General features: G+C 41.5%; 6 protein-coding genes across 7 annotated transcripts; all 6 read left to right on the top strand.

Moving 5' to 3' along the window:
• The first annotated feature begins 4,206 nt into the window (after window positions 1-4,206).
• CLTRN (collectrin, amino acid transport regulator) lies at window positions 4,207-27,052 on the top strand. The gene is made up of 6 exons (XM_033051920.2): window positions 4,207-5,814; window positions 6,176-6,234; window positions 11,902-11,987; window positions 18,817-18,933; window positions 22,040-22,234; window positions 26,305-27,052. Exons 1-6 carry the CDS (start codon window positions 5,748-5,750, stop codon window positions 26,453-26,455), a joined length of 675 nt encoding a protein of 224 aa, XP_032907811.1. The 5' UTR covers window positions 4,207-5,747; the 3' UTR covers window positions 26,456-27,052.
• Window positions 27,053-32,895: 5,843 nt separating this feature from the next.
• On the top strand, window positions 32,896-61,437 carry ACE2 (angiotensin converting enzyme 2). The gene is made up of 20 exons (XM_033051740.1): window positions 32,896-33,014; window positions 35,109-35,160; window positions 36,331-36,534; window positions 39,471-39,629; window positions 41,954-42,047; window positions 42,623-42,766; window positions 44,409-44,521; window positions 45,052-45,160; window positions 45,862-45,959; window positions 47,424-47,593; window positions 48,626-48,852; window positions 49,654-49,798; window positions 51,365-51,463; window positions 52,103-52,225; window positions 52,562-52,734; window positions 53,625-53,683; window positions 58,093-58,193; window positions 59,147-59,263; window positions 60,514-60,708; window positions 61,306-61,437. The coding sequence occupies exons 1-20, from the start codon at window positions 32,896-32,898 to the stop codon at window positions 61,421-61,423; spliced, it is 2,619 nt and encodes an 872-aa protein (XP_032907631.1). The 3' UTR covers window positions 61,424-61,437.
• Window positions 61,438-92,161: 30,724 nt separating this feature from the next.
• Window positions 92,162-173,088, top strand: VEGFD (vascular endothelial growth factor D). Of its 2 annotated transcripts, none has more exons than XM_033053621.1 (7): window positions 92,162-92,233; window positions 159,645-159,855; window positions 164,180-164,370; window positions 166,762-166,910; window positions 168,169-168,266; window positions 170,698-170,893; window positions 172,422-173,081. In XM_033053621.1, exons 1-7 carry the CDS (start codon window positions 92,168-92,170, stop codon window positions 172,546-172,548), a joined length of 1,038 nt encoding a protein of 345 aa, XP_032909512.1. In that variant the 5' UTR covers window positions 92,162-92,167; the 3' UTR covers window positions 172,549-173,081. The 2 variants fall into 2 exon arrangements, with proteins under 2 accessions (XP_032909512.1, XP_032909511.1); XM_033053620.2 differs by lacking the exon at window positions 92,162-92,233 and adding an exon at window positions 141,956-142,672 and having other exon boundaries at window positions 172,422-173,088.
• A 12,493-nt stretch (window positions 173,089-185,581) lies between these two features.
• PIGA (phosphatidylinositol glycan anchor biosynthesis class A) lies at window positions 185,582-194,418 on the top strand. Its single transcript, XM_033053265.1, has 5 exons — window positions 185,582-186,353; window positions 186,904-187,036; window positions 188,101-188,233; window positions 189,439-189,645; window positions 191,232-194,418. The coding sequence occupies exons 1-5, from the start codon at window positions 185,597-185,599 to the stop codon at window positions 191,493-191,495; spliced, it is 1,494 nt and encodes a 497-aa protein (XP_032909156.1). The 5' UTR covers window positions 185,582-185,596; the 3' UTR covers window positions 191,496-194,418.
• Window positions 194,419-198,199: 3,781 nt separating this feature from the next.
• On the top strand, window positions 198,200-210,293 carry ASB11 (ankyrin repeat and SOCS box containing 11). Its single transcript, XM_033052426.1, has 8 exons — window positions 198,200-198,377; window positions 201,364-201,443; window position 204,174; window positions 204,226-204,281; window positions 205,751-205,901; window positions 206,098-206,232; window positions 207,153-207,344; window positions 210,151-210,293. The coding sequence occupies exons 1-8, from the start codon at window positions 198,200-198,202 to the stop codon at window positions 210,273-210,275; spliced, it is 918 nt and encodes a 305-aa protein (XP_032908317.1). The 3' UTR covers window positions 210,276-210,293.
• A 13,254-nt stretch (window positions 210,294-223,547) lies between these two features.
• On the top strand, window positions 223,548-239,323 carry ASB9 (ankyrin repeat and SOCS box containing 9). Its single transcript, XM_033053234.1, has 8 exons — window positions 223,548-223,989; window positions 228,672-228,751; window positions 229,887-229,994; window positions 230,905-231,055; window positions 231,627-231,761; window positions 233,090-233,281; window positions 236,410-236,576; window positions 237,749-239,323. The coding sequence occupies exons 1-7, from the start codon at window positions 223,896-223,898 to the stop codon at window positions 236,532-236,534; spliced, it is 885 nt and encodes a 294-aa protein (XP_032909125.1). The 5' UTR covers window positions 223,548-223,895; the 3' UTR covers window positions 236,535-236,576; window positions 237,749-239,323.
• The last annotated feature ends 6,271 nt before the right edge of the window (window positions 239,324-245,594 follow it).

The following is a 245,594-nucleotide window of genomic DNA, read 5'->3' as shown; positions in this document are numbered from 1 at the left end:
AAGTCACGGTTCCAGGTACAGTTCCAGGTACAGTTCCAGCAGCAGCAGCAGCAGCAGCAGCACACCAGTGTGGTACATTGATCAGTTTAGCTCACACTGCTGATGTATTCCCATCATCGTCTCTGAGGCACAGTACCTGACCCGATTATAAACGCATTTCATGGCAGGAAACTACTCCACACACACCCTCGTGGGTATGATGGGTAGAAATATGCAAGTTGCCAGTAATCAATTCCTCTGTGACAGGAGTGATAGATTGCAGCCTTCAGAGGCAGCGTGTTTGTAGCTTCCATTTGGGCATGTTTTGCATAGCTATTAATAATGTACGTTGTTGATTAAGGTCTAAATTATCCTCCTAAACCACAATGTAGGAGCTTATTTCCTGTATCCTGGAGGTAGTACACTGCAGAAACAGCCGGCGCTGCTGACAGTGAAGCACACCACAGCAGGCTCTGTCAAAATCTGACTAATTGACTGTGCTGTTCATTAGCAGCATAATGATAGCCTCTTTCTTACTCTGAAGCTCTGTGAAGTTATTCAAAGCAAGCGTGTGACTGCTATAGTCAGCAACTTCATTTGCCACTTGACCAATGAATATTCAGACCACGATCTCTCTGCTGTTACTTAACCATGTGCCAGATCCTAGACTCTCTTAAAATGAAGGAGTTGCCATCAGTAGTATTTCCACTTTTCCTTGTGCAGAACATACATGTAAAATAACACATAATTTACTGTTTCTTGTATACAGAAGATGGCAGTATTGTGCATTTAACAACTGATGAACTATTGACACCCATGAAAGTTTTTAAAAAAACAACCAAATGTGTTTCATAATCTTATTTCATTAGGAAATTATAACTGTAACTTTAATTCTCTCATCAACAGAGGAAGTGCCATAATATTAACTTTCCTTTAAACTATGAGTCTAAATTGAGAAATTCTGTGATTTGTTTCTTTGGTATCCTACATTTCATCACGGCATTTTTCCAATGTTCTTGGGGAAGGCACCATCTTATGCTTATTTATTTCAGCAATTTAAAGTAGGATCTCATTTTAAGAAAACAAAAAACAAAACAGCTATTACATAATGATTCTGGAAAAATCTGTCATTCTTTTCAAAACAAGAATACAATAGTTGAATTTTTCTCCATTTTGTTTAATTTTATTAATTTATACATATATAGCAGCTTGATCTTCAAGTCCAGGTGCAGACTTCCATACAGTTTAGTTGATATGGTGTCAGAAAGAAAAATATATGGCAATTCCAGGCAAGAGCCATTCACATATCCAAAGTAATACTGCATTCCAGTCAGGAGCTGTTATTCCTTACACTGGAATTCTAGACCACAGGCCTTCACAAGCATAGTCTATTTTTGTGGCAGCCTTCAGGTTGTGGAACTCACTCTTCCATATTTTCTAAGGAAAAATACTCCTTCATGGTTCAGTACCACGTGAACCCCATTATGAGAAGGATGCACAGATTGTACTATGCAGAATAGACCAGGACAGAGAAACTTTTATCTTATACCTTGTAGTTATGTACCATGCAGTAACTGTCGCACATCCCACGTTGCACTGTAAATCTCTGCGTGTCTTTCAAGATGTATGCACAGAACTGTGCATGCACAGTGGAGCAGCTCTGTGTTGAAGTGCAGTGATTCTGTTTGGCACACATTTGAACTTCCTTTCCCTGTGACTCTTCTGGTATCCATTTCTTGTATTTTCTGCCATTGTTGAATGACATAGGCAGATAAGAAAGGTTCGCTCTCTTTGTTGTATGCCCAGGACCTCTGTGGAAAAAAGAAGGATACATTTGATAAGCATACAGATTATGTAGAAGTTTTCCTCACCATAATATTTGCCATATGCTCCAGGAGGAGAGTGGCACCTTTCCTCATGGAATTGTACATCTCTTTTTTCTTTTTTTCCCCCTCTTGATGATGCAAATGGAAATAAGAGAACATGAGGGAAATGACAGTCAAATCACTAACTTAGATTTGTTAGACCCAGAAAATGTGTTCTAAGTAGGAGACATCCAGCAAGTGTGGGTTTGGGATGGGTCAGTTTTCATTGACACTTCTTGGCGTGTTGTTTGTATAATAAATGTGACAATGAAGTGGTGACAGCAGCACCATCCTCTCACCCCCTCCATGCTGGAAGTCTCAGCTCGCTCTCAGTGCCAGCTGCACTGTGGATTGTCCTTGGTGCTTCCACTGCAAGGTGATATAAGGGAATGCTGCTGAGTGCCTCCTTCCCCCACATGCACGACTGTCTCAAGAGCTAAATGATTTCTCACACAGTCTGCTTCTGTGAACACTGATAAAAACTTGGTGACAACCAAGTCACTTCTGCACTGTTACAGTGATGACTGTGGTGGCAGTCCTCATTCAACACCTTCTTCCCCCATGTCTTCTGGAAAAGACATGCAGTGTTTGTCATTTCCACTGCACCCAAGGGAACTCACAGCGCTGTGCACAATTGCATTTTGGGTCTGTAGTTCACCAGGTACATTTCCATGAGTGACTAATGCTGACAGTCACACATTGACTCTTTCCTCGTAAGAGCTGGACACAACTATTTGAGACTAAAGATTAACTTCCTCAGAGTTTAAAACTGTTAATTTGTCAGATTTGAAAACTGAGGTTAAGTTTAGCCATAGCTGTTAATTAACTTACACAATATCTATCAACATTTTACTTCCCTGGGATTTTCCATTTCAAAGAATTGAAAGGAGCAGAAAAAGTACATTGCCAATCACATGGAGAATATGGAGGGGGTTTGTTTGTTTGTTTTATCAAGTCATATGCTTTCCTGAAATTTCAGTCTTCTGATTTGTTTGGTAATCCAAATTTTGATGTGTTTTTTAATATGTACATACAGATTATACATTAACTTCTGTAGATCAAAAGTATTGAAAAAAATTAAAGAGATACTCTTATTTTCAACTAGGCAGACAAATTCATTTGATACAATAAGAGAAATAATGCTTTGCTGAACACTGAACTAGTGTTCAGTGATATTTCTGGAATACAGATTGTGCATGAAGTTCTTCATGGCCATGACCTTTAGCTCCACATTAGTTAAGAGAAATAATGATAGTATAAAAGAGGAACTACTTAGAAATTCTAACACCTCACAAAGTAGTCAGTTAAAAACATACCTTGTATGATTGTAATTTATTTACGAGCAAACTGATGCCTGACTGATTGATCAGTGGCAAACAAATGCAGACATGCTTAAATGGAGCTGTGTACCTGGCCAAAATGGGAGCAGAGAGGCTGGGCAGAAGGTTATCCATGCATGTAGATTTATTACAAATATACAAAGTGGCAGAATGTCTGTCTGTCTTTTTAGATTATGCAGATGTACTCCATTTGTAAACTGAAAAGTTGTAGTGCTTTTAAAGATAGCATTTAAAAACACCAATAATTTGAAACAAAGTTATCTTCCTACTAATACCTGGTATAGTCTTGCATGTCCACATGGCTGATTTTAAAAAAATGTGCTGGCTTTGGGGAAAGATTCATAGATGTGTAGCAATTGGTTGCTTATGTGCAGCACTCTGTGCATGTACAGCTGGATATGCACATGGGCCTTCAGCTGGGTGCATTTGGCACACATCCACGTTACTGTGCACGTATATAGCAACTGCACGATGCTCTCCCTGGGAGCTCTGAGCTGGGGTGCTTATCACACTGCTGCTTCTCCAGGCCTCCTCCCCTCTCTGCTGGAAAAAATCATTCGTCTTGCTTCTTGCCAGCAAGACAAATAGGGGAAAATCAGCCATCCTGGCTGGAATTCAGCAGCTCTGATCAGGGAATCCAGCCATGTCCTCTGAGTTTGCTCCTGCTGGGTGTCGTGTGCCTTCACGGTGCTTTGACACCGGCCCCGTGCAATTCTGAGAGGAAGAACTGATTTGTGGTGTTTTACAGCAGGGAGAAGTGGTTATGCTGTGTATCACACCCAGTTCCATTTGCCTTCTGGCATCAGGGAAAGAATGCTTGGCTTTTATTCTCTCTTCCCAGGTTCTTCAGCGTTTCCCACAAAGGTGCAGAAAAGTTCACGTGTTTGCTATTGAAGCAATGCACATGAATTTACCATGAAACTGACTGCATTCACATTCTTTTAAGATTTTTTTAAAGCTACAAATGCTACAGAAACCTGATAGTCCTTCATACATGTGTACATTTTTCAGTGTGCTTCTTTTGATGTGCATATGTAACGTGTTAATTTGTCATCAGAAACAAATATGTCACTTTTTTGTTTTCATAGGCATAGATTGAACATCTAAGCAGATAATGTATCCAATAGTTTTGTACTCAGACTGGGTTGCCTAGTGAGAGTAAAGAGGTGCCTGGGAATCAACTTGGTGAATGACTTTTAAAGATGGACTAACAAGTCCTTTAACAGTGGCTTCTGAAAATAGTTTAAATTACTGAAACAGTAAGTTCTGTTTCCTGAAGTCCAAGTATCGAATGCAGTAAATATTGGTTATTGTTTTTCATAAATTCAGCCCCAGAGTTAAGTCACTGTCATTTGTGTGAAGCTCTATCAGTTTGCAGTCTCAAGATACAATTCTTGGTGCTAAAGGACCAACTGAAAGTAATTCTGAAGTGATCTTCAAGGTAGGAACTAACCATTAATCAGAATGGCTACAGGGGTAGTACAGCAACAGAATGAAATAAAGAAATCCCATCTTGCTGCCTAGATTGCTGAGACTGTTCAAATACCTGCAATACATTTCAGTTTCTGAATTTTTTTTTCTCCTCATTTATTTATTTGTCTTGGTAAACATTTGAATAATAGTGCAGAGTGCATTAAAATATTTCCACACATGTTTGTACATGTATACACAGTGGGTCATGTCTACAAAAAAAGAATATGTTACTTTTCAACATTCTTCCTACTGAGTCCTTCATTCCACCTCTGCTTATCCTGGTTGCTACCGTAACAAGTAATCTCTGACAGGTAAAAATATTTCTCCCTACATATAACAGTTCTTTTCATGCAAAGCAATGCCTCAGATGTGGGATGGTTTTGTGTAGAACAAAGCATTTGCTCTGCTGGGCTTGAGCCAGGACACAGGAGTGGGGCTGGGGTGGGGGGACAGGGCACTGTGCCCATCAGCCCTTCCCAAGTGCTGGGAGTTCAAAGGCAAGTGAGGGGCAACGCCTGAGCCCTGTTTTTTGGGTCCAGGTACTCTGTATTCATCACACTTTTCTTTTGGTGGGGTGAAAAGGGTGCCCAGTCTTACTTTATCCTCAAGGACTCTCAGTGGGGCCAGACAGTTTCCCATGGAAGACAGGTGGCAGCTTCCTCTGGGATCTAGTTGGCAGCCAAGCTTCAGATTAGCCTCCTGTGTGTAACAGTTGCCAGCTGCTCTGGTGTGACATCCCACAGACACCTCGTGTGTCTGACACCTCACCTGTGAGAAAAAAAGATAGGCCTGCAACACTCTGTAAAATGTTATATTTTTCTAAAAAGGAAGAAGGAAAATTAAATGCTTCTTGCAGATTCTTTATTTATTTTATTTTTTTTGTACTACAGAGAAAGGTAGTAAATAACTAACAGAAGACAGTTGTTTCCAGTTCCTGTTTTTAGCTAAAATAACGGGGGTTAATTATTAAACCTTTTACTTGGTCGCTCACTTGTGCTCCTGATGCTTTAATCCTGGGTCACACAAAGTTTAAGAGTGCTTTACAGGGGAGACTCACTTCTTTTTGCCTCAGCCTTTCCCTGCTGACGGGATGTTACGGGCTTTGCTGCTTACACTCTCTGTAGTTGCCATTGCTCATGCTGAGCTCTGCAAGCCAGGTAAGATTTGTTGCTGATTCCCATCCTTCTTAAGGTAGAGTAGCTATTAGTTTAGACTACAAAGTTGCCAGCTTCTAAGATTTTATTTTACCTGATTGTCTTCAGTTTGAAGATTGAAATGCTGAGCATTCAGTTCTTTTATGAGTTTGCAAATGAAGTATGGAAGCTGGTCTCGCTTAAAGAGGTCATGGTAAACTTCAGTGAGACTCTGGAGGACATTTTTTCATGCAAGTAACTTCTGTTCTCCTAAGCAGGTTATTTCTTAAGACCCATTTAGAAACTGACATTTGTGAAATAAATGATTTAAAATGCTATTTTGAGTGACTATGAATATATGTTTGCTTTTTTCTCTTTGTGTCAGATGCACAGAATGCTTTCAAAGTACGGATTAGTATCAAAACAGCTTTGGGAGATAATGCAGTAAGTAAAATATTTTCACATATTCTTCCTACTTCAATATCTGCCAAAATAGAAGTAATATATACTGTAAAATTTTTGAATGCACAAGTGATTTGTCCTGCAGTGTTAATTGTAAGAGTTTGCTCAAGTTGTGATCTAGGCATCCATTTCTTGACAATTGACTAGCCCATTCCTTAAAATGGCATCCTTTCGGAGAAATATAAAGCTTGCTTGTTCATAAAGATAATTTTCTGTCAAAGATTTTTTTTTTTCCACTTGGAAAAGCAGTAGGGATGTTACATTTTATGCGTGAGAACTGCTGCATAAATGTAAGTTTGTATTTTGGGAAAAGCACTTCTGCTCAAGAGTGCTAATTGTAAAGTCAAGCATGTCTAGGAAGAGCAGCAGGAAAAGATTTCTAGGTCTTTATGAAATGGGACTTTATATTAGGCTCTCAGACAAGCATTAACTGTAGAGATCATTCAAGCATGTCTCATCAATTCCCTGCTAATGAAGGGCTTCAGATAGTGGCCATTCTTCTCTGCCTGTGATGCACAGGCTCATCTCATGAGGACTGAAAGGCTTTGACTTAATTCAGATCTTTGGGCTTAAAGTAGAAACACTGGTGTGAGCAATGAGATATACAGAAGAGATTGGGACATTCGATGACATTAGATTAGAAGTCATTTTGTATTGTTAGAAAAAAAGCAATAACTGAGGAGCCAATTTTTTTGTGTAGTTGTTTATGTCATATAACAAAGTGTGTGAAAACTCAATGAGTGGGACAATACATAAGGGATTGGGACATTAGATCAGGTTCTTCCTGATCTAAGGAACTATTTAATATGTCAGAGCCCAGTATTTTGACAGTATTCAAAAGTACTTTGTTAGTACTTTGTTAGTACTTTTGAATACTGAGAGCAAATCTGCAGCTTGTTAACAGGGCTCAGCAGATAATTGCGTATGAAACATCCTGGACGGTCATGTCCACTCTAAGTTTGGTGTCTGATTATGTTATGAGCCCTGGGAAACAAAAAGCAGCAGGTTACATGTTTTAAAAGACTGACGGTATGAGAAACTCCCTGTGACTGTAGAAGCTGTTCTAAAATTACCCTGAAAGATCAGGTAATTTAAACTAACATTATCAGGGACCTACCTTTCACTGGTATTCAAGATACCTGCTAAAGTAAATGTCTCGAAAGTCATAATGAAATCAATTCTCTTGGGTGAGAGACTTTAATTAAACAGGACTGTGAGCCTAATTTTTAAAAAATTATTATTAAAAATATAGTAATATTATGGCTGAACATATGTCAATATAATTATTAAAACACCTCTTGATGAGAACTGTTAATATTTTGATTTAATCTTGGTTCAACATAGTAGCAAAGAACAAAAATTGCATTTCCTAGTGTTTTTACTACCTTTCCTTTTCCTTTTCCAGCTGTAGTAAAATAAGGGGAGACTGTTTAATCTTTTTTCCATTTGTTTTTCATTCAAAAAAGGTATGAGACAAATCATTACCCTTGAAGGCGCTTTGTATTGCTAGAATAAAAAGCACAAACTGAGGATTCAATTGTTTTTTATAGTAGTTTATGTCATATAACAAAGTATGTGAAAGGTCAAAGAATGGGACAATCAAGAACAGTATTTTAGAACAACAGCTTGCTGAAATTGGTATGATGCCAATTTCAGAAAATCATCCACAAATGATAAACAATTTATTAAGTCCACAGCTAGCAGTTGTTCCTTTTCACAGCCATTGCCGTCTTCTCTGTGAATGACCGAAAATAAAAACTGAAACTACTATGAAACTGAAGTTCATGTCTGTTAAAGAATTTGGGGCACTTTACTTCTTTGGGTTGTTTATTTATTTTAGCAACGAAAAGTGTAATACTGTCATTGTGTCACAGTAGGAACGGTCAGCTTGGTTCATTTCCAGGTCACTTCAAGCTCCATGATAACAGAAAACCCTGATACTGTGGGAATTTTTCTCTAGGAGTGGCAGGATAACTCCAGTGTACATTCAGGGGCATAGGAAATAAGTTGGTGCAGCTTTTCACATAGTGTAGTGCATGTCATCCCCTGTGTGCGAGGCTGATGAGAACATCATTTTTTAATTGGTTTACCAGGTAAACTGTACTCTGAGGCATGGAGTTCCATTTGGTGTATTTATTTAGGTCTTATCACAATGGAGCTGGAAAGAGCAGCTCTGATGCAGTAGGTATTCAGCCATTACCATTTTATTTGGAAATAATGGATGTACTTGATAGAGATGTTTGCTAATCCATGGGAGGAAACAGTGCCTGTAGGCCTAAATGGAAGGTGATTTGTGAGTCTGTCTGAGGATGGTTTTGACTTTATAAGTGGTTTCTGGAATACCTGCTAGTCACTAGTTGCTTTCTGTACATGGGGCCAGAAGAGGGATAGAGGGTTAATTCAGAAGGGACAGAGGCACCTAGAGAATGAGAAGTGATGGGCACTGACAAGTCTGTGTAATTTGGTATCACCATTCGTTTTAACCTCAAGAGTCAAACAGTTGGCACCTCAGGGGCTGCAGCCAGCTGAAGTAGACAGTGCACTTCCCTTCTGGCTCATGTATTCAGGCTGCTTCCAGGGTAGAGGATGAAGAGGAGGAAGGCTGACATACACCTTGTGTTTTGTCAGCAGATGAGATCCAGAAGTGTGTTTTTGTGTCTGTAGCCACACTGCAGTCTGAATGGTTGTATACTTAACCACAGAACCATTCAGGAGGGAAGAGATCTTGGATGGTCCCTAGTCCTCTCCTGCTCAAAGCCAGCTCAACACTGAAATCAGGTCAGGTTGTTCAGAGCAACCTTGTGATATTATAGTCTCATATCTTAAATTTTGTCTTTTTTCACCCCATCAGCAATCTGAAGATGGTAAATTTAAGAGTTTTGATATCATCATGTAGTGTTTCATTGATAACAGTTATGTTTACAGCATGTGTTTGCAAATGATATTTAAATGTGGTTGTAAATGATATTTAATGTTTCCCCTAGTGTGCATCAATAACTGCACTGCATAGAGTCATCAGCTGCTCTCCTGCTACATTTGGAGGATAAAGATGAAGCTGATAAAGTCCCGTAATAGAATGAATCAGGTCTAGTGGAAGGTGCCCATGGCAGGGGAGTTTAAACTAGATGATCTTTAGAGTCCCTTCCAATCCAAATCATTAAAAGATTATTTTCACCTTTGATTAGAGAAAGCTGCTGATTAGAAACCATTTTCTGGAAATTCATGCCCACCTGTCCTGAGTTCATACAGTTTGTTAGCTTAAAGTTGTTCTTGCCTTGCTTTTTCTCCTCATTATGTTGCTTCCCCCTTGTGTATTGCAGTATGCAGTCATGTACAGAGGTTCTTGTTCACCTGGAGCCCACAGCCACCTCCATCACCTTTACTTCCCATTTTCTTGGGGCTTCTTGCCCTTCTGCCCAGAAGATTGTTTGCAATATCTTCTCCCGACTCAGGCAGACACCTGATTTCTGCTGAGCTTTCTCTGCCAGTCTCCTCCCCCTCTTTCTAACAGTTTTCTGTTTATTCTGTTTTTTTTCAAGTGCCTACTCTTTCAGCTGGGCCTGGAATTCCTCAGAACAAATTATCTTCCCTGATTTGAGATACCCTTTTGTTACTCTGACTTAAAGACATGCTAGGCTACTGCATTATTTATGAGAGCTGTGGCAAATCGTGCATGCATTTTGCATTGCACTAAACTTAAACATACTGATACATGTACTTGGTAGTGCTGCATTGTATTTGTGTCCATGTGGGCATGAAATGGGGTGTGCTTCACCATTATCAATTTTCAACACAACTGATTAAATTGTCTCTACAGCTGGTTTAATCCACTGGCTAACAAATTATGTTTTTTCTGTCCTTTTTTCAAAGACTGCAGATGGCATTCAGTCAATAGTGCCACACACAGAAAAAAGAGATCTTCCCTTTTAGTACTGCAAATTGTGCTTCATGGTTTAAATACAGATATCTTTTAAATGATGAAAAATAATTCTATGGCTCTGATCTATATTAATTCTTTTACTACATGATCTCTTTTTTCTTTCAGTACCAGTTGCTCTTATTACTGTCACGTTTTCATTAGTGCAGTGGGATAAAAACACAGGATTTTATAATTTTTTTCCAGAGTTTCTCTCTGTGTTTATTTTTTTTTTTCATTTTAAGTTCTCAACTTGGAAAGCATTATCATAGTATGCTCACACCCCCCTTCATTCATGAGGCAAGAGTGGTGAGTCAGAACCCAGGTTCTCAGCAGTCCAGCTGCACTTTAATGCTGCTCAAGTTGCTTGCTGCCTCAGCTTTGGTGTCCCTGTCCTACCTCATCTCAGAGAGCCCATTTCACTCAACATTCATCTCGAGATGATAAACAAGATCACTTTGTGTCCTTTAAATGACTGCATCCTTCCCTGTTCAGTTAAATTTCCCGGGATGCTAGTACAACGTGAGGGCTGCAGATACCTAAAAGATACCTAAAAGTTTGGATTCTCTCTTCTTCTTTTTTTTTTTTTTTTTTTTTTTTTGAGAGTTTGCATCTCCATGCACCCAAAATCAGAATTTAAAAACCAGAATTAATATTTGGAATTTTCAATACTATTTACTGCTTTTTGATACACATTGCTACTTCTTGAATGGACCCTGAAAAAGTAGGTCCAAGTTGACAGCTGAGTGAAGTGTCCACACCACTGGGTTTCTGATTTGGATGATTAAGCAGATTTTTTTAATGCTGAAAGTTAAAGATTAGATTTGTGTTCTGACTGACTGAAGAAAGCTGTTTCTAACCTCCCTGAATATAATTCCAAGAAACCAATAATCTTTGTAATCTGCTGAATGGGGAAGAAATTCAATCAGTATGCCTCAGTCATGACTCCTGTTATAAAAATGTAATAGATGCAGTTCTTACAGGTCATTAGAATTGCATATGTGAATGAAAGCCCAGGGGAACCCAGTGAAACTGTCTCAGAAAACTTAAATTATGAAAGCATGATTTTTCCATCAAGACAACAAAGAACAGTTTTTGGAGCCTACATTCTTCTTCCTATTGAAGTAGTAAGGATGTTATTTTCTTTCTTTTATCTCAGATGCAATATAATAATTTGTAGTATAGTTGAGAATTCTTGTAATCAGGACAGTGTGCAGCAGTAAGGCTGCAATCTCAGTTTATTTCCTATTGTCCTAATGTCCAACTCCCAGAGAACACCTTAAACATTAGGGTTTTCTTATTATTATCTTTGGCCAGAGCCAAATAGTCTTTGAGGGTGGATTTAAACCTTCTACTTTAACTGAGTTTCTCCAGCAAAAGAGGTAAGGCCATGAGTGCAGCTGTGTGAGGAGAATTCTAATAATATGCCTAGTCTTTGGTGTAATAAACTTTACATCTCCAGTTTGGTCAGCTTTTCATATTCAGTTAATTCAATTTTTGGAAACATTCTTTGCAGTTTTGTATTATTTATATTGCAGTTTATATTGCACTTTTTTTTCCATTAGACAAAGTCCTTTGTTCATACTAAATAATGGGCATTTGTTTTCTTAGCACAACCAGAGAATTTATTCATTTTCTTGATCAATACAGCATTTCAAGTTCAGCAACTCTTTTCCCTCTCTGTACTGCCAGCACTTGTGCTGAAACTAATTATTTTCCATCTTCCTTTACAGTATGTCTGGGATGCTAATGAAGAGTACCTCTTCAAAGCAATGGTGGCTTTTGCAATGAGAAGATATTCCAGCAAGAGCACAACTCAGTAAGCATCTGCTTGGATTTGCCTTATACATATTAACAATGCAGCATGTAGTGACCTGTCCTCTGCTGTACTGAGCTGTAGAAATCATTATGTAGAGATTCTAAAAGCAGGCTGTTCCAGTGTACTTCTGACACTCAGATACATATTCAACATCACACTGTCTCCATCTTAAGCAATGTTCAGTCTTTGAACCAGTATCCCTGTGGATGTGAAGTGACACAGCTGTGGATCTCAGTGGGATGGTGCCAGGTCACTTCCAGCAGAATGCGGCAGGAAGATTTGACACCTGGAGACCGTACTGGGAGAAGGTGAAGGGACACACTGGGAGGTCAGAAAAGGCAGCACAGATCTTTGAGTAAGCAGCTCTGGTGAATGCTTCCATAGAGCTCAGCTTCAGCAGTGTGCTCAGAGCCCTGGGAGGTGGGTAGCTGTGCCAGTGCTGGGCTCTGCTGGGTGTTCCTATCCCTGATATCACAGCAGTTGAGTTACCTACCATCAAGAAGTTTCAAATGTTGCAGTGCAGATAGAAATCAGCCTTTAATTGGTTTTGGGATTAAATCTGCCCTGAGGTATTGAATATTCTTTTCAGGTTGCTGATCCTTGCTACTCTATGAAATCAGATCCCAGATTAGACAGAGCACTTAGCAAGCTGTATTTTCATGATGTTCTTGTCTTTCTTGAATGAAAAACCTTGTAAGTGCATTTCCATAGGCATATTATTTTTTTCATTGTTTTTCAATCTGAAATTAAAGATTGATGGTTTTGGTAGGATAACAAGGAAAAGGTTTTCAATTTACTTAAAAATAAATTTGCTTCAGGCTGTCATTGCATCAAGTGAAGCACATTCCACATTTGAAAAGATGTTAGTTAACTTTAGTCAAATGATGATTATTGTTGCTGTACTTCTCTTAAGTAAAAGGGGATTTCCCCCTCCATGTAGCAGGAGTGTTTGATTCCTGCTGTTTAATTTTTATTCTTCAGAAGTGGTCTCCTTTGAGCAAAAGAGCTGTTACATCAAGCTTAACAAAAACAGCCAAGTGTGCTACTCAACCCAATTAAAATGGCACTTTAAAAATTGAGTTCAAGATATTAGCTAATTACAGATGATTATGTAGGATTGTTTCTCAGGTTTTCAAGATAGCAGAGTTTTCATTCAGCATCTGATCCATAAAGATTCAGGTTTGTATACTAATTTAGTCCTCGGTCCTTTTATTATTTTCTTCCTTCAAAGTCATGCTGTTTTTGCACAGCAAAAATCCTTTGTCAGAAGCAAGTAATCTTTCTCCTCTTCAAGCTCTTTGGTTTTCTGCAGATTAAAATAAGGTTGCTGCAGGAATGGGAAAAAAAGTCAAGCTAGCATGAAAGAAGTTTTAATAGCAGTTACCTGTTGCCATTCCAGGCAGTCATAGAATTTATACTCATTAATTCAGTTTCCTATCTAGAGAGTTTTCCCTATGGAGAAATAGGATAATGCTAGTGTTACTCCAGTTTGGAGGTGGTGTTGCACACATCAATAATTCCCTGCCACTAAGTTGGTCAGAAAAGTCAGTATAATATTTGGAATCAGACAGCTGTGGGCATCTTTACCTCTTTTTAAGACTTTCTCATGGAGTATAACTTGGGTACACCCCTCATGGGGTATATGTTGGAGGTATAACTGATAACTGTAGGACTTAGAGACAGCTTTGGGGTCATTATAGACAGCATGTCACCTGAAGGAGAGCTGTGCAGCTCTGAGATCTGGCACAACTTCCTAGGCAACAGGCTGAGGAGTTTGCTGTGCACAGATGTCTCTCAAATGCCAAGGAACCTCACAGTCCCTGTTTAGTGATGGAAGAGGCAGGATGAACCTCCCAATACACCTCAAATAATCTGCCTGTGAAAGCCTCCATCCTGTTAGATGTCCTGAAAATAACACATTCCTTTCCTCACCTTTGTGGCTGGCAGCTGGAAGGAAGGAGTGCAATCCTGCTCCATCCCCTCTGCAGCAGGCATGGAGGAGCCAGCATCCCAAAGGGAACAGCGGCATGCTGTACACAGAAACAGCACCCTGGCAGAGCTGGTGAAGAGACTTCACTGTGGTGAAGAGGGAGGCACAAGTAGGAGCTTGTAGCAAATAAATTGCATTGCACTGCTGGCAAATAAATTGCCTTTCACTACATGAGCTTTTGCAGGAAAATGTCAACAGGTTTTCTTCAGGAGATATGAAAGACCAATGGCCACATCTAAGAATAAACAAATTGCCTGTGACTGCATTCTGTTAGCATCTAAACTTACAGAAATTTTGCATCTGATTAATTGCAGATTTTTGCCAAAAATAAAACCTATGAAAAAAATTACTATCATTTTACATAACTAAATACTGGTTCACCAGGGTATAAATTATGCACATGGCCATAGCCAGGATGTGGCAAACCTCCCCTTTAAAATCCCATTAATTTCTAACACACTCACAGCCTTGAAGCATCTCACAGCTACAACTACCACATGAGACACAAATGCCATTAACTTCAGCAAGCTGCATCAGGCCCAAAATAATTTGTCTGGTGGATCAGGATAACCATTGTTGCAGTCTGCCCCATCATTTTTGATATTCAAAGTCACCTCTTGTTAGGTTTCTGAGGCTGGATAAAAGCCAGCCTGTGATGACAAGCATATCAATGTGCTGCTGCAAACAGCAGTTGATGCTGTTGTTGCCCTTGTGTAACCACTGAGTGACCCAACATAGAACAGGGAGGATTGCACCTTCCATCTTGAGTTCTCTAAAGTTAATTTCCAAACTGAAATTTAATAAATTGTGGAGCAGCGTTTAATGTTTGAAAGGCTTGTCAAATCTTCAAGTTTGCACAAAAGAGAAGAAAGGTACAATCAATCAAATTACTCAGTAACTATTAATATAGATACAAATAAATATTTTTTTTCAGTGGATAATTAATTCATTACTTCCTGCTTTATATATGGATTTTCAATTGACTCTCAATACATCTGGTCATGAACTATATAAGTCAACCTTTGATCTCTCAGTGTTAAAAAATTATTATTGTAGCCTCTTAGTAACCTTGGTTTCTCTAATCTGTGACTCATTTGAAATAATATGCATCTCTTTTGGGCCTGAGACTAGTTAATCTTTAGAGCAGAAAGGATGTCAACACATTTGTTTTCATTCAAATAACAGAATCTACTTTCTACATCTTCCCTCCATTTATAGATTTAAAAAAAGCTGAATTTTTCCGTACGAAGTGACCAGAAAAAATCCATTAATATTATCCATCTTCCTAGGACAGCGTATTTTTATCCTAAATATATTGTGACCATTTAGAACAACAAAATAAGAGTCTGGAGTAAAGCTGTTAAATCAAGGCGATCCTATGGCTGCTGGGAAGAAAAATAATGTTCCTTTGCAGGAGCAGCTGCAGAGCCTGGTGTTGAAAGAGGTGTGATGTTTTTGGGAGAGCTGGAAATTGGCACCTGGGAACTGGGGACTGTGGTTCTTTCCTGAGCTAACAGCCATTGTGGGCACTCAGCTCCTCTCTGACAGCTCCTTCTTACCCCTAAACAATCATTTAAATCTTCATAAGGAGCAATGATGGTGTTTCAGGCCAAGGAATTTCCAGGGTTTCCTGCACTCTACTCACCAGTATGTTAAAGGAAATGCAGTTTTGGACTTTTGCCATGGTGCCATAAGGCCGAACCAGGATCTTGTCATTTTGATGATAACAGTATCCTATAATCCCATGTCAAAAGTCTATCAACTGCTAAGGAAAGGAAAAAATGTCCACATATATATTTACACATACACTTTGTTAGTGCCTAGAGAAGCCAGGTTTCTCAGATCCATACAGTGTGACAGCAATGATTCTCCGTGTTGTGAATCAAACCTGCAAGAAAATGGCATGGGAGAAAAAAAGAGTGTACCACTGCCCAGAAATTGCCACACTGGTGCTTTTTGAACCGTTTGTTTTGGTGTTTACTCATCCCCTTTGAACTTGTCATGAGTGGGATTGTTCTCTTTGGGGCCTGGAAGGGTTTATAGCATTTTTATTCTGCTGATGAAGAAGTGGCGGTGGTGAAATCAGGGTTTGGATGCTTGTAATTGAGAAGGATTTTAGAAACAACAGGGAAAAGAAAAGAAGCCAGATTTACATATCGTAATGCAATCTTTGCTACCCCTTGTTTCAGTGCTGGTTGTTTTACAGAGAGATGCTACCCCTGTGGTGATTGACTGCCTTGTCTCATGCTAAAAACCTTGGCACTTTATGGAAGATCCTAGCTTGAAGAGTCTTTGAATGAGGGTATGAAAGTCAGGGTCTTCTGGCAGTCCTTGTCTGCCCTTATCTTTCTCTTTGGGGATCAATCTTTCTTACCCCATTTCAAGAACATCTGTAGGGCAACACCAACTCAGATTTTCCACCTGGCCTGGTTTTTGATTGAACCACTGAAACTGCAGCTTTAGGAACTTTGGTAACATGAAGTTTTGGGTCCTACTGTTACAAACAGCCAGACAGAAAACTTCCTCTGCAGTTGCAATTTAGATATTCTGTGAAGTCAGCAAGAGTTTGTCAGCCACCAGCCAAAAGTAGGCATTTTTCCCCCTCTCCTGTAAATTTTGTGCTTTCTTTTTGTTTTGCAAAGAATAAATCTGCTTTCATCTTCTAACTGTTGCCAGCAAACTGATGTGAACATCTTTTCAAATTTCAGAGGATGGCTTTCCTCTTTTATCCATAAAAATACTCTTTAAAAAGAGATTTCTCTGTAAAATTGATACTGTTCTAGAGAGGTAAAAGTGGTCATTTTGGCTATGCAAAATCATTGCTTTCCATTTTATTGCATATATCTCTGGAATGGGTGCTTGTAGCCCGAAAAGCCAGGTGTATCCTGGGCTGCATCCAAAGCAGTGTGGCCAGCAGGGCAAGACAGGGGATTCTGCCCTTCTGCTCTGCTCTGCTCTGCTCTGGTGAGACCCCACCTGCAGTGCTGCATCCAGCTCAAGGGTGCCCAGCACAGGAAGGACAGGAATCTGTTGGAGCGAGCTCCAAAGAGCCAAAATGAAATCAGGTCAGTTGTCTGAGTCTAGTGGAAGGTTCACTGCCCATGGCATGAGAGTTGGAACAAATCTCTAAGGTCCTTTTCAGCCGAAGCCATTCTGTGATTCTTGAGATAGATAAATAGATAGATAGATAGATAGATAGATAGATAGATAGATAGATAGATAGAACTTTGTAAAATTATATATTGCACTACCCAGGGCACCCAAAACATCACTCAAAAAAGTTTTTATGGGGAAATAAAGCATTTCTATAAAATGTCCATAATGGCACACTGTGGTATGCCTTACAAGCAGATCTCTGGCTGGATGGGGAATGCCCAGGCACGAGCGCTCTTGCTCCCTCCCACCCCTCTCCCCCGCAATCCCACCAGTCCCAGAAATCCCACTAAATCCCACCAGTCCCCCCAGCACCCCCAATCCCCCCAGTCCCACCAATTCCCCAAATCCCCCCATTCCCCCAGTCCCACCAGTCCACCCAATCCCCCCAGTCCCATCAGTCCCCCAATTCCCCAGTTTCCTCCAGTCACCCCATTCCCCCAGTCCCCCCAATCCCTCTAATCCCCCAGTCCCCCCAATCTCCCCATTCCCCCAATCCCCTAATCCCCCAGTCCCCCCCAGTCCCCTCAATCCCCCCAGTCCCCCATTCCCCCCCAATTCCCCCATTCCCCCAGTACCCCAAATCCTCCCATTCCCCCCAATTCCCTCCAGTCCCCTCAATCCCCCCATTCCCCGCAGTTCCCCCCATTCCCCCCATTCCCCGCAGTTCCCCCCAGTCCCCCCATTCCCCTCAATCCCCCCCAATTCCCCCAGTCCCCCCAGTCCCCCCAGTCCCCCCCAGTTCCCCAGTCCCGGTGCCGCGGGGCCGGGGCGGTGCTGCCGGCGGCCGGCAGGTGGTGCTGCCCAGCAGAGTCAGGGTCCTGGGCAGGATGGGCTTTCACTTCTTCTGTTAAATACTCGTGATTGTGTCATTCCGCAAGGGCTTTCTCATGTCCCCGCCATTTACTAATGGAAATCTGGAAAAAAAAACCCCAAAAAACAAAAAAAACCCACCCCAAGATGTTTAAAAGGCATTTTGCACACTACTTACGTACTATGCCATGAGAAGCTGCCTGCTTCTGCCCTTCCACATTTAACTTCACATAAAACTGAACAGTCTTCCTTTAAAATCCATGATATAAATATTTGACACAGCATAAGCTAAAAGGAAGAGGCCAGTGCCAGTAGAATGACTAAATTTAGCTTGTTCCCTCCACTCTGTGCCTGGCTCTGTGAACAAAGATGTCAAAAAGAATAACATCAATTCCGCTGATCTTCCCTCCAACAAAATGTATCTTGAAGAAGAACTGCTCTCACTTGACAATCACGTGGGCAATTCTCAGTGACTGGTTCCTGTGGTATTTGCTGGCAAACCAGAATTCTTAGTTCATCAATGCACTTGCTCCATTATATGACCTTTGTCAGAGCCAATGATGGTTGTTATTCAAATATATATTTTTCCATTTGATTACACTAAATGTATGTCCAATACCATGCAAGTCTATAATAGATTTAGCGATTTCTTTGAAGGCTCATTTCATCTTCATAAGCTTGATTTCTATAAAATCGTATGGGAAATGGGAAATACTGTGAGTGGAATTTCTTTCTTGAGTATTAACAGTTAACTTTTTTAAAATAATAAATTTTTCCCCCTTCATTGAGAGCAATATTTTAAGAAAATATAAAATATTTCAATAATTCCTTCCATGCTTCTTTAATGATTATTTTTGTTTTAACTGTCTGCAGAATTTCCAATGTGCTTCTCTGCAATGTGACAGACCGGGTGTCCTTTTGGTTTGTGGTCACAGATTCTTCCAAAAATGTGACAACTGTTCCTGGAAGTGAGGTAGAAGCAGCTATCAGGTACAGTCACTGCTTTTGCAGTGTTTTCTTCCTTGTTTACTGAGGTTGTTTTCTCTCTCTGGGCCTTGTATATGAATGAGCACTTTGCCTCTTTAAGGATGAACTAATCCAAGTTGGTAAAACACTGAGGGGTCAGTACTCTTTAATGAATGTGAGATTAGAGGATTTTTAACAGTCCCACAGAATGCAAAGAATGTGAGCCTTGGGATTATAACTTTGGAAAGAGTCTCTGTTGATGCTTAGAGACTCAGAAGAAATCCAGTTCCTTTCCAGAGCCCACTTGTGATGTGTTGTCCAGTGTGACAAACTGCTCTCATCCAGCTGCTTCATTTCCCAGTGAAACAGCCTTCTTCCTCAGGTGATGGAAGGGCACACTTTCTGGGTGGGACTAATGTAATTTAGCTTTCACTGCATGCTACATGCACATCTACACCTGAGCTAATGACCGTAGGCTGTCTTTCAGTGCTTCTCACTAACAGTTCATCTGACTTAATTTAGAGTCAACTTTCACAAGAGAAGAGCTCCTGTGAACACCTCAGCAGAGCTGGCTGTGTCTCAGCTTGGCTTAAGCAATTTTATGCTCACATTCTTTTCATACCAACTCCTTCTAGAATGCCAGTCAATATCACAGCTGAGCATTGCTTGTAAAGTGCACTAGAAATCATTTTGCCTTCTACTATCACATTCTGTAGCAAGTAGAAGGAAGAATGTGGAGCTGACAAGGAAAAAAGAAAAAATGTGATAATCTGACTTCAATGGTCCAAAAAAACCTGCACCAGGGGTTTATAGGGATGAGTCCCTCAAGCAGCATCAAGCATATATATTTCTCAGGCATGGAGTGGAAAATGGATCTCTTTGTTTTCAGGCATTCTGTGCTCTGTCTTGAAAATTTGTGTTATCTCTATGGAGGTATAATGCCTAATTCCTGATGAATGAGCATGCGTTCTTTTGGAAAGATTAATTTAAGCTTATGAGCAGATTAAACTATTTCCTACAGAGACACCAAACAATAGCTTCCTAGCATTAGTGGAGGAAGCAGATTATTTATTCACTGAAGCTCTCAGTAAGATTGCTGGAATGTGGGGGTTTTGCATTTCTGTTATTCTTTGATACATTCAGTAGCATAAGCTGATTTATTTAAGTCTTTAATGTGCCCTGTTTGGCACAGAAATTTGATGCTGTTATTGTTTGATTTTTAACTGTTGTCTGTCACCTGATAAAGAATATGCTATTTATGAAAAGTTTTAATTCCTACCTAATTTAAAAACAAGAAATAAAATGGTCTATAAAAATACAATGCTTTTTGTTCAATTGCTTCTGATTGCAGACTTCCATACAAAACCTTTATTATAATTCTTCATGCTAGGGTAGCACATGACACTAGTCACGGTCTAGAATTTTGTTGTATGAGATTCCTACAAAGTAAGAATAAAAAGGAAGGTAAACCATGTCAGAGCTCTGTATGATACTCAAAATTTTGCATGAATATACACAAGATATAGTTATGCATATGCAAACATGAAATGCTGCCTGCATGTGTTTCAACACATAATTCTGAAACTCAGGCCATTAGATGAGGATAAACAATGCTTATTTCAGCTGTTCACAATGATCCTTTCACATCAGTAAGGAAATCTTTTCTAAATGGCAGACAGCTTACGGAATTATGAGTCTTAAAGCATGCCATGGCTTTCAGTCCTGTCCAGGAATGCTGACTTTCCATTGAGGCTAAGAACTTCCTGTTTAAGGGACAGCCAAACATTATGATTTCCAAGAAGAGAAATTTGTTAAATCTTACCTGTATTTCCCATACATCTTTTCTTAGGAAATACTTGCTCTGTAGTAAATAAATTGAATTGTATACAAAAAAGAGCTGCATTAATTCCTACAACTGCTATAAAAAAATATCTCAAGACCAATATATGTAATCGATCTGCCTAAAAATTTTTAACATTTTGAAAAAGCTAATGAAAGATACTTCTAAAGCCTCTTAAGCCTGCTTAGATTTAGATCCAGAAATATATTACAGGCAGTGAAATGCTCACAGGCAGTGACAATGGGTAAAGATAATCACTAAAGGATAACAGTTACACTATTTTTGTGAAAAATATATTTCTTAGACTTACATTTTCGTATATGGAAATGGAAAAAATGTGGAAAGTACAAATTCTTTCAGCTGCATCCTGCAGGGAGGAAGGACATATTGGCAATAGGCATGGATTCTTCCAGACCAAATTGTATCCTGTGCCTCACAGATCTAAGAAAATTCACAGCAGCAAGGGCAGATGCACCAGCCCATAACATGCAGGATAGTTCAGTTTGAGGGACTAAGGGGCAACTGTAAGTAAATCCTGCAAACATTGAAGGGTAGATCTCCTGTGCTAATCTTGAATGCTGCATGAGCTCAGCAACAGAGCCAGCCTTACAGCTTACAACCTGCTGGGTCTTCAGGACTTGGTTCAAACCAGAAATAAATAGCAATCCTGTACTTCAGGTCTCATCTGCATTTCCCAGTTTTTCAGATAAATGCATGTGAAAGTCTGGTGTTCAAAATGCTCAAAGTGTGTGGGTGTGTATGGATTACTGAGGTCTCTGTTATAGTCAGGGTCTGTGTAATCTTGCCAACATCACAGAATCATAACATCATAGAATCACAGAATCATTTAGGTGGGATAAGACCTCCAAGATCATAAAGTTCAACCTTTGACTGAACCACTACCACTGTGTCAAGCAGACTAGGGGACTAAATGCCATGCACAGTTCTGTCTTGAGCACCTCCAGGGATGGTGACTCCACCGCTCCCTGGGCAGCCTTTTCCAATGCTTAACCACCCTTACAGTGAAGAAAAATCTTCCTGTTGTCCAACCTGTCCTCCCCTGGTGCAGTTTGAGGCTATGTCCTCTTGTCATGTTGCCTGAGAAAAGAGGCTGATCCCCACTAAAGGTGGACAACATCCTTTTCTTCATCATGCTGGATGACATTCAGCTCTAGCTTGCAGCACATTCATAAAAAATTCTTTTATTTTCTGCTATCTTTTTAACTTGTGAAATACCTTTATAAATAGTTGTGATTTTTTTTCCTGGTTTTTCTGTTTTTTTTCTTGAAGGATGAACCGGAACAGAATCAACAATGCCTTCCTACTGAGTGACAAAACACTGCAGTTCGTGAAGATAACCACCACCTTATCACCTCCTGTTGAATCCTCTACACCTGTCTGGCTTATTGTATTTGGTGTTGTTCTTTGTCTCATTGTGGCTGGGATTGTTTTCCTCATTATTTCAGGGATTCGGAAACACAAGAAGTAAGCAGCCTAGCCTTTCTTCTGTTTTAATGGAATACTGATTAGTTAGGTCAGCTGGGCTGGTTTTGTGTTTCAGAGCAGCCTTAGACAGATTAATGCTGTGCATCCTTCCCTGGCTAGGTTGAGATAACCCATCACACCTTTTCTGAGGAAAACACTTCAAATTTTTAACAGTAAAGTATAGATGCCTTAGTAATTTTGGGATGTAATGAGGACATGGAGACTGTAAGAATATGGTCCTGGAGGCCACCTAACTAGAGATGAGCTTTAAAAAGATGACTGATGTCATTCTTGTGAAGGTTTATTGTGCCACAGGTGAGTCTCCTCTCACAGACCACCTCCACAGCTACCAAGAGGGGGAAGGCTGGCAGTGACTGTGTCCCTTCCAGGGCAGTGGTGTGAAAAGCTGGTAGGGCTAAAAAAGCTGTGCTGCTGCAGCTTGAGAAGACTCAGTAGAGCACACAGTAATGATTAATGTGGGGCTAAAGAGGGCCTGCTCACTGGAACAGAGTGAACTGATGAGGCCAAAATACCCAGCCCTTCACAGGGTCATGGGCAGATCTCCCCATGAGCTTAGGAGTTTTTTCTGGTGGTAGGATAAGAGAGAGATACTCTCTTTTCGTCTCCATTTCTGCCCTGGTGGCACTGGTGAAAAAGAGAAGGGTATTCATCCTTCCCTAGTGTGAGCATGTGGGAGTAACATAGAGAGCAGGTGGAGTTTTGATTCTGCCATCTCAGCTGGCTCTGTGTTGAGCATAAGGAATAAAAATTTCTCAGCTGAGTTGAGATTCTGCCATAGAAGTTCAGTTTCTACCATACTTTTGGCTGCCACAGAGTTTAGGTTTACACAAAATTATTACCTCAGCAATAGATTCATACAGGAACAGCAGAAGAACTGAAAAAGGATAAATTCCTGCTGAGAACCAGATAATATAAAAATTATTGACTGTATAGTGGATTGTATCCCCAAATATATCAGAACAAGGAATTAATATATGAAAAGTGGTATGTTGCAGAGACTTCTCCTTTCTGCCTTTTTATTACCTTGAAGAATGTTAAAAGACCTCAGAAGAACAACAGTTGTGAAAGTTAAGTGCTTCTCACAGAGCACCTTTAATAGCGTAGTCAGAACCCCTTCAGTTATATTTTGCAATCAGGGGAGTTACATGAATTTCCAAAACTCCTTTCTGTTTTTAAAAAAAAACCCCACAAAATTCAGCAAACAGTAGATGAAAGATGCTATTGGGGAAAGAGTCTGGAAAGGTATTTGGAATCTGTGGATCGTTAAAGCCCTATCACAACCATGTAGTATGGAATTATTCTGAATTTTTTTCATGCCCTAAACATAGGCAGCCTCTTCTGTAAAACTGGATAATGTTGCTACCTAAAACCCTCTGGCATCATGGCTCTGTGTTTCTTTATGGTGCCTATCTTTAACCTAAATGATCTTTGAACATTTCACATAAGTGTAATATAAATAAACTATGGTAAATAGCTGTGATTTTTTTTTTAGCTGAAATAATCACTTGTGCTTCATATCATGCTGAAAGACAGGACTTTCCCCTGTATTCTCAAAATAACTCAGCTGAGCTTGAGCAGTTCCCCTCAATATGGTGTAAACTGCGTGCTCTTATCATCACACTGCCATTAATATGGCTTGTTGCTGCCTGCCTGTGCTCACTTGGCACCCTCTCTGTCTCATGCTCTTGTCCTTTTAGTTGCTATGCTTTTTTCACTTCTCCCTCTGTTTCCCTGCTCTACCATTACATATAACCTTTCCTCAGAGCAGTTTCATCTGTGGCTGCACTCTAACCCTCCTTTCACATCAATAACATCTGCAGGCAGGGGCGGGGAAGTAAGAGAGAGGGTAAACCAAGCATATGTTTCTTTTATCTAGTGTTGCAAGGACTGGAGAGGTAAAAGGGATGGTTTGGGTTATTTGTCTTCTTGGGGGAAAAAAAAATCCAGAAATCAGAAAAAAATATTCCAAAAGTACTGATCTCTTTGTCAGACAGTGAAGTAAGTTACCAGGAGTTTTCAAGGACTTCAACATGTCCAATAACTAATTTTCTTAGAAGTCTGTCCAGAGCATATGTAATGGGAACCCTGTTGGCTAGTAAGCTGTGTTAGAAATCTGGCCCCTAGGATGGTGTTGACTTCTCATAAATCTGACATTTTGTCTTTAAAGGCTTTTAAAATACCATTTAAATATCTCAGTTCAGATAAGACCAAAAGCACATGCTCAGGGTGTCAGGGAAAGGGAGCTGGCCTACAGAGGAGTTTCAGTATCGAGTTAGACTCATGCATCATTTATTGAACTGAGAAATTTGCTGAATTCAGTACCTACAGTGAGCTGGGTCAGACTCACTGTCTCCCAGCCTTGTGTTTGTTCTCCTATTCTTGCAGAAATAGGACACCTCCGCCTACAGCAACAGATTTGCCACATGCCCAGGGCAGGATCATCCTCTACAGTCTATCCTGAATTAGCCCAAAGTCTGCCCTTATCCCCCAAAATCCCATCTGCAGCAGGGGCCATAAACATTTGCCTTGGGAAGAGTTAAAACAGAGTAAGCACAGAGTCTTTCCCTGTGTTAGTTCTGTCAGGAATTAATTTGCAGCTGTGGGCCTTCCTGAGCTGGATTTGGCCTTCTTATATTGGGTAACTCACAATGTTTTCTATTCCCTTAACTTGTTGAGCCACCCTTTGGATTCATGGAAATTTTTAGCTTCTCTGAATTCCTTTGGTAATGAGTTTCACACATCTTCTACTCCTCTCATTTCCTTTGAACTTCCTTCTTAGTAACTTTTATGTTCTGTCCCCACAGCTTTTTATTAAAGAACACTCCTTTTTATCACTGTAAGAGCAGCCAGAGGTCAGAGGTTTCCACTACTACACCCCAGGTTTATTTTAACAATACTGTAATGTCAAGAATCTCCCAAAGGCAAATAAAATTTTATTATTGTTAATATCTCTGTCATTAGCAGTTACACTGAGTCAGGTTTTTACAGTTGTCCTGAGTCAGATTGTTACAGTGCATGTTGTGAGATAGGAAGAAGCAGTGCAGCTGACCTTTGAGTTTCTTGTCCTCTGAAACCGCTGATGCTGCAGGCCATAAAGTACAGCAGGTTTTTCAACTATGAACTAATTGTTCTCAAGGTCAGAATAAATGTGAAATTAAAGGAACATCATGACCTGTTGAGTGATATTAGTTTATTACATTGTCTCGTGATTGTATTTTAGATAATATTTTTAGGGGTTGGTTTGTTTTTTTTTTTTTTTTAAATGTAGATAATTTTATTCAACCACTATTATAATATGTTTTTGGGACAACTAGAAAAATGTAAAAAAGTGAACAACAACAAAAAGAAACCATACACTAGAAAAGTGTTCTGGAAAAGTGAAAGCCATTTAATTGTTTGATCCAGAAAACTAAAGTATAAAATACTGGGTAGGAAGCTAGCTACTAATGAAGTTTGAAGAAAAAAATGCAAATTTGCAGCACTGAGATTACCTAAGAAAGTAAACATGAATGTTCTGAAGAAGGTCATCATGGATGTGAGGGCACCCAAGTCTCCACATTTAGAGGCTATAGTTAGTCTAAGACTGACCTGTTTCTATAAAATATGTTTTATTTTGTAGAGATCACGGCGAGAGATCTGTGACATACATTGCAGGGTCAAACAACATGCTTAGTGTAGACCTTCCTGATGTAAAAAAACCCAAACAGATTTAGAGAGTTTTTCAAGTTTTGTTTTGTCCCAGCTTTTCTTTTGTACCTTCTAGTCATGTTGCAGAATAAGAAGGCGGAATAATATTTAAAACATACTTAAAACATGTCTACTTTAGCTTTTCTGGTCTCCAGTTCTGAGCTCAAACTGCTGAACCAGGGCTTTCAACCTGTGGGTCCCCCATCTATTGTATTTAGATACAAGGAAGTACACCAGATCGTGCCTTTAGAAGCATAACCTAGGACAAACTTCTAACTAAATAGGCAGTTTTCTTTCTGTGGAATCATGGTGAAGTGCTGCAGGTCAACAGAGTAAGATGATCTTTTCTTTCTTGTTTTTAGAAAGAATAAAGAGTCAACAGAGAGAGAAAATTTAGAAGAGAAAGTTGAAGTGACACTAGAAAATGGGATTCCTTGTGAAGCACTGGATATAAAAGCAGGCCACGTTAATGGAGTCTTTGCGGCAGATGATGAACGGTTCACATCCCTATGAAATGTTGCCACTGCTCTCTGGTGGTGTTCTGAAAGACTCCTGTGCCTGCCTTTTCTCGTCACTACTCCTGAATGTCAAACATGAAGACAAGAAAAATGTCCTTTCATGTAATTTCCCTTGAGAGAACCTTTTGCTGATAACACATACACTTGAACCTCCACTACAGTTCTTTTCCATGAGCAACGCAAATAAGAAGGCCTCAGATAATATCCAGAAAAGATTTCCAGAAGATGTGTGGCAGAACAGGGTTGGAACCTGCCTTGTACCAGGCATCTCATTTTTAATGATTATTTAAATACATCCATTGTTTGTTTTTCCCTGTCCTAAATATGAAACTGCATTATTCCTGAATGTCACTGGGGAGATCGTCTATAATTGTCAATTCTTGATGGGTTTTCTTTCAAGCCATGTGCAAAAGTTTTCTGTAAAATTACTTCTGTTTGCTGCTATGTAGTATACCTTTGGATGGAACAGTCATCAGTGCATAAAAGTTTTCATGTATTGAAAAACAAAAAAGCTTTCACAGCCTCTGTAAGATCAGGTCAAAATACCTGGATCATCTAAAGCTCTGGGGTCAATAAAAATCTGGTACTAGAAGCATTTTTCATTTAACTGTCAAAGTTAGAGATTTTGAGCTGATTTTGAGAAGTTGCAAAATTCTGAAATTTGTTGAAATTAAAAGTTGCAACAAAGGGCATATTTTCCACAGATTTAGTGGCCCAGTTCTCACTAAATCATAGAACCACAGGCCAGCCTGGCTTGGAAGGGGTCTTAAGATTATGTAGTTCTAAGCCCTCTGTCAATGGCAGGGACACCTTCCACCAGACCAAGTTACTCAGAGCCCCATCCAGTCTAGCCTTGAACACTTTCAGGGGGTGGGGAGTTCACAGCTTCTCTGGGCACTCTGTTCCAGTGCCTCAACAACAGCACAGTAAAGGATTTTTTCCAAATATCTAATCTAAACCTGCCCTGTTTCAATTTGAAGCCATTCCCCCTTGTCTGGTCACTACATGCCCTTGTAAATAGTCTTTCACAACTCTCTGGAAAAATCTTGCTTACAGTTTTTAATAATAAAGCTAGAGTAGATTTCCAACATAGCCATCCTGGGGGCAGAAGAACCTTCATGTTCATGTGATAGATGCATAACTTTTGAAAGGATTCAAGGTGTGAAACACCAGCTGCTGGGTTTGGTGCACCTGACCTGGATAAGTGATAAAATTCTGGCTGTCTTCAGAAGCACTGGTCCACAGAAAAGGGGAGTTCTGTTGTGGATAACTGTAAAAACAGAATAGAAATGTGATGTCACCAAGCATCTGCCCACATCACTGGAGGCAAGATTTGACCATTGTCTGTCCTGTTTCCAGTGTCATGTTTAGAAGCAATATTAGAAAACCTTTTTGCTTGTTAGGATTATTTAATCACACTGCTCACCAACAGGAACAGGCTTAAACAGAGTAAAACTGCTTGTAAAGGACCATCCAGTGTCCCAAAGGATACAAAAGATTTCCCAGGATGCAAATCCTTCAGCCTTTTGGCTGTATCGAGCACCTTTGACTTGTCTTGGTACTGGCTCTTAGGACCAGTGTCAGCAGAAAGGGAGGAATGGAAAGGAGAAGGGAAAGCAACAGGGTGAAAGGGGAAAGCTGAGCAGGGGAGGCAGGGGAGAGGAAGGCTAAATGCAAAATAAAACTCTGGAACCCACTTATCATTTGCATCATGTGGTCTCATTTGTCACAGTTGTGTTTGATGTCCTGCTGGTGGGTTCCTCTGGACAAGGACTGCATCATCTCTGCATCCCAGTGTGTGCTGCTCCATTCTGAAAATGATTAATAAAGTCACTTATCAGTGATAATTTCTCAGTGTTTCAAAATTACCATCCACAACATGTGGATGTATTTCTCACAGGAATGGCAAAGATGAAGCTTGCCAGTGTAGGAGTGGAAATATAGAGTACAATGTTATTATTACTGCCTCAGTTGTGGCTCCAAGGTCTCTCATGCAGGCAAAGTTTTATGGAAGTAATTCAGATCCCATAATTTCTAAACATTCACACTTTTCCCATTCTTTGCATGACAGATAGCTACACCTCAGTGTGACCACAATGGATTGCTGTGACTGCAGCATCTCTGCAAGAACCTGTGAAAGATTTTGGTGAGAACAGCTTAGTGGTGCTAGAGCAACCTGAAGCTACAGATTAAGAATTACTCTTATCCTGTATTGTATTCTATGATACTGAAATAAAATTCTCTTGGGATGAAAAGGGGCCAAGCTTATCTGAGCATATTTCTCTGAACTTGAGAGAAGGTTCAGTTCAGCCCATGGCACTGGCCACTAATTGGAAAAGAGATTGAAATCCTCTAAACAAGACATTATGCAATGTGGGCTGACTGTGGTGGTAAGTATTTAATCAGTGTCTTCCTTACAGCTCACCTTTTAGCTGCATAATTACTTTACAGCAGTTGGGCTTAATTTTCTACTAATGATCATATGGGAATCACCCAGAGCATACATCTAGCTTGCCTCTCTGCTGACAGAAAATGGCTTGAGAGAAGGAAATGATACATGAGCAGCCATATACCATATTTAGCAACACTTTGAAGTCAGTGTAGGTATTAGCTCTTTCACTGAAATAGATACAACAAATGAGGTTAATCAAGGTCACAGTGCTACAAAAGCAATAAATCTCTTTTCTAGTCTGTGCAGTAGGATCATATTAGAAAACAAAGAACACTTTGATTTGGTACACCCTGTCCTCCAGAGCTTGCAAATGGTACAACAATTTATATCCCTTGAGGATCTGGCCTAGATGTTTTATGTAACTTCCACTTCTCTTTTCTATAAACCACCTGCATCCAATCTGTGATAATAAAGAGGAAAGTGAGTAACAGGCCATATAGACTATATGGTGAACTGCTTCCTAAAACAATGAGTTAGTTCTGCTTTCAGTTACATTTGTACTGTGCCAATGAATTTTGTGCCCGAGACTGAACTGTTTCATTTTCAAGAGCTGCATTTGAGAAAAGAGAGGAGAAAGTAACATTCAATTAAATGAAGCAATAAACCCAGAGAAGTTCTGTTTGAAGAAAATCTGCAATGTTTATCACTAGCTCCACATCCCTGGCAAGTCGACAATTCAGAATGGACATTTACAGTTCTGTTCAGCTTACTTGAGAGAGAGCATTGATGTCTACACTAGAATGAGCACAAATCATGCATGAGTAACTTGTTTACACTGTCAGTCATTAGCTACACATTTGGAGTGCTGAAGAACACTGGTATAGAGTCTGTCTGTGGTTCTCAGCCCTAAACATCTCTGTCAGCCCACCCTGCAGGCTGGTACTGACAACTGGACCTGGTATTCACCTGGGGCTCTCCCAGTGCTGTGAAGAGGCTGCAGGGATGAGCTCATACACACTATGCTCCTGTTTGTCTGTCCAGGTGCAACATTTGCTTCTGTCATACTGATCTTCATGGAGAACTCTTTCCTGGCTGAGCCTTCATAAAGTAGTACCTTTATTCTACATTTTGAGGGAAATCAGTCCATTGCTTCTGCTGTTGTTCACAAAAGAGATGGGTGAAGTGGGATCAAGAAATCTCAGGGCAGGGTTCAAGTCCTGTTCCTTCATCACTCTAAGTATGAAACAATTCCCAAATTAATACAAATCACAGTATTAGCACATGAGCTTTTGGTTTGATAATTTCTTCAAGAACTGGGTGCCAATTTTGACCAAGCAAGGAGAGTTACACATCTTGACAGAAAGAGTTTTTCATGTGTAAACTCCCACATTTGGGAAAACAAAAGAAATTGCTTTCAAGCTCAGGGAAGAACTGCAACAAAGACATGAAACAACTCAGTGAAAAGTGGGAGTCTGTGGTTCTAGATACTCTTAAAACATGGCTCAGATGCCCTCAGAAATGTGGTCGGCTCATCAGTGCAGTAACCTGTGACTCATGAAATGAGCTGCTTTAAATATGCCAAGTTTTTATGGACAATGCATTGACCAGCTGTCCACAATCCATTAGCAATGAGAAATCTGTGCTTGGCTTTCTATGAGCAGCTCCTTTTGGCCTCTCATGGTTTTTGTTTCCTTTTAATGTGGCATGCAGGAAGGGATGTGTGCAATGGAGTGACACCACAGCTTCCTACGCAAACAGACAATTGCTAATGAAAAATTTGCACAGTTAGATATGCCTAATTTGACAGACTGAACTTGCTATTTTTCAAACCACATAAAGCTAAAGTACATCGACAGTGATGAGTGGTTCACTCTTGCCAGCACAAATGTGTCAGTATGTTCAGTTTTGTGAATACATTAAGCACTGTGGATGCATTTTGCATAAAAGTCTTGTGTTTTAACTGGCTAATTTGTGTCTGCATTGATCTTTGCATCAGTCCAGAGTAATTTTGCCCTTATAGTCCAGATCCAGCTTTGTTCTGAGTAAAGTAAGCAGGTTCAGTAGGAACTGAATTTGACCAAAGCTCAAAAAGTAAAGTTTGATTTTGTTACTCTGTCCTCTTCCTTCCTACCATGTTTCCCTTTCCCTTAGAGGGAAATTTCAAGCTGTCAAAGCATCTTGCTAGCTACAGCAATGGCTAAATGGAAAGTATTTAATTTTGGAGAAACTGTTTTCTTGCATTATTTCTCTATCACCTTTGCTTTTCTCCTATAATTTGAATTATAATTACCACAAATGACAGTGTGTAGCTTTTATCAGATGTGGACCAACCGGAATTTTAGACTTTGGACTAACATTCTTGATGACATAGTATCTGAACAACTTTGCAGGTGCGGATGTGTGAGCACGTGGTCACTGTAAAATGAAGTGGGATCACTCAGTAAAACTAAGTGAGAAATACATGTTGCCTGGATGCAAAGCCATGTTTCAGAGGATCAAAACCTTTTCCTTCATAATTGGGGCAAGGTGATTTTTTGTGAAGGGCAAGGTATAAGGGATGCAGAATATTGTGCCCGAGTGGTTGCCTCTCTGCCTTTATAGCATATGGTTTTGATTTTTACGGTAGCCTTTACTATAACACTTTATGATACCCTAATTTAACCTGCCAGTTTGCATACTCATCTTCCTAAAAATCATTCAGCTTCTACGCTTTCTCCTAAATTTTGCAAAAACATTTCAGTTTCCTGCTGCTTCGGGAAACTGACAGCCTCTTTACACAGCTCCTGATGTCCCCGGATCTGAGGCTGGCCCCTGGGCACGGGGCACTGTCCCCTTGGCAAGGCTGAGAACTTGGGAAACAGCCATCAGCCTGTGGCAACTTCAGAGTGCAATGGAGCTCTCTGGAGGTGACAGCTTTGTTTAGATCTGAAAAAGAAAAACAGGGAGCGAACCAGCCTGTCTTGGGGCAGGAGGTTATGAGAGGTAGGGATTAGCTGTCCAAGGCCTTGGTGCCAGGCTCGGAGCAGGCACAAACACTCCGTGCTCCGGAGGTCACCGGGCGGTGGCTGGGCAGTGGAACCAGCAGCAGGAGCGGATGCTGTCCTGGTAGCACCTCCCTGGGCTCTTCCCTGCACAGACAGGTCCTGAGCGGGCACAGCAGGTGGGAGTGTGTGCTCTGCACCTGCTGCCTTTAGCTCCATTCCTGCTGGGCAGCAGGGAATTCATCCGGCCAGACACTCCGCTGCCCTTTCTCCTTCCTGCAGAGGAAGAGCCCAGACTAAGCTAAGCCAGGGAGCCAGGGATCCAGGGAGCCAGGGAGCCAGGGATCCAGGCAGCCAGGGAGCCAGGGAGCCAGGGAGCCAGGGATCCAGCATCCCAGTGCCAGCCCTGGCGGGAGCACTTTCATCTGAGGAAAGGCAGATGTCACGCATGCAGAAGAGTTAGTCATGTGGGAAAAAGGCTGCTCAGGGGATTAAAAGGACTATTTGCCCAGCCCCCAGTTGGAAGCACGAGGAAGAGGAGAGGATGGGGGATTGTCCCCCAGCAATGCCCAGGGGTAGCCCAGCCCCTCTCCAGGAGCAGCAGGGAGATGAGCGGAGGGGCTGAAGCCACCCCTGGGCTGCTCACTGCCTTCACAGAGCCACTTTGCGGGAGCCCTCAAGGATTTGCCAGGTATTTAATCGAAGTGAGCTGCTCTTCGGCAAAGGGCAGAGCAGTGGCTCGGCCATGGCCGCTCCTTCTCCCTGGGGATGCTCCAGGACAGGCATCCCTGCAGCCACTGCCTTTCACAGCCCTTCTGCACAAAGTGGCCACCTTGGAACGCTTCTGTGTGTCCTTTATGCACTAGGCGGAATGACAAAGTGTAACAGAGAGCTTAAACAGTGCTCCTGTGTGGAAAAATTGTCCTGATAATGGTATTTTAAGCCATTTTAAGGGTGTGTGGTGTCCAATACATAATACAGAGGGGTTTTTATTGAGGCATGTCCTAACTGCAATTCTCTGTTATTGCAGTCCTACTTTCATAGCACAGTTCAGCCAACAACATGAGTGGTGAGGCAGAAAACCGCTCTAACAGAGCCAGAGTACAGCTGAACATCGGTGGGCAGCTCTTTCAGCAGATGTCAGACCACTCGTACCCTGGGGACAGGACTGGGACTATCAGGTAGGAGCTGGGAGCCACAGCAGCTGGGAGGGGTGGAGGGGAGACCTGGCACACGGGAGGAGAAGGAGCCTGTGTCAGCACGCCAGGTTACAGGCAGCCTTCGTGCTGTGGCAAAGTGACACAGCCCTTTGCTCCTGCCAAGCAGGCTGGCTGCCATGGCACACAACAGTGGATTTCACTGAGACACAGGTTGAACCCCAGCTGCTCTTCTAGCGCCCAAACCCATGGCTGCTGCCTTGCTGCCCTTGGAGGTCTGAATTTCCTGAAAAAGCTCCAGGTGCTTCCCTTTCTCAGCTGTTTACTATTTTCTTTTTGCTGTGGTCCCACTGTCTTCGTGGTCTCATCAGCTCTTCAGACCAGCATGAATGTCCACCACAAGAAATGCTCCTCACCCAAGCATGGATGGCCATCACCATCTCTGGCTATATAAATCACCGCCAGCTATGAGCCTGGCCAATCTGCAGAAAGTCTGCCATGCTAGTAAGGCTGACACAATCAAGTCCCTATCACCCCAGAGGGTGGCTGGGCACTGGAACAGGCTCTCCAGGGAAATGATCACAGTACCAACCTTGCCAGAGTTCAAGAAGGACTTGGATAACACTCTCAGGCACATGATGTGAGCCTTGGAGCTGTCCTGTGCAGGGCCGGGAGTTGGACTTTGATGATCCTTGTGAATCCCTTCCAACTCAGGATATTCTAGGATTCTATGATTCTACAAATCTGGTGTCTCCCATATGTCTTCTCAATGAGAGCAAATCCATCCATGAAGGTTTGATGGGCTTGAGGCTCAGTGACTCTTTGCTGTTCCAACACAGTTTTTCAAAACATAGCTTTGTGCCAATTCATCTCACAACTCATTTTTTCTCTTGTGTAAAGGCAATGGCAAGAAAGGTGGAGTGTGATTATTGTATTATTCCTCAGATATGATATCAAGGTTTGCATTAAGGTGTGTAATAGAAAAGAACTTAGAAATAGGGCTGAGAATTTGCAGCATAATTCAGCGTATCTGTACCTGCTCCATTTCCAGCTCACTGCAGTGCTTGCACACACATTAAAATGCAGGTGCAGAGGCAAGCCCTATATGAAATGTGGTGACACCCTTCCCTGCCCTATGGGTATCCCCTAGAAGTATCCTTCTCTCTGGGGGCTCCTGGGTCATGCATGTAAAGGGAGAAAAATAACATCTGCATACAAAAAAAAGGAGTTTTGAATCAGCCAGCCCTGTTTCAGTACCCTAAAAAGTACCCAATTCAGTGATGGTGCAATTAACTTGCCAGCATAGAAGAGAAAATAGGAGAGTTGAACTGAAGGGTCAACATAGTCTCAGTTCTCTACTGAAGAAGAAGTAATCAAGGTAATAATAGGCACAATTCTCTGCTCTGACAGACAACAGCTGAAACAACAGCACAAAACCTTTTCATCATTTCACCATGTGACAGTCTCACTGGCAAACTGAGAAGCGATGAGCAAGACAAGACTCACAAAAGGCACATAATTACTTAGAAAACAGGCTCTGTGGTTCTCAGTCAAGAAGAGGGGTCATTTGAATACCTCTCCTGAGCTTTACTATATCCCATATCATCTGGATGTGGGAAGAGAATATCTATCTATTAACAGGTTTTTGGGCATTGCCAAGCACTGCCAAGGGAGTCCTCCAAAGAATTACAATTCCAAATGATAATATTTTGAAAAATGGACTGAAATCAGTGCAATGTGCTTCAGTGCAGACAAATTTACAATGCAGTAATTGATGCCACCCTAGAACCAGATGTACAGAGAAAAAAAAGGGAATGGCTGAGCAAGTAGCACTACCAGAAAGATCTCAGCTGGCATAAGAGTCGATGTTGGCTGATGTTGCCAGAAAGAAAGTTTTGTATCAGCGAGGCACTGCATGTAAAATATTCCAGTAATTGGATTCCAGGTCATTGATACAGCTTCAGTTGTTTGCAGATATGGACACCGTCATTAAGGAAGCACAAAACATGGCAAATCTGGATGGCACCAAGTAGAGCGACAAGAAATTTAGGGAACATGACCTCTGGGGAAGGGTTGAGTGAATGCTGTTAACTTTCACTCAAAATAAATGTTTGTTAGAGGATTGAACATGGGTGAGAGAGATCAGTCACCCCTGGTCCACGGGACATGGGTACCACAAGATACTGAAGCCAGGTGTTTCCTCAAGGTCTCTGTTTTCTGGCTGTGCTTGCCAGATGCTTGTTGCTGGCTGTGCTGGCTGCTGTGCTGGCTTCCCAAGGGCTCCTGAGGGCTGGATCTCCTCTCCAGGGTTTGGCAATGAAGGGGCTGATTCCTGCTGCTCCCATGGGGGCAGACTCTTGGTGGTTTCAGAGAAACTCTGCTGGGAATGGGAAAGCAACCCTGTGGACGTGGCTTCAGAGTTGCATCTCAAAACAAACCCCCACAAGACACAAAACAAAACCAACCAAGTGATCCTGAGCAAAAATAAGCTAATTTAAAAAAATACTAAGGCATTGTCTGATCTATAACACTCAACCCAAGATGCATATCCAGAGCTAATTCATGCATTGATTTTCCCATTGATTTGCACTAACTGCTGGGTTCCTAGCTAGATTAGCAAAGGTATTTAAATATTAAGATGGAGTAATTTTAGTAGCTTTAGTCACCTTAGTACTTAAATGCAGTTGATTTATAGTTCAGATTAGGTCTTTACACAAGATACTGTGATCCCACAAAGTCTCTTGCTGCTTCTTGATGGCTCAGTGAACACATTTAAAATTCATGTTTTATATGCCCCGATTGCTTTGAAAATGAGGTCTGTTCCCCAAAACACCTGGGCTTTGCAAAGCCTTTAAAAACATGGCCCTAAGCACCCAACCAGGTAGCCTATCTCAGTCTAACAGGGGTTTCTTCTGGCCTGAGAGTTAAGGTTCTTGGCTTGGTGTTTCAGTGAAGTTTCTAAATATTTTTACAGCTTATCACCAACCTGTTAAAGGATTGACAGATTCTGAGCTACCAGAGACACGGGTAGGCTATAGATAAAGTGACCAGCTGTATCATTGACAGCACATTTGGGAAACATTAACCAAAAGTAAAAGCCTTTTATAAGAAGGCCATAAAATGGCAGGAGTAATTATGTTTTTCCAAAGTTAATCATTGACTTTTGTTTATTTGGCTTTTTATAAAAAAACTTTTTCCTTTCTCTCCTATAATGAATAAAGCCTATAAAAGGTCCAGCAAATTGGAATCAGCCTTTCTTCTTCACAGTGGCCATGCTTGAAGGCTGATGAGGCAGAGGCCAACAGAGAAGCTTACCTGAGGAAAGCTACTTCATTGAGAGGTTCTCATCCTGAACATGAACAAGTTGGTCCACTTCTGGCTTCTCTGCCACCTGAGCGCTGTTGTGACCCCTCAGGATGTCACACAAGAAGCCCAAAAGTTTTTAGAAGAGTTTAACAGCAGGGCAGAAAATATCAGCTATGAGAACTCTATTGCCTCATGGAACTACAACACCAACATCACTGAGGAGAATGCCAATAAAATGGTAAGTGCTCCATCCTGCTACTGTCTTAGGAATCTGGCACTTTCTGGTTTGTTTTGGTTCCACCAAGCTTGGCTGAAATCGGAGTGTTGCTTCTCTGGTAGCTGTGCTTCATTCTGGGGAGGACAGAGGAGATTGCTTTAATGTAGCAATGCTCACTGGATGTGCCTGGGCCCCTACCAGCCTCTACAGCCTTGGGTTAGTGCCTGGACTAACCTGCACAGGGGTGTCCTGAAGCTGGACTGTCCCTAGCCATCGCTTCAGGTCACTCCAGTGAGTGGAGGGAAAAGGCAAGGGAGCCCTGCATGTTCATCCTCAACATCTGCTGGGTCCAACACCACCACTGCCTCCTGGTGTAGTGCTTCTCTGTGGGGGTTTCCCTTTCCCTTTCCTCTTGGAGAGGGCATATCCTGGGGGTGAAGATCCTCTCTGAGGGCCTGGGGTAGGTGCTATCTGTGGTGCAAGGAAACAGGATTTGAATCTTGCACCTGCATGAGCTCAGGTCTCCCACTTTCCCTAAGACCAGACAACACTGGGCTTTTTATTGACACAGGCAGTTGTTTTACTTCTCAGTGAATATGCAAATATTTTCTGGATGCAGGCATTCTGTTAAATGTTTGCTGATGGATTTATGTAGTGGCCCACACCAGTTACCCAGTGGTGGACCTTTTCCCCTGCCCCCATCACTCTTCTCATTGTCAGGGCTGTTGGTAGACTGCCTGGAGGTATTAGACCAGGAAAAATGAAGTAAGATCACAGACTAGCAAATGCCAGAAGTGGAGTTTCTATTACAGTGGTCTTGTATGTTGGTTTGAAAGTCCATTTCTATCTGCAGGAAGAACCAAAGCATTTTTACTTATGCTGTCTTCCAGCACAGTTCTTGCTTCTCAACATCAGCCTCTGTCTGCCCCAGCCCCAGGGGTCTCTAGGCAAGAACTTGTCAAGAGCAAGCAGCCATGGTCTGCCTGGTTACTGATATTGCCATGCCTCAGCTCAGTATCTTGTAAGCTCAAAGCCTTTCAAAATTAACTAAACCACCTTGAATTTTGCTTTGTTTTAAAGTGGCATCCTTTTAAAAGTTAACTCTAGCCTTAGAGAAAACAATTCAGAGCATGAAAATGAAGCTGAATATCCTACATCTATTTTTGCCTAATGGCTGGTCTTTCACTTTGTGGTCATATAACTTAATTAAAACATGTTTTAATTATCATATTTCTTAATTAAAGCAAGGAGACTGGTTGCTGGAAGAAATCCTAATTGACTAATCATTGTCAATCTGGAATTTTTTCCGAGGCACCAGATACTTAAACTGTAATGTTTCCAAACACATAAAATGAAAGCCCTATATAGTATTTTCAGCATTAATGAGATGATAATAAAATACATGAGGAGATAACAGTAATAAAAAACAATTAGTCTAGTGTTCAGAGAGAACTTTTTCTCTCTCTTGATCTCTTTAGCAGTGCTGGTAGTAAACACACTGATTTCCCTCCTCCTGTTCTGCTGGACAGGAGTTAATGAATGCTGTCCCTTCTGGCTCCTTCACATTCATTTTCCTTGTAAATTGTGTCACAAACCCCACAACTATTCCTCTGACTTGCCAACCAATTCCTCTAATTGTGGAAATACCAGACAGCAAGATGCCTGCTTTCCCCTGGCTTTTGTAGCCAACGAGCCCCCTCTTCTGCCCTGCCACTCCAGAGGCACCTCTCTGTCCTGCTCTGGACAAGGAGCTCAGGAACACAGGCACAGCGATGCTCTTCCTCTGGGGGCTCATCAAGCTCTTGCCCACTGAGCTCTGCCAGCTGCTGAGGAGTGTCAGGACTGTTTGCTTCCATGAAGGCGAGAGTTTGGGAAGCCTCCAGTGATGGCTGCCCTCCTGCAGCTAGGATGGAGGAGGTGTGGGGATGGGATCACCACGGGTTCACATCTGCCACCAGCCCTCTCTGCTGGAGCCTGGAGCAGTGGGTGCTGTGCCCCTGTCACACAGGGGGCTGACCTAGGGCACAGCCCTCCAGAAAGTGCGGGTCTTTTGGGTGTGTCTGCACAGGGGTGAAGGGTGCCTGAAAGAGCTTTTCAGCTCTATGACACCTCAGCAGGGAGAGATGGGTGTTACAGGTGCCCTATGCACAAGCTGGGAATCTCTGGGATAAGCACAATTAAACTCTCCCAAGGACCCAGGTTAATTAGTACTGTTTTTATTGCCATTTGGAATTGGTGCTGATGTGTCAAAACACATTACTGTGTAAAAACACATTAGAAAAAGGTGAATAAGGCAGTCCCAACTCCAAATTGTATTCTAATGCTGCTACTTTGTGCACTGAAATTTGGGAGTTTCACATATCATGGTCTGTAATTGCAGAAGTGTTAAAAGCAGTCTCATGCAAAATGTTGAGATTTTGCACGCCCAATTTGGGCACCTGTTTAAAGCCTCCTTTGCCCAAGTATAATCTTTTATTTGCCAGCATTTCAGAAGAAAGCGATATTTGCATTTAAAACAGACTCACTATCATTATCTTGACTGATCAGTGCTCCTGCTACTGCAGCAGAAATGGGGATTGACATCTGGGTCACAGATCTCTTTGTGCCCTGACTTATTTCTTCACAGGTGGGTGAAGAAAAGCACTAAGGGAAGAAAACATGATTTAGAGTAGCAGGAGACAAAGCAAAGTCATGCTCAATCAATTATAACAAGCAAGGTGTGAATAGACAGTCATGCTTTTTGCTGTTCCCAAAGAAAGATGGATATCTGGATGTGTGAATAAAGCACAGCCAAAAAGCTCTCTAGCCATGTCACTGTGCCAATGCTCAGCCCGCAATCTGTGGGTGTTCTTCGCAAATGAAGCTCTTCCTAGAAGTGATATTTTTGTCCACTGAGTGCATCAGGCCACTCCACTCCTTTGGAGAGATTAATTCAGGGTTGTGTGAACCCCTTGCAGAACGAGGCGGGTGCCAAGTGGTCGGCGTTTTACAAGGAGGCCTCCGAGAATGCCAGCAAATTCTCAGTGGACAGCATCACGGATGACCTCACCAAGCTCCAGATCCAGACCCTCCAGGACAGAGGATCGTCTGTGCTGCCATCAGAAAAGTATAACAGAGTAAGTTGTTGAATGTAGTTCATAATTTTTGGTGGGTGAGTTCTGCTGCTTGCCACAACACCCTCAAGGCAGGGCGTGGTGCTGTCACCAGCCCTCTTGTTTTGGGATGATGCAGTGTGGGGTACAGAAGTGTACCTGTTCTAGGTGCTCACAGCAATACAGAACTGTGGGGTACAGAAATGTACCTGTTCTAGGTGCTCACAGCAATACAGAACTGTGGGGCACAGGAGTGTACCTGTTCTAGGTGCTCACAGCAATACAGAACTGTGGGGTACAGAAATGTACCTGTTCCAGGTGCTCACAGCAATGCAGAACTGTGGGGTACAGGAGTGTACCTGTTCTAGGTGCTCACAGCAATGCAGAACTGTGGGGTACAGGAGTGTACCTGTTCCAGGTGCTCACAGCAATACAGAACTGTGTGGTACAGTAGTGTACCTGTTCTAGGTGCTCACAGCAATACAGAACTGTGTGGTACAGTAGTGTACCTGTTCTAGGTGCTCACAGCAATACAGAACTGTGGGGCACAGGAGTGTACCTGTTCTAGGTGCTCACAGCAATACAGAACTGTGGGGTACAGGAGTGTACCTGTTCCAGGTGCTCACAGCAATACAGAACTGTGGGGTAGTCTGGCCTAGGAAGCTGGTTGCTATTTCTGTCAGCAGTTTTGTTATGGAATAAATTTCAAACACACCTCAGAACAGTCCTTCACTTATAGCTGGATTGGCCATAAAACCAAGAAAGGACATGTGATAAGTGCTTGGTGAAGTCCAGATGTAGGGCAATGAGCAGGAAGGGATGGGTAAAAGGCCATTCAATGAGTCAAAAAGGTGGAGATGGAGGTTTCTTCCTCTGAACATGTTACCTTATCACACTGTGAAAAAGGAGGAAGGTTTCATTGCATTGGGCACCCTGGGATGCCTGAAAATGGGGAAGGTTCCATAGAAAGCTGCTGAAGTCCAGCAAGATTTGGCAGGAATCATAATGAGATTTGACATTTGCACTGAAAAGTTCACCTAAGAGGCAGGTGTATGGATAATGACCATACCTGAAGTTGGAGTGAGTAGCTATGTAGACTCAAAAGGGATTTATAACCAAACACTTGAGAGTTAAATTACTTTCCCTTTGCTGAAGATCAAATTGAAACATAGCACTGAGTCATGGGAACCTGCAGTCCAGGATCCTACAGTCCTAATTACAGAAGAATCCTGAGATTTTTCTGCTATGGTCAGCAGTGCTAATCACCATGCAATGGAAGCAGCAGATTGACTGGATCTCTTGTCTGATCCAAATAAGATGCATTTCTGAAAAACAGGTTGTGTTGGTGGGAATGCTGGCAGTTCATACAAACATATTTATTTTGGATAACAGCAGTGCACCAATGGTAATGTTTCCCTGTTGTGGAGGTATGTTCTTCAGTACCCTCCTTGTTTAGAGCCTTAGAATTTCCTAGATAATGGCCTTTGGGGATGAAGTTGTTGATTCATATTTGAAAAGTGACTTTTTATAAAGTCTGATGAGGTTCCATAGGAATATCTAAGTATTCTTCACTGACACAAAAATTTGCCTGGGCACCAATTTAATGCTGACAGAGGTAAAGTTAGAGCTACTCACTAACTACCCCTCCCACTGACAGCTGTTCAGAGTTCTGATTTAAAGCTCTAAGTGAGAAATTGCATAGTCCTAAAGGGAAAGATAAAAGTGGTACATGTTTTCCTTGAGGCATGAAGATGTGAAAACATAAAAAATATTTAGAACAAATCTATGTAGCATAGGTTCTGAGATAGTGCTGAATGATTTCAGATGCATTTTGGCCTTCAGCTGGCCCAAGACATGAGCTTCTCTGTGATGGAGTTCAAGCAGCTCCATGCAATCAGTGTGATGTGATGTTAACACCCACAGGCTGGCAGCACCTGCCAAAGGGGCCCCTTTTGCTGCCACTCAAAAGCCGCAACCTCCCTGCAAAGTTTATGTGGGTCCATGCTTATGGAAGCACATTGATAAACTTTATTTTTTTATTGCTGCTGTGTATTGACAGCTCCCTCGTGACAGTCAGTGCTCACTGAATCCAGAGCTCTGGCTCACTGGATATTAAGAACCTGTAGTTATGTCATATATTTGGGAGATTATCTGTCTTTTCCAGCTAGGTCTAGTTCAGTAATGCATTTAGGCAAATTCTTTCATGAATCCCTCCTGAGCTCAAACATACACTTAACTATTAAGCTGGTGGGTGAAGTGTTGATTCTAGATCTTAAGGAATTAGCATAATTGGCTGTTATTTTGCACAGAGTGGGTTTCTAACAGGCTATCTTGCATCTAACTTGCAGCTGGGCACTGTGCTAAATACAATGAGTACCATCTACAGCACTGGGACCGTCTGTAAAATCAACAATCCATCTGAGTGTTTGGTGCTGGAGCCAGGTATGACACCAACCACTGCCCCTACTGTGTTCTTCACCCTGAGGGTGCAAAAAGAGAAAGCCAAAGGGTGGCTCCTGACTGCAAAAGAACAGGCTGTAATCTCAACAGATATTTCCTGCTATCTAAAGCTTAGTCATAATTTAATTGCATCTTGCAGTTCAGGGACCTTCTGCCCATGAGACATACTGTCTCCTGTTTGTAGCAAGAAAAAATTGGAGAGGGCTGCTCATGTTGTGTGCCTGTCACTTGGGATTTGCCTGTCTCACAGAAAATCTATTTTTTATTCCCTGCCATCAGTTGTGTTGAGGCCAGTCCTAAGAATTCTACCAACTTAAGGGAAGCTAATATGGAGAGAGCATTTAAGAGATTCACTATGTACTCCACGCTTCTTAAAGACAAGGGAAAAACCTTAAATTAGAAAAAGATGCAATGAAATAATGAGATATTTTTAGTATATCAAATACAAAGTGTTTTCTTCTCTGTTCATGAATTTCTTTCACTTTGGTTTGTTTGTCTGCTGTGAAAGAAAAATTCTACTTTTTCAAAGCCTAGTACCTACTTTTTTGTTCTGACAGGTCTGGATGCTATTATGGCTGACAGCACTGATTATTACGAGAGACTGTGGGCCTGGGAAGGCTGGAGAGCTGATGTTGGCAGAATGATGAGACCATTATACGAAGAATATGTTGAACTTGAAAACGAGGTTGCAAGGCTTAATGGTAAGTCACCCTTCCTTCCTTCCTTCCTTCCTTCCTTCCTTCCTTCCTTCCTTCCTTCCTTCCTTCCTTCCTTCCTTCCTTCCTTCCTTCCTTCCTTCCTTCCTTCCTTCCTTCCTTCCTTCCTTCCTTCCTTCCTTCCTTCCTTCCTTCCTTCCTTCCTTCCTTCCTTCCTTCCTTCCTTCCTTCCTTCCTTCCTTCCTTCCTTCCTTCCTTCCTTCCTTCCTTCCTTCCTTCCTTCCTTCCTTCCTTCCTTCCTTCCTTCCTTCCTTCCTTCCTTCCTTCCTTCCTTCTTTCCTTCCTTCCTTCCTTCCTTCCTTCCTTCCTTCCTTCCTTCCTTCCTTCCTTCCTTCCTTCCTTCCTTCCTGAAAGTAGTAAACATACTGCAGTCTTACACAATTTCCCCAGGAATTCAAAACACCTAATTTGCACATAATTTACTTTTGGTGTGCATGTCTCAAAGTAAGAGGCAATACAGACAAACTGCCATTGACCAGTTCAGAGGTTTCTTCCCAGCCTGGAACAAGAGGCACCTTTTTGTTGGCATTTTTCCCAAAGGCCATAATGCATCAGTGACTGTCATTACACACCACCTAGAACTGCACCATTTGTGATTTACGGCCAAGCACACTCCATTTAAACAGCTTCTGAGTGTTGCTGAGTTTTGGTGGCATCTCCTCTTTCCTATGGGCCTTGACCTTCTTGCAGCAGCCACAAGCACTGGTACACTTACAAGCATTTTTCCCTAGCTGGAATGATCAGATTTGGTAGGCCTGGGACAGCACGTGCAGTTGGGTGTTCAAAAAGGATTTTGTACTAAGGGAAGCATGCTTCCAGTCTGAGATCTCCACACAAATCATATGGAACTGTTTTTTCAAGGAACAGTAACAGCTGCTTTCTAATTTTCTTTTGGGGTCTTCTAAGATAGCTTCTGAAGCAGCTACATCATCTGTCTCTTGGCCAGACTGCAGCTGTATCACCTGCTTTCCCATCCTCCTTGTTTTGCAAAAACTGTCCAGCTGGAGCTGAGTAAGAAAATATGGCCCACATAGTAAGACAGAGAAAAAAGCCAAACATTAAGAAATGGTCATTGTGGCCTTCCTCTGTACCACTAAGGAAGAGACTTGAGCTGGGAGACATTTTTACTCCAGGCTTGATGGTGCTCAGTGGACTGGAAGACTTAGTGGAATTGGGAGCTGAATTTCACTTCTGGTGTCTGCAGGTGTCCTGGTGGTTTAGTTTCTGGAAGAGGGAGCACGTATTCAATGTCCACCAGTTTATGCCTTCTGTGAGAACCCCTCAGCATCCAGCTTGAGCAGAGACTGCTGTCCCTCATAGCTGCAGGAGCTCCAGTCAGGATTCCTGATTTCCTTTGGCCTCTATCTCTAAACAGAATGACCCTAACTAGCAGATAACCACGACATCAATTTCTGAATTTCTTGGAAATCTCCCATACCTTCATGTTCATGGGACAGGCCCTCAGGGAGGCTTTTTCCTCTCGGCTAAACCCAAACTATCTTACATTTTGCTGCTTTGCTTTGGGAGAAGGCTGCAGGTCTGCATGGGATCTGCAGGGAGCTGCACTTCTGCAGACCTAAGCAGTATCACATGTGGTGTCCTCATGGGATACATCCATGCTTTACAGGTTATTCTGACTATGGAGACTACTGGAGAGCAAATTATGAAGCACAGTCTCCAGAAAATTACAAATACAGCCGTGACCAGCTGATTGAAGATGTGGAGAAGACATTTGAACAGGTAGAGGCAGGAAAAGCTCTTACTTGGGTTGCAGAGTTATGTTTGGAAATGGTGGGATCATGTACTGATGTTATGAATGAAGATGAAACCTGCTTTAAACTGGCTGATCTCAGTCTTTATGGGTTTAACAGAAGCAGATGTGAGGAGACATACATGATATTTCTACCTCTGTAGCTGTTCAAGGACCAGCTTGGTCCCCAAAGGCTGGGAAAGAGGGAGCTGTGCAGGTCCATGTCTCTCCTTTAGGCAGGGTCCATGGGGTAGATGGCACCCTTGATACTCCAGCTCTAAGGTTAGCAGTGCTCCCTCCCTCCCTCATACCTGAGCAGGACTTCTGTGGCTGGAATCTGGACTCAGTGCCTGAGCCCTGAGGCAGGGGGCAAAGCTCAGCTGCACGTTTGGGGTGCAATTACCTACCAGGAGCTTTTTGTCAGAGAGAGCTTCAAGGCTGTCAGTTCAGCAGCAATGAGTGGAATACAGCAAAATGAAAAAAAGAAATAAATTGTTTCCTTCTCCTCCTCTGCCTCCAGATAAAACCTCTGTATGAGCAGCTGCATGCCTACGTGAGACACCAGCTGGGGAAAGTGTACGGCCCCGAGCTCATCAGCTCCACAGGAGGCCTCCCTGCTCACCTCCTGGGTACGTCAACATCCATGTCCTGCAAGCCTGACTTTACACACAGAACAGTCACCGTCAAGGCACATGGCTGGACAGTAATCTGACTGTTTAATCAGGATATTAACAAAAAGGTTACAGATAAGAGAAGGGTACAGAAGAAACGGATGAACTCCTAGCAGAGATGACATAAGTGGCAGGAAGGGAAGGCAAGTGTTCGCATCCTCACCAAACCTCACATAGCCCAAACTCTAGCACTTGTCTGGGACATTTCCCTCCCCTCTGCAGCACTTGTATTCCTTAGAAGTGAGAGTTTCAGAGAGACTTGTTTTTACTTTCAAATTTTGCTCTAAGATCCCACATTTCATGACTTGCCTTTTAAATCATGCAGCATTAAGCTGCCATAACTGTTGAGTACCTGAACATGGACAACAATCATGAGGACTAACAAAAAGGATGTTCAGTTTTCATACACTTTTTGTGACCAGTCTTGAAACTGTATTATCCAAGAATTGCTGATATTGGGTAATATAAGGATCCTTGACCTGAGTTTGACCTATGCATGACCTTCCAGAACTGTTCCCCTCCACATCTGGATCAGGCCTGATTAGATGAATAGGAATCCCTATTTTTGACACTGCTCAATTTGTAGACCTGTCTGGCACCTTTGAGCAATACAAAATAAATAATTTAAAGTATTTGTTTTTTCCTCTCTTTTTATGAAGGTGATATGTGGGGTAGATTCTGGACAAATCTGTATGCCTTGACTGTTCCCTATCCAAACAAACCAAACATTGATGTAACTTCTGCAATGGTTGAACAGGTAAGACATGCCTTTATGCAGTATGCATTATGTAACAAATCTAGAAGGTATAGAAATTATGCACCACAAATCAGCTGCTCTCTAGGAATCCATGTCTGCCCTCAGGCAGACACACTGCCAACAAAGTGTTGCTTTTTGCATCCTTTTTTTGCTTTTCACCTATAAGTGCTTATGCATTTTTCACTGTACCTATCCCCTTAGCTGTTCTCTGTTTTCCTTCACCCTCTTTGACCCCCTTAATCTTGTCTCCAAGTCTATTTTCCTCAGAGACACTTATCCATTAAGAGATATATTTTGTACTTACTAGAGTGGGCTGGTATCAAATATGACCTTTGTCAGCCATTATCATAATCAGTTTGTCTATCACAGTTTGTTTGATTTTTGCCTTGTTTATTTGTATACAGCTAGAGAAACTGCAATGCTGCCTGTTATCTTTTGATAACTGCATAGCACCCTAAGGTCTATGTTTGAGATCTGTAGAGCTAACAGCTGAGACAGCACCTTTACCAGACTAAGAGCATGGGTGAGGATAGTCTTGCCAAAGCCTTATTCCTTTTTTAAATTAAAAGGTTATAGATGGGATTTGGTTTCTGAAATGCAATTATTCACCTGAAAACTACTCTCGTCTCATAAGCAGCACTCCATGAAAATGTTATGCTGGTAAAAGAAGGAATAGTTCAATTTGATTCATTAGCAGTTTGCACAAGTCTGCATCAATCTCACCTCTGTTTTACACTTCTGATCCCCTTGTAGTCATAAATTTGTGTCCGTTGAAGTACCACTGCAAGAAGGGAAGCATTGTTTACAGAGCTTTTGAGCAATGGGTGGGCTCATCCTCGTTGGTGGGTGTGCCCCATTTGGGATTTTCACCGAAATGAGCTGTTTGCCATCCAGCTCTCTGTGAGAGCTCAGTCCAGTAAATGCAGAGCTCCTGGTGGGTAGAATAATGGAACTGCTGAATGGCAAAATTATCCTGAACATAACCATGCAGTTTTAATCTGATAAGCAACTCTCATAGATACATTTGCCAGGTTTTATGGTTATGGCTGAAATCTCTCATGCTCATCTGCTGGGAATGTAGCTCCACTTCCTCAAATGAGTTGTCCCCAAGTTGGTTGAAGTGATTGAAGGGTCGGATCACAGATCTGACATGCTGCTGTCAGGAATGCAGATCTTACCTTACCTTATCTTTTATTGAGAGCTTCTTTGGTTTGGGTCAGGTGCTATCTGCTGAACTGCTGAGCACATAAACCTATTTTATTTGCAGGAAAACACTTAATTATAGTTCCCAGAAGAATTCACAGAAGTGCCAAAGGCAGAACTACTGACTTACTCTCAACTGACCAGGTGCAGGTGTGAAGCTCCTGAGAAAGAAATACGAAGTCGTCTGCCCTGCATTAAGGAGGGCACTGGGAACAGGCTGCATGCAGAAACAGAGGTTAATGGTGGCATTATCTCTTTCAGAACTGGGATCCACTTAAAATATTCCAATCTGCTGAGGACTTCTTTGTTTCCATTGGCCTTTATCACATGACTGAGGGCTTCTGGAATAACTCTATGCTTATAGAGCCAACTGACAACAGGAAGGTTGTCTGCCATCCTACAGCATGGGACCTGGGCAACAATGATTACAGGTACTGAAATTGCCGTGATCCCTTTTTGCACAACCTCCTAGAACAATTGTATTTTCACTAAAGGTGCACCATGCTGTCTTAAGTTATAATCTCTCCTCTTTTTTTTTTTTTTATTTTCTGGCTGAAAAGAGGGGGAAGGAAGACAAGAGAACAAGGATCCTGTGGGACTATAAATCTTTCTGTATAACTTTTCCTGTGAAGATCTATTCAAATTTACTAGTAGATCTACTCAAGATCTACTGTCAAATTTTAACTGAGAGTTGTCTAATATTTTTATGAATTAGAGAAATAATGACTATGTTCTAGGGCTTAAGGAATAGACAGAAAACCAGGTGAGCTTTGTGGACAGTTGCATGTTTTGTAGCAATGGCAGTAGGTCCCTGGGTAGCAAGGGAAAATCTCCTGAGAGTCCACTGTCTATCTTTAGCAGAGTTATCCAGTTTAATGAAAATCCATCAGTCTCTTCCATATTTGGGAAAGGAGCAGGACAGCAAGTTCCCACACAATGAATACTTCTTGCAGGAATTCTGACCCCTCTTGCAGTCCCCACAATTGCCCAGGGAAAGAAGCTGGTGCACAGCAGAGCCTTGTGAAACACGTCTGTATCCTACCTCAGCAGTCAGGGGAAGGGGAAAAGAAACCTTGTTTGGGAGACATTCCTTTAGCAAATAGTACCTACATGAGGATGAAGTAGCAGGCTTCACCAACACACAGGGTTTTATACATTACAGCCTTACTAAGATTGGTGGTGGTTACTCCCTCCACACACAGTGAGTTTATTGCCAGGTTCTAGGGAGCAGCTGTTCTCACAAAACAGCAGTTTTCTCTTACTCCCTGGACTATTTCAAGGTGGCTGAAGGTGTTTTGCTGCAGCAGGAGGATCTGCACTACAGACCAGGATTAGCTGCCCTGGTTTTGCAAGGGGCATTTGCAAGCTCTGGAGGGGCTTTGCCCTCTGGCTGTGCAAACAGGGCCCAGGCAGCCTTCCTCCGGGCTACTCTCTCTCTAAGCACCCTTTGTTGTGGTGTGCAGGATCAAGATGTGCACCAAGGTGACCATGGACGACTTCCTGACGGCGCACCACGAGATGGGCCACATCGAGTACGACATGGCCTACGCGGCGCAGCCCTACCTGCTGCGCAGCGGCGCCAACGAGGGCTTCCACGAGGCCGTGGGCGAAATCATGTCCCTGTCTGCAGCCACTCCTCAGCACCTCAAGGCTCTCGGTCTCCTAGAGCCAACCTTCCAAGATGATGAAGGTAAATAAATGCATAAATGTTTTGTGTTCATTTGAAAGCACTTGCTGGCCTAATTTTGTAGCAGAAGATTGTGCTTACAAACTCAGCAATCAACTGGCAGGTTTCTGATAATCTTATTCCTCTAATTTACCAGAAATACTATGTTTTCCCCAAATCACATTGTGAAGCAAGGATCACTGCTTTACAATGCTGTTACATAACTTAAAAAGAAATAGCTAGCACTTCACTACTTTTAGTACTGAACAACTTATTCTTAAATCTTCATAGTTCATTTAGATGAGTCTGCAAAACTCTTTTGAATCTCTGTGGCATGAATCCATACATATCTCTATCAAGCTATGTATTTAGCAGTTCAAATGCAACTGAAACCTTGAGATTTACATCTCCTACTTAAGTGAATATTGAGTGACAACAAAGGTAGGCCCTCATTATAATGCAGTTCATCTGGCTCCTAAGCACTGCCTTAGATGGACAAAGATGCACATTTTTATACATTTTGAGATGGCTTCAGCTCAGAATCCTCGGAGACTGGTTCTCAGTGGTGGGTAACTAAATGTAAATTCCAAAGGACTAGGTTATTTAAGAGTTTGGGGGAAAGAGAGACAAAACTGTATCATTCCTAAATGATCTTATCTCATGTTTTTTTCAGTAGTATTCTTTCTTCCACTTTTTCTTTAGTAAAAATCTGTAATTCAAACAAGATGTAAGCATTAGCTGTAAAGGGAAGCAACTTTAGCCATTTAATCAGATACTAATTGCTACCATAACCATAACCATTACCTTAACTGCTTCTCTCTCCAGAAACTGAAATCAACTTTCTGCTCAAACAAGCACTAACAATTGTTGGAACAATGCCTTTTACTTACATGCTGGAGAAGTGGAGGTGGATGGTGTTTAAGGGTGAGATTACAAAGCAGGAATGGACCAAACGGTGGTGGGAGATGAAGTAAGTCTGAGAAACAAAGGGGATTTTTTTTCATATGAACCTGCAAGCTCAACCCTAGTTACTCAACATACTCAGGTGTCTGTGCCCCCATCAGGCAGGATCTGTGTCTCTGGGTGTTTCTGTAAATTCCAGTAGAGTGGCAGATAGAAATGCCCAACTGTGGTGCAGACAGGATCTCATAAGCCATGTGTCCCCACTAACTCTTTATACAGCCCCTAGCAGTTTACCCAGCCTCTCAAAAGACTTTTTCCCTGTTTCTAATGTCAGCTTCCTGATAGACAGCCCATGGCCTTTGCATGGCCAGTTCCTGATCAACATTGCTGTCCCCCTGATACATTCCCCAAGACATCTTCACAGCTGAAGTACAGCCCTTCTCTAAGTCTCATTTGTCATGTGCTCTGGTTTGCTCCCCTCAGCCTTAAGGACAAGTGGAAAATCAAGTTCATTGTACTTGCCAGCCAGAGAAACATGCAGATCTCAATCCACCAAGTATCTGAGCTCATTTCTCTGCTTTGTGTTTCCTCCCCACCATATAGTGATTTTGGAGGCAAATAATCTCAAAGATTTCAGACTGAATCTTTCCTTTCTTGTGCACTAAGGTATCATCTTTCTCGGTAAAGAAAATACAGTTCCCTTGGCAAGTAACAGTCAGAGGTGCCTTTTCAGATTATGCCCATCAATCAATCTATTTTCAGCACCTTGGAGCACAAGATTTAAAATAAGTATGATTCAGACTGGAGTTTGTAATTTCCCAAGTTGGTTTTAATATGAGGGCAGAAAAATGCAAAGAAACCAAACAAGCCCCACACTGAAAATGGAGCCTGAATTCTAACGTGAACATGAACAGTAAGCCTCCATCAGCAATAGAATCTATAATAAAACTTGATATATGCAAGCCTCCTGACCCACTGTAAAAATCAATCAGCTTCAATGTATTCAAAAGTAGCAGAGATGTCAGAGAAATAGAGAATGACAAATTGTTCACGGAAGCTTATCACATCTGTTTCAGTGGCACTGCATAGCTTTCTGCTTGAAATACAGGTTTATGAAAAATATTTCCATGGAAGCTTATTACCATTTTCAGAACTCAAGGCATGGGTTTGTTTCTGTAGTACTTCTCAGGAAACAGAGTCTCAGGAGAGGAAAATAAAGAGAAAGCTCATCTCCAGCCCAGTGGCACAGGAGGACATCTACCTTTTGGGTTACCCAGTCTCTGCATGCCCTTGCCTGGAACAAAATGCAGGTCTCTAAACTTGGGATGGCCCAGGGCAGGAGGTGGCTGTGGAAACTCATGTCTTCAGATTATTTCATACCACTAATTGATCCTGCACAGCCTGCTATCATACAAATCCCTTCCTTGCACTATGAGTTTCCAAACAGCTTCCTCTCTGTGGTCTCCAGCTGTGGAGCAGAACTCGCTTGGGGTTACTGGGAGCTGTATGGAATTCTTCTGTTTGCAAGTGAGAGGTGTCCATATGTATCAGACAAAACAGAAGAAAAGCTGAGTCAGATTACCTCTGCTTATTGTCTATAAACAGAAACCCTGTGTTTTTCCTTCATCTCCAGGAGAGCTATAGTTGGTGTTGTGGAACCAGTCCCTCACGATGAAACCTACTGCGACCCTGCTGCACTGTTTCATGTGGCCAATGATTACTCCTTCATAAGGTACTGTAGTGCTTAATTCATTACTTAGGTTTTGTCTACAGAACAAGCCCCAACTACCGAAAATATCTGCTGGAGCGTCTCAGGACTCAGTCTCATTTCATTTAAAGCCCAGACTGAAGGCAGCTGATTTCAATGGGAGTGTTTCTCTGCACATCAGGGGTTGTTCCATAATAATCTCTGAGCACTGAGGAGGCTGCTGACCTTCTTGCTGAACAGAAAAGTTTCATGCTGCCATCAAACCAGCAGGAGCACTTCCGTATGAGGTGTTTGCCTCCTGGGGAATCGCTGTGCCCCATGTCACTTGGGCCATGAACATGCAGCCCTGGATGTCTGCTGTGTCCCAGCCACCTCCTTTTAGAGGGCTTACAGCAGAGAACTGGACCTCAAAAACGTCACTCTCTCCTGATTTATGTGGCAACAAACAGACTTGGGGCTCTTCTAGTCCATTTGATCTTGGTATTTTGCTAAATTTGAGTTAGCTTAGCCTATAAATACCAGCTGGCCTCTCCCTGCAGTGCAGGCTCCCAAACAGGAGTGACAGCTGATGCAGCTGAGCTTTCCAAAGGCCAAAGGCTTGCAGGTTTCCTTGACAGACAACTAATAAAACCTGTGCCTCCCTTTTCCTTGCCCTTCCTTTAGGTATTACACCCGCACCATCTATCAGTTCCAGTTTCAGGAGGCACTTTGCAAGGAAGCTAACCACACTGGCCCTCTTCACAAATGTGACATTACCAACTCCACTGCAGCTGGGGAGAAACTCAGGTAACGAAGCAAATATCTCACATGAAATAAATCAGAGTATAACAAAGCTTTTGGAGTAAATGAGGTTGCATCAAGAATAAACCTAGCTTGGGAATTTACCCTATACCTGCTCAATTCATTTTGATGAGTTGACTGAATTTATGTACACTTAGGTTCTAAACATCAAAGGTTTAATTACTTGTTTGTGGGAATAAAATATTTTTTATTAATAGGAATAATGGAAGACAAGAGTGAATTCAGAAGCCAAGAAGAACACTTTTGTATCGATCACAGAGTGGTTTTTTTGTCTAGATACAACATGGCAATAACATATTACTTCTTGCTCCACATATACAGTAAATTGCTGTCATTAGGAAGATCCAAGCCCTGGACTGAAGCATTGGAAAGTGTAACAGGAGAAAAATACATGAATGCAACTCCCTTGCTCCACTACTTTGAACCTTTATATGAGTGGCTGAAGAAAAACAATTCTGGCAGATTCATTGGCTGGAAAACAGATTGGGCTCCATGTACGTATGGCTTGTGGGTGATTTAAGGACACTAGTTATTTTTCACTGCCCTTGATTAGCAAAGTCTCTCTCTCATGTAGCTGTTGGAGGCTATTTTCCCTGGAAGAGAAGGGTTATGGGAAATAAACACTGAGCTGCAAGTTTTATTCACATGAAAACAGACTGGCTTCCTCATGGCCAGAGATGGAGAAGTCAGCAGTGTGCTTATCAGAGCCCCACCCAGTTCTCAGGAAAGGAGATTTCATTTTTTTCATAATGGCAGCACTCAAGAGTGTGGGATGGCACTACAGAAGGAAGAAACATTCAAAAGCTTGGTCTTTTGTGGTGCTTCCCTGAAAGCAGTGTACTTGTATTGCAGAGCTGGGAGCCACTGGTCCTGGGAACCAGGTGTAGGGACAAACCAGTACAAAAAAATTACTGCTATGCTTTTTGCTGACGTGTTAGTCAAAGAGCTCAGGGGAAGAAAATGGAGGAGACTGTGGAAAAATGCATTTTTCAGCTTATTGTGACACTGAGTGATGAACCAGCCAGGTTTTATTTGTGTAATCATTGCCAGTACTGGAGAGCACTGTAATGCTTACAGCCCTGTACCAGTCTCTGATAGTGGGATTCACCTAACCAGGCACCAGCATCTGCATCTAAGCTGCTCATTCCCAGTGGTGGGAGAGAGGAATTTTCCTTCTACTTGCTACAAAACCAGACTTGGGAACTGACAGCTCAGATGAGTGTGTTTGCAGTAGGGGTGACTGAGAGGAAACAAATCAGCCCCACCAAGCTCTCCAAGGGGAGCAAGGGAACCTGTAAGGTAACTTTGGCCTCCTCAGAATTTCCCAGGAGCAGACTTTTTGTTGCTGCAGCTCTAACATGGTCCTTGTTTCTTTTTAAACCAGATTCTAACGATGCCATCAAAGTGCGCATCAGCCTGAAGTCAGCTCTGGGTGACAAGGCGGTGAGTGTGTTTGTCCTGGGGCACTCTTCCTTTTGCTTGGGCAACAGAGGTGTTGTGATAATGGCTCAGAAAATGAGTAAGGGTATGGCTGACCTTTGTGGCTGAAGGGTGGCATCAGCTCAGGTGAAGGATTATCACATAAAAAATCTCTTTTCTAAGTTTGTGGTCAAGGCTCCCTCTAGAATCAGGGGAGGAACTTCTCCAGGGAATGAGCCCACCCATTTTAGAAAAGGCACCTCAGCTAGATGAGTTGTTCTGTAGAGATACCAATTATGATTTTTCCCCTCCTCCAGAACAGGCCTGGAGGGCTAGCATAGAGGAACCTGTGTACTGTAAATGGCTGTATTTCCCCCGGATTTGTAGATGTGTCCACATAAAACTTCTACCTGATTTCTTCTAATTGCCATTATCATGGCTATGGTGGCTGCCTTCAGAAGTTATTAGAGCAGCTAACTTCATATTTAAAAGCAGGCTGATGGATCCCACTCTCTGTCCTTAAATGCTCTTGATTTCAATCTGAAACACATCTGTTAGCATTTCTCTGTAGATTTTTGTTTGGCTGTTTACAGTAGTATTTCCAGGCCCTGATATATTCAGCTGCCTCCCTGCCCTCCAACCCTGATGCAGAGACAGCTTTGTTATTGAGATTGCAGGGGACAGAGCAGTGCAGCTGCTTCTGTTTCAGATGAGGAGAAGGGCTTTCATTCCCAAGAGCTTGTCTGCTTTCCCCAATTATACCAGCTGGTCCAATAAAATGTATTACAGCAATGAAAAAAATCTCATCAAAGCCGAAGATGGCTTTTACGATTTTAAACAGAGCATTGGCTTAGCCCATCTGCTTAACCCAGGCTGAAAATTCACTCCTTATTCTAACTCTTCCTCTTTATGCTAATCTCATGGAGGCAGTGTAGAAGGTTTAAGTGTAGACACTTCATTTCTGTTAATAGCCATTTTCACCTTGCAGGACATTAGTAATTTTCCAAGTATGTCATTTAAACCTGCATGTTGGAGCCGATAGCACTAGCAAGGACACAAACCACAGGCTCATTTTTCATATGAATGATGCTCTTGCTTCTATCACTCACTCTCTCACACGCAAGCCCCACTGAATTTTATTGCTTCCTAGACTGCCTAGTCGAGTTAGATACAATTCAAAACTGATATCAACAGCATGAAAAGGTTCCATATTACAAGACGTTTATTAGTCATTATGGTTAATGTTTAGCTTAATATCATTTTTATGCTTGCCTTTAGCCATCATAGTCTTTTGTTGTGCAATTGAGCAGCTGTAAAACAATCTCATATGGATTACTTAATTTGAATTATTGTATGGACAGTAGGTTCCTAAGCTCTGAAGAGCAACCATACATTTTCCTCTCATAACCAGTTCACATCACCAGCTTGCAAGAAAACTTTTCTTTCTGGTTGCTTTCTGCCTCCCCACAAATTTCCCTTTTTGCTGAGCCCCCAGGGATGCGGCTGAATGCTGGTATGGCAGCAGCAGGTAATGGTACATGCATGAACTGGCATAGAGAAAAGGCAGGGGGAATCTTGGGCAGGAATCTCAGCCCAGCTACACAGAGCAATGTGTTTTAGGTGCTTTGCACGACTCAGTGCACAGAAGCTGTGGGTCCAGTGCAACTGTTTGTTTAAGGTGTATTTTAAATTGCTTTGCACTGACCAAGAGCACAAAGCACTCTGAGTATGCCAGCAAAGTTTTGCACTAGTGCTGGTTATCTCTGGAGAGAGCAGGCAGGGAAAGATTCCAGTTCTTGGGCTCAGGTACAGCTGTGCTGAGGCACAGCTGCAGCTCTCACAGGCTCCCAGCCCTGACTCAGCCCTGCCTCTTACCACAGGGACGGTTCAATAGCCCCAAGCTCTGGCAAATTAAGCATCCAGACTCTCGGATGGGCTCCACGCCAGCTGTATCAGAGCGTGCACTGCCGCAATTACCCTGCTAATTGTTTTCAGGATGATGAGATTAGAGCTGCAGCCGCAGCATCCCTGGATCACCAGTGCAGCTGATGAGGCTGAAACATCCCCAGCTCTGCTTCAGCTGGGGCTTTATTAAAAGTCCCCACACAAGGGAAGTTGTACAAGATCCCCACTGAATCCTTGGGGTTAAATAAACGGTTCCAGCCGTTTCTAGCCACTTGAAATCTGGACCTGTCTCCAAACATTAATTCAAAATTCTCCACCAGGTCAATGCCTTATGTGTGATCACATTGTAAAGGGCTGTCACACAAGACAATGTTAGGGAACCAAGAGCTGTCAGCCTGCAGGCGTTTAGATGTATTTTACAATGAAAAATCCTGTTTGAATCAGAGGCCACACTTACATTGTCTTTCAAATCACATATGGGATCTTGGAGTGAGCACGCTGTAACAGAGCAGAGATGCTTGGCAGAGTTCATGTCCCTCTGAAAGCTTCTGTAACATAGCATAAGGTGGGTGGCTGAGATGCCTGGGGAAGCCTTGTGGGCAGTCATGACTCAAACACACATCAGAAGCCAGCCAGGTACTTCCCATCCACACAGCCAGTGGATAATAAATACTATTATATTTAGAAAGGCAATTGAGAGGTACAGTGGCAATTAAAATACATTAGAATGAAAAAGAAAATATAAGCTAAAGAAATGAATAATTGATCAAAAAGTTAACATGCTAAGCACAGAAAGCATCAGTAGCGGAATCAAGCTCAATTAGATCCTGATAAAAATAATAATAATAATAATAATAAAAGCAGCACAGTAAGCCTAAAGATGTTGGGCATAAATAGAAAATTGAGAAACCCCAACAACAGCCTCTCAGCTGTGATGGTGAACAGTGCCAGCTGCCGGAGGCAGCAGCAGTAACAAGAAAAGCTGCTTCAGTGCAGGGCTGTGCAAGCAGCAGAAAGCCAGAGGCATTTTCCTTGCAAAGGGGACTCAGCCTTTCCTGCTGGGAACAGCCAGGGCTGGCACAGCCCCTGCCCTCCAAATGCCCTGGGGACTGCTCCGACTGCCATGGCTTTGGGTACCTGTTCTGAACGGATAGCAGTGGGTTCTTTCTGCCCTTTCCTCCCCTTTATTAACAGAATCAGGGCTCTTTAGGTTGTGAGGGACCTTTAAAGATCAGCTAGCCCAACCCCACTGCAATAAGCAGGGATATCTTCAGCTAGATCAAGTTGCTGTAAGACTCACCCAGCCTGGTCTGCAATGCTTCCAGAAACTCAGTATCCACCACCTCTCTGGGCAACCTGTTCCAATGCCTCACTGCCTTCAAAGCAAAGAATTTCTTCTAATCTAAATCAACTCTCTTTTAGACTAAAACTATTACTCCTTGTCCCATTGCAACAGACCCAGCTAAACAGTTTATCCCTGGCTTCCTCATAGATATTAATACATCTCTCTTATTTTACATGAGTGTCAAGAGGTATACACATTTGAAAAATGAAGCTGGGTTTTATAAAGCCTGTTAAAACAGAGCTGCCTTCCACCACACGTTCCTGAATAATACTCAAGAAAGTCAGGAGCTGACTTTCTATCACTGACAGCATTTATAGGCCTTCCTGCCCAGGTACCATAAACACAATCAAATCTATGCCTGAGGGGAATAAAAAGATATTGCCACAGAGTTCAGCTGGAGATTTTCCCTTCGTGCACACATGCTATTTCACAACAGACCAGGCTGCTTTATCACCTCCTGTGGTGTTTTTTGCCCCCTGTACAGCTCTTGGTTCTTGCCCCAGAGAAGCTGGTTTTGTCTTCCACTGTGAATAACTTTGGACTCATAAGGCAGGCCAGGAGAAGCCTGCACACAGACAATACATTTTTTTATATCATCTATCTATTCTTCAGGGGAAAAGAAACAAATATGTGCTTGCTGAAGTATTGATGCAAAGAGTTTTTTACCAAAACAGACCCCAAACAAAAATCTCAGCTCATCAAGCAAATAAATTAGCCACCTTCACACAACAACTCTACCACAAAGATTTTCCTCCCTAGTAGAACAGGTCTGCAAATAAAATTATGTGATTAAAACAAGATCTAAATAATGAAATCTGTAAACTTCCATGAGAATGCACAATATTTAGTAGGAATAGCCTTGCTGATGCCTTTTCTCCCGGTAAGGCAAGGAGGTGTGCTGGCACTGCAGCATCTTCAGCAGTCCCATATAAAGGTGCCAGAGATTGCAGAGGGACAGCATGATGTCTGGCAGCAGGGATACCTCCTTGGTTATTCTCTGGGCACAGTGCCCAGATTAACAGATTTAAAGGGTTTGGGTTGGTTTCTGATGTGCTATCATGGCACAAATAAATAATACTGAAGAGTGTGCCAAGCATTACAGTTGCTATTTCTTTTGAGAAGGATTTTTTAATGTCTCTGATTTCTTGCTGTCTGAGGAATTTCTCTTGTGCTGTTTCTGCAGTATGAATGGAATGACAACGAGCTCTTCTTGTTCAAGTCATCCATCGCCTATGCCATGAGAAGATACTTCGCAGACAAGAAGAAACAGAAAGTTGACTTCCAGTGAGTGGATTGCTTAATTGTGCCAGCTATGCCTGCATTGCTTCTGCTTGGCTAATGGCATGAATTGGTGGGATTAATTGTGCCTTCTGTCAAATGTAAGGTGACAGAAACAATGTCAAACATCAGCTGTTTGTAAAAGGCAAGATGCCAGCTTGGATGTAGGATATCTTTCCCCTCAAGAGCCTGAAGTTTAGGAATAACGTGCTAAAGTTAGGTGAGAAGCCTTTGTCTCCCACAACTTATCAGTGATGGAGATGAACCATGACAATTTGTGCCCAACACGTATATGAGAATATCAGGGAAGGTACACTGATTAGAAAGAAACATTTCTAGCAATGTACGTGTATCATACTGAATATCCAAGAGGTTTGGGGCCAAGGAAAGACAAACATTTTGACTATAAAGCATTAGAATCTGGTAGAGACTTACTAATCTTATCTAGGTTCAGTTACAAGCATACAGTCTTTCACCTGAAAGTGATTTTGGTAAGAAAAACAATCCTTTTGATTAGGTATCTTCAGTAATGTTCCGAAACTATCTGCTCAAGCTGTTAGATATTACTTTACAGAACATCAGTTATATAATATCTAGAATCTAATAAGGAAGAAAGCTTTGTTTTTTCCACTTTGTACTTCATATATCACCTCTTCATGAGACCAACCCCAAATGCTCTCTGTTCTGCAAGTGATTATGTGCTGTGGAAAATTACACCAAGACTTAGGTATGAGGAAGACTCTCTCCAGCTCCTGATAAGTTACAAATTAGCACATAGAAAAAGGAATTCTGGCAGGAAAATTGATTTAGCTTCCCAGCTGATTTCACTAGAAAGCATTCCCCCAGGGTAAACTAAATCTGTGGCAATGCCAATCAAACACAACTATTCACTTGCCCGAATTCAAAGCTAATGTCATCTCAACAATGAAAATAACTTTTTTCTTCTCTTTCTCCTTCAGAATTACAGACATTCATGTTGGGGAACAGACACAAAGGATCTCCTTCTACATCACTGTCAGCATGCCGGGTAATGTCACTGATACTGTGCCCAGATATGATGTGGAAGAGGCCATCAGGTGAGAATTTGCTCTCTGGGGGAAAAAAAAACCAAAAACAATCAACCAACTAGCCAGATGAAATGCTGGAAGGGAAAGCAGTGCTTAGGCCAGCTGAGGCAGAAGCAGTGACAAGAAAGTAAGTTCTGCAGTTAAAATGGAAATAGTGGGATGAGAGATACTAGGATGAAAACTATTATGACAGAAAGAAAACAGTCCATCTATCAGATGGTATCCTGGACAACAACCAGAGTAAAATGCTTCAGGCCACTTGTAAAATTGCCAAAGCACATCTCATTGCATCATACCTTGCCAGCAGATCTAATTGCTCAAACCTTAACAAGAATTATTTTATATCCTGAAATATGGAATACAGTAATAATGTGTGCATGCACACATGTGTTCTTCCTCTCATTTTTGAAAAGTCAGTGCAAGAATTATTGTTAACAAGGACTCCAGAATAATGGTGTACTAGAAAGACAGCCAGATGTATTTGATCATATACAAGAGGTCAGAGCAGGAGCTAGTTTCCCACTTACAGGTCAATGAACAGATCTTTTATAGCATGGTGTGACACCATTGTAAGTCATTGCTATAAAAATGATAAGTAAAACTGCAACTCTGCAGGAGATCATGGGTAATGTGCAGTGGGAAATGAAGAAGGCACAAATCTAGAAGCAGCATCAACATGAGATGAGGTTGAAGAAGCAGTGAGATAAATTGGTGATCTAAGGGAGAAGAATATGGCTGTGAGTCACTCTCAGGTTAGCACTCAATAGCAGATGTGGAAGTTTAAGGAAAAATAAGGCACAGATGATACACCAGGGAAAGGGTTTCCAGGGCAGTGAGAAACACACTAATCAAAATTGTGTAAGATTGTAGGAGGGAAACATGTAAGATGTCAAAGCTGAGGTTTTATGTGGCATAACTAAGAAACTTTTCAATAGACAAGAAATGGTAAAGAGAATGGAGGACAAAATACAAAGAGAGAAGGAGATCAGAAGGTTCCTTTAATAAATGTTAAGACTATGTTTAAGAGTCCATACAGTGTCTGAATATGTCACTTAAGCTGCAATAGGTTAAGTGTTTATGTTCCTGTGGTTGTCACTTACATGCCAGAAGGAATATGGGTTTAGCAGTACCTCCTCCACAGCCTTTTCAACTGAGCAGTTCAGGGGAAGCTTGGCATGCTGGAGATTTATATAACAGCTGAAAACTTCCTTTCCTTCCAATAAACGTGTGAAACTCTTTGAATTTGCATTTGATGGCAGGTGGTCTCGAGGACGAATCAATGAGGCTTTCAGACTGGATGATAATACCCTGGAGTTTGTGGGAATAGTTCCAACCCTGGCTCCACCTTACGAACCACCAGTAACCATCTGGTTAATTGTGTTTGGGGTGGTCATTGGTCTGGTTGTCGTTGGTGCTATTGCCTTGATCATCACTGGGCTAAGAGATCGCAAAAAGTGAGTAATATTTTTAGATATGATGATCACAACTACTGGAAGATGTCCCAAAAATCCTGATGATTTTTACAAATTAGGCTTCAGTTTACCTGAAGCAAGTAAAGGAATGAAAGCCTGCTATCCCTTTCCCATCAGTAGTGATAGCTATCTCACTGTTTCAGTACATGACAGCTTTGGCTGTCATGCAATTTCCCCATCACCACCAGTTCAATCACTGCTTTGGCCACAGGGAGCTGCAGGGTGCCACCCCTGCTGCGGGAAGAGGGATGTCCTGCTGGGAACATGGTGCCTTCTCCAGCAGCAGTTGCCCACATTCATCAGCACCTACCTGCAGTTTTCTGTGATCTTGCTGTACAGTTTTCCTTGACTATTACTGCATTAACAAGTACAGCTTGGTTGGTTTTTCTATGTCCCTCCACTAACAGGGTTTCTAAGAACATAGCAGATTTGCTACAGTACTTCTTAAACATAACTGCATTTCTTTAATATAAATATTTCCAGTTAAACACAGTATTATTTACAGTCAGGGATTCTGGGGATGCAGAAGGACATGAACAGAACAGAGACCTTCTAATATAAAATGAATTTTTGTTACAGGAGAGCAAGAGAAAGCAGAGCTGAAGCAGGATCAAATAATGAAGTGAACCCTTATGGTGAAGAGGGAAGAAGCAACCTGGGCTTTGAGCCAGGTGAAGAGACACAAACATCATTTTAAAAGGTGTGGGTATACTAAGGGCTTCTGGCTTTTTTTCATTTCACTTTTAACAACACTGCCTCACAAAGGAGAAAAACAGTATGGATGTATGGATGTTATCAAACAATGGCTTCTGGTTGACCATTAATCTACTGGTTCATGGCCAAAGCAACTAAATCTGCTGTCTGTGTGGTAACTAGAAAACATGCGTGGCTTTTGTATGAATTATGTGCATAACATTACACACCATTTGTGCTGCTTTTCATATATGTGCTGCATCCAACTTCTGTTTCCTGTGTAAAGAGGTACAAAAACCTGGAAGTGTACAGTTGTATACAGACCCCAAGACACACATAAAAATAACTGATGTACTCCTGAAGAACATCTTGATCTTTCCAGATGGAGACCTCAAAAGTGTTTCTAAAGACAGTGATGAAAAACCCTTGACTATCAGAAGAACCTTAGTGATAAAGAACTCAATTTGATATAACTGCAATTTTTGCACCTTCAATAAATCTGTATCAATGTAAAATGGATACTGGATGAAGACTAACAAGCACTGAAAGTGTATTAGAAAATTGTAAGTTATTTTTCTAACTGTTTGGTTGATAAGTATTGTAGAGATGAACCAGCCCATGCTCCCTAAAAAAAAAAATAATAAAAAAAAATATATATTTTATGTTGACATTAAAAATGGAAACTTAACTTCCTTATTACTAAATGTTTTAAGTGGTTTTGGTTATTTTTCCCCATACCTTGGCCATTGCCCCTACCATTACAAACAGTGCATTACAAATCCTGCGTACAACAAATACTATTCTGTTATTACACACAAGGGGAAGTAGATTGAGGCTTCGGAAATTCTGGTTGCACCTGAAAAACAAAATCTGTTCACATGGAGATTGATCAGCACCGGACCAGGTTGCCTGTTCTGTACTCTGGGAGAGGCTGTGGGATCTCCACCTTTAGAAGTGTTCAGCGATCAGGTAGATGAAGGTATGGATGATGGACCAGCAGTGCTAATTCCACTCTGACTGAGAAGTTTGGCTAGATGACCTCCAGAGGACCTTTCAGCCAGATTTTCTATGATTCTGAGTCCTGCAGGTTCTCCCACCATTGCTGCAACCATGCCAGTGTGGTTTTTGTCTGTACACACCCAGTCACCGAGGACCACGAGGTTTTCTGACACTCAGTCCTGGATTGTGACAAAGAGACAGCAGCAAGCAACGATCCTGCAGGAAATATGCTCAGAAAATGCATGGACTCTAGAAACCAAGGGCCTCCAAAATGGTCACATTCTGTAGAGAGCAGCCAAACTTACATCTGAAAAGTACATCTGGGCTCTACAGGTTCACAGCACTGTTATAATGCTTCATATTCATTTCCTACTTAAGTGACAAGACCCTTAAATGAAGCAGTTCAAAATGGTAAGCAGATGATACTAATTAACTGCAAACTAGAAAATAATGCAAAAGAATGAAAATGCTTTTTTAAAGTTGGTTATCTGTACCATATATTCCATTTCCATATAGGCCCCAAACGTTAGTACTTTAGGATAAATAAATCAGCTATTTTTGGTCTCCTTATTTATTGTGCAGTAACACATAAAAAGGAATGGCAATTCTGGAAACAATTAAATAAAGTAATTAGTCGTGCCAGCCATCTTCAGATCTGTTGTAAGAATAACTTTTTCATTATGACAAAGCTTTAATTTCAATACAATTAATATTAAAAGCTGTACTATGAATCAAAAAAACACCATTCAGAATTTTCAACCCATAAAGCCTAAGAATATAGCAGGGTGTTGGGAGAACATAAAAAAAAGACAATGTTTATATGAAAAAAAACACCTGCATGCATTAGGCTCATCAATAGCTCACAGCTTCTGTTGTGGGGGAGCCCTCCCTCTCCTACTTTCTCAGCATCTGCATTCCTTCCTGACCCTTTCTCTGAGTTGGCACTCCTTGGCACAGGATGGTCCCTGGGCAGCATCATACCAAGCCCTGCCCCTCTCTCCTGTGCAGCCTCCGTGGCCCCCAGGCCTGCACAGATCCCCCAGGTCATTTGCATGACCCAAGTTCAGCTTTCCCTCAAATTCTGCTTTCCCACCTGCAGCTCCCCATGCAGACAAGGATGTGCTCTCTGAGCCAGCTTCCAGTGCTGGGACCAAGCAATGCTGGCAGGCACAGCCATGGGAGCCTCTGTCTGCCCAGAGACCTTAATTTCTTTTTCCTCTCTCCCCACATGTCTGCACCCTGCATTTCTTACTCCTTAGGTTCAGGTGAGCTCAAACTAGAGCTGCAGAGAGGTCCCTGTTAGGGCTGGACCAGCTCCATCAGGGAAAAGGCAAGCAGACATCACTTGGACTCTTATGGGCATCACATGCTGAACTAGCTCAGATATGAGGAGAGAGAAAAGGATTTATTTCAGAAAGTATTTTAAAACCTCTTTATACATATTAGATCAGCATTTTACAGCTGTCAGTGTCTGGGTTTAGAGGCCTCTGTTATGTAGCTTCAGATGTATCTGTAGCAAAGATTTGCTTTAGTTAGCACTAATTTTTGTAGTGCTGTGCACATTTGAAAGTTGGGTGCTCCTATTTAGCATAGAAGATGCCAAATTGCAGTGCCTCAGTAGTAAAATATTTGGCTAAGCAATGATATTAATAGCATTTTCATTTATCTTCAAATTTTTGCTTCTCAAGTTTTATAGTGATCAGCAAATTTACCATTTACTGTTGCAATGACTATAGAATTCTGCATAAAACATTATTTTTTTTATTTCTACCTGTTATTGCAGGAAGCAATAACACTCTACTAGATGGCTCATATGTTGCTAAATTGAAAATATCCTAAATTTGCAGCTTAGAATGAATTCCAAATCAAATACACACCCTGAGGGCCAAAACTATAGTCAATAATACTGGTGAGAAAACAGATATAATATTTTACCTGTAGTAATTTCTAAGTAATTGAAAGTGAGACTATATCTATTTATATTGCTGTCACTTGCAGTAGTTTTAAACTCAACTTTAGGTGTCAGCTTCAAATGATAATGAAGAAAAAACACATTCAGATGAGTTATGATAATCAGAAAACTTACCAAGCATGTATTTCCCTGTTTACATTTCCAGTTAAGGCCAAATAATGACAGTTTGGAGGCACTGAAGGAGTGCACATAATTGGTATATATATCTCAGTGTCTGAGAAGTCTTGAGAAAATGCTAACAAAATTAATTATATTCCAAATTCTGTCACCCACAGAGTGTCAGAAATTCTTTCTCCATTTGCTTATTGGCCAACCCCCTGATTAAATGAGAAGAACACTAAAATACAGAATAATAAGGGTGGCTGATGTCAGGCAGATTTCAGGTTCAGCTCTTGTATTGCAGACAGGTGATGTGGAGCCAGTATGCACAGTCATCTGTTTCTGAACTTTATTTTGCAAGCTCTGTTGCCTCCTCTCAATGCCTCAGCAGACTGGTAACAGCTGATAAAAGGCAGGAGGCTGTTCTGGTAGCTAAATTAAACAAAGATGATAGGTATAGTTATTTAATCTTAAAATAATTCGGAAACTGTAATTTGCATTCATTTTTCTGGATTTTAGCATGCAGAAATTCATAGACGGTGATGCTGCTACAAATTTCTGCATGCTAAAATAAAGTTGCAGGAGGTAAATAAAATTTATCTTATTTTTTATATCTATCTACATTTTAATAGTTTAAGCTTCTTTCTTTGCATTAATATGTCCTCTACACTTTACTCATACTCATTTTCCTGGCAATTACAGTAATTTCACGAATACAAGCTGCACCGTTTTGACCAAAATTTTGCTCCCACACTGGAAATGCGGCTTATACTCAGGAGCAGCCAATATGTGAATAATTTTCTGGCATTTTCAACCTTGGGAGTGCAAACCGAGTCAGTGCAAACTGCAAAGTCGAGCTCCTGCCAGTAAAACCCTGCATTTACGCGGTTGTTACAAATTGGTTACTCTGTTGCACGGCGGGTGGAGCTGCTCCATGCAGGCAGCACAGGGGGTGGGGAAGGCGGGGCAGCTCTCTCCTGCAGGAGTGGGGCGGCTCCATCCCTGCCTCCCACTGCGGCCGCGGGTGCCGGCGGGCTCTGTGCCCTTCCTGCCACCGCGGGGCAGCGCCGGGCTGGGGCGAGCGAGCCCAGAGGCAGTGGTGGCTGGCCCCGAGCGGCCACGCCGAGTGGCAGCGCCGAGCTGGGCCACTCAGCCCTGTTGGCAGCCCCAAGCCCTCATGGCCCAAGCCGAGCCAGTAAACCCCGCCCTGCCGCGGTTCTGTTACTATTTGGTAACTTTGTTGCACGCGGGTCCTCGCTGTGAACGACAGAGTGGCTTATACTCAGGTGCAGCTTATTTATGGACAAAGAACGAAATGTTTGCCAACACCCAGCGATGTGGCTTATACTCAGTGCGGCTTGTATTCGTGAATTTACTGTATATTAAAAAGCCCAAGAGAATATCACAGTCATTTCAAGGTGTCATCATAAATGTGCAAAACAGTTCTTTGTTGCTGGTGAGAAACAAGTCCTGGTTTACAGACAGCTGATCAAAATTTAGGTGAAGAGGAACAATAAATCAGGATAATTTTTGGTAAATTTGATAACATTTTCTGCACAGAAGATGCAGATCTCAAAAGAAAATGAGTATGAGCAGCATTTGACTTACAAGACTCATGGATGGGGTAACATATCCTTCTGTTGTAAGGGCAGGGTTATTTCACACAGATTTAGCCATGTATAAAACTGGAGGTCTCCTCTATGCCTGCTGTTTAAAATCTCTGTACTGGAAGGCAAATACCTTTTATTCTGCGGCTGCTAAGAGAGAAAGGGCAAATGACCATGAGGAGGTACCAGTAATGGTCCTGTAGTCTTGGAAGAAATTTAGACAGTTAGTTTAGCTCAGCACAAAATTTTTAAACTGTTAAAATTAGATGAGAGGAATCTCATCCTATATTTGTTGATGTTGAAAGGTGTTATGCTTAAATATGTGCTTCTGAAAAGAAGGGAGCCAAGCTGCCTTTGTGCCTCATTTCCTTCATTAACCATGTCCTGAATTAGATAATACAGAATGTATTACTTACAAGCAATGGCTTTTATTAAAGGATATTTTCATTATGAGCATCAGTTCAGCTATCAGCAGGGTCTCCTAGTGACTCCTATTATTTTAATTTCTCCAGTTTGTATGTGCAGATGTACATACATAACTCATACCAGCTGTTATCTGGTAGGTGATGTTTGAAACCTGCTGTGGTCCGTAAAGTCTGTATCCATGAGAAACTTTCTGCGATCATCATGAAGCTCATAGGGCTGCTTTCCCAAAGTGAACACCTCCCACATTAGGACATGAAATAAAAGTCAAGAAATACAAGCTAAGTCCTTTTTCATAGAACAAGATATACTTGCAACATAAAAATGATCAGACTCTGGGAATATTGTCTGAAAAAAACAGATTGACAAGTGTGATTCTGTACCTGAATGTAAAACAACTCCTACTGCATAAGAAGATTAGTTTAGGTGATAAAGTTAGTTACAAAATATATTTAATGGGGACAATGTTGGGCTGAATTTTCTGCAGAATACATCCAAACATACTCTTAGATATGTGTGTGTACAGAGAGGGAAGGAAAAACAAAATGGCAACTGTTGAGTACCTATGTCTTTATAAAACAATAAGAAAAAAACACTGATTTTTGGTATCAGAAAGATTTCCAAATATTTTACCGTGTCAACTGTATACATACCTTTAAAAACTGGAGTACACAGAAGCAACAGAAACACTGAATAATATCATGATCACTAGTTCGTAATTCGAGCCTTGCAAGAAAAAATTTTGCTTGTAACTGAATATATGTGATAAATATGCCTGCCCCAAAGTAAAAACAAAAATAATTGGGAAATGTTTATTTCACAATTATATATAATATTGGCTGTAATTTTTAAAAGATAAATTTATGGGGTCTTTGATTTCACTCCAGCTTGAAGACTGGAGCATTGTAGTGTCACAGTGGTGCTAAAATGGCATCCAAATCCCAGATTTCCTTGATGAGAACATTAAAAAAACAAGATTCTTTGTTCTCTGATGTCTGCTTTTGGGATATGAATACATCAGTTCTGTTCTTTAGCCCTTTAAAGGCTCATTAGTTAAAAGCAATCAAACAAGAACTGACTGATCCCACTCTCCCTTTACTTCCACTGCATCAATGGATTGTGTTAAAATGAGAAAAAATATCTTCTAAGGAAAAATAAAATTTCTCATTGAAGTTAATGCCAATATTGAAGTTAATGACAGTAAAGCCTGGGGCCAGGATTTAATCAATAGGAGCAAAAAGAAAAGAATCACCACAAAATCTAACTTCTGATTTAATTGTATATATTATAAACAACTTGTAAAGGGCATGACTGAGCTGGTTTTGTGCCAGAGTGGTGAACCCTGGGAGACTAGCTGAGGTTAAAGATAAGAAGCAGCTCAACATTCAGAAGCACTTTTATCTCCTTTATTCACTGTGGTTCAATGCCAAGAACAGTGGGTTGCCAATCTTTTATCAATTTGACAGCTGCCAAAATTTTCCTGCTGGAGGAGCAGACACAGATAAGTGGAATTCAAGCCTGTTCACAAAAGGTTCCCTTTCCTTTGACACCTTTTGCAGACTTTTAGAAACATTGAACAGACTCCAGGGATTTGGAAATCACAGATTGAAACCACTGAAGCAGAAGTTCAAATGTTTGAAATTCCTGGTGGAAAGTGATCTGCAAACAAATATAGTTTTTGCTGAGATACAGAGTCCCAGCTCACAGAGACTCTTCCACAGCTGGGCAGCACTGATTTGTAGTCTAGACAGACTAAAGATTCAACTTGATCTCCACTGCCAAAGTTTACCATATTAAACACAAATGTAGCAAATGTGGAGTGGGCAGAGTTTGTTTGCCTAAAAGAAGAATCCTAAGGCTAAAAAATCCTACTATGATAGATCTCGTTTGCATAAAAATATTGAACATGAATACAAACTATAACTGATTTTATAGCTCTTCAGTGTGTTTAATGTCTAACATTTCTGCTTAATGAAGTCCAAATGTAATGGCATATATTCATACAAACTCATATGTCAAATTCCATACATATCAATGGCCCTTGCATCTGACTTGCTGCTAAATTTCATGTGATTAAAAACTCCTGGTGCTGAGCACTTCAATGGAAACTTCTTTCCTAGAGAACTTACACACAGTTTATCCAGAACACACCTAAAAAGCACAAACCAGACTTGGTTGTGACCAATTTACAGTGGAATACTATCACTGCTTCTTCCTTGAACATCATAAGGTTCCCAAAGAAAGCCTAGGCAGAATCTCAGATTTCCAAAGGACACCTGATAAAGGCATTACCTATAATCTAGAACAGATCAGTGCTATCAGTTTACTAGGGAAATAATGCAGAATCACAGAAACACCTGTTGTCAGGCCAATCTAGCCCAGCTTTCTGCTTGAGTGGGGTTATTCCCAACATCAGAGCGGTCAGCCATGGCTCTGTGTTGCCAAGTCTTAAAGGCCCCTAAAAACTGTCATCTCCCTGAACAGCATGCTTCACTGTTCCACCACCCTGCTGGAGAAACAACTTCTCTTACTAGCCAGCTTGAACTTCCCTCGTTGCAGCCTGTGGCCAATGTCTGCTGTGACATGACCTGACACAGATAAAATCTCCTTGGCCCCATTAGCTTTGTAACTGCAAGTGGCTATAGGTAGCCTTTAGATCCCCTTTTATGCCCCTCTCCTCCAAGCTAAGCAGCTCTCTCAGCCTCTTCTCAGAGCACATGCTCACCCTCTCCAACTTCTCTTCACTGAGGCCACTGATTAAGATGCCTGGTCCCCAAATCAGGTGCAAACCTTGCACTCAAAGTAAACTTTCAGATTTCTTTACATACCTGACTAGTGAAATCTCTCAGCCACGATTTGCCTTTAAGCCTTAACTTTTTGAGACAGCTGTGTGACTCTATTCTCTATTTTTTATTATTCCATAATGACTTACAGTCATTAATGGAAAGAAAACACAAAGTGCTGTATCACACCCTGTATCTTAAGTTCCCTGACAGCCAGCTGCAGCTGATCAGTGCCAGCAAACTGTATATACATCAACATGAGCTTCTAATTGTTAGGCTCCCAATTCTTTCACCTACCTTGTCATCCCAAGGTCAGATACTTTCACAGTTAAGTTTGCTGTCAATCAAACAGTTCCTAGCAGCCTTTAGCGGAGAAACGAAAATAGTTGAGTGGAAAGAACCACAAAGAAGATCAAATAACATCAGGTATTTGCTAATAATTGTCCTCTCGCATTTCAGTGAATAATGACATCTTTGATTGATGCAATTAAGTTTGAAACTGTTGCTGTCTTGTTTCACTTTTTGACTGTTGAATGAAAAACATTCTGTACCTTTTTCCCAACTTTAAAAAAATGGAAATTGGAGGATGAGAAACAGAGGTGAGAAACCCACATTCATCTAGAAAAACAGCAACAGAGCAAGAAACTAAACCTTATCTTTTAAAAGGCTTCCTATTCCAGGACCTTTTCAGTAGTCTCAGAACTTACCAAGGCATCAAAAAGTGAAAAGCATTGACCGGATTATTTGCAATACACTACAGACAGAGTAAAAAGGCAATTTAAACAGCTTGATTTATGAAAAGTTCAATAGAAGCCTGTTTCTGCACTTGAGAACATTTATCTAGGGCTGTATTCTCTGCATGCTCATTAACTTCTGTGATACTGTTTGCATCCACAGTTTTCAATCTGAAATCAAGCTCAAGTTTTGTTTCTGCTTTTGCATGGTGCATAGCCAGTTTTTAGAAAACTGACTTTATATTTACAGCTTGAGTTCTGCTACTTAAGTTGTCTGATATTCCTGACTTCTGAATCAGTTTGGGAAAACCAGTGAAGTATGGATTCAAAAACTTTGTTTACACAGCAAGACAATTCTTTGAAAGCATCAACAATATGACTAAAATACCACCTGAGAGGACTGCACTCCTATTGAAAAATGAAGCAAGTCTGGAACATAAATTGCCAAAAATCTTCTAGCACTTTTTTGTCTAAAGTTAGAAGGCAAAATATTGCTACTGATGTGTAATGCCCCAGACATTTGGTTGTGTTCACTAAGTCAATAAAATTACAGCTTATTTCCCCAGTGAAGGACAGTATTTTTTAAAACTAAGTTTTCCATAAACTTTATGTTTATGTCCTTGAAAGGACTGATTCCCTCATCAAAAGCAACTTGAAATAGTTGCTTGCTGGCAGATAAATGTGGGGGTTTCCCACCATTAAGGCCACACTTTTGTGCTGCTAAATCCTGTTTCAGTTTTTGGTTATAAGAGTGTAATTTCATCAATACTGAGTCTTCTTTTGATTGTCATCAATACCAAGTTTCAAAGTAATAAGCAGAAGGACACTGAATCCTTTTTGAAATGGAGTATTTGAAGCATGAGATGGGACTGTATCCAGTTTCAACAATTTCTTTCAGTACATTGTATTGACATTTGGAGAACAAAACTTAGAGAGATGTACAATAATTTTTATTGATTCTTTGATTATTTTTTTTTTTTTTGGGAAACAGTTATTCCAAACATTTTGTGTTGTACAGTGTATGCTCAGAATTATATTCCATCTGTTTATTGACTGAATACTTGTCCAATGGCTGTTTGGTCAGCTACCTGCGGAGTCCTGGGATGGGCCCCTTCTGCCCTTTACCTTTCTGGGAGTGTGTTGGCTGTCTGTGCTGTGAAGTGGCACATCAATTCCTGAGCCTGGAGCCCACAAAGGCAGGCAGCACAGTGTGTTGATCTGTCTGTAGCACAGTCTGTAGATCTGTCAGCTCTGCTCTGAAGCAGAGTACCTTAGAATGTTGGATACCCTGCACTGGAAGGGACCCACAGGGATGGTGGGGGCAGTGCTGGTTACATGTGCCCTTAGTGCTTCCTCCAGAGCTGCTCTGTGCTAAGCCAGCCGGGTGTGTGTGTTCAGCTCACCACAATGCTGTCTGGGGCGAGTGCCAGCCAAGGCAGTGCCCTGGTGGCTGATCCCAAGGGGTAGAACTGACCAATGTCAGGTCATGTCCCTGCCTTCTGAGCACCACTTCCCTCCCTGAACTGACAGCTCTCCAGAAATAGCACCAAAAACATCCTAATGTACTTCCAGAGTGCTAAGTTGTGATAAGGGTAGTGTGTAAGTTTGGAGATTGATTCAATGCAGTAATTTTCAGGGAAGTAGTACTTATTCTCAGGGGTTTGTACACATTTAATGCTTAACTGCTCCTTTTTTACTAATTAAAAACATCACCAAATGCAGTACGTGTCAAAACCTTGCAAAGTGCCTTCCAGCCCTTGTGTTAGTAGATTAGTTAGTTGTTGCATGAGCAGAAATGCTCCAGCTGGCCAAATAACAAAACATGTAGTAGGTGTCACCAGGAAAAGTGCCTCAGCTTGCTTTTCCCTCCTTAGCAGTACAGGCTCCCAGCCCATTGGAGGTACCTGCAACATATTCTAGTAAAATCTCGTGGCTAGTACTTGTCCCCCAACACTTACACCTGGAGCAAAAGACTTTCAGATTCTGCCCTTGCAATTGTTCTTGATCCAATTTTTAACACCCTCCCTTCCTCCTCTTCCTTTTCTCCTTCCCTTCTCCCTTCCCCTTCCTCCCATTCCCATTCTCATTCCCATTCCCTTCCTTCTCTCACTCTCAAGACTCCTCTATTCCCCTAGATGATGTGCCTGCTGCATGCCACTCTTTAGATGAGACAGTTCTGGACCCCTGTTTCCCCATTCACTGTCATATTCACATTCAAAGAATGAGGATGACCTGAATGTGCCCCAGGTTCATTTTTAACACAATGTAGGAATTTTGTTGTTGACCAGTCACACCAAGCAGCATGTCCATGGCACACTCACAGAAATGCTGCTCATTCACTGGACACTCAGCAAAGAGCCTTGTTGAATACAGACACTGGGTACATTCCTGCCTTGCTAGACTGAACCAGGAAAGTACCTTCTTTTCCCTAATAAAAAAAACCCCCACAAACATAAAACAAAAACAAAAAAAACCTAAAACCAAAACAAAACCCCAAACAAACAAACAAAAACTTAGAAAAAACAAAGAAGCAACGAGGTTGGGATTAATTTCAGTGAACTTCAGGCTTTTACAGCATTATGTTGAGAAAGAAGGAGACATAAATCATCTGAACTCCTTAAAGGACTACATTAGGACACGATGATTGATGGCTGAGAAATATTTCTTGCCACTAAAGAGAGGGTCTAGGAAAGTGGTTGTGGTATCCCACTATAAATATTTAGGATTAGATGAGTTCTACCCCAGCCTCAACATGAAGCAATTTTGTTTTGTTGCACAGATACAGATTTCTAAGTGGGGAGATGTCATGTCTCCTCCACAGGCTGCACAGTTTGTAAGAACCAAACACTGTCATATATATGAAAGCCCTATCCACCACACTTAGTTTCTTTACACTAAGAATCAGATTAATGTATTTTCTGTTGCCCAAGTATTTCTGAAATACTGAGTAAGTAAGAAGATTAGAGATTCTTGCTGTACTAGTTTTTATGTGGTACTCCAATTTTTGCTGTCCGGTTTTACTGCTGTTAATGGTTTGCCATACTGGCCTGGAAATTCTGGTTTTCAGAGTTCATTTAACAGCTACATCTCTATATTGCAGGGAGGAAAGAAGAAACCTAGAAGTTCATTGCTGTGGAGTTTGAAGGAAATTTTCTATCCCCTAAAGTTAAACAGAGCCAGTGGTATCCAGCATCTTTGGGGACTGGACACAGCTGCTTTTCCCAATCTTTTGGCCACACTTTAATTTCATTCAGAACCTCTTGTGCAGGTCTAAGGAAAAGGGCAGTGAGCCAAGGCTCCCAAAGGATTGTTTTCCATCAAAGTTCTCAGTGGCTGAGTACCATAAGACTGAGTGAGAACAAGTAGCAAGCCACAAGAGGAAAACATATATTTACACAGCATATCCAAGAGGAAAGCATGGATGAGGTTGTGTCTCTTCCAGAAAGGTTCATGGACAAGTATTTCTGCAGCCTTCTCCTTGTGCACCTGACTAGTCCTGTGGTGCTTGCCTGTCCTTGCTCCTGCTCAGCTACACCCAGTCAGCACTCAGTGAGCACAGCACTGAGTCTGCTCAGGGACCTGTTCTTGTCTGGGTGAGCTGCTTTTAATCCACATTTGTATGTTGTAGAACTGTCTCAGAGCATTCCTCTAGACTGACCTGCACAAAAAGTCACACTGGGGAGCAAACAACACAGGACTAGAGGTGAAAACAACAACAAAAAAAAACAGAGCTTGAGAGAAAATGCACTCAATGTGGCTTTGTTCCAAACCTATTTTAGAGCTGCAAAATCTGTTCATTTATGTAGAAGAGGCATTTTTTTGAAATATGACTATTAATACCAAGTCAGCACAAGAATTTCTAGCACTTTATAATACTACAGCTATTTGAAGAGCATCAGCATCCTCTAGCTACGCAGTAGAGCAAAGACGACACAAACTGTTCCATGGCTGTTCATACAGAAGCAATAAAGAAAGGATATCTAGGACTTCTGGCAGAGCAGCTGTTCAGACTGGGCATGGGAGATATTACCTACATACCAACTACAAAGAAATATTTGGCTTTTTACTCACAGGCTAGTTTCTGAATAAAGTGCAGCAGAGTCACAGAAAAAATGCCAGACATTGTAAATATTTTCAAAACTGCTTTTAAAAGTCAGAGTGTAGATCTGGGACTTGTCCTGCATATGGGATTATTTGCCATGAGATTACAGGAGAACCACTAGTTCCCATCTGCTCTCCCTCATCAGTGGCTTTCCTTGTCCTAAATATCTGGGTCCATTTTGTGACACTGACGTTTCAGGGCAACTCCTTAGAGGAGGATCCTGCTGCCCTCAAGTTCTGCCCAGAACTCTATCAGCAGCAGTTTGCTCTGTCTCCTGCAGACCATGACACAGCTGTCTGCCTTAAACCTGGGAGGTACATAGATCTCTAACCTTATTATGTAACATCTGGTTACATAATATTTAAGTAAACTAGATAAACTGGGAGTTGACAAATGGGAGAAATAATCCAAACATGCTCAGTCAGATCCATTCAGGAAGCACCAATTTTTTAATAGCAGTTCCTTTTCATGAAGCATCACTTCAGTCTACAAGACTCATTTGTCTAAATGACTTTTTCTTTCCCTCAAAACAAATACCTTCATGCCTTCAGAAATCTGTGGGCAGTGATGGTCCCAATGACAATATCTGTATTTCTGGTCATTATTACCACTGCTGTAGGCATAGCCGTCATGTAAAGTGGAAATGCAAACTCTGCCCAAAGAATCTTCTGGTTCTCATGAAGATGGGTTCTATGCATTCACTCATGCTTAGCAATGCTCTGCTCTTCAGTTCACTGACACTGGAATTCTCCCTGCAATGAGAAAAACAATAGGCTAAAATTGTGAAAAATTTGTGGCCTTTCAATACTTAAAATGGTTTATCAGAAAGTTGAAGACAGAATTTGTACTAAGGCCTGTAGTAACGAGGCAAGGAGTGATGGTTTTAAATTGAATGAGGGTAAATTCAGACTGGACATAAGGGGATATTTTTCATCAGGAGGGTGGTGAGATGCTGGAACTCTTTGCCCAGAGAAGTTGTGAATGCCCCATCCCTGGAAGTGTTTGAAATCATGTTGGATGGGGCTTTGAGCGACCTGATCAGGGCTGATCAGGGCTTTCAGCAACCTGATCTAGTGAAAAACATCCCTTTCCATGGCTGGGACTAGATAATCTTTAAAGGTCCCTTCAAACACAAACCATTATAAGATTCAATGACTCCATGAAAAATTCCTTTCTTGGGTTAAAAGTAATGCTACATATACATTGCTTGAGTAAATATACCATGGTCTAAGGTGAGTGTTTGAAAAAATTGACACTTAAACAGCCTTACTTCTCCACTGTGCAGAATGCTAGCAAGCCAGATAGTCTCAGTGCAAGCCCTAACAGGCAATGACACCACATATCCCTTGAGTGACCTTAGGAGGAGATTGAATCTACCTTTTCAAACATTACAGGGAAGCTTTCCAAAATTGCACAACCCAGACTTCCCAAACAAACATCCTTAGCATGACAGATGACAGGATTTTGTGTGACAGAGAAAGAGGCCTCTAAAACAACCTATTTTACAGAAATAATAAAGATTGTTATTTATGATTCCTTTCACAGGGTAATAGAAGAGATTTTTCAAGGAAATCTCTGAATTTTTTCCAGTATGGTTTATTCTAAGAAAACCTGTTCTGTTTCATTCAAATAGTTTGGCATACACCTAATGCTTAAAGTGTCATCTTACTAAAAAGGGAAAGATGGATCTGATCTGGACTCCCTTTATCCTGCAGTGAACTACTCACATACATACCTACAAAAAGCACAGGAGTGCTAGTAAAGAGATTTAAAGTTGAAATAAGAGTACAAAGATTGAAATCCCAGCATCATTGAAGTCAGTGATAAAACCCTACTGATTTAAATGAAACCAGGATGGTTTTTATTAATGTATGAATCAAGAAGATAAACTTGATAAATCTGATTCTAAGTATGTCAGGAAACTTTATGTGTAATACTCAGAAAGTTATTTTAAAAGAAAAAATATTCTAGAAATGTTGCCTAATCTTTACTAGACTGGTGTGGAAAACATTTAAGCAGTAGATGGCTGCATATTGATTACCCTTGGCTTATCATCATTCCAAGGCAGCTTTCTCAAGCAAGTACTTGGTACAAATCCTTCATTCCCACCAGATAAGCAGTTCCCAGTTTAGATATCATACATGACTGCATCTTAAATTGGTCACTTAAAACAGGAAAAGGGATTAACCAGAGAGCCCCTTTTTAGAACACCACTAACAGAAATGCTCATGGTTAAAACATTTCTGCTTTTACTTACCATGCATAAAAATTGCAGAAGTAATTTGTTTTAGAAAATTGCGCTTCAGTGGGTCTCTCTGAAAGCAGCCTGCGCTATTGGAGCCCAGAGCATGCCTACTTAGAACAGAAAATTGCTGAAAAAAAGGGCAAAGGACAGGTCTTTGTATGGCAATTCCAGGGAAGACTTATTAGCCCTTGAAGGGAGTCAAGGGACAAAGAGAGGATGGGGTTGAGGGCACAGGGTTAAATACAGGGATGGAGGGGTGGCGCTGAGGGTCAAGGGCCAATGGGAACAGGGGAAAGTGGTGCAGAGGAGCGGCAGCCAACGGGGTAACAGGGGTGGAGCACTACAGCAAACCAGGACCAGTAGGGATCAGGAGAGTGGAGAACATTCTAGGGTGGATACAAATAAAATAAACGAGGGTGGGGCAGAACAGACATTAACATGTGCCTGCAAAGACTCATGGGAGGGAGGTGCGGGAGAGACGCACAGACTTCTGAACACCAAATCAATATCATTGTGCAGAAGCTGATTTATTGTTTACATTTAGTCCTAGTTGTATACTCTAGAACCACTCCCCACGTGGTCACACATTAATTGATTGGAAAATCCCCTGGTCCACACGTGTTGCTCGAGGCCCCCCAGGTATGCCGATTGGTCACCATCCAGGTCTTCACTGCCCACCTTTATCTCAGGACTTCTAAACGCATCCTGTTTTTCATTCCCTTCTTTCTCATTCTAGCACAGTTTATGTTTCAGCAACCTTGAAGGGTCTCAAAACAAGTTACAGAAAAAATCCCAAAGTTGTCTCCCCTTTGCACCTGTTATAAACATGGTTCTAAACTAAGAATTATACAAAACCAGCCAAGCATGGGGAAGTACAGCAAAGTACAGAGAAAAGCATCTAAACAGCAAAATATGAACAACAATAACTAAATATAGTTTGGCTGGTGCACACAATCCAAACCATGGCCTGGACTTCTTCAGACATGTCCAAAGCCCAGACTTGTCCAATATTACTACAGGAAGGCACTTCTCACCATGACCTTAGACGGATGTTTCTTCTTGCCTCTTGAGAACAGCCTCCAGGTGTCCACAAATGAACTCTTTTTGCTAGTGATTGAAGTGGTTTTTTCCTTTGTGGTTGGTTTCATTGAGTGGGGGTTTGGAGCAGCTCTTCAAGGATGTCCTGGTGTGCCATCCCAGGTGCTGTGGTGGACACCAGTGGCTGATGGCTGCCTGCAGACTACCCGAGGCTAAACACAGAGTCAGTAGGTAGGCTCAGCTCCCTTCCCTGCACAATGCCAGATGGAATTGAGAAGCCAAGTGAATATGGACTGCTGAGGTACACTCAGACCAGCTGGCATGATGGATCTATGTTATAGGGGCTGACAGGCATCAGCAGATTTAAGATGGTAGACTGGATGATGTGCTCATCAGAAAAATAAATGGGGGAAATAAACTGTATATTTTAAAATGGATAAGCACAGATGGAAGAATTCCTTTAACACAGATCTCAGTAGCACAAGAAAACTGGTAGTTCCTAAAAAACAGGTGAAACAGGTAACTCCTGATATTTGTTTTTACTACATTCAAGAAATCGAGATCTTAATTTTTTTTTTTTCAAGCAGAATGTAAAGATTTTTTTATGGTGTATATGTGACTTTTCCTTATACAATCAAGACTGCAAAATCTCAGTTTCTTGACCCAAAGGGAAAAAAAAAACTGTTAATGTTCTGCCTTTCTCTGGATGTCTCTCTGCTCCTTCATTCTTCTTAGAGCCCTCTAATCATTCTCCACAAGCAAAGTCGCCTGTATCATATATTTTTACATAACCATAAATGAAGATGTTTATGAGCGTATCTCAGCTTGCCAATTTACCATTCTTTTTGAGTTGATGGAGTCGTGTTGCTTTCTTCATCCACAACAGTATGAAATATTGTGAGTTACCTCAAGTTAAGTGGTGTTTTTTGTTGGTTTTCTTGTAATTGTAAACCTAATCAGGGAATTATCAGATCAAGTAATTTCAGTCTGTTCCAAAGCAATTTGAGCATGCCCTAGCTGGAAAATTCTTTTCTTCCACATTTCTATCAACCATACAAAATTAAACTCATCTAGTATCCATCATGAGACACACCAGGAACCTTATCTCTTCTAGGCAACTCCTTCCTGTTTGTTGTGCTGTCTTGGTGTCCAGTGAACTCCTGAAGCTTTTTTTCATTTTATAACTTAGAAAATGTGCTTTTTCCTGCCCCTGATGGATATCAATGAAAAATATCTTATTTTAATTTGCTGAAGATACTTTCTCCATTTGTGAACCTCTAAAAGAATAATAAACTCTGTGCAGGATAGGGATGCCCTGACTTTGGGGAAAAGTATTACTAAAGATGAGTAGAAACTGAAGTGACACAGGATTCATGCCTCAGCAGTTCTCACTGGTCTCCCATACTGTCTTTGCTGCTGCAGTTGTAATGGTGCTGATCTAAAACTGGTTTTCACACACATAAGAGGAGAGATTTTATCTTTTTATTCTCATGAACTAAATAATTGGAAAAAATGTGTATGTTCTGCATAGACAAGTCCTCCTTCAGGCACATATGAAAATATAAGGCCATTGGATATCTTAGCTATTGTACTAGGCAGTGACTGCTGTAAATTTTATTCAACCTGCTAGCCAAGGATGGTAATGAAAATGGAGTCGTACAGAAGACAACGAGGCTTGTAGAGCAATGTTTAAATCTACTGAGGTAATTCTAACATAGATCCTGGAAGGTGCCAGGGCTGCCTGCAGTCTTGTCTTTGGAGATGATGTATGTGGAGGACTTTGGCCATGGAACAAAAGCATTCTGCAGGGCATACATGTCTTTCCAAATCCCTTATTTCCACCAGTCAGAATGATTTTCTTGTGATACACAGTATTTATTGCTTCTGACAAGCTGCATAGCTGAATTTCCTCTATGTTCATGGCTGCATTAAGCCACAGCCATATTCAGGGCTGACTTGTCTGGTGGCAACCCCTGGGGCAGGACAGGCTTCTGATTTTGAAGACAGAGAAAATAAATGATAAGGTGATGTATCGAAGGCATCTGAATTAATTAACATGTGACATGTACACAATCACTTATATATTCAACATATATAGTAATTAATCAAATTAATCAAAGCTCAGAAGATGGGCACAGGCATGCAGTTCTTTCCTTTACCCAGTTAGAGGGATGAGGAAAACAGCCCAGCCACTGCTGTCCACATGTGAGAGACAGACAAGGGCAGAACCAAGTTCCATGACAATGACACCAGAAGCAATTAACTCTGAGTGGAGACTGACACTGCTGTAATGGGAAGGTCTCGTTACCAGAATTACAGGATAGACCTGACCTGTGTCACAACCCTTCCACCTCTCTGAGCTGCTGCTGCTGCTCCTGCACTCTGGACACTGCTTGACCAAGTTTTGCTTACTATGACTGCGATGAGGTACTTTTGTATCAAAAGACCATCAGAGTATTTTAAAAATAACTTTGGGTTTGTTGGGCTTTTTTAATGGCTTTTGATCAATAGTGATGTTATCATCAAGCACAACAAGCATTAATCAACTGTTTATTGCTAATCACTGAAAGCAAAAAGTTATGCTAATTCTAAATAATTCCTTTTCCTTTAGATGCTTTTTTCATGTTTGCCAAGCATGTTGGATATAAGGAATGTCACTCCTTGGTGCCTAATTTTGCCTGGGCAGAGCTGAATGTAATTGGTATATGACTATGGGATTCATCTTATGAGATTTTGACCCATATCTTCTCATGAAATATGTCATCCTGCAAAAGTGTCTACCCCTCATTAGGGATTGTTGAAGATGTCTGCACAAATGACTTGGATGAGACGCCTGGCATTAAGTTAGGTGACATCGATCAAAAAATGGGCAATAGCCTATCTAAAATGAAGGCACTGAAATGCATTTAAAAATCAGGGAAATGTCAGACATCACAATTCTTTAATTAAGAGCAGAAAAAACTACACTTGAAAGACTGACAGCTAAAGATGAGAGAAAATAAGAATGACTTAGGAGAAAAGGCTGCAAATGCCAACTATTCATTTATTTATCACTAAAAACTGTAATGCATTGTCAGGAAAGAATGCCACTCTAATGCAATGTCAGGAAGTGTCCTTCAGCAGGTTGTGATTCCTTTAAATCAAGTCCAAGTGACCATGGTGTTGTATGTACACTTGTTTTCTATTTATTGACATTTCTTAATGTAAGCAAGAAGAAAACACAGAAGCAGGTTGAATCCACTGAGCCAGAAGACAGAGATAATCTCTTCTGCAAACAACAAATCTCAGCCTCATTCTTTCCAGAGGTATCACTCACAGAAGAGTCCTCTTCTCTTGACTAGAAGTAGATCTGTTACTCAGTGAGTAATGCTACTTGGTGGTTCCTATTGATCATATCTCACTTTGGTGGAAAGGACCTTATAGCTGAGGGCCTGAGTTAGAGCAGGACTCAAACCTTAGACTGCCTTGTGGTTTTGTGGAATAATGATCTAGAGTTGCTGTCAGAAAGATGGGAAAAAAAGTAGTACAGGGATTAAACTGTTGGCTCTTTAGAGCACCTAGTGACATTAGAGCAAACTGATATTCAGGAATCATATTTATGAGCTGATGTGCACCTCTGATATTAGGCCTTTGTAATTTTTGAAGAGTTTTGAAATTGCTCCTTCCATTTCCTGTGGGTTTTTTTTGGACCTCAACAGTGTCATCCTGTGATGAAACTTCCATGTTTTCGTGTGTACAGAAGAAACTAGAAAGCACTGGGAAAAGTAAAAGGTGTACAGAATTATTATAATGGAAACTAATTTTTCTTTGTCCAACCTGCCAGGGAAAAGAACTAGTCCTAGGTGAGCACATCTGTGTTTCACTGCTGGATGTATATTTGACTGTTGCAATATTCTGGGCAGACTTCATCTGTAATCTGGTAGAGATTAATGTCCTGATTTCTGTCCATATATGCAGCTTTCCATGTCCAAAACTGGCTGAAAGCCCCAGAGCATTTCCTGAGTAACTGAGTGGATCTTATTGTTTCCTTTATGCTTGCAGAGGTATTATTGTGGCTTTCATAATGACTGTGCCACTGCCATCCACAGAGAGCCACAGGTGACAGTCTGAGATTCAGCTCTGATGTGCTTATGAAGAATGATTATTATCTGCAGAACTGTGTTCCTATTATACATCTGGAAGCACGTGCTGGATCATTTCAGCTTCCATAAGGTTTGTTCAGTGCATAACAATGAGAAGAAATGTGTGTGAACTTCCCTCTGCTCTACTGCAGCACTGGTCAGACCTGCATGAACCATTGTCCATGCAAAGACAGTGGGTGCCAGGCACCTGCAGAGCTGAAAGTGTTTCTCAGGCAGGAAGCTCCTGCTTCCCGTGGTTATCAAAGCACAGAGGAGGTGCCCTCTGGCTCCATGAAGGGACCTTTTGTTCCCAACATTTGTAATGGCATCACTCTTCAGGCAGCAGCTCCTCTGTGGGAGATGAGAGGTACACTGCTGAACTGACAAAAGAAAGGAGGCATCAGAGGTGCAGGATGTGAGCATGCAAAGGTAATGAGTTGTACAAAAGTAACACCTCGGGTCACTTGGGAAGAAGGCGAGGGAGAAAGGCTTGCAGAGGCTGGAGAGCTGAGGGACATGAAGTGGGAGGTAGGCAGAAAGGCTGGGGGGTGGTGAACCTCTGATGATCAAACTCAAGAGATGAAAGGACAAAGAAAAAATGTGCTGAGAGCTTATAGAAATAGCTCTGTGTCTAAATATAGACTGTTCCTCACTATGAAAAGCCAGTATTAGCCTTCTTAACCTGATTATATAATATGGCAGTGGAAAAAGTAGTCAATTTGTTCTACCCAGATGTGGTAATTATTATAGCTTCATTTACTGAACCTGTTTTAAGAAGTACCCATCAGAAAAATGGCATATCCCTACTTTTTAAATTTTGCTTTCAAAATATCTTCTCTGAACTCAAGCAGATAGTAGAAATTAATCATAAAAACTTAGCAGAATCCAGAATGTTCAGCAACAGATTCGCATGACTGATGATCTCTCCAGATAGACAAAGCGTCTCCTGATGGAGACCAGGCATAACAGACCACAAAATTCAAAACAACTTATGCTGCTACATGTTCACAATGCTATTGCTTTCAAATCTATTAGAAAAAAAAAATTCAAAAGCTTCTTTGTTCATGGCTTCTCTCTAATGCTTTATTATTATTTCTTCTCAAAGCTCTATTTTATAGCTCTTGTGATTTTTATCTTCTCTGTCTTGACAATCTGTGTGTCTCTTAAAGCCCTGGCTTGTTCATATCAACTGCATAAATAAAAATTCCACCTCTCTTTTTTCCTTACATTACTTTTTTGATTAACAGGGAGGATGTGAGAAATAGACCCAAATCTAAATATACAAAAAAGAAGACAAATTTTTAAAAGTGCAGGAAATATAGTTCCCACAACCTGGTTAAATTTGTTGGAGGCTTTGTAACATAGTCAGACCCTCCTGTTAGTCCTTTTATTTAGAAGATAAAAACATCATAATTTAAGATACTTTGGTCTATTCTCTTTTTATTGTTACCTCATTCCCACCTACAAATGTCAACAATTAAGTTGGGCAGTAAAACTGAGATCAAAGATACCACTATTGCTGTAGCATTTGTCCAAGAGCAGGAGATGAGGAAATAAACAAAGAAGAAAATCTTCAAATTTACTTCTATTCTTAACTCTGTCAGCTCTTGACCACCTTCTTAGTGTCATTAATTTCAATTTTCACAATTGATACAGGCAGTCTCACAACCATAAATCAAGTTCCCAACTGCTCACATATACATTTTTGGATTACAGTAAATTCACGAATACAAGCCGCACTGACTATAAGCCGCATCTCTGGGTCTTGGCAAACATTTCGGTTTTTGTCCATAGATAAGCCGCACCCGAATATAAGCCGCTTTGTCGTTCGCAGCGAGGACCCGCGTGCAATTAGTAACAGAACCGCGGGAGGGCGGGGTTTACTGGCTGAGCTAAGGCTGTGCAGGCTCGGCCCGCTAGGGGCCGCTGACGGGGCCAGGTGGCCCAGCCCGGTGCTGCAGCTCGGGGCCGGCCGCCGCTGCCACTGGGCTCGGTCACCCCGGGTCGGCGCTGCCCCGCGGTGGCAGGCAGGGACGGAGCTTCCCCTGCTCCTACGGCAGCGGTGGCGGGCGGGGACGGAGCTTTCCCGCGCCCGTGGCGCCGGCGGCGGGCAGGGACGGAGTTTCCCCGCTCCTGCCGCGGCGGCGGCGGGCGGGGACAAAGCACCCCGTCGGCTCCCCGAGCCGCGGCAATGGCTGCGCGCGGCTCCCGTCGGCTCCCCGGGCCGCAGCAATGGCGGCGCGGGCTTCCCCCCCCTCCCCGGGCCGCAGCAATGGCGGCGCGGGCTTCCCCCCCCCCTCCCCGGGCCGCGGTAGGGGCGGCCCGGGTCCCCCCTCTCCTCCCCGGGCCGCGGCAATGGCGGCGCCGGGCCCCCCCCGTCTCTCCCCTGGGCTGTGGCAGAGGAGGAAAGAGAGCTCTCCCGCCTCTCTCCCCGCCCCCCGTGCTGCCTACAGGGAGCCAGGCTCCACCCGCAGTGCAACAAAGTAGCGATTTGTAACAATCGCAAAATGCCGACTTTGCAGCTGCTCGGCTCAGCACTCTGGCAGGCACTTCTGAGGTTGTATTAGCCGCTCCTGATTATTAGCCGCATTTCCGGTTTAGGAGCAAAATCTTAGTCAAATTGGTGCGGCTTGTATTCGTGAAATTACTGTAACTTGTAATTTTGCGTTCCTGCATTTTTATTTTTGACTGTAAATGCTTAAGACAAATTAATCTACCAGTGTCCTACAATTTCAAGTAATCAAACTTTATAAGGCTGAAGCCCAAATGTCCATAAACTGCTGTTTCCTCTACCAAACATGGATTTGCACTGTTAAGCACATACACAGACCTGAGAGAATTCCCTTCTGAAAATGTGGCACCTAGCGGGGTACTGTTGTACAAATGTTCCTCTCTAGGTCTATACAGATAAAAATTTAAATCCTGAAATAACTGCAACTAAATTGTACAGAAAATATGTCAGAAAAGCCTGTTAAATTATACAAATGAAATCAATTGTTTAGAAAAAAAAATATATTAACATAAGAGTTTAGCTTCTAAAACCATATTGTTTTACACTCACCCATACACTCTCTTGTGCTCAATTTCTATTGCTCTTACCTGTCCAGCTTATGGGACATCATGAATAGAAGCTTCTTACAGCCAAAGACTAGAATTTAACTAGAGATTTTAAGAATAAAGACAAAAATAACTCTATCTGATTTATTTAGTATGTAAAAATGTCATTAACTTTTGGCTCAAACAGGGCAGATATAATTTAGTGTTTTATTTCCCCTGGTTATACTAAAAGCTACATTTTTTAGCAGCTCTGATGTTAAAAAAAACTTAGCACACGCATGAAATGATATAAATTTAAATAATATAAATGTGTACTCTCTTAGCCAAAGTGCCCTTAAGAACAGTTGCAGAAAAAAAAGGATGGCATCAAATATTTCTGGATATTCCCATCATCCGTGTACAAAACACCTTACAGTCCACATGCAAACTCTTTCTTTCCACTTCACTTTTCCCACATTCATCCTCCCGCTTCTGGCTCTGGTACACTAGGCCAGATCAAACACTTCTCAAGGCCAAGAACCACTGGCAGCATCCAGTAACAAATACTGAGGAAAACACCTGCTCCAGGCAGGTACCAGAGAATCCTGATCCAAAGGTGGTGCTCTTATACCTAACAGCCCTTGAGAAGTATATTTCTACTCTGAATTCATTGTTACCCTTTAAAGCAAATAACTAGAATCTATAATATCCTTCAGTAAGTATTCCTACAGCTTAACTCTTACTAACAACATGAACAGTCAGCTTGTTTGGCCTGTTTTCAGCCTGTCTTCCTTCAATGCCTACCTGATAATTACTAACATCTGCTTTGTTTTTTAGATCATCTTTAGTACTGGGCTGTCTGTGTGTGTGTCTGGGTGAGGTCAGGGTTTCATTTCCCTTAAGTACATAGCTGTTCAGTCATCTGCACAGAATTTCAAATGCCACTTTACTGCTTTTTGTGTGTTAGCCCAAAGAGCTCTTGTTAAATGTTTGCTCCCACTGGTGAGCACACACCCATTGATCCGTGTACTTCTTTCCTCTTGGACACGTTATCCATCCAATCTATTAGTCATTGTCAAGCCTCTCCTTGGACATCTGTTCAGCTCTCAACATCTTCCTCCAATTACAGTCACCAGAGCTAGACACAATATTCTCTTGGTGATCACAGCAGTGTCAAAACACGTGGAGTGCTTTTACTCGGTATGTGCCAGCTTCCATGTCCAAGGAGGCCATCAGCTGCTTTGGCCACAGCATCACAGCAGGAATTTGTTCAGCTATCAGGATCCTGAAGTCTCTTTTAGAAGCACTGTTTCCCAGTCCCCCATGCTGAAACTATAGCATGCACTTTTCCCTGCTTTACTGAATTATGCACTCCTGACATAAATACACTAATTTAACATAAATGTGTCATTAGGTGTCACAACATTGCGGGAGGGAGAAGGAAAAAGGAAGACTGGAATGACACCTAGGATCAACCACGCAGTTAAATGTTCAGTATCTGTCATGGGCTTGCTCTTGGGCAAGGCAGTTATTGCAAGGCCATGAATTAATGCCCTGTTCAGTAACCTGTTGCTCGCTGTAGCATCCTGCTGCTTATGCTGGGCAGTCTGTCACTCCAGCAAGGAATCTGTCATCACTTCCACATCTGCTTGTCCCTCTGCCCATAGAACTCGGATTGATGGAGGCTCCAGGAGGAGTCTGAGTCAGGCATCTGAAACCTGTGAAAGGCAGCAAATTTGAAGTTACTCTTTTCTCATGACATTTAATTTTTGAACAAATATGCTTTGTGCAGCTGCATCTTCTGGTACAAGGCACAGCCTTGGATTTCCTGAATGTGGGATATATGAATGGTGATCTGGAAGTCAGGGGCCAGATCCTGCTCTTGGCATTGAGGCCAAAAAAGGAGTGGGATTAGACAGAGAGAATTTAAAAAAAGAATTTTATGTGCTCAGTTCTACTTTAAAATAAATTATAATCACACAGATACATTCCATATGAAATCAAAGCAAATATCTGATAGATTTGTGAACACAAAGAAACAAGACTCAATCTAAATTCCATAACGGTCAATTAAAATATTTCAGGAAAGTTGCAGCTTTACTAATAGGGACTGGTTCTTTCTTTGCTGTAAATATCTTAGAATCACAGAGTTGTCTAGGTTGGAAAAGAGCTTTAAAACTATTGTGTCCAACCATAAAGTATCAGTATCAGTAGCACTAAGCAGTATCAGCAATAGCAGGTCAGGACAGGGACACAAAGGGCAGCCTTGGGATAACTGGCATATTTCACAAGAAACATAAATGAAAGAAATTTCATGGCTAACCTGAAAAGAACATTGTCCTTCAGGAGGCATTATTTCCTCAGTATTCACTATCTTAACAAATTGGATTTTCTCAATCATAATTGACCCCCCTTCGCTTCCTTCTTCTCAAGGGAGACAAAACCACAGCAGATTGTGAACTAATGTTAACACAGTAAGAAGTATTACACTTGGAAGATTTTGCATAATTTTGTGCTTCAAGATGTATAAGCCATAGCTTCAGGTTTGTCAAATTTTAAGAGAAGGGTAATAAGAAATGTCCTTGATGCCCTACCTGCATCTAATATATGAATGAAATTCCTTTCTAAGTCAGTTACAAATCTCAGCCCTACACCTGAGAAAGCATCTGCTTCAGCTGCAGGAGTGCAGGGCAAAAGGGAGGAACAGGAGGGAAACGAGGAGAAATTAAGGGGAAAACACCTGAAGTGCAAGGCAGAAGCCTACCTGTGGCATTCGTAATTTTGGCAAGGTAATGGAGTTTATTCTCAATGAGCTTCCCTGAAGTTATTTAATGGGCTGTAACTCACAGCAGGAGTTCAAATGTATGAAAAGGAGCAAAAAAATTAAAATAAGTTGCCTGGAACATATATTCCCAATGAGAGATCTTTTGAGTGAAAAGCCACCCTTTTGTGATATACAGTCATTCCTTAGGAAGCAAGGATAGTTTAACCATCTGCTTTGTGCAGCTGAGGGATGAGATTCTGCACTAATTATGCCTCATACAGGTAAATTCTGAAACCAGTTATTCATATCAGCTGAGAGCAAAACTTTGACAGGAACACATCCCTATCCAAGGCAGTGTGTAAACATATGTCAATGCTAATTACTTGCTGAAGTCCTCCTTGGAAGGACACAGGCAGATGCTCAATGGTAAGCGCAACTGTAGGGGTTGTTTTGAATATAAACACTCTTAAGCCTGCCTATAAGTGTTTTCCTGAATTGAAACTAGGATTTGATACCCTATAATTCAACTCAAAACAAACTACACCTGTTGTTCTAACACATAATATCTAATCAAGTTTCAAAGAAGAAAATGAGAGTGGCACTGGAAAATCTTAAAATAGCTTATTTTAGAGGATATTTTATATGCCTTTATCATATTTATAATCAGATTGATTTTGTCAGAACAAAGAACGTTTTCTTGTAATTGATTGGTGATATTTTTCTTCTGTTGTGACTTCTCTAAAAGTTCTTCTGGAATTGTTGTCTTCTCCATTATATTTCCCTAAAATAAGATCACAATTACTTTTATTGTCATTATTAACTAACACTAGTTATTACTACTATTTTATTACCACTATTAACATGAAAACAACAACTACAGAAAGTGTGATAATGAAAAATATAATAATTTTCCTCTGTATGTTTTATATGTGGGCAAAGGAGGAATAGCCACCCCACTTCAGAAAATTTCTCAGGCATTGCAGGGCAGGTACTTGCCCTGACTGACTGCAGGAATAAATGGTATGAAGTTAGAATTTAGTTCTTCATAGCTTAGAGAAGCTGTCATTGCAATTAAAATACCAGGTTTGATAGAAAATGTAAAAAAACCTTGTCATTCCCACTGAAGTTCATGGGGCTCACATGTGCAAGAGGCCAGGAAAAAGGATGGGGAGATGGAACTTCAGCTGCTTTATTTTAAAGCACTACTTGCAGCTCTTTTTCCTGGGGTTGTCACTGCATGATCTTTACAAAATTTCTTAACTTACTGATGCTTGAATTAATCAGATCAGTTGCTTGAACTGGCTGGACTGATAGCATTGGGCATGTGAGATCAGGTGCCTAATCCACATCAGCTCTAACACTGTGACCTCTGACAGCCCAGACAGAATCAGCTGGAGCCACATGGAATGACTATAACCTGCACTTAGTGGGGCTTAGAAAATAGGCCAAGTACTTCCATTACTACTTGTAGAAACACTAGCAAAACAATCTCTGTGTTTGGCAAAGCTGTGCCAAGAAATGAGCAGAGACAAAAGGATTTATCATTATATGTAATTTCATGTAAATATTAGAACCTTATGTTCTTTAAACTGTACCTTGCAACATTTATTTGTTAATGTTGATTAAAATGCAGGGAGAGATGTTAAATGTATCAAATACAAGTTATGAAATAGTAAAATCCTACAAGATTCATGAAATATATTTACATAATAAAATTATAAGCACAGTTAAATATAATAGTTAAAATTTTGTTTTCTTGATAAAAGACACTTGCCTTTCATTCTAAGATAATTAGCTTAAAAAATATTCTGTTCTACTTAGGTACCTGGTGTCTGTGGCTATGCCCTTGCTCAGTAAATGACATACTGGACCACCCTGTGATCTAAAAGCATGCCTTCTGCCTCTTTATCTGTGCGCCTGCAGCAAGCACATGACCTAGTTCTAAGGGTGCAATAGAAGGTTAAAAGTACAGGTTAAAAGAAACACAGGGTAAAAGACTCAAAAAAACCCCATATTCCTTTGTTTCTCTGAAAGAGAATACAGAGCATTCAGCCTTTGAAGGAGCAGCTGCTTACACTGCAGCATGTATAAGCCTCTTCATTACTGCAGTGCTCTGGTTGAAGTTTAAAGAATGTTACCCAGATTTCAACTTCTCATTACAATTCAAGAAAGAAAGCAATTTCAATCCCTAAAAAAAATCTTGACAGTGAAACAAAACTATTTCCTGTCCAGATCCACTGCACAATGGTCTTCTTTTTTCACTTGTGGAAGAGAAACCACAACAGCAGAAATTATGCCAGATGAAATGTTCAACTTTTCTTTCTCTCTCTCTATTTTTTTTTTTTTTAATGAGGATACAGGTCCAGAAATAAAATATATCTGTGTTGCAGTGCCTTTCCCCTGTACAGGCTGCCCTTCCTCTGTGAACAGAGTCTCTTGTGCTGAGTCAGGTAGTGCTTGCATGGTTGTGCTGAAGGGGATGGATGATTCTTCAGGGCAGAAAGTGCAAAGAGTGGCTTGTGCTGTGTACAGATTTCTGCAATGTATGATAACCTCCCTTTTTTTCTGGATGTAGCTCAGTTCCTTCAACTGTGAAATCTAATTTCTCCCTGGAAGAAAATAAAAAGCCATGTGGAATCAGCTGTAAACGTCTGTTCTCTATGATTTGAGGAAACATGAAAGATCTAAGGATCTCTGATTATTTTTCAAAAAATTGAAATTGTACTTGTAGTGAGGAGAGTTGCATTTTCTTCGCCTTCTGTAACACAGGGACAAACATAAAAGGTTTTTTCCCCCAACAGATCTCAGAAGCTGGGCTTGGAGTCCTGTCCTTCAGAAACACAGCTGTTGTGAGCCAATTTCATGGAGCCATAGAGTCACAGAATAGCCTGAGTTGGAAGGAGCACACAGGAATCACTGAGCCAGCTCCTGGAAACTGGCAGAAGGACCCAGGACATCCTGGAGGTTAGAGGAACTTTCCTTAGCATTCTCCGGCTGCTGCTTCTGTTTCCTTCTCTGGCCCAGTGGTTTGGGTATGGTGGCCACCTACAAGCATTTTCTGTGGTTTGTGGGGACCTGACACAATAATTAATTATTTATGAAGGGGTATTAGTGGGATCTAGCCTCAAATCCCTTAAAATATGATGACCAAAGTGAATTAAACATGTAGTAAATTAAACATGAATTTAATTTACTGTGATGTAGGACTAGCCATTTGTTTGCAATGTGCCAGATGAGTTCTATGTGAAGTAGGATATTTCTCCACAGGGTGACCAACTGCAATTCTGCTTGATGTGGTCATGATTGTTCTGCCCAGAGCTGGACCTGTGCTTTGAGTAGAAGGTTGAATTCAATGGCTCCTGAAAGTCTCTTTCAAACTGGGCTGTTCTGTTGCTGCTTTTGATGGTTGCTAACATTATGGAACCAGTACATCCTGCAGGAATAGGTGAGAACCGATTTTCCTGTTTGAAGGTCTCATCAGTCCTGCTCTGATGGCACAAAGCTGCAGCTGAGGGCCAGAGTTGCCTTACAGGCATTTTGGAAGCAGGAGCAGTCTGATACTCTCCTATGAGCAATATTCTACTGTTTTTGTGAGCTGAGCTCCTTCTGAAAGCAGGCTGGACTTAACGTATCTGTTATCCTGTTACCCTGTGTTTATATCACTGAGGTTTTTTTGCAGAATTTCTTTAGCAGTTGCCTAGACAAGTAAAGCTAGCAATGTAAATGGTATATATTTGTATATATCAGGTGTGGAATAATATCTTCATATTATTGCCAAGCAATCACAGTAACAGATGTCAAATGACTGTAAGATTGAAACCAAAAATTGTTGTAAGGCTTTTTTTCAGATCACTTAAATTTTTTTACACAAACTGAAAGTTAATTTTAACGTTAATGAGAACGGATTATTTTCACATACTTGCCTCGTTTCAGTAGCAGGAGATTAAGCAAACCATGAAATGCCTTGGAGTTACTCTATCAAGTTTTTAAATAAGGTATTTCTGACAGACCTATGTATGGGTGTAGCCACCAGCATTGGCTCTGGGCTAAAGAGCAGGGCTGGAACAGCACACCACCAATAGCTGTATCAAGTTGATTATGACTGTCTGTACAAACTAGGGATTAATACAGAAGAAAAAGGTCTGTGGGCCCTGATTTGGTTTATTTCAGAGTGCTGAGGACTTGCTAATATAATTGCAAAGGTATGTTTTTATTTTTGAAAAGTCACAGAAACCAGAGGATTGTCCTTGGGAAGAGGAGAAAAGGGAAGGGAAGGGAAGGGAAGGGAAGGGAAGGGAAGGGAAGGGAAGGGAAGGGAAGGGAAGGGAAGGGAAGGGAAGGGAAGGGAAGGGAAGGGAAGGGAAGGGAAGGGAAGGGAAGGGAAGGGAAGGGAAGGGAAGGGAAGGGAAGGGAAGGGAAGGGAAGGGAAGGGAAGGGAAGAGGTTTGGAGGAAACTAGTTCCTAGTTTAAATACTAAATTAATCAAATATTAAATATCAAATATTAAGAGATATTTCTGGAGAAGTTGGAGACACTCTTCCTAAAGATGCACAAGGGCAGGGCAAGAGGCAGCAGACAAGTTGCCTCGGGAAATTCTGTCTGAATATAAGGAAAAAATTCTTCACTGTGGGAAGTTTTGACTGAAATTATCCAGAGTCGCGGTGGAAACAGTGGAGCCATAGACAGGGCCATCCTTTCCGGCAGGAATTTGGGACTCCCTTGGTGGCTCCCAGCCAGTCTGTGTTTCCCGGCAGAGCCAGAAGGTGGCACGGCTCAACAGCAGGACCAGCCTGCAGGGCTCTGAGGCTGCTTCAGGCTGGAGGAAATGCTGGAAAACCATGTTGATAAAGAGAGAAGGGGCTCACTAAGGACCAGTTCTTCTTCAGAGAGGGTAAGAAAAGTTTTGTTTTTGGACAATTTTGTATCAAAGGTGCGTTCTGTGCCTGCGTGCCCAAGCCAGGTAACACTGCTCTATTCTGGTAGCCCTTTCTGGCTTGGGTTACCCTGCAGCTTAATGGTGACCTTCCTTGGCTCTCCTTTCCTCACAGGAAGGCCATCTGACAGGTTGGGGAACACCTAAGCAGCACCTGTAGGTGCTTTACAGGCAGGCAGTTTCACATTAACACGTGTGGAATGAGTGCAAGGCAGCATCCTCCAACACAGCAGGGCACTGCAGGCTGATGCTCAGAAACGCGCATCACCAGCCAGCAGCGGGACTAGAACTTGGAGCTCCAAGGAGAGAAGGCATCTGAGACCTTGCTGCTTAGCCCATATGTCATTCCTGGTGTGTGTCTGAGGAGTCCCTGGGAAGCACAGAGGCAGGGAGCAGGCTGCACTCTCTGTAAGATTATCTTCAAGTGAACAGAAACAGTTGCTAGAGATGATTAAGCTCCACCTAATTTTGTTGTTGGGTTGTTCTGCTGTTGGTGTTATTGTGCTCTGAGAGAAGCCATGAATATATCACAACCAACCTAACAAGACTATTTCTGTTGATGCAAATGGGTTTCTGATTGAGCAATATTTGCCTGGGTAAACAGAGTTGGATGAAAAAGTGAGTGAATGATCACAATGTACCACGTTCAGGTACATCCAGCACAAGTGAATATTGGAGCTGAGAGGTTTTCCCAGGCTCTTTTCAGCTTGTATGGATACATTACCTTAATCTCAGGAGGAACCCACGGAAATGAGCAGACATGTAATGTAAACGTTTTGTATAAGCTGATGACTAGTCACACCTGAGGGCTTTGGGATTACTGTCAGTTTAAAAAAAATTTAGCTGAGTGCTTGAAGTAAAAGCTGATTTATCTTTTTAATGATGGATTTATAGTATTGAAATGTCATTTCTCCTAATTACAGGACAAAGAGGCAGGTCCAAACCAAGCAGTTTGAAGGTGCTTAATATGATGACATAGAATATATTTGTATGAATGTTTGAGGAAAACAGTGTGATCTGACAGAAGTGGTATTTGATAGATTAGTGGTGGTACTGGGATTAATTTGATGAAACTTGTTTAAAATTAATTCAGAAACAAATTTTACAGGACTTAGTGTTAGCCCTGGAAACCCATCCTTGTAACACAGTGGTCAGAGTATTTGTTTTGAGGAGTGGGATAAAAAGGAGCACCTTTCCTTAAGTTATTTCTTTGCCAGGTTTGGGAGAGAATTTGAAACGTGGTCCTGTGGAGCTTGTTTTGCTGTAGGCTGCAGGGAATTCAGGGTGGTTTCTTCTGGTCTTTGAAACTGCTTCTGTAAAATATGTGCTGGATTAAGAGATGAAACCAAAACCTCCCCAAAGAATTTATTAATCACCATCACAATGTCAGTCTCTATCTCTGTGGCCAGCAGTTGTCTGGGTGCTGGAACTAGTGGGAAAGGATAAATGCAGTGGTTCTCCTCCTTTGCTCAGAGCAGGAGACAGAGCATTAGTTCAAACTTTTACTCAGAGTGAAACAGAGAAAGAGAGTGAACTGCACTCTTCTGCAAAGCTGCCAAGACTGCTATGCAGGACATTAGAGAGATTTTGGGTTTGTTTCTGCATCCTAATGAGTTTAGCCTTGTGTATTACAGAAAGTACCTGCAATAACAAGCTTAAGAGGATCGTGTCTGGGGTATTTAATGTTGTCTTTTGTCAAAATCACTATTTAAAAAATTTTGTATTAACAGAAACTATTTTTTTATTTGATTTAGCCACAAACCCAGGCATCTTGGAAATGCCATAATATGGTGCTTCTCAGCAAGGGTAATTAGCCCACAAATAATGAGGTTCTGGTGTAGTTACACTGCTGCTGTTCTGGAGTTCATTTATTGTGTGACAGTTTGAAGACGTTTGTGCCATACTCTACTGCTCAGTGTAAGGGTGCTCTCATCATCTTAGTGTCTTCCTTATGTCCTTTTCGTGCTTTCACTCTGGAAAAAAAAAAGAATACTCTCTTTCCTCTTAATGTTTAGTGCTTACTGAGTTTAGCAGACAAGGTGGAGCTTTAAAATTCAGTCAGTTAAATGAATTGGGGGAAATCTGCAGCAGCAGAGGCTGTCTGGTGGCCAGAAATGAAGGAGAAATGGAGAAGAACAGGACATTTCATTCTGTCTTCATCAGAAGACAGCCTGTAGAGTCTGTTGGGTCACATAACTGTGTGCTGAAGTAGGGAGCTCTTTGCCCTGGGGCTTCTGGAATTTCAAAAGGTTTGTTTGTCATCAGCCTGATAATGTCAGAGCTCTGACACCAGGACCCAGCCATAGCGAAGGGTTGTGCAGAGTAGCATATGGTTATTTTCAGTCTGAATTCCCTTTGAAGTAAAATGAATGCCATCAAATAAGGCTCAGAGTGAGGACAGAAAAGGGGGAGGAAGGGAAATACGATGCATCCTCAGAGGTGATTCAGGGCACAGGAAACACACTCCTTGTGGATGCAAACACTCTTCCTGTGGTGTATGTATCCTTGTGAAGGATGGCAGTGTGTGTGCACAACAGAACCCCTTCCTAGAGGGAAAAAAAATGTGTCCTGTAACTTACCTGTGTTTCCCTCATCTTTAAACTATGTGAAATGACAAAGTATTTGATAGGGCTCAGATGTGCTCCCTGTTTCCTGAATTGAATGTGTGGATGTGAACTTAGTGCAGACAGGACACACTGATGTAACCTGTGCAAATGAGGGAATGCTGACATCTAAGTAAAAATGCTCAAAGAGCTCAGAGTTGGGCTCAGGGCTGCTCAGGGCTAAGTGAGGTATTATATAACCATAAAGTAGGCCAACAGAACTCTTATTCCTAAAACTACAGCAAGGAACTCCATTATAGCTCAGTTATTGCTCTGCAAAATGCGGTATCTACCCCTGGAGTGATACTGCTGGTTTTGCTCCATTCCTTTATGAAACACCAGCTGAAGAGGTTAAAAGCTTAGATTTCAATTTATGGTATTCATGTTTTTCCAGACTTTCTGTGCATGTTAACAATCAAATTTTATCATTCTCATTGACTCTCCCTGGACTACATCAATGTCCTTTCTCAAAAAGGCTGCCAAATATTTCAAAGAGGATTATAAATGTTTTAAAAGAACCAGATTTAATTCTCCCTTCTTGTTTATTTGTAGTCATTTGTTGGTGTTGATGGTTTCATGAGTCTTCCTCATACCCAGGCCTTCCTTGTGTATTTTGTGTAATATAAGAGGTTCAGCTTTCACAATGTGTGCAGCAAACTTAGGAAGCCATTCTGAAGTTATACTGAAATTCTAAATGAGGTTCAGCAGGTACAAACCCATATGAAGTTGAGAGAAGAAAACGTGCTGAATCTCACACAAATGAGAGCTACACAGTGAAGCACAATTGTTGTTGATGAGGTTTAAAAGAAAGTGCAACATCCCACTAGCTGGCTTATTTGAACTTGAATTGTGTTTGAGAATTGAACCTAAGTTGCATAATGGCTTTTTAAAAACAAAATGTTTGCATTTGTAAATTTGTCCTTTGGAAGAATTCCTGCTATATTCTGCATTGCACATGTTCCAACCAAAATGCTGAAATACATGGAATTAGTACTTAAAATGAACGCAACTTTTATGACCTATTCTGAGTCAAGTATGAGCCTTATGATTCAGAGCACTGAAACTGTGAAAGATATATTGAGCAAGGGGCCAGCCACTAATGTATGAGGCCATGCATTCTTTGTATCCAAGACAACCTTAGTTATTCAGATATGTCTGCTTTGTGTGAAGGGCTGCAGTAAAGTTAGATGTTAAATCTCAAGATTCAGAGATAAGAGCAAGAAAAAAGTATAGAAAGGGTTTCTTGTCTTTTTTATTAACTATAGTGGAATTGTGTGATCCCTTCTTATCATTTGAATAATTTATCAATGACTGGTCAAATTGCAGTACTCATGTAACGAAAGTACTAGCAGTCTGATATCTCTGCATCTGAGATTTACAGATTTCACTTAAAAGGAATGTTTTCACTTAGGAGATGAAAACCAGATTCTGTAGAGAGAGGAGCCTTTGCTATTGACTGATCTCAGTGCTTCCTGGTGTCCTGAAAACACACAGAGCATGAGAGCCTTGGTTGTAACTCCTAAAGACTTTGATATCTAAAAGGTTTCATATTTTTCAGGAAATGGTGGTTTCAAATGAGGAGTTTCTTAGCATATCAGGCTTCCAGTTTAAACCAGGGGACCTTGAGAAAGGTGCCAAGTGCAAGGCCAGGACCTGGATTCCCACTCTTTTCACATACCTATCCCACTTCCAAAGATCCAAATTGGTTAAAATTTATTTTTGTAGAAGTGCTGGTTCTAGAGAGTATATCTGTTTGAGACCTAAACAGCATGTAAATAAAATTTACAGTAATTTTACGACTATAAGGCGCACCCAATTATAAGACTCACTTCTGGATGCCGGCAAATTTCCGAACTTTGTCCATATATAAGGCGCACTGGACTATAAGGCGCACTTTTTTTTTGCAGCCAGGATCTGCGCGCAACAAAGTAACGACTTAGTAACGGAATCCTGCCATGGTGGGGTTTACTGGCAGGTGCTCAATTTGCAAACATTTTTCACAGATTGGCGTAGCCTTTAAACGCAGCCCCAAGTGCCCTCCCTGCGCCGCGGGCCCCGGCGCTCCTGCCCGATCCCGGTGCCGGCTGGCGCAGCTCGGCTCCTGCAGCACAGCCACAGCTCAGGGCTCTTGCGAGGCTGTTCCCCCTCGCGGCTCGGTGCTGCCGCGGGGCCGCCCCCCCTCGCAGCTCGGCTCGCACTTCTGGGTTGGCAAATTTCTGAACTTTGTCCATACATAACGTGCACCAGACTATAAGGCTCACTTCTGGGTTTTGATCAACATTTTAGTCAAAAGGGTGCACCTTATAGTGGTGAAATTACTGTACTTCTGTTCAAAATCCAGCCCAAGGCATTGAATTTCAGCTGTGTGGGAATGCTGAGCTGGTTCTCAGCTTCCCATCTGCTGAAGCAATGTGGTGCCCAAACCTTGTGCAGGTTTACAGAGCAGAGCTTTGGCCAGCTGTGCAGGGGCTGATACAGCCCAGAGCAGATGCTGAGCAATGCTGGCTGGAGCCTTGTGTGCTGGAGCAGCTCCCTGCTGGTCACACACAGTGGCCACACTGCTTATCTCTTCCTGCTTAGCCTCCAATTGACAAGTTACTGGCTTCTGGTGAACTACAGCAAACTGAAAACATGAGAAAACAAAAACAAGTCTGGCCAAAACAACCGGAGAACATTCAGAACAAAAACACCATTTCTAATAGCAGGCCTTTGTCGAAATGACTCTCATTTCTGAAAAAGGAAGCTGAGGTAAGGGACAAAATGATCCATGCAGGGTCACTCAGACTGCTTTCTGCTTGGCAGAGGCTGCTGGTTAGTGGCTCACCTTGTGCTGTAGCTGTTTTGACTCCCTGGAGCAGCAGCAGTGCCGTCATTATTGCCAGGCTGTTTGTGTGCATTGCGTAAGGTGCACTGGCTCTGAGAGCTCCGAGAGCAGCATGAAAGCTCTCACAGGACAGCAGGGAGGGTGCAGCTGGCAAGGGCAGCTCTTGGGTGGCTCACCACATGTCATGATACTGCTTCTGACATAGGGCTGGTGGCAGGGCACGGCAGAGGGGGGCAGGTGTTCTCACACTTCATTCGTCTGTTTTAGTCTCTCTGGGAGTTGATAAAGCCAATGGCCTCCCTTTTAATTCCATAATCTTTTGCTGTGTTGAGAGCACATGTGTGGATAGAGAGAAAACCACCTCTATTTTGAGTTGCTTTCACATTATATGGACCAGAGCAAGCTGATTATCTTTGGGAGAAACCATGGACAAATTGGAGGAAAGCAACCCTGTGTCCTACCTAATTTAATTCACACAGGAGTATTTTGCCAGTACAGAACTTTGTGTTATAGTGTCAGTCCATAAAGATGTGAAATCAGCCCATTAACAAATGAATGAATTCCTGCAGCATTTTTGCTTCTAGATGTGTCAAGCCATCAGGGTTCACATAATCAAACTTGTCTTTCATAGCACAATTGTTTTGTTTGTTTTTAAATGTAGGAATATTTTTTTTATACCAGAGCAGAAGGGCAATCAGAAAACAGTATTGTGAAATTCACATTACTATGGCAAATGCAGCTGATGCTGAGAGGGAGCAGATGTGCTGGGCCAAGGCCTGGGAAGTAGTTCTGGAGAGCCAGGAGCCTGGCTGAAGCCAGCTGAGCTCTCAGGAGGGTGCTCTGCAGTGTGTTTTCTTTGGAGACAAGAAGTTTTTGCCCTTTCTCATCTCCTGACTGCTCTCTCCTGTTCCTGCAACCCTCTCAGTTGTACTCACATAACTGTGGTCTTCTCCATAAGCTCATTGCTATGTGCTAAAAAGAAGGTTCATTTCCTTGATAAGGGCTGGGGATTTTGGCGTAGTGTTGGACATAAAAATTGGAAAAGGGAGGAGATGTTTCCTTCTCTCCTGCTCAAAACGCATCCTGAGGTGGCAAAGCCTTCCTGCTGCTGCCATCAGAGCAGACTCTCTAATCCTGCTGGCTCCTGCTCTGTGCCTCCAAGTCCCAGCCACGCTTTCTAAAAGCAAATACAGGCAGAGCAGTATTAGTGTGAGGCACGTTGATTGGATTCTTCTACAGGAAAATAAATCTCACAGAATTAGTCTCGCTTCATTTGTGCCCAGAGCCTTGTGTTGTTTCAGAGCAGCAGTATGTGTTTGTAGGAGCATGGTCATGGGAGCAGCGACCTTTAGTTGGAAATATTGCAGTGTGCCTTCATCCCTTGCCTCAGGACAGCAGCTTTCTTTTTTTTTTTTTTTCCCCTCCATTCCTGTGAGGAGGATCTGGTTTCAAATTATGTTAAAAGACTTAGGGTTTCTTTTTTTTTTTTCTTTGACACTGCCCCAAACAAATATTTTCCACTGGCAAAAACCCTCTTAATTTTTAGTTACTATTGAAGTGGTTTTTATTCCTCCTTCTCCACCTTTTTTAATATGGCAGAATCTCCAAGGCAGAAAATGAAGGTCTGGTTAGATCTATAAATCTTCTTGTGGGCAGAGTATTCTGAGTTGCTGGGACACTTCTCTGATGTCTGTATGAGATTTGGCTATTATGTAACAGAACTCGTGTAAAACTCGATTCAACTATTAAATGAATAGCAGCCTCCCTTTGGAGGTTAAGCTCATTCATGGTTAAAACCAAGCACTGTTTCAGGGTGAGGAACTGGCTCTTCTGATGATCTTCATATGGCACTTGCTTTAAACTTGGCAGGGGCTTCACTAACAAAAGTGGTGACTAACGCATCTGCGAGTTGTACTCGTTGTGCACAGCATTTTAAAATGCCTAAGCACAGCCAGGAGTAACTCTGCTGCAGAGCTAACACTTGTGGAGGAGCAATGGGTACTTGATGTCACCTTTATAAAGTTTTGAACGCCTCTGCAAAAGAGAGGTAAAATTTGCCTCTTACTGTAGGATCTGCTGTTTTATCTAAGCAGTATCTCATTTCAGCCAGAGGCACATCTCACCTGCTCAGAGGCGTGAGAGTTGCCTTTTTCTGGGCTTCTGTAGCATGCAGACTTGCATGGGCAGCCTCTCTGCTGGTGAAACTCTCTGAAACTAGCTTTAGTTAGCTTTAGTTACAAACCACGCTAGATCTTTTAAAGAAAAATCTGTGCAAAGGTCTTGCAATAAATTCTAAAGCAGCTTTAATTGAACCTTCTCACATAACAGATTGAAAGGGTGAAACAAAATCTGTACAGAAGTACTTGTCACAGATTGATCCATAGAACTTTTCCCTTGTGTGCATCCATTCAGTTGGCTGATACAACATCAGTTTTGTAGGGATGTAACACTGCTGACTTTTTCACCTGCAAAATTTTATGTATAAGTAAAAGAATAGCTTTAATTGTGCCTTGGGAGAAATAATAAAATGAAGGTTTTAGTGGACAACTGATGATTAAATCATTCAAACATCAAAGGAAGCACATATTAACTATGTCTCAGTAAATTTAAGGGCAAATAAATTTTTATACAAAGTGGACAAGTTACAGCATCCAAAATCCAGACGGAAAAAAGGTGAAAAATCATTGGAGATACGCTGCTTTTAGATTGCTAGTGTGGCTTTGAATAAAGATGCAATATTACAGATTACAATGCATATGAAAAGCATTGTTTTAACTGGGAGATGATAAACACAGATTTTTTGTCTTGAAACAGTGCTTTTTGGTCTTACTACACAATCCAAGTTAAAGTAGTGGTGTGTACTGAAAAAAAGAGAATTAGATGGAAATTACCAAGTTCTTTGTAAAAAAAAACATATCCTGAAAAAATCACATTTCACTTGATGAATTTTGTAGTGCAAACACCATAAACCCCAAAATTCTAACTTTAGAGAGTTAAAAATGTTAGCATCACTTCTGCAACTGAGTTATACTTTAAAGTAACTTCTTAGATATCCAAGATAGATGTTAGAAGTAATTCAAGTTGAAGCTCTTTGATAAAAAGGAAAGAGGGTTTTACTATAACCTTATACATGAATTGAATAAGAACATTAATGTATATATAATTCTGGAGATGGATTAACCGTTCTTAAAATTTGACTTTCAGCAACCTTTTTATGCAAATACTGAAATGAAGTCATAGCTGTACAAAATGCTGCTGCATTGTAGCACATAAACAAATGCATGTCTGTAAAAAGTTACAGATGTTTTTGTTGAGGTTGTGATCATTTTGCAGACATCTTGCAGAAACAGCTTTTTAATATTTTGAAAGAACTTTTCTTCATCTTCATAAATAAAAAAAAAATTCTGTACCAAATTTACTCATGCCATAAGTGAGCAGTGAGCATGTAATTATTCTTCTCTGTGACATGTATCTGAATTTGGTCCAGTGATACTGAGACTTGTCCCTAATTTGCATATAATTTCCTTATTCCTGATCTTCATCTCAGTTTTTATTTCTTCATTCAAAATAACTGCATATTTCCATCACTTTTGGTGCAGTCAGAATGGCAGGATGGCTGTCATTTATTTTACTCACTTAAAGGTACTTGCAACTTATTTTTAAAAAACTGAAACAAAACAACCCAACAAAGAAAACAAAAAAGAAAACCTCATTCTGAAGATGTGGTAAGTGGGGTGTAGTGTGAGAGGGATGGTGTCATGCAGGTGTGTGGACAGGCTGAGGAGAAGGAGGAGGGGGCATGAGAAGGTGCATGAAATAGAACAGATGAGATTAGAGCAGACAGCAGAGGTTGTCTTAAATACCCACCTGCCTGGTGTGGGGAATTGAGGTGTGATAGTTGGAGCTTTCCTCATATAGAGAGTAGGGACTGTTGTTTGCTGCTTCCCTTTTGTAGTGACTATTGAACTGTGCACTTCCAGGCTGGGAACTTCCTGGAAACATAATCAGGCACAGTATGCACTGTCAAAAATTGCACATGTATTTATTAGAGCAGGATGATTTCTGTAGGCTGAATTGTGTTTAGAAGTGTTCTGTATGGGCTGTACTGAGGTTTTCACTTAGAGTGGACAGAGACTTCCTGATAACCATTGTATCAGTTTCTGCATGGGAGATTGTGTTTGGTTAACTGGCTTTTTATTCTGGGTGCTTCTAGGTGCCCATATATACTCCTTTATATTTGACTTCTGATCCCCTCCTCTTCCATTTAATTATACTTATGGACTTTCTCAATTCTTGGCTTTATTGTCCCAGATCTGTAACTCATTTGACCTAAGTTTTGCTCAAATTACAACTTATTTTTTCTGAAGCTGAGCCAGAGAGAAGATAGCACAGCACCATTTTTTAGCGTTGGATGTTGAGGCTCATCTGAGGTGAGCAAAAGCAGGTGGAGAGATGTGTGAGCCTATGCCCAGCTGGCAGCTGAAACCAGCTGGGGCCCAGGGATGCTGGGCCAGTGGAAGGTATTCCTTGCCTCAGCAGTTGCAATCCAGCTCACCAGCGAGTTCAGCAGCTGGTTCACTCAGATTTAATTTGGAGTTCTTTGAAAACCTCAAAATGAGTTTTATGTGCTTGTAGGAACAGCCAGATCTGCACACTCCTCTGCAGATGTCTTGGCAGTGCTCTCTTCAATATGCTGCTGCAGGAAAAATTGACCATGGCTTGTGCTTCTCCTTCTGCTTTCCTCATTGAGGACAGTCTTAGGAATATGTGTGGGCTTTGCACTAACATTGTAATAAAAACTGTAAAACTGTGAGTTTTAAGGTCCCTGTAATTTCTTCTCCTCTTTCTCCTGTTCTCTAAACAAAACAAAACAGAACAGGAGGGAAAAAAGAGGAAAGTTTAAAGATGTAAGAATAAGAAAGCAGTAAAGGTGGAAAAGGCTTAATAAAAAGAAAAGAAATGAGGAAATGAGAGAAATAAAGAAAGCAAACCCCAAAAATGTAGAAAACCACACAAATTGACTTCAGCTGTTTACTGCAAAGGAATAGACTATTTATTTTATGCCTTTTCTGTTAAAATATGTATTTTTATTCTTAGTGTAAAGTATTTGAGTTTGTGACATTCTGAATGTATGTAGCACTCATTGAGTCAATCTGGATCTCTTGTTCTTCAAGGTTATTTAACTATTAGAGGTTTTATGGCTCATGAAAATTTTGGTGGACATGTAACTAAACTGAAGCTAAGCTTTTTACAGGTAAGGGAATCTTGACAGAAAGGAGCACTTGGTATTTAAGAGGCTCCACCTTCCTCCTGTGAATTGATGAAGACATTGCAGCCTAAAAATACTGCAGTCTTTGTTACCACATCTCCCTGGTGTGTTGCAACCAGCTGTTGAAGTCAGCCAAAGTATTCTGTATTATATTCTGCCCTCACAAATGTAGCATGTTTCCATTCTAGATTAAGTCTCAACATGCCTTGCTTTACTGAAAATCTTCATATTTGAGCAGCTTAAATGTCCACCAGCAGTGCACTGTCATGCTTTCTTGATCTGCTAAACCTCATTAACATTTCGCTGGTATTTTACCATGTGTTCATCCAACACAGAAAAATCAACAGATAATAGATATGAAGTGGTTGCATACCTAATTTACCTTGAAATCAGGTGGAAGTCTCACCCATATTTCTCACATCAAATGCAATGCTAGTATTTATTTTCCTCTACCTGCTTCCTTTAACGTGCTCTCTGCAGTTGAAGGAGCATGGAATGTTTATGATGCCTTTAACACTGTGACTTCTACCTGTATCACCACACCATACTTTGTCTTTCAGTATTGTGCCATGAATCTCTCTTACATTGCTAAATGTTTTATGGCATTTCTCCACCTCTGCCTTCTAAAATTCAGTGACTGACAGATGACCCCAGAGGTGGATGCAGTGCTCCAGGTGAGCTCACAAAGTGGTGTAGAGGGGGAGAATCCCCTCTCTTGACCTGCACTCTGTGCTACCTTTGCTGCAGCCCAGGATGTGTTTGGCTTTCCAGGCTGAGAACACTCATTGCTGTGTCATGCCCACATGCTTCTGCCTCAGGGTTGATCCTTTCTGGGTGCAGAATTTGAACTTTCCCTGGTTGAACTTCATGAAGTTCCTGTCAAAGCCCCTCTGGAAGGTGACACAACCACCTGGTATCAAACACTTCCTGTTTCTTTACATGTTTTTCTTTCCCTAAGAAGTAAAAAGGCTGTTTATTGTGTTAGCACCCAGATTAGAATCTTCAGTGTATATAAGATGTATACAGTAAATATATTTCAGAAGTATGAATTCCCTTACACTGAGCCTTAGGAAAAGGATTTTTTCTTAATACATACTTGTAACTCATAGTAATCAAAGTTATGGGCATCAGAAAGACAGCAACCTTATATGTTTCTTGGTAGAAGTAAAAAAAAAACAAAAAAACCCCACATTTTTTTTCCAAATGTCTGGTCAAATAGGAACTTGTCTTGGAAAAATTTCAGTGGTGTACTAGGGTAGTATGAAATGGAAAAATTTAAGTAATAACAAAGAGAAAACTTTCAAGTTCACCTGCTTATGTAATTTCCTATCCTAGCAGCTTTCTTGCAACAAAGTGTGCCTTTTGTCAAAAGAAAGGAAAGACTATAAAAAATTCTTTTTTTAATGTTTTACTTGCTGTTTCTGAGCAATTAAAACAAAGAATTCAATCTTTCCTGTCTTTTGGGTAAGAGGTTTTGAATGTGAATTAGTCAAGATGCTTATTTTCATTCAGAAATTTGGGTTAGATTGCAGTATGTTATTGGGGATTGATCTAGACAGAAAAGTCACTTTCTTTAGTCTGAGGTTTAGGTAGGAAAAAATGCCTTTGTGACCTACAGAAATGTGTCTTGCCATAGAAAAGTGAGTTTTTGTCTTTTCTGTGAACCAGAAGGATATTTTTATCAGAAAAAGTTGGAAAGGAAAAACAAATATTTCAGGACAACTTGCCAGTGCCCATGCTCCTGCTCCACCCTCCTCCTCCCATCTTCAGCCTGACCTTGGCCTCTGCATTCATCCCCTCCTTTTATCCCACAGCTCTGGAGCAGGTCAGGGGCGTGCAAGTGTCTCTGTGTGACGTACACGTCTGCAGGGTCCCAGCCAGGGTCCCAGCCCAGGTGCCCCCACTTCAGGCAGTGCCTTTAGGGGAGACAGCCTGCAGAATTAGAAAGAGGATCTGTGCAAAATAAATAACATGTGTAAGGAAATGTGCTCATCGCATTATACCTTCTCATAAATCCTTTTGCTTTCCTCCTTCCCACTGCTTGAAGATGAAGCTGTCTGTGATAACTGAGTGCCCTAAATCACTGCCTGTGTCTTACTGTTCTGCCTCCAGTTCAGTGAGGATGGCTTAGAGGTATTCTTCAGACAAATGGTACCTCCAGGCTGTAATTTTTCCCAGTCAGAAAGCTTGTTGGCTTTGTTTATTTCCTGTAAAGCTGGTAGGGTTCTACAGAAATTAGCTGAGCATCTGGAGATCACTAAGTAATTGATAAGAAAAGAAGATTCTATTTTACATGTTCTTCAAACCAGATAGACTGTCTGCCCAGGTGCTTTTCTTTCTTCACTATCCTTAGAGAAAGTAAAACCCACAGGCCTGATGTGTATTTTGGAGGCTAACATTAGGCTGGAGGTGAATAATGCAGTGTTGAAGGAAAATAAACTGTATAGGGAGAAATAAACTATCAACATGCAAGTAACAGGGCACCAAATTATCCAGCAAGTCTCGGCTCACAAAAAAAATCATATAAAGGGGCACCCAGTGTTTACATCCCACATCTACCCAGTGTTTCCAGACTGATATGGGATTCCCTATCCACAGGATGTATGAGCTGGTTCAGGTCACAGGGGAGCTGTGCTGTGCAGTTCAGTGCTGTGGTCAGGCTCAGGTATTTTTCATTGAGTATCCATGGCTTTATCCATAAGACAGCTGCTCCATAGCTGGCTTACATTTCACTTGCTTGCAGCAGGGACAGAATTCACTGATAACTGTTTGGATAAATGCACCAGGCAATCTGAGGAGCAGTACAAAGTGTACAGAGGGAACATTTCCTACCTGAGGAAGTGGGTGGTAATGGGTTCCATCTGTAATTGCAGACAGATAAATAAAGAGAAGAAAAAGCATCAGTCATTTCAGGAATGCTTAGATTTTTTGGCTTTTTAAATTTGTTTCTGGTAGGCTGATACTAGTTACTGTAGACTGTGGATCGGAAGAGATCCATTATTTTTTGCTGCACACTGCAGCTTGGACAGAATATTCCTTCCTCTTCAAGATAGATAATAAGAGGTATAAAGAGAAAAAAATCCATGAGTTTTTTCTCACTTGATATCACGAGCATTAGGGATGATGTATTAGAGTTAATGAAAGTAGACCTATCTCTGCTGCAAATCTGATGCTACAACAAATACGAATTTGCAGTAAGGTTATGCCACAAAAACAGCAAAAGACAGAACTGCTTTTAAGATATGCAATATGGGAATAGATGCTAGATTACCTCTAAGGGAAAAAGCTTGAAAGGTTCTCTGAACATGTAGTAAAATAAATGACAGGCTTTTTGTTCTGATTTTAGTTCCTTACTACCACTATTTAGCAATGTCTGTAATCATCACAGGCTTTCTCAGATAAGATAGAGGCACCTCCCAGCTCCTGTGCAGCCTTGATAACACCAAGAATACTCATTCTGTATTGTCTGGGTAGGGTGGCTGGGGTTACAAGGCTTTAAAACCTCAGCTGAGTATGTAATGAGTTTCAGGCTTGCAGATATGCAGCTCATATGAGATGCTGTGACTGAATTTCTTGCAATGCTGGTGCCTTTGGAAATAAGTGGTGCCTTTAGAAATAAGCAAACTGCTTAGGAAGTTATTTGATTTCATCTGTGTTATTGGTAGATGAATAGGGAGGATTCCTTTAACCACAGAAGACTCAACCAAGAGAGAAATGCAGAAAGGACCAGGATTTCAGGAATAGACTGAATGTCCCTCAAGAAGTACTTCCAATCCATGTCTGTACTTCTGCAAAAACAAACAATTTTTTTTTTTTAATTTCACTGGCTTCAGTCTTAAAAAACAATTTTTTTCTTGACTTCTCTCTTTTAAGGAGAAAAAACAACTAACCAGACTTAAAATTATAGACAACTGAATGTCTTCTGGTGAACATGTAGTGAGTATATAATGATCACCTCGTTGTGGGAGGAGACAAATGGCAGCTAAAACGACAAATTGCAGGATCAGGCTCCATTGCTACATCCAGAAGGCTGGACAGAGGAGTGCTTGCTTGGCAAAACCTCTTCTGAGAGAAAAGAAGAGAGATTCCAACTCCTGGTCATGTCCCTGAATGGTCTCTGTTTAGGGCAGTAGCTTGGGACATAAAACCCCATTATGTTTAAAATGGAAATTAATTGAAGATGATTTTTATCTATATTTTTATCTATATTTTTACATAAGCTTTTGTAAAGGGAATTTGCAAGTAGAATTTTTGTTTGGTTTTTAGTACCACAGGTAAGTCTCACATGTCACAGTGAATGTGTCATTCCATTTGAAGAGCAGGGAGTTAGAGAAATATGAAAAGTAATCAAGGGTGTTTTTATGTATAGAAGATTAAAAACTGATATACAGAGCTACTAGAACTGAGCAAATAATGGGAACTGATTTGTTTTTTAAATAGAGTATGGCACTTCACTAGATCCAGGAGCACTTGGTTTTCTGATGTTAAGAGACAAGAAGGGGCTATTCAGTGCAGATCTGAAGTTTGCAAATTGGAGACTGATACCAGCTAATGTGCTTTTTTTGATCAAAAATTTATCTAGGCTTTGGAACTCAGGCTGTGGGAGGTTGTTGATGTTGAGAATTTAACAAGATTCATAAACTGTTTGACAGAATTACAGGGTTAATAAACTTTCAGGATTGTGGTGATTATTTTTAAAAAATAAAATATCAGAATGCCATTAAACCACATCCTTCTGAGTTTTAGACAGTCTGATAGAAAACAGAAACAATCTGTCTGATGTGAGGTTTATTATTAAGTTTCCTCTGGAGTGCCTAATGATTGCTGCTACTTGAAAGAATGATTCTGAGCAATTGGATAGATGCTGGACTGATTGATTTAATAATTCCCTTTCCTAATGCTCTACACATACATGTATTTAAAAAGATCCCTGGAAGAGTTCAAGGCAGAAGATTTGAGTCTTTTTTTTTTTTTTTTTCTCTGAGTATGGGTATGTAATGCTCTTGTGATGTCCCTGTTAGCATCCTGTTCTTTGCCAGGCCACTGGCACAGCAAATCAAAAAGCAGAGCTCATCTTGTATGCAAAGATTAGAGCAGTGCAAAATCCAGATGTCTGTCTAAATTCTGCCCCTCATTTCTTCTGTCTCCACTTCCAACAAATTCCTGAGAAATTGCTAATTGTACACATCCAGCTATTTCATAGATCCCCAAATGCTATAAGGAGCAGTTTCTCACTAATGAAAATAGTGATGAGAACAATTTAATGGGGAATGTAAAAGGCTTTAATTATTGATTTTATCTCAAACACTGATGATTTCTAACAGAAACCTCAGGTGCAGGCTTACTCCTCAGATGGTTCTGTGCATTTTTATAGCTGAGAATCCTGTGAATTACAGTCTCAAAGTCCATGAAGCTGCTTCTGTGGACTCTCACAACCTATCTCTGCCTTTGCTTCAGCTCTGTCCATGGAGTGGGTCAGATAATTTTCCAGAGGAACCTGGAGAACCAATATCTTCTTGTCTTGCCTCCTTCTCCCAGCCCTTGGTGCCCAGCAGTGTCCCAGTGAGCACACAGGGGAGGAGAGGGTGTGTGTGGAGACCTCTCTGCACATGGAACTCCAAATTGCATCTTGTGTCATTTTGGGTATGACAGTAATAGGAAGAGCTCTCTACTTTGCTATTCTTATTACCTATTTGTGCCATTTTGCACCACTATCACTGTCTCCCTCTTCTCATTTTCAGATTCCTTCCTTTCCTCAAGATACATATTTCTCCCAGACATGGTTTCACAAAGCTCTCTCTCTCTGCTTTTGATGAAAGACTCTTTGCAGGATTTCTCCCTTCTTACTGGAGGTTGACATTCTTCCTGGTTTAATTACAATTAAAAATGGCATTTATGTGGAAAACCCTTGGGTTTCCTGATCGTAAATGCATACTTTAAGTAAAACCAGATTTACATTGATGCCTAAACCTTCCATTGGCTGTCTCCCCTGACTTAGGTACTTTGATATTCATCATTACCCTCTGCTTACATGCATGGATGTTTCCATGTGACTGTTTCATGCTAGCTGGCTCACATTAATTTTGCAAGTGAGGTTTTGTAAGGCAGATTGGTGTAATGGTGGTATTTGCTGCATTCTTTTTCTCCACTGATCTTGTATTTCTGGCTGACAGCCATCATAAAGAGACAGTAAAAGCAGTGCTGAAAGACAGAAGGTGCAACTGAGTCCAAGATGTGCAGCATCACGAATTTACAGACTAATACAGAAGAAATATTGTTTGTAGATGAGACTTCCATTTATACATGTACAGAAGTGTTTTCCTTCTGCCATTTGTCTAAATACATCCCATCTGTGTGAACTACTGCAAAAATGCCAGAATGGCCAGAAGAGTCAAGGGAGATTTATGGTTCTCCTTGCCAGATGGAGCAAGTACATGTTTACAGAAAGGGAAAGAAAAGGGTGTAACTGAAGTTTCAAAGACCACAGATGGATGTTTGAATAGGAGGACTCTGGCCTTGATGCTCTGACTTTTTTAGAAACATAGTAAATGGAATTATTTTACCTGATTTTGAAAGTCTTAGCTATCACTGTAGAAGATAAGGATTTTCTTTTAAACTTGTATTTCCATTTTAGCTCAATCTGAATCAGGCCTGTTGACCTCAGGAAGTAGTTTAGATGCAAATGTCTGCATTTTATATGACTGCTTTTGATCAAAAGAAACTGTTTCCTGATGTTACTAGAGAGGGAGAGCTGTGTTATCCTGTGCTATGCCAGAATAGAGAGGAAAGGCAGGCTCTCATTTTTATTCATACCATTCTACAGGTCACTTTCCACATTAAGAACAACTGTTGACTGTATTATAGATGTCACTTCAAAGTGCTCCCCAAATGCTTCTTCCTGTGCTAGGGAATGGTTCATGGCCTGGCTGTCACCTCCTTCTTCACATGAAGTGTGAGGTAGGGCTGGAAACCTGTTTCCCTACACTTTCACAGGTCCCAGAAACAGAACTGGAACTGCAGTTGCCACCACTACGAACACACTTTAAAACACTTCTCATGACAATGGATAAAACAAGAGGTGAAGCTCATGTTCTTCATGGATTTGTTGGACACCACTAAAAATTAGTTTAAGGAAACTCTGCCTTCTCTAGCTCCTTCCCTTCTTCAGACAGTATTGCCAGGTTGTGTAGCTTACCATGAGAGTGTAGACAGCTTGATTTTTCATTTAATGCCAAACTTCTGATCCTGTTTTGTCCATCCAAAACAAAATCTTAACTGCTTTCTGACTGTTCTGCCAATATTTTGGGGGCCACAGAGACTGAAGCTTATAAAGAATTCAGCAAATCAAGATAAGAGTCAACTATTTGTTACCAACAGAACGAAGCCAGATTTTCAGCACGAGTGCCATGGGAATTGTTCATTGCCAGAAGATAATTGTTGCTTTGACTCAAGTGCTCATGGCATTTTGCTTTTTTCGTAGTTGAAAAGGCCACTGCAATTTAGGCTGTTGTCTCAGTCAAAAGACTGAATTAATGCTTATTAGCCAACCAACCCCAGTTAATTACTCCCTAAAATTGAACATCCCATTACCTCTGACTTAAGCACATTTCAGGTACTCTTGCTGCATGATGTAAGGCAGTCTTAGGTACCTCCTCCATTATTATTTGTATTGCAGAGATATATGGCTCTGTGGTTCTACTATCTTTATTAAGATTAACGTTTATAGGGAAAGAGAAGGTGAATGCATATTGCAGTAACATTTCTATATGTACTACTAACATTGTAATCAGATGCCTTATTTTTTATTGGTTCTCTTAGGTATGATGGTTAAGCACACACTTCTTATTGTTCTGCAGCTCTGATGTTTATCCTTATCTATGGGAAAGCAACAATGGGAAGGGTTGGATGTGAAAACAGCTCAGACCTCTTGATCTTGTGATCAAGCTGGCAGCACATTTCCAGTTGACAGTGGTTGCATGATGTTGGTTTCTTTCCTACGTTTATTTACTAACCACAAAAAACCCTCAAAAAACAGAATTGTTGATAGAGTCAGTGAAAATCTAAACCCCTAAATACCAGGGAAAGCACAAGTTCTGTGATAGAGATCCTCTAGGGTAAAAGTAGTGAAGAAATACAGTGGGCAAGGCTGCAAAGACAGCATTAACTTGGCTGCATTATATTCCCCTTGTATCTTTTCTTTTATAGTCCATTTTTTTCCCCAAGGTACTGATAAAGTGCATTACACCTCAGTCTTTCATCAGGGGACAGTGTCTGTGCGCAGTTACAGTGTGTTGAACATTTAGGGGCTGTCTCCTGTACCATCTGCTGGGCAATTTGTTTTGACTTTGAGGGAAATCATTTTGGCTGCCTACCTCTTAGATGGTCATGGTCCATGCAACTTCATCTACTGCACTTTATTATAAAATAGAGAATAAGATCATGATGTTTCACCAAGCTCTGTTATGCATGATCATTCCTTGTCTTGCTCTGCAGTCCCCTGGATGCTGGTGGGTGGGGTACAGATAAGGGCAGGAGTCTGTGCAGTCAGATCTAAATTCAGCTGGTGTTAAACAAAACCTGTAGTGGTAGGCAGTTCTGGTTCCATTCATAACTTTGCTCCCAGTAAGAATTATATTATATTATATATACTGGGGCAGAGCACAGAAGAATTTGTAGATACATTTTTAAAAACCCCTCAGACTTGTGCCTGCTTATGCTGTTCAGATTTCACATCCCTGCTCCCTTTCCAAGGCCAGATGCTTGTTCTCAATGGGTGTCTTTGAACCAAAGCAAGAAAAACAGCAGCCGCCCAGGCTGCAATTAGAGCATGAGCTGTGGGATGGCCCTGACCACTCTGACAAATGGCCACTGGAGGCTGGGTGTTCATAGCCAGCCTCAGGAGCTTGTTTGTTCAGCGATCTTGCTGGTAGTATTAAGAAAGGAATAAATGAGAGCAAACAAACATTTGGGCAGGATGTGCATTTTTATGAGGTTAACTCATCCTTGGGGAAAGAAGGAAAGCTCTGATCAAAGTGCAGCCTTGTTGCAGAAATCTGACTGCAGGGGCAGTTTTGTTGGTTCAGAACTCAGTCTCTAGCAGGCAGCAGCCTTGAATGATTTAAGAGTTCTGCCCAACAGAAAGACAACGGACAGGAGGGGGTTACTGCTGCTGGGACATTTAATAGTTCTGAAGTAAACTGGTTCATTTTCAAAACAGGAAATATACTACAGTGTTGACATTTACTGCCCTCTGGCAAAAACGTAGTAAGTCCATGTGGTAGGGTTGGGATGTTTTTCCTGGGTTTTCTTCCCTCCCTAGCAAAAAAGGGAGAAACCTTCTGCTTTTTTTATTATTATTTTTTTTAACATTTGTTTGTCTTTCCCATATCTTCAGCCAGTAATGGGGGAAAAAATCACAAAAAGGGGGGTAAATGAGGGACACTACCCCAGTTATTAGGTCTATTAGTGGAAAAGGCAGTGTCTACCCAGCCAGATAATTGGCAGAAAGGCGGGATATGGAAACTGATGTCCTGATTTTCTGTCCATAGTTTTCTCTTCAGAACAACTCCCTTACTGCACTATCATTGCATCTCACTTTTGTAAAATATCCTCACCTAGGCTTTCTTAAAGGGATACTAAGTTACACAACAATCCTACACATAAATCAATATTTTACATTATTGTCAATAGCATCAATTGAGGAAGTATTGTTGTTGGGGTTTTGGTTTTTTTGGTTTTTTTGTTTTATAGTATTATGATTTCTAATGACACAAATTATCAGAAAAATTTTGGGGTGAAGTTCTAGCCCTTCTGATGTCAGCAGATATTTTGCCATCAACAGATAGAGAGAATGTTCTGTGTGCACTGCCAGACTCAGGCAGGTGACGTTCACGTACAGCATGACTGTATTGTGTCCAACTTGTTAAAACTTGGAAATTACAGTAATTTCACGATTACAAGCCACACGGACTATAAGCTACATCTCCAGGTGTGGGCAAACATTTTGTTCTTTGTCCATACACAAGCTGCACCCAATTATAAGCCACTCTGTCGTTCGCAGCGAGGACCCGCATGCAACAAAGTTGCCAAATAGTAACAGAATCGCGGGATGGCGGGGTTTCCTGGCTCGGCTTGGCCCGTGAGGGCGCGGGGCTGCCGACGGGGTCAGGTGGCCCAGCTTGCCGCTGCTGCTCAGCAGGGCCACTCAGGGCCGGCCGCCACTGCTGCTGGGCTTGCTCGCCCCGGCCCAGTGCTGCCCCGTGGTGGCAGGGGGGCACGGAGCCCGCCGGCACCCGTGGCGGCAGTGGCAGGAGGGGACGGGAGCCCCCCACCTCCCCCCAAACCGCGGGGCCAGCAGGAGGGAGCTCCCCGCCTTCCCCCCACCACCGCCGCGCTGCCGGCACGGAGCCTGGCTCCACCCACCATGCAACAGAGTAACCAATGTGTAACAATCGGGTAAAGCCGGGTTTTACAGGCAGGTGCTCGACTCGGCACCTCGGTTTGCACTTCCGGGGTTGGAAATGTCAGAAAATTATTCACATATTAGCTGCTCCTGAGTGTAAGCCGCATTTCTGGTGTGGGAGCAAAATTTTAGTCAAAACAGTGCGGCTTGTAATTATGAAATTACTGTAAGTCATGATTCCTCATTATAAAAATTAAGTTTCTGTCATTGCTACTGCCTGTGCATACAGGAGCACTTTGTAATTCTTTGCAGTGAACTCTGTAAGACATCTGTACCCTGTAACTGGCAGGCACTCTTTGCTAAAAATGGAGTGAGGTAATCAAGTAGTGGGAAAACCTTATTACTCCCCAGAACAGGCCTGGCAGGGCACAAACTGAAGAAAAGAGTAAAAATCACTAGAAAAAAGAGCTAAATGAAAGCTTGTGTTGTACATCTGGGCGCGGTAAGTCATTTTTATATAGGACATTCAGGAGCCTGTTCTGAGCTTGTTAGAAATTATTTTGATATTAGCACACCATTGCAGAGTGCCTGGAATAAAAGAAAACCTTTCCTCTCCAAATGAATTATTTTGCTCCAAGACATTATCCATGACTCTCTCATGCTGAGGGGCAGCTCCTTGTGAAAGAGGCAACCTGGATTCCACTGTTCACTGTGAACTGGTGTGTTCAGCCAAATGCTGTGTTAACACACCACTGGGCTACAAGGGTGTGCTGTGGCCACGCCGTTTATTTCAGACAGAAATTCAATTCACGTGCTAAGACTACACTTAGTGACTACCCAGCCTGCTTGCCAGCCCCAGTTTTTGTGCACACCTTCAATTCCTCATAAATTGATGGATTAGTTTAAGACCTTACCACAGTGGTATCCAGAACTATTAATTTACACATCCTTCATTAGTTTTTCATAAACAATCTGTTTTCAGGCACTTTCAGAGTGATTCCTTTTGGGGAATTTCTTTCTTGTGTTTTTCTGTGCTTCAGAAAGCACCTAAGAATCTTTGGCATTTCTGGGGATAATAATTTTTCTACCTCTAGTTTAGGTTTTTTGGTTGTGGTTTTGTTGTGTTTTATTTTGTTTTTTTTAATAATTCCATTGTTTCCCTAGGAAGACATCAGCAAACATATTACAAATAAAATCTGCCACAGTAAAATAATTCAGGAAAAAGGAAGACATTAATTAAAAAATCTTCCCTTTTCCAAAAAGACAGCTTTCACTCAGTCAAGGCCTCTCCAAACTTTTATCTTGTCTGTGCATCTGTTGGGAATGTATTTTAGCATATTCAGGATAGTAAGCGCAGGGAAAATGCAATTCATGGTGTGCAAGTAGGAAAATTTTGGTGGCAGGTCCTCTAGAGCCTAACTGAGTGTTATAACAAATTTTCTCTCTCACAGTATTATGTATCAGAATTCTCAAAATGGGTAAGCTTGGCTACAGCATCAACTTTATAAGTTGTAGGGGAAAAGCCTTGTAGCACCAAATGAGCAACCAGCAGTGTTTTATTTTGCAGAAATTCCCCTGAGTTCTTCACTGGCTTTCTCTTTCCAAGTTAAGGTTTAATATGCCCACTTTGTAAAATCTGTTGCAAAAATACCAACTAAGCTTGGCAAAGATAGGGTGAGACTGTTCCTCCTACCTTTTTCAGAAAAGAATTAAAAGGATTGGCTGATGACTAAGGAATATTTGTTGTTAAAATTGATAAAACACCTCTAGGTATGTTCACTGGGTGTTTTTGGAGACAGATAGCCTTAATCCTGCTACCCTTTAGTTATCTTGGATTAGGGACATTAGTTATTTTCCCCTAATTAATGAATAACTCCACAAATAATTCCTTCTTCAGTTCATAGATATTCATACATTTGTTCACATAGACATAATGACTCATAAAAAGTATTTTCAAAGATAGGTTAATTTAGCTTTAACTTTGGAGATTTTATCATAAATAAGGCTCTAGTTATTTATGGGTTCATCAGTTAAACTTACTACACTGCTCTGTAAATAGCCAGAGTAGTTATATGTATATATAGCACATGATTCTGTGAACTATGGTTCTGTAGGAAACTGTACATAAATCATAGGAAATTGCATATAACATAGTATATATAAACTATACTATAGTATAGTCTGTATAGTAAACTAGATATAAACTATAGCAAACTACAGTCTTTGGAGATTACTTGGAAGAAACAAATGTGTGTGCCATAAAACGGAGTGGTTGTGCTTTCTACACTTGGAATTTTTCTCTTAGTCCTCTTAATACTGGGAAAGTAACCTAATCTCAATAGTCACATACTTTTTGGACATCTTAGCAAGGAAACCATTAGTTGATTTGGCATGGAGACTGACCTTTCACCCCTTGGGGTGGTCCCTTCAGGACATAAGGGAAGGCACATAAGTGGATGAGTGTGTGGGGCTTACGCTGCTGACAGTGATTTCTGTGAGCACCCACATTCTCACAGTTCCAGCAGCAATGCAGCCCTGCTAAAGTGAAGCTATCCATCTAGTTCAGCTCTATTTTTGTTCTGTTGTCTATTAAAACTAAGGGTTTCTGCTGAATTCATATCCTTAGTGAACATCACGTGAATATAACTAATGAAGAGCAGCACCCTAATGGTGTTTTAAGCACTAATGGCCAACAAGTTGACTATTTCCTGGCACTTAATGGCCATCTGGAGGAGATCTTGATCCGGCTGGTCATTAACTGCCAGGAAATTATTGACTTGGAGGTTGCTATTACTCTTAAAAATGAAATAATTTTTTTCTTTCTCTCTCTCCCTTACCATCCTGCTTGCAGTCCATAATTACTGTCTTCAGAGGCAGTTCTTTTCTTGATTGCAGAAGCTTTTAAACTGTTTTCTATTTCTTTTTAAAGTGTTTTCTATGCTTCATAGGACCTCACAAATGTGTTCCCTGCCTGAAACTGTCTGTAATGTGGGGTGACTATTTTGCATTTTTATCTACATAGGAAGATCCTTGAACTGGTGTGAAATTCTGTTTAGCTGGAGGGAGTTGTATGTTCAAAAAGAGGTTTTGATATTTCAGATGCAACTGATATATATGTGATAGATACCAAGATAGATTTGGGCAGAAAGGATATCTGTGCAAGAGCAGAAACCAGAAACCAATAGGAGAATGATAGCAACAAAATGGTTACTAAGATCTGTCTTAAGAAAAGTAAAAATTAACATGGCTAAAACTTAAAGCTGCCTTAACCATCTTTCCCTTGACCCCACACTACTTTTTTTGATACTTACTATTTATTCAGATACAACCTGTTGTACCATTAAAAAATTTGTGCTTGTTAAGTATAGTAGTCATTTAGTGAAATCTACATTTTAAAATTTCTCCCTAAGAACTAGCTTTCCCAGGCTGTCTGTAGCAAGCTTAACTTGAGTTTGTGCTGAGCCCACTCTCTGTCATCACCAGATTTCCTTATTGGTTCTCTCTCTCTCTCCCCCATTTGTCTGTGATGATTTCTGTTGTAGAGATCATCCTGAAGTTCTCTAGGACTTGAAGTCTTTTAGTTTGTGTTTGTACAGGTCGTGGCATGTGGGCTGCCTGAGGGGCATTGATGGTAAAATACTGCAAAGCTCCTTGAGTAGAGTTGGGGCCAAGACTTAAAGGATTTAGGGACAGAGCAGAGAGGAGTTAAAAATAGAGGATGGTTGTGGAATGCCACCTCTGGGTCATGATTCAGTGATGCTGAAGGAAGAAGAGGAGAAAGGGAAAGGCTAAATGGATGAGATGTACAAGAGAAAAACAAAGGTATATGAAGCAAGGTGTTGGGTAAAAAAAAGTTAATTCTGCAATACATGAATAAAAACAAAACACAGATTGTTATCAACATATAGTTTACTAACAAACAGCAATTATTCTAGACGGTGCATTGATCTGAGTGAGTCCCACAGAACAGCTGTTCACAGAGTGAGTATGTCCAATACACAGCATTTTAAGAAACAAAAACTGGACAAAATCTTGGCTGATTCCCATGCAAAGCACAGCTTATAGTGTTCCTGGAACTATAAATAAGTGATTCTTCCACCCCAACTATAGTTGTAATACAGATTCTGTATGCAAACTATTTGGTTTCTTTGTTCTCTTAGGAAAGTATTACTAGAATGAAAGAAAAAATCCAGGGAGGAAGACTAATTCATTTTTTAGAATGTCTTAGGACATGATGTTTCATACCTCTGTTGCAAATGATACTTGGGGCAGGGAATTGAATACAATACTCTGTAGAAATTATAAAAATTGATCAAGCTTGAAGAAAATATTAAATAAAAAATACCTTTAAAACATAACTGTAAAATAGTTATGGATACATTTGAAGCCATGTGTTGAAAAATTTATGACTGCTCTGGTATGCAGACCCCACTGTGTTTCAGCCTCTCCTTGATTTAATGTTTTATTTTTTGGTTCACTTTGGCAATAAAATGGACATATTAAAAAAGGTTCATAAAGAATTTCTAATTTGCAGGAGGGGAATTTGGTGTGGACATACATACTCCTGCCTCTTGTACTTTTCTTGTACACTGGGAACTCCAGTGCCTCCCTGTTGGAGCAGCTGTGATTTCAATAGGCTGCATAGCCTATGTGTGGCAATGTTTTTTTTCCTATAATTAAGAACACATTTATAAATAAAACCCAGGAAAAGAAGGAAAGAATGTTAGGGGTGATAAAATTAAAGACTTCTGAATGGAAACTCTTTGAAGGGCGCACGATATAGGAAATTCTTCATTTCAGAAAGAGAATTTATAAATTCATTTTAGTCCTGATTTGCATGTTTTCTGCACCAAGACAGTGCATTTGGTTACAATGTGAGACTCCTTGCTAAAGGCTTCAGTCCTTTATTAGGGAATTATCCAATGGTGGTGACAGATTGTATTGGCAAAATTGCAGGAAGGAAAAAAAACCATCAAAGATCTTCAATTTTTAACATTATTTGCCACTTTATTAGCTAAGGAGGTGGGGGACTCACCATCTGCCTGGACCCAGGGTATTCTGTGGCCTCTTCTGTTCCTCAGCAGACTCTCCAGTTTTGAACCAAGGCAGACTGGGGGCCTTGTCAGCAGTGGGAAGTCCATCTATCATCCTCATCCCCCAAAATTGGTGTTCTGGGAAGTCTATGAATCACAGGAAAAGGGAACAAACCTCTGCCTGAAAGGAGATCTGTAGCGCTACAGCCTAGTTTTCTGGTGTTTTCACTGTTAAAAAATGTAAGTCTGCCTTTCGTTGGTCTGTACAAAAAATTAAGTCTTAGGTAGTGTAATAAAATGTGGGAAATGCAGGCAAGTCGAACTCGCCTTGGTGCCTGGCAGGGTCAGAAAGCAGATTCTCCTGGAAGCTATGCTAAGACACATGGGGAATGAGGTGCCTGGTGACAGCCAACACAGCTTCACTAACAGCAAATTGTGACTGACAAGTTTGGTGGCCTTCTCTGAGAAGGTGGTTGGAGGGAAACATGAATGGCATGACCTACCTGGAGTATTTGGGACTACCTCACATGATATCCTTGTCTCAAAACTGGAGACGTAGATTTGATAGGTGGAGCACTCAGCGGATAAGGAATCTGCAGGATGGTCACATCCAATGAGAGTTGTGGTCAATGTCCTGATGTCAAAGTGGAAAGCAGTGAAGATTTATGTTCCTCAGGGGTCAGTACTGGGGCCAGGACTATTCCAGATCTTTGTTGGAGACATGGACAATGGCATTGACCTCTGTATGAACTGCACAGGCTACCCAGAGCTATGCTGGAATCTGCATCCTTGGAGATACTCGAAATCTCACTGGATGTGGCTTGCTTGAGTGCTGCAGTAGCTGCCCCTGCTTGGGCAGCCTTCAAAGGTGCCTTCCAGCCTCAAAGACTCTGTGATCTATTCTGTGCTGTAAAGCAGATGTTCAATCTCATTTCTCTTCAGTTTTTTTCCTGTTTTCTTTGATGATTTCCATTGTCAAACTTCCATTTAAACACATGCAGACTATGCTCAAATGTAACATTTCCAGGAAAACTAGGATAGTATTTGTCTTCCCAAATTTTAGAAGTCCATAGTGGAGCATGTACTGCTGAGTTGGTTGCCATAGAAGCTCCCTAAAGTATGTTAGAGACTTTTTGGATTATGTTCACAGGAGTATTTTTGTTGTTTAAGAGAAGACGAATAACACCTTGAAATCTGTTTCTCTCCATCAGTCAGAAAGGCAGCCAAAGGTGACTATCTCAGACAATTCAAGCTATTGGAACATTTTGCATTGATTCTTTGAGGTTTTATTTCCCAGTGTCTTTTTACAAAGTTTAAATTATGATTTCTCCTTGCCATTAGTATCCAAACTATATGTTTGTATGAGCCAGGTGAGTGTCATATACCATTTTGTTATTTCAGTGATGTACAAGCACTCTGTTATTTGTTAGTAATAACTCATCTTCTGAGGCTTTGACACCCAGAATCTTTCTGAAATCTCTGGGTTTTGTGTGCACTATTTTTTTAATGGAAAAATTAGGCAGATATTGAGCATTTGTTTACATATTTTGAAATACAACAAACTCTACCTAAGAGAACTGGAATGCATTGCATACATTTATTATATGGTTGCAGCACTAGATTAGGTCTAAGTTTCACAGAGAATTGCTACTGTGAATTCTTAACTCAATTTACTTCATTTTTATCCAATGCATATAAATAAAGAATGCTGCAGACTAGGTCTACAAGTAATTATCTACAATAAGTATTATGTCATTTTAGTTTTGTGATTTCACTGAAATTATCAATTCAGTATTTTGATGAAATAGTTGATGAAAAGGCAATTCAAAGCTGCTGTGATATGACCAAACATATAACTTACCTCAGGAATTTGTCACTGCCTGGTTAGTGTCCAACCTGTCCTGTCCACCCGTGTTCCTGCAGAACACAGGTGCTGAAAGATGATTTCTTGCACATTTTCTGTAACTGCTGTGCAGCCTGGCACTCACACAGGTCCCGTTGGTTTGCTTGTTGGCAGCTGACTTTCCTGTCAAACAGACATGTCAGCAGCTGAAATCAGTCATCAGAGACCAGGAGAGGTCTTGTCTCTGACCATACAATACATATTATACATACGATTATAAGCCGCACCATTTTGACTAAAATATTGGTCTGAACCCAAAGTGCGGCTTATAATCAGGTGCAGCTTATATATGGACAAAGAATGAAAAGTTGCTGTTTTAGTTTGGAGGACAGGTGTCTGCTGACAAAGGCAGGAGCTTCTCTTTGAAATGGAGAATGTAAACCCCCTCCCTCCAAATTATTATAATTTTGAAATCAAGGGGCTTTCAGGCAAAGATATGGGAATTAGGAATCACAGTTCTTTTCTAGGGAAATTAAAATAGAAATACAGTACTACAAAGAAACAAACCCCAAACCCTGACAAAGTCAGAGTACAACCTGACACCCCGTCAGGCAGGGTGTTGGTAGCAGTCCCATTAAATGGTGGCTGCATCCTCCTGCAGTGACAGATGTGGCTCAGTTGGAGCAGTGCTCCTGTACAAGGTGCAGTTTCCCTCCGGAGGTCCAGTGGGGATGTGGAGAAATCTGGTTTTCCTCTGGAGTCCAGTGGAGAAAGGGGCTCCCTTAGTGTCCCAAAACCTCTGTTTTTATCTTGGTAAGAAATGTTGGGCTCTTCCCCCTGGCTGGAGCAACTTCCAATGGGATGCAGTAATTTTATCAGTCACACAGTGGGACTCAATGGCAATTAGCAGAAAATTACTCCCTGGAGGAAGGATGGGTTGTGAAAAGATAAAGAACAATGCCCCACCTGGTTTCAATGGATGGCCCATTAGCAGAATATCTGCCATGGAGATAAAGATCACTGCCCCCACCCTCAACAGATGGTGATAGAATAGACACCTTTTATCACACTCTATATTGTAATGTTCGGCTTATAATCAGGTGCGGCTTATGTATGGACAAAGAATGAAAAGTTGCTGACACCCAGAGATGCAGCTTATACTCAGTGTGGCTTATAATCGTGAAATTACTGTAATCTGTGAGCACAGAGGAAGGCTGGGCTCCTACTCTTGTTGTCCAGGCAGTTCTGGTCAGTTCAATACCTGCTTTTCATTGTGGCTGTGGATGGACACAATACTGTCTTGTGAAGCCTCCTGCAGACCGTGAGGAGTTATGAGGAAAACTTATGGAAGGAGGCCATGGGGATGAAACAATGCCTTGGGAGCTCCCTGAAAAGCTTCTTGAGCTTTGAGAAGCTTTCAGCTTCTTTCTAGAAATCTTAAGAAGAAATTTAATTCTCTATGAAGATACTTCAACTTTTTTAGGAATTTGCTCTTGGTTTTGCTTTGCATGCTAGATTTAATAGGCCTTCAGAAAAGGACATGATCTCAGCAGCATTTCCAGGAATAATCCCTAAATTGTTAACTTTGAAAGAAGAAGACTCTACAAGAATTAGGTGGCGATCAAATGCAGCAGCATTCCACTGAGGAAAAGGTGACAGAGAAATGTCTGTCAGCATTTAAACCTCTTCTGTTGACCTCCTCACCTGTTCATTACAGCTGAGTGGACTAATTCTGCCACAGTCCCTCCCAAAAACTACCTGGGCTTCTTCCATTCCACTGCAGAGGAGAAGGCAGGAGTGCCTTGGGGTGTTACACAATACTGCAGGAAGTTCCAAAGAATTCCTACTGCTTTTCTTTTGGGGAGGGCTGGTGTATGTTTTGGAAAACATCAATGTCTAACTTCAATGTGCTTACACTGTCTTTTTATTTGGCAGAGGGAGGGACATAAAAGGCTTTTTTAATGTACATCTGGATTTGCCTCTTAACTAGAAAAATTTCCAAATAATGGTAAGCCAATTAAACACGCACTGGAAAAAATATTTTACTGCATTGCTATTCCTAATGTACATTTTAATTGATGTATTTATTCAAGTTCTAGTCATATCACTTGCATGGATGAGATTTCACAATTGCTATTGATTTCTATAAATATTTTTTTGTTATAAAACTGTGTGATGTAACACTTTGAATATTTTTGCCAGTGAATATCTGTCCAAGGGTGGTGATTCCTCTGGTTTGCCAATAATCTCTAAAGGCAAGCATAGCATTTTCAGTGAAGTGTAATATTGGCTAGAATTTTAATTTTTCTAAGTTTCCCTTTATTTGCTTCACTGTCTTAATGGTGATAGCAACAAGTAATTTCTTCATACATACTATTAATTTCACTCTTGCTTCAATTTCCCTGTTTTTTTCTGAAGAGTTCATAGTTATATAAATACTTCAAGAATACAGAGAAGAATGAGGTAGTGTAGGAGCTGACAAGCAGAAAGAAGATAAAACTACTGTGTATGACCTATTCCTTCATAGTGGACATTATGATTATGTACAGTAGTTTCACGAATACAAGCCGCACGGATTATAAGCCGCACCCCCGGTGCCTCGACAATGTTGCTGTCTTTGTCAATAGATAAGCCGCACCCCGAATATTAGCCGCACTTTCGTTCGTAGCGAGAATCCATGCGCAGCTTTCACAAATTGGCCAATTAGTAACAGGATCGCGGCATAGCGGGCTTTACTGGCTCGGGGCGGGGCCAGGCAGGCTCGGCCCGCTCATGGTTGCCGACGGGGCCGGGTGGCCCAGCTCAGCGCCACGGCTCGGCGGGGCTGGCCGGGTGGTACTGCCGCCGCCGCCGGGCTCGCTGGCCCCCCTGTCCCGTCAGCACCGCCCCGCTGCCGCGTTCCCTAGCCCCGCCGGCGGGCTCGCCGGCCGCGGCGCACCGCGTTCCCTAGCCCCGCCGGCGGGCTCGCCGGCCGCGGCGCGTTCCCTAGCCCCGCCGGCGGGCTCGCCGGCCGCGGCGCGCCGCGTTCCCTAGCCCCGCACCGCCAGGCTCCCCCACGCTGCTGGCCCCGATTCTGCTGGGCTTCCCCCGCTGCCAGGCAGCCCCACCCGCCGGCCTTCCTGCTTCTGCCATGCTCCCCTGCACTGCTAGCCCCAGTTCTCCCGGGCTCCCCCGCCCTGCTGGCTCAGGCTCTGCCGCCCTCCCTGCCCCGCCCTGCTGGCTCAGGCTCAGCCGCCCGCCCCCCACACTGCTGGCCCCGCCTCTGCCAGGCTTTCCCACCTCTGCCGGGGCCGGCCGGGCTCCAGCTTGGCTTGGGGCTGCCGCGGGCTCTCACTTCCGTGTTGGCAGCTTTTAGAATTTTGTTAATGTATTAGCCGCCCCGGAATATTAGCCGCACTTCCGGGTTTCCACCAACATTTTGGTCAAATTGGTGCGGCTTGTATTCGTGAAATTACTGTACTTCTATTTAGTGTACCTGATGAAGTGTATTAACCTCAGCCAGATTTCCTTTTTTTTTTCCTCTGTTTGCTACTTTGGCTTTGCCTTTTGCAATTATTTTTTCTCTGTTTCCACATTATGTTTATACAGCTGCCATTAAGGTTTCTATTACTACAGGCATTCTGCTAAAAATGTAGAAACCTTCCTCAACTCCTATTCCATTTACCTAGGATATTACAGCTGACTTCCAAAGAAAAAAGGAAAATTATTTTGAATAGTGGCCCTAGACATCTTACTAATTTCAAACTAGCTTTTAAGTATATAAACAACATTTTCCTTTCCTGCTTGCTTTGTCCTTAGCCCCATGCAAGTACTTGGGCTTCAGGCTGGACATAGAAATCAAGGACACACCACTTTCACAGGTAAGAAGGTTATTGGTTTTGTGGGAGAAGAAGAATGTAATGAACTGGGTGGGGTTCATAATGAGATTAAATATTTCACCTTTATAGGGGGGAAAGCATGTTAGTTTTGCAGTGTTGTGCATTCTGAGTGTTTGGTAACACTACTGAAAAAGACAGATACCTGTTCCCAAATTCTGTTTTCAGGACAGAGCTGCTCCGCTGCATGGGAGTGGAATGTCTCCATTGATCTAAAACTGCACTCAAGAGCAGCTCAAATTCCACTGACAGAAAATCAACAGGAATTGAAAGATGCAATCCCTGCCTGCTAAGTGTGACTTTGAGGTGTTGGACGGGAGCACAGGAACATACTTTTTATAAACTAGAGATGGCTTGTTTGAAAAGAACTTGTTTCCTTGGAAGGGAATTATGGATTAACACCAGAGCTGATTTTTGTATCTTCACTGCTTTCTGGATAACAAAAGGTCAAAGCTCACCAGCAAGACTGATTTTTTTTTGTCTCAGCTCATGATGGACTGGATGAGGGAAGAAACTTTGTCTTCTGCATAGAAAAGCATGCACTTGATGGTTCAAAACACCCTCAAATGAGAGTATGAGCTTGTAATGCCTTTAGTGAATGAAAACTGTTTAATTCATGCTGATTAATCAGTTCAATCGTTTCACTTGGTGTGAATTAAAAAAAAAAAAAATACAAAGAAGCAAAAGTGTAGTTGTCAGCTATATAAACTTGTGAGGAGGTTTCCAAGTGCCTTCATACATACCAGCTGTATTAATGTGAGAACAGATGAAGAGTTGGGAAAAAGATTTAAACACAGACAGCTCAAACAGTAACATTTTTCATGTGGTATTTCAAGTGTGTTGTTTTATTGTTCCTTCATTTTCTGGCTTCTGTAGATTGCTTAATTGTCAGACTGAAACTGGAAGATTAACTGCAGATGCTAATGGTAATCAGATGTTTTCATGTATTAATCTACTACAGACTTTGAAAGGGAAGCAGAGTAAGATTGCAATGTCTGTTTACTTCAGTTTGGAGTACTAAGAATATATCCAAACAACATATGGAAGACAATACCTTTACATTTTTTTCAGGTAGCAAGGGAAGACCTTACTATGTGAGTGTACCTTTGGTGTCAGTCAGTTCACAAAAGGAGATTGCTCATGAATGATTATTCACTTGATAATGCAAATTTACTGCAAGGGGAAGGATGGAGGCTCTATTTAGACTCCTGTACTAGGAAGGCAGCAGTTGGACTCCACTCTTACCAACCCCATGAGATAGGGTGTTGCAGGTGCCCCAGAACCACAGGGAAAACGTCATTCATAATCTGCACTTCATCAACATCTGAGAATTCACATAGGAGTGAAAGGAAAATATAAATAAAAGTTGACACACATCCATTAGAAATGAATTTTCAGGGGAACCAGTTATTTTAATTGCCTGGATGATTCCTTTAAACCAGCTCATCTAAGAGTCAAACAGTTGGTCAGTGCTTTTGGTCTCATAGAAAACAGATGTTTCAGCAGAGCACGAGAGCAGCAGCAGGCAGGCTGGGGTTTGAAAGCAGCACATTCCGCGTGGCTTGGAGAGAGCCCAAGGCCACATCCTGCAGCCTGCACCCATCTGATAAGCCTTCCTCTTGGGAGTAGTTCCCCACGCAGCATGCACCAGTCTCAGCAGTCAGTGGTTGCCCTCAGGATCAGCAGAATCTCAGCATTGCATAATTCTTTCACATTTGTAACACATTTCTTCCTACTAGCTATATAAAAGGGAATGCCTTATTATCTACGGCAGTGGATTTGGTTTGCACCAGAAATCTATTTCATTTGCAGTACAAAATACAGTTTTTAGCTGCTTTCAAATAAAAAGGTCGGATGAAGAATAATGTTAATCATTATGAGCATGAAACATATCCAAAGAACTTATTTTGTCTTTATGGTCACAGGTTACAAATTACTTACATATTAGAAGAGCAATAAAGATGGGAAGCTGGGCATAGTGAATCACACCAAATTACACATTGAGTGCATCACACAGGTGTATGAATAGGCCTGTAGTTGAGTGGTCAGGACTGTATTCAATTGCTGTAATCAGCATGCTGGATCTTGATGCTGGATTGCTAGAAGGATGACTGGAGATGGTCATGGCAAGTAAAGTAACAGGAACCTAGTGAGCAAATATTTCACATTAGCAAAGGGTTGGGGTAACAAGGTGATCCATGAATGACCTCAAGCTGTGAATGACTTAAGAGATGGCAGCTCTTATGTGGCAGATTGCTTTAATCACAATACACTTATTTATCTCTTCTTGCATGATGACAACTCCATGCATATTTGTAAATAGAGACAGTTTCTAATCCAGTCCTCTGTGAAAGCATGAATGCAGTGAGTGGAGGTAGCTCAGTGGTATTCTGGTTTCCATAAAACAAGTCACTTTTGACCTGTTGTTTTTGAGGTAAGTTCAATATCATGGGGATTTTGAATATAATAACATGTAGATACACCTCATCTTTTTAAAAAGAGTCACCCTGTGTTTCTTCTGTCTCTGCATATACCCAAAGAGATAATTGCTTTCAAAAGGCTGAGTAAGAATTGGTGTAGTGTCTTATCTTAATGAAATCCAAAACAGGGTTAAGTTTGATTTGGTTGACAATTTCTTATGAGACTCTCTTGTATATTCTAGCTAAAACTATAGTTATTTTTGCTGAAATCTCTTAAAAAGAAGTGTCACCCCAATCTTCCTTATATTGCAGTTTCACAGCAAAGTTACTGGTTTTTGTTACCTGTGGTCTAATTTTTCAGCAGGTGTTTTACCACTACTTCTGGCAGGTTTGTTAGTTTGATGGTAGACATGATATATTGAAGGGAAGCATTTTGCATTCCATTTGTCCCAAGCACTCTTTGGTGAACACTGTAATGAAAAATTTAGTTCCAGGATTTGAGTGATTTTAAAAATAATTTCTTTAAACACTTAAAAGCCCTGAACATGATCCCATACATTTTAGAAATTATGGTAGGATGATTTTCCTACCTCTTTGCAGCCAAAATATACTAATTTGCAGTTAACTTATGATAATTCAGAATTGCAGATAAGAACACAAATAGAAGCCAAACCAGATAAGGTTGATATATTGTCATTGCTCAAGGTGACAGAAAAGCAAAATTAAGCAATACCATGCAAAACAAATAGGTGAAGTCCTTTTAGTTTTCACAATCCACAGTTCATCTGATAGAGAAGCTAGAAGAGATTTCTTTTTCCTGAACTACCTTTCTATGAATAAATCATTTGGGAGGATGCAGAACTCTGCTGTAGGGTTACATTTTCTTGGAGATCTGAGTTGCTGTACCATGCTCCAGTGACAGGGCATCAGCCAAATGTCTTGAGCCCAGTGTGCAGTTTGGCTTCAGGTTCAGATGGTGTGGCATCCAGTCAGTTTGAAAGGCAAGCATGAAAGGAGTGCATTAGACCTGGTGTCAACAGATGTTCACAAATGAGGGATTTAGAGTCTGTAGTGCTATTTAGGAATCAGGCCTTGATGTAGGAGTCAACTGCAGGTGGAGATAAATAGCTTTTAAAGGGTCAAGGAGTTTATGTATTTCTAGCCTTAAAAGTATGTGAGCTGGGGAAAAAAGAGTCCTGAGGTATACCCTTCATTTTTATTAATGATGAACTCTAATCATTAAAAAATGGATGGAATGGGGAAAAAATAGGGGTGTGAAGGGTATGAGATGACATTTTTGAGAATTTCAGTACTTTAGGACTACACCCCTCTCCCTGCTGTCAGAGGTGATCACCAAGAAAAATGATTCCTTGCACATGGCAGGTGAAGGGAATGTAGAAAGTGTGGTCAGTGTAATGTAGTGGGATTCCCATCAGCTGATTTACTGCTGATATATTCCTGATACCAAATGTATTCCAAAATGGAACTGGGTTATTTGTTGGCTTGTTAAGTAGTTAGTGAATGTGTGTGCATTATTTACATATGAGCATTTCTCACTGTGGTACTAACTGAAAATTCAAAACCATCAGAAATCCTTTCCATGCAAAGTTATAATTTGATTGCAATATTAACTCACCTGCACTGGAGAGCAAAGCATGGAAAAATGTGCAAAGACACTCAGCTTAAGAATTGGATTAATATTTGAAAAGAAGCTACTTTCAAAGTGCTCTGATACTAGAAAAAAACACTCCAGTTGTGGACTATTGGAATTCAATTGATGTAATATTTGGAATAGCATCTCCAGTAAGACTGCTCTGCATCTCAGATAGCAAAGCATATCTTCTATTGAATGTAATTTCCTACAGCAGTAGTGCAGCATTGTTCAATACAGAACAAAAGCTGTTTCCTTACTTTTAAGGTATCTCTGTTGCAACCTGCATATCTTGAAAAAAAAAAGTGGTGATAATAAAGGAGGAATGCTTTCAAAGGTGAAAACAATGTTATACCAAAACAGATTGAATAAAATAGGGAGTAAACTGATCTAAAGGGAAATCTTTTGCTAGAGATGAATGCTACAGGATAGCAGCTAAGGCATAAAAAGTTGATAGTTATTAGTCTGAAGTTATTTGAGAAATGGAAGAATGTCTGAAAACCAAGGGGGCCTGCAGAAAATTTTGGGAGACATCATTGCCCCTTGAGGAAAGAAATACACACATATTTCAATTTGTATGAAGCAATAACCCCAGATGGGATATGTTGTGAATTCTGCAAGTGGTAAGTTATTGGCTTGTGGCATAATAATTTAAAATGTTTCTAGGAAATTGACGTTTTCCAGGCAGTATATGAGAGGTAGAAGAAAAATGTATCTGGAAAACTCTGGGATTTTATTACAAGGCTGAACAACAGCTGAAGGAGTTGCTCGTCACTGTGAAGACTGAATCCACCCACACCTGAGCCAGTCACCCTGGACCCACTACAGGGTCAGTGGAGGCAAACAGGCTCACTAGAACACCATCCTCATGTCACAGCACATGCATGTACTTGGTCTGATAAACCCATACACTTGTTTGTAAAAATCCAGAGTTAGAGGAAATGAATCCAGTCACAGACACCAATAAGTCCCTTGAATAGTGAGTGATTTGGCTCAGTGCAAGCAGTTTCAGAAGCTAAGTTAGGCTTCAGCTTTTCTGTGTACAGGACTGTTAGGGGCCCCTCAGCCAAAGCTGGAAAGTCTGTGCTGATATTTACTCTGGTGCTTGTTCAGAGCACATTTGTGCAAGGTTATATATGCACAAAACTGAGAAGTATCACAGAGCTGCAGTCGTCTGGTAGGGCTGACACACATGCACAAATGTACACTTAGCCTTTGAAGGAGCTGCTAAACTTTCTTATGGAAGTCAATCATTGTCCCAAATTCCCTTGCTGACTGCAAGTGAGTTGTAAGACAACATTAAGAATATTCCCAGTCTGTTACACTGCCTTGTTTGTGTCTGTGAGGCTGGAAACAAGGAGAAAAGACTTTTCTAAATCTCTTCTTGCTGTCTGTTCCTCAGATGGCAACAGTACCTAAGGCTTGCAGACTTTAACCACAGATCCATCTGTGCATAAACAGCTCACTGACCAAGCCTATGAAACCCCTCAGTTCAGTTCAGTGTTGTCCTTTCTATCTGTTTCCTAAAGTTCTGTATATTAAACTTGGGTTTTGTGTCTCATTGGGTTTGGTGTCCACTGTTGATAACCTTTATTCACACCACGCCTGGCACTGTGTGTGCTTGGTAAATCTGTATTCAGCTCTCCAAAAGCTTCTGTTCAGCTCTCCAAAAGGAGCACTCTGGTGCACGCCAAGATGACAAGATTTGTGGCAAACGGCAAGATGACAAGATTTGCAAGTATGTGAGATGCTGCACTTAATAAAAACAACAGAAGTCTGTGGCTGAGCAGAACAACGTGCTGGTGTTTTGACAGCTTACTGTTTTCATTTCCTCTTCAGTGTCTGAGCGCTGTTGACACCACTGTGCTTTAAAGAAAAATGCCCACAGAAGAGGTCTGTATTATGAGATTATTATTTACATGCCCAATGTTATCTATCAGATCTGTTTTCCCACCTGCTGGAACTGATTTAGGACCCAGTGCTCTCCACCCTTTTATCTCCGTGGGGCTGCACATTGCTGGGGAAGGCAGGGGCCACCCACGGAGAGGGGAAATGTGCCCCTGACAGGACCCGACCCAGCAGAGTGACCTCGGTCTTGTACTGCAGCATCTGACTGCTCAGCTCTCCTCCCTAAATGCACTCTCTTCCTAAATGGATGAACAGGATGATCAGAGCTCAGGAACAGTTTTTCCATGTTCAGGTCTGCAGTTCTTAATACCTTGCTAAGAGATTTAGGGCAATCTGTAAGTCTGCTCAATACTTCCAACCAAAATATGAAGCAGTAATCAGAATTTCAATATGTGTGCTACAGCTTAATTGGTCTGGTCTGTGTGTCTCAGGATGGTGGGAATTATTGCTTAATCCTCAGTACTAGAAGAAGGGAAGCAGAGTCAATGGGGATTAAATGTGGTAGCCAATAAAAGTCATACCCTATGAAAATATTACAATTAGGAATGAAACATAGCCCTTCCAGATAGCTTTCCTTGAGCTCTTACAAATGTTTAGACAGCCTAATCTAACCACATATTTAGAACAGCTATTTTCAGAGAGACCCTTGTGAACTGTGCTGTTATTTAGCATTCTTGGCCCAGGTTAGCAATGGAAAATATTTCTTATCTGATTTGGCTGTATTTATAAGTGAAAGATATGTAAGATGTATTTTGTCTTTTGAAACATTTTTGATTTACAAAAAAAACCAGTGTTCATAATGTATCAAAAAAATTGCCTGTGAACATTTCTGTAATTGTCTTTGATGCTGTGCTACAGATCCTTTGTAAGCAATTTATGTATAAAGAGCAACATCTTTTACATGTGTAATCTATCTTTATATAGCTAGCTTTCCCCATTTTTATAACCTGACTTCAGTGTCTGGGGCTATAGACAAAGCTCTTTCCTTTAACCATCAAGACAGCAATTGATAGTCCAGTAACAGGCCATAGAAACTACATTTATGTGTAATCTGAAATGATCTTTCATATCACAGCATTGCTGCTTCCAGCCATCCCTTTAAAAAGTGAGGAAAGGAAAAATGATCTCATATAAAGTCAGAAGTTCAATATTTTGGCAAAGTTGTACTAACGATGTGCACCTTAGAATTCTCAGAAACGCCAGGAGAAAATAAATTCTCCAAGGAGTATATATGCCCTTTATGAAAAGGGTACTCTTGATATATTCAAATTTCAGATTTACTACATAAAAAATCCTATATGTGGCTTTGAAAAATGGTATTTAATGTTTAAATGGAGACAGAGTGGCAGTGAAGATGGATAGTCCATAAAACAAAAGGTTTTGGGCCATCCTTTATATCCAGTGTTTGAGAAAAGGCTGGTTGCACATATCTGTCTTAAAAGTAGAGAGAAAATAGCCTTCTTCCAGTCAACACTAAGAAAGAGTGAATCTGAATGTATTCAAGGAAAAAAAAAACAACTTCTTCTAAGGATTTTAAATGGATTGTAAGAGTAACATAAATATTTCTGAGCAAAAAAAAAAAAAAAAAGATTTGGAAGTGTTTAGAAAGAACATGCAGCCTGGTTCCTGTATTTATTTTCTTATTTAAATGTCTGTTTTATTCAAAGATCCTAATGATGTTAAACAAAAACTTGAATTCCACCACAGTGTATTGACTGACAATGACTGCTCAGTTTGAGGACAAGGTATTTCTGCCTTAATGGCTGCAGTATGAAGGACATTTCTGCATAAGATTTATGATGAGAGTTGCTGACATTTTTGCCATAAGCCATAACGGTTGGTTCATCACTTACCTGGCACCTCCTTGCAGCCTTTGAAGTATAAATTTACAAACCTACTCTCAGTATTTTAGTCAGAAAGCTCCTAAATATTTCATAATGGTCATGTCTTTCATTAATTGGTCAAATTTTTCTTAATTTTTATGATACACATCAATCCTTCAGCCTCTACATTAATATTGAAGTTGGAATTGTAAAGGGGATCTTCTCTTTGACATCATCAGGATTCATTTCACCTGGACTGATCATTTCTTTTAAATGTCTTTTGCCATTATAAAAATCTAACCATCCAGAAAAAAGTCCCTTTTCCCAAAAACAGGACAAAAGGACAACAATAATAGGTCTGTACTTACACTTAGCATGCTAACTATTCTCCAGATGAGGATTTTTTTATGTCTTGCTACTTTTTCAACCTTGGGGATCTTCTGTGAGACTGTGACAGGGAAATAGTGTCTCTTAGGAGAAGCAAAGTAGACAACCTCAGCCAGTCATTATGATTCTCCATAAATCTACATCATGATGGATCCTCTCACCCTCTGTCTCAGCTGATTTTTTGCTGTGCTCTACTTCATTTTATGCTGAGTGCTCCTTATTGTAGGCAGAAAAAAGGTGGGTGGGGTGTTATGCATGTCAGAGAAATATTCTGACTGTGAAGTCCAGCTTGGCAGAAAGAATCCTAAATAATTACCTATTGAAATGTGTTTACGGTATTTGCTTTTGTCCCTCAAGGGCAGAAGATTATTAAAATCAGGGAAGTATCAAGTATCCTTGCTTGTCTCAAAGGCCAGTGAAGATTCAGATCTGCCCAGAGCAGAGCACATGTAACAGCACATATTTTATAAGCCTCAGGTAGTCCCTTGGACTATTTGTAGGATTTTGGATAAAAGAAGAACAGGCTCTTTCTCTGAGGACAAGACACTTGTGTCCAGAGTGCTTCAGGCCACCCCATCAGGACTGAGAGCAGCATTTGGCCAGACATCTCCTCTAAGCTCCATGTGATGTTCCCGTGGCTTTAAGTAACAATTATCCCTTTTTAAAGACTTTTTAAACAATATTATCCTTAATGACTTGATTATTAGATCATAATTATGCATGTAGCATGCCTTGGGGCATGGCAGGAAGACACTTGTGCGTGTTTGAAGAAGCAAAGCCTGCTTGTAAAGCTCTGTGTGAGGGGAATCAGGGAATCCCCTTGCTTCAGCCTTGGAAAGAGATCTCTGGAATGATCTGTTGCCAGAACCATACTTGGGTGTTGCCTTGGAGTGGTCCAAAACAGGACCATGGAGCAAGGTAACCTTGACTTATGGCAGAGGAGCAGAGATCCAATACTCAAAACTCTGTCACTGCCCCTCTTACATTTAACAGTCTAGAAATATTCTTAGTTCCCAGTCAATACTGCAAGAATAAATTGATTAAAACCTGCTTACTGGATTAAAATCTACTTTTATGGAGCCTGAAAAGATTTTGCAACATCTTCAGCTCTTTAAAATCTTGTCTGCTTGAAGGTTGTTACTGAAGATTTTCTGTCAAACCGAAGGGATCAGAACAGCTAGAACTGAAAATTAAGGCACATGTAGGTAGAGCACATCTTGGGGCATTTTTAAAAATTTAATATTAAGTTAGCTATTACTGGTTTTAACATGTTACAGCAGCTATCTGTTCCCAGAGAGTTTTTGAGTAATTAAGGTTTAATTTCCTTTGGACTTATGTCTGCCTTTTTTCTTTGCTCTTTATTTATTTATTTATATTTTTTTCTTTAAATAAATAACTCCTGTTTCAGTATCTAAATAGTGTTCACTTTTTTTTTTATTTTAATTGGAAATTTTCCTATAAAATTTCTCCACTGTGTTTAAAGAATAATACAGCAGTTGATATGGACTTAAGAATAAATATCTCAATATTTCACTTGGTTCTTGTCTTTCCCCTTTTCTTTTAAGCAGCATAACTTTGCTTTCTGTTCCCTGGCTGCCCTCCTGAACCTGGAGGATTTTGTTATGAATACCTTGACCAAAAGGCAGTGCTGGGGGTTTGAGTTCACAGTAAATTCATCAAATACCATCAAGAGGGTAACTCCCACATGGATAAGGAGGACTCTCAGAGCTCTTGTGACATTATAAAACATTCTGCTTAAAACCTTACAGTTTATATGACCAAGTGAACTCTCCTCTACACCACAGCTACTAGTGGAGGACCCATCAAGCTTTGTGTGTTAGCTGAACAGAGGTGCAGACTCCTACACTTGTGAGCAGATGTGGGGGCAGCAGTCTCATCCATAGAAAAACAGGTTTGCATTGGGTGTGAGACCAGCAGGCTCCAAGGTGAGTGAATATCAGGGCACTCTCTGAGCTGCTTCAGGACCTCCTGTCCTTTGAGAAGCCTTGGTGGCTCCTGGTCCTCTGAGCCCTGGTGTCTGCATGGATGGGCATTAGAGATAAGATTGTTTCACATGGGTGCCTGGCCAGATGATGATGGATCTGAAATGTTCATTGGATCTTGTATGCAGCCAGAGCTGGAGCAGCACTAACAACAGGGGGATGAAAACTCTGTAGGAGAGTCAGTTAGCCAGGCCATCTTTTGTCTTCAATGGGAAATATATAGGGTGAGACTGACAAACTGTGTTTATGCTTACATGTTATTGATAGCAATGGGAAGTAATAAAATAGGATGTGGTGGGTTTCTTGCAAAAATGCAGAACTGTTTTTGTATTTTAAATGTCAAAAAATCATCCTATTAGAGCTAGAGGTGAACTTTGCAATATACACACTTTGAAGCATACATTTGCTTATCTAAACATTCAACAGAGATCTCATCTATTCTCCCCTGCTGATGTCAGGGAGCTGATTTGTCCTTTTATTGCCCTAGTATCTCTGAGTGTCAAAGCAGAAAAACAAAATGTAAACAATACCCATTTCATCCTTAAACTTTAATTTGCACCAGAGGATTTTATTTTCATGTTACTGAGCTGTTGCTAATCTAAAGTGTCTTTGTATAGGTACAAGTCCTGAAATTACCTGTCAGTGCTTTGCTATAGCTGTGTGCACACTTTTGGGGTGTTCCCAGCAAGGAGAATTATACTAAACCTTGCACTGGTTCTCTGACCATCTGCTGTGTATGTACATATTGCTCCAGAATGTTGCTTCAGGGTGTTACAGACATAAGTAGGGAAATAACCTGTAGAAAATAAAGGTATAAATCCCTTTATTATCACCTCCTTGCTCTCCTACTTCCCACAATGTCATTTCACTTAGACTTGTAACAAATTTTTCTGCCTCTGAATGTTTTAATTTCTACTTCTCTGCCTGATTTCTCTGATCACTTAGTAGCCTTTATTTGTGAAATTGTGAAATATTGCTCCTGTATGAGGAGCAGAACTCTCTGTTTAGGAGAAATTCTGGGCAAAGGCAGTTGTTCTAAGACTTTTTAATGCTGAAAGGTCCTACAAAAAGCTGCTTTGTGTTCAATGAATACAGAAAGAGGCAGGGAGGGTGACTGCAGGTATCTTTAAGCTGTCTTGTGTGGGGCTTAGCCTTGGAGCTCCTTGCTGGCCTTGAGGGGCAGGATGTTTTCACAGTATGCTTTGGCTGTACCCACCGGGTCAAGAGTCTGGGACTCTGGCACAGAAACTTCCCAGAAAGTTCCCAGAGGGCTGTTTCTTCTTATTTCAAGGTCACTTCTCCCTGACAGGACATCAGAACCAGGAAGCAAGAAAAATCTGAGCCCTGGAACTTGGCCAGGCACTTGAACTTGAGGTGTTCTGTATTGCATTAAACCAAGAACTGTTTTAAAGCAGACTGGATATGATTATAAAGTCCAGAAAAAGGCCAAAAGCTACTTGTGAGTAGATGTGACTGTGAGACTGTTTATATTGTTCTGTTCTGATAGATAAAGTCATGCCTACAATTTCACCACCTGCTTATGGCAGCCTCTGGAAAATTCTAGTTTGGTGTCTGAAGTGCAAAGATGAAACTAATCTTACTTTTTCCATTCCTGTCACAAAGCCTGCCTTACCTCAAAGAAGTGTTGTGATGAGATGGATGAAGCTCTCCAGGAGCACTTGAAGGTGATAATGTGGTAACAACTGCTTCAGAAAAACGTTCTTGCACAAATTTGCTGTAACTCTCCAGTCCCATAACATATAGTTGCTTCTTGACCTCTGAGAATGCAAGAGTCACTAGAATAAATGAGTATTTTCATCATTTCCTTGATGTCTTGTAGCTGCTCTTCTGCCACCATCCACTCTGCAGTCACTTGAGTTATATTGCTGTGAGACTCTACTGGATGAGAAGAAAGTAAATGTTTGAAGTACAGGCTGTAATGTTGCTCTGCCATGTGGACTTGCTCAAGACATTACCAGAGACTGCAAGGTTAAGGATGTTGGTACCACCTGCAGTCACAGCTTTCTCTTGAGAAATTCTGAGCTTGATGTGCACAGTGCAACAAATGTCTATTCATTTACACAAGTTGGTGCAAGCTGAGCACACCTTAATTCCCAGGGTAATTTAGCAACAGTGCCACGTGTGCTGGAGAAAATGAGAATGTATTATTAATTTCTTCCTTATGAGAATCCATGAGTTCATCTGCTTTGCTTGCAACACCTTCAGGATTCAGTAATCTGGATATTTACTGTGCTTTGCAGTCATCCTCCCCTTTCTTACTGTACAGTAGCTGAGGATGAAGCCTCAGACTGAATGTAGCCATTGAGCTCTGGATATTGAATCCATGCTCTTGGTAACTGCTTCCTGCTTTGGCTTTGTGAGCTGTTTCAGACCTGACTTGAAGAGGCAGTGATCCTCAGATGTACCTGGGCACCAGCCCGTGCCTCACAGTCAGTCTGGAGGCAAGGGCCTGCCTGCAGTCAGTGGTAGGTGTGAAGGAGATCATCTAGTCAGAGTTCCTCCTCTCCTTCCTCCTCTCCTGTTTCACCTATCCCCTACCTCCCCACCTTTTCCTTTTCCTTTTCCTTTTCCTTTTCCTTTTCCTTTTCCTTTTCCTTTTCCTTTTCCTTTTCCTTTTCCTTTTCCTTTTCCTTTTCCTTTTCCTTTTCCTTTTCCTTTTCCTTTTCCTTTTCCTTTTCCTTTTCCTTCTCCTTCTCCTTCTCCTTTTCCTTCTCCTTAACTGTTTCATCTTTATGTTCAGCTTCTCCCACTTCTCTGGAGAAAGAAATGAGAACTTATAAAATAATAAGTGAAATAAAGGCTTATGAAAGCTATCGTGCACCTTTGTAATTAAAGTTTGATTATTGTTTCAGTTGTGCCCTCATTAACACATCTGTAAACACAGATGGATGTGAAGACAAGCAGACACAGAGCTCCCATTACTGAAGCTAAATATGAATAACAGGAATCCACAGAGAGCCCTTGCTCTCTGGAGCAGGCATCTCTGTGTAGGTTAGACTTCTCAGAAGTTGGAGTTACAAACAGACACAAAGGAAGCACTGAAACAAAAGACGCACAAATTTCTTCATACTTGATATAAAGCTGTTGCTCCTCACAGCAGAGAGGTTTTCTGTCTTTCCATGCATTAAACATTACAAATGTGAACTAGTGAAGGGTAACAATGCAGCTGTGCTCTTCATGAGGTTGTGGCAGAGCCTATTCAAAATCAGAGCATCTACAGGGTGTTTACATCTCTCACAAGTTCAGCAAACAGTGTTTGCTGGTGATTTGTATCTGCCTTCTGCGGACAGCGCTGCTCCATTAGCCAGGGCGTCCCTCCCTGGGGCAGGGGAGGATGAGCCAGGGATGCTGTGGGGAGCTGGAGTATGCCTGCCCTTCAGCCAAGGGTGTGTTTGCAGCCTGTGCAGACATTCCCTGGTGAACTTTCAGCCAGCTAGATGAAGGCATGGATAGCAGCTCAGCCACTGCAGCCTGGAGCGCAGTAGAGGCACCAGTGGGATTTCCCCTCTCCCCGGCCGGTTTTGCATCCTGCTGTGAGCTCCAGGTTTGCTGCAGCAAGGAGACAATTACATGACCTAATTTAAGGGCAGCTAAAGAATAAGGAGATGAAGCAGTGTTGTGGCTGGTGAGAGGATGGCACTGGCTCTGTGGCTCCGCTAGCCCAGAGTCTTCTCTGAATCTGAGATTCTGTGCATGGGGTTTTGTTTGGGTTTTTTTCCTAAATTCTATCAACCCAGCTTAGCATTAGTGTGATGTTTCAAGAATTCTGCTATTTCACAGAAAATTATGATGCCAGTAGCCATTTTAATAAACGTTGCTATATTAAAAATAATGTTTTTGATTTAATAATTACTTGATAATTAGTTTAATAGTGTGTGCTAAGTGAATGGATTACCATATAACTGGTATGTCATGAGTGCTTTATTAAATCTAAGTTAGATCCTTGTTTGCAATATTTTATAAACTGCCAATTTTTCTTCTTCTCTGTAGTTTTCAACAAAAAAAGTTCCTCTGTGTATGGATTAATTAGAGGGAATGTACAGATCTGCTCATAGAATCATCTTGAAAATACTTAATGACCTTCATTAGGAATTATGTTATTCTGAACTTCTAATGGTGTGAAGTTTTCAAGTTTGAAGTAGCTGGTATTGCTTCACCAACAATATTTATTTATTATTTAAAGTAAAGGCTATGAACTGCCTTTATTTATCTCCAATTTCAACTCTGCAATCTGATTGATTTAATTGGAATTTATTTAGGGCATATGCTCATAAACCTTCCCTGATCTGAGTAGCCCTATTGATTTATGGCTTAGTCTTGTGTTAAAAGCCTGAAATATCTTCTTTTGGTGTTTTTTTACATTTTTTCCAAATCCAGGTGGTTTTTTTTTTGTTTGTTTGGTTTTTTTTTTGTTGTTTTTTTTTTTTTTGCTTCTTTGAGTTGTTCCCTTTTAGTTTTTCTGGCTAGTAGTGACACTAGTATGCGCCTATGTAGAGGTCTAAGTCCTTATCAGATTACTGAAGGAATTTACTGTCTCACCTGAAAGGATTTCAGCTTGAAGAACAGGAATTGTTCAGCATAGTCAGGAAATCCTTCTGTTCTTTGGGTATGCACTCATGCAAGAAGCCCACACTTTAAATATGGTGCTGTTTTTTTAGTTTTAGTCATCTGTATTCGCCTTTTTTCTATTTATGTGCTGTGAAGTCCAAATATAGAACCCTCAATGCATCATGGGGAGGAGTTCTAGTAAATAAACTGCACTTGGTCTGCATATCCTGTCATAAAAGTACCAAGAAATGATGATTAATCCATTCATTTACCAAGTTCTAGGTCATTTATATGTTGTCTTCCATCACAAAAGCAGAGAATAGGAATCAGTGATTCAGGGTTTCTGTGCAATGTGTAAGACTATTACTTTGGAAGAAAGACTCATATTTCAAATGTTATTGAAAAAAAAATCATACATAATGCTTGTAGATAAAGAGATTTAAGTTTTAATCTGAGGTTTTCATCAGTTTCAGACATCAGTGTTGATCAATCTAAACAAAATTGTAAGCTCTTTTTGCAAAGAGCAGACTCATTGCCACAATATTAATGTACTAGCTGCTTACCCAAAGGTGTCATAAATGTTTTAAATTTCAGTTCATTATCCAGTATTTAGCTTTGCTGGTGTCTGTGGAGCTGATTATTCAGCTACAAAAGCAATTTAAATAGTCACATAAATTTTGTTTAAGCCCCTTTTTAGACCGTGTTAGCTTTTCAAAGGAGTACAAACCCCAAACCCTGCACAGAACTGAGCAGGTGGTTCTACAACAGCTAACTGAGATAAAAGAAGAAACTAGAGTGTGTGTATTGTTAACTTATGTTCATAAACTAAATGAAAACAGAGGTGTCTGGCCAGACAGCAAGTCTGTTCACTGCTGTGGCAGGCAGTCTGCAATGTAATCTCACCATACTTCTGAGATTCGAGCTCCAGCACAGAAGTATTTAAATTGTTTTCAAACACTCGGCAGGAAAAATAATAAGAAAGCTGTGTATGGAGCAGAGCTGAGCTGGTGCTGAAAAGAGAATTGATTCTTATCTGGAATTGAGGAGAGAGACAAGAACTACAGGGAATGGGATGAGCACAGTGATGCAGATGGTAAAAACAGCTTCCCAGAAATTCATTATCCTGTCAGCTGGTTTCTCTTGCATTGCCTTTGCTTTCACTAACAGCTTGGAGCCTGCTTTAGAGTCCTCTGCAGTTGACAAGAGGTTTTTCCTCTATTTGCTAGTCTTTGTGTCTCAGGCAGAGACTGGGTACTTTCTGTGTGCTGCCTGCAGCACCTAACTTGCTCGTGTATAAACGAGTTTGATTCAGTGCCTGAGGGTCAGTTCACTCTTCCTGCCAAAAAGCCCCCTGAAGCCAGAGGTGGGTGACCTTTTCTGATGAATGGTTTGCTTTAAGAAAGATACAGGTCTGGTCTTTCCAAATGTATTTGTAATTCAGAGCTTAATTTGGTAAGCAAGAGCAATGAACTACAACATACAGAAAATACTACTGGGGTGTTTCCCTCCAACATTTCCAAACCAAACAGCCTTAATTTTCTAATGCTGGATTGCTTAGAGTCCCTTCAGGGCAGTTTGTGGGCATTTGGCAGCAGCCCCAGCAGGGAACAGAGCAGCTCATCCCTGAGCTGTGCTGGAGACAGGCTGGGAAGGATCCCACTCACCAGGCTCTGAGGAGTGAGGGCACATACTGCTGCTGATTCTCTGTGGTTATGGGTCTGTGCTCCAAATGGCCCCATAAATGAGAGGTGAGTATGGCCAGACACTCCCTCCAGTCACCTGCAGGTCAATAGAAAGTTATTTTCATGTAGTCCTGAGCCTACAGAGGTTATTTTTGGTTGGATCCCTTGCTCGGAAGTGGTACATCCGAGGCTGAGGCATATCCATTTCTTTTAGCAGCTTTCAGCTCCTGCAAGGAGATGGATATTAGTATCAGAAGCAAACCAAAGGCATTAAATGAGGTCAAGGTGACTGCATTAGATAGCAAATAATTTAAAATGATGAATGAAATAGTTAAATAATTTTAATTCTAACCCATGGTACAGACACAGGGTGACCCTCGTAGTGTGGGGTGTGCAAAACTTTGTGAATATCTCTGGCAGCTGGGTGCAGGGGAGGTAGGAGGGGGAGCAGCAGGTACACTGACAAAGCAGCTTTTTCACTCTCATTTCAAAGAGGTGAAATTCCTGCTGTCCTTGTACTAACCAGTGTGGGGTGAGTGGGGGAGGAAGCAAAAAATGAGAAATAGATTGCTTTCACAAAACAAGTGGGAAAAGTCAAAGCTAAAAAATAATGGAGTTACATATGTTTTTTGCAAAACCTAATGACAGTTAAGGACAACATCTAGAAAGGCTGGATTAAAATAATTTTCTTGCTAAGGTCCATTTGTGGTCAATACTGAAGAAGAAATTATTCAACCTAATAGTAGATACAGAAGTGTAACTTGTATTTAAGACAGCACTTGTCTGGACATCAGAGGTAGGAAACCAGGACTCTGAAGTATTTTATACTTGACTGTTTTATGTTAACAGTGGAGTCTGATTCTGCAAACACTAACACATGTGAAAGTGGAACTATTCTTCTGAACACAATATATATGAGTACAGCAATATAGATTTAACATGCATAATTATTGGAGTCTTTGTCCCTACTATAATTTTAAATGATTGATCTCTGTTTCTAAATCTCTGTTTTAAACTGCAGAAATACACAGAGAAAATACTGATTTTGGAGCAGAAATGCTGGTTGTGTTTTGTTGCCATAAAAAGAGGTTTTGTCCTTTTTTGTCTGTAGCTTCATGAGCTTTCTTTTAAAAAATCAAAATCTTGTTTGCTGTCAGAGATAGTTCTTAACTTTGCCTTTTAAAATTTATTCAGAAACCCCTATGACACACAAGATAGAACACATGAAAGAAAGTCAGTCTTTCTCTTTTCTTTTCCTCCCTCTTTTTTTTTTTTTTTTTTTCAGAGAAGTAACATAAAATATGTGTGTGGTGTAAAAACGTGTGCTGAAGTTTCATGTTTCAGGTAATCTTCTTTAAAATAATGGGAGGCTAGATTGCATCAGTTAGTTTAAAAAGTGCTATGCTATTGGTAGGAAGAAAAATGGGATTTGAGCCAAAATTTGCCTGTGTTACTGCCAAAGTCTGTATCAGATTTAAGACACATGCTTCTGCAAGCTTCCATGAAGGTTGTGAAAAAAGTTTTCATACCGAGTTGGATTACAGCTCTCGGCTCAAAACACTGGCCATTACTCTACCATCTTAAAAGCCTGCTGTAACACAGAGCACAGAATCGAGCAGATTTCTTACAGTTTCTGGACCACAGATGGATTTTGAATGTCTCTTTGTGTCTTGATGGAAGATATATTTACTTCATTAGCTGGAATCCATTCCTGATTGCTTGTGAGTGTGTATGTGTATACATACAGATATATATCTATTTAAAACCTTATCATGATTTTATTTCAAGTGTATCTAAGATCTGCTCCAAGAAATTACATTCTCTAGAGGAACTTACAATTGTTTTGAGCAGCAAAGAGACAGATATTTACTCTCAGATGTTGGAACCCTTTGTGAGTTTGTGAGAGAAATTCTGGAAGCTTTTCTGTGTTGGTGGTAGAGCAATGCCTTTTGAAACAGACACTTGCAGCTGTACGACAACGACTGCGTAGTAACCTGTGGATTTTAAACATCAGAATGTACAAACCGTGGGCAACTGTGAATATTTTCATAGTTTCTTTTCTGCATCTGCTGCAAGGATCTGACTATGAGAATGCATCTGTGAAGGTAAGTGAACTTTATTTACTGTGATTCTTAATAATACAAATTTCCAGAATTAGTTACACTTAATGTGCAAAGTAGTGGGTATCTTGCTGTTTTGGTAATGGATTGCTGTTTTTTTCTTTGGTGATGGTTTAGTTGCAGAGATTTTTAGCAATCAGAGGAAAATTAATCTACATGGAACTTAAATCCATATTGTCTATTTACTATTTTATTACTTTTTTTACTAGTTATTAAGTACTTGTTGTATACTTTGTTCTTGAGTTAAAATTTTAGTTTCATTCATGCAAAATAAAAGAAAAAATCTGAAAAAGAAGCATGAGTCAGAGTATTTAGAATATTTGGTAAATACACTTTTTTATTTCAGGTATTTATAATTGGAGGAATTAGGATGCTGGCATTGAAATTTTCCCTGTAAAAACACGTGTTCATCAGTTGTTCACTTATTTGCCAGATGTCAGAGAAGCATTTTTCTTTTCCTTCATTAGAAAAAGTTATATAGGATTTTAAAATAAACAGCAACTAGTAATAATAGAGCACATTGCCTGGAAATTAACTTTTCTTCTGAATATAATACATGAAACAAAATTTAAACTGAAGTCTCACCATGAGAGTAGGATTTTTCAGATCTGATTCTGAGACAATGTGAGAACATTTAGAAAAATCAGAACAAAAACTGGAACAAGTTTCTACACATGCAGTCTGTCCAAAAATGATTAATTCAGTGTGTGGTCCAGAACAAATTATTTGTTTTTCACTAGCAGAGCAAAACAAGCTAATATTTTTGTTTTCACTTCAGAAAACCTCCTGCTTGCAAGCGATGACCACACACTAGTCTGTGAGCCTGCTGCATGCTGACCTGTGCTTTAGAGAAGAAATGCTCAGTTGTGTGCCTAATTGCAGCCTGCTGCTGCCAGCCCAATAAGTCAGTGGTGAGCAATGTGTGCCTCAGGATGACTGATGCCTGCTGACTGCTCACAAGCTTCTAATTTACAACCTCAGCAATCAATTCTTTGAAGGCATTAGGACCAGAGTAATAAGCCTTGTTTAATGCATCAACTTTGTGCACTGCATGACAAATCACTTCATTTAAACCAGAACATGCTTTCTAATAGAGAGTAGGAACCATTTTATAATTGGCAGGGCTGATAATTCTGTCCACATGTGGGACGCAAGTTTATTCAGCACAATTGTAAAACCACTAGAAAGCCCTTTAATTGTAAACTTTGAATCCATATCCACTTGGCCTAGAGTAAATGCAAGAGCTCTTCTTGCTAGCTTATACTGGCTTACAGTTCATTCAGGATTGTCCATCCAACATAGGTACAACTGTGATTATTTTCACTGAAATTTGGTTACCACCGTCAAGGAGCCAGCTTAGCCACAGGCTACTGCTCTTGAAACAACTCACTGAGAGTGTCCAAGGCTATCTTAAAGGAATCTTATAGGTCACACTCAAAAAAGTGTCACACTCAAATACTATATTTCACTTGCATTGGCTGCTGTTGCCAAAAGGCAAAGACTGGCTTTCTGCTTGTTCTGGCTCTTCTGGTATAGACAGAGGTTTTTGGCTAAACCATTTGTTTCTCTTCTTATGTTTCACATACAATGTTAGCTTTCTGGGTTGTTTTCTCCTGGATGACCTGTGGGCTTCTGTGTGTGTACATATGTGGAAATACACCACAAAACTTCCTTCATCTCACAGTGCTGGATGGCACACAGGCTTATGACTGTTTTTACCATTTGCACCTCAAATTGAATTTGCAGTACACAGAAATGATGCATTGCATTCACCTACCCTACCTTATTATTTTAAAGTTCTTAAAGATCAACAGCAGCATTGCCTGGGTAAAACCCACAAGGCCAGGATGCAGGTAATACACAACTAATGAGACCTAGGCAGGGTTAAGCACCAACAAGCTGCTCTGCCCCCTGTTACAGAATCCAAGTGAGGTGAGCTCTGCCCAGGACACCTGAAACTTTAAACCTGGTTATGCTTTAAACCATCAGGTGGCGTCAGTGTGGCATCATGCAATAGAGTTTCAGGGGGCCAAGGGTTTAAATACTTTATTTTTCCCTTTCAAATACCCTGATTAAAGGCATGAATGTTAAAAAGCTTATGCACAATCTGTTGTGATCCGGCATCCCCATGGCAGTTGGCTTTTCCTATCCCTTCAAAAACTTTATCCTCTTCTGAGCACATGAATTCCTTTTCCCCACCATGTGCATGTATTCCTCGCCTGGCAGAGCTCTTCCTTCCTCTCTCCATTCCCGACCTGTTCTACTCCCAGCACTTGACCTGTGTTCCCTCACCTCCAGGACTCAGGGACTCAGTTTTCTGATGGTCTCTTTTTTGTGCTATCCAAGTGTCACCCTCGTTCCTACTCCCTTCCTCCTGGATGGGGACACCCTTCTTCTCTTGCAGAGCCTCTGGAGTTTTGTCCAAGCTCCTCAGAGACAGCCCTAATGGACACTTTTGTTCCCCAGTCATATCTGACCATGGCTCCACCTTCCCTTCTCCATCTATAGCTTCCTTCTTTGTCCCTGTGTTTTTAACTGCCCCAACTTTCCCTTTCCTGACCCATTTCTCATCCCAATCTCCAAAGATGATCTCAGCCTCCTTGGCCAGGTCTTGCCCTCCTCCATGAGTATTCACCTCCTTCCCCTCCCACAGGCAAACCCAGCAGCTTGCTGTCCCTGGATGCCAGACCCCAAGACCTCAGGGGGGAGAGGGGCAGGTGCTGTGCTCTCAGCCCCATGGGTGGCCTGCACCATGTCCTGCTCTGCTCCCCAATGGACTGGAACCAGCACAGGACCTGACTGCTGCAAAGCCCTGGGAGGGCTATGCTGCTGCTCTTGGAGGCTTTCACATCTGGGTGGATTTTTTTCAGAGATAGCAGTAGACACATCTGAGCCAGAAAGAAAGGTTCTTCAGGTGTAAAAACTTTGCATTTGTGATTCATAGCAGGGAAACAGGAAATAAATTTTCTTTTTGCACGAATAAAGGAGGAGTTTCATCCTCCATTGTGGTCAAACCACTTTGACAGAGAAAAGCAAAAAAATTACTAAAATAATTTTGAGGCAGACATCTGGTATGGAAAGTTTGGAACATTGAATGTCTGGCAGTCAGAAGCACAACTGGAGCACAGGCTCATGGTGGGAAGCGGTGGGCAGCCTCAGGCAGGGACAGCACAGCCACAGGTGTCCAACAGGGCTTGGCTCCAGGGCTGGACTGATGTCAAGGCTGGCCTTGCCCTCCAGTGGCTTGGTTCAGCATCCCAACCTAACATATGAAGTCCTCATGGAAGAATTAGATTTCCATGTGGGTTTTCTGAAGACTGTGAAATATTTTTTAAAGTTTTATTTCATCAGGAAATGCTTTTAAAATTCCTTATTGAAGTTCTTGTCCCGACTGTTACGTTTTGGAACCTCTCAGCTAGAGAACCGCAAATTTCACTGTCTCTCTTTCTGTCTCTCCCCCTCAAATTTTTCCTGTCCTAGAACAGAAACAGACATAAACTACTTTTTCCAGAATTTTAAAATGAGATGTGAAGCGCTATGTCCTATATTCATCAAAGCTGAGGCAAATTTTTTGCCAAGAAAAGCCAACAATCCATCATCCATGTTCTGCCTTCCAACACTAAAACTGCCTCTCTAATGAGGCTGCAAGTTTGATCTCTGAGAATTAAAATCTCATTGCTTTCCTCCTCAATTCTGCTGCTTCACATTATTAATAAAGCATTGGGGGACAGATAAGAGAATGGAGCAGCTGGTCACTTCCAAGTTAAACAGACTCAGAGATTTTTCCTTTTGCAGAGGTGTTCTCCCCACGTTGAGCCCTCCTTTGCTTTTGTTAGAGAGAAACCCACAGTGGATAGGCCTGAGGAGTGTCCCTGAACTATAAAGTGCTTTCTGATCAAAAGACCAAGGGGTTAGGTGGGCTTAGCTGGGAGGCAAACGTGCCTGCTCTCTGTTACATGCACTCCTTTTACATAGCTAGATCTTTGTTACTTCTGCACTAAACACTGTTAAAGCCTCGAGCAGTCGTTCTTGCTCACACAGATCTTCTTCTCCTACTGTCACTGTGTGGGAAGCCACTTTCCAAACCCAGATGGCACACAGTCCTTGTCCACTGGAGAGAGTGAAGCAGCACCTCCCCATCCTCCTGAGGCCCTGGACCACCTAAGTGGAGAAGGCATGGAAATACTGGAGAGTCATGGGCAGAAGAAATCAGGGAGCTCTGTACATCTCCTTTCTGCAGGCAGCTGCAGTCTGTCTGTCTGTGCAGCTGAAACAGAGCTCTGGGAGGAAACCTGAGCAGCACAGCTGGCTGGAAGCTTTTGTCTCTGTAGTTACAACTGACTCTGTTTTGCAGATAGATCTACACAGCTTTCTAATATCTGCTTGCAAATGTTGCTCAGTTTCTAGAAAAGTTAGATCCCAACAAATCTTCTGTGTCATGGGATCTCTTCCTCAAAGGCAACTCCTGAAATTCCAGCAAAGCGCTCAATTGCTAGAAAAAGCAACTTGAAATGTCATTGGGAACAATTTCTCTGTTTAAACTAGGCTTTTTATCCTCAATTCCAGCTTCCTTTCAAAGTTAGGAAACACTTTTAAACAAATATTAAGAGATTGTGGTTTTCAGAAGTATTTCATTCTCTCAGTTTTGTCTGCTGCTTTTCATTCTCTGTGATTACCATCTCTGACAGGCACGATGAGCCAAAAATGCGTGAAAATATACTTAGAGCGTTCCTGCAGAAATGATTGTTTGTGTTTTTCCTTCAGAAGTGAGAAGCTATCAGAGAACTTGTGAGGAAAGACAATTTGTTCTGACTTATCTGCTACTGTCTTGACAAGGTGCACTGAAGGCAAACAGAACAATCCTGCATTATTATCCTGCCACACAGCATCCGTCCTTGGCTCTTATCAATTTGGAAAGGCAACTACTAACACCCTGCTGCTTTATCAAGAACAGTTCTCACTCATGAGAAATAGCAAAACAATCCCTCCCAGCTGCTGATCCAATCCAGTCCATCTCAGCTAGGATTTTAATGTCTGAGGACAGAGCAGAGCTTGGAAAAATACACCAGGCTGTGTAGATTAATCAGATGCAGCACTTGAGAAATCCAATTATCAGATGTTTGAAATTAAGCACTAATTAAACTTTGCCGTCAGTTGTAGCTCACATCTGAAAGTCTGTGAAACCAAGGAGAGATAAGAAGGCAGGTTCAGAGGGCAGTGGGCCATCTTTTTGTTAATTAATGGTTTGAAAGCAACCAAAACAAGCCATCAGCTCAGGCTCAGCAAGTGTTGCTTGTCTCTATTTTCTGCAGCCTGCTGGTGCTTTCTCCCCACAGGCATAGGTGTTGTGTGGTGGTATCAATGTAGGCTCCCACAGGAGGCAAGGAGAGAAAAGATCTGCCTGAAAACAGGAAAAAAAACCTGGTGCAAACTCTGGCTTGTGGGACCTCTGCTATGATGTCTGCAGTTTTTGTTTTGATCAAGACTGCTGCTGTTCCAGATAAGGTTTACTTGTGTCTTATCTCCAGTGGACACATACTGGAATTTGGGGAAAATAAATAAGGTACAGTTGTAGGTGATAGCTCATTTATTCTTATTCCCACTAAAAAAACTTTGTACAATACTTTTTATAGTTATCACACAGTGGGATCTGTGATTCTTTTAGGCCTCTCTCTAAGGGCAAGTAAGTCTAGTTACAAAACTGGCCTTTGCCCTATCTTGGAGTTGGCTTTGAGACCATATTGCTGAGGGGGAAAAATGACCTGAGCTATGCTGGCTGCAGGGAAGTAAATCTGATATGGTAACTTTCCTTCAGAAACACTTATTCCTAAGAAATTTCTTATTCCTCTCACTATGTGCAATTCCCTTATCTACTTCTCCACCTGCTTCCTAGCTCCTCAGCATGCTTTGCAAATCATCATACATCTTGCTGGGATTTGAGGAATGGAAACAAAATGCTGAGTGCCCCCACTACAGCTGCACAGACCCCCTTTGCCCAGGGGAAGACCAAGCAGAATATCTTTTTTAACATCCTGGTGATATATGGGCTTCTGTAGCAATGAACAGCAGAACAATTGCACAGGCTATTTTAGCTTTCTTGCATTAAGAAAAAATCATGTTCCTTCCTTTGTGAAGGACAGATTTCTTTTTTTAATATTTTTTTTAATACTTTTTGCCCAAATGTGATTTAAGGTGTGGGACCACTCAGCTGGTGGTAGGTCGCCACCTAGGGTCCTTCTGCTTCCACAAAGTCAATGCTGAGCATGAACATCGTGGAGTTTGGCAATCCCCTGTGGGCACCGCATGAATGGGCTCGGAAAGGGGCGGCCTCGCTCTCCCATCCCTCTCTCCTGCAATGTCAGGATGGGCTTGCCTGAGCCAAGCTTTCATGGGCACAGGCTGTGCTGGGCTGGACAATTCACGGTCACCGACTGCAGTGTGGTCACTGTTGAGTGCAGCCGGGGAGGGGATTCTATCTGAGTCACGTTGAATTGCAAAAAGTTGCATCATGTTACTGTATCGTATGTCACTTTGCACACAGAGAATGTGCCACAAAGACAGGCAAAACTTTTCACTTTAATTAGCAACGTGACTCAGAAACCACGTTAGGATACTTTTCTGAATTGCTAGGGAAATATTACTCAAGAAAAACTACAATTCCAGGAAAATGTGTGCATGTGATTGGGGTAACATAAGTTCATTCAGTTTTGGCAATGGCTTTGCTTTGTGAGTGACATTTTGAAACCCAGCTGTCCAACTGGCTAGTCATACTTCCAAAACATTTATTAAAGTGTCTTGGGGAAAACCCAAAAACCAATGAAAGCACTAACTGAAGGACCCTTCATCACATTAAAAAATATTTTCAAGCATTGAAAGAATACACAGTCATCTGATTTCATGCAGGTCTCCGTTACTGAGCCATTCCAAACTCACTCTGCAAACCCCAGTGACTTCCAAAGAATGGACAAATATCAAGAGACAGTGACTACAGCCTGGACACGCTCATGTAAACACATTTAATATGCTATTTTTGATGTGTACACCCTGTCATAGTGTTGGGCCAACACCTAACCTGGTGTACAGTGAAGTGATAATGCTCTAGCTGAGCTCTGTATTGACCAGCACATCTGCCTCAACACATTGCAGCAATGCAAGACCATATGGACAAGCATGTAAGCAGAACTCGAAAAATGTACTATAAGACTCTCAAAGTTGTCAGCAGAATTTAGGATATATCAGTAAGTTACCACACTGAACATTTATGACAAATGACCTGTGGTTTTTTTCACTTATCAAATTAATGTACTTTGATCACTGTAGGAGGGACCTAAGAGTAAACTCTCAATGTAGTTGACTATCCTTGAACAGGAAGGAAATCCATACCTTAGCAGACCAACTCTGTTCTTTCATCTACCACTCCAGCTTTTCCATCACTGCCAGCAAACTGATGCAGAGTGGATGTTGTCACCTTCAAAATCACAACTGCAGGATGTTTCCCATGAGAGCCAAAAGACCTGGCTGTGGGAAGAAGTGTCTGTTTAATGAGAGTTGGAGCTGATACTAAAAATGTTTGCTGCCTGAGAAAAAGTGCCTAATTTTGGTGTAAAGACCTAACTGGCTAAAAGTATACAGTTCTGAGAGGTATTTTGATAAAATATTATCAGTCTCTGGTTTGGGCATGAAAAATTATATGAAATATTCTGACATTCATGCTTCCACAAAACCATGTCCAATTCTGATGTTTTCAGTTATTTGCTTTCAGTATTTTGGTTTATTCAAGAGGGAATACAGCAACCAAAACGTCTCATCTCCAAGGATTTTTATAATGTAAGCATGCTACTAAAGTGCAAGAAGTCTGATTTGTTTGCTGTAGCACCACAAAAGATCTATTCTAGTTCAAAAGGCCATTCAAAATACAAAACAGCTGTTCTCTTGAAGCCTCAGAGAAGTTAGTATGATTTACTTGTGAAAACATATCATCTTCAGCTAAAGCAGAAGCTGTTTTATCACCACCTTGACCACCAATTTTAGAAAACGGGTAATTAGGTCTCCTTCTTCAGTGGAAGTTAAACTGGAGACCAAGAAGACAAACTCTTAAGGAGTGTCTGGAGGAAGCTTTTTGTCATATTGAACATGAGGAGGAGCAGTCTAGAGCTGCCTCCCCCTCTGGTTTTGTGTCTCAGTCAGATGATGGACTGACAAGGTTTCAGCAAAAGAGGCCCTCAAACATCACAAATGTATGAGTGAGAAATGGGACAGTCTCAGGTCAATGTTTCCCTGCCAGCCTCTGCCACCTCATACAACACCTGGACAGACTATTAGTTTGACCATTTTTTGTTCCTCCCAAACTCACAAGTAACATCTGTCAGTCCTTCTTTCTGTGCTCTGGAAACTCTGCACTGCTCCTCTTCCAGCCCAGGGCTCCTGCAGTTTCTGTTCCAGCAGCACTGGCACACAGGGCTGCAGGATGGAGTGCTGTGATCACAGTCACCCTTTCCTGAGAGGATGTATGGCAAGGCCAGCACTCTAACTCTCCAGGCAGATTGCAGAGAGGTTTTGCACAGATTGTGGGTGAGGGAAATAAAATTTCCCTGTGCCTGTTCTTCAGTTGTTGAGCTTTTCCAGGGAAGAAGTTCCATCTCTTTGCATATTTTTTGCTATACACTTGCACAACTAGCTGTATGCTTTCAGTACAGCTCTCACTGGAGAAAACACCCTTTTTAAAAAGTGACAGCTGGAAATTTGTCTCACAGGGCCTAAACTTGTCCCCACTATAAACAGAATGCCCCTTTAGGTTATTAATGCTGTAGCTGTGATGATCAAATGAATGTTCAGTCCGGACAGGGCAGTGACCTGAGAGAGACGAAACATTTTTAGAAGAGATTTGAGTATTTGTTTACAACATTTTGATGGTGGAGTTAAGTACTGCATGCTCCTGAAATTTCATCCATGCTTCTGAGGTGACAAAGTCTGTAATAGCCACTTAAAAATCCCATACCAAGCCCATCATGTTTCAGAAAACAATTTTAGCAGGAAATCAAAATATCTAATTTTGATAATATCTAATTTTGTCTCCCTGTGGCCATGTCCACTGTAATTAAAAATAGCTTATTTGTACACTAATAATGTACTATGATGCTTCCAGAGAGAATATAGTCAGGAATGCAACTTCACATATCAGAAGTTCATAGCTGACAGAGAATCAAAATTATGATTTTACTGGAGCTGTTCAAAAGCTCTTTCTATACTCAGAAATGAAATACAATGTGATGATAAAATTACTGCCTGCTAATATGTGTCAGACGTGCAGAGTTAGATGCCTCATGATAGATATTTATGGGGTGATGCAGTTGCTTGTTGATAGGGCAGTAAGTCACTCTTCCAAGCCTCATGTTTTCAAGCTGCAGAGGATCTCACTATTTTATTACCTGTTATGCAACACCCCAAGGATACAAGATGCTGTATTACAGACAATATTTGTTATGATAAAATTTGGCAATGGTTGAGCCCCTGCTACCTCAAAATCATGGCCTGTCACTCTGAGCAATATCTTCTGTGTTTCCTTGGATGAATGCCTTCCTCTCTTTTCTCGTATCTTTTGCTTTGGCTATAGACACCAGGCTAGGTATCATGTCTTCATTTCATGGTTTTACCTGACTCCAAACTCATAGCAGACACAATAATGCTAAAAATACTACTAATTATGATGAAAATCCTCAAAAGAATTCTTCTTACTGCAAAAACTCCACACAAGCTAGTTACTCTTACCAGGAAAATGTAGTTCTTTGTGTTGGCATCATAATGGCATGAGCTGCTTCATTGTCCTGCCAAGAGAGAGCCAAGCTTTTCCATGGGAACTCTTTTGCAGTTCCTTGATCACATCAGTTCATTCTGTGTGCTGTGAGCCACAGCATGGCTGGGACTGCACGAGGCTTTGAGGCAGGGAATGGAGGAATTTCCTCTGCCAGTGCAGCCAGTGCCAGCTCCTCCTGACCCTGGGGCAGTTGCACTTCCTGGATAGTTGTATTTGTGTACCTCATAAATTGATTGTGCTTTAGATTAGGAGAGGTTATTTAATCTCATTTGGTGCTCTCACTTGAGTGGGATTCAGGTCCCCTCTCTACAGCTAAGCTGGTGATCTCCCAATTCATCATTCAGCATCAGTGGAGAGGAAGAGGCAGTTTGGAGGCACAGTTAATTCAACAGGCTTTAGAATAGGATGAGTGTTCACCCAGTGGCCCTATTTTTCTCCATTATCTATGAGAGGACTCTCAGATACATAGTTCATATTCATTCAGGTGAATAAAATCATAGAATCAGAGTATTTTTAATTTTTGATAATTGTGGGGTGGCAGGGAGCTGTAGGCACTCTATCTCCACAAGATGAGCCTGCAACTATAATCAGTTAATCCACTGTGGTAAAATCACCTTGGGGAATGCATCCTGGAAGAGAAAAGGAGGTTGTTTTCAGGTGTAGCATACATAGAAGCAAAATTCCTTGTTATTGTCTTGTGGTGATGAATCATCTACCTAGTATTTAAACTGGTTTGAATCTAGTTCTGAGTTTAGCCTTCAGGCAACACTGGAACAGGGGGAATTCACCTTCTGGTTGCATCAAGTCTTTGTCTTCTACATAACTTCTCTTGAACTGAATGCAGTTGCTACAGCTGTGTAAAGCACACAATGTTGGCATAAAGGTTCAAAATGTCCTCACGTGCTGCCAGTACTCTTTGTGCTCAGGTGCCCTCATTTTGAGACAAAACTTCCCCCCCACAGATTGGTTAATTTTCAAAGCTTTAGTCTGACCTTATCTTAAGCCTGCTTGGCCAAGTTTGTGATACAATGGCATTAAGAGAATCATCACTGTGCTATGCAGCTAAAATCTGCTTTTGCTGGCAAGATAAATCTGTTACCTTCTTTCTATTGCTTAGCTGCTGAGAGGATGGATGATTAAACAGTGCAAGGTTATCAAGAGGTTCCTTAATCATATGTCCTGGCCCCAGACACAGTGGTAATGTTGAGAATTTCCATTGGTATTTATGCAGCACTTGCCATGATAGTGTCTGTGACCCTAACTCAGAAAAACATTCCTTATCAGAAGAGTTTTTACATGTATTTAGCTTTAAGCAGAGGTTTATGTCCTACTGTAGAGAAAGACTGTGAGGCTGGGGCTTAAGGAAAGTAATCTTATGTGTAAAACCTTCAGGATGCATTCCCTGGGTCTGTGAGTTTGCTTGAGTACAGAGTGAAATGCAAGCAGACTCAGCAAAATATAGATTTCAATCAATTTTTATTTTTGCCTTCTCACACAAAATATTATTCAACTTCATCAATGCAGATCATTCATGCATCTGTTTTCTTAAATACAACCTCACATGTTTTTATGCTATAGGTCCTCAAATAAATTTAGGATCTTACCTGGCCTTTTTTTTTTTTACTGTTGTACTCTACATCTTTGTTCTGTTGTTCAAAATTCCTCCAGGAGGTCTTGAAACACAGCATTAATGCTGCTGGAAAGAGCAGCACATGCCAAGAAAAAAAAAGAAAAAAAATAAGTTCTGCAAAGGTGGGTTTCTGCTGGCTTTCTTAGACATAACTTGGATTTGTTTTTCCTAAGCAGGAAATCTAGAGTTTTTCAAGGAGAAAAGGTGCAAACTGCAGAGCTGCAGCCCCTGACAGGGAATGGCCAATAGCAATACTCAAGAAAGAGCCCACTTTGGTCAGTGCAGGCTGTCTGTGGGGCTGTGCATCTGCATGACATGATGCATAAGCTAAACATTGGACTGGCAAAAATCAGTGGGGAAATGAACTCAGTGTCTGATTTTAGGCAGTGTCCAAGGCAGGAAAGGCCACTGAATGTATCACTGCTTTTTCTCTTGTTCCTTTCCAATGCTGACTATTTTAAGGGTTTTTCTGGCATCTAACATTATTAGGAAGAAGATAGATAGCCCATTATGGTTTCTTTTGGAAGGAGAAAAGTTGTAATTACCCAAAAATCACAATGCTAACTTGCGTTATCATTTCCTGATGATTGTTCATAGCCAAAATAGAGGAAAACAGATATTCCTCTTCGAATTGAAGAATAATTTTGGAACATATGAGAGGTCAGTGTTTCGAAAAACATGCGACTGCAGTTAATTATGAATCTGGTTTTTATCTGGGGATATGGGATCCATTTTTAGATAAGGTGCTTAGAAAAACGACATTAAGAGCAGCAGCAAGATGAGGAGATAAGAATGAAACCGGCTACTTTGATATCTGTATTGATAAATTCTACTCCAACATTTCTTTGGTGGACTATGGGGTGTACAGTGCTGAGTACTGAAAGTTTAGGACATTTGGAGCTTTGCAGTGATACGGCTCCACAGGTAATTTTTTCATTTTGGGAGCATGGAAATGACATTGCCATGGTCCTTTCCAAATGACTCCTTGTCTAATTTGTTTTCTCTTAATGCATATTTTAAGCCTTGTGGGGCCAGAGCTCATGATTTTGCTCCCTACATGTACCATGCCAAGTGCAGTGAAGTTCTGCTCCACATCTTGGTTGCAACCATTACAACCAACAGCTTCCACAATGGTGACAGCTCACCTCAGCTGACTACTAAATTCTGTGGCAATATAAAGGAAATGTGGATGAGGGGCATGGAAGAGAAAAAAAATCGATGATCCTCTGGACCAGGAGGCTGAGCAGCTCAGCCTGGGATAGGTGTCACTAGACTCCCACCTAGCAAAATATGGAGAAAGAAGTGAAAATAAACCACATACAAGCACAGTGGGATCCAAGCAGTTCAAGATGTTTAGAACAAAGTGGAGAATGGGAGGGGAACCTGGAAGGTAGGAAGGAATGTAATTATCAAAGACTGAAAAAGGGAGGTAGGGATATCTGAAAAGTGGGAAACAGCATGTGCATATGGCTTCAGCCAGGGGAAGCAGTCAGTCAATTGTTCTGTTCCTCTTCTGCTTTTTGTGAGGAGCTAAGTTTCCCAGAAATGTCAGTGAAATGTCAGTCTGACAGCTATGTATCTTTCTTCTGCTCTGTGGCTGAGTGAAGAGCTCTCCTCCTGTTGAAATGCTAATTTAAACTGCTTTCCACTTGCTATCAAGATGAGAAGGCATAAAATCCTAAATCACATGACAAGAAAGTTTGGGACTGTTGAATCTAACACCCTCCTCCAGTTTCACATTTTGAAAGATTTATTCACATTTCTGTCCAAAGCTGCACTCTTCTAAGTAGGTCTTTTCAGTCAGCCAGAGTATGTCTGTATCTAGAATTTAAACAGCAGTATATGAAAGCAGGCTCCAGACCTGCGTGGTGCCCTGTGGCACTTCATCCATGGTGTTATCTGAGACTGTAACAGGTTCTGTGGTTTTATTTGGTGCTGTCCTTTTCAAAATAGCATGGCCAGAAATGAATGCTTTGGAAAGATTTCATGACAATGCTCCATTTGGTGCAGCTGTGCTGTAGGAAGAAGATTGCCAGCAGATGCAGTTCAGGCTGTAGGGCTTTGTCCTGCTGATGCAGCTGATGCACCTTCTACACTTTTTTAAGTTTTGGGCACCCACCTCTATGGCCAAAGTGTATTTATGATGGGGATGTCCTTCTGGTTGCCTAACTCTCTGCTGCGTGCTCTAGCAAGCATTTAGAACAATGTTTTAGATAAGAACATTGTAGTAGTCTCAAACAAATAAAAAGAAACACATAAAGGGCTTTTCACTGTTCCTGTTTTGATACTTTGCAAGATTGGAACAAAGTCCAATGCTTCTCTTCATGTATTTTATACCCCAGATAGCTGTGTTGAGATACGTCTGACCAAAGATGTACCATACTCATACCTCTTGTGATCTGGTGAGCCTGGCCTTGCTGGTCACCCAGCAAAAAGACTTTCACTGTGATTTCAAATGAATCATGCTCTAAAAGGGTCTATACTTCTCTGTCTTTGCTACAGAAGGACTCAGGGCAACCAGCTCACAAACAAAATAGATGTCCCCACTGTAAAATCCTATAACTACTTGAGATTCAGACTTCCTTTAAATGCCAGCAGTGCCTTCAGTTCACCATCTTGCCTAGTGTCAGGAATGCTCAAAGACCACTCTTTATCTCAGTGCTATTGTTGTGGGAAAGGGCACCAGGAAATTTTGTACTGGATAAGGAATCCTCTGAAGAAGTTAAAAAGTCAGCTGTGAAATCTTCTCCCTCTAGGAAGAAGTCAAATAAAAGAAGCAAGAGTACAATTATTCTTGCTTTATTATGGTAAGCTACAGGCAATCCCACCAAGCTGCAGAGCTTGGATAGGTGTTAGGAAACATGAGAGAAGGGGCAACAGATTCCCCTTGGGGTTGAATAGCTTAGGCAATGCTGAGCAGAGCTGGATCTGAAGAGAAGTGCTAACTCTGTGGGAGTTTTGGATTATCATGGTTAGGTAAATTAGGATACATTTCTGATGGCAATTCTAAAATGAGCACTGCTCCTCCCATTTCCTTTGACCATACCCTCCAATTTCCAAAATATGAAAAACAGTAAAAGAAGAAACAACCTGAATACATTGTCAGGTTTTGATAGTACCACTATTATGCATCAACATCAGAAGTGTTTTTTTTTAATTGCCAGAATTCAAATCCTATTGGAAATTCATAAGTACCCTTTTAGACAATAGTACTTGTGACAGTATAAAGTTTGTTAATTTCAGTGTATTGTGTCCACATTACAGAATTTGTATACCTTTAAAAATTAAAAAGTCCTTAAATCAGTAAAAACTATTGCTTTAGATAAAATCAGTGATCTTTGCTTACCATGATGAGGCATTTCTACTTTTTCTCTACTCTTTAATCTTAGGTTTAAACCTTATTTTGCTAATATAATAATCAGGGCTTGGTTTAGTGGGGAACACAGCAGCAGTGTTGGGTTGATGGTTGGACTTGATGATCTTAGAGCTCTTTTCCAACCTTGACAATTCTATGATTCTATGCCTAATAAAACCTCTTGACATAGGAGTAAGAGAAATTGAGAAGCTAGACATCCCAAACTGCTGACTCTTACAAGAAGTGCAGAGATATATCTTCTAAGTTCCAGAATGCTATTTTCTCATTTTACAGGTTCTCTGTAAATTCAGTCTAGTTTAAAAGTCTTGGATGCTGATTCAGCTGGAACATATTTTGTACCGCAAAGAGAGCAGAAAAAAGTCAATGTTTAATAGTTTTGATATCTTTGGTCCCATTACCATGCCAGTGCTGGTCCTACACTTGCATGTTTTGCAAGACCAAGGAGACAGTTTGTGAATGGGAGTGAACATAAGCTGTGGTTCTCAGAACAAGTAAATCTTGATGCATTGACCTCAAGTTGAATTTCAGCTTTCCTGGATCAGCAAATTTCTGGGTATCTTGTTTGTAAAACTGTCAATTCAGTTACTGGTGCTAAGTATTCACATTTCCTCTGAGCTATTTGTTCATAAGTATTGAGATGGGGTTTCCAGTTTTTACCACATATGAAATGCATAAGAAATCATTCACCTATGAAGCAGCCCTCTCTATAATGAAATATGGCAACTTGCTAGAGCACAACACAATTTTCTGTATGGGCATAAAAGGAGAGCAAACAACTTTTTTCTGAGTTAACTACTTAAGGAATTTTAGGTCAGTGGAAGGTAATTACCCAAAAATCAACTTGGCCCATGTGTACAGGCCAACATCTGTATTGTTGCAAAATAAATGCCACAGATGTCTTTATAACAAGTAACAGACGCACTCAGTGCCTGGATTTCAGATCTCATCTAAAAATCTTCCTGTTATAGGTGGCCCTTTCCCTCACCCCTTCCCCAGCCCTATGCAGAGCACTTGCCTGCTACTGGTTCAGACTGCTGTCTGCTACACACTTCATTGACAACCTCCTGTACTACAGCTTTGCTTTAAAGAGCTGGAATTTTATTTATGACAGCTGGCACTGCAGTCCTTTGTTTGCAAGTCAAAAAATACAGTTCACTGTATGACCAGAGAGAACAGCTGAGAGAACACCAGCCCAGTGCAACACAGACATTTATAAAGATAACCTCTTACTTGTGTTGGAGACAATGTTTTCAGCAGATCTGGTGAGTCAGTGGAAATAAATATTCAGTGCCTTGATAAAGGCACAAACACAGATGTCACAAAGCAGCAGCCAAAGAAAGCAGTATTGTTACAGGATGCTGTGCAGTATTAAGTATTAAACAGCTATTTTTAAAGTGAATATTAACTTCAAACTGATGGTACAGGTCTTTGTAGAGTTTTCTCCAATGGAAGCAGAGTGGTCATGAGCATCACACAGGTGGCAAATGCAATGGCTGTGCTAATGCTGCTGCACAGCCACAGCTCTGAGGCTGGACCTGGGCATGACCCAAGTGTAGTCACCATGGGGGATGGCAGATGCATCCTGCCCTTTGCAGCATGTTGAATGATGTGCTTGCCTGCCACATGGATGGGCCTTGTACCTAGTGCAGCTTCCAGCTGTAACACCTGACCCTGCAGTGGTGTCTCTTGGCTGGAACCAGAATTTTGGCACCTGAGGTGGTTTGTTCCAGAGGCACACGGGCTGGGCTCAGTGGCTGAACTGAGTCAGGTTATCTGTAGGGTGACTTGGGATTCCCTCTGGCACAACTGGCCAGCTCAGGCCCAGCAGTGATGTGATCAGTGTCCACCAGGTTCCCTGGAGACAAAGGACGCAGTAAAGCCTGCATTTGTCACAGTTCTGAGGCTGTGATGAAAAGGATGAAGAAGTGGGTATCTCCTCTTCCCAATCTATGTGGGCACAAATCCTGCAGGTAAATTTGGTGCTGGGCACTCTCAAAGCCTGGGACATCTCTGTGTGCTGCTGGCTTCTCAGCCACTCTGAGATGTCCTCAGTAATGTGCTGCCTTTTGGTCCAAGTTCTCCATGTGCTGCACTGGGTGTAAAGTACTGGCTCTTTGACTTCCCCCTTTCCTTCCAGAGGACATCTCTGTCAGCACTGGAGCGGTCAGAACAGCAGATCAGGAGAGCATCCAGCCTGGAAGAGCTGCTTCACATCACTCACTCTGAGGACTGGAAGCTGTGGAAATGCAGGCTAAAACTCAAGAGCCTGGCCAACTTAGACTCCCGCTCTGCTTCACATCGCTCTACCAGATTTGCTGCTGCTTTCTACGACATCGACACACTGAAAGGTAGGTGCAGGTTTGGGGCCAAGGCTGATCTCAGCTTCAAGACCCCTCCCTGATTCTTGTGCAGTAAACTGTGAAGTGAGTAAGGGGTTTCCTGGAATATACCCATACTAGAAACAACAGGGCATTACAGGAAAATGACTTTGTATGAAAAAGTGTCAGACAACAGCCTGAGTACACCTCCCTGTTTTGTGGCCAACATTTTTCCTGTACACTCTCCAAAGGGAAGATGTACTGTTCAGGGATTCGTCAGTGCACAAGAAAAAGAGAAGTCAATGTAGAAAACCAGCTCAGAATGACTGGATGAGGGGCTGGACAGCAGCATTGTGGTACAGGCAGAAATGGTTTCAGGCAGAAATGAACAAACTTTATTGCAGGCATAGAAATCCCTTTTTTATTAGGTGTGCTCTGATACAAGGCACTGCACCAGCAGCAGTGTCTGTGTGGGAAGTGAGAGAAGGAAGGTGTTGTCCTAACCTCCATATGGTTAAGGAAGTTTCTCCAGAGAAAAGTAGACCTTGAGGCAACCCACCAGCAACTAAAAGAGGAGAATCACAACCTACTCCCTCCATCTGGAATAAGTATGAAAATTGTTCCTTGTAGCTGTGATGCTCAAGAGGCATTACATATTCATGGACGTAAAACAAAGGATCAGTTACTATATTTTGGTCCAGCAAAAGCTAAACTACAACCTAATGAAGGACAGGCTGAGATAATCTCTTTGTTGTCTTTATCCTGACGTGATATTATCATATCACTTTCCTTTTGGGAAATCAGATATTGCTGATCTTGTTCCAACACCACTTTTACAACAACCCCAGCCACATTCACACACCATTACTCAGCTAAATTATGTCTGAGCAAAGTCCTTAAATTGCTTCTCTGAGCCACAACACAAGTGCCTGTCTGAAGAGGGTTTTCATATAACAGGCATGGTTTTCCACTTTTCACAGAAATTTTGTACAGAAAAAAAGTTTAAACAAATACACATATGTGGATGATACAATTTCTCCAAAGCCATCTTCCCCTGGCCCTTGGAACTTGCTATAATAGATAAGGTATCCTAGATACCAAGGTTGAGCCAAATTCCTTAAGAATTTGGTCACTCTCCTAACACTTCGGAAGATAATTGGTTAGAAATTAGGATGTTTAATTGGTCAGTTTCTGTTCTTTATATAAACTTCTATTGGTTGTAGTTTGGATCCTTCCTGAACCTATAAATATAGGTGTCTGCCCTTTGTTCAGAGAGAATCCTGCTTGACTTCCCTTCGCATGAAATAAACTCTTGTGGAAAATCGTCAAGCGTGGCCTCGGTCTTTCTCGGCTGATGAAAAATGCTGGTTTTCTGAGAGACAGCTACATGTTAGCACTCTCTGGTCCCAGCAAATCCATCAGGGACTGAAAGAGAAAACCCAGACACACACAAATGATTAAGACAGCTTTTAATAGTGATAAACATTTTTGCTTACATAACCTTATAATTCTACTCAGAAACACTAAAAGTCCACAGAGTTACTAGGAGTACCCAAGAGCTGTAATCCTCTACTCACACTTGCTCATTTAGTGAACACCAACATTTCTGCAAAACTAAAACATCTCTTTTGTCAAAACAGCATGAAAACAGGGCACATTATTAAATGTTAATGAGGCAGGGAACATTGAAATGGGCATTTTCCAATGGCAGAATAATGTAACTCAATATTTATAATGTAAGTAATGTTCATGTAATAAGGTCACTAGGTCATTTAGTGTGCTGTGACTAATTTGAGATGGTCACAGGGCTGGAGCACCTCTCCTATGAAGTCAGGCTAAGAGAGTTGGGGTGGTTCAGCCTGGAAAGAGAAGGCTCCATGGAGATCTAATTGCAGCCTTCCAGTACCTAAGAGAGAGCTGCATGAGAGCTGGAGAGGAACTTTCCCCAAGGGCATGCAGTGAAGCTAAAAGAGGGTAAGTTTAGATTGGATGTTAGGAAGACACTGAGCAGGCTTCCCAGAGAAGCTGTGGATGACCCATCCCTGGAAGAGTTCAAGGCCTGGCTGGATTGAACAGTAAGCATCTGGTCTAGAGGAAGGTTCCTGCCACAGCAGTGGGGTTGGAATTAGGTGATCCTTAAGTCCCTTCCAATCTAAACTGTTCTGTGGTTCTATTTTACTATAGTCATATAGATACAGTTTTCTGCTGGGAACAGCTATTAGGTTGCTCCCTATTTTCCCTTTGAAAGTCTAATTTTAGACACAGAGATGTCAGCTTTCTCATTAAAAGTCAGATTGCTGAAATTCAAGTTGAAACAAAGCCCATTGAGTCACCTTCTCCATTCTTCCATTCAAAGTGGTATTATCCCAGGACAGCAGACACTTTTGTTCCAATATATTCATATGCTCAAGGTACTAAAGCTCCTTTTAAAAAAACACAAGCCCATAAACATGTATTTCTTTCCCACACCCTTTCCAGTCATTAAACAGTGACCTTTCTGCCAAGGGAATCTGTTTTGTTTTAATAAAATGTTTTGATGAGAAGGCTGGGTCAACACTTACCATTGTTTCACTAGAGTATCTTTCACAGCAATGCAAACTCCTCTGGGCAAAATTCAGGACTTTGCTCCTCCTTTTTAAAGCTTTAACAGTGAATTAACTGAAAGTCTGTGTCACTTCATCTAACCACAGTCTTCCCTGAGCTCCTCAGTCACTAAGCACTTTCAAGCTGGAGACACTATCACAGACAAATTTCTCAGAAACAGGCTCTGTGCTTGGTCACAGAAATGACCAGGGTGCCCATGGGGCTTCTGAACAAGATGTGACACCCAATTCCTTGGCAGCCAGCTCCTGTAACAGCCCTTCTGCTAAAGAAGTGGTTAATAAGGTGAGGATGTGTGTAGCTGGAAAGGTCATTGCTGCTCATACTCATTGAAGTGACATCTGAAGTGATTACACGTGCATACCTTAATGAATCTGGCAAACACTTTATTTTCTATTTTAATGCTTGGATTAGATTGGTGTTCTGCTAGAACTAACATTACTCTAGAAAATTCTATTAATTTTAATGATTATTATTCCTCTCTTAATTTATGCCTCTTCTTCACAATTCAGACATCAAAATCTTATTTCCTGTACTCCTTGCATGACTGAAAAATGGAACAAATCAACCCTGCCAAAGAAATTTGCAGAAATAAACAAAAATATTTAAATATACAAAGTTAGTTGAAGAAAGAGTTAAAAATAACAAAAGGAAAGTCAGGAATGAGGAAAAATAGATCTTCATCTGAAGGCGAGGTATAGCATGTAAGTTAAAAGTATTCCAGAATTTCTTCTTTCTCAGAACTTCACTGTAAATGTGGGCACTGCACTGGAAGAGAGAGCATTTTTTAAACAGTATAAATATATATGTTTTTCATCTTTCACAAGCCTGATGTAGGGGGTAAAGAGGAAAAATGTTTTGCATCATTTCAAGAAGAACTTAAAGCATAAGCACTGATAACTCATGAGCGATTCCATAACCTGAATCAAGTAAGCAAAAGGCAAAAAAAGAGAGCACGTATTGACAAAACTCAAGACTGTATTACGTATATTATATAAATGTCACTGCTTTCTCTGTCTGATTCAGGCAGTTAATGTGCTATTCCTCCTCACAATCAGAATTTGACAAATCAGCCAAGCCCAGTCTACTAGTCTACAGCAATTCAGAATCTGAAAGGTGTTTTGAATAGACGCTTGAATCCACATTGCTGTTATTCAGCCTTGAACCCCCTGGTGGTACCGAGGTGTGAGACTGTTTGTCTTGGAGTTCACTGGGCATTGTGGAAATGGTGTTCTCTGGCTGACATCCACCAGGAGCACTCCTACCCTCTGACCACAATCTGGTAATCATTAGTGTGCTTTTGCACTAAGGCCAGGCTCTGCTGAGTCCGTGGTGGGGAACACTCAGAGAGAGGATAAAATGACAATAGGGAAGGCTGCCCTGGAGCACAGGGGAACAGGGTGTGGGGCAGCTTTGTCAGACAGACACTGTGTAGCTGGGGACACCCAGCTAAGGGAAATCAATGCAGCTCTACCTGATCTGCTGGAATTAACAGATTTTGGTCATTTGCATTGAAAGCTAAAGGCAGATAAATGCAACAACCTCTCTGCCAGTGCAGCTGGTCTAAGCTACTGGGATAATTTTGCACTCAGACTACCTCTGGTCATTAGATTGATACAAGTAAGTGCAAATTGATCCAAGTAAGTGCAAATGGCCTGCCAGCACTTCATTTTTATTTATATAACGCTTCTGCTTCACTAATCGAGAGGTTTAACTTTGCCATGACTGCTCATAAAAATGGTGTTTTCTCCAGTCATAGATGAAGAATGGCAAAAAACTCAATGTGTGCCAAGGGAAACCTGCGTGGAAGTTGCCAAAGAGCTGGGTACAACAACCAACAAATTTTTCAAGCCCCCCTGTGTGAATGTGTACAGATGTGGAGGCTGCTGCAATGAGGAGAGTCTCAGCTGCATGAACACAAGCACAACTTACGTGTCAAAAACGGTAAATGAGGCTGTTCATCTGTTTTCTTTTTACCCTGGCTCACCAAAAAGGGAGGGGAAGGAAGATGTTTGGTTTCTGAGATCCTGTTATGAAAGATCTGTCTGCACTATCATAACAAACAGAAGAATTAATTTTTTATCCATGTGGAGTGAATGCAGGAGTATACAATAGAATTTTACATCCATGTTGCATTATTAAAAATTGTTTATATATATGTAGAGATGGAAAATCAGGCCCTGAGAAAGCAACTGCAGACTCATGATCATCAGAAGTTAGATCTTTCTTTAATATATTGTTTGTTACTTGGACTGGGAACCCCTTGAGACCATTGTCTCCTAGGAATCCTCTGTATCCAAGGTTTAACCCCAGGAAATTTTGTTGTGTTGGGCCACTGCATTTCAACGTTATTGTCTGTGCCAAGAAGGCAGGTTAATAATTTTAGATGTGCAATTTTGCATGCCAAAAAAGGAGACATATTCATCAGGTGAGACCAGATGCTCTTAATTAGCATGGCTCAGGATCTGGATGTCCCACATCACACTCCTCTTAGGGAAAGAAAGGCATAAACCAGTAGTCAATTACTAAATAGGCAATGTTTTAATGACCAGTACCAAAAACTGAGCATAGAGTAGCCAGACAGCTTCTTTCTCTAGACTGCCATTGGAGGCTTTGGACAGAGATATCTTGCTCCAGTGGGTGACTGAGCAGAGTTCCAAATTTAGTACTTCAGATCCACTCTGTGGATGAAACCATCCATTTTCCATCAGCAATCTGGTGTAGTGGGTGGCACCCCTCCCATGGGAAGGGGTAAGGGGTTGGAATTGATCTTTAAGGTCCCTTCCAACCAAGCGTTTCTATGATTCATAGCCAAAGATGAAGATTGTTCCTCTTTGATGAACCTTAACCTTGTGGATTCCTATTTCACTTGGCATAACAAATGAAATTCTACTTCTGAAAAAGGCTTTTCTTTGAATCATAATAAAGATCAAGGGAAGTTGTTTCTAAAAGAAAATTGAAGCCCTTATGGGGAACAGCTCCAATTGACTTCTGTATTTATTTTGTGTTTGTTGGAATGTAATTCCACTGTGTCTGGTTGTGCTGGAATATAGCTGGAGTAAAATAAATCAGGGCCTGTCCTTCTTGCGTCAGTCTCATTAATTGTTTTCATTCCATACCAGAAGGAGAAAGCTGTTATGAGCTGTTGGCCACACACAAAAGACATCTGATCAGCTCAGGGAGCTAGGTCAAGCTAAGAAGTATTTATTTATTTATGTGTTTTTAGAGCAGCAGTTCATAAGTTTGTTGAAAAACTGCAGTTTTGCAGAGTGAAACATTCCTTTAGCATCCTTCAAAATAAGCACTCCCCCAAAAGTCCCCAGCTAAGTTCCATTTCTGGACACACCACCATCAGTCCAGATTTATCCATCCAGAGGAATTACTCCCATATTCCCTTGTAAGTGGGAGCTCTTTTTCCCGTGGTACAAAATATCGACTGGAGGATATTGATGCCACCTGAAGTTAGACACTGTAACACAAGTTTTAATGCCTGAGCAGTCTGCTTAGGCAGACTCAGTTCCTGCAGGGGGATGCAGCTTTAAACCAAAACATGCTGGCACACCAAGACGTGCCCAATGCTTTGGTTTACATGGGAAGGGAGCTGGTGTGAGGGGCAGAGGGAGTGTGGATCACTTCAACAGCTCCTACAGGCAGCTGCCCAAGGAACCAGAGCCTGCACAGGCCTACCCAGAGATCACTCAGCAATTCAGATGCTCTGAAAGCAAACTGCTTTGTTCCCAAAGCTCCTGCTATAGTCAACAGAGACATTTCCAGGATGATTCTCTGCAGAAACCCCGCAGAAGCAGAATGACTATTCCCCTATTTACTCCTCTTTCTTCCCTCTCTGAGGAGACTGTGGGGTTCTAGTTAGGTCCCTAAAGATGCATACTGTGATTACACCCAAGGACAGTTAAGTAGCTGTCTCTCTAAGTGGTAGAGACTCAACTGATGGTACGACCAGAACAAAGTTCTCAACACCTATCTCTTTCCCATTTGGCCCTAGCATCCAAAACAGGTTTTTGTGTTTGCTTGCAAATAATTTTGAGTAGTCTTGGGTGTTTAATAGCTGTAATACAGCACTAGGATGCCCATTTTGGCAAGTTCCTACCTTGGTGGGCATTGCTTACTCTTCAAAACTGTCAGTGCACTTCTGCTCATTTATATTTATGGTAACCATCTCTAGATAAGAGCAAAGGTGGAAAAAATGGGGGAGAAGAATATGAGATTTCTATTTATATTTTTAATTATTAATTACTATTTAATTAATAACTACTAATAGTTAATTATTAAGGGAAGAATGGAAAATGAAAAGTAAATGTTATTTTTGCCATCTAGCTCTTTGAGATCTCAGTTCCCTTGACGAGTGTCCCTGAGCCTGTGCCCATCAAAATTGCCAATCACACGGCCTGTAAGTGTACATCAAATACCCAGCGCCAGCAGTACACCATCATTCGAAGATCTGTCCAGTACCCAGAAGAAGATGGGTAAGTTCCCTCATTTGCAAACTTCTACACATGTTGAAATTGGTTTTTCCTGATTTGCATGTTATAATGGTCTACTCTCTCTCTGTAATCCCAACAGTTTTTCTGAATAACTTGGTTATCACTCAGGGTTAGAAAGTACACCCAAACCATGTGAATTTTAAGTAAATGGTCATCAGAATCCAACAAACTGTAGGCCAGTTCAGCAGCGTCTGGAGTCATTAAGATATTTAGGATCTTGAGCAGAGACTCCAAGTGCTCATATTGACACTATGCTCCACTATTTGGAGCTATTTGAGAATGCGTGCACGGATGTTTTCAGCCTGACACAGCAGCTCTGCTCATGCACTATTCAGCCAGGGCACACTGAGTTCTGTGCTCAAGCTAAAGCCCTCTGTCATACTTGACAGAGCATGTTGGGTCAGAATTGATGTGAATCTCGGCTTTCCACTTTTTAGTCCAGTCTTGGTTTGCACCCATCAGGCTCACGGATGGGAGAAAAGTGACCTCACATCTCACTCCAAAATATGGCATAAAATACCAGTACTCCTGGTGAGAAAAGGTTACATAAATCAAACAAAGACTCTAGAAACTCAACTTGAGTGACTCACTGGAAATCAGCTCAAAATTCTCTGTCAAGCCCTGCATTTGGCTTGTCCCCATTACTACCCTTCAGTTGGACGTCGGGGTGGGGAGAGGTGTCACTTCAGCAAAGCCACTCCAGCCCTCCCTCAGCCTGCTGGCCTCTGAATCCTCTTTCTTGACAAATACAGAAGAACCTCAGTATTTTTTCAATTTCTGAGTTCCCCTCCCAGAGCAAAGCCAATCTGTCCCTCTGACACTGAAATAGTCCCCTGCGCACCCATGAGCATATTAAACTGGAACTGAACCTTCTGGCAGCAAGACAAAATTGAGTAAAGTTGCACTATTTGAATACTGCAGGACAGAGACACCCTGCCTGGGGTAAAGCTGTTTTGTGGAAAAGTGGAGCTGCAAAACTCTAGCTTTTCCCTAAGGCTGTAATGTGAAATAGGTGCTGAACTTGTGTCCTGTGCCAGTGGGAGCCAGAGAGCTCTGCCCTATCAGCAGAACCCCCCAGACCACGTTCTCTGTTTGCAGCAGTAAAGCACACAGCTGCCAGGCCTTCACCTGCTACAGGTGGCAGACCCAGCACACCAGCAGCTCATTCTGCCAAATGGATACTCTGATGCCCCTATTTTTTAAAATTCCCATCTCTTTTTTTTTTTTCTTCTTCTTCTAGATGCCCCTTTACCAACAAATTTTGCCATAATGGATGGATCTGGGATAGTGACAAATGTGAATGTGTGATAGACACACAGCACTCCAACAGACGAGAAGGTAAAGATGGAATAACAGAGACACTTTTGAATACTATCTCCAAACTCTTTGCCTCTCATTCTGGTCTTCTTCTCACTTTTTTTTTTTTTTTTTTCATTGAGAGAGTTAAAGTTTTTATTCCACATCCCTAGACAGACTTGGATTATGGTGTGGAAACTCACCTGAAAATAAACACACATATGTGCTTCCCCCATCTCAGGACTTTTTGCTTGGATGCTTTAGTCTCTATATTAGCAACCTGAGTAAGACATAAGCACTCTGAAGTAGGCACCCTGTAAAAATTTTTATTTCACATGTGCCTTAAATTGTATGATGGGTGTTAATGAAACTTCTTAACCATAGGAATAAAAGGCCCTAGAGTACATTGCATGGGGCAGGTACTAATTTTATCTTTTTATTTTATTTTTAGTTCTTAAGAAAAGAATTAATAAGGGATAAGGTAGACAAAACCAGTCCTACACGTTAGCTGTACTCAGTGCAAAAATTTATACAACCTTTCAAAATATTTGATGATAATCTTAAATTATCTAGGGATTTTTCAAACTGATACACAGGATACTCAGGAGTATGTATGTATACTTCTTCAGGTCTGTGGCTGGAAATGGAAGGGAATAAAATTTGTAGAAGAATAGTAACTGCCTTTCTTCCTCTGCTTCTCCTGTAAAATTTTAATTTATCAAAGAAAATTGCAGGAAATATTCTGGGTGGTAATTGTGTAAGTCTAAGCATACTTACTGGCAATAAATATTAAGAGAAATTAAATTTTTCTCCAAGTCCTGGGTAAGGTTTTTAAAAATTGTTTTTCTCAAGAAATTGTATTGGTCAAAATAACACGATCATAGCACTAGAGGAAAGAGACAGAGAAGGAAATCTTGCCTTTGTGCTTCAAGCTACATTCATCAAGAGAAAGAACAAACCATTCAAGACAACAAATCAAAAAACCAAGACAATCAAATCAAAAATTCAAGACAATAAATCAATCTGGCGAGTAATTCTCAGACTAGCAAACTAAAATAAAGCTAAATAACCTCATAAACTGATCTACTGATTATGATCTCAATGTTTAATACGCAAGAAATAATTTGCATACTGTTTTCTGTTGGATCTTTTCCCACTCTGGATAAGATCCTCTGACCATCAGGTGAGGCAGTCAAACACAAGTCAGATTTTTCAGTCCAGAAAGGATTAGTACTCTGTATTTCAGACTGAGTCCAAAGGACTGAGAATAGCCAGAGCCCCCTTAACTCAGAGTCTTTGTAAAGTTAGTTAGTACAGCTTGGAGCATTAAAATCTGTGCCTTGTTGAATTATGGCCTTTATTGACATAGACTCAATACTTCCTCAGAAAAAACATCATTCTCTGAAGTACATTGTGTTTGGCAAGTGGCTGGGATAAAATAACTTAAAATCTGTCTTTGAGGTTGAAACAAAGTGAGATGGAAACACTCAGCACCACTTCACACATGCCAAGCTTTATCACCTCAAGGAAAGGGTTTGTCTCCCAAGAATTTTGGGCAGCCTCCCTCCTCCCTTTCAATAGGCCTTAGGTTTTACTCTGTCAAGATACTGGTTTTTCAGCATTGAGTAAATAATAATGAAAATTTCCTTCAAGTAATGTGCAAGTCTTTTCTGGCCATTGAGATCAGGGATCAGATGGCAGAGGTGCAGATTACATTTCACATTCCATAGGTTATATCCAAGAGCTAATTGTAAAGCTACAGGAAATTACCTTCCCAATGACACCTTATATGCCATGACCTTTAACCAGGGATGTGCTGCTTGCATTTTAATAAAGTTTCACAAAATGTGTTCCCTTTTTGCTAGGATTAGCTCCATATTGTACTCCAGATGTGCATTTTCAGGGAAGATATTAGACAGCGAGTTCCCTTGGCTGTTTTGGCTTTTTGCTGAAATGAAGTATTTTCTTTCATCTTTGACAAATATGAATGTGCTCCTTGTTGAAGTGCTAGGCCAGCTTGCCCCCTAGTAGACATAGCATTACTCCTTAAAAATTCCTGCAGTGACTGTGCAGTGAAGTACACATGTGGTGGGTGTGGTAGTTTGCATGGATGTGCCTTTTTGTCACGGGTATAGACTAAATCCTTTTTGAGATTAGCTTTTTAAAACTTGCTGTCCAGTAAATATTTGTGCATTCCAAAACATAACACTAGGCTCTTGCAGCATACATCCCCCCAAAATTTTTTGTGCTAAGTTCAACCCACAAGAAATAGCAGTATGAGAATAAAGTGAAATAATCAGCTCAGTCCTCTCAAGTCCTTCTCTGCACAGGAAGTTGCAACAGAAATTGTGAAGTCTAGAATCTATCAGAAAGGATGTGTGAATCCTAACGAATAGAGAATATAAAGAGTCTCCTCAAAAACAGAATTTAGTAATGTAAAGCTTACTGCTAAGAGATGTATGTGCTATTGCAGGACTCCCTCCTCTTGCTGAGCTGGCTATGTGTGGACAACATATGGAATTTGATGAAGAAAATTGTGAATGCATCTGTAGACATAAGTGTCCCACAGATTTCTTTCAAAGCAAAGAGAACTGCAGCTGCTATTTGTGTAGGGAGAGCCAGGAGAGCTGTGCTCTAAAACACAAGATATTTCATGCTGAAACCTGCAGGTAAGTAATCCTTGCCATTCAGTGTCTACACTGCAAGCGCTGAATTAGAGGTGTAAGTGCTTAATTGGCTGGGAAGTCCACTTGGGATAAACTACCTTGCTGAAGTTAGGGAGATAATAATCATAATCATAATCATAGTAATAGTAGTAGTAATAATAATAATAACAATAACAATAATAATAATAATAGAAGTTCTATTTACAATACCCTATAAAAGGAATCTAAGGCTTATTTGTATTTTTAAGAAATCTGGACAAAGGCACTAATCAACTGTCAATACTTACAACCTTTTGTTTTTTTGCTGATCTTTAGGGAATTATGATTAAAACTGTACTACAACTGCTATTAGGGTCTGCAGTGAGATACTGGGTCTTGTAGGCAGGCAGAACCCATCCTGTGACAGCTGTTCTCTGTGCCAGCTGAAGGCATTCTCATGGATGGTTAGGGACAAAGGCTCGCTAAATTTGTACACAAAGCACACAGCCCATTCCTTAACCAGTTGGTCCTCAGAGCAAATAATTTTCTAAGCCTAATGCAATTTTGTACACATATAAATCTACTCAACCAGCTCTGACTCCACTGAGAAGCAGGAAAATTGTTCTGGGGCTACTGCACTACATGAATTTCCATAATCTGCTTGTATTATTAGTTTTGAGGTTTCTGTGTCAAATCACAGACAGAAAATGCCCTCTTATAACACCTGTTTTCATGGATTAGTTTATTTTTTTAATTTTTCAGAAAGCTTTGGTGCCCTGTAGAGACCCAGGAGCATGCAGTAGCTTAGTCTCAAAGTTTATATAAGGATAGTCACCATCCAGTTTCTCTGGGTACCTTGGCAGAGCTGAAGCTCACTGAGTGGTGACCCACAGGGTCCACTCTCAGTGGCTTCATAGGTTCATGCACAGGGAAGATGCTGTGGAAGAATTAACATTTGCATCTTCAAGTTCAGCTCTGAAAACAAGGACAAACAGAAAATAGTTGGCAAGTATAAAAATAGCTAAAACAATCAGCAGAGCTAAAAATGAGCATGAAAGAATTGGTTATTTATATGTTTCAGACAGGTGGGAGGGGAGGAATGTAATAATTTGTTGACATGAATTTGGCTTCTAGAAATTCCTGTAATCTAGACACAGGACCTTAATGCCAGACTTCCATCTGCAGTATTTCTGAGGGAGCAAAGCTGAATGATGAAATGAGATAAGCTACTTTGCAGAGTCCAAGGGCAGCACTATCCAGTGCTGACCCTCAGGACTTCACTGGTCTCAAGAAAGGACAGCATCACTTAAGCTGTGAATCTGGACAAATGGACCACTGCAAGATATATTGCTGTAGACAGAAATTGTGAGGCAGCGAATTCTTGTCTCCCTGTGTTGTAAGATTTGTTGTAGGGCAGTGTGGAACACTTTCCCCAGCAGTGTGCAGGGAGCATTGCAGTGTACAGTGATGAAAAAGTTGGGGAATATGACTGTGAAGAATTTTCATACTAAAATGCTTTTCTCTTTTGCATTCTTTCTCCTTTATCAAACAGTTGTGAAGACAGATGTCCATCCCAACCCAGAACATGCCCAACTGCCAAACCAGTGTGTTCCAGGCACTGTCGTTGTCCAAAGGAGAAGAGAGGTTCTCATGGGTCTCAAAGCAGAGAAACTCCTTGACTGAGCTTCCCCTATTCTTCAAAAATCCACTGCTTCGCAAAGTAGCTGTCACTTGACTTTCAAACAATATTAAACATGAACATCTTCCACATTAATAGCAGAAGAATTAATCCAGTCTGCATTTATTTATTAGAGTAATCACTAACTGCAAGTGAAGCCTTTGGGACACTGGTATTTGTTTTCTAAGAGGTAACAACAGCTGATGAATTTCTGGCTGCGTGGAAGAAAGATTGGAAAGTACCAGTTCAATGTTACATTATGGAAGATGAAACTGTGTATTGGAAATAGAGTCACAGTCTCCAGCCAGTCACTCAGAAATTAAGACTTGATAATCTTAGCCTCTGAATTCTTAGCTAATGCAGCTCCTGGGTAAAACTTTCTTCAGAAATTCAGTGTACAGGATTTGGCTTCTAATAGGTTCACACTGAGTTATTTGATCTACTGTCCAGCTTTGATTATCATTTTGTGTTTATTGTACAACTACTGTCAGATGTGCCATATTTAAGTGTATATAAGAAAATAAATACATCAGTTATTCGAGTGGATTTGATTTTTCTCTGTTATTTTAAAACTGTGCCCAACAAAAAGAAAACAAGAAAAAAGCCCAAAGCCATTTAAAGTACAATTTTCCTACATTTGTTCCACAGGGACTGGTTTCTGCCAAACCCAGGTCAAGGTCACTTGACCCAATAGTGCCAGTAAAAAGAAGCATTTTTTCCCATCTCTGCATGACAGCATGCATGATTTATTTATTTGTTGCTGGTGTAGTGTGTTAATCTTTCCAAAGGGATAACACCACACTAGTACTAACTCTTCAGTGATTTTTTGGAAAAGCACTGTTCACTAGAAATGGTTTTCCTTTCAGCCTACCACACAATGAAAATATCTCCTTTGCACTGAAATTCCTCTCCCCTGAGTAGCAGTGCTTTAACCAGATCAGGTAAAAGGACAGTATTATTTTCTGAGCCACTGAAGTCTGCTGTGAGCTAGTCCATAGAAAATATTATAAGCAATAATTCTGAACTGGAAGTGATATTCTTGACATCTGTATGATTTTTCCCCAGTTGCTAAATTCTCCAATTCTACACTGTGCTGTGAAAAAAGAGAATAGAGTATATGAAGCAAATGTTACAGAGATGGAACGTTTGACACAACACAGGAAACAGGAATGGATTTCTGATGTGCAACTAAGATTTTTTTTTTATTCATATAGGAAAAATAGATTGCTTTATAAGAAAATTAGAGCCAAATCCTGTAAGATTGATTGAACAGCTAGACAAAACACAAAACAATTTAACATGCCTCTAGTCTCACTCATTTAGGATTTGATCCTGAGTGCTGTGAGTGTTTCCTAAGCCAGCTGGGACCTAGGTCTGTGCAAACACACCTGCAGGCTGTTTGTGCTACCTGTTCTGTGAGCTGGCCTGGGATCCTCTCACTGAGCAGTGGAGTCTGACCTGTGAGCATCCTGGGAGAAGCCCCTGCAGCAGGGTTACCTCCTGCAGCAGGGTTACACCCTGGGCTGCACTGGGATCCTGCCTGTGGGACTTCCCCCAGAGCCACCAGCACGAACTCTGCATGGACAAGAAGGGGAAGTGATCCCAGTGTAACAGCAGGTGAGGCAGCCTGGCAGCACAAGCACACCCTCACATCTCCCCTGCTCCTCCAAGGCTCTAAATGTGGTGGTGAGGTCCCTGAGCTGCACAGGGGTCCATTAATGGAGTGAACTTCCCCATCATTTCTCTATCTCTCCATTTGGCACCCTGACCAAATGGCTGTGTTCCCAATAAGCTACACCTGTACCACACTCCTCAGAAAGCCAAGGGGCTGCAGAGGCAAACCTGACACTTAACTGGTAACACCAGAGTAAAAATACACCTTTACGCAAAACCACACAAAAGTATTTGTAAAGCTAAATTATGTGGAAGAAATCAAGCTTTTACATTTCCTAGCTTATCCTGGAGTTTAGCAACTGGAATGTTAATTACATCTGTGTCTCGTCAGTGTTGACCTGTAGAGGCTTCCTTGGTTTTTCTGTCCTGACCAATGAATATATTAACTTCATGTTTCAAAACTGCATGCTCTTGCCAGAGAGACAAGTAAGTCTGCTTCAACCCCAGAAGTCTCTTAGATAAAGCAGTCACTGAGGGGCTGAAAACCATGCTCCAAAACTTCTCTCACAGATTGAACATGAACCACCTAACCTCCAGGAGGTGACAATGGCCATTAGAATACCTAAGCTGGAAAGGCACCAGCACTGACCACCATTGTGAACCCTGCTCTGAGCTTTTCACACTTCCCTGTTCCACTGAAAAAGAGACCTGTGCCTGATGCCCAATGCAGGACTGAAGGTCTCGGTGGGATGGAGTAAGATAAGATAGGCTTCTTTCAGTCTAAGCCTCTGGGTGAATTTAGCCTTTAACCTCAAAATTTTGCTCTAAAATCTTGTGGATTACTTCATTAAATACTTAGGCAAATATTTTTGATAGTGTTGTGGTTTAACCCCAGCTGCTAACTAAGTACCCCACAACTCACTTGCCCTACCACCATGCTGGTGGGGAGATTTGGAAAGAAAAAGTAAACGTCATGGGTTGAAGTAAGAGCAATTTGATAATTGAAACAAAATTAAATATAACAGCTACAACAACAATAAGAATACTAATGCTACTACTAGTAGTATTTGCAATAGAAAGGGGAGAGAGAGGAATAAAAACCCCATAAACACAAATGGAGTACAATTGCTCAGTGACTCAGTCCATCCCAGTGGTGATGGACTCCCCTTCCCTCACTCCCCCAGTTCATACACTGGGCATGACATTCTATGGAACGGGAACATCACTTTGGCCCACTGAGGTCATGGCTATGCTTCCTCACAGCTTCCTGGGCATCTGCTCTCTGTCAGAGCACGGGAAATTGAAAAGCCCTTGATTTAGAGTAAGCACTACTGAGCAATAGCCAAAACATCAGTGTGTTATCACTATTATTCTCACACTAAAAACAAGACACAGCACTGTACCAGCTACTCAGAAGCAAGTTAACTCTATCCCAGCCCAAACCAGGACAGATACAAACATGCTCTAGTAACAGATTCTGTTATCATCAAAAACACACCTGGAGGACAATGTAAAATTCAGTGTAATTCTCACTGATTTTAACCTCCTACGGGTTCTTCTACCAGTGAGGGATTTCTGTTTTGCAGGAGCAATGTGCCTGAAAGCTTGTGGGTTAAGAACAGCTCTTAGGCTTGCTGTGAAGATGGAAAAGGAAACTGCTTGTGATGGCATTCACTAGCAAGCATGACCTAAGCAGCCAACAGGTTTTTATCTAGTTTATAACTTCAATTCTCCTCAGAGATTCTCACCCTAGTTTCCAGAGGCCTTATGAATGTACTACTGCATGCCTCAAGCAGGGTTGTCAGCTCTGGTGCAATCCTCAGGCATCTTACAGCCTATTTCTTGTACATAAATTCCTACCCCAGCGGATCATCTGCTCCTAAGGCACTGTGCCAGTCTCTATTGCAGGGTGCTGCTCTTTGCTGCTCTCCTAATCATTAGAAAATTACCAAAGCTAGAGCATGTAGTGCATATCTGTAACACTCACTGAAACACTGTGAGGAAAAGCTCACAAATTTAAGCACAGTGCTGTGAATGCCAGTGCTGTGTGATGGTCTTCACTGCCACAGCCCCAAGAATATCTGGATGTCACTATCCCTGCGGCATAGCCATAAATCCTCTGTGTGGAAGACCAGGACTAAAAGGAGGGTCTGGGTGAAGATGCAAACACATGCAGATAATTAAATTTTGGTGAGAATCTAAAAAAGTTCAATGCTATTTTGTAGGTGAAATTCTGGATTTTTCATTTTAAAATATTCAACAAACTTTAAAATAGAAATGCTTTATGTTATCTTTCATATCAATACATCAGATTGACTTTTAATTAGGATATTTAATATAACAATTCAGAAGAATTAAATTAGGTATGTAAAATTCATAGCAGATCTGGTTTTTGACTGATGTCATTAACTCAACCTATGACTTAATGACCCTCAGAGAGAGGAGGTTATTGAGCAGCGGAATGTTCTCTTTGAAGTTTGAAAGGCCTTTTATTACTGTGTTCAGCATGACTTGCTTTTTAGGCATATGGACATGATTTACAGATTTCATAGGCAGAATAATAGTGCTAAAAATTCCTGTTGTGCTGTGTCTTAATTTTTATATAGTGAGGGATGTCTTTAATGTGATATTTGTGTTATGTTTGTAATAGAAATGGCAATACTTAAATAATAATTTTTAATTCTAAATAAACACACATGAAGTTTCTCAAACCATCAGTTTTTATGAGTAGCTACCTTCTACTTATATGTGCTTTCTTGCAGGAAGGGGACAAAGAAGAATATGAAGGAAGAATAGCTTAACATGTGCACTGCATTGAAAGTGTCAGGAAATATTTTTCTACTTGCAAAAGCTGTACTTGACTTCCAGAAGGACAGAGGTACATGTGCTCTTACCAAATGCTGGTGACATGGAAGAAATTCAAGCATGTCTTGAAAGTGCTGCTCTCATTTACTTCAAAAGCTATCACAGGTCATATGCTGTGACATTGCTTACAGCAAGAATTATTCATGGGAGGGTTGGCAGAGCACATATAAATCCTGTCATACTCATGTACCCTTGCAAACATATAAATCTGGATGTATCCTTTGGGAATCAACTCCAGGTGACTTGTAAGGTCCTTTCCTGTATTCCAGTGAAACAAATGTGCATCTGCTTAGGTTTATTTTCTGTTTTCTTGTACCACTGCAAGTCAGGATTAATGCAAATAAAGTTATTTTGCTTTACAGTAGCGTAAAAAAAAAAGGAAAATCTTGAGAACCCAAAACTGAATCTGAGTTTTCCTCAGATCAGCTGCCCATTTCCTTTGTATTTTCTAAACAACTGGAAAATGCATTTCAACTTTAAAATATCAAAGAGGTTGTCATTTTCTAATTCTGGACTTGTGGAGTGAATTGTTCTTTCTGGAACTATAAGGTGGATACCAGGCCAAGTAAATTTATGTTCTCATTTATTAAAGTCTACATTTAAAAAAACAAACAAGCAGGGGTCACAAGTGATGTACTGCCATTCATTTTATTTATCAAACTCCTGCATCAGTAGTTACTTAAAAACCTCACTAAAAACTTTTAACTCAGGGGTAAAAAATCTGTTTTAAATTAAGATAAAAGGAAAGTGCTCCTTTGGCCAATAAAACAAAATGAGTACACAAAACTATGTGTCAGGGCTTGGTCTGCATTTTGGCTTCAATGCCATTAACACACTTCTTTGTTTCCAGTTTTATTGTACTTTACAATACTACTCAATGTGAAAGGTCATCCCAGGCTGAGAGCAGTGGGGAATCCATAATTTAGCGTGAACTGTTTCCTTTCTTAAATCTCTAAAGGTACCTTTAAAATTTTACAGTTGAATAATCAATGATTTAATTCTAGTCTGCATTGGTATATGCTATATATTTAAGAACAAAACAGTAGTTATACAAACAATATCTAGTTATGGAGTGTGACTACAAATTAAGTGCCAAAAAAATAAGGTAACGAAGTAGGAAGCATTTCACTTTGCCTTTTGCCCCACTTTCTTATGCTAATTGGTATTTTTAATTGGTGAAGACTATCTCTGATGTGTGGCTTAGGATCACAGGTCCAGCTGAAAAGGTAATGCAAGACACCCAGACTAGCCCATCAGCTTCTGTAAGGCCACTCATTAGCAAGACATTTATCCAAAACATTCCCTGGACTCCAGATCCCACTCATGTACCTCCTTTGATCTTTTTTCCTTGGGAAAGTGTATTTTGACTCCTATTAATGGACTACCTTTTTAGAATTAACATTTAAATACAGTTGCAGAGTGGTTATTTTGATTCAGTCCTCAGAATAAAGTCACCGATACAAGTGATGAAACACAAGGAGAGTTTAACATCCACAAGAATCATGCAATGCTTCTTATCAATATTGTCTTTGCAGTAAACATCAATATTTCCCTGTAGCTGAGTTATGAAAGCATATCATGAAAATCTGTTGAAAGTTATCCAGTCTCTCTGTTCCTCCATTTCCCTGTGCATCCCATTTAATATCTCCCCACAGCTCACTCCTAAAAGTTTTCAGAGCTGAGAATGCCTACACTTCTCTACCTGTCCCCTGGAGCACAGTCACCTTTCACCTCACCCTGCTCCACATCAATTAAATTAACCTCAGAGCAGCACTTTCCAGCCTGCACAAAGCTTGTGGCTTCTGTTTCACACCTTGAGAATGGTTTGCATGCCTGAGTCTTCTCAATTCTAACAATCAAACAGAAATTACTTCTTCCTCCACAGACCTTACCTTGTTTTCATCTCTAGATATGAAAGGCTACAGTAGCAGTATCAATTTAAAGAAACCCTTGTCTCATTTAATGGATTTTAAAGCATAATTAAAATTAATTATTCTTGATTTACAGTTTAAATCTGGATTCAAATTATCAATATATAGCTAATTGTAGTATCAATATATAGAACTATAGATAGTTCATGCTTATTTTCTGTAAGAAACTCAGCTTTCTTTAATTTCAAACTGTAGAATGCAGGCAGGTTCTATTCTATTTGGTATAATGACTTCAGAGAACAGTGCTAAAAATGTTCTGGAGCATTTGTGTAGTAGGAAATAAATATAATATAATAAATACTGTGTTAGCAGTAGGAAATAAAACATACCAGGTAAAGGTTCTTCAGCTTTGCCCAGAGATATTTTGCAGCACCACAAGGACGAAAATATTTTAAGTTTCCAATAGCTCCATCTACTGTTGTCACTGCACCATTTTTTCTCCTCCACCAATAAGTCTCCACACATACTCAACTTTCAGTTAAACACATTTTGTTAGCATTTTAAAACTGAAACTCACCTGACAGTTATGCCCCTCCAGTTTGGGCCAACTCATAAAATCATACAATGTAGAACTCTATGACATAAATTGCCAGTTTTTAAGAGTTTGTCAAGTCCAATTTTAAAGATGCAAGCAGGAGACCTCTACTCTAGGACAGGCCTTTTCTTCTAGCACAGCTGTTAAAGTACTCCAATGTGGCCTCAAGGCTGCAAAAGCAGAAACAGATCTGCAACTAAATAGACAGTAAAATCTAGTAAAGCTAAAAAAAAACCAATAAAAAAAAAGTAGAACCAAGTCTAGTGCGGTCAACATGCTGTGGCTTCATAACTGACAGCAGACCTGTGTGTTACTGTAAATAAATTGATCCAAATCAGACAAGGCAGAACTGTAGATGGCTTGTTAGAGTGGATGGTAGTGGTATGCTGGCTGCAGGACAGATATCCCCTGGGTCTGCCAGCACAAAAGCAACCAGTACTTCTGACAGACTTAAAATGTCAGGATAAGCACAGACACCACTTTGCATTGTGTGTTCAGGAATCTTTTCCTGCCCTATTTGACAAATACTTAAGCTGGATCACTGCCTTGGCTGGGAAGGGGGAAGACAGGGACCATCCAGGCTTTGTTTGCCATGACTGCCCCTGCTAGGGACCAGGAAGGACCAGAGACCAAGTGCTCAGGAATGGATCCTGCATTGTGAATGACTCACAGGTGGTGTAAAAAAGGATTTTTCTTAGTAGCAGCCAATGCACTGCAAGCAGCTGTCCTGTCCTGTGGCTGGCTAAGAGATTTTTATATTTACATAAATATATACATATATATATATATAATATATACACAAACAACAGGACAGGTCTGTTGGAGCAGCTGACCCGCTCTATCAGCAACCTATCTCTACACAACACATAACTCTATTATTTCCTGACCTTGTATCCCCAACTTTCTTACATTTCTTCACTCTAAAATTTGCTTTCCCACAGCTTTCTAAAAATTTTGTACCTTTCTATCTCCCACAAGATGTAACCTGTTTGTAAATCCAGAGGACTGGATGTTACTCCTGGTATATATCCTCTGACTGCTCCCAAGCCCTCTCTTCACCTTCACTGACCTGATTTGACAGGGAAGGGAATGCTCTGGGCCCTGAGCATTGTATTACTCAGAGGATGGCCAAGTGACTGAGACCTTGAGGCATGCATGAGAAGCATAGATTACACACATGTAAGAGCTAACATGCACAGCCTTCAGCCTTGCCAATCAACTTCTCCTTTCTTTTACAAAATTCATGCCCCACAGATGGATTCCAAACTGCTTGGAAGGAGAAGTGTCTGTAAAATGGAAAATCAACTTATTCTCTGGCATCTAAGAGAGAAATTTGACTTCAAGAAAAGAAGCCCGTTCTCCAGTTTGCGTTTAATGGTAATTTCCTTCACAGACATCACTGCAGTTTGTTAAGCCTTCAACTTGAAACCTGTATTTTAGAAGTACATTAACATGTAATTTCAGCCAGCTTCTGTGGGATTCCATGAATAGGAAGACCCAGATACTGAATGAGAAAATCATGATTTTTCCTGGCTGCTGTATGCAGTAGAAACCAGGCAAAACCAACCTTTCTAAGGTATTGTAGAAATCTCTTAGATCCTGTTGCTATTTCCTAGCAGCACAAAACAACTGCTGAGGTAGACAGTTGGACACTCACTCCCTCTATGCAGGAATCCTTGAAGTGACAGGCTCTCCAACCCAAACAAAGGGAAGGACAATTCCTCTTTCTTCAGAGGAACAATTCCAAATACTGCTTTCCTCTTTGTTTTGAAGCCTATTTAATTCCAGCAAGATCAAAAACTGCAAACACTGTCATTTTCCCAACAAGGTATTGGGCTGTCTCTGGCTGTCCTGCTTGTTTTTCCTAATCAGCCTCAGTTTATGATACATCTATGGGCCACAATTCTCCATTCAGCAGTACTGTTTTTCAGTGATGTACTTCATTTGTGGCTTCCAACAGTTTCTGCTTTCCTGAATCATGAAAGGAAAATGTTCTTCAAGCCAGTTATGTAGTCTCACAGCACTATTCCACATCACAATATTACAGTAATTTTACGATTATAAGCCGCAGCATTTTGACTAAAATTTTGGTCCAAACCCAAACTGTGGCTTATAATCAGGTGCGGCTTATATACGGACAAAGAACAAAAAGTTGCTGTTTTAGTTTGGAGGACAGGTGTCTGCTGAGAAAGGCAGGAACTTCTCTTTGAAATGGAAAATGTAAACCCCCTCCCTCCAAATTATTATAATTTTGAAATCAAGGGGCTTTCAGGCAAAAATACGGAAATTAGGAATAACAGTTCTTTTCTAGGGAAATTAAAATAGAAATACAGTACTACAAAGAAACAAACTCCAAACCCTGACAAAGTCAGAGTACAACCTGACACCCCGTCAGGCAGGGTGTTGGTAGCAGTCCCATTAAATGGTGGCTGCATCCTCCTGCAGTGACAGATGTGATTCAGTTGAAGCAGTGCTCCTGCAGAAGGTGCAGTTTCCCTCCGGAGGTCCAGTGGTGATGTGGAGAAATCCAGTGTTCCTCTGGAGTCCAGTGGAGAAAGGGGCTCCCTTAGTGTCCCAAAACCTTTGTTTTTATCTTGGTAAGAAGTGTTGGGCTCTTCCCCCTGGCTGGAGCAACTTTCAATGGGATGCAGTAATTTTATCAGTCCCACAGTGGGACTCAATGGGCCATTAGCAGACAATGACTCCCTGGAGGAAGGATGGGTTGTGAAAAGATAAAGAACAATGCCCCACCTGGTTTCAGTGGATGGCCCATTAGCAGAATATCTGCTGTTGAGATAAGGATCACTGTCCCCACGCTCAACAGATGGTGATAGAAAATACCTTTTATCACATCCTGTATTGTAACGTGTGGCTTATAATCAAGTGCGGCTTATGTATGGACAAAGAATGAAAAGTTGCTGGCACCCGGAAGTGCGGCTTATACTCAGTGTGGCTTATAATCGTGAAATTACTGTACTTTTCCAGGAGCACTACAGAGCATCAGGGTCTAGAGCAGCACTGCTTCACAGCTCTTGTGTGAAGTACTCTGTGAATAACTGATAGCTTGTTTTGGTCAATTACTACTGTTTTTAATAATAAATATTCACACAGCAAAGCCACTTCACCAAATAGTAATAGTCTTTGCTCCATACAGACATGGAGTAAGAGCAATGTCATCCAACAGGCTGGGGAACAGAGCGGCAAATTCAGCCTAAGAGGAGGCTGAGTGGGAGCTGAAAGCATGGAGTATTGGCAGAAAGTTTTCCCATATTTTTGAGAACACTGAAGAGGTCTCCTTGAGGCACAATGGCATCTGCTACCTGAACAAGGACACAGGAGTCTCTTTGAGTGCCCTCCATCTTCTCTCTCCATTAACTCAATTTATGAGATGTTTTAGAGAGCATTCAAGGACCAGGCTTGGAAGTGGCAATTACTCTGCTGTCACAGGTTTTACATCTTTACTTTCTATTCTACAGTCTCACTCTGACCTTGTATGTACTCTGAGGGAGTGACTATACTAAGTGCAGGATTAAGAAAGCAAGAAAATTTGATTCTTTCTTCAGCAGTTGGCCCCTTCAGTAGCAGCTTTGCCTCAGATCAGGGCAGGGTAGACTGTGGATATGAACAGGGTCTGTGACACGTTTATGAATACACAACACCACAGTGAAAAGTGAATGTTATCCCATCCTTGTGAACCAGCTGTAGAGACAAAATTTAGCAGCAGTTTTTCAGCTTGGCTGTGGTAAAGATTCCTTTCCTTTCCATTAAGGTTTTTCCTAGGCTTCTTGGTAGACAAATTTTTAACAGGATAAGGCTGCTGATACAGGGCACCGGACCACTGACAGGAATGACATTTAGCCTAACTAGACATATTTAATGAAGAACACAGATGTCAGATCGCCAGGACAAAGGCATGAAGGTTGGCCACTATCCCTGATCTCCTTCACAAAGATATCCAGAGCCTAGGAGCCACTGCTGGGAAAATAAAGGGGCTACTACAACATATACCAGTTACGATTTCTCTTCAGATTTTTCAAGTTTGCATGTCAAGAATTACAACTTCCCTAGAGAACACATATGAAGAACTAATCTAAAAAAAATAATTTCCCAAACAGTTAAAGCCATAAGCATTGTTTTTCTGACCACTAAAACTGTGACAGCTTGATTCTTCAGGGCAGTGTGACAGCCAGGGAGGTCACCACCACCATTTACCAGAGCTCACAAGGGGTGCTGCCATGGGGAACTCCCAAGTGCATTCCTCCTTCTCCTGGACTACTTAGGGGGCTTTTTCCTAGATGCAATTCAAGGCCACAGCTTTACACTCGGCTAGTTTCTTTTGAGAACTAGGATCCCTGCAAACGCCTGCTTCTCAAACGCTTCTTTTTTCACACCCTGCTGTTGCTGGTGAGAAGCTTTCCCTCTTCTGCCCTCACACTCAGCTTCCCATCCTGAAATTCAGGTTCTTGACATGCCAGAAAAGCCCCTGATGATGAAATCACATTTGCCAGGGCTGGTCCCACCTTTCTGAACACATTCAATCAAAGAAATATTGCATCAATGAGCACTGCTTTTCTTAACATAGTAGAGTTTTTCACATCTTTCAGTCCCCAGAATGGAGTGCCAGATTTCCTCCTTAGTCCCTCCTGGGATCAGTCCCTCCAAACCACATCTAAGCCTCAGTCTAACAGGAATCCAGCCAGCACTCCAGCCTACGTCAGCTTGTACTGTCACTCACAACAAGCACATTTGCACAGGAGTCATGACAGACTCAAATCTGACAAAATTCATACCAGAAATCTTGGCAAGAAAAAGGAGCTGCCAAACATAATTTTGGGAACATACAGAAAGGCATGAGCACCCTTCTTGGCAGCCAGCAGCAGTCAGGACAGTGCCGGAGCTGCAAAAAAGGCTGATGGTAAGGCTCCTTGGGAAGACCAGGAATACATAGCCAAGTGATGCCAACCCAGCTCCTCTCCCAGCGTTCAAGCTCCTGGACCGTCTGTAAAAACATGCTTTTAAAATTTACTTTCATTTACTTTCAGCATTTGTGGCAGAAGAGTCTAGAACATTTTGTGAGCTCCAGCTGCAACTAGGGCAAACACACCAGAAAAGCTTCTCCATCAGGGGCACTTTTTCTCAGTAGCTCCGCACTACATTTATTCGACAACAACCGTGTGGGAGCTCCCCACTACAGCACGGACAGCGCTGCGGCCGGGAGCGGGGCGGGATCCCGGGAGCGGGGCGGGATCTCCGGATAGGGAGAGGGCGGGATCCCGGGGGCTGGGGCGGGATCCCGGGGGCTGGGGCGGGATCTCGAGATAGAGAGTGGGGCGGGATCCCGGGCACTGGGGCGGGATCTCGGGAGCTGAGGAGGGATCCCGGGGGCCTGGGCGGGATCTCGGGGGTTGGGGCGGGATCCTGGGAGCTGGGGCGGGATCTCGGGAGTTGGGGCGGGATCCCGGGAGCTGGGGCGGGATCCCGGGGGCTGGGGCGGGATCTCGGGAGTTGGGGTTGGATCCCGGGGGCTGGGGCGGGATCCCGGGAGCTGGGGCGGGATCCCGGGAGTTGGGGTTGGATCCCGGGGGCTGGGGCGGGATCCCGGGAGCTGGGGCGGGATCCCGGGAGCGGGGGCGGGATCCCGGGAGTTGGGGCGGGATCTCGGGAGCTGGGGCGGGATCCCGGAGGCTGGGGTTGGATCCCGGGAGTTGGGGCGGGATCCCGGGGGCCTGGGCGGGATCTCGGGAGCGGGGCGGGATCCCGGAGGCCTGGGCGGGATCTTGGGAGCGGGGGCGGGATCCCGGGTGTTGGGGCGGGGCCGCAGCCAATCACCGTCCGGAGCAGCGATTGGCGCTCGTTTCCCACGTGACTCAGCGCCGCGCGGTGATTGGCTGCGGCGCGCCCCGCGCGGGCGCGGTGCCGCGGTGACCGGGAAATGGGGACATGGCGCCGGGCAGCGCGCAGGGAGCGCCGGCCGCCCGCAGGTACGTGCACGGTCCCCCCGCCCTCTCCGCCGCCCGCGCTGCCCCGGGGCGGCTGCCGCGGTGACTGGACTCTTCGGGGGGCCGCGGCGTCACCCTTCCCTGCGTGCGGCCTGCGCGGGACGCATGGTGGGCCCGGCGGCGCCGCCGACACTGAGGGGCCCGGGGGTCGTCGCGGGCGGGCGCCGGCGAGTGATGGCGCCTTGTGATCCTTCCCCCGGCAGGAGCGGGCCCGGCATGGAGGGCGGCGGCCCGGCGGCGCACTGCGTGTGCATGGTGTCGGACTTCTTCTACCCCAACATGGGGGGCGTGGAGAGCCACGTGTACCAGCTGTCACAGTGCCTCATCGAGCGCGGCCACAAGGTCCTGGTGGTCACCCACGCCTACGGGCACCGCAAGGGCGTCCGCTACCTCACTAGCGGGCTGAAAGTCTACTACCTGCCGCTGAAGGTGATGTACAACCAGTCCACGGCCACGACGCTCTTCCACAGCCTGCCCTTGCTCAGGTACATCTTCGTGCGGGAGCGGGTGACCATCGTGCACGCCCACAGCTCCTTCTCGGCCATGGCCCACGACGCGCTGTTCCACGCCAAGACCATGGGGCTGCGGACCGTGTTCACCGACCACTCCCTCTTCGGGTTCGCGGATGTCAGCTCGGTGCTGACCAACAAGCTGCTGACGGTGTCCCTGTGCGACACCAACCACATCATCTGCGTCTCCTACACGAGTAAGGAGAACACGGTGTTGCGAGCAGCCTTGGACCCTCGGATAGTGTCTGTCATTCCCAACGCCGTCGATCCCACGGACTTCACTCCAGACCCCTCGAGGAGGGATGACAGTACAATAACAATTGTTGTTGTCAGCAGACTTGTTTACAGAAAAGGTAATGGAGGGTCAAATATAAGGTTGTTTTGGTTGTTTTCTTTGGAAAGGTCTTGGTCAAGTATCACTTAGGCTGTATCTGTGGTATGGATGGAATTTTCACTGGGAGTAGTGAGGTGGACCTTTAGTGTTTGTGAGTTCAAGAAGAAGAAATGTACATTTGTTTTTGTACGTGTTGGGTTCAGACGTTGTTTCCTTTGTTATACTGAAGATACTGAAAACTGCAATTTATAAAATGCGAGGTTTGGCTCATATTGGACATAAGATTTAGGGCCTAATCTATATATTGTGTTAGAAATATTTTAATTCTTTTTTATTTAATCAAGTGGCAGCAACTTCAGTAATTTTTCTTTCCATATTTGTCTCCTAAGAGACAAAAAGACAAGGTATTTTTTTCATATTTTTGTGTACAGCGGTTTAACTGTCTTTAAGAGACTTTTTTTTTTTTTTCACTTCTTCTGCTCTAGAATATGGTTGTAGATGTGGGCTGTGTCATGAAAAGTTCTAAAATCAAATACAATAATGGCTTGCCCTAAATTTTATGTTCATAGGTATTGATTTGCTTAGTGGTATAATTCCTGAACTCTGTCAGAAATATCCAGAATTACATTTCCTAGTTGGAGGAGAAGGACCAAAACGAATCATACTGGAGGAAGTCCGGGAGAGATACCAGCTACATGACAGGTGTGTTCTGTGGATGTCTGTGGCCCTTCAACGTACTTCAGGGCTGGGGAACTGCTTCCTTCCCCCTAATAAACCCCAGAATTTGAGGCTGGAGACCCAAAGGCAAGGGAGGTAAACCAGACACTGAAGACTTTGAGAGCTGGACTATTATCCAGGAAGTTAATTCATATTTCTGTGAATAGGCCCTGAATGAGCCTTCACTCAAGCCATAGAAAACTGACTTAGATATGAATTTATCATACCCCTCTCTGCAGCCATGATGCTTGGATCTCATATGGCATCAGGTGTTAACAGCTCATTTGTGCCATTGCATGTGATGATGACTGCTAGGAATTTATTATTTCAGTATGAAACTCTTGAGCATAGTGCTTGTCTCATGTGTTCTTGTAGTACTACAAAGGTGTTCCCTGGTGCTACCATGTTACCAGAAAGTTGCCATGATACACATGCATTTGTGTATTTCTCTGGGACTTTCTTGATCAAGAAGTTTCATGTTCTCAATTGTTCATTTTCTTTTCTAGGTTTTTTGTTGCCTGTTTTGTACTTTAGTCAGTGAAATTAAAATTGTCAGTATCATTCTTATTTTAATCTTTATTGTTTTCCAATATTTCTTCAAGATGATAGATCCTGATAATTGTATCTTAAAAACTTTTTCGCTTGTCAAACTCAGATTGGTCAGATCTCACATTGAAAATTCAGATAATGCATTTGACAGATCTTTTCAGAGTTATTAACTGAATTAAGCAGTATTTTTCTTGCAGAACTAGAAGGCTCAGTAGCAATGTTCTGGAGGCAAATGTCATTAAAACAGCAACTTCTCCCACCAACTTTATTTTCAGAAGTTTCTTTCAGTGTGGCAATAAAAAACCAGAATCTCCTATTTCTCCATTGCTGGAAAAGATTAGAGAAAAGTAAACTGAGGTGTCCATCTTTGCTCTCTCACTATATAAGTGTGAACCACTGGTACCTTTTTCAGTATGTGTGTAATGCTGTACAGCATTATTATGGTCCAAATCTAGTATTTATCTCTGGGGTTTTTGTTTATTTTTTCCTCTTGTGTGCAGGGTGCGTCTTCTAGGAGGCTTGGAACACCAGGATGTTAGAAATGTCCTGGTCCAGGGGCACATTTTTCTCAACACTTCCCTCACTGAGGCCTTTTGTATGGCTATTGTGGAGGCAGCAAGCTGTGGTTTACAGGTAAAAAAAATACATTTCAATATCTAGAAAGCATGCATCCATTTTTAACAAATTTCACAATGAAATAGTATGTGCTTATAACATTTGATTTCATCTGAGGCTCTGTCTTGACAGAGGTAAGCAAACATTATCCCCATTTACAGATCACCTGGAAGCTGGGACTGAAGGGGTAACTGAAACTGCTTAAGCTCCAGGAAGAATTTTGTGCAGAATTGGGAATAACATGTAGATCTGCTTTCAGTTCTCTGAACTAGCCAGACTGCCTCTCCAAAATACTATTTTGTATGTGCTCCTTTACAGAGTTGTTGGGTAGTTAATGTTCACAAAGATTTACTTAGACATACTTTGAAAGGAACTGCAGAAAAATTGCTTTACTGTGTAGGGATTCAAGACAAATTTGAGATAGAGAAAACAGTAAAAGCCCTTTCTAACTAGTTTACAACTCAGTTTGACAACTCAGAAAGAAGTTGAGTCAATAGCCATAAAGCCATTGAGTCAATAGCCATTAAAATATAAAGAAATCTTATTAAAAAGACAGACTGATAAGAGTACCAAATTTACAGTAAGTATAGAAAATGTGAGTGACTTCAGTTTTTTCTTTACTTCAGTATCCTTTGACAGCAGTTACTACCTAGTTGTAGTTATTCTCTTGCCATCTCTTTTCTGTAGAGGTGAGGAAGTTCTGCAGTTTCTTATTGCCCAATGTTTAGATGTGATTGCACAATGTGAGTCTTATCAACTTCTGATTTCCCTTTAAAATAATAATTCAGATTAATATAAATGTTTTTGCAAGTGTTCAGTAGCCTAGGAAACTGAAATTTTAAGTGTGTGGTAAAATTATTCTCTGCAAATAGAGGTAAGAGTTTTTTTGAGATACTATGGAAGAAATGTCCAAAATCTGGTTACACAGGTTTAGTTGTGTACTGTGGCAAGCACCTTCAGAAAAGGTATTTCATAACCACTCCTTGGACCATGTCTTCTATTATCATGGCACCAAGGCATTGTTCTGGACAATGCTGAAGGAAATCTGCTAGGCTCTGTCTTCTCTGGGTTTACACCTTTAGTTCACATACAGGTCAAGTTCTCATGCCATGATATTTTTCTATTCTTTTAAATAGCTGCATCTAAACAATGTAATAGCATTGTCATTACACAGTTTAATTTTTTATGTTGCATATGTGCTGTTTCTTTTGTTTGTTTTGAAGGTGGTGAGTACAAGAGTTGGTGGGATTCCGGAGGTACTTCCAGAAAATCTCATCATTTTGTGTGAGCCCTCTGTGAAATCTTTGTGTGATGGACTAGAAAAAGCTATTGCCCAGCTTAGATCAGGAACTCTGCCATCTCCACAAACTGTTCATAATGAAGTAAAAACATTTTATACATGGAGGAATGTAGCAGAGAGAACTGAGAAAGTATGTATAATCACTTCTTTTAAATTCTCTGAAAATATATTTCTGAAATAATTCTTGCTTTGAAATATTATTGTGCACATTCACTGTGAAATACTCCAGTGTAATTTTTAGCATGTTTCCTGTCAAACATACATCGTTTTAAAAGGTTCAGAAAATGCTTTTTTTTCGCCAGATACGTTCCTGGATAGGTGATTTTTTTTCTATTTGAATTTTCCAACATGCCATAATTGCTAGTAAATACTGTGAAGAAAAGCTTAGATCTTTAGTTAGATTTTTACTCATTTACTTATTCAAGTCTTCATGTGAAGCAACTTTTCTGGCATAATTGGAAAATGTGCTGCATAAGGTGTATGACAAGGTCATGACAAAGTTTGCCATGTGCTAAAAAATAGTTTAAAATTATGAGAGGTAGTTCAATGCTGGAAGACTGAACACAGCTGGGTTAACATAAGCTGTGGTTGTAATGAAAATTTATTTTCATAGTTTTAAAATCATATTTCAGAACTAGAGCTGCACTTCAGTACAAAAACTGCCTTTAGTGAAGAATGTTGGCTGCAGTAATGTTACAAACACCTGTGGAGATGTCTCTTCTGACTTTACCCCCTGTGTTTAAGGGACAAGAGAGCAGCTGAGCCCCATACCTCTTACTTATATTGTACTCCACTCAATTATATATCCTTCACAAGCCTCCTCAAAGTGCCATGTACAACCAGTTTATTTTATTATTTTCAGGTGCCATGAGTATCATTCATTTTATGATTTTGTAACTGCAAGCAGCATTTGAATTGCAAAGTTTTAACAGACGTTAGCCTAGATTTGAGTTTGCTTTATATAGTCTTCTCTTAAAAAAACCCACCAGTACTTCATGAAGGAAAATGGTTACAGAACTGGTGGAAGTATGCATAGATCTTAAATTGTAAGGAACGGGTGTTAGTTAGCAAGTTGTTAAGTTGCCTGTAGAATTGAGTCTGAAACATTCTTAAGGCAAAAACTGTGTCCTTCAAGCCTTTTTGGAGTGATTTGTAGTGGGTGTGTAATTGGCTACAATAAGTTACTAGTAGCATGTATTTGCTTTGTGCAGAAATTGAATAGTGTTTCTTTAAACAAAAATCAGGAGCTTATTATGATTTGCTTCATTGTTCAAATACAGAGTTTGGAATAGTGCCAAACTCACCTATGAGTTCATCCATCTTTGTGTTTAAAATCTAGTAATTGCATGTTCAGGCTCTTCCTAGGACTAATGTGAAAATGAGATTAGAAACCTTTCAATTAATTAAAACCTCCAACCCTTTCTGTATAATATTACATGAGAGAGAAATCATGCAGCCTTCCTAGTTAATGAAATACTTTTGAAGTGTATAAAAGAAGAGAATGTTTCATATTTCTCCTTAAATAAATGAATGAAATATCTAGAATAAGAGTCATAAATCAGCACTTAGTATCTGCAAAGGTTTTTGGGGTTAATATTCATCTGGTTCCTAAGAACAGATAATTTATTTTGCATGGTGACAGCAAAGTACTGCCAGATTTTTGAGGTTGAAGCAACATGTTTTTAAGGTGTTACTCTCTGTCTCCTCTCTGTTTAGGTGTATGACAGAGTTGCAGATGAGGTGGTTTTACCAATGAAGGAGCGACTCGACAGACTAATGACTCACTGTGGCCCAGTGACTGGGTGTATTTTTGCTTTTTTTGCTGTTCTGAACTTCCTTCTCTTGGCGTTTCTGAGGTGGATGACTCCAGATTCCATTATTGATGTTGCAATCGATGCTACAGGACCTAAGGGTGCATGGACTAAACAGTACTTTTTTGGGAAAAAAACAAGAATTAAAGAAGAACTTCCAAACTCTTAAACTGCTTGAGTGGAGAGAGAAGAATGTGTCGGGCACTAACGGTTTTAATGCTTGCTGACAGAGACATTACTCTTAAAACTCTTTAGTTTCTTTCTGGAGTTCTTGGAAAGAAACTTAGTTCAATGTGCTACCTCAATTTAGGATGATGTTCTTAGTTTAGTTTTGGATTCATGCAAATTTATAGGCATCTCTTTTGCACTGAAAGCTGGGAGGAGAACATGCATTTTTATATATGTCAGAAGCCTTGGAAACAAAAATACAAGATTTTTCTTGATAACTTGAACATTGCAGAAAGGGGCTTAGGGAAAGCATAACACAAAAATTGTTAGCTTACTTTAGTTCCTGCCAGTCCCTGTATTTACAGTGATTTTTATTTTAAGACCTCTTTCAAAATTATTAAAAACTCAACAAAATACACCTTTTTCCTCCTAAGATGAAAATAGCACTTGAAATTAGTCTTAAAATCCATTACCATGGAAATTTCAGAGACTTAGTTCTAGCAGTTGTGTCCCAGTGACAGTGTTTTGCCTGCACAGCATTATTATTTTGAAGTTTTTCCCTAGTCAGGGGTGCTCATCCTGTTGCTAAATCACAATTCCATAATGATTTCCTGATATTTTCAGAGGTGCTAACTTTGTCTCTTCTCTTACATGCGTGAAGGTGATGTAAACCCTATAGCGGTTTTGTTTTTGTTTTTCGGTACATAGGCAAAGAAATGGTATTATTTTGGGATAATACAGCCTTCAGAAACATCTCAGGCCTGAAAACTTCCAGCAGACTGTGCCAAAGTGTGAAGTAACACGTGTGTGAGAGAGCAAAAACTGTGAAGGGCTTAACAAGCACATTTGTGCTTACTTGCTCTCTCCCACCTCCCACCCACCCATCCCTTCCCCCCCACTTATCCCTTCCCCCCCACTTCTCTTTCCACTTCCCCTTACTGATGACCAAAGTGGCATTTCAGTCCATCTCTGGGAGGGACGGCGTTCAGGGTGAATGATTTCACCTCATCCACGTCAGAGACACTGGCTGGCAGGTTCTGCATGTGAAATCTTGGGAAGGTATCCCTTAAGTGGAAATCACCAATGGCTGTGCTTTTCTTGGAGAGACAGACAGAGAGAGAAGGAGCATCTGTGAGGAGTCCTGAGTGATGTGCACATGGGACAAGAGGCAGCACAGCGTTGTGCCAATGTGTGTGAGAAGAGGTGCTTATTTCATTTGTGTCACCCACCTCTAAAATTGCCCCTTGTCAATTTTGCACTGGGTTAATTTAATTTTCCAGCATCACTAATGATGACAAGCTTACTCTTTTATGACTGGAATATTGTGTGCTGTCACACACTGCATTAATATTATAACTGTGCAATATGAAAATACTGTTTCCAAGCCCTTGAAGGGTATTATTTAACACATTACTTCTGCCAAATTCATGTTGTTTGGGTAGAGATGTATAATTAAACAAGCATTTTATAATTTCACTGAACATATTTTCATGAAACACAAAGTAGTGTAAATAATTGCCATATATAAAGTCTATTTTCTTTTACTAGAATTTTTAGCCTTTGATATGTAACATACAGCCTGTAATATTACAATTTGAGTTTTTCAGACTGCATTAAAAGTGAAAGCCATCCAAAATGGTGCCACAAGGTTTAAGGGTAAATGGATAGAATTAAACTAATATTTTACTTTTCTAAGTTATTCTTTTTTTTATATTATTTAAGCATTCAGATTTCTAAACTTTTGAAAATACTGATTGTCACACCAGGGAAATGTTATACACACATATACACACATATATATATGTATATATATATGTATACACATATATATGTATGTATTTTTAGTAATATTTTGTTTGTTCTCTTTTATTTATATTTGGTTTCCTGCAACATCTGCAAGCACTAAGGATTGTGTGTATCTGTTCAAAATACTTTTTTCTTTTGTGGAACATTCTGTGCTTATGAATAACATAATAAAACCTTGTTATGGTCTTGTTTGCAAGACCAATGTAAAGTTTATCTAGAGGTTTATTTACCTTTCCATAAGAATGGATAAATTTCACTAATATGTGGGAATATATAACTAGAAAATACAGAACTACAAAGCATAATGCTGCTTTCTACCACTGGTTGTTTGAGTTCTTATTGGAATGTTTTTTAATAATCATCTTTCTGTACAAGCTGCCATACAAACTTAACCCATAGCTGGTTCCTCAAATAACACCACTTTTATTATGCAGAACTCTGTGAGAATGATTTGCTCACTGGCCTTGTGCAGTGGGGTAAAGGATGATGCCACAGAAACATTTGCAGTTTTACAAAACATCAGTGGGTAAAATGAAAAAGGTTAGATAAAATAAACAGACTACTAAAAAAATTTACTGAGATAATGAGTGTGGTTAGAAAATAATAAAACAACTTGTTAAAAAAATTAAATGCTTCAGTTGTGCTTTTAGGTAACATTTCATTGTTGTGAAATACCTGGGAAATGTCAGCAAAGAGAGAGTGACATTAATTAAGCAATATCTTGCACAGAGCAGAGCCTCTGGTGTGTAGGAGAAGAAGGAAAACCTGTATAAAAGGTCCCCACAAACTGCAATGAAATTTAATCCCCAAGCACAAGAAGAAGTGTTTCCAATACATTATGTGCAGACCCTGAATTAAGGTGTTGGTAATTGAAAATTGTAGGTTAAACCATGCAATACACCATACAAGAATCAAGTAATGTATGGATATAAGAATAGTCTTTCAGGCTGTGTTTTACTGGGTGTGGATAGATCTGTAAGAAGGTAAATACTGTAATTTACTTTTTTTTGTGGTCAAGTTTTTCTGCATCTATTTATATTTTTCCCTATTTTTCACTAGTCCCTTTTTTCATATATGCTTTGGCTTTTATTGTAAAAGTCACTCTGATGCTTTCTGCTTTAAAATACAGACTTTTTGTAAATACATAAAAGAATAATCAATCTCAAAATGGTTTAATATTTTGATTTTTTAAAATTAAAAGTATTTCAATATTTTTGTGTTTAATTGCTATCATTTAAAGAACTCATTATATTTGCCGTGCATCATGACACTTAGTACTATGTTGACTTCCACAGTTTTCACTAATGACTTGAGCATTGACATAGATAACAGTTGGAATTTTTTTTAAGGGAACAAAACTAAAGGCAGGATGGGGTTATGCATCTGAATTTATAATTTTACCAAAATTAAACATTTTTCTTGTAAGCCTAGCAGGTAGATTAGGTTGCTTTCAGATCCTGACCTGTTTCCACACTGCCATAACTCTAGGGATGCTACTTGTGCAGGATTCATCAGACTTTAACTGTGCATGGCTGGTTGTCTTGTACATGCTGGCTCTTCAAGCTGCTTGTGTAAGGGCAGGGACCGGTGCATTCCCTGGGAACACAGGCACTGGCTGCTGCTGGAATTTGCTGTCTGCCTGCCCAGGCAGCAGCAGGAGTTTCAATAACCAGACCCTACCCATTGTGATGGGTGGCAGATAGGCGAGATGAATCCCACATTGGCTTGGGAGCAACCAGTGAGTCACTCTCCACATCTCTCTTTAAAAGCAGGAGTGTTGTAAGTGTGCTGACCTAAGGATGCAAATAAGGCAAGGCTTGTGTGGGAGGTGTCATTTATTAGATCAAACTGATAGAAAAGAAGTAGCCAGGCTCTATAGGGTCATCTTTGTTCTCATCTCTTCTGTTTGAGTGTCCCTGACTCTTTTTTTTTTCCTTTTTTTGAATACATTTGATATTCTAATCCCAACTACATACATTAGAAATGCACTGCTGTAATTTGAAGTGTGTGTAGCATAAGAATAGATCAATATCTCTTTGAAGTTCTTTGAGCTGAGGATCCCTCAAACTTTTATTTCCTTGCCAAATTCTTCAGGTCACCTCTGATAATTCTCCCTAAAAGTTGGATAAAGTTAAGGTGAACCTTATGGGAAATGAGATGTTTTCTAAACTGGATTGCCTCTTTTTTCCTGCTTATTCTTTGCATGTTTGTAAACTAAGCATATCTACACACTGCCTTTCCAGCTTTTTGGAGGATCTAGTAAACCTCTTCTATTTATCATCTCATGGCAATTGTTTTTAACGATTAATATATTTTTTGGATATTTTGATTTAACAATATAGTAATTATCCTAGAGTTAAGAGTGGTTCATGGACTAGTTGGGGCATCTTGCAGAAGTTCTCAGTGAGGTGTGTTTTTCTGCAGGGGGCTGACTTGTTCACTCATGTCTATCAATGGGGTTGCATAATCCACCTTGCTCAGCTCACAGCAATGACGCTCAAAAGAGCAAGGGAGGAACAGTGACAATCCTGTGTCTGCACTGTCACTGCTCTTGTGCTCTGCCTGTTCTCACGCCTACACAGTGTTGCTCATCTCTCTAGTTTCAAAAATACCAGAGATTTCTGAGAGATCACACCCGATCTACTTGTGGTTTGCCTGACTACCACCTTCACCAGTATTCATACTTTCCACCAAGCTGTTCAGCTGTCTTCCTAATGATGATTTTCTTTTACATCCACTGCAGTAATTTTCCTAGTGCTCTTGTGCACCAAGGGCAGATTAAGAGATTACACAAGTTTTTCTCAAATGACTCACTCAATAATTTAACTGAAAATCTTTATTTGTCTTTTTCTGAAGCCAGGAGAGTGATTTTGTTGCTACACAAATAGTTAGTCCTTCTGGGAGAGTCATGTTCCAGTGACTCCTTCCAAGCAGTCAAACTTTCTCAAGGTTTTCTAGAGCACTTGAAGAGCTCTTTGGTATAATTCCATTAGGGATAAGATAATTTCAGTGGAAATCACCTGATTTTCAGTTTCTTTTACTTTTCTGAGTTTTATGGACATGTACAATTCTATACACCATCTAGCAGGCTGATTATGAAAGAAACCAATGAATCTCCTTTGCAACCAAAAGCCAGTTTTCTGTTTTTTCTCTTAAAAAGTGCTCTTCCTTCTTGCTTATGTCCTGTTGAGAGCCAGTTTTGGAAATCCTACATGAGAAGGATTTCTCCATCATTTAGGCTGACTTTACTTTGTAATGGTCTTAATATTTTTATGTGTTCTTTTTCTTTGCATCCTACATTTTGTTCTTTACAGCTTTTACTATTCCTCTGGCTTCAGGAGGAACGTTTTCATTATCAGATTTTTCTGGGCTGACCATTCCATTTTTTGGTCCACCTTTGTTTTCTAATTTCTCGTCTTTGTTTCTCAGCTGAGCAGAATTAGCTGCCAATAAACCAATGTGTTTTTCTGTGATTCCTTAACTGAACATCTCTTGTCCTGTAATCTGTATATTCAGCTGTCTTGTCCTGTGGAAAACTATATTAAAGTGATTAAAAAGAAGAAATTTTCCTCCTTTGGATTCATAAGTACTATAGTTTCTACAGGTATATGATATTACTGTCTAAGGAAATGTGGATGTAATGCTTTTGTAAGAAGCTATGTAAGAATGTAATAATTCAGAATTTTAGAAAAATTGGTTCACTTGAGAAAATTGCTTGGGTTGTTTTATCTCTCACATATTTTATATAGCATTTTAGTGCACCTGGGAGAGCTGAGCACTGGAGACAGCAAGGTGATAGCAAGGTACTAAACCAACTATACTGCAATAAACCAAAAGAAATTACATCTAAAATGCCCAGAGAAATAATTTGCTGTATAATTTCTGTGTGCAAATCCACCATCTCTTTGGGATCTCTAAGACAGGAATTATCTTGCTCTTTTCCTTGACAGATGTTGGAATTGAAGGCTAAGACAACCTGGGCAAAAAGGAGAATCAAGTAAGAAATAAAACCTCCTTCTGTGGCACATATAGGAAAATAAGAATAAATAAAAGTTTAAAATAAAAAGAGATGGAGTGTTCTACACAGATTCAAATAAATACATGCAGAAAAAAAACCTTTGTTCTCTATGGAAACCATGTGCCTTTAGCTAGTAAAAAGGACAGTTAAAGAAAGGCTGCATCATGTTCACTTTCAAATATTACACCTTTGAATCAACAGATGATAATGTAAAAATATTTCTGAAACAGAGAATGCTGTTGGAAGAGATATCAATACACACCATTCTACCCCCAAGTAATGGAAAAAACTGACATGTTATCATGTGTTTCTTTTTTGTGCAATTTCTATGTATTTTTCTCCTCCTAGAATAACTTTGACTTCTTAGCCCTGGCTTTGGCCATGGGAGTTTATTTCAAATTATTTCATGATGATGCTTTTCTTTGACATGTTTGCCTTTGTTCTGTATCTGAGTACCAGCAAGGCCTGTTCTCAAGATGGAAATGACAGAAATGTGTTATTTTTGCAGCACTTCAGAACAATTTCTGCAACTTTATCTATGCAGTCTTTGTAAATGGAACTGCTACCTCAAAGAATAAATCTAATGTGGATGTATAGGCTTCCAGGTGGTATGGAGAGCATCTGTATGACAATTTATTCTCATTTATGTAGGTTTGGAAAGGATTTTCTCATTTGTTTTCTATATGCAGAGATGTTCAAAATATCTTATCCTTGTTATTGTTATTTAGTGTCAAATACCTCATACCAAATAAAACCAGGATGTATTTTGGGTAACTGTGGAACAGCAGGTCCTGAAGGGTTTAAAATAGATGACATATGATACCAAGAATAGCCCAGTGCAACGTGGCCAACCTGAGAAACTATTCAAAGAGCAAACCAAAATGGAGGGCACTTCTATACTCCATTCTTTCACTAACATTTATTTTGCTATTTTTGCCTTGTTTTGCTTCAAGCTTTTAATTAAGATTTCTTTGGCTTTGCTGACCCATTTCTATATTGTTAAAGGCAACAGAAAAGAAGCTGCCAGGATAGCAGAAGAGATCTATGGAATAGTCCCAGGTAAAGTAAAAACATGAACTTTCTAACATTTAAATATTTTATTTGCCACATTTTTGTAACTTGAGGATTTAAATCTGTGAGTTGCCATGAAATGAGGGATTTTTTGCTAAATGCATGGGTAAATGTTTTAACCTGAAGTGCTTCCCATTTCTGGGGTCTTTGCAGTGTCTCTATGTGTTGGCATGATTTAGGTGTGCAAAATATGAGACTCCAACAATTACCCAGCTAGAAGGAGGACAACATTTGTTCAAGGCCCTATGGTAAATAAAAATATTTTTCTCAGATGCAAGGTGTTCTTTATCAGTGATTACAGATGGGTTTACAAAATATCCAGTTTCACTGCCAGAGAATATTTAGGGAAAAGTTTAGCACATTGATTTTCTGAAAGGAGATGCTAGGAGGATATAAGGAGGATATAACTAATGCCTTTATGAATCCAAGCCAAAAATCCTTGTTTTGTTAAATCAGATGATGAAAATGAATGCAGCTAAAATAATTCTGAAAAATACACAGCACAAGAATACATTTTATTTCCTTGGTTACTTAGTAGTTCATGGTTTAGGTTTTTCCTAGTGATTTTAGTCATTCACATCACTGCCATGATACTGAGTAGGCATGTGTTTGCATTCCTGTTAATTCCACTAATTAAAATGACACAGTATTTTCAATTTACTGCAAATGAGGGCTTATTTTCCTAGCTGAAGATTCTTATCAGCATTGTGACATCACACATTTCTACGTGAGTCATTTGTTGGGCACTTGCTTCCTGATTGTGCCATCGTGAACAGGCACAGGAACACATCAGAACACAGATGGTGTGGGTTGGCCACCCAAAGAACGGAGATTAAGATCTGGCCAAGAGAAATACTGCAGCCAAGCACTTTTGACAAAGCCTTTATGAAGCCTGTATATATACAGGCATGTCTTGGTTATTAATATGTTTTTTATTCTCTAGAATATAATTCCAGTCATTTCTTGCTGTCATTTTTTTCCATGTGCCTTTATGCAATCACCTGGTGAAGAGCAGTTTTTGCTTCAAGCAGGTTCTTATTGAGGTGACTTGAAATTCAACAGGCTGTAACATAGTTTTATCTGCAAGTTTCCATTTGCAGAAAGCCATTAAGGATAATCTTACAAAATGTAAGCTCACGTGATGTTGTTGTTGGGGCACTATATCGTATTACAGTTAGAGCTCCACAAGCTTTTCTCTCTGCAGTGGAGCAGCACAGCAGCAGGGCTGTGCAATTCCTCTGCAGGCATTCAAAAAGAGCCTTTTCAGTCATGTCGCTCCCAGCTGAGAAGGGGAGGTGTGCCCCATACGGGAACTATATTTGCCACACATTTCAGGGAGGTAGGTGGTGTGGCTGGTGTGGAGGTGTGCAGCAGTGTGTGTTGTCCTGAGGCTGTGTGTGCATCCACGTGCATTGGAAATGCCCTGCAAATGCATGTGAGAACACGCACTCGCACGTGTTGTGCTCTGCATAAAAGGTTAAATAAGGCCTTGTAGCTCTGTCTGAGTAACTCCTGAATCTTCCTGCTGTGTAAGGGCTCTGGGCTTTGACACTTGCAATATCTTCTGACTTTCTGAACCCAGCTTGCCTATTTCAGTCACCAGCATGATGAGTGGGGTATTTGGGATGTTTTCAGGAAGATGTTTCTTGGTCCCTACTGGGTTCCTGTTTCCATCATTTTAATTGATGTGTCATTCAGAACCTTGCCATATATTGTGCTAGCTGGTCTTTCCATGCCAGTTTCCTGCCTTAGGAGCCCAGGAAGTGCTAGGTAAATAAATGGAAACAAAAGTAATAATTATAGTTAAAACTGTAACTCCAATAGCTAAAGTGCATCCTGGTGTCTGGGAAACAAAAGGAGACTCCTTTGGCAAGGGTAAAACCTGTGCTATGTCCTTGGCCTCAAGTCCCCATGGATGTGTCTGTGCCTCTCACTGGTCTCTCCCTGCCTTGGGTAGCATTTGAAATGGAGATAAATCACCCTTTCCATTCTCTCTGGTGTGCAGCACAGCTGAAAAAATTAAACAGGACATGAGTTTCAAATACAGTGCCCATGGGTTTGCTGTACAACAGAGCATGAATGCAAACACTGGTATTGTTTCTGTCCTGTGGTACTGGAAAGGCAGCTGGCCTTTGGAGAAATACTTATGACACACTGTGTCACAGCATGGTTATAAATGTTAATATAGGACAAGTAAATTTGCTCTCTACTTGAGTGGCAGGGGTTTAACCTGAGCTGAATGTCTATGCCTGTAGGAAGTAGCTAGGCTAAAGAATTATTTTTCTTGGTACATAAATAGATTAGGATAAGAAAAAGGGCAAGCAGGCCTACGTGAAGGAGTCTGAACAGTTCAGCATCTCAAAATTATTAAAGAAGAAAAGTAAAGCCTTCAGGCAGAATTTGTTTTTCCATGTACTTCCTAACATATTTCAGTGAAGAGAATGATTAAACCTGTTACATGGTAGTCTGAGAGGGAGGATGTTATTTATGAAATTGTCAGTTCAGGAAATAAAACTGCCAAGGACATGCCAGAATTCATTTGATGGACAAGTCAACCCTGCTATGAGGCTCTTAACAAAGTGTCAGAGAAGCTGGGATGCAATTTGTGACAAGAGCTCCTGAGGAAATGTGGAGGTTGTTATGGTTTTGAGTAGGAGAATTGCAGGGTTCTGAAGTCTCCCTGTGAGACCCAGTAGCATTAAACTCATGATCTTTGCTGAAACATGTTTTTAGCTGTTCTTTTAAAAGTTCTGCCAAGAAGCTTTCGTTCAGGTCCCTTAGTGAGCAGCCAGCTTTCTCAGGATTGCTGTCCCCTCAGCTGCTCTGCTGAATTGAATTCATAAAACATTTTCACCGCTGAGCCCACGCTGATTTCAGTCCTGATGTGCATTTACACGTGGCTGTGCTTGCCTGTCCTCCCCAGATCTGCTTTTGCTGCATACCTGAATTAGCTCCCGTGCATTTGCTGTTTCAGGCAGCTGGGCAGACCGATCCCCTCTTCACGATGCTGCCTTCCAGGGACGCCTTCTCTCTCTGAAAACCTTGATTGCACAGGTAAAAGCCCACAGGTAAAGAAAAGGCTGGGAAGAAAGGTGGTTTCACATGAATTGCATTTATGGGCTGGTGAGCTGGCAATAGACTGCAACAGGGCATAATAAATATGGCTGTATGAATAATGTATCAGCACAAACACCTCTGGGCTGTATTAGTTTGCTCAGTGAAGAAGCTGGGGACGAGCCTGGGACAGGCTATCACAGCTTGCAGCTTGCTGTATAATAAACAATGATCCTTGTGCTCTTTCTCAATGATGAACCATGCAACTAGGCTTGAGAATAGGGACAATAAATATATCTATATGTAGGCTATTAAAAAAAAAAACCTAAACAGTAAAAAAACAGTAAAAAGTGCATCTTGCTTTTTATAAACTCAGTCTACAATCCCCTGCTCTAAAAGGAAACCAAGAGCTCAGGCAAAAGGAAGAGAGGAGGAGAGAATATATGAGAAGGAAGAGGCTGGATATGAAAAGAGATAGGTTATGGTTCTTTGTGCTCTGCCAGTCATCTTCCTTACCACTTTTGCCTAAACTCAGTATCCTCATATAGCACAACTAGGTAACTGTCCCCCTCTCCCTCTTGCCTCCAGGGCAACTGCAGGGAAATTAATTCCCTGAATGTAAAGCTTTTGACTTGGCTGTCAGACTTTTTGTAGTCAAGGTAAGTAATTTTTACCAGAAGCCACAGCTCTAATGGAAACATCGTCAAGGAGTGGAGCTGCCAATGTGAAAGCCTCCTCTCCAGACATCTCTTGAGGCACAGCTACAGCTAAAAAAAGATGCTGTTTACAGGCACTATTCACCCTCCCGTTTTCTCATCCTGACATAAAGTGATTTTTATGGAAAAGGAAATGATGGAAGCTAGAATAAAAAGAAAGAGGCTTCATTCATTTAGGGATTTGATAGTTTTCTGACCCCTCTATCCCCATTTTTTCTGATCTTACACATGTTGTGGTTATTCAGCAGATGCCCTGGTTATGCACTGTCCGTGGCTGTATACTGAGGAAGCACCCAATGGTGTGTGTGGTTACACCATTTAGTTAACCCACCCTTTCTCCTTTCCCTGAAGACATTTAATTTTGGGAGCAAAAGATGAAGATCTTTGCTGATGAAAAGAGATCAAGGCAGCAATGTCTGTAGAGCCTGAATTGGAGCTGAGTCACCACAGATTGATAAAAGCAGGGATGGACACAGGGAGGTGATGTAGCACTGGAGATTAAAAATGGCTCAAGAACTCACCAATGCCTGTTTCAATGCCTGAAAAAAGAGTTTGCTTTTTCATGTACATTGAAAACAAGATTTATCATTAATGATGTTTGGCAAACAGCCGTTGTAAGATCTACAACTTATTCTCCATTTTGCAATGGAAGGAATTGCTGTTTTTCCCAAGATATCAGTGCTTATTCTTTCACTTGCCGTGACTGAGTTTTATTTGTTAAATATACACATGTATATACGAATAATCATTGAGAATAGGTCTCCTTATTAGGAGTCTCTAGAAGGAATTCATCTGGAAGGAATATGCTGATCACGAACTATGAAACAACCCTACAATTAGAAAATTGAATAATGTCTATTTTTTTCAAGGTTTTATCTATCCCCCTAGCACAATTGTAATCCATGAAAAATTTTACAAACAACTTCTACATTAATAATATTTTCACATGACTGCAAAAGATTGGTTTTCTATCATATAATGCTAAGCCTGAAGTGTTTACAGTGCTTTTAATACTCACAACATCAGGACTGCTGACTTTTCTGCCATGTGAGGTTGCTCCCAGCTATTCCTTTCTGCCCATTGCATTGGGTACTGTGTGCCAAAAAGTGCATTGCTGCCATCTCGTGAGCTGCCCTGTCTATAGCACATCAGGCAGACACCAACTGTGCTTCAAAATATGATATCAAGTGGAAAATGGAGCTGCTTACAGCCTTGTGTGTTCTCACACACAGTTGCAATATCCTAATTAGCAGGAGATTTAGTTGTATTCAGAGGAAGACACATATGACAACTGTTTTCCCCTTTGTGAATATGTCTGGTTTGTCTTTGTGCAGGAACAGATATGGCAACTGTCAATTAGGGGAATACCTGAAATAAGGCATTTGTAAATCACTGGGTTTTTTTCCAGTATAAAACATTTCCTGGATGATCAGATAAGAGGAACTGAATTGTGGGTGAGATTTGACTAATCTCTCTTACAGGTTTACCAGATACTTATTACCTCTGAGTGAAACACACTTGGGTACCCCATGTAGTGAATGAGACAACTTTCAGGACACAATTTGTCTGCCCTACTGGAAGCAGCTGCTTTAGCACAGGATGAATCATATCCTAGGGAATCCTGTTTTTCCCTACTGAAGGAGCTGCAGATACCTGTGCCAGAAGCATCCTCATTCAGGGAGGTGAATCCCTCCAGCTGTAGCTCCTGGTACAGGACTTTTTAGGAAAGGGATTGCCACCCTTATAAGTTAAAGAAATGTGATGTCTTTCCTGCAATTGTCAGTGCATCACAAAGAGCTGGAAATAGAAGGCATAGCTTGTAATTGCTTCCCCTTTAACCCCATCACCAGCTGAGGTTTGTGGGGACAAGAACTGAATCACTGAGCAGCATTAATCCATCCTGAGCCCTTTCCCTGGACACACACCACTGGCATGGCTCTCCCTGCCATGGGCAGCCCTGCAGGAGCTGGGGTGGAGGCAGGGCTGTCCCCTCACCCCCAGTCCTGCCTTGCAGGGTTTCAACGTGAACCTGGTGACCACAGACCGTGTGTCAGCTCTCCATGAAGCCTGCCTGGGTGGGCACGTGGCCTGTGCCAAGGTGCTGCTGGAAAATGGGGCTCAGGTAAGAGCTGGGGATGCCGCTGGGGATGTGGGCAGCTGGGAACGGATGCTCCCCACATCAGTGGGGATGTTGGACATGCTGCCCATGTGGCAGGGCCAAGATGCAGAAATGTGGAAAAACATCACAGTGTTCTGTTTCCCTGGGTGATAGATTTGTCTCCCCCTTGTATCATCCTTTTATCTTCTTTTGTTTTCCTTTGTGTGTGAAACACAGTCACAATTGATGGAAAACAAATGAAAGATGCTAAACTTGAAGAAAGTAATTCACATCTTTAGCCTCCCCCTCCTCCCTCAGCAATAACCACTGGAATTACATCTGGTTTTCCATGGGAAGGTTTGGGAATCTCTTGTAAGTAAAAATGGATGTGCTTGAAGCAATGGAACATTTTATCTGCTAATAAAATAACAATTCTCACAGCTGGACCTAAGGCAGAGTACATGTTCACAACAGAGATTAGGGAATGGATGAAATATATAAGAATATTTTTATGTCAGCTGGGTTTTCAAGCAAAATTTATATGGCAAGAAATCAAGCAGCAACAAAACAGTCAAGAGACTTCCAGTGACTCCAGCAGCTCCAGCCACACCTGCCTGATGGCACTCGGAGGAGGTGAGGGCTGTGGAAATTTTGCAAATTGGCACGTGCTTGCATAATCCATTGCCCTTCTCCAGTGTGCCACAGAGTTACAGACATGCAGATTTGTTTCATAAACTGGCCCTGAGGGCTTGCCGTGTAGTTAAACAGTACAGACAGTGATATACTGTGATTCTTGGGTGTCCTGTGCAAGGCTCCATGAGCCCTTCCAACTCAGCATATTCAGTGACTCTGTGATTCTGCATTTCTGTAATTCTGTGATTCTGGGATCTACAGCTCTGCTGGCTGTCCCAATGGAGAATGGCAATAGAGGTTCTTGCCAGGTGTTTACATCAGAAGTTGGGGAAGAAAATTTCTGTCTTGCATAGACACACATGCATATCAACTCCTTCAAGCTCCTTTTCTGTTTGGGATTATGTTTCTATGAAAATTTCTTTTGCTGGAAATGTGTTTTCAGGTGGAAGTATTAAACAGAAAGTAAATGCTTTCATTTAAAAACCAAAGCCATTTTCTTTTGAGGGTGTTCCACCTTGAGGCTGGTGCAAACTAAACAATCTTGAAGATACTCAATTTCTTTGCATTAAAAATAAGAAAGAATAAAAAATTGCAATTTTTAGCAGCTCCAGCAAGAACATTCATAGCAGGCAGGGTTTCTGCCTCATGGCACTATTTGGAAAGAGAACAGATGTCAAAGGAGAATGTTATACGTGTTGTGTCACAACATAGAACTCAGAAAGTTGTAAATACAATAATTCCTGAAATTACACAAGACAAGAGTCTCACTGTGGTGCACTCCTGGTGTGTTGCAGCACAGGAGGGGCATTACATGGGTGCTCCCCTCAAACAGGATTATCCTGAGTGTGTGTTTCCTGCAGGTCAATGCAGCCACCATCGATGGGATCACTCCTCTGTTCAACGCCTGCTGCAGTGGCAGCGCAGCCTGTGTCAGCATGCTGCTGGAATTTGGAGCCAAGGCACAGCTGGGGAACCACCTGCCTTCACCCATCCATGAAGCAGTCAAGAGAGGTGATGCTCTGGGTGTGAGGGGTGAGCCAAGCCAACAATAACTACATGACAAATGTGTCTTTTGTTATTGTCAAAGCATTAAAAAAAAAATCCATATCAGTGAAGACAAACAGGTTTGGCTTTTTCACAGCTCTTGTGCCTCTGTCTGGGTGTGTTCTGCTCTGCAGCAATTCAGTGAGAGCTCTTCCCCCCACAGGTCACAGGGAGTGCATGGAGACCCTTCTGGCCCATGAGGTTGACATTGACCAAGAAGATCCCCAGCATGGCACCCCTCTCTACATGGCCTGCACATACCAGAGAACTGAATGTGTCAAGAAGCTTTTGGAGCTAGGTACACCTGGAAAAGGGGCTGGGGGAGAGCTATGGTGGTGTGAACCAATGCTGCTGGTCTCTTTGAGCTGCCTCTCTAGTTAAAACATCGTGGGTTATATCCACAGAGTTTTTTGGGAGCCTGACTCCCTCAGACTCATTTGAGGGCATTAAAAATTTCCCCTGTGTTGATAAAGAAATTATAATTTCCTAAGTAAAAATCCCTCTTAATTACAGACACCTCCCTGAGGCTATCTGAATGTGAAAACAGAATTCTTTTAGTTTTCTAGCATGATAACAGGAAGGACAGAAAATGGTGTCTGATATTACTGACCAAAATCAACTCTTGCTTAACATAGCAGTTTATCAGAACCATTAATTTCACCTCCTTCTCAGTGGATGATGAGGGCAGCAGTAAAGCTGCTTGGAAGAGTAATCACTGCGGGTCCAGGCACAGGCTATGAACCAGATAAATTTTTGCTGTTAGTGTGCATTAGCTGACTTGCACCTGCTCAAAGTGTGGCCCTGCTGTGCCCAGCCAGCCTGGGCAAGCATTTTTCTTGCTATGCTTCTGGAGTTATTACAATGAAATACCTAAAGATTTTTGGGTTTTTTTTTCCTCTGGAAATTAAATAACACACTCCATGTTAGATTTTATGCCATTAACAACTTGAAAGGGCATATGGTGGGTTTTGAACATGGGTTGAAGGTGAAGCTGCTCAATTCTGAGCATTGCAGACAGGGTTTGGTGGCCCAGAGCACTCTTACAGAGCAGTGTCTGACCTGGTGAGCTCTGCACAGCTGCTGGTGAGATGGGGAAGTCCTGTGTGCCATCCATCCCCTTCATTTATTGAGGCTTCTGGTGGAAACCAGCCTGTGTGATGCAGGTTCAGACAGCCCCTGCTGCCTACCAGATCTAACCATGAGCTCCTGTTCCCCAAGGAGCCAGTGTGAACGTGGGGAAGCGACTGGACACCCCCCTGCATGCAGCAGCGAGGAAATCCAGTGTGGAGATAGTTGTCCTGCTGACAGACTATGGGGCTAACCCAAAATGCAGAAATGCTGACCTCAAATGTGCCCTGGATCTTGCCACACCCCACAGCAAAGTGGAGCAGGCACTTCTGCTTCGGGAAGGTAATGGCTTCCTTTCTTCTTCTTTTTTAACTAAGGCAGTATTTTTATCCTTTATCTAAGTAGATTTCCTTAACTGTTTTTATAAGTAATGCTCTACATAAATTCTCTTACTTTCTCTGCTGCCTTCAAACCTCCACACATTACACAGAAATTGGTTTTGTTGCTAGAGCAGACACCTGGTGCTGTGGTTTTAGCAGGTAAATCAGTCAGTTATTCTGTGCTTTCTTTTCCTGTCTACTGAAGGAAAATGATATGTGTTTACCTAGTGGGACTCCTAGGGTTAAAAACTAATGTGAAAGTTTATTAATAGATAACATTTTAGTACCACCATCCAGTGTTCAGCCTTGCACCACGGCTCAATGAGCAAGTGTGTCTCTGTTGCCAGGAGAAAGCAGAGCTCTTTGCCAGACAGCTCTTCAGCTTCACAGCTCTTCCTTCATGGGGCTGCAATCCCAGCACAGATCAGAACTTTGCTGTTTATCTTCAGGCTTCCTGCAATTAATTACCTTCCCAGTTTACTGGAAGAAACCTCTGAGCAGAAATTAATCAGGATCCTCTTGTGCTGTTTTCACCTGCACAACATTTGGCCAGAACTTGATGCATCCAGGAGCAATATCCCTGTGCTATGGGCTTGCTGAATTAGTTCCCCCTCCTCTAATCTGTTTCCCAGCTCACTGGTGCCCTGTTAGCTGGTCTGTGTCCCCCTGAGGCTCCTCTGGCTCAGAGGGTGAATGGTGTTCCCCCCATGCAAGGCAGCCTCCCACCTTCCTGAGCCTGCTCACAGCCCTCCAAGGACCAAAGTGTACGTGCACAAAAAACCCACTTACAAACAGCTCTGGTGTGGTAAATTAATAAATGTCAGTGTTGCACACAGGCTTTGTGCCAACCCTCTGAACACAGGTGGGCTTTATGGAAGAAATGAAACATTGGCTTAATACTCTTCTGTCCTGCTCCCTTTCTCCATGACTTTTCATCTAGAGCTTTAATTTGTCTTGTCTAAAACCTTCTGGGAGGAATTTTGTTTGAATGCTTCTCACCTTGTGTGACTTCTGTCCCCATACCTGAGTCGCCCAGGGCTCAGTGGCAGACTGTGGGAGTAAAGGCAGTGCTGCCAAGTGTCCTGCATGAATCAGTCTGTGCAGATAAAGAAATATCCTTAATAGAAATCATTTTCTCTTCTCGAACTTTCCTTCTGATTTCCACTCTCAGCTTGTCACCATCTTCCCCTGTACAGCCAGAAAGGCTCTAAAGGCATTTCAGTTCCTGCTGACTCTGTTTTTCAGGCATGAAGTTTTCTCAGTTTCCTCACCTTTGGTCCCACTTTCAGATATTTTGCTATGCTTAACATGCAGCTACTCTTTTCCCCTACTTCTATGTTTTCTGAGTTCCTTCTGTTTGAAATAAGAACTCTAGGCTAAAGAATTTCTCTACCCCTAATTTCTCTGCTGAGGTTACTTAGATGGTTCCCTTTAATTGTTCCTCTCACTAGCTATTAAGTGATGTGAAATATTTAATGTGTCTGTTTTCCTAAGTGCTTTAGATGATAGTTTCTTTCTTCACTTCCAGTGACAGTAGTACAAATGTTCTTTTATATATATGCCATATTTTTCTATTAATTTCTTCTCAGAGGAGATATTATCAGTCTGTTTAAGTTCCTAAATTTTCCCATAGTAAAAGTACAGATAAGAAGCTTATCTGTAAGATACAAGTACAGGCTTTTAAGCCCACATCTCTACCTATTATTCCTTATCAGACTCTGCTGTGATTACTACTGTTAGGACAGAAACTGGAGTAGAGGGGCAAGAGAGGGTTCAAAAACCAAGCACCTCTGGGCAGGTGAAAAGGTTACATCTGGAGCAGCTCTGGCAAGAGGAAAGTGAAGGAGGGCAGGGGCACATTCACCAGCAGGGTGCATTTGCACAGGCAAGCTTGTAGTTGCAGAAGCAAGGGAGCCTCATACCCAGTGGTTTTGTGCCCTGCATGCCCCTCACCTGCCCCGTGGTGGGGAGTGGTGGGGACAGCTCCTGGTCACCCTGCAGGGAAACACTGGGGCAGCAGCACTGTGGGCAGCACTGTGCCAGCCACTGCCCAGGATGAGTCCTCTGACAACTTTCCAACAACTCAGCCCTCTGATGTTTAACAAGAATTCTCACATGCAACAAGGGAAGGGCAAAAAGGCTTCTCAACTTGTTTTTTTGTTGTTGCTTTTCTTTCTTTTTTTTTCCCTCAATATCTTTTTGAAGTTTTCCTTTCAGCCAGACTTAGCTAAAATTAAATGACATAGTAAGAAATGTTTTGAGGAGCGCTGGAGGACTGACTGACAAACATAAATATTCTGAGACTGTAAAAAGGCTAAGTAGCAGTTACTACTTGTGCAGGTACCTGCTGAGACACCAATAGTTGGAAAAAGCGTTTTCTGTATATATGAACAATTAGCTGTACTTATCCTTTATCCTCACAAAACTGCTGGGGGCTGTCTTACGTCCTGAGCAAGGGCTATGCATTCCAGAGCTCTCTCTCCAGTGCAGACATTTTATGGTATTTTTAGGTGTTTGCTCAAAAATAGATGCCAAACAGCCTAGCTGTGCATACAGAAAAAGTCTTTATAGCTCACAGTTTTCAAATTGCTAAACCAACTCTGACAACACGACTTAAATATGAAAAATGATGTATCTTACTCGCCTGACTTCAGCAAGTCATGACATAGTGCTTGTTCTGAGTGGCAAATCTCGCTGGGGTTTGTTGCTTGGACTCATACTGGTGGTGTGTTTGAGGGTGCTTATTGTTGCCTTGTCTCTGTCCCCAGGCCCTGCCAGCCTTGCCCAGCTGTGCCGGTTGTGTATCCGGAGGCACCTGGGCCGCTCGTGCCTGTACACAGTGCCCAAGCTGCGCCTGCCCGAGCCTCTTGAGAACTTCCTCCTTTATCGGTAGCTCTGTGACTGCCTTCAGACTGGAAAACAAAGAGGAACAATTTGTTGTTTACTCCAAGATTATTATAGCAAAGAAAAAAAAAAATCAAAGGCATCATTTACTGTCTTCTGTGGCTACCAAACATTGGCTGCTATGTGACAGTGAAAATTGAAAACACCTTTGCACAGGCAGTGAATGCTATTATCAACACAGTGCCCTCACAATCTATTGCCACATCAAGTTACACCAGCCTGGGAAGTTCTAGTCTGTAAACAGCTCACTTGACACGTTTGTAGATGCATATGCACGTATCCAGCCATCCACACACACACACACAGAGATTTCCCCTGCATTTAGGGCTATATTTATTTGTGCAGTATCTTTCTTCCCTTTATCTATCCAATCTCCATGTCAAAATCAAGGCTGTGTATGTTTTTATTCCATTAGTACATGAAAATGAAAGCTTTCAGTGATGAACATCAGATGTATACAATATATTGCACATCTTTTATCAGCTTTGATTTTGCATCCTTTCATCTCCTTCCAGTTGTCTACTGGAGCCCTATCAATTTCCAGCAGTCTCTGGCTGTCCAGCCACAGTACATCCCTGAGCACAGCTATCCCCAATGCTAACAAATCTTGTCTTTGGAGGGACAAGCAAAGTTATGAAAGCAAGTGCAGGAGTTTTGAGTAAACCCACAAAAATGTGTGAAATTCTTTAAAAATCCTTTCATCTTTTCCAGAAAAAATACCCTCCAAAGTTATATCACCTGTGATCTGGCTGTATTCATTACATGAACATTTTTTCATAGCTTAATTCCATGACAGAATGTTTTTATAGGCATAGTAGGTGATATTTCAATGTCCATCCTTTGCAAGGTTTAAAGAAAAGCAAAGGAAGGAGTGCTCTTTCTTTTGGCTTTGCATACTTGACATTTCTCAAGGTAAGTCCTTGGACTGTGGAGCTGGAGAGAAGCAGGGCCAGTAAAGGCAATTGTGCATCATCCAAATATTGTCCTTTTGGGACTGGATTGTTAATGGAAAAATGTTGGATTTTCCTCACTAGGATTGGTTTGCAGGCTTATCTGTTACCTCACCCCCTATTCTAGAGGTTTTAATTGTCTCCCTAGGAAAAAGGATATTTTAGAGTGTTATAAACTTGTCCATTGTGGTATTAGTTTAAATAATGTGAGGATTAGTAGCTTGGAAACAGCAGGGCTGAAATCACACACCTTTTTGACTTGAGAAACGTGGGATCCAGTGACAGTTGCTGTGCCTGTTTGACTTTGTAAAAGTTTATTTTGTTTTCCCTGGGGAGGTTTCCTGGGAAACATTTCTTCAGAGCCAGGTTTTGGTAAACTTCTGCCATGACACAGGCAATGGTGTTTCACTAGCTGTAGTAAAACACGAAGCAGAATGAGAAGCAGTCTGTCCCCATTCTGCTCAACTTCTCAGGTCCAACAGGCTGCTGACACATTTTCAGGCTGTGAAATGTAGTGGTTTCTTTATGAGTTAGGCATACTGGTACCAATTTTCACTGCCCATACATCTTAAGTCAGAGGGAATTGGCCCCCTTGGAGCCTGGATACAGGACTGGCTTCCAGCAGCATTCAAGCTCTGTCCCTGCTCCAGCAGCAGCCTCTGGTTCAGTGTTAATCCCTTAATGTCACCATGACAGTTTCTCTGAGACAAAGGTCTAATGTTCCCCATATTTCTTTATGATTGATTCAGCACAAGTAAGATAAATTGAGCTCTCAGCAGCTCATGAGACTGGACCTTCAGCACTACAGCCAAAAATGGATGCAGTTTTCAGCCTGTGTTTGCACATACTGAATGTTATCTGATGGCAAGAACTGTTGCCCATGAAGTTGTCAGTGACATCAATGACCTTGTATGGTATAATACATCATGAATCTCAGAGATTTGAACACTAAATTCTCAAGAGCCTTTGAAAATCAAATTCTATCAAGAAAGAAATGTCTTTATTAATCTGATGTCAGCTGATCTCTCTCAGTTCTATCTGTACTGCAAACTCACCTGCTCTGTTAATAGGGTTGCAGTGAGAATGCCATCTGCTCTCTAAATGGAGAGACAGAGCCTCAGCTGTGTGAGCTGTCAGACTTGCACTGCAATCAAGGGACTAAGGCAATTTATGGGATCTATTTCAGAACGTGTAATGCTGAATTGATCCCCTTCTGCAATCATCAATGAAAGCAGTATTTCACTTGCATAGGATTTTAAATTGGAAAAATATATCTCCATTAAGAAAATGCAAAGTCTATTCAGCCTCTCATAAAGTTTTATCTCAAGAAGCAGAAGGTGCCCTATATTTATTCCTGATATTAGTTTCCCATGGAAAAAAATCATCTTACCTTTCCTTCTTCGTGGAGACATCATTCTCTCTGAAATTCTGTAAATCAGACAGCCTTAATAAATCAGAAGAGAAGTTCAGAAGTCCTGAGATTAAGAAATTTAATTAGAAACTTTACCTAGACTTTCTTGCTCTTACTTCAAAATATGAAGTTACCCATTTAATTCTCATGAACTGTGCTTTGTGTCATAACAATGCATGGAAATACTGAGGAAATAGCTGGAGGAGGTATTTAATTTTTTTTTCAAAATTGCCATCTCAGGTGGGGATAAGGAAAGACTGGGACAATTTTATATGAGGTTATTAAGTCTTGATGATTTTTCAAAATGAGTTTGGAAAATATCTGTCAGATGTTTTTCTGAAGGTGGGAGAAGGGAAGCTAATCTCACAAGGTCTCTTGTTTTAAAACAAGTGATGTCTTCTCTGTCATTCCATGATCATTGACTGAAATCAGTTATTTGGGTAAGGTATGGTTTTCCTGAGGATACAGACATTTTTATGTGCTGCAATTCCACTGCTATACAGTGCTCTCTCAGTCTCTTGCCCAAAACCTGGCTCCACAGGTTTCCCTGTAGCTTGAGATTAATTTTCCCCAGTTTTCTCTGTAAGCATTATGGCCAATGGGCCACATCCTCGGGGACATAGAACAGTGAGTATAAATAAGCTGACACATTTTGGGAGGGCTTAATAAACAATACTTCTTAAGGTAGCTAGGAAAGAAGTTTCATTCTGATTTGGCTCCAAAAAGATTTATGTTTTGACCTCCTGATCAGCCTGTTGGGTTCAAGGTGACCTCTGTTCCCACAGTGCAACTCTGCTATTGGCATTTTACAATCCTCCATCCTCTCCAGAACTCAACTTTTTACAGCAGATCTGCCTGAATTTCTGTCTGTCCAGTTGAATCTGTCATTCAGAGAGTGAAATTAAAAAGTGTTGGGAAATACTAGACTGTTGAAACTTGTTGGTATACTGTAGGAGCTGAAATTCCCCTCATCTGCCTGGTGATGCCAACACCCCACCTTCCCAGGCAGATGCAGGCTGTGAGGGAGGCTGTCTGTCTGTCCACCTGTGTGCTCTCTCATTCTGTGATGGGACTTGCCTGTGTCACTCTGGGCAGTGGGACAGGAGGATTATCTCCTCCTGACTCTGTCTTCCCCCAGGGAACTTGAGCCTGGGGGAATACAGAGATTTCTTCTCTCCACACATGCTAGAAATAAACGTTGTGTAGCCCCTGTGCAAATCCCTGCACACGGGGTCAGTGTCCCCTTGGTGCCACTCCCTGCCCTCCTCTTCTGCCTGCTCTGCAGAGCAGGAGGCACAGGGGCTGCCCAGCACCTTTCTGTCCCAAGCCTGACTTTCTCCTGCAGCACAACTCTGCTGTTGGCATTTAATGCCCCTCCAGTCCTTATTGGGTTGAAAATTTTTGTGGTGTGTCCCAGCATGGCATTAGGGCAAGTCTGGTAAGAATGAAAATGAAATACATTCACTGATTCTTAGGTGAAAAATCTGTCTGACCTGTATCCTGGGGTGATGGCTCCTGATGCCTTTGTGTAATTTTTTTTTCCCCAGAAATCAGCATTTCCCACATGCCAATTGTTCCTCATTGTTTTTTTTCTTTTAAGATACTGCGTGAGATGTATAATATATTATTGTCAAATTACAGCTTATTATTATTATACACAGAATTTATACCTAATCTGGTCTTTTATTTCTTGAAAATTCCTTTATTCTTACATTTTATACTATTTGTAGAAACTCATGATGTATGTTGCAAGCAAATGAAAACCTGTGTCAGGTTTCAAATTGAAAAATCTTCAATAAAGGATATCAGGAGTTGCAGAATAAAGCATCATCTGCATATTCAGTTGAGAACAACATCTGGAAGTGGGGAGACAGAGGAATCAGCAGAGCATGTCATACCTGCAGGGCTGTGATCTCATTGTCATCCTGTGACTGGAATGTTAGAATGGAAGGATACAGGATCTTTGGGAAGGGCAGGCAGAGGAGACAGGGAGGAGGTGCCTCCCTCTCTGTCAGTGACAAGCTGGAGTGCATGGATCTCATCCCTTCATGGGGATGGATGAGGTCTTTGGGGTCAGGATTAAAGGGAGGATAGGGACATTATAGTGGGGTTTGCTGCAGGCCCTTACAGACAGCCTCACATGCACAAGCCCTGGTCCTCATGGGGACCTTCTGCCACCCCAGTATTTGCTGGAAGGACAAGACAGTGGGGCATAGGCAAACCAGGAATTTCCAGGAATGCATTAGTAACTTCCTTCTCCAAGTGGCAGATGTGCCAATGAGGAGAGGTGCTGTGCTGAACTTTGTTCTTCCCAAGAAGGAGATGCTGGTGGGGAAGGTAAAGCTCAAGGGAAGCCTTGGCTGCACTAACCATGGAATGATGGGGTTCCTTAAGGCACCTGGAAATGTTGAAGGCCAGGCTGGAGCTTTGAGCAGCCTGGTCTGATGGAAGATGTCCCTGCCTATGGCAGGGAGTTTGGAACTAGATGATATGTAAGGTCTCTTGCAACCCAAACCATTCTATGATTCTGTGAATTTTGCAGTATCCTGCCATATTTTTATCTGTTTGTTACCAGGGAATTGCTAGCAGTGTACTTTTGTGGTGAATGGTTCATTTTTTGCCAGGTCTACCTGCTGGCTATAGAGGATAACATGCCCTAACAGAGTAGAAATTAGATAGAATGGGAAGGGAAGGAGATGTAGAGATTTCCAGAGAAAACCAGAGAAAACTTGTTCTAAATTTTATTTTTTGTCCTAGGAATGTGAGTGAAATGTGGGAATTTTTGTCTTAGGGAATGAAGAATTACAGACTCCACAGACTTACACATTTTATGCTGCCCATATAATTCTCCAGCAGCTTCACAAACATGCTAATTTTTTTTTTTTGAGGGGGGATGGGGGAGGGACAGGATGTTGTTCTCTGCACTTTTCTTGCACTAGATGCTGACTAAATACCTATTTTACTCTGGTCACAATGAACAAATTGTTATGGGCAGTGGCAGTAGCCCTAAATTTCTTGGAAGACTGGTTTACCAATCCCCCCGGGGGTGATAGGGTTTACTTACAGTTGAAACAAGGCATATTTTTTCATGTTTTCTGCATCAAAAACAAAAAAGTGTATTCATCAAACTGTGTAGGAACTAGTGATCTCTTTTCAGTCTGTTTCTATCCCAAGTAAGTAAAATGAAATATTTTTAAGGACATTGGCCCAGAGGGTCATCCTTTCCATATTATTTGTATCTCATTTTCAAAGAGGGCGATGTTTGTTCTTAACTGTTTCAGAGAGTGAGTTCCTGCTGCCTGGAGCCTGATGTGCATAAAAATACTTTGTCCCAGCAGCTTTGTGCCTTTCATTACTGAGTACCTGTTGAAAACCACTTATCCTCAAATATCCCAGAGTAGCTACTAATTAATAAATGTGGTAATTTTTCTTTGCTACTTGTGCTTTCAGGGTCATTACAGATTTGCATCAAGACATATTTTAAACATGGCATCCTGAATAATTACAGTGACTGCAATTGAATGCATTTTTTGGTTGGGAATTTCCAAGACTTCAATGAAAACTTTCCTCTAAATCAATGCCAACAAGGAAAAGTAATTCCATCTTGTTTCCACAGGCAAGTTGCTACAGGCTGTTGGTGTAGAGAGGGCAAGACATTTCCCCCTGAGCTGACACTGCATTTTTTTCTCTTTTACCCCCAAAACCCTCACTGTGAGCAGCCACTGTTGCAGGGCACCACAGCTGCTCTGCTGGGCGTCTGCTAGGATGACACCTCATTTGATATTTCTGAAAGTCTTTGAGCTGAAATGATTCACTGCGCAGAAAATGTCCCTGTCTGGTATTTATCCATTGTAAATGGCTGATAAATACCTGGGCTTTTCATGCCTGCAGCAGCTTGGGAAAAAATATGGTTTTGTGACTGACCATGAAATTACTCATTAGGGGTTTTTTTTTTTACTTTCTTTCATTCTTTCTATTTTTTTTTTTTTATATGTCTCAAGCATGTGACTACAAAGGCTCATCCTTGGTACATTTCGTAATTCTCTTTGCTGGTACAAATCTGTAGCAAATTCTGCCATCAGAAGAAATGGTAAATTGAGTGAGGGTCTTGTTCCAGATCCTCAGATGCCTGCCACAAGAACAGGTGATGAGAAAATAATAACCACCTTTTCGAGTTGAAGAATGAATTAGAGAGCTCTTCTTTTGTGGTCTGCATGTGCAGGCAGCTCCCAGGTCTGCTCTGAAGAGGGCAGGAGTGTGGAGAACTGGCCCCCCAAGCAGTCTGAGGGGATGTGTGGGCTCTGAGGGTGCAGGAGCATGTGGGTCTGACTCTCACTGCCTCCCTGCAGCCTGGCCAGGGCAAGATCTGGCTGCAGACCTTTCCCACCACCCTCCAAAGGGCTCTCGGGGTCCTGGGGAGGCTCTGTCACTCCTGGTTTGGGACATGGAGCACGATGCTGGGAGCTGATGTGAGTGCCCACAGCAGGTCAGGTGCAGCCTGTGGGGAGGTTACCTGCAGCCTGCCGTGCACCAGGGATGTCCCACAGCCCGAGGAAGGAGAGGGGAGGGTCAGGCAGCTGCCACACATTTCCATCTTTATGCCTCAGGTAAGCCCTGCACTCTGAACATCAGTTTCCAGAGGAGCTTTTCCTTCTGCAGCAACACCAGATATTCAGGTGAGTGGCCAAGCTGGATACAGTACTGAGACAAAACTTGTGTGCTCGGCTCATAACCCTTTAGGAAGGGAAACTCTTATTTTTATAACATCAGCATTGTGAATCAGCATCTGTTGGCTGTTTCAGAGGATTTCCAGCCTCATGCAAAACAAAAGCCAAGCTGTGTTCAGGGAAGCAAAGGAAACTTTTACCAAGGCACACTACTGCTGTAGTTGGCTGCTTACTGCAGTCCCAACTTTGCAGTTTCAACAAAGAAAATGCAAATAGCTCCTGGTCCAAGCAGCTAATCTGTCCAACACTAGATAAGTGGATTTCTCAGAAACAAAGATAATGTTGGGAACAGTTCAGAGTATCCTACACATCCTCTTCTCCATTGCACCAAATGCCATCTTCCAGGAGCAGAGCAGGGAGACAAGGGCAGGGGACCTGAGTAATTTCAGTATTTTAGTAACATGTTAACAATCCTTGCCAAAAGAAAATGGGAGCACCTGCAGTGCCTGGGATGCTGGAGGGACCAGACCAGATGCAGGGTCCAGGGACATTTTCTTTGGCTGCCACTATTGCTCAAGCAGTTGAGCTGGCAGCGTTGCTTTCTGAAGCCCATTTTTAGAAGCCAACAGAAGTTCCAGTTCTGGACAAGGGTATAGGAGATCATGGAATAACTTTTGTGTAAGACCACAAATTGTATTTAGTAGAAGTGATAATGTGTGGGCAGCTTTCCCCAAGGGGAGCTCCTGGGAGGTCATGTTGTGGGAACAGCTGGAAGGTGCCGACTGTTCCCATCACAGGAAAAGTGTGAAAAGATGTGCCACATGAGGGACATTTCTAGAGGTGAGCTCCAAGGTCTGGAAAGCAGCCTGTGAGTGTGGGTGGAAGAGCTTATTGAAATGTAATGTGCTCCACAAGCAGTGAACACCTAAGCACCAGGGCAGAGGAGGCTGTCTCTTCATTAGACACCTCCATCCCATGACCCTCTTTCCACCATTCCATCTGCTTTTCCAGTACTCCTTAGCTGTCACTGCTGCTGCCTCCTGGTACTGATAAGCAGTGGGAAGAGACAGAAACTAGGGAAAGGCATGGAAAGTTGCTTTGTTTGGAAGACCCACCATGCAGGGAACGTGCTCTGTGTGGGACCTGCCCTGTGAGTGCTGCCAACCCAGCTGGCTTCTGTGGCTCTGAGCTTGTTTGTGTTACATTTGGGTTTTCACCACACTGGTCTAACCACTGGGATTAGTGGAAAACTCTATTTTTTTTAATGCAAAGTTTCTGACAAAATTAATATTTTTGAAGAAGTAATTTAGCTTTCTTCAGAAATGCCTATTTTACACTGGAAAGATTGGGAACCAAAAAGATTGGCCAGCAAACCAAAGAATTCCCACTGTTTTTCAAAACTAATAATGAGCAGTTAGAAAAGGGGAAGAAATAAATTGAAATCTGCTCTATGCCTGGATTTGGGTTTCACTTAAAAGTTGGTATTGGAAGACTACCTTACAGTTTGCCAGATGCTGGCAGATTGTGCTGAAAAACCCCTTACATCTGTCAAGGACTGGGTTGACACTTCAGCTGTTGTTACACCTATCTGCTTGCTGGTGTGTACTTGTCATGTGAGATGTTTCACCACACTATTCACCTGGCAGTGTGGGCAAACCATGATTGCAGCCCATGAGAGAGGACAAAAACCATCCCAGGAATGACTGAAATCACAATGATTTGGGAAAAAACCACAAAACAAACCCCCAAAAATCAAAAAAACAAAAAACCCCCATCAAAACCCAAATCAAATTTAAACCCACCAGCTTTCAGGGTTTGGATTCTTTTTGCCTGAGCAGGAGTACAAACACGTTTTAAATCCAGTTAGGAAAGCAATGTCAGGATGTATTTTGTAACATATGAAGATGCTTACACAGATGTTCACTGAGAGACAACTGGCACCAGGTGGTGAAAAATGGATTGTTGCTGCTTTTCTCTCTGTGGGGAGAATGCCCCTAATCCCCTTTTTGTCACACTGAATATACAATAACCTTGTTTGCAAGCTCTCATGCAAAGTTTGTCCTGTTTCTTGGGAAATCTTGGTGCTTCTGCACGTCTGCAATGAATTAAAGCACAGATCCAGGTGGTACTGATGTAGCCAAGATGCAACCAAGATGTGTTTGATGTTTTCTTCAGGGTTTTTTTGTTTGTTTTTAGAGTCTGTCTTGCTGTGTAAATTTGCCATCCTGCAGAAGGGAACAGTTACTTGCAGAAGTTTGTCTGGTCCCCAGCCAGGCTGACGGGATGTTTGCAAAGGGAAATTTCTGTGAGGGTGAGAGGAAGGAAAATGAAAACATTTCATGTCAGAAAAACTGTAAAAGAAGGAAAGCTGCTGGAGGAGAGACTTGATTTGAGGACAGGAAATCAGGGATACAAGAACTGGACAGTATCATTAATTTCTGCAAGGGAGAACTTCTCCACTTTGTGTCAAATTTCAGAGCAGCTTTCCAAAGAAAACCCAGGTACCTCTGGAAATGGCGCCAGTGCTTTAGTACTCCTGCGGGCAAGCTCTGGCAGATTCAACTGCTGTGATTTAAAACACAGCTGTCCCAGATGTTTGCCTTGCTTGCTGACTGGAAATTACTGCCTTAGAGGAGGATGTGGCATGTGCTAGGATCTCAGGTTTAGTCTCAGTCTCGAGTTTACAGGCTGGAGAAGAAAACTGCTTTTACAGGTTTTTGGCTGACACAATGGACCATGAACTGAGACACTTGTGGCATCAGTTTGTGGCCAGTGCTGCCCTCCCTTGTGTTGGTAATCTCTGCTGAGAGTTGGGATCCAGGCAGGGAGCAACAGCTTTGATCAGTGCAGATAAATCTGTCTGAACTGTCCAAAACCTGCTCTCTGAGATACAGACACCCCAAAGCTGAGGCTCTGTGGTTCGGGCATTGGGCAATGCCGGCCCCTGTCTGGACTGAGGATGTGTCACTCTGAGCAGCCCCAAAGGCTGTGCAGGACAAGACACAAGACAGTACTCAGGGGTGTCAGACTGGGACCCTTGGCTCTCAACTCAGCCATATTTTAAAGTGGGTTTCAGCTGTTTACTTAATTCTCTGCTCATGATTTAGGGATTCCTTTTACAGTTGGTGAAGACTGACTCTAAAACTCCAACATTGTACCTCCAGAGCAGACATCTAAAGTAGGTGAGACTGATGCCTAGAGGAGCTGGAACAGAGGTTAGACAGAGTTAAGAGGAGTAAAGTGGATTGAGGGGGCTTCAAAGGCCACACCCTGGCAGTGCCAGTGCCACAGCTGTGCCCCTGCCTGGATGGCTCCAAGATAGAAGCATAAAAGGGCTTGGTCACAAGATCTCACATTTTATAGGTTTTAGTCTATTTGCATACAGGAGTTAACTGTCCAATTAATAGCCTCAAATCATGAAGTTTCATCCTCCTTCCTCGCCCTCCCTCCTCTTTTCATGTTGTTGATGCTTGGGGCCTGAAGTTTGAAGAGATTGTCCTTGAGTCCCCAGCTGGAATAAGACTGTTTTGTCTTCACCAACCTTCCAGTGCCTCTGAGCAAAGAATTTCTTCCTAATATCTAATATAAGTCTGCCCTCTTTCAATCTAAACCCACTGATATTTTGTCTGGCACCATCTGCCCATATAAAAAGTCCCTCTCCCTCCTTCTTATAAGCACCTTAAGGTACTGGAAGCCCTCCCAGAGCCTCCCCCTCTCCAGGCTGATCAACTCCAGCTCTCTCAGCCTTTCTTCATGGGAGAGGAGCTCCAGCTCTCTGACCACCTTTGTGGTCCTCCTTTGGACCTGTTCTAACAATTCCATGTTTTTCTGGTGCTGAGGACCCCAGAGCTGGATGCAGCACTCCTGGTGGGGTTTTATGAGGGCAAAGCAGAGTGGGAGAATCCCTCTCTCAGCTTGCTGGCCACGCTGCTTTTGATGCAGCCCAGGGTGCCATGGGCTGTAAGCACACACTGCTGGCTTCATGTCCAGTTTTTCATGCACAGGAACCCCAAGTCCTTCTCTGCAGGGCTGCTCTCTGTGACTTCTTCTCCCAGTCTGTGCTCATGTCTGGGATTCCCCTGACCCAGGTGCAGCACCTTGCACTTGTTGAACCTCATGAGGTGCTCATGGACCCTCTCAAGTTTGTCCAGGGCCCCAGCGATTGCATCCTGTCCTTAAGGAGTGTCAACTGCACCATTTAAATTCATTTCATCTGCAAACTTCCTGAGGCACTCAATCTTGCTGGTCATTAGTGCATTCATCTTCTTGGCCATCAGAGAAGATGACAACACAGCTCTAAGCTTGCACATTAGAATGAATATGCTAATTCCTTTGGCTGTGGAATTGTTGACACAGTTGCATAATAATTATGTCAAGACAGGCATGACTGACACTATTACCAGTCTTTTTTAAAACTTTCCCTGCCTTCTATCAATGAATGTCTCTCAGGAAACTCTGACTCCTTTCCTCACAGGCAGCTCCACACAGCACTGATTCCTTCTCTCCTCTCTGCAAGTTTCCTTCTTCCTTCTACATGACTAGCTAAACCCAACCTGTTCCTTTCCTGGCCACCCAACCCTGCCTGTCCCTCACATGACTGCCTGTCCCTTACCAGCGAGCAGCACACTGACTCTCAAGCTCCATCTGTAACTCATAGCCAGCTAGCCCGCTCTTTTATAACTCCCATCCTCACTCAGCAGCAAGGCTGTTTCCACTCAGCAATCAGTGCAGCTGTAATTCATTGGGAAAGATTGCCTCCTGCACGGTCCTTACAAACTATCCTCCCACATAAACCTCCCCACAGGAAAAAAAGCAGTTGTTAGTACTAGATCTGTTAGACATATGACCATGTGCAAGAAGTGGCAACCTAACCTCTAAATTCAAGAAACACTAAAGGGGAAAAATTGTTTTTTCATTCCATCCTCAGAAACAATACTTCCATACGTCACTTTCTCCGTTTACACATTTTTCCCATAACAGTTTTAGTGTGGAAATGACTAGGACACAAATGTAATTTCCAAGCAGATCAAAGTGTCAGTCTGCCTGCAGCATGGGAGGCCATGGAAAGGGCTGGCCCTGTCCTCACCTGTGCTCAGGTTGCTGTCACAGGTTCCCTGCTGGCAAGGTTTGTGGATGATGTTCAGCTGCTGTTTGCCTCTTTAAATATAAATTATTATTTTTAAAGATGTGGCCAAAGCAACCCTAAATATGATTCCAGATCTCTTGTGTACATTACAGAGAGAAATAAAATTAAAATCAAGTTTCTTAGGCTCAGCTGAGTTAGGATCAGAATTAGACTAGTATTAATAACTTTGAATCCCCAAATACAAAAATTTTGGTCTAATAGCCATACAGGAAAAAAAAAAGAAAAACATTATACGGTTTAGAATTTGCATGGAAGTTCTGCCTACTTGCTCTTATACACAAATGGGCAAGTTTTCAGCAACAGAGAAAGGATTTTGTGCCTCTAAAGATAGTAAATTGGGAAAGAAAATAATGTAAATGGAGATGATCTCTGGGAACAGAACTTTTGGAAAACAGACCCAGAGAAATGAGGCAGAGGTCCACCTTTAAAAAAGTAATGATGATTTTATTTATTTATTTTCTTTTTTAAAATGCTGTTTGGTCTGTGATGGTTTGGTTAGCCTGAGAAATTGCTTAAAAATAAAAACACTCTGTTTTGGTAGAAAACTGCAGGTGTGATTGTGACTCGGTGAACTCAGCTGAGCAGGGCAAAGGGACGCGAGCCCCGCTGCGGTTTCCTCTCCAGGCTCCGCAGAGATGCGGTGCGGTGTGTGCGGGACCGGCAGCGCTCGGAGCCGGGTAGGAGCACTGCCCAGAAGCCGGGCAGGAGCGCTCAGAGCCGGGCAGGAGCACCCAGAGCCGGGCAGCAGAGTTCAGAGACGGACAGGAGCAGAGTTCGGAACCGGGTAGCAAAGTTCAGAGCCGGGCAGGTGCACTGCCCAGAGCCGGGCACCAGAGTTCAGAGCCGGGCAGCAGGAGCACTGCCCAGAACCGGGTAGCAAAGTTCAGAGCGGGCAGCAGCAGCAGCAGCACCCCAGCCCCGCCGTGCCACAGCCCAGCCGAACAGAACACAGCCCAGCCCAGCCCAGCCCAGCTCAGCCCCCAGGCCGGGTATCGGGGCACAGCTGTGCCTGCCCGTGGCTCTGCGGGCTCTCCCTGCCCATCCCCTGCAGGCAGAGTTTGCTCAACGAGTTGAACTGGCTCTTTCTGTCTTGTTTTTTTGGCAAACTAAGAATTTCCTTCCCGATGAAAAAGAACGGCGGGCGCCCCGATTGGGCGTCGCGTTGGAGAGGATGTGACATCAGGCCCATCTCTCGCTTGGCCGGATCGCTGGCTGCCGAGCAGGGCAGCCCGGAGCAGTGTAGTTAAAGCCCAGCCCAGGCACTCGGGTCGGTGCACGGGGAGCTGCCGGCAGCGCGTCCCGGGCGGTGCCGATGCGTGCGGAGCCTGTGCCTGGGATCGCTCCTGCCGCTGGGGGCTCTCCGGGAACCATGGAATTTGAACTCTGGAAACCAACCACAGAGTGAAAAAGCAGCGGCCGGGCAGACAGGGCTGAGATGGGCGATGAGAGAACAAATCAAAATGCCAGCAAATGGCAGGGAGCTGGAGGCCGGGCGTCTGCAGCGTCTCCATCGAGCACGCTGATGAGGGGTAAGTGGCGCTCCTGCCCGGCCAGAGGCTCAGTGCCGGCACGGCTGCACTGCTGCTGCTGCTGCACGGCTGCACTACTGCTGCTGCTGCACTGCTGCTGCTGCACTGCTGCTGCTGCACTGCTGCTGCTGCACTGCTGCTGCTGCTCCCGGCTCCTGCTTCAGCAGCCCCTCAGCCGGCCCACAAAACACCTTTTCTACTTCTGAGGGGACATCTAAAAGCTAGTTCTGTTTGATACTGAAATTTTTGGTTGGTTTGGTTTTTTGTGTCATAGAAAAGAGTGGTTGATTTTGTACTGCACTTTGTGCAGGCAAACAAATGCAGCACTCAGACCGCGGCTCACTGAAAAATAAGTTGAAATGTGGCATGTTAGACTTAAGTTAGTGCCAGCAGGAAGCTCAGCACTGGCTCAATTTTTTTCTTTTTCTTTTTCTTTTTATTTTTTTCCTTTCTTTTTGCTTTTTCTTTTTCTTATTTCTTTTTCTTTTTTCTTTTTCTTTTTCTTTTTTCTTTTTCTTTTTTCTTTTTCTTTTTCTTTTTTCTTTTTCTTTTTCTTTTTTCTTTTTCTTTTTTCTTTTTCTTTTTCTTTCCTTCTTTTTCTTCTTCTTTCTTTTTATTCCCTTTCTCCTTACTTTCTTTCTTTATTTTCTCCTTCCTTTTAATTATTTTAATTTTAATTTTTGCTTTTCATTTTTGTCTTCTCTTTCTTCTTCTTTTTACTTTTTTTCCTGTATCTTTCATGCTTTCCCCTTGTCTTAAGAATGAACAGAGCTAAGTGTTATTTGGGTTGAGCCTACTGGGTTCTTCTGCAATGGCATTACACAAATGGCTTCAGTCTGGTCATTGCTCTGTGTCTGGCCCAGAGCCATTGAAAATAAGACATGGTAAAAAAAAGACAAGTATTTTAACTTCATATCCTTAGCTGGATGTGTTCCATGTAGTTCTGTTTCTGTGAACTTACTCCTTCATCTAACAGTGGGTGTAGAGGGAATGAGGTAAATTCAAAAAATGTGACTTTATGCTGTCCTTATTCCTTTCCTGGGCTGCTCAGGATTTTTCCATTAGTACCAAATTTAAAATTAAGGCCATAAAACCAAAATGTAAGGCTGACCAGTCTATCTGCAGTATAGTCTGCCTGTCCTTGTGTGTGTCACGTATGTACAGCCTGGGGCCGGGGTGAGAGGGAAGGCACAGTGATATTATCAACAGTGTGAATAGAACCAGTCCACACTGGAAATGAGCTCCAGAAAAATGGAGGTGGAAGGAGAGAATCCCACAGGGCACAGTGCTGGACACAGATCATATGGTCCTTTGAAAATCAAAGTTTAGTCCATTCCTTTTGTGTCTGCCTGTTCCTTAGCAGAGTCAGTAAGCTCTGCTGGCAATTTCCAGGGGGAATGTATTTGGCTCAGGCTATCTATATCACAAGCTTTAAGGGACAGCCTTTGAGTATGAAAAATACCATTTGTAATACTGTTCTGTATAATGTATTAATATTTTGTATCTGCAAATATGAATGCAAGAGCATACCTGCACTGGAAGAACTCCAGAGCCCCTTTCAAGCTGCACTGTGTGAGAGGCATGGAAGGAAACCAGCCCGGGGACAGGCACAGAGGGTGCAATGTCCTCACATGGTCAGAGGTTGGAAAAAGTTGCTTTACCACAAAAACCAGTGCTCTAGAAAGATCCTGAGAGAGCTCCGTTGTGCACAGGGAGCAGTCAGAATTTGCATGTGTGCATGGTTATTGCTATAAGGCTTTTTCTGCACACACCACCCTGCCAGTGTCATGTGCCTGAGTGGTGGCAATGCAGTCAAATATGACCAGAGGTTTAATTTGTAACCTCTGGGCTGGCTGGAGTTTGCTGCAGTGGAAGGGGAGCTAGGTGACCCAAAGCTGCTGAAAGCCAGTGGGATTTGCCTGTATGCTGAACTACTGGGGTCTGATGCAGCCTCCCTGTGGACTAAGGTGTGGGTAAATTTCAAATTTGGACAAATTATCTTGTTTCTTTGTGAAAGAGCAGTTGTACATATTTTTGACAATTCAGGAATCCTTGTTGCAGTGGTGGTACATACAGTGAACACAGCTGTGTCCCCCACATACCCCAGCCTTGCTGCTTCACATGCAGCTCTGGTGGGCAGTATTTTGAGCACATTCACGAAAGTCACTAGTTCAGGATTTTGAAAGCCCCGGAACTGACATTTGCTTAGGTTAATCAAATACAATACAGATTTTTTATATTCTGACAGTGTGCCTCCTGTGAAATGCAAAAGAAGGCAGTGAAACATGGAAATCCACTGTTGCCTTTCTCCTCTCCCAGGCAAGAAACACAAGTTCCAGCCTGGAGCAGGCAGAAAAGAGAAATGTTGTTATTTGCCAGAAGGTGATGCCCTAGGTCAAGAAACTGGGGAAATTTGCCATCCCTTCCAGGGGGCTTGCCTCCCTGGCATTATTTCAGGTTAGAGGTGTTTGCTGGAGATGGTGATAGGGCAGGAGAGACATCAGCCTGGGGCTGTGCAGTTCATGGCAGCAGATCTGGAATTATGCCATTGCAATTAGTCATCACTCAGGCCTTTAATACTGCTCTTCCCAAGGTATCCAAGCCTGGTGTGATGGACTCCATAGGGCTCCAAAGGACTCCACTTCCACCTAGGATAAAACTCTCAGTTTCTCTCAGTTACACAACCCCCAGATAGATTACATGTTAGCACATATCTCTTTTGTTTTTCACTGACATTTCTTTTTGATGCTGATATGGTCATTCTTTTCATTAACTGTTAAGACTGGAAAATTGCAAGCTAATGGCCAGTCCACAGATGGCTGGTCTGGCTCTTTTTAGAGTTTCCATAGAAATCTGTCTTTTCTCAAGTGAGGACTAAATGGATAAAATCCACACGTGGATATATTCCTCTTAGTAACCAGAATTCTGACATGATGGTATAACAAGTTGGAACAATGCACAGGTTAGGACAGGCACAAACACCTGCCAATATTTGTGTGGCCAAAAAAAGTTCAAGTTGCAGCTCAAAAAACTGGTACTTCAATCTAGATTTTTGGAATTTCTATAAACATACTTCCCTTACAACTCCTGCAATTTAGGCAATGGCATTAGTTTCTAAATGGGGAAAAGCTTTTTACGTACCCTGGAAACACAACTGACTGTAACATAAGCAGGATCAACAAGAATAACAGCACAGTCAGATAAGCATCAATTTGACACGCAAGCTGTTTTAGTCAGTTAATAATTCTGTACTTTAATAGTTGCAGCCTATTTTTGCTGTCCTCATGAACCAGAACCACAGCTTCCAGAACTGGCTGTCCATTTGCTAGAGCTGAAGGATGTTTGGGAACCTAATGAAACTGTGACTGTTGTGGGATGCAGCCCATGGAACATAGAAGGAAGCAGGCTGAGCTCAAATAATGATAATAACAAAGAATACAAACTTCTGTAAAAGCTAATTCATAGGCTCATAGCCAGGTTTAAATTGGAAGGGACCTTTAAAGGTTGTCTAGTCCAACACCTCTGCAGTGATCAGGAACATCTTCCCCTGGACTAGGTTGCTCAGAGCCTCATCCAACTTGACTTTGAATCTTTCCAGGAATGGGATATCTACCACCTCTCTAGGCTGCCTGCTCCATTATTTCACCACCTCATTTTTATGTTTGGTCTAAATATACCTTATTTTCATTTAAAACCTTTATGATCATCAGCTTGTGTGTAAACACTCTTTTAAAGAATTATAGTGACTTATTAGGGTTTTTTGCTGAAGGCAGACTTCCTGCTGTTAAAGATTCCATTCCATGCATGTGCTCTATTATAGCTCCTGAGAACTTCAGCGACTCAGCCAGCAGCTTGGTCACTGGGGAATTCTCTGTAGTCAGTGGAAGAGAGTGGGAAATCTCCAGAGAGCAGCAAAGTGTCTTTCCATGGGAAGTTATGTGAAGTGCTCTCTGTAAAGGCTTCCCTTCCCTCCCAGGGGAACCTGGGGCATTGACATAGAGCAGACACTGGGTTTTGAATGCTGGGATGTAAATATCTCCCAGAGGGATTATTGCTGTCAGTTGGCTCTGAGCCGTGAAATCTGTAATACTGAAGATCTCCATCTATTAATATTTGCACAGTATACATCTGTGCTGTACCTCACTTTGTGGTTTCAACAATGCAAAGAACACAGCTGTGACTTGAAATGCACCCTCCACCAAACTGGAAAACGAAAGACTGAATCAACAGGTAGCACAATTTGCCTGCTTGTACTTTGGTCCCTTCTCTTGCCAAGTGATGTTGACTCTAGTCCAGCTCTGAGCAGGGGTAAATGACTGATCAGCCAAAACCTTCAAGACATATTCCTTTTGAGATAATTGATAAAATGTAATAAGTTTGTGGGAGGTGGGGAAAAGGCCCTGGAAATAATTGAGAGAGAGAGGGACAAGCTCAGCCAGAGCCAGGTGATGTTCTGCAAATCCCTCTCCTGTCTTCTGAAGGGGAACACAGCTGTGCAGTGCAAACATGGGATGAGTTAAAAATGCACCCAGAGAGAAACCATCTTGTCTGTCTCCCTCACAGCATCTGGCCAAAGAAATCTTGGCAGCTCAAACAAAGTAGAAGGGAGGTCACACAGTTGAAGTAAAGTATGCTAGTGAAATAGAATTTTTAGCCTTTTTCCTGTCTTTGTTTTTATACAGACTTTGTTTCAGACTGGTCCCCTTTACATGAGGCCTCTATCCATGGGCGCCTGCTCTCTCTGAAGAAGCTCATTGAACAGGTACCTCTCCACTGGCTTCATGTGGTCTCTGCAGGGTTTGTTCAGTAGATGAATGCAGTCTGTGTTCTACTCTGAAACTTCCAGGGTGAGAAAATCATGTTAACCAGGCCACAGTGAAATCTGCATGCAACAGGCTTCTTTCTCTACAATCAGTTCATTGCCCAGCACGAGCTTTGTGCACTAATTTGATGATGTACTGAACTCTCCTGGGTGATGTTAACTGGCAGAGATAATGGGACCCTGATCACTGGGATCTCTGGAAGGCCAAGGGCAGCTCCTCTGCAGCTCCTGTGTGTGCCTGTGAGCAAATTTTGGTGCCCCAGCTGAGGGCTAGCTCTGGGTCTGGTTGAGGCTTCAATTCAGTCACCCAGACATTTGTTTCTGAACTGCCTGAGTGTAACCCAGGGCCCTGGTCCCACTCCAGAAGGTCAGGGATAGGTAGAAATAATTACTGAACCTCACCACTTTGTTTCTTCAAAATCCCTGGGTTTAACTTGTGCAGGAGTTGATGGAAAGGGAAGGAGCATTGGAGACTCTTCCAGCTTAGTCTTCTGAAGCACCAAGATCTGGAAACAAAAGATCTTGTAGAATCCAACCAATGTTTCCTTCAGTGGCTGCCTCGAGGCAAAGAGCAGAAAATACTTCAAGAGCATTTCAGGGCTCAACCCAGTCAACCAACCACAGACTCAGTGGGCAGAAGGTCGGAAGGCTTGAGCAGTGATAGAAAAAGGCAGCAGTCGTGACCCTGCCAAGAGCTCTAGCAGGAACTTTCATAATTTTCTTTTACTTCAGATTTTACTATCTACAGTGTAGTAGGAACCAAATCACACTGAGTTCCTAACAAGGATGCATTGTCCCACTGGACAGTCCACTAAGCTTTCAGTGCTGGTTTTCAGTGTGTGCAAAGCATGACCTCAGGTACACTGGGCCAGTATCCACTCCAGCCAAAACATCACAGCCTCTTCACCCCCTTCATCCCCTTCATCTGCTTAGTTTTTGAGGTGAATAGCTCCAGGCAGTTGAGGAAGGTCTAGTTACATAAAGCTTTTAAAGAAGGTTGGGGTTTTTTTAATTGTTGGGTTTTGTATGGGGGTTTAGTAGTTGGTTGTAATGGTGTTTTCCATTGTCTTATCAGGGGAATGATGTCAATCTTGTAACAGCAGACCAGGTGTCTCCTCTCCATGAAGCCTGCCTAGGGGGCCATGCTGCCTGTGCCAGTGTCCTGTTAAAACATGGTGCTCAGGTGGGTACAGACCACTGTCTCTGGTGTTAGTATGTTGTATTACCACACTTTAATGCTACGTGATGTCATGGCAGAGTATCTCTGAGATTTACACTCTGTCCTCAGCTCTGCTTAAGGTACTTATGATATGCACTTCCTAATAAAGCAATCCAAAAAGCACAGATATAAGCAGCAGTTATTATTGTTCTTTAGATGAGGATGAAATGTTCTCATCTTTCACAAGAACAAGGGGAACTTCATCTTGCAAAGTGTTTACAATGCTGCAGCAGTTAAGGCTGTGTTTTATTTTATGCACACATTAATCTTATTGTAGCAATATGCAGAGTGTTGAGTAGAGGATAGGAATGTTAGGATCAACTGACAATAAAATGGGAAGAAAATGGAAACAAGATGCAAGTAAAATGGTGAAATGGTGTCTCATAGCCACTATTTCTCAAGCTAATGTCAAAATTATAATGAATAAGAAAATTAATTCATACATACATTACCTTACCAGATATTACCTTTCAGTTTAAAATTTTAAAAAATAATTTAAAAACAAGAAAGGGCTGCACACTTTCAGCCAAAAATGAACTGTTTCAGGGGAGGACTATGGGTAGCTCTATTTCAGCTAATATAACTGAGAAATGGTGATACATTTAGCTTGGTAACTACTGAGAGACCCTGGAGTAGTCCTGAAGATTTTTTTTTATTTAGCTTTTTTTCAGTAGGAGAGACTTGGGGGCAATTAAAAAAAAAAGATTGTTTTAATGAAAAGTTGTAGTCTTTAGAAGCACTGGGGAGTTTTGGCATGGAATGAAATAAAAAATACCAAAAATCCTCTTTTCTGCTGAGAAACCAATTAGTTGTCATCAATTCTGAAATACTGAGAGGACAAAAAAACTTGCTGGATTGTGTTATTTTCCTCCAGGTGAATGGAGTGACTGTTGACTGGCACACACCACTGTTCAACACTTGTGTCAGTGGCAGTGTGGCCTGCTTGAATTTACTGCTGGAGCATGGAGCCAACCTACAACCTCCCTGTGACCTGGCATCCCCCATCCACGAAGCTGCTAAGAGAGGTAACCCCACATCAGCCCTCCTTTCCATGTCGCTAGCAGCATGTTAAAGTGGAGGAGAGACATAAAGAAGATAATTTTCTTAGTTTGGGTTGTGTAAAATGACTTGCTGATTGGTCTCATCCTGAGGGTGCAGTTTTTACCACCCCTGTTGCTCATCAAGGGCAGGTCAGCTCAGCTGTCAGATCCTCTGAATTCACCTCGTGACACCTGGAAGGGAATGCATTGTCCAAGTCAGCTGCCTACAGTGTGGACATTTGAGGGAGATATCTGGCTGTCTTCTAAAGGAGTAGAGAGAAACATGGAGTGGTTAATCTCTTCTTCAGTGGGCATGTGAAATGAGTCAGATAAAATATGAGGGCTTTAGCCTGTGAGGCTTTAGCCTGTTTTGCTGAATGTGGCTTTTCAGCTCCTGTTTTGCTGGCTGGATCCATTGGAGTGGATGAAAGTATTACACCACCACCTCTTGATAAAACATTGACTCTTTGCCAAACTACACTGCTGCAACAGAGAATTTGTTGGGAACAAAAAAAAGTCTGATCTGTGAGTTGACTCTTCCTTTATCCCTTTTAAGGTCATGTGCAATGTGTCGAACTCCTTGCGTCTCGTGGGGTAAATATAGATCACAACATCAAGCACCTGGGTACTCCTCTTTATGTAGCATGTGAGAACCAGCAACTGAACTGTGCCAAGAAGCTGCTCGAGTCAGGTAAAAACAGAAATGAAGAATGGTGTACTTTTGTTTCCTGCAGCATCTCTCTTTGTATTATCTTTGTATAAGAGATTTAGAGGAGCTTCTGCGTTGGTAGCAGGAGATGTTTCACTCCTGATAGCAGCCCTGGCTAAATGTGGTAGCAGGGTGATCAGGGTTTTCTTGACCAAAGAATTCAGCTTGATAGCTTCCAGCAAAATGATGGGTGATCCTGCATTTCATATGGCTGATTGTGCCTGGGACAAGCTATCCCTTCCACTGCATGTGATACTGCAGTTATTTGAAGTGGACAGGAAGAAATTTAATTTTTAAATTTTTTTACCTCCTCTTTACCCAGAAAAGTTGACTCAGCCACTTTACATGGTATTTCTGCAAAAATGTTTTAATTTCCAATGATTTCATTAAAAGTTTGAGACAATTCCAACACAGAAGGTTCAGCACTATATCCTTTGCATCACACAAATCTAGCTGTAAGTCTAAATGCTTGGATAATTACACAAAACCATTTCCTATTATCTACACTAGTACAAAGGGGCCATGTAACCTGAAGTAGCCATATAGCTGGTACAAAAATGATGGACCAACAAAGCTACTTTAGAAAAACAAGCAAAAATCATATATGTCACCTTTTATGTAGGTCACTGTTTAGTGCAATGACCTCTTTTGGGAAGAAGTCAAAAATTAATCTAAATATTAAATATTTGGCAACTATTTTTTTTTCTACTATTTTTTTTCTACTGCCTCCTGTATATGGGAATGTGTACTATAAAAACATCATAATTTTGAATTAGTTCTGCAGCTCACCTTTCTTAGGGTGTTTTAGGAGCCATTAATCCAGGGTAATGAGTGGGGGAGCTCCCATCAGGGATGCCTATGCCCTCTTCTACCAAGGACTTCCAGAACTTTTCCATCCTTGCGCTTTTTCCCTAACTGATACTCTGGCATTTGGAAATCCCACCAGCTTAAGCCCTCAGTACAGAACATGTTGAAATCCTGTGTTTATTTCAAGGGATGGGAAGCAGAGGTGGGCCATAGGTGGAACTACACCTTTGTCTTGCTTCAAGATATCCATGGGCTCGGCTGTGAGTGAAGGACTTCCTCACACACCATTCCTTGTGAACATTTTCTGAGTCAGCCCCGCTCCTCAGGCAGCGAGAGCTGTGCTTGTGCTGTAGCACCAAGCCCCAGTGTAAAGGAGTCCAGCTCTTGGTGCAGGCTGCAGCATTTGTGTCATTCAGAGAAACAGCAGCTAGTACAGTAAATGAAATTAGGCTGCTGTGTAGGCATTGTTCTTTTCATTGTTCTTTGCCCCTCTTGTTGCTCAGGAGCGAATGTGAACAGCGGCAAGGGCCTGGACTCCCCTCTGCACACAGCTGCCAGGAACTGCAGTGTGGAGCTGGTGAAGCTGCTGATGAACTTTGGAGCAGATGTTTGGGTGAAGAATGCTGAAAACAAGAGGCCAGTGGAACTGGTCCCACCTGGCTGCCCCGTGGGCCAACTGTTCCTGCAGAGAGAAGGTGCCCCTTAGAACTTGTTTTAGGGAAAATCCACACAGAGTTGCACATGGCTGTGCTATTCCAGGCTGCTAGCACTAGAAAACTGGGAATAACTGAGCTTGCCTCCATTTGCTGATATAGGGACATTGTTCAAGTGCCAGAATATAGTGGTGAACTAACAATGATAATGGAAAGAAAAATAACCCATGCTGCACCTCCAGATTTTGAATCCCCTGCATCAGGAAGCAATCATATAGAGCTTGCCATATAATGCAAAATAAGCAAAATAAGAATAAATGAGCAAAAGACTTCTTAGAAATTGATGGTAGTTTTTCTCATTACCTAAAACTTTGAATTTAGTGAGAATCTCTCAGTTCCCTTGTGTCAGACAGCAGTAGACCCAGGAGTGTTCTTTGTAGTATGCTGACAAATGCAGGCAGCAAATCGCCTCTGATGGGAATTGGGGCTAGGTAGTGAGCATGAGGTTTGGGATCTCTGGTTATACAGTAGATGTTCAGGTTTGTGCATCTCAGCACAAATGCATAAATGAAGATTTGCAACCCTAAACATTTTAATGCATGCAATACTAAAAAAGAAATTTATTGAAGAACTTGTTTTCTAATTCTTTGTCCTTTATTTTTATTCTTGGGCCAAGTTTTACATAGATGCAAAAATATCTTTAAAATGAAAGACTATGTGATTTTTTTTTTGGACGTTAGGGAAAATTGCACAGGAATGATATATAGAATGATATATTTATATTCATTTATACACTAGATTTCTCTAAAGACCAGTTTTATATGAATAATAACAGTGTCAAAGTACCAATCCATAAACTTAAATTTTAAGAAGAGTCTATTTTTTGCTTGTAAATTAAATAGTTCTAGGTAAATTTATTGTATTTTATTGGTTATGAAATCTTTAATGAAATATGGAGAGAAGTGTTACTTATTATTATTGAGGGAAATTAGAATAAGCTCTCTAGTGTCTACTTATTTTTGTATTTGTCTTCTTCCTGAGATTTTCTCATTCAGCCAGCAAAGCTGTAAATATTACTAAATAGTCTGATTTTCATTGTTTTAAACAAATTGGTGATGGTGGAGTCCATGCCAGTTAAATGTTGATGAGATTGTTGCCATAGAAATATTTACAGTCAGGTAAAATTGGAATGACAAAATGATGAATCAGGCCCTGCTTAAAATAATAACATGAAAGTAGCTTGGAAACACCTGTGCTGTGCATGTCGTGCATGAGCAACAGATACTTAGTTTCCAGCCTAATCTATGGCACACAGAGCAATGATCTTTTTGAGTTCCAGTCCTGCTGCATTCGATTCCTGACTCCCGTAGCACTGCATGTGTCCTGTTTGTTTAAGATAGGAAAACATTTCAGGCACGCCCCTTGGAGCTGCCTGGAAACACTGCTCAGGCTGAGCTGACAGCATGGGCAGTGAGGAACTTTTCTAAGTGAAATCCAGCAATCAAAATCAGAAACAATAAATGCTTGAAGGGAGTTTTCCTGTGGAAAAGTGTTTTTTTCCTGATGTTCTCCAACGTGCCCTTCTCTGCCTGGGGTCATGCCTATGGACAGCTGATGTCTGGCTTTGTTGGCTGGCTGAGCAGTTGTGATCTAGGAGAGTGGGGCAAGAGCTGCTCTCCTGCCCTGCTGCCATGCAAGGCTCCTCTGCCCCCAGACCCCAGCTGCTGGAGCCCTGCAGCCATGGCCAGCAGGCTGCAGGGAGCTGTTTGGCCCCAGAGATGAGCTGGTGATTGTGCTGACCCACTCACCCTGCCAGGACCAGCCCAGAGCAGGGCCAGTGCATGTGCTGGTTCCCTTCCTAGCAGTTCGCCATGCTGCTGGACCATCCCATACCCTGCTTACATCTCAGGGACAGTGCTGTGTGTGGGTGGGAGATTTAGTGAATGCTCCAAAAATATACTGTGTTTTTTAAGAGCGTGCCTGTGTTTGCAAAATATTTTCCAGTGTAGTGTCACTGCTTGTGTTTTGATAAGTCTTCATGTTTTGGGTTTGGTTGTTTTTTCTTTTAATGGAAGCTTTTGTTTATTTAGTGAGATGTTTGCAGGCAGAGCATTTATCTGTGGGATCAGAGCCAAGCACAAGTGCAGTGTGATACTGCAATAGTTTAATTAGTTTGCCTTGTTTTGTACCCAAGAACAGGGTAACAACTCATATGCTGGCTCCTAGCAGATGGGTGCAGCCCTTTGCATGGCTCTTGTGATAGCACAGCAGCTTTCAGCCTTGCAGAGCTGCTGGAAATGTGGTGTCCAGCACAAGGGAAGTCTCAAAAGCTGATCAAAGCTGCCACCTCACTGCATTTTTGTTGCGGGCTCCCTTCCCTCCCTTGCTCTGCAGGAAGGAGGGCACCTGGACTGTCCCTTTCCAGCTCCCTCACCTCCCTCTTGCTTTCTGCAGTGTCCCTTCTCATGTCCTCCCCACTCCCTGCATCCAACCCCCTCGCTGATGCCCATCTTCTGACCTGCCCTCCCACAGCCCCTGCCACCCTGCACACTTGTCATTGCTGCACAAACGGTGCTCTGGAGGGCTGAACACTGGCAGGTGCTGCAGGTAAAACTCCACAGATCTTCCTCTTCCTGAAAAGGAAAGTGACCCAAACAAGTGTAAAATGTTATTATACTTACATTTTTTAATGAAGTGACAAAGATTCTTCAACACATCTCCCATCTATTAATATGGGACTGGTTACCCTGGAAGGTTTAAATAAAGAACTATATAGTGTTTCTTTTCTTTGTATTCATCAATGGTATGAAATAGCCTCAAGGAAGCAGTGGACTGAAAACTTTGATCTCACTGGGGGAGTGAGAAGAGGGAAGGCCTTTTAAAGTAGCATCAATAAGCTCTTCTGAGACAGCACAAACATTTGTACAGCCTGAAAAGGAAAGGCTGATGGTGCTGATGCAAGTTGAGTAATGACAGAGTGACTAGGCATGGACTGGACTGCAAGTGGGCAGGTGTCCTTTGGGGGATGCAGGTTTGACTTTTCACTGCTGAGTGTGACAACCTGGTGAGAGGTGGGTTGCAGGGGGTGGGCTGCACAGCTGCTGTTTCAGGGTTATAGCCTTGGCATTATAAAGCCATGTGTGTAACCTTTTCCCTGGATCTTTCTCCAGGGCCACTGTCCTTGATGCAGCTGTGCCGCCTGTGCATCAGGAGGTGCTTTGGATACAAGCAGCATCAAAAAATAACTGGACTTCTCCTCCCAGATGAGCTGAAACATTTCCTTCTACACATTTGAGCCTTTTCATGTTCAAAACGGTGCCTTTAATAACACAGCAAGGTTTGTTGACTTTTTCATCACTAGTGTTGCCAGTGTTTGCAGTGGTAATTTATGGCAATTTTTGGTCTCCAGTAAAGCCTGGGTCTAAGAAGCACAGGACTGACCAACTTGCTCAGTCCTCACTGCATCACCCTCACCAAGTCCTCTTGGAAAGAAACAATCCTGTGTGGTTGCATGGTGAAGCTTGGAAATGTGATGTGAGAACCCCCTGAAAGCACAGAAAATTAGTGTAACATTTTAAAATAGACCTCTTGATTCTCTGGCACAGGTTCAGAGGTCTTGTGGTTGGCAACCCCTTGCAAAGAAAACACGTATCCCAGCCCAGCAGTAAGAGCATCTCATGAGAACATCACCCCAAGAGAGCTCCAGAGATCTTTCTCTGTAAGCAGTGCTCACGTGCCTGTCATTTGTGAGGCTGTGCCCACACACCACGAGTGAGGGGAGGAAACCCAGCTGAACCCACTTGCCAAGCAAGGAAGGCCCTCTGGCAGAAGTTATTTATTTTCTAAGGGTACCACACTGCAGACCAACCAACAATCATTTGCATTTAGGCCAGCATCTGAAACAAGCCTCTCTGCCATGACAGCAAATAGGTCACTGCTGATGGCAGCGCCCTACGCTGCAATAATAGAGGGGCAAAAGTTTTTAATCATCCATTAAAGGCAATTACTCCTGATACTTTGAGACATAGGAGAGCTACACTTCAGAACTACCCATTTTCTCCTTGTAGTACATTGTTTTTCAAGGACACAGGCTAACAGGCTATCAGTAGCAGGCATTGAGTGCTCCCCTTTTCTGCCCTGAAAATTAGGTATATTTCTTAAGCATTTTTCAGCATTGATCAGAAAGACAACAGCTTCTACACCCCTTTTCCACCCAAGAAAATATTTAGAGATAATATTTTTCCTGGGGATAAAAAATATTTTCCTTGCTAACTCGTTCATAGCATTTAGCATAGTGGTAATAATAATGCCTCTAATATGTGTGGTCATAAAACAAACAATGAAATCAAAGTCCATTCCAAATTGAAAAACAGTGGACAAATACTGCCCCCTACTCAGTTGCTGGGCAGTTGACTCAGTGTATAACATATGTAGTTCTTATTTCACTGGTCATAAGAACAAATATTTCCAGCTAAACATTAACACTGGGCATTTTTCTTTCCCTTTCAGAAATGGGTCCTGCTGCCACAAACCAAAGTGCATTTGTGACTCTCTCCTTGGGAGATCAGCTTCCTGATACATGTGGGAGCAAGGATGCTGAGACTCCAGCTCTTCTTCCCGTTGCCCTCTTTCCTTTTGAGCTCTAAACCAAAGTGATCTGCATCACCTGGGGGCAGCAGCAGCATGCTCCTCTCCCTGAGGGGCCGCCCTGTCACCCTGAGCTGAAGGTGCCACCTCACCCCATGCACTTCTGTGCTTCTGGAGATCCTTTCTCACTTCACTGTGGAGACTCCATAAGAGTGGGCTGGGAGTGCAGAAATGCTGACATCACTGACCCCAGCAATGAGAGATAGAGTCCTCATCTCACAAGTGGAGAGACTGGCAGCCTTCAAATCTGTGAAAGCTGATTTTGGTGCTCACCAGTGTGAGCAGTGCCATGTGCAAGTGGGAGGTTAGAGAGGAGAGATCAAGGCTGCCTGGATGCTGGTATTTGATATAAATCACAATTCAAATCCTTGTCTGCACAACATGACTGCTGGCTATAGGTATCCAGTGTGATGGTTTGTTTCCTTTGTGCTGACCAAACACAGCAGTTTGGTTGGGTTTGGGGACACTACATTGTACCCTAATGGGACAAAAATGACAAACACAGCTAGGTCTCTAACTCCTTTGGTGATAGAGACTCTTGGGTGTGTGTCACTTATCTGATCCAATTCATCACACATATTTAAGCCATGTACAAATTAACTGGCTTCTATCTGGTTTCCCTCATGCCCAGGAAGGAAAGCAGACATCTGTCTTCACAGAGGTTGAATAAAAACAGGTGTCTGGGATGGGAAAGGCATATTCTTCTAAAGTCAGTGTCGTGGTTAAGCTGAATCTGCATTGATCAGGCAAGGAATGGACAATAAACCTAGTGCTTCACTTTTGGACATTAAAGTGTGAAGAATCTCTGCCTTGGTAACACGGAAAGCTGGAGAAACATCCCATTAAATTGTAGATGATGAAGAACATTTTTGTACGTACTAGTTTTGCCTTTAGGCATCTTATGTACTTTTTGCCTTATGTACTTTTGCCATTAGGCATCTTATTTTGTAACTTCAGCCAATGGGTTTACAGGAGTAATGATTATACCAGGAGGAAATTGCTCTGAGAATCAGGTGAGGGTGTTGCTTCTAGTTTGCTTTTCTTATGAAAATTTTATGGTATGACTGTTTACTTGAATTTCTCTGCCCAAGTGTAATTAGGATGAATTCTGTATACTCAGCTTGTATCATCTCAGTGTGTTTACTTATTTATTTTCATAAAAATTGTGGTCAACACTGGTGAATTGCAACTTTATGCATCAACACTTAGCCAGTTATAAACCATAAAAGTACAAGATGCAAACTGAATAAGCTCATTGTAGGTGAGATTTGGATTTTTTTCTATATTTAAAACCGTTCAAAATGTAATGCAGGATTTAAATGATTGTCAGGAATGTATTTAATCAGATTTGTTCCTATTTTTATATTAGCAGTTTAATGGTATTAAGCCACGATTTTGTAGAATATGTTTTTCAGAAATAAATAATTTATACTCTTTTGCTTGTTAGTTTGTTTTCATTCAGTTTTTAAATGATAGCCCTAATTTTTGTGGATTGACTGATACTACAGAGTTTTGAAATCCAATTTCTTGCAATCCCACCTGCAGGCAGATAGTGAACAGAATATTTCCTTCAAATAAATCTATAGTAAAGATGAGACTAAAATGCACATACTGTTCAAATCTTGCCTTTTCTTGATGTTTTAATACAGAGCTGGACTCATGAAATTCCTTCTTTGTTCATTTCAGTGTTAGTGAAAAGGAGAGAGAGAGATTCCACAAAGCAGAAAAAGTTGTAAATTTAGATGGTCACTATCTTCAGTTTGTTTTTGTTTTTGTTTTTTATTTTAACTGATTTGCATAAATTTATTTCTCCTGCCAACTAAGCAAAAGGCACATGCAATGTTCTGGTGCTGTTGTGTGTTTGTACACAGCAGGAACCCTTCACTGGCAGTGAGAGTGTGGAGGACCCTGTGTGGTCAGAAGTCCAGCAGGGTCTGTCAGTGCCCTTGGGTACACTGTCAGGCTGGGGAGCTGTGGAAGCACTGTCCTTCCCTCTCCATTAAAGGCATCTCCAGGAGTCCCTGCCCACAAAGACCAGCTCAAAGAGCGAGGGCAGAGCCAGCAAATTGCTTTACAAGATGTTTTTTCTGATGGATAGAGAGCTGCTTAGGGCAACTGTGGAACTAAAACCACCTCAACAAAAGAAAACAATGGATTTAAGCAAGACAAGGATCTTTTGTTTTATTGAAATATGTCTGATGCAATAAATCTTTGCAGTTGCTAGGTGGGATCAGCCACATTCCAGGACACAGCTCTTCTCTCTCCTGTTGTGTGCAAAGGCCCACAGCTGTCCTGTCCATTTCTTGTTGTTTTATCTTTTCTCTTAACTGGAAACCACAGACATGCAAATCTAGTAAATGTAACATACAGCTTTGGAGCACATTCAGAGAATGTCCTCTTGCCGGTCTACTGACATGAATTCTTTTCAAGATGACTAGAAAGAAATAAATTTTTCTTTACTAGCTTAGCAAAATGGAACAAACTAGCTGAAAAAGAGTAGGTTAATGGTGAAAAAAGCGAGTACTTTTATGCCTGATATGGGATATGCTCAATTTCCATCAGACTCATGTTCTTGAGAATCATGGGTCTGAGACTTGATGCTCCTGAATCCACTTTTTCTTATTTAACACATGCACTGTATTTGTCAAAATGGAGGCTGCCTTGCTGTGCAGTTCCAGCCTGAATCCTGCTGGCTTTGGATAAAAATTCCCAGGAGTTATTTCTATGTATATTGAGCAATTATTTGTCGTTCCTTGACACATTGCTCAGCTCACTGCTCCAAGGGTTACTCACTTTCCTGCACCAGGCAACATTTGATGCAAAACTGCTCTCTAGGATACCTCGGGGAGTCCACTTTTCTTTAAAATGACAGCAGTGAACTATTGCTAGGAAGAGAAATGTTTCAAATTCTTATATCATTCACCAGAGTAACCCTTACTGCATCCCTACTTCAGTGCTGGAGAATACCTGGCTCATGTCACTGTGGAAAAAGGTCTTGTCTCTTCTGTGCCAGGTGAAGCCTTTCCATTCTGAACTACTTCCCTTTGCACTTTTAAAGGTCTTGAAACTCATTAATTATCAGTGATTCAAGTGACACAGCAGTAGATTTGTGGCTTTAGTGACTGTGAAGTAAAATTGAGTTTGTAATCTGTCAGCTGTCTCACTTCACAAATTAAACTCTGGAATCTCTGCCGAGTCTATGGCTTTTGAAATCCCTGGAGCTTTTCTTTCTGTGGTTTGTAAAATGCAGCAGTAGCAGCTCTTTGTCTCATGAAAGCACTGACTCTGAATCACAGAGGTTCATACAGACCTTGGAAAGATGTTATGAATAGGACAAGTGTAGGGTTGTCTCATTGTCATTGAGACTGCACTTTTTATTGCCTTATTTTGAGGGCAGGGTGTTGCAATTTTTTTTCTCTGATTAAATAATTGTTCCTAAACAGGAACAGTTGATGTTGGGAGTTTCGCATGGTGGGCAAAGCTCCTGGCAGCTGCTTTGTTCTCCCCAGGCCTCTCTGAAGGAGCATCATCCCTGTGCTTGACTCAGCTTTTTCATCCTCTCTCAGAGCATGGGGACTCAGACTAACAAACTCTTTATTCCTTCTAACTCTTTATATATAGTTTTTCCTACAAGTTGGTAGGCAGAACCTCTGCCTCTCCAAGTCCCTTCAATGAGGGCTATGGACATCCCTTTCTGAAATAACTCCATTGATACCCACCAGTTCAGTATAGGTGACCAGTGCATTTCTGCTCCTCAGATAATCACAATGGTGAGCACAAGGTGTGAGCATGTCCTGACTTCACGGAATTATTTCTATTCCCTTGTCCCACTGAAAATATGGAGTACTGCTCTGGTTCTGAAGTACCAGCTCAGTCTCTTTGTTCACTGACCACTAGAAGGGGGTGGTTTTGTCCACAGCTCCCAGACATTTTTTCAGTCAGCCAAACAATCCTGAACTAAACCTTTCCCTCACAGAGCAAAAGTTAAGAAGCAGCTTTTTCTCTTTTTCAGGCTATAATTAGTTTTATTATTTCTGAGACTGGAAAACAAACAAGCACAACCCCAAACAGTTCAACCCAAGTCAGGGAAATTGCTCATTTTTCTTGCAGGAACAGAAGAAAACACATGAAAAGTATTATCTACCAGCTGGGCTATTGGGACATATTTGTCAGAGGTGATGGAAGCCAGTTCAGATTCTCTCCTAGAATGAAATAAATTCTTTCTCTACATTTGCTATCCCTAGTGCTTTGGAGATATATCCTCCTTGATTTTGGTGAATCTAAGCTTTCCTCTCACCCAATCTACCCAGCAAGACTGTATGACTCCAGTTCACTAATATTTTCTCACTGATTGTGCCTCAGTACATCAGAGCCCAAGACCAGATGTTGGGATTAGGGCATCCTTGGGCAGGGACTGGAGCCATGGGTGGCTGAAATGGGGTCCTGGGACAGGGGCAGGGGGTCCCCAGGGGCTGCCATGGGACAGAGAGAGCTGGTGGTGCCCTCAGGGCCTGGACATCTGGGTAACCATACAAATTCTCAGTATCCATGGCATCCATGAGCATGGCAAGAGATCTATTAATGCACCACATGTCTTTTGTAAGCCTGATCCCCTCCCTCTTTGTTCTACAAGAGTTTCCAGTTTATTTTACCCAAGAAAATGAAGAATTGTTTCTTAATCTCTACTCATTACTCCCTTGATGGTCCTCTCTCTCATCCCTCTTAGCTTCTATTTCTCCCAGACCCGACTCTCAGCTTCTTTAGCCACTCCATGGACAGAGATCTGGATGACCAAAATAGTGTGATTCTATCTGTTAAACACACATCCCCTTAAATAAATAAAATAAAATAAAATAAAATAAAATAAAATAAAATAAAATAAAATAAAATAAAATAAAATAAAATTAGATTAAATTAAATTAAATTAAATTTTTTAAAAAAGGAAAAAAAAAAAATAGAACCCAGAGCCCAGAGCTATCTAATGCTTCTGGCTTCTTTCCCTAAATGTTCCTTACTGTTTTTGAGATACTTGCCTGTTCTTGGCTCATGTAGTCAGACATCTTAGTCCAAAAGAAATACCTAGTGAAAACACCCTGAGCTCAGTTCCTGAAGGCCTTTTGCATATGCTCTCTATTTTTAGTTATCTCATTCCATAAAACTCATCACAGTTGTTGAATGCCAATCCTGTATTAAAGGGGGACTGCTACGTGCAAAGCTCCAACAAAGGACATAGCACAGACAGCTCTTCTTTTCCTGAGTTATGAAGAAAGGGCTGTGCCTGATCCCTGTGCACAGTCTGCACTTTTTGTCTTTGTTCCGTGTGCCTGGGCAGCTGAGAAGTGAACAGGCAACGTATTTCTTTTAAGCATGACAAAGAAAAAACCAGGACTGAATGACAGAACATTGAGAGACATATGGCATAGTGTAACTGGGTTAACTGCACCCCCTAATTAGTGGCTTGTCTTCATTTTCTTCTGTCTTCACTCAGAGTCAGGATTAAAACACAAAGGAGATTAATTTCTCATATTCTGGCTTAGTTGTTTATTAAATCTGATCTAAAGTACAGAGCATTCTGCAACACTTCTGGCTACCAGCTAAAAGTGAGCAAAATAGAGCTGAATCTAGCTAGTTACAAGGTCTTTTAAAGCTAAACAGTCCAGTAAAGAGCTAGCACCTATATTAGTTATACTTTTGACCCAATAACTAAACTCCTGTGACCCACAGTGCAGCACTAACTGCCCAACCAGAAACTACTGCCTGAAATCATGAAGGAGGAGGAAGACAGAAGGAGATAATGCCCAAGAACCTCCCTACCTATTACTACATTCTAAAAGCCCCAAATTCCAAACCCTTCACCATGTGAAATCACACACTCTGTTTAACTACACACCCGTGATTTTAACTTCATCACTCAAATTTGGAAGCCTTCTCCAAGACTTCAGGTCAAAAGCAGTGTTCTCCAGGGGGTTAGTGCCTGAAAGTACAGAAATCTCAAAACTCCCAGGTTTCAAGGGTTCCAACACTGAACATTGAGAGACATATGGGATAGGAGTAACTGGACACATTTCTGGCTCAGAAGGCTGAGATGGGGATCTGCACAGGAGCTGTCCTGGTGGAGGAAGGCAAGGGACAGAGAGGTGGCTGCCCTGGGGACTGCTCCCTGCTCCACACAGTGCCAGCTTTAGCCAGCAGATGGTACTGCTGGCACACGTCTCTGCAGAAAAGTTTTGTCAGAGGAATAAAATCGGTGAAAAAATCGAGCTAGAAAAGATGTGGTGTGGGAGTGAATGCAACCTCAGGCTCACAGGAACCAGGGAATCTGCCATCATTGCCATTTCCATCTGTGAGTGGTGCAAATTTTCTGTTTTACTGTCCTACTAATAGCCCAACCTTTCTACATTGATTGTCTGAAAGCAGCAGGATTCATGCAATGCTCAGAGTTTGTCTTAACAGAAAGGTTAACGGCTCTCAGTGCTTGTCTTTTTTTTAAAACTTTTTTTGTGAAATCTAATGTTTTTCACTATTTATACATTCTGTGAAGAAAGACCTGGAAAAGTCTGAAAAACATGACTGTAAGCTCTCAGTCACTGGTTGTCAGTGACCTGTAATTAGAGGTGCCCTGCAGCACTCCCAGTCTTTGAAGGGCCTGCTTAGTTTTTCACATAGCAGCTTGCTTAATATATTTTTCTTCTAACCTCCATTAACACTTGACAGCAAAAAGATCAGTTCCAGAAAATGGAACAAGCGTACCTACTGAAATTACATATAATTAACCAATTAGAAACAGAAATCTGTCTCAGTTTTCAGAACGAGTGCTTACTGGTGTATAACGCCTTTCAAAACCCCTTCTCTCTTCTAGGGACATAATTACTGTTGCTGGCTTCCTAATTTCACAGGCTGGCTGTTCTCACTTTCTAGACAGCAGCTCTAAGCAAGAGTCCTTCTCATAATTTATTTTGGGTGAGAGTGATCCTTGGAGTCTTCTCCTAAAAATCATGAAGCACAGAGCTCTACAAAGCCATTTGGTGTCACAGCCAGGACTTGCCACGTCTGTGCCCCATGCTGCGCAGTGACTCTGATTTCAGGGAAATGTCTTATTTCCATGTCTTCTCTAAAATGTTTTGTTTATCCCACTTCCCACAGTCTACAGCCCAGGAGATGTATAGATTGCATATGACAATCTAATTCAGCTCCATGTCATAGACATAAAAGCCCCCAAACACACCCTGCACATACACTCTTAAATGTAATACATGCTGTGAGTTATCATGGCAGACTTTCACACATCCTTGCAGGTAAGGTAATTCAGTAAGACTTCCAAGTGACTGCCTGGACATGTGCACGTGCCTTTGCACAAATGGAGGCAGCTTCTTTGACAGTGCTCTAATTTCTTTGAATCTTCTACAGGAGCTGCCAAAAAATTGCAGCAATCAGTGAGTCAAACATTGGGGGTAGGAATGGTGTCACAAACTTCATGTGTTTGTGCTACTTCTGATCAGCAAATTGCAGCTAGGGGGTGTAAATATACAGGGTGCACAGCTCCTTCACCTGTTTCTTCTGGGTTTACAAAAGCCATGAAGAAAGGAGACCTGTGCTCTGCTTTACTCTCTGCCACCTGTGTTCCTCTGGAATGCGCCTGTGAGAGGCGAATGATGCAAGCACCGGAGAGCTATTGGTGCATTTAATAAGGGTCCCATCTCAAACTGAT

Source organism: Catharus ustulatus, chromosome 2 (genome assembly GCF_009819885.2).
Source record: "Catharus ustulatus isolate bCatUst1 chromosome 2, bCatUst1.pri.v2, whole genome shotgun sequence".
Taxonomy (NCBI): domain Eukaryota; kingdom Metazoa; phylum Chordata; class Aves; order Passeriformes; family Turdidae; genus Catharus; species Catharus ustulatus.
This window is presented reverse-complemented; position numbering and strand designations above follow the sequence as displayed.

Excerpts from the sequence above, each read along its gene's own strand:
- ASB9 (XM_033053234.1), top strand. The coding sequence starts at position 223,896 with ATGGGCGATGAGAGAACAAATCAAAATGCCAGCAAATGGCAGGGAGCT. Across the intron at positions 229,995-230,904 it reads TGTTAAAACATGGTGCTCAG|GTGAATGGAGTGACTGTTGA; the intron begins GTGGGTACAGAC and ends ATTTTCCTCCAG. Across the intron at positions 233,282-236,409 it reads ACTGTTCCTGCAGAGAGAAG|GGCCACTGTCCTTGATGCAG; the intron begins GTGCCCCTTAGA and ends ATCTTTCTCCAG.
- ACE2 (XM_033051740.1), top strand. The coding sequence starts at position 32,896 with ATGAGTGGTGAGGCAGAAAACCGCTCTAACAGAGCCAGAGTACAGCTG. Across the intron at positions 48,853-49,653 it reads AACCTTCCAAGATGATGAAG|AAACTGAAATCAACTTTCTG; the intron begins GTAAATAAATGC and ends TTCTCTCTCCAG. Across the intron at positions 52,226-52,561 it reads GCAGCTGGGGAGAAACTCAG|TAAATTGCTGTCATTAGGAA; the intron begins GTAACGAAGCAA and ends CCACATATACAG.
- CLTRN (XM_033051920.2), top strand. The coding sequence starts at position 5,748 with ATGTTACGGGCTTTGCTGCTTACACTCTCTGTAGTTGCCATTGCTCAT. Across the intron at positions 11,988-18,816 it reads TCCAGCAAGAGCACAACTCA|AATTTCCAATGTGCTTCTCT; the intron begins GTAAGCATCTGC and ends AACTGTCTGCAG. Across the intron at positions 22,235-26,304 it reads GGGATTCGGAAACACAAGAA|AAAGAATAAAGAGTCAACAG; the intron begins GTAAGCAGCCTA and ends TCTTGTTTTTAG.
- PIGA (XM_033053265.1), top strand. The coding sequence starts at position 185,597 with ATGGTGGGCCCGGCGGCGCCGCCGACACTGAGGGGCCCGGGGGTCGTC. Across the intron at positions 187,037-188,100 it reads AGATACCAGCTACATGACAG|GGTGCGTCTTCTAGGAGGCT; the intron begins GTGTGTTCTGTG and ends TCTTGTGTGCAG. Across the intron at positions 189,646-191,231 it reads TAGCAGAGAGAACTGAGAAA|GTGTATGACAGAGTTGCAGA; the intron begins GTATGTATAATC and ends CTCTCTGTTTAG.
- ASB11 (XM_033052426.1), top strand. The coding sequence starts at position 198,200 with ATGGAGGGCACTTCTATACTCCATTCTTTCACTAACATTTATTTTGCT. Across the intron at positions 198,378-201,363 it reads GATCTATGGAATAGTCCCAG|GCAGCTGGGCAGACCGATCC; the intron begins GTAAAGTAAAAA and ends TTGCTGTTTCAG. Across the intron at positions 205,902-206,097 it reads CCATGAAGCAGTCAAGAGAG|GTCACAGGGAGTGCATGGAG; the intron begins GTGATGCTCTGG and ends TTCCCCCCACAG.
- VEGFD (XM_033053620.2), top strand. The coding sequence starts at position 142,583 with ATGTACAAACCGTGGGCAACTGTGAATATTTTCATAGTTTCTTTTCTG. Across the intron at positions 164,371-166,761 it reads CAACTTACGTGTCAAAAACG|CTCTTTGAGATCTCAGTTCC; the intron begins GTAAATGAGGCT and ends TTTGCCATCTAG. Across the intron at positions 166,911-168,168 it reads CAGTACCCAGAAGAAGATGG|ATGCCCCTTTACCAACAAAT; the intron begins GTAAGTTCCCTC and ends TTCTTCTTCTAG.